The following is a 288,358-nucleotide window of genomic DNA, read 5'->3' on the forward strand; positions in this document are numbered from 1 at the left end:
CCTACAAGACCTCCTGAAGGAAGCACTAAACATGGAAAGGAACAATTGGTACCAGCCACTGCAAAAACATGCCAAAATGTAAAGACCATCAATGCTAGAAAGAAACTGCACCAACTAACTAGCAAATAACCAGCTAACATCATAATGATAGGATCAACCTCACACATAACAATATTAACCTTAAATGTAAATGGGCTAAATGCTCCAATTAAAAGACACAGACTGGCAAATTGGATAAAGAGTCAAGACCCATCAGTGTGCTGTATTCAGGAGACCCATCTCCCATGCAGAGACACACATAGGCTCCAAATAAAGGGATAGAGGAAGATCTACCAAGCAAGCAGAAAACAAAAAAAGGCACAGTTGCAATCCTAGTCTTTGATAAAACAGAATTTAAAACAACAAAGATGAAAAAGACAAGGCCATTACATAATGGTAAAGGGATCAATTCAACAAGAAAAGCTAACTATCCTAAATATATATGCACCCAATACAGGAGCACCCAGATTCATAAAGCAAGTCCTTACCAACATACAAAGAGACTTAGACTCCCATACAATAATAATGGGAGACTTTAACACCCTACTGTCAACATTAGAAAGATCAATGAGACAGAAAGTTAACAAGGATATCCAGGAATTGAACACAACTCTGTATCAAGCGGACCTAATAGACATCTACAGAACTCTCCACCCCAAATCAACAAGTATACATTCTTCTCAGCACCACATCACACTTATTCCAAAACTGACCACATAGTTGGAAGTAAAGCACTCCTCAGCAAATGAAAAAGAACACAAATTATGACAAAGTGTCTCTCAGACCACAGTGCAATCAAATTAGAACTGAGGATTAAGAAACTCAATCAAAACCGCTCAACTACATAGAAACTGAACAACCTGCTCTTGATTGACTACTGGGTACATAACAAAATGAAGGCAGAAATAAATATGTTCTTTGAAACCAATGAGAACAAAGATACAACACACCAGAATCTCTGGGACACATTTAAAGCAGTGTGTAGAGGGAAATTTGTAGCACTAAATGCCCACAAGAGAAAGCAGGAAAGGTCTAAAATTGACACCCTAACATCACAATTAAAAGAACTAAAGAAGCAAGAGCAAACACATTCAAAAGCTAGCAGAAGGCAAGAAATAACTAAGATCAGAGCAGAACTGAAGGAGATAGAGACATAAAAAACCCTTCAAAAAATCAATGAATCCAGGAGCTGGTTTTTGAAAAGATCAACAAAATTGATAGACCGCTAGCAAGACTAATAAAGAAGAAAAGAGAGAAGAATCAAATAGACACAACAAAAATGATAAAGGGGATATCACTATCAACCCCACAGAAATACAAACTACCATCAGAAAATAGTATAAACACCTCTACACACAAAAAATCTAGAAAACCTAGAAAAAATGGATAACTTCCTGGATACATACACTCTTCCAAGACTAAACCAGGGAGAAGTTGAATCCCTGAATAGACCAATAACAGGCTCTGAAATTGAGGCAATAATTAATAGCCTAACAACCAAAACAAGGGATTCTACCAGAGGTACAAGGAGGAGCTGGTACCATTCCTTCTGAAACTATTCCAGTCAATAGAAAAAGAGGGAATCCTCCCTAACTCATTTTATAAGGCCAACATCATCCTGGTACCAAAACGTGAGAGAGACACAACAAAAAAGGAATTTTAGACCAATATCCCTGATGAACATTGATGCAAAAATCCTCAATGAAATACTGGCAAACCGAATCCAGCAGCACATCAAAAAGATTATTCACCATGATCAAGTGGGCTTCATCCCTGGGATGCAAGGCTGGCTCAACATATGCAAATCAATAAACATAATCCAGTATATAAACAGAACCAAAGACAAAAACCACATGATTATTTCAATAGATGCAGAAAAGGCCTTTGACAAAATTCAACAGCCCTTCATGCTAAAAACTCTCACTAAATTCAGTATGGAAGGAACGTATCTCAAAATAATAAGAGCTATTTATGACAAACCCACAGCCAATATTATACTGAATGGGCAAAAACTGGAAGCATTCCCCTTAAAAACTGGCACAAGACAGGGATGCCCTCTCTCACCACTCCTATTCAACATAGTGTTGGAAGTTCTGGCTAGGGCAATTAGGCAAGAGAAAAAAAAAGGGTATTCGATTAGGAAAAGAGGAAGACAAATTGTCCCTGTTTGCAGATGACATGATTGTATATTTAGAAAACCCCATCGTCTCAGCCCAAAATCTCCTTAAGCTGATAAGCAAATTCAGCAAAGTCTCAGGATACAAAATCAATGTGCAAAAATCACAAGCATTCCTAGACACCAAGCACAGACAGAGAGCCAAATCACGAATGAACTCCCATTCACAATTGCATCAAATAGAATAAAATACCTAGGAATCCAACTTACAAGGGATCTGAAGGACCTCTTCGAGGAGAACTACAAACCACTGCTCAATGAAATAAAAGAGGACACAAACAAATGGAATAACATTCCATGCTCATGGATAGGAAGAATCAATATCGTGAAAATGGCCATACTTCCCAAGGTAATTTATAGATTCAATGCCATCCCCATGAAGCTACCAATGACTGTCTTCACAGAATTGGAAGAAACTACTTTAAAGTTCATATGGAATCCTAAAAGAGCCCACATTGCCGAGACAATCCTAAGCCAAAAGAACAAAGCTGGAGGCATCACACTATCTGACTTCAAATTATACTACAAGGCTACAGTAACCAAAACAGCATTGTACTGGTACCAAAACAGAGATATAGACCAATGGAACAGAACAGAGCCCTCATGAATAATACCACACATCTACAACCACCTGATCTTTGACAAACAAAAACAAGAAATGGGCAAAGGATTCCCTATTTAATAAATGGTGCTGGGAAAACTGGCTAGCCATATGTAGAAAGCTGACACTGGATCCCTTCCTTACACCTTATACAAAAATTAATTCAAGATGGATTAGAGACTTAAATGTTAGACCTAAACCCATAAAAACCCTAGAAGAAAACCTAGGCAATACCATTCAGGACATAGGCATGGGCAAGGACTTCATATCTAAAACACCAAAAGCAATGGCAACAAAAGCCAAAATTGACAAATGGAATCTAATTAAACTATAGAGCTTCTGCACAACAAAAGAAACTACCATCAGAGTGAACAGGTAACCTATAGAATGGGAGAAAATTTTTGCAATCTACTCATCTGACAAAGGGCTAATATCCAGAACCTATAAAGAACTCAAACAAATTTACAAGAAAAAACAAACAACCCCACCAAAAAGTGTGTGAAGGATATGAACAGACACCTCGGAAAAGAAGACATTTATGCAGCCAACAGACACATGAAAAAATGCTCATTACCACTAGCCATCAGAGAAATGCAAATCAAAACCACAATGAGATACCATCTCACACCAGTTAGAATGGCGATCATTAACAAGTCAGGAAACAACAAGTGCTGGAGAGGATGTGGAGAAATCGGAACACTTTTACACTGTTGGTGGGACTGCAAACTAGTTCAACCATTGTGGAAGACAGTGTGGCAATTCCTCAAGGATCTAGAACTAGAAATACCATTTGACCCAGCCATCCCATTACTGGGTATATACCCAAAGGATTATAAATCATGCTACTATAAAGACACATGCACATGCATGTTTATTGCAGCACTACTCACAATAGCAAAGCCTTGGAACCAACCCACATGTTCATCAATGACAGACTGGATTAAGAAAATGTGGCACATATACACCATGGAACACTATGCAGCCATAAAAAAAGATGAGTTCATGTCCTTTGTAGGGACATGGATACAGCTGGAAACCATCGTTCTCAACAAACTATCACAAGAACAGAAAACCAAACACCGCATGTTCTCACTCATAGGTGGGTGACTGAATAATTGAGAACATTGTTCTCATTGAACAATAAGAACACTCGGACACAGGAAGGGGAACATCACACACCAGGGCCTGTCATGGGGTTGGGGGAGGGAGGAGGGATAGCATTAGGAGATATATGTAATCTAAATGATGAGTTAATGGGTGCAGCACACCAACATGGCAAATGTCTACATATGTAACAAACCTGCACGTTGTGCGCATGTACCATAGAACATAAAGTATAATAAAAAAAGAAAAAAAAATGCTAAAAGTGTGGATGTGAATTATTCTCACCAAAAAAATGATAACTATATAAAGTAATTAATTAGCTATGTTTAACCAGTCTACAATGTACATATACTTTAAAACATGATGTTGTATACAATACATACACATAAATTTATATGTCAATTAAAAAAATGAATTTGGAAAAAAAAGAAAAAACGTTTACTCTTATGTGTTTAACATTGAGAAAATATTTGCTGCCTATAATCCTAGTACTTTGTGAGGCTGAGGCAGGTGGCCAGTTTGAGCTTAGGAGTTCAAGACCAGCCTCGGCAGCATAGCAAAATCTTGTATCCAAAAAAATTACAAAAATTATCCAGGCATGGTCCCAACAACTCAGGAGGCTGAGGTGGGAGGATTGCTTGAACCCAGGAGGCTAAGTCTGAAGTGAGCTATGATCACACCACTGCACTCCAGCCTGGGTGACAGAGTGAGATCCAGTCTCAGAAAAATAAAAAAAAATAAATATAAAGAAAAAGACCTGCTTATGTGAGAAATTATGACATCATAAAAATGTAGATTTATGTTTATCTTTTCAATTAGAGCATTTTAAAAATATTTTTGAAAAGAAATACAAAATAGCCACCATGCAATGCTTGAATGCTTTTCATTCAAGAATGTATTGATGCTGACAATAGCAGTTGCAGGTGATCAAAGTGTAAATAAAATTCGAAAACTGTCACTAATTTTTTTTCCTTACAATTATCACAGTTTTTCCATTGTCCTAAAACACTCAGGGCCTTCAATAAACCTTCATTTCTATTTCAAATTACATTTAAAAATATCTTAAAAGTTTCTATACTACAAGTCACTTAATGAACATAATTAATCTCACATATATTGATTAAATTGACTATTTTAAGCAGAAGGAATCTCACCTATGAGATTAAAGATATTAAACATAGTTTGAGAGTTCAAGGCATCTTTGAGGGACACTTTTGAAATTGTATAATTATCCCCTATTTAAAAATGGACTCTGATTTTAAGGAGGTAAGTGTCACTGAAGGGAAATATTTAGACTTGAAATAATTAAGATAAAAATAATTAAATCAAAAATATGTGCTAGTATTAAAATGTGTTCATACCAAGGAATTCAAAGAAATCTTCAGAAAAAGAAAAATTAACCCTAAATCTAAGATTAGATGGGAATTAGGGAAGCAAAGTGAAGTAGGGATGCGTTTGAAGTTGGGGATAATTTAAGAAAACATAATTATGTACTTAAAATAAAAACATATTGCGACTTAACAGAAAGATAGTCTCATTATTCTTTTTAATCAATTAGAAAGCACTCAAGACCCAAGAAAAGGGGGATTCAAATTCTTCCTCTTCTTCGTGCAGCAAGAATATGTGTGTTCTTCATCAGAGAGAGTTACAAGGACCTTCGAAAATTTAACTTTTAAAGATCTAAACATTAATGGTTTCATTTTCTAATTAGAATTATCTTTTGGTCCATTCTCAGATTTTGCTCTTGAAAATCTAGCAGCTGGAACAGGGCAAATATAAGGAATTTCATGTAAAAATAGAAGTTATCAGATTAGGAGAAAAGAGACAGGACTTCTTTTTTTTTTTTTTTTTAACATAACTTTTGTTTTCATCAAGTGAATACTGAGAGAACAGTATTTTCTTGTTGACTTAAAAAATATGACACAAGATATAATGGCATGATTTTATAGACCCTGAGAGGCAGATGTTTTTATAGAAAACTAAAATCAGGAAAGCAAAAAACAAAAATATTGCAAAAGAGTCTATCTTCTCTCCAGTGTATCCTTTAGCACTTACCCGTTTATTCTTAGAAACAAAAATGGATTCCCTGTGCCTTCTTTCCCAATTAACCTTAGCATTAAAATTGTTGAACAAAAAAAGCTCTTTAACAAGGCTAGAAATAAGAACATGCATGCTATTCTTTTTAAAATGTAACTCCTAAGGCGGTTAACAAAATACGAAGAGCAAAATCCATAAAGGTCACTTCTCTTTCAGCTGTGGCATTTTCTCACTGAGGCTTCCGAGTTCTCAGACCTTTCTTCCATTTTAGTTTTCTGCCTTTTCAAGCAGGTCACAGCTTTAGGCCTGACAGGAAAGAAATACGGTACATCTAATTCATTGTGAGTCTAGTTGTATTTCACCTCCTTCACATTCTGCCTTTTGTCAGACTCCATCTAAAATCAAATCACTATTGGCCAAGGCCATGTACACACAAAAATGGCAGAGTTAGATGTGTCCAAATGAGATCATTATTCTGCTTAGCCCTAACGGTTTACATGGCTGTATGAAACACCAGCCATATGGTAGAGGAAATGTCTGCATGAGCTTACAGGAATTGTACCCATCAAATCTATTGCTCTTCATTCTACCATTAGTACTTAAAAGCAGATCAAGTCCTTTTGGACACAGCTTTCCCATGAAGAAAAAAAAACAAAGAAAATGTTTAACTAAACAGTTAAATATTTAAAACATTTTTAAAACGTCCTCATTCAATATTAAACACTTGTGGAAGAGAACACGTATAGGAGTAAAGGCATATTTTATTACATCATTTTAGATTAATTTTCCTCATGTAAACCATTTCTGGACCTGCTCTGGGACAGGTGGGAGCTTACTGCTCTGCGAGGCGAGGCGAGTCCCAGGCCTGTCTGGCAGCATTCACCACAGGCTGCTGGAAGAGCCCTTGGGCTTTAAGTGAACATCAGTGGTGGCCTCGTAGAACCCCCGTTGGCTGGTGGTGATGGTGACCACAGAGAGAGGCTCCTCTGCCTATGAAAAGGGAAGGGAAGAGCAGGGAGGACCTTGTATTGTCGTATGAGTGCTACTTTTAGCCATGATAGAATAATAGAATAGAACATCAGGTAAACTGCTAGGTTTTTAAATCAAAGCCCTGGTTTTCAGAGAGCATCTCTGGACATCTGTAGGAGCTTGGGAGAACTCGCTGCCATGAAGGCAAGGGCCTTGGGCAAGGCCCAGTGCTGTGCTGTCTTCAGGTGTGAACCAGTGCAATCCCAGTTGTGGTGGTCACAGGGGTACTTATATCACGACACCCCCAGCTCCAGGTGGTTCACCAGGGAGAGAGGGACTTCATTTGCTTGGTAGAAAGTTGGGGAGGAGAACGAAAGGCTTCCTGGTAATCCAGAGATGTCTGGATCTTATCCAAATCCACCAAGACGAAACCTTTACAAGTCTGCAAAAACCACAGTGTTATTGGGATTGAGGCTGAAACCTCTAATAATACATGAAAAACATTGCCAAGGAGGACAAGCCCAGACAGGGAAGACTATAATGAATACTTAGGTATTTTTTATAGTATTATTGTTCAATGTCCAGACAAGACAAACATCTACAAGCATCAACACCATCCAGGAAAATATGACCTAATCAAATGAACTAAATAAGGCACCAGGGACCAATCCTGGAGAAATAGATATATGACCTTTTAGACAGGTAATTCAAGATTGCTGTTTGGAGGAAACACAAAGAAATTCAGGACAACACAGAGAAGGAATTTTGGGGTTGAAAAATGTAAATGACAGGCTGAAGAAAGCACTACTCTCTTAATAGCAGAACTGATCAAGCAGAAGGAAGAATTAGTGAGCTTGAAGACAGACGATTGAAAATGCAGTCAGTGGAGACAAAAGAAAAAAGAATGAAAAACAATGAACCATGCCTATAAGCTCTAGAAAGTAGCCTCAAAAAGGCAAATCTAAGAGCTTTTGGCCTTAGGAGGAGGCAGAGAAAGAGACTAGGTAGAAAGTTTTTTCAAAATAATAGTATCACAGAATTTCCCAAACCCAGAGAAGATACGAACATTCAAATACAAGAAGATATCAACATTCAAGTACAATAATGTTACAGAACATCAAGCAGGTTCATCCAAAGAATTCTGCTTCTAGGTATTTAATAACCAAACTACCAAAGGTCAAGGAAAAAGAAAGGATCCCAGGCCAGGCGCAGTGGCTCATGCCTGAAATCCCAGCACTTTGGGTGGCCTAGGTGGGTGGATCACTTGAGGCCAGAAGTTCAAGACCAGTCTGGCCATTGTGGTGAAACACCGTCTCTACTAAAAGTACAAAAAAATTAGCAGGGCATGGTGACACACACCTGTAATCCCAGCCACTCCGGAGACGGAGGCATGAGAATCACTTGCACTAGGAAGATGGAGGTTGCAGTGAGCCAAGATCACTCCGCTGCACTCCAGCCTGGGTGATAGAGTGATATTCTGTCTCAAAAATAAATAAAAAATAAAAATAAGCCCTAAAAGCAGGAAGACAAAAGAAACAGATACTATACAATGGGGTTTCAACACATCTGGCAACAGACTATCAGTACATCTTACAGGACAGGACACAGTAGCATGCCATACTTAAAGCGCCGAAAGAAAAACTGCTTTTACCCCAGAATAGTGTATCTGGTGAAAATATCCTTCAAGCATGAAAAAGAAATAAAGACCTTTCCAGACAAACAAAAAGATCTTTGTTTTCTACATCTTGTAGGACACCAAACCTATCCTACAAGAAATGCTAAAAGGAGTTTTTCTTTACTTTTCTTTTACTTTTTCTTTCTTTCTTTTTTTTTTTTTTTTTTTTTTGAGATGGAGTTTCATTGTTGTTGCCCAGGCTGGAGTGCAATGGCGCGATCTCGACTCACTGCAACCTTCACCTCCCAGGTTCTAGCACTTCTCCTGCCTCAGCCTCCTGAGTAGCTGGGATTATAGGCATGCACCACCACACTCAGCTAATTTTTTGTATTTTTGGTAGAAATGGGGTATCTCCATGTTGGTCAGGCTGGTCTCGAACTCCCGACCTCAGGTGATCCACCCGCCTCGGCCTCCCAAAGTGTTGGGTTTACAGGCATAAGCCACCGCACTTGGCCGAGTTTTTCAATCTGAAAGGAGAGGATGTCAATGAGTAATAAGAAATAATCTGCAGGTACAAAACTCACTGGTAATAGCAAGCACACAGGATATTATAACACTGTAATGGTGGTATATAAAATACTATTATCTTAAGTAGAAAGACTTAAGATAATACTAATAATTGTCTAATTATTACTAATTTTACTAGTTATTACTAAGAGTAATAACTACAGCAACATTTCAAGGACTAGATAGTACAGTAACACATAAACAACAAAAGTTACAAAGTGAAGTGACAAAGATAAAGTGTAGAGTTATTGTTAGTTTTCTTTCGGCCTGTTTCTATATGGAATCAGTGTTAGATTGTCATCAGTTTAATATAATGGGCTATAAGACACTATTTGCAAGCCTCGTAGTAATCTCAAACCAAAAATCTTACAATAGATACACAAAAAATAAAAAGCAAGAAATTAAAGCATACCACTAAATGTATATATGTGTGTGTGTGTATATATATAAACACACACATATATATAAAACCTTCACTAAAAGGAGGACAGAAAAAAAGGAAAGAAAGAAGAGTGCAAAGCAATCAGAAAACAAATAACAGGACAGGAGTAAGTCTCTACTTATCAGTAGTAACACTGAATGTAAATGGACTAAACTCTCCAATCAAAAGACATAGAGTGGCTGAGTGGATGAAAAAACAAGATGCAATGATCTTTGGCTTCTAAGAAACACACTTCACCTACAAGGACAGACATAGACTGAAAATAAAGAGATGGAAAAAGATATTCCATACCAATGGAAACCAAAAAAGAGCAGGAGTAGCTATACTTATATCAGACAAAACGGTTTTCAAGGCAAAAATTGTAAGAAGAGCCAAAGAAGGTCATTACATACTGATAAAGGGGTCAATTTAGCAAAAGGATATAATGCTTTTAAATATATATCCACCCAAAACTGGAACACTCAGGTATAAAAAGCAAATATTATTAGAACTAAACAGAGAGATAAACCTCAATACCATAATAGCTGGAGACTTAAACACTCTACTTTCAGCGTTGGACAGCTCTCTCAGACAGAAACTCAACAAAGAAACATCAGATTTAATCTGAACCATAGAACAAATGGATCTAATAGATACCTACACAACATTTTACCCAACAGCGGCAGAGTACACATTTTCTCTTCAGTACATAAATCATTCTGAAGGATAAAGTATATGTTAGTCACAAAACAAATCTTAATAATTTCAAAAAAAAATGAAAACCTACCAACCATTTTATCTGACCACAATGGAATAAAAGTAGAAATCAACAACAAGAGGAATTTTGAAAACTATACAAACATATGAAAATTAAAGAATATGTTCCTGAAAGACCAATGGGTCAATGAAGAAATTAAGAAGGAAACTGAAAAATTCTATGACACAAATGATAATGGAGACACAACATACCAAAACCTATGGGATACAGCAAAGACAGTACTAAGAGGGAAATTTGTAGCTATACATGCCTACATCAAAATAGAAGAAAAGCTTCTTTTTACAAAACAGTAATCCCATTCACAACAGACACAAAATTAAATACCTAGAAATTAACCAAAGAAGTGAAATATATCTACAATGAAAACTATAAAATATCAACATAAGAAATTGAAGAAGGCATCAAAAGATGAAAACATATTTTATGTTCATGGATTGGAAGAATGAATATCGTTAAAATGTCCATACTACCCAAAGCACAATGCAATCCCTATCAAAATACCAATAACATTCTTCTCAGAAATAGAAAAAAAACAAGTCTAAAATTTTTATGGAACCACATAAGACTCAGGAAAGGCAAAGCTGTCCTGATTGAAAAGAATAAAACTGAAAGAATTATTATCTATCTTCAAATTATCTTATAGAGCTATAGTACCCCAAACAGCATGGTACTGGCATAAAAACAAACACATAGACCAATGGTACAGAATAGAGAACCTAGAAACAAATCCACATGCCTACAGAGAAGTTATTTTTGACAAAGGTGACAAGAACATACATTAGGGAAAAGACAGTGTCTTCAAAAATAGTACTAGGAAAACTGGATATCTACGTGCAGAAGCATGACACTATATCCTTATCTCTTTCCATAAACAAAAATCAAATAAAAATGGATTAGACTGAAACATGAGAGCTCAAACTATGAAATTATTTTAAGAAAACATAGGGAAAACTTTCCATAGCATTACTCTAGGCAAAAATTTATTGAGCAATATCCACAAGCTCAAGCAACTGAAGCAAAAATGGACCAATGGGATCACATCAAGTAAAGAAGTTTTCTCACAACAAAAGATACAATCAGCAAAGTGAAGACCCAACCCACAGAATGGGAGAAATATTTGCAAACTACCCATCTGATAAGGAATTCATAACCAGAATATATAAGAAGCTCAAACAACTCAATAGGAATACATTTAATAATCGAATTTTAAAATGGGCGAAGCATTTGAATAGATATTTCTCAAAAGAAGAAATACAAATGACAAACAGGCATATCCAGGTGCTGAATATCATTGGTCATCAGAGAAATGTAAATGAAAACTACAATGAAATATCCTCGCAGCCCAGTTAAAATGGTTTTTATCAAAATGTCAAGCTTTAACCAACGCTGATAAGGATGTGGAGAAAAGGAAGCCCTTGTGCACTGTTGATAGGAATGCAAATTAGTAGAACCAGTATGGAGAACAGTTTGGAGGTTTCTCAATTAACTAAAACTAGAGCTATCGTAGGAGCCAGCAATCCCACTGCAGGGTCTATACCCAAAACAAAGGAAATCAGTATATTGAAGAGAGATCTGCAGTCCCATGTTTATTGCAGCACTGTTTACAATAGCTAAGATCTGGAAGAAACCTAGGTGTCCATCAACAATTGAATAGATAAATAAAATGTGGTATATATACACAGTGGAGAACTATTCAGCTATTTAAAAAAAAAAAAACTGAAATTCTGTCATTTGCAACATGGATGGAAATGGAGGTCATTATATTAAGTGAAATAACCCAGGGACAGAAAAATCAAAAATCTTATGTTCTCAGTTATCTGTGGGATCTAAAAATCAAAACAATTGAACTCATGCAGATAGAGAATAGAAGGATTGTTACCAGAGGATGGGAAGGGTAGTGGGGTGGGATGGAGGAGGTGGGAATAGTTAATAGATACAAAAAAATAGAATGGATTTGGTATCACAACAGGGGGATTATAGTCCATAATGATTTAATTAGACATTTTAAAATAACTAAAAGATTACAACTGGATCATTTGTGACACAAAAGATAAATGCTTGAAGAAATCGATTCTCAATTTTCTTTGATGCACTGCGTGACTGTATCCCATAAATATATACATCTACTGTGTACCAAAAAATTAAATTGTTTTTCAAAAAGAAATAAAATGAAACTTTTATAAACATATTTAGAATGATGTATACCTATTAAATTATCTTTTAGGTAATTCTCATCTTCTATGTTTTACGGCCAAAGACGTTATTTTCTCCTTTTTATTTTTTCCAGTGTCAGATGCATTGATTTTCAGTGAAAATGTGTGCCAAAAGTTCAGTTCTGCTGTGTTTGAAAGCCTCTTTATGGCCCAAATAATACATCTGTACTACTTTTATTATAAAGATAAAACATGACACATCCAGCTGGGTAAATCTTCTGTCTATTTCCGGGTGCCCTCTGGGGGTAAGTTGGTTCACAGCTGGGGTACACAGGTTTCTCAAACTGCTGCTTGCGCCGGGAGTATATAACTCCCAAAAGGCTGAACTTAAAACATTACTCTCTCTGCCTGTGCTGGTTCTTTCTGCTGTTGATCCTTACCAAGTGTCAGCCCTAGCCATTAGCTACTCTTCTTTTCTTTGTTTATATTTTCCATAGGGGTTGCTAACAATGCACCTCCCTCCTCCTAAGAAAACAACAACAACAACAACAAAAACCTGCCACACTAATAGTACCACTAACAAGTGGACAGAAGAGAGAAATAGAGTATGTTCAAATGATAGTCCGGACCATTGAGAAGCTTGTTTTAGCAGCAGACTCTTTCAGTGTTCCTGGACTAATAATTTTGGATTTTGTTTATAAGATGGATCATTATCAAAGGCACCATTCACTGAACAAGAAACAGAGGCTAGGTCCTAGGAGTCATTATGTGGCAAAGTGTGTTTGTTTATTTGTTTGTTTGTTTACCGTGTATGCAGTAAAGGAGCCTCAAACTAGAGCCATAACTGCAGCTCATTAAGAAAAGGAAAGCAACTGAAGCTTGATTTCTGCCCCTCAAACTACCTTTTGCTACACTTTTGCATCCTGTATGTTAAAAAACAGAGTGAAAAGAGCTTAAGCCAGAGATTCATTTGAATTGGGAAAAAGATCATAATTCAGTAAAGGGTAGAACTTAATCATCTGGTAAACTGTAACCTATAAAAGGATAGCCAGTAACCCCATAGGTTTGTGCACTTTTCATATCAGGGTCCAGAATTAGGTGAATCCTATTTCCAACACACACTTCACATTCTCTGTCTCTTTGGTCTCTCTCTCTCTCTCTCTCTCTCTCTCTCTCTCTCTCTCTGCTTAATGCATCTTTGCTTCTTTCTACATAAAAACTAATTTGTTCTTATGGTCCCTTATTTCCTCCACCTGGTAGAACAAACATGGCCAACAACATTTCCTGAGTATAAAAACTGCCTCAACTAAAAAGGATTCTAAGGATCCTATTTCTGATTTCTAGTTTATATAAAAATGAAAAAATACTGTGATTGGTTCAAGTTGGTTTAGGTGCCCACTCCAGGTGAATCAGTAATAGCCAGAAGAAAATGACAGACTCAAATAGTGCTAAAACTGGTGGCGGTTGGAGAGGGGAATATAGAGAAGTTCTCAAACTCATAAAGAAGTGCTGTATTCTAATGAAGGGTAGGGAAGACTGACTAGCATAAAAATTTGTGCAAAAGCATGTGCACTGTAACTTTAAGCCTTCTGACTTCAGTTATATATTCTTAAACCACAGTCCTTACAATTAAAAAAAATCAAATTGTATTTTTAATGGAGAAATAGTAATTATATATATTTATGGGGTTTATATATTTTAATATTTTTTATGTTTACAATGTGGAATAATTAAATCATGCTAATTGACTTGTCTAACATCTCACTTGCTTATCATTCTTTTGCACTGAAAATATTTAAGTTATGTGCCAGGAAAAAAAAATAGAGGACAAGTTTAAAAGCCAAAAGAAAATATTTGTACAACTGGACAACAATAGATTTTTTTACAAATTCCTGTGTCCTTCATTTATTTGCACGACTCAACTCCAATGTATCTTATTTATCTGCATATTTTTGCAGGATGTACTAATATAGTATAACTGAAAATCAAGTAAAAATTTAGCAACATAGTTCATACTGAGTGGGATATTTAAACAAATTAATAAATTACAAATAACTTGATAAATATACAGCAAATTGTAACAATGTATAAAACTTAAACCTAAATTTATCACTTAAACACTATGTAAAATACCTATGGAAAGTTTTTTCTCAGATAAAAAATTTAGAGTTTGGGGAAAGATAAGATGAACATGTAAATTTATAGATTTTAACATAATAAGCATTTGCTAATTACTTTCAAAGAGGGATTTACGGGCGAGATTATATCGTGTTCACAGTTGTATGAATAACTAACTGAAAATATAGGCAGGAGGAAAATAATGATTCCAAGGGAAATAAAATCTTACTTTCCAGAATGTCAAATAGGAAATTTATTGTTCAAAACTTTCCATTACTTGGGCTATTTACTACAGAGAGTATTAAATAACATAAGATGAAAGTGACAAAACCGATTTTTTGATATGCACACCATTTATAAGAAATATCTTCTGATAAAATGATGTGAAATCTGAAACATCTCGAAAATGAACTACCCTATTTCAAGTAGCTTAGAGCAAAAATGAGACATCTGCCGGGAAGTCAGCAAAAGAAAGACTGACAAGATCAACAGAAGTGGAGTGCCAGCAAGTTGTAATATATTATGACATGATCTACGTGCTATTTTTTTTTCTTTTTTTAAATGAAAGATTGAAGATGATTTAACATAGAAAGGTATTTCCGGCAGGAAAGCAGGAAGGAAATTTCCTGATGGTCTCAACTTTGAAAGCCATCAGAGTGGGAGACTGCATATCTACAGTGATAGCTCTAAAAAAAAAAAAGAAAAAAATGACTTTTTTTTTTTTTTAATCAAAGGCTACATGATTTGAGAATTCCGAATGGCAGATATGACACAGAGAAGGGAGTCTTGCAGATACTATTAGATGTGGGGGTGTGCTAACGATAAAAATTAAACTGAATTTTAGAATATCCCATTCTCTTCAAGATCCTTTGAGTGTTTAGTACTAACTGTACATTTCAAGTTCTCAGATACTTCACTGTGATCAGACATTAGATTCCAAAGCAGTAACTACAATCAAGTCACACAGAGCAGAATGGGGAACGTGTACCATAAACTCCCCAAATTTCCCAGGTCTTAAAAGGATTCCAGAGTACTAGAATAAAGAAAAAGTAAATAAATACAATGGAAACTATGGCCAAATTGTTTTCCAGATTTGTTCTTTGTGAAAGGATACTACCACTTATGATATAACTGCTATTTCTACTTTAAACATTCAGCCATAACCACTGCACGTTGATTATCACTGAAATCTCACTTCGTCTCCAAACTTGGCATCTTATTTTAAGCCCATAATCCCAGTGAAATTGATTCCACATAACTGGCTTCTCCTCACTCTTCCATTTTATGTTTAGACATAGAGAAGATCTGAGCTCTCTAATGCTGACAGTCTAGTTTTATTGATAAGACTGTCTGTTAATATTCTGGGTTTGGAGATTCCAAGCCCTTTCTATACATATTAGCTGATATAGATTGTGTCCATGTTACATGCTTACCTTTTCCCCAAAAGGCCATCTTTTACAGCTCTCATTGTGCTTATATAACCCAGTTGACAGCATGTTGGATCATGATAGTCCTAAAATCTTAGCACGCTTTGTAGCAAAAGGGTGTACATTTAAACTAATGACGTCTCTGGTCTTTCAGACTTTCTCAAGCAATATATGCTTATTCTTTCAAACGCTGATACATTATTTAAAACAAGAGCAACCAACATGGCACATGTATACATATGTAACAAACCCGCACATTGTGCACATGTACCCTAGAATTTAAAGCATAATAAAACATAAAATAAAATAAAACAAGAGCAAGGAGTCATAGCTTCTCCATCTTTAGTCTTTTGTCCTAAGAGGTAGGACTATTCAACATTCTCCACAGCACTGTATACTGATTTAATTTATACTGGTTGACTACGGATATGCTGTGTATCTTAAGAGTAGAAAAGAACTGATGAATATTTTGTTCTCATAAGATTCATAGTAAAATTTCAGCATAAATTAAAATAATTCCTAATACGAGCACAAAATATACCAAAAAATAAAAGGAATTATAGTCCTCAGATATCTTACAGTTTTCCCACATCTTATGGTCTGGTAAAGGATGTCTGCAGTGAAAGATGAAAGAATATTGCATAAAACCTTATGATTTAAAAACTCAGCTAATCTAAGCAATAGTTGAATAGCCAAACAATATTGAATAGAAGATATATAAGTTTGGGTTCCCCACAATCACATTCTGAGGCCAAAATATGTATTCAAAAGCAAGTTTCTTTGGGAGATGATCCTAGAAGCTGGGTGAGGTTTTAAAAGCACGATGCTGGCCAGGCGTGGTGGCTCATGCCTATAATCCCAGCACCTTGGGTGGCCGAGGCGGGCAGATCACCTGAGGTTGGGAGTTCGAGATCAGCCTGAGTAACATGGAGAAACCCTGTCTCTCCTAAAAATACAAAATTAGCCAGATGTGGTGGTGCATATCTCTAATCATAAGCTACTTGGGGGGCTGAGGCAGGAGAATCGCTTGAACCCAGGAGCCAGAGGTTGCAGTGAGCTGAGATTGCGCCATCACATTCTAGCCTGGGCAACAAGAGCGAAACTTCGTCTCAAAAAACAAATAAAATAAAATAAAATAAATAATAAAAGCATGATACAAAGGAACAAGGAAAGCCAATAATGATGTGTTACTGGGCTAGTAAACTTTATGGACAAAAAGGAATAAATACTATGGGGGTTGCTATGAGAGTCTGTGCAGAAAACACTTTAAATTTTCCCCCTGTGGTGTGGAAAAAAGAATTTATTTACTATTTCTGTATGGATAAGTTTAGCTTTTAGATTGGTGGTCAGCAGAATTTTTCTGTGAAGGACCAGATAGTAAATATTTTAGACTTGCCATAGGATGCCATAGGATGTCTGTCACAATAGCACAACCCTTGTAACATGAAGGCATCTATAGATGATATGTTAGCAAATAACTCTGGCTGTGTTTCAATAAAACCTTATTTACAAAAACAGGTGGTAAGCTCAAGTTGGCCTGAGAGTCACAGTTTGCCACCTCCTACTCTAGACCACCAAGTTCTCTGCTCAGCACAGCTGAAGATGATTATGCAACTAGAGAATGTGGTTAGGTAGAAAGAGGCAGGAAGTCGCGGCCTTTAATGAAAATGTCTATAAGTGGTAAATAGAAAAGAAAATATTAAATTTGATTTCAGTAAAGGAGGTTATTTAAAAGAAAAGTAAAAACTATGTTGCATTTTCTTAAATCAAAGAGCATATAAAGTATTATGCTAGAAGGATCTCAAAATTATTATTATTTTACATTATAAATCTCCTGAATTAGAAAGAAAGCTAGAATTCAGATCTATTTGATCCCTAATGATGCTTAATTAAATTAATAATGTTTGATATGTTTAATCACATAAATACTCTGTAGGAGAAGAATGTTTACAAAAACAAAACAAAACAGCTATTGCCCACTTATGTGTTCTCCCTCTACACTATACCTAATTGGAAAGATTGCATGCTGTAGTTAGTTCCTTGCAAGTAACAAGTATTCAATTCCTGTCGGTTGGCTTTTTGTTTGTTTTTGTGTCTTAATCAGATCAGATTTAAATTAAAGATAGAGAAAAGAAGCTTGAGATCCAATGACATTGACTTATGTACCCTAAAATTTAAGCATCCATGACCATACAAAAGGTTGAAGGTAAAAAACAATGATTCAAGAAATAAAATTATCACTTTAGAAACATTAGCTAAATAAATCATTGATGATTTGATGTTTTAAACTTAGTATTTATATTACAGACTTTTCCTAAAATATCATTTAAGAACATGGAGGCACACATATATTCTAGGTCAGTCAAATAAAGTGCAGTCGTAGTAATTTGGGGAAATTTCAAGACACATAGATCAGTGGGTATTTTCATTTTATGACTTTTTAATTTAATGTTCAGTTAGACTGCACCTGAAGAGCTTTGATTTATAACTATATATTTACTGGACATAATTTAAAAATAAATAAAAGATCAACCAAAAAATGTTTGTAAGGTAATAGCATTTCTTCTGTAGTTTTGTGAGACTGTAATCAAGTTCACTTGTAAGCAATGAGATTATTGCCTCATAAAATAGCCCAGTAGTGTTATGGTATTTTCCCAACTGTGGTGCTCCAAGACCTGTTAAAAATGTGTGCAATAACTATGAACATAAACATATAAATGTATTGAATTTTTCTTTTTTCTGCATCAAGTTATAGGAGTAACAACACAAGAAAAAGGTTAAAAACTGACCAAACAAAATGAATTAGGCCAACCACAAAATATAGCCTAAGGTGATAAATTATAATATTTTCAAGAGTAGATATATTAATAGACACAAACATCTGTGCTCACAATATACTTACAAATTAACAGTTCAAAAGCTTAATTATGAATTTGATAGGGAACGGAGATGTTAGCATAATCAGAAGGTTATGCAAGTCTGTTATGAAAGTCAGATACTTACACTAGGTTTTGAAGAACTTGTCTTTGTATGTTTCTATCTTTAACTTTAATTTGTCTGTGGATGGAGAAGTCAAGAGAGATGTGAAGGAGGCGGTGCGTGTGATAGGCTTTCTAAGATGAACTCAAATTAGAGCATTGTGAATGGCGATGCAGATATCTACTTAGAATGTATTCGTTGTATTTAGGGGCTGAAGATATCACAAGAATTTATTTGGTTTGCTTTGTGTGTGTGTATTTTTTTTTTTTTTTCTCTTTGAGCCGGAGTCTCGCTGTGTCGCCCAGGCTGGAGTCAGTGGCGCGATCTCGCTCACTGCAAGCTCCGCCCCCCGGGTTCCCGCCATTCTCCTGCCTCAGCCTCCCGAGTAGCTGGGACCGCAGGAGCCGCCACCTCGCCCGGCTAATTTTTTCGTGTTTTTAGTAGAGACGGGGTTTCGCCGTGTTAGCCAGGATGGTCTCGATCTCCTGACCTCGTGACCCGCCCACCTCAGCCTCCCAAAGTGCTGGGATTACAGGCGTGAGCCCCCGCGCTCGGCCGTGTATTTTTTTTTTTTTTAAATAATAAACTTTATTTTAGATTCAGAGGATAAACGTGCAGATTTGTTACACGGATATGCTGTGTGATGCTGAGGTTTGGGCTACGGATGATTTCATCACCCAGGTAGTGAGCATAGTTACCAGTAGTTTTTCAAACCTTCCCTCTCTTCCTTTCCCCTCCCCGTCGGTAGTCCCCAGTGTCTGTTGTCGCCATCTTTATGTCCAGGTGTATCCAATGTTTAGCTCCCGCTTATAAATGATAACATGTGGTATTTGATTATTTATTCCTGTGTTATTTTACTTAGAATAATGGCCCCCAGTTTGCTTTGTTTATTGCCTATTGATTTTGTGGGGGTTTTTGTTTGTTTGTGAGTTTGTTTTCTTAGAGAAAAATAATGCCATGTCAGATAAAAATAGATTGCTGTACCTGTAACTTGCCATGTTATTTGCGTTTATCATAAAAATGTAGAGAAGAGAAAGGTAAAGCTCTTCTCTTCCCAATGTGTCTAAATGTGGTAGCCTCAATTCAATTCTAAAATGACTCTTCATACACCCTCCCCCTTGACTGGAGTATGACCATTGAATAAGATTTGATATCACTCCCCTGATTAGCTTACTAATCAGTTAGCTTTATGAGAATCAAAAGAAAAATTACCTTGGTAGGCGTGACCTAATCAGGTGAGCTCTTAAAGGAAGAGAATGCATCAGAGAAATTATCCTCCTGGCATGAAAGGAGAAGTAAACCATCATGTTTTGAGTAGGCCTATGAGCCAGAGGCCCCTAGAAGCTGAGACTGACCTGTAGCTGAAGAACCAACTGGCAAAACAGAGATCTCTGTAACTATAACTTCAAAAAATCTGTCAACTACCCGAAATATTTTGAAAGAGAACCCCAAACTCCAGATGAAAATGCAGTATGGCTATCATGCTCATTTCAGCCTTATAAAACCCTGAACAGATAGCCAAGTGAACCCACTCTCATACTCCTGACTCAGGAAACTGGTTAAATAAATGCCATTATTATTCCCAATCTACAGATGATAAATTGGGGCTAAGAGAGATATAAATAACTAGCCCAAAGTTACACCATTGGTAACTGTCTGTGCTGGGATTTGAACCAAGGGAATCAGACTCTACTCTGCCTTATTTTCTTCAGTGTAATAGTATCTTTGGTAGGACCTTGCTTTGTTTGCCTCCATACAATCTCCTGAAATCAGTGGCGCAGGTGCTTATAATTATTTCGTCAACTGATTCGTTCATGGTTTTGTGAGGGCATGATTTATATCTTTTTATATTTAATACTTGAGTAGTAAACCTAAACTAATATTCTTTTTCAGCTTTGTGTGTGTGTGTGTGTATGCATGCTACAGTTTGGGTAACTTTTATTGCAAGATTTACAAAACTCACTTTGGTAGTGGGAAGTTTGAAAAGCCTAATATGCTGTTACAATATTCAGTGAGATTTTGTCATTGCTTTATACATTGCTGGAATTGCCATTTAGCTCTTTCTTGTTGTTAGTTCTAATAACAGATCTAAACTTTCCTATTTGCTCATTCATTATATAAAAGTTTTCTTTTAAATTTTTGAAGATGTATCTAATAGTTCTTTTAAACTTAATGCTTTTGCTGAATTTTTAATTTTTGTTGTTTCCTAGTCTGCTTTTATTGGCTTATTCTTACACCTGGTAATGAGGCACATTTTCCTGCTTCTCAGCATACTTAGTAAAATTTAATTCTTTACTGTATGCTGCAAATTATGGACTCAATATTGTTGAGACTGAATTGTGTTTTCTTTAGTTAATACAGTATTTAGTTTTGTTCTGAACACCAGTTACTTTAGTAAAGAAGCAACTTTTTTTTTTTAATTGAGTTCTTTCATTTTAGCTGTGTTACAGTGGATCTAGAGTTGCCATCTGGGGATCAGATCAGGCCTACCAAAATGTTTCTTTCTAGGTTCTTTCCTGAATGCCTAGTGATTTCAATGAGGTTTATTCAGTAGGACAGGTCAGAAATCATACTTTTTCTAGTGCTGTATGAGGTTCAGTAACTTCAGATCACAGAAACCTAGCAGTTATTTTTTTTCCCAGTAGTTGTACTTTGTCAGCACAAGGCCTTGAGCTTTGAACGCACCCTTCAGTTTTTAGCAAAAAATTTTACAGTATCATGAAGATTTCTGGAGCTCCTTCTCTGCACAGTTCTTATCTATGAGGTGTTCTGCCCTCCATTTCCATCCACAGAGTTAGACTGACTATGAACTCTAATTTCCATCTTGTCAGCTCAATGAGACCTCTATTCACTGCAGTCCCTTTCCTTTGCTACAGTTAAGAAAGTGCATCTAAGACAAAGCTTAACTCTCTACTTCTGCCTCTCAAGAGCCACAGTCCTTCCTGATGTGCAACTCTAAAAATTATTTTACGCATTTTGTTCAGTTTTAAAGTTATTTTCAGGGGTAGAGCTAGTCTAAGACCAGCTGCTCCATTATGAGCAGAGATGACAGTCCCCATTTTAAAATCGATTTTATCTTAATTTTCATTTGAAACATTTCATCATATTCTACCATCTTCCACTGAAACATCAGTCACCTCTGTCACCATCCTCCTTATCTATTAACCAAGTATTCAGTTCCCTGTCTGCTTAGCCCTGTACTCACTGATGGAAGGAAGTATTACTGTTTTTTCAAGAAATGTTTCTCCTACTGATTTGGCTGCAATTGGAAGCTATGTTCACTTTGTTCAAATGTTAATTTTTTGGTGTGTATCTCTTAGAGACATTTTATTAAGGAAAACTTTGACTTCTAAAACACTTTGTATTTTCATATACTCACATAGCATATACATCTTTTATGTTGCATATTCTGTAGAGATTAATCTTTTGACATTTAGTTTCAGATTCTGATGACCTAGGAGATACTTAGTTTTTGAGCTCAATGTTATATATATATGTTCACACATATATATTCACACACATATACACACACATAAGGACACACATATTTGAGTTAAAATATTAATGAAAACTGGACATTAAAATGAAACAGATTATTGAAACAGATTATTGAAACAAATTGAAAAAGAGAAATAGATTAGACAAACCTAAGTTTGAAAAACAAACACAGTTAGTGGTACTTTTACTAAAAATTAAACCACTGTCAAAAGTTTCAGTGAAATTCATTTGTGATATGTTAAAATACTTTTAAAGACATATTATTGGACAGTGTAGCACACCCAATATGCTCCCACTGCATTTGACAGCAGAAACTTTCCAGACTAATGTCACATATTTTTTACAGATATCTTAGAGGTTGACTATCAACCACTCTAAGGGACACAACCAAACAGACATCACATTAACGGAAGTTTTGTGGTAGGACCAGGAAGTAGGTGCATTTCAATGACAAGGACAGTACTAATGAAGCCTTTCACATCAAACTTGAGTATTAACTAGCCATTAAAAATAAAAGTAAAAATTATCCTTAATTGTAGTCCTTATATTTATTTGCTAAAAATCCTTGAAAATGAAAGTCATAACATACCCTTGTTAAAATATCAGTAGTTTGACGAAAATTTTTTTGTAGCATTCTGGCCAGGTTTTTATAGGGAGTTGGCACTCATTGTGTGCTTGTTTCTTTATAAATGCTTTCAAAAAACATCTCATTCACAGAAAACTGTTGAAGAGTAATTGGGGGTGAAATCTCACTGAGTTATTATGTTCAAACAGCAGATACTGGAATAGAGACAATTGCCTCAATTATATTTGGCATATTTATTTTATTTAGTAATGTATTTTTATGCATAATTCTTCTCTATTATTTACAGATAGCCATCTAAAGTAAAAGCCAAAAGTGTAATTTCAAAGAATATTTGACCAACCTAATGATACAGGTGCATTTTAGAGGTTAAAAACCAAGTTAAACTATAGAGAACATGCCACGCTTTGAAATTATAAAAAAGGTATTTTATAATAAGTTTCAGGATTATTAATAAAAGTAAGATTTGTGAGTAACCATCATTAATATTCATCATAGTGTCATATAAAAGAGAAGGCAATGATTTTCAAAATTTAGCACCATTTCCTAACTTTTCACCTTTTAAACAATAGACATCGCTGTAACAACAAAAGAAACAATGAAAAAGTATATGGCTATTCATAATGTGCATACTATGGATATACATGTATGTATATGTATTTATATAAATAAGTATATATACATAAGCACACATGCACACATATTCATGATATCTGAACTTCTCGCAGAGGTTGGTGTTCATAATTATATTGGGTATGTCGACTCAACACTGCAGAAGCTGAATATTTCATGCTTATGAAAATGCCTAATGCAAACTGCACATGTTCTGTGTTATTAATGAGTGTGTAAAATAAGGGATTGGAAAATGTAAAACATTCCCATAAAGTATGCAGGGGCAGGTGGTTTATTTGTCCATGGAATAAATCTTTAATTTGTGCTCTGAAATATAATTTTGCAAAACAGTGTTCCTTCTTACTACCAAAAGAAAATACACTAAAAATATCTCTCCTTATCTCTTTAAAAATAATTTCCTTATGTACTGTAAAAAAAATACATTTAGAAAATATTCAGTTATATTGTGCCAAAAAAATTCTGATATATACACCATGATCACCGTAATAATCTTATTACTGAATGTGTACTTTAGGTTACTTTTTCCCCAAAATTTGAGGAGAAGTAAGAAGTCAAGATAAGAGGAGAAAATACAGTCATACAGTCATAGCTTATGTACCACATCACAAACGGGAATAGAAGAGGAAGAGAGAGACAGAGAGAGATAGGAAGAAAGAGAGAGAGAGAGAGGCAGGAATGTGTGTGGGGGCTGGGGAGTTAGATGTGGAAAAGCCACAAACCTGTAGGTTAAGAAACCTGAGTAGTTATGACTTCTGCAGAAGGATATGAGTTTGCATTTTTGAAATGTGAACAGACAACATTAATTAAGTCCAACATAAAAAGGGTATCTCAGAAGGTGAGAAAGATATAGCTATGTAGAGTCTAAGAGCAGAACAGGCAAAACACAGAAAGGAAGATATAAGTAACAGCGTTAACATTTGTGGAAATAAATAGCAGGGACTCATTCATGGTTTAGATCCGGAAACACAATTTTCAAGTGAGGTCTTCAATCTTGCAGGAAGATTGTAAAGAAACCCCCATGTTTGCATTGTAGGAATATGGGGATTAAGCCACACCATCGTTGAAGTTAACAGAATCCCACTGGCATGAAACCCAGACTTTCAGACATACGGTGCTCAACCATTGGCTGGACCGCGGGACCTTCAACCGCTATGAGGTGAGTCAGAAGTAATTTGTTACAGTTATAAAAATAAAAATAATACAGAAAACATCAATAGAAATAGTTGTGAGTTAATTGGTATAAAAATGTCAGCCTATCTTACTGATAGTCTAATATGCTGTCAGAGTAGGAGAAATAGAGTTGGTTATCACTACCAGAAATGGCCATGGGAAGTGACATACAGGTGAATCCTTTCTGAGATGTCAACGGGCAGCAGAAAAAAAGACCAACATTCTCTGCTTTAAAGAACAGAAGTAAGAAGCTAAAGAAGTTATATAAGCCTCTGGTAAACAACTATGGCTACAAACAGTCAGTCATCAACAGTTTTTTTTTTTTTTTTTTTTTTTTCCCCTAAACAGTTACTCTGGACAAGGTGCTATAGTTATGCAACAAAGTGAGGAACATATTCTCTACTCCCAAGGAATTTATAATCTATTAAAAAATTAGGAACCCAAGGAGATATGATCAAATTTGATTTGTTCCTTGTTTTTTTTTTTTTTTTTTTTTTTTTTGAGACAAAGTCTGGCTGTGTCACCCAGGCTGGAGTGCAGTGGCACGATCTCGGCTCACTGCAACCTCCACCTTCCTGGGTTCACACCATTCTCCTGCCTCAGCCTCCCGAGTAGCTGGGACTACAGGCGCCGCCATCACGCCCCGCTAATTTTTTTTTTTGCATTTTTAGTAGAGACGGGGTTTCACCGTGTTCGCCAGGATGGTCTCCATCTCCTGACCCTGTGATCCACCCACCTCAGCCTCCCAAAGTGCTGGGATTACAGGCGTGAGCCACCGTGCCCGGCCCGATTTGTTCCTTGATGCCTTCTGATGTTCTTATAGCATCCCAGGGATTTTTGCAGACCTGGGCATCTTGCTAATTATCAGTAACATGATAAGAAGAAAAGCAAGTGATTTGAATTCTGAAGATAAAAATAAAGTACAATGAATTCAACCAATTCACTCTTCTGAAAGTGTAGATAAAAAGGCAGGCAGAATGGCCAAATGTCCCTAGACACATGACTTCAAAACTTTTGTTTCCTCATTTCAGAATGGTAGTAAAATTATTTACTTCGCCATGCTAATCTGAAGACTAGAGATAAGCTGGCAAAATTCCTACTATTTTTAAAATTTTTAATTTTTATGGGTACATAGTAGGTGCATATATTTATGAGTTACATGAGATATTTTGATACAGACATATAATACATAATAATCACAGCAGGGTTGATGGGGTATCAATTGCCTCAGACATTATCATTTCTTTGTGTTAAGAACATCCATTATGCTTCTTACATTATTTTTAAATGTATAATAAATTATGGTTGACTATAGCCTCCCTGTTATGCTATCAAATAGTAGATCCTATTTTTTCTAACTATTTTTTGTACTTATTGACCATCCTCACATCCCCGACTCCTCAATACCAAGTCAGCCTCTGGTAACCATCATCCTACTCTCTATTTCCATGAGCTGAACTGTTTAAAGTTTTAGTTCCCACACATGAATGAAAACGTGCAAAATGTGTTTTTCTGTGCCTTGCTTACTGCGCTTAACATAATGGTCTCCAGTTCCATCCATGTTGTGGAAATGACTGAATTTCATTGTTTTAATGGCTGAAAAGTACTCCATTGTGTATATGTACCACATTTTCTTTATCCATTCATCTGTTAATGGATGCTTAGATTGCTTCCAGATCTTAGCTATTGTAAACAATGCTGCAATAAACATGTAAGTGCAGATATCTCTTGGATATGCTGATTTCTTTTCTTTTGGATATATACCAAAGAGTGGAATTTCTGGCTCATATGGTAGATCTATTTTTAGTTTATTGGGGAACCTCCATACTATTTTCCATAGTGGCTATACTAATGTACATTCCCACCAGTAGTGTACGAGAGTTCCCCTTTCTCTACATCCTCACTAGCATTCATTTTTGCCTGTGTTTTGGATAAAGGTCACTTTAACTAGGGTGAGATAATACCCCGTTGTAGTTTTGTTTTGCATTTCTCTGATGATCAGTGATATTGTATGTCTTCTTTGCTTTTGAGGAATGTGTATTTAAATCTTTTGCCCATTTTAAATCAGATTATTAGATTTTGTCTTATTGAGTAGTTTAAGCTCCTTACATATTCAGGTTATTTATCCCTTGTCAGATGGGTAGTTTGCAAATATTTTCTCCTATTATCTGGGTTGTCTCTTCACTTTGTTGATTGTTTCCTTTCTGTGCAGAAGCTTTTTAGCCTGATGTGATGTGATTGTCCATTTTTGCTTTTGTTGCCTTTGCTTCTAGGGTATAATCAAGAAATCTTCACCAAGACCGATGTCCTGCAGAGTTTCCTCGATGTCCTCTTTCAGTAGTTTCAAAATTTGAGGTTTTAGATTTTAGCCCTTTTTCCATTTTTATTTGATTTTTAATGGAGTGAGAGATACGGTTCTAGTTTCATGCTTTTGTATATAAACATCCAGATCCCCAGAACAATTTATTGAAGAAACTGTCCTTTCCCCAATGTTATTCTTGGCATCTTTGTCAGAAAGGAGTTCACTGGAGATGTATGGATTTATTCATGGGCTCTCTCTTTTGTGCCATTGGTCCAGGTGTCTGGTTTTATGCCATTACTATGCTGTTTGGGTAACTATAGCTCTGTAGTACAATTTGAAGTCAGGTAATGTGATGTCTCCGGTTTTGTTTTGTTTTTTTTTCCTGCTCAAGATGGCTTGGATTATTCTATCTCTTTTGGGGTTGCATATAAATCTTGGATTTTTTTTTTTTCTTCTGTGAAGAATGTCTTTGCTATTTTGATAGGGAATGCACTGGATCTATAGATTGCTTTGGGTAGGATGGGCATTTTAACAATATTGATTATTCCAATCCATGTGCATGGACTATTTTTCCTCTGTGTGTGTCTTCTCCAATTTATTTCATCAGGGTTTTGTAGTTTTCTTTGTAATTCGTTACTTCATTGATTTCTAGGTATTTTGTATTATTTGTAGCTTTTAATTGTAATTAATTTCTTGATTTCGTTTCCAGGTTATTTGCTGTGGGCATATAGAAATGCTACCAATTTTTGTATGTTGATTTTGTATCCTGCAAATTTACTGAATTTGTTTATGAGGTCTCTTAGTGTTTTGGTTGGGTCCTTAGGTTTTTCCAAATATAAGATTATATTATCTGTGAACAAAAAATTATTTGTCATCATCCCTTCCAATTTGGATGCCCTTTATTTCTTTCACTTGGATTGTTCTAGCTAGAACTTCCAATACCATGTGAATAATGGTGGTGAAAGTGGCATCCTTGTCATGTTTCAGATCTTAGAGGCTAGGTATACAGCTTTTCTTCATTCAGTATTATAGTAGTGGTGGGTCTGTCATGTATGGGTTTTATTGTGTTGAGGATGTTGCTTCTATTCCCAGTTTATTGAGGGTTTTTATCATGAAAGGATGTTGAATTTTATTCCATGCTTTTCCAGTATCAATTGAAACAATCATATGGTTTTTGTCCTTCATTTTGTTACTATAATGCCTCACAGATTGATTTGCATATGTTGAACTATTCTTGCATTCTGTGATAAATTCCACTTAGTCATGATGAATTCCTTGTGGAATTCAGTTTGCTAGTCGTTTTTGGAGGATTCTTGCAACAATATTCATTGGAAATATTGGCCTTGAATTTACTTGTTTGGTTGGCTTTTGAGGTGTGTGTTTTTGGTATCAGGATAATACTGGCCTTGTAGAATGAGTTTAACAGTATTTGCTTCTCTTCTATTCTTTGGAATAGTTATCAAGTAGGCTTGGTATTAGTTCTTTAAATGTTTTGTAAAATTCAGCAGTGAAGCCGTTGGGTCCTGGATTTTTCTTTACTAAGAGACTTTTTATTACAATATCAACTTTGTTACTTGTTACTGGTCTAGTGAAATTTTGGTTCAATCTTGGTAGCTTGTATGTGTCTAAGAATTTATCAATTTCTTCTAGGTTTTTCCATTTCTTTTTTATTATTATTATACTTTAAGTTCTGGGGTACATGTGCAGAATGTGTAGGTTTGTTACATAGGTATACATGTGCCATGGTGGTTTGCTGCACCCATCAACCCATCATCTGCATTAGGTATTTCTCCTAATGCTGTCCATCCCCTAGTCCCCCATCTCCCGACAGGCCCCGATGTATGATGTTCCCCTCCCTGTGTCCATGTGTTCTCGTTGTTCAACTCCTACTTATGAGTGAGAACATGTGGTGTTTGGTTTTCTGTTCTTGTGCTAGTTCGGTGAGAATGATGGTTTCCAGGTTCATGCCTGTCTCTGCAAAGAACATGAACTCATCTTTTCTTGTGACTGCATAGTATTCCATGGTGTATATGTGCCACATTTCCGTTATCCAGTCTATCATTGAAGGACATTTGGGTTTGTTTCAAGTCTTTGCTATGTCTTAGTCTGAGTAAAAGTCTGTTGATTCTATCATTTAAAAAATTTAGCTTTTCCTTTTGCCAGGCTTTTTTTTTTTTTTTTTCAATTTTACTTATTTTTGCTCTGATCTTTATGATTTCTTTTACAAATTCTCAGTTTTGGCAAATAGGAAACCCTTTACTAAGCAAATACATACTTTTATGTAAATAGGTGCATATAAGATTAAGAACACACAGTGCAAGAAATGGTAGCTATGTCCTCCATTTTGAAGGTATTGATGTTATACAGTGAGAAACTGAAAAAAATTTTTTTTCTACACCCAGGCAATTATTGGTTCATTAGAAAACATTCTTAATTAACTAGATATTTTTCCACTTACTCTACTAACTAATGCAGCCCACTCGGTCTTCTCTTTCTTATCTTCCTGTTGTCCTTGCTTCCCAATTAAATGCCCATTTTCCCCTAGGATAAGCGCTTCGAAATAGAAGAAGAATCATGAATGCTGTTTTGATAAACACACAATAAATTTCTCCCTCCCACAGATATCTATTGATTCTATTTGAACTTGTTATTACTTTCAGGATAAATTTTCTGAGTGTCATCTCTATCATGGGAACTAGATATGTAATATCCATCAAAAGTTTATGAGATTATGCAATTCTGATGGAATTGTTTAAGTAAAAGGACAAAAATTTCAAAATTAGAAGATTAAACTATATATAAATTTAGATTATCTATTTAATATGTTTATAAGACTGGGCACTAGGCATTCATTGTTAAGTTAATGGCTTAGTTTTGTTTATTTTTATACATGATTTCTATTTGGAAAGTCACAGCTTAAAAATAATGCTTTTATATGACTTGAAATAAGATGTTTTGCTGTGTTTTTATAGCTAACTTAGCATAGATCCTTCTAGTTACTATTGACGTTTACGAAATAAGGATATATTAATCAAGCAAACTTTCTAAGACTATGATTTTGTAAATAACTACTATTTAATGGATAATTCAACAGCAGAAGACGACCAAAGTATAGTGGGATAAAAGAGAGATTTTTAAATTTAAATTGCTCTCTACATTTCTCATTATTTTTGAGTCTTAATTTTGGTTTGTTTAACAGAAATGCAAGGACAGGTAAAAATACAATGAAGAATTCCTGTAAATAGAAATGTGTTTTACCTACTTCATAAAATTTTAAAACTAAAAAGGAACAACTTATTTCTTGTACTATGGAATGAATTATAGCTCAGAATGGTAAAGCAACATGCTCAAAATTGTAATCTTTTAATTGCTTTAGAAAGATTAAAACCAGAGGGTTTTTTTTTTAAACTGTTAGTACCAAGATCTTTCCAACAATTACCAAAAGACTCTTACACTCCAAAAATAATTTATATAGGATGATAATACAAATTCCTTATTATTTATATATTTTTAAAAATCAGCGATTCTATAGACAGTGTTCACACCAGTTTAAATTTTGTTCACAATAAGATTATATAAGCAAGATACTGTTTTTTGGATTTGATAGAATTAAAGTTTATTTGTTATTTATGATGGATTATTATATTAATTTTTCAATACCTGCATATCTAAGTTTCAAAGAAAAATTTAGGCAGTCAATCTGACACATGGACAAACAGTAAAATCTATAAATGAGTTATATATATTACACTATATATAGAATATATAGTATTTTATATAGAAGGAAAAACTCATTAATATGTTTTATAATAGATAGATTATATATATTATCCATTATAGATCATATATAATATAGATTGTATATAGAAGAAAATAATTCATTTATAAATTTTACTGTTTAAAATACTATATGCAAATATAGTATTTTATATGTATATCCTTGTAATTTATGGTTGTTTAGTTTGAGAGAAATTGATTTGTACTCATCGTTAATTCATCATTAACACACTATTCACATAAGACAAAGTGTGTTTGCTAGAGGTGACTGATCAGTCTCCCACAGAAGAGTATTATAAGGGTTATAAGCTTCTTATGAGCTTTTCAAAAGAGACTTTCTTCTCATAAGTTCAGAGTGCTTTATCGATATTAGCTCATTAATCTTCACAGCATCCTTGTGAAGAAGACAACAGGTGTTATCACTGCTCTACACATGGAGCAACACATAATAGAAAGGTCAACTGCCTTGTTCAGGTTTATAGTAAGACAATTATGAAACCAAGCGCATCTGTGGATGTACATATACCTGAACCAAACTGCTGTGCTCTGAACTTCCCCAACTTTTTTGATAAGAATCTTGAGAGGCTTTTATTAAAATGCATGTGTGTCTTTGGTAAACACATTGCAAGAACATGAAGCAATAATGGGAGGGAGTCCATATAATAAAAGATTTAAAATATATAAACATCAAGTAAATTATGTGGTCTTGTGGATGATTCAGACAAACTAGAAAAACAATGCATTTTTAAAATGATGAAAAATTTCAACAGTGATTGACAAATCATATTTAGCAACTATTGGTGGATTTTTCTGAGTGATAAATTTATTGTGGCGATATTAAAAGATAAGTCTCCTTTATGAGCCACATTCTGAAACATATATGGATGAATTGACAATGTTGTTTGGGATTTGCTAAAAAGTTTTGTCCAAAAGGTGACAGCGTGATATGTTAAACGCTATCTTGTTTCATCATGAGTTGATAATTGTTGAAGCTGAGTGATGTGTGCAAATGAGTTTATTATAGTAACCCTTATATATTTTTATATATTTGAAATGTTATATCTTAAAAAGTTTTTATTAATGTGGAAAAATTCTCCTGATGAGGCTTTGATTTAGTAGGTTGGTTGCTGGGCCCAAGAGTATTTTTAATATACCCCCATATGAGTCTTATGATAAGGAAATTCTTGGAACTACTGCCCCTACTGACTCATTCTTGAGTTCTGTAGAGACTAACATAAAAAGCCAAATAGTTTAACATCTGGAATTTATTTATGTGCAATTTTTATGTTTAGAATTTTAGACAATACCCAGTTGTTGGTACAAAATAATTTTAAGTTCCCTTTTAAAAGCAAATGACTCTGATCCAATATTTTAAAAATAACATAATAAAATAAATTATGTGTTCTTAGTAAAAATGTACTCTTGAATTGAGTAGGCAGTGCAGATATACCAGTAGATTTTACTGAAAATTGAAAAAACAATGTTCATTTTTCACTATAAAATGTTCGCACCCACCAACACACACTGGGGCCTATCTGAGGGTGAAGGGAGGGAGGAGGGAAAGGACCAGGAAAAATAACTACTGGATACTAGACTCAATACCTGGGTAATGAAATAATCTGTACAATAAACCACAGTAAAGCCCCTGACACACGTTTACCTGTGTAACAAACCTGCACATCTACCCCTGAAATTAAAAGTTCAGATTAGTTTTCTACTTCAAATCAAGATAGCTCTGTTTTGACATAGAATGGTGTCAAAACATATCTTTCTAGACAAAGATGCAGGCTGTAACAGGGTCTTGACAAAAGTTTTCATAATTACTTAAGCAATAGAAAAATTGTGTAAAAGTAGATTTCTGTCTTTTCCTTTCCAATGAATCATATAACTGCTTATGCACATTTGGCATCAGAAATAAAAAATGAAATGTGCTTTTGGAAAAGAACTAGTCACTCATGTTTATAAAAGAGCAACACTATCATGTTGTTGATTGAATGCAGTTTAACTTAGTTTTTCAGGAAATCTTAAGCATTACGCTGACATTAACAGATTGAATTATTATTTAACTGATGCTCGTTTGGTGGTAAAATTAGGCCACAGGAGGAATAAAGATAAAAAGAATTGTAAGATATGATACAGCCTTTAAATTTGCATTCTAGGATTATTAGAGAAAACTTCCAAACCAAAAATCCTTATTATTATTAAATTTCCTCTGGAAATTTTATGACGTAACATTTTGACTTTAATTCTTTTTAGGATGCTTTTAATTTGAATGCAGGTTTAAAATACCACATTTGATTAGAAAAAAATGATTATTAAGATTTAAAATTCTTGTATTAATAGGAGGCTACTGTGAACCAATAATCAACATCTATTTCTAGTCTGTCCAAACTTAACTAGGAAAAATAATATTTCCTGAACTTATAGAACATTACGCCTAGGCTTCCTGAGCACTTAAAAATACTAACTGTAAAATCTACATTTACTTAAATAAAGTCTTATTTATTGTCTCCTATCAGTGGAGACACCTTTATACATCCTCCACTTAAAAATGTAAAAAAAAAAATTAAAAAAAAAATGTATTTCTCCATACTAATACATATTAATCATTTCAATTATTTAATTGTGCATTTACATAGCAGCTGGGTTCTGTTCAGATTCAGAGATGTTCACTTCCAAAATTTCCTACCCATCCACTTAATTCTTAATTTCCATTTCATATTTTTGAATTAATGAGAGCTCTGCTTGGTGGTTAAAGTAGGCAGTAGAAGAAGGAGTGCTGAGAAAGTTCCATCAACATGAAAATCTTTTACACTGTAACTAAAATGTGTTTTCAAAATTAAACTTGCCTAATTAAGTCTGCAAAAACCAATTTTTTTTTACCAATTGATGATTGTTTAAGACTCCACCTTTCTACTATTTCTGTTCTTTGACAACACAAATTTCTGAACATATAAAGGTTATCTTACTTAAATTTATAAATCTGCATTTCTTAGAACTGAACTGAAGTGATATAGAGGTGGGTAAATGAGGGGAACTATCATGGAGCTGGAACTTTCATAAGTGTCATATGTAAATAATACAGAAAAAATTTTGACTAGAGTGATTTCACCAATTTTAAAAAATATTTTATTCAGAAATAATAGAATAACTTGCAATATTTGTTTGTGTCTTAACCTGCTTGGGCTGCCTTAACAAAATATCATGGACTGGGTGGCTTAAACAACAGAGATGTATTTTCTCACCGCCTGGAGGCGGGAGGTCTGAGATCATGGTGGAGATCTAGTGGGGGCTCTCTCCCTGGCTTACAGGTGGCTGCTTTCTCACTGGGTCCTCACATAGCCTTTTCTGGGTGCATCTTTTTCTCTTTTTACAAAACCATGAATTCTATTTGATTAAAAACTCTACTCTCATAAACTAATGTAACTGTAATTACCTACTAACTGTCTCACTGGGGGTTAGGGCTTCTACCCATGAATTCTGGGAGAACACAGTTCAGTCCATAGCATTTTCCTACTCTCTATTCTAGCATTGATTTCAACCCAATCTAATATCAATCTTTCCTTGTGGTGGTCTATCATAACATTGTATAGTTAGTGGTATTAGATTTCCAAATGTGAAGTCAGAAAGACCTGGTTGTGCATCCCAACTCTACTATTTAATAGCTGTGGGATTGTAAGTAAGTTAAATTTTGTAAAGCTCAGTTTTCTCATCTCTAAGTTGGGAATAATGATGTATGGTGTAGATTAAATTAGTTATTACAGGTAATGCATCCAGTGCAGTGCTTACTACTTTCTAAGCACTTGTATGCTTTTATTAATTTGCTGCATTGCTCCATTTTCTAAGTGTAAGTAAATTATACACAGGTGTTCATTCACTCTACAAATCTTTATTGATCATCCACTCTGGTAATTCATTTTTTATTGTCCTTTTTAAGAATGCAGCTGTGAGCAAGAGAAAGAAGTTTTCTATTGTCATGGGTTTGTGTGTGTGTGCGTGGAAGGAAACCTATAGTAAGCACATGAGACCATTACCCAGTAAAGGTAGCTTGGTAGAAAATTCTATATAATGATGGAATAAGGTGACAACTTTAGGTTGTTAAAGGATTTCTTTCTAAAATATGAGTACTAAGAATTTACAAAAAAAAAAAGAATAAACCAATTTTGCAAGAGTAATATGCACCATTCAAAACAAAGTAGATGGAGAAAAAGCTTGGTAAATTTAAGTACTAAAAGACAAAAATCAGTGTGGCTAGAACAAATTAGGAGGAGCAAAGTGGATGAATTAGAAGAAAGATTCTAGGCATGAGCAAGTAAGGCTTCAGGAGCTGGTGTAAGGGTGCCAACTTCTATGAGGGATGCTAAAGCTTTTAAAGGTTTCAAGAAAAGGAGTGGTGTTTTGGGATGTATGTTTTAAAGGAACCACTCTGACTCCTGTGATAAATGGATTACAGAAAAAGAAAGGAAGCAGAAAGAGCTGCTGAGAGGATGCTGCAATGTCCAAAAATATTGATGCTTATCAAAGGACAGCCTCTTCTCATCTACTCCAGCCAGGGCTCAGCAGTGCTATGAGAATTTGGGGGGAAAACAAATATGCCTTGTGAAGATTATTGTGCTTAGTGTCTTGCACAAAACAGATTATTTAAATCACTTTCTGCTACTCTGATGAAAAATAAACAGGTTCTCAATCAGAGTATATTCTGCCTACAGTTTACGTTCAAATGTGCCTATTGACACACTAGGTGACAAATAACCTCTTTTTGTTGTTGTTGACACTTGGAAGAGCTGTTCTTTTTTCTCCTTACCTTCTCCTCTTCCTCCTTCTTTCTTCATATGATCATAGAAAAAATAACAAAATAACCAAACTTTATATACCTCAAAATTAAGACATCTTAGTTTTGGTCTAGTTGCAAAATGATACAAATGTATATAATAGGACAATATTATTGAGCTATGGACAACATAGCCCGATGGTCAGATTGAATTATATGAATAATTTAAGACTTTAGGTACAGATGTTGTGGCTGGAATTTACTATAATGTGAAGAAGATAATTATATTAGCTTGCTTGGGTGGCCATAACAAAACTACCATAGACTGGAAGCCTTAAACAACAGAAATTAATTTTCTCACAGTTCTGGAGGCTTGAAGTCAAAGATCAAGGTCCAGTAGGGTCAGTTTCTGGTGAGGACTATCATCCAGGCTTGTAGATGGCCACCTTCTATTTGTGCTATCACATGACGTTTTTGCTGTGTATGTGTGCAGGAGCATGCTCGGGTGTCTCTTTTTCTTTTCATAAGGACACAAGTTTTATTAGTTTGGGGTCCCACACTTATGACCTCATTTAACCCTTATCACCTCCTTGCAGTCTCTATGTTCACATAGTCCCTTTCACATTCGAGGTTAGGATGACAACATATGAGTTCTGGGGAGCAAAATTCAGTTCATATCAGTCTCCCCTGGCTCCCCAAAAGTCATGCCTTTAGCCCATGCCAAATACATTCTTTCAATCCTAATAGCTCCAAAAACCTTAATCCATTCCAGCATCAACTCTAAAGTCAATAGTTCAGCCTCATCTAAATCATTGTATTTCCTCTCCAGCTGTGAACCTGTGAAATCAAACAAGTTATATGCCTTAAAATATGATGGTGAGACAGGCATAAAATAGGCATTCTATTTCATAAAAGAGAAATGGAAAAGAAGAAAGCAGTGAGGGGTCTCAAGAAAGTACAAAACCTAGAAAGAAAACATTCAGTAGATCTTAAAGCTCAAAAATAGTTATCTTTCATTTGATGCTCTGCCCTCCACTCCCACCACGGTGGTAGTATCACACACATGATACTGCAGGATGCTGCTTCAATGCCTTCTTTGGGGCCCTACCATGTGAAATTAAGGAGAATGGAGTCTTGTTCCCTGGACCGGTGGAGGGAGTGACAGCCTTGATGATCTCTGAATCACCTTTGAAATTGTTCTTCCATTTTCATGAAGAGCAAAGCATGTTTGCATATGGATAGCGCTAGTCATAATTTCTCATTTTGTAAAATTCTTGAAGTTCAACAGTCTTCTTTCATTCCCTCTCTTTTATTCTATTTTCTTTAGTCCCAGCAGGCAGTGTTTCTGACGGTATAATCTCATCTCTATTCCTGGCTTCTGCTGAGGTGGCTTATTAAATTTGCAATTTATAACCAAACTAATTTCCTTTACCAAATGGTTGTTCAGCCCATACCCTTAGTTTCTCTTCAGAACAAAGCTTATTAATATTTTGCAATATAGATGTTTGATAATTTTCCAAGTCTTCAAGTTCTGGTTCCTTTTTACTTAACAAGTCCTTCTTTACTTCATGTCTTTTCTCATCACAATCCATGTTTTCCTCTTACATGTTACTATAAGCAGTCAAGAGGAATCAAGATACTCCTTCAATACTTTGCTTTAGAATTGTCCTCAGTTAAATATCCCATTTCATTACTCACAAATTTTACTTTCCACAAAACATTAAACACAATTTAGCTTAGCTCTCTGACATTTTATAACAGTATTGCCTTTCCTCCAGTTTTCAACAAGCTGCTTTTCATTTCCATCTGAAACCTCACTAGAAAGGTCTTTAACATTCCTGTTTCTACCAACATTCTGTTCATAATTATTTGTGTATTCTCTAAGAAAATAGTGACTTACTTTCTAGATCGTCTCTTTTCTTTTGAGTCTTCACTGGCAACAACCTTAATGTCTACATTTCTACCGTGTACCACAAAACTCTTTCAGCCTTTTTTCATTGCCCAGTTCCACAGCCACTTTCACCTTTTTAGTTATTTATTGGAGTAGCACTCCATTTCTCATTGCCAAAACAGAAACAGAACCAACAAGATGCTTGTATATAGAGAGAAAGAGATGTATCGTAAGGAATTGGCTCACACAATTATGGAGGCTGAAGAGTTCCAAGATCTATAGTTGGCAAGCTAGAGATGGAGAAGAGGTGATATTGTAGTTCCAGTCCAAATTCAAAAGCTTGAGAATCAGAGGAACCAATAGTACACGTTCCAGTTTGGCAGCCTTCAGGCTTGATGCCCAAGAAAAGCCAATGTTTCTGTTTTAGTCCAAAGGCAGAAAAGACTAATGTCCCAGCTCAAACTGTCAGCTAGGATTTTCCTCTTGCATACAGGAGAGTCAGCCTTTTTGTTTTATTCAGAGCTTTAGCTGGTTGAATGAGAGCCAAGCACATTAGGAAGGGCAGTCTGTTGAATTCAATTTACCATGTCAAATATTAATCTCATCCCCAAATACCCTACCTAACAAACACACCCAGAATAATGTTTCACCAGATATCTGGGCATCTTGTGGCCCAGTAAAGTTTCAACATACAATTAACCATCACAATAATGATCCACAGCTTTAAAAACTTTTACTTAGGTTTTGTCACAGACAAGCATTTGCTTTGTATCTGATAGTGCTGACACTGGAGGAAATCAAAGGTGGATGCATTTTAATTACCTTTGCAGATTTATTTTATGCTAAGAAAGAGAAAAGAGCAAAAGATGTTGCTAAGAAACTTTAGCTTAGGTAACATATATATGCTTACAAATGTTACTACTTGATTCTCTGTAATATTAAAAAAAGAGAGAGCTATGACAATTTTTACTATTTGATTCTCTGTTATATTAAAAAAAGTGAAAGCTATGACCTTCACAAACTGAAAGTTAATTAAAATCATTTGGTCCATCCCTCCGTTTTATGTAAAACAGATCTTCATATAAATAATTTTAGATATGTAGGTCTTTCTTTTTATTCTTAAGGTTTACAGAAAACTCAGCAGAAATGATGAAATACCCACTCTAAAACAAGAACAAACAAAATGAATAAGTCACAACTCTGCCTTTGAAAAGTTGACAATGAAAGAACTAAAAACCTCCACAAATAATTTCAATATAATATACTTAAAAACCTATTTCAACTTTTACAAACATCATCTTTGCCTTCTGTTTTCTTCTATAACCCATGACAAACAGGCCTTTAATTCCCCTCTCATATATTCATTTTTCCAAGTCCACTAATGCATTCCCTCTTCAAAAGTTCAGAAATAACATTTTATGTGCTTCAAAAAATGGAGAGTTTTCAGTTTTTATTTTTTGGGATTCTCTGCTGTATATGATTTTGTGTTTACTCAATCTGTCTTTAAACTTGTGATTTCCTTTATATCTCCTTCAGTGCATATTCTTGAGGGGTTTTTTTTTTTTGTATGCAAATTCTGAAGATTTTCTTCCTGCTTTATTTTTGAGCTATTTCCTGTTTTATTTTTGAGCTATTACCCATCCTCTGGCTCAGAATGGACCCGAGCTTATTTGACTCTATGATATATTTCTAGGTAAACCGGTTCACTAAGACCTGCATACTGATGTCTACAAAATCGTTATCTCTTGTATCTTTTCAAATAAAATAGTCAACATAATATTATTAGTGATTAAAATAAGAATTTTGTTTAAAGTATTAAAGTATTTAAAGTATTTATTCTTAACTCAATGGCATATTATAAACTATAAGAATTACTAGCATTAGGTGTACGATTTTAATTTTCATTTTACTTTTTCAAGAGACAGGGTCATAGATTGAATTTGCTGTATATCTCACTTAGACTACACACAACTTGATAAAAATTAATGTTGAGTCTAATCCTACGATAGAAGAATGTTAGAAAAATATGCTTTCTTAGATATAAACCTCTCATCTTTGTAAATTACACGTTCTTGGGACCATAATAGTGCCAAATTATAGTCAGCCTTCTTGCATCCTTGAAGGAGTAATTTACTTCAAGTGAACAAAAATTTTCTTTCAAAATAGAACTCTACTTTCATGACTGTAACTTAGCCTGATATTAGCTAGTGAAAGAGCAGTATCAATGACATTCTCTTTGGGCAAATCCTGAGTGTTTGTTTAATAGATAATGACAATATATATTTTTAATAAGTTAAGGAGTATTTTTAAAGCCCTCAAGAGAATATGAAGAAATCAGAAATTTGGTAATTATTGTGTGTGTTTCTTTACATGCACATTATTCCATAACAGAAGAGAATAAACCATTTAGAAAGTCCGAGTGGATTTTTTTTTTTTTTTACATTGCTCACTTAATTTATTCACTATTTTTTCAAACATTATTAGATACCTGTCATTGGACAGAATCAGAGATCAACACCGAATACTGGGATAAAGGGACAGAGGACCAAGACTGGAAAAGCTGAGAGAGGCTTCACATGGGCAGTCTGTAGGCAAAATCTTATCTACAGATGTGACTGTTTGGTCTGCTTAGTTCATCACAATTTCCACCTCTTTTATTGTTTTTTGCCCCTGTATGGACCATGCACCATTGTGTTTACAATCTCTAATCATGTTTGTTCAGCCTTGTGGCTGGGCTGCAGGGAAAATGGGGAGAGAGAAATAAACTCCCATGAAATATCTACCAGTCAAATAGTAATATGAGAGAATATGATAAATTTGGATTTGAATAAAATATGTCTCTTTATCCAATGACTTATCTAGTGAGTAAAACTGAGAAAGAAGGTATGGATTTTTTAATTGGTATATTTGAAATGATGAAAATGAACTAAATCATCTAGGTGTAGGTGTTTGTGGTTTTGTTTTGTCTTTTTAATCCACAATTTTAATTTAAATGATATTTAAATCAGAATGTGTAATGTGGATGAAAGTTACGTTAATGTGATTGAGGCATTCATGGCAACATGTAGCATTCCAGACTCTATGTGTAGACTGTGGATGGCACAGGAAGAGAAAAGAGTCAAGCACAAAGTTTTAATCCTACATTACAGTGCCAAAGGAATACAGAAAACAGCAACAAGATTAGGTGAGAGGCTGTGGGATAAAGAAAGCAAGCAGAGGGATTTGTACTTAGAAAAGACAGGTATTCATACGTCTGTGTAGGAAGGGAAGGATGGATTGTTTGGGGGTTGGAGGGAATTCACCCTGGATAGCCTTTGTTTTCTCTGTGATACGGAGAACAAGATGTTTGTTAGACTGAAATAGGTATAAATGGGTAAACAATCTGAATAGAACTATGAAAGAACACATGAAAAGAGGCCAAGAGCAAATGATCCAGGACAACCAAAAACAAATTGCTGTGCTGTCCTGAGGGACTAGCTATTGTTACAAACTATACAATTTTTACGTGTCACCATGAACCCTTAGCATCCCTTATATACCCTTAGCATATATTCTGCTGATCATATATTTTATCATTGGTGAAGCAGTAATGATTATCATGGCTTTGGAATAAAAAAACCTTTGCCCTTGGGTATTTCATGTATCTTGGGGTGATGTATTAATGCAGAATATATAATTTCACTCAGATCAAATCATAATATATTTTGAAATGTTCTAAGATCAATTTTAGATCATTTTAATCAGCAGTTAATCTTTGGAATTTACAACTAAAATAGGATAAATTCAAATTATAGTCATATATTGGCTTATCCTTGTGATGACTTTTGAACTATTTCCTTTGACAGTTGAGATAGATCCACCTTGAAAAAATACTATATAAAGGTTTGGATTTAAATGAAGAGAGTGTACTTTATCTGGTATGAGTTTTATGGTCAATAGCTTCTTGGTCTTTAACTGATACACAATCCAAGAGTTTCGCTTTTTTAAAGATGATAAGTTTCAAAAAATAGTGAATGTAATATATCTTTCTATCCATAATGGTGACCATTCTAGGATCATTACTTAAACTCCTGCGAATATCTATTTTTATACTGGTTAATAAATTTTAATTATACACGGCAAGGTTAAAAATCATTATACATGTTGCAATTCTTCTTCACAGTTATGAAAATGAGCTTAACTTCATATGCATGATGCTACTGCAGATCTATTATTAGATCTATTATTTGTAGAATATGTACTTTGAAGTACTTTTCCCAGATCCATATATGCATGCTCTGAGCGGCTTTATTCTCTTCCCTGCTTCTAATACGGGTCTAAAGGACATATTGGCAAAAGGCCTACATTATGATAAGGAGAATTTTTTTTTAATTCAAAGCTAACTGGCCCTTGTATAGATCTATGGCCTTGGCTACATGAGAACACTCTTTAGCCAGCTGAGCATACTGCTTCAGGCTACAATTATTTATGTCTTTCTTGCAGAAAATTCCTCAATTTCCATTTTAAATGTTCTAAATTTCATAAGGTTATTTTAAAAGGTTTTCTGCCTTATTCCTCTCACAGACTTTCAACCAGAAGAGCTAAAATTATGCAACCTCCACTTTTAGCTTAATCTCCAAGCAGCCAGATTCTGGGACAAATCAAGAAAACAATTATTGCTTATCAGTCAGTCACCCACTAGGTGAGCCATGTCTACAAATCATACTTGAGTTTTCTGCCAGGCACCAGTCTCATAGAGATGATTAATTACCCTGAACTTCAATCGTATCAGAGGCTAATACAGGCCTGGCCATATGCCCAACCCCATAATTACTAGCATAACCAAAGAAAGTAAAATGGGAAATTAAATAACTAAAAGTAAAATTTTGTCAAAATTTTAAGGCAGAGGTCTGAAGTTATGGGATGATGGGTTATTAATCACAAGAAAGGTGAGTATAAGTGAAATAAGAATGACAAAATAGTGCAAAGGATCCTAAGAAACTGTTATGAATAATTGTACGCAAGTAAATTAGATAGCCTACAAGTAATGCATAAATTCCTTGACGTATACAACCTTCGAAGGCTGAATTATAAAGAAATGTAAATTTTTAACCAACCAAAAATGATTAAGGACATTGCATCAATAATAAAAAGTCTCTCTTCAAAGAAAACCCCATGACCTGATGTCTTCAATGTTGAGTTCCATCACACATTTAAAGAAGAGCGAATGTCAACTCTTTTCAAAGTCTTCCAAAAATCTGAAGAGGAGGGAATACTTCCAAACTTATTTTACAAGGCCAGCCATCACTCTGATACCAAATCCAGATAATGACACTACAAAACATAAATAAATGAAGGAAAACTACAGGTCAAGTCAATAGTCCTGATTAACAAAAATAACACATATGCAAAAATTCTCAACAAAATATTAGCAAATTGAGTTCAGTAGTACATTAAAAATATCATTCAATGTAATCAACTAAGATTCATCCAAAGAATGCAAAGATGTTTCAACATACATAAATCAATAAATCACATTAACATAATTAAAGACAAAATCCATATGGTCATTTCAATATATGTAGAAAGAGTATTGGACAATTTTTAACTTTTTTATGATAAAAACTTTCAGCAAATAAGGTAAAGATGGATTGTACTACAACACAATAAAAACATTATATGTCAAACCCGCAGCTGATATCACACTTAACGGAATAAAGCTGGAAACTTTTTCTCTAAGATTCACAATAAGACAAAAATGCCCATTCTCAGCACTTCTATTCAATGTCATACTGGAGGTCCTATTCAGAGTAATTTGAACAAAGAGAGAAATACAAAAGTATCCAAATTAGAAATAAATAAGTTAAATTGTCTCTGTTTGCAGATAACATTATTTTATAATATAGAAAACCCTGAAAACTTCACCAGAAAACTGCTAGAACTAATATAGAATTCCAATAAAGTTGAAGAATACAAAATTGGCATGCAAAAATCAGTAGTATTTCTATACATAAGAGCAAACTACCTGAAAAGGAAATTTAAAAAAAAATCATTTATAAAGCTACAAAAAATGAAATACTTAGAAAAAGTTTAATGAAGGAGATGAAATATCTGTACACTGAAAACCATAAAACACTGATGAAATAATTTGATGACACACATCAATGAAAAGATAGCCCATAATTATGGACTGGAAGAATTAACATTGTTAAAATGCCCATGCTATTCAAGGCAATCTACAGAAGCATTGCAGTTCCTATGAAAATACCAATGACATTCTTCACAAAAATAGAAAAAAATCCTAAAATTCATATGAAATCAGAAAAAAAAAAACCAAATAGTCAAAGCAATCATAATTTAAAAAAGCTGATGACCACATACTACCTAACTTCAAAATATACTACAAAGCTACAGGAAGCCAAACAATATTGTACTGGCACAGACACATAAACCACAGACATATAAACATAAGCAGACACATAAACTAATGGAAGAGAGCACAGAATTCAGGAATATGTCCATACATTTACAGCTGACTGATTTTCAACAAATATTCTAAAAACATGCAATGGAGAAATAATAATCTCTTCAACTAATGGTGGTCAGAAAATTGAATATATACATGCAGAAGAATTAAATTATACCTTATGCTCATGCACTATATAAACATCACCTTAAAATGGATGAAATAGGTGAAAGATTTAAATGTAAGACCAAAACATGAAAATACTATAAGCAAACATAGAAGAAAAACTCCATGGCATTGGTCTGGACAATGAGTTTTTCAATATGACCCCAAAAGCACAAGCAACAAAAGCAAACATAGACAAATAAGATTATACCAAACTAAAGAGCTTCTTTACAGAAAGGAGACAGTCAACATAATGAAGAGACAACATACAGAATGGGAGAAAATATATACAAACTATACATCTGATAAGGTGTTAATATACAAATTATATAAGAAACTCAAAACACTCAATTGCAAGAAAATAACCCAAATTTTAAAACGGACAAAATACATTAATAGACACCTTTCAAAGGAAGACATGCAAATGATCAAGAGGCATATGAAAAAATGCTTAACATCACTAATCATTAGGGAAATGCAAATTAAAACCGTAATGAGATATCACTTCACTCCTTTAAGAATGGCTATTACAGAAAAGACAAAAGATAAGTGTTAGTAAGGATATGGAGAAAAAAGAACACTCTTACACTGTTGGTGGAAAAATAAATTAGCACAAACATTATGAAAAACACCATAGAGGTTCCTCAAAAAAATTATAAAGAGAACTACCACATGATCCAACAATTCCACTGGTAGGCATATTCAAAGAAAATGAAATCAATATTTCAACAGGCATCTTCCCTTTCATGTTTGTTGCATCATTATGTACAAGAGTCAAGATATGAAATCAATCTAAGTGTTCATCAATGGATGAATGGCTTTAAGAATGTGGTACATATACACAATAAACTATTCAATAATTAAAAAGAAAATACTGTCTTTTGCAATATGGAGCCATTATGTTAAGTGAAATAAGCCAGGGACAGAAAGCCATCTGCTGCATGCTCTCACTCATATGAAGAATCTAAGAAAGTTGGTTTCGTGGAAAGTTAGAAGTAAAATGGTTTTCACCAGGGTCTGGAGTAGTTGGGGAGCTGTTTGTTAAAGGATACAAAATTTCAGTTAAATAAGAGGAATATGTTCAAGAGATCACTTGTACACATGTTGACTATATCTGATAGTGCATTGTATTTCTGAACAAAACGCTAAGAGAATGGATGCAAAGTATTCTCACTATGAAAATAACTATGTGAGGTAACGTATATGTAAATTTGCTAGATTTAGTCACTCCTTAATGTATATATGCTTTAAAACAATATGCTGTACATGATAAGTACATGCAGTTTTAAGTTTCAATTAAAAAAAGAATGATGGAAAAAAGAGAAGATCAGAGAATATGGAAGAGAATAGCAGCTCAGAAAAATGTTTCTCAAGGAATTTATGATGAAGGTGCCCTCAATGGATGAATAATAATTCAGCACTTAAAGTTTTCACATTATCTAAGTTTTCTCTTGATTATCCTTATGTTTTCTAAAAGATGCACGTTAATAAATTTAGAATGAGGATTTTTGGCAGAATTTTACCTTGATACTTAATCCACAAATACAATGTGTTACATTTTCACTCTTTTCATTAATTAAATTAATCATATCACTATAAATATATATTGCAAAACTTATAAACAAATAGTGGGAAGCTTACATTTTCTCTTCAGCAGTATGTCCTATAGGTTGTGAGACAGATATTTTCATTCTTCTATTCTTTTGTTTAGTATCTATTATGAGCCTAGTACTAGGTACAAGTGTGTAGTATTAAATGACACTCAATGACTACCCTCATGGAAATTATAGTCTGAACAGTTAATAAGCACTCCCATCTCACGTTAAGGATGAAAAAACAAACAAACAAACTTAAACAAAAGAAAGAATTGATGTTTTTAAGTTGTAATGTGTTTCATAAAGGCAGTAAATTTTAGGGGGAAAGAGCAGATTAAGAGACAAGAATCAGAAAACTTTCCGAAGAAACTTGCAGGAATTTTCTAAATGAAGACTTCAGGGCAGAGTGGAAAGTGTATTCCTGGCAGAGGAAACCAAGCATTGATACAATGACCTGAAGTGGAAAAGAACTTGGTACATTAAAAGAAGTTAAAAAAAAAAATCAGGATGGTTATAATATAGAAGATATTGGAAACAGTGAGCGATGTTGGAACCTTCTAGGTTATGCTAGTAGATTTGGGAAGAATTCAAAGAGCAAAAATAAGAAGGATGACACAGTGTAATCTACTTTCTATGTAACTACAAAAGAGTTGGGTAATTCATCAATTGGAATCCATGCATGTTGGAAATAACATCTTGATTCAAAAAAAATCCCAGAAATCAACAAATAGTATGATATCCTACTAAAAATCGTTGAATACTAAAAAGAATCAAAAATTTGGAAACACCACATTTAGATAATATATTTTTAGATATACACAAATGTAGAAAACTATTTCAGGCTGGGCGCAGTGGCTCAAGCCTGTAATCCCAGCACTTTGGGAGGCCGAGACGGGTGGATCACGAGGTCAGGAGATTGAGACCATCCTGGCTAACACGGTGAAACCCCGTCTCTACTAAAAAATACAAAAAACTAGCTGGGCGAGGTGGCGGGCACCTGTAGTCCCAGCTACTTGGGAGGCTGAGGCAGGAGAATGGCGTGAACCCGGGAGGCAGAGCTTGCAGTGAGCTGAGATCCGGCCACTGCACTCCAGCCTGGGCGACAGAGCGAGACTCCGTCTCAAAAAAAAAAAAAAAAAAAAAAAAAAGAAAATTATTTCAAGTATCAAAGTAAAGTTTCACTCAATATACAGGGTAATGAAGTGAGGGAAGGCAAGATGTGGGATGAGGTGGAGCCCACGTGTAGATGCATCAATTTTGGTAACATTCTACTGCTTAATTTTGGTGTCAGCTCACAGTATTTATTGTATTATTTTGCTTTCTAAGTTTCTAAACTAATATGGTTTATTTTAGTATGGCATACACTATGTTAAAAACCAACCCAAATGTCCATCAATGACAGACTGGATTAAGAAAATGTGGAACATATACACCATGGAATACTATGCAGCCATATAAAAGGATGAGTTAATGTCCTTTGTAGGGACATGGATGCAGCTGGAAACCATCATTTTCAGCAAACTATCACAAGAACAGAAAACCAAACACTGCATGTTCTCACTCATATGTGGGAATTGAACAATGAGAACACTTGGAGACAGGAAGGGGAACATCACACACTGGGGCCTGTCGTGGAGTGTGGGGAGGGGGGAGAGATAGCATTAGGAGATACACCTAATGTAAATGACGAGTTAATGGGTGCAGCACACCAACACGGCACATGTATACATATGTAACAAACCTGCACATTGTGCACATGTACCCTAGAACTTAAAGTATAATAAAAATAAATATATAAATAAAAAAATAGAATGGGTTGGTGTGTGTGGGCTGCGGGGAGGAATAAAGTAGAGGCTAAGAAACCGGATAGGAGGACGATGAACTTCTTAAATTGACGGAGTTAAGTGAAGAAGAGAAATGTGTAAGAGATGGCTCCTAAGATTCTGGCTCCATCAATAGGAGGAAAGGTGTGGCCTGTTTCTGAGATAAAGAAGATTAAAAGAGGGCTGGGGAAGACAGAGTATTCATAAACATTTTGATCTTGAAATCCCAGAGAGTAATCTTAGAAGTAGCATTGGGGCTTAGAAATCTGTCATTCAGAAAGAAGTCTGGCATGAAGATACCCAGTTTGAATTCATTCATGTATAGAATGTGTTTGAAGCCATAGGAATGGATGCGAGAGGAAGACGGGAAGAGGAAGGAGGAAGAAAAGATGAAGAAAAACACTCCAGTTTTAGAAATATTTTGAGGAGGTGAATTTTGTAAAAGAGACTACAGGGTGATCTTAAATGTAAGAAAGAATTATCTAAGAGGGTATAGTGTCATGCATTCCAAGAAAAAAATACTATCTTAAGAAGAAAAAAATGGTTACTTATATTGAACGTTCTTGATAAATCTAATTATGTGACAGAGTTTCTATGCAGTTTTGTTAACTCTGAAATAATCCAAGACTTCAAAAGGTTCAGCTTTGTTGGTGCAAAGGGAATGGATTCCAAATTGGAGTGAGTTAAAGAATAAATGGAAATAGGGTTATGGAGGGTATGAAAGAGTCTAGAGAGACAAGATGGTAACTGAAATCATTTTATTTTCCTTTTAGTTTGATGTAGTTCTTTCTTCAGATCAAACATGCTAAATATGTAATGCTGATTGAAATCCTGAATATAAGAAAAAATAGATTGAGGATGCCAATGAGATATAAGTAATGGTTGCAGGTTTGTTTTATTTATTTATTTTTATTTTATTTATTTATTTATTGAGACAGAGTCTTGTTCTGTCAGCCAAGCTGGAGTGCAGAGGCCTGATCTCGGCTTACAGCAACCTCTGCCTGCCAGGTTCAAGAGATTCTCCTGCCTCAGCCTCCCAAGTAGCTGGGATTTCAGGCATGCACCACCAGGCCCAGCTAATTTTTGTGTTTTTAGTAGAGACAGGGTTTCATGATGTTGGTCAGGCTGGTTGTTGCAGTGTTTTGAGAAGGTAACATCGGTTGGGATATACATTTTATTGACCTTTAAAATAAAGAAGAGAAGTTTCTCCATAGTAGAATTAAACTAAAAAAGAATTAGGGTTTATGTGAATATGACTGTTTTTTTTTTTTGTTTGTTTGTTTGTTTTTTGAGATGGAGTCTGGCTCTGTCACCCAGGCTGGAGTGCAGTGGTGTGATCTCAGCTACACTGCAAGCTGAGCCTCCCAGGTTCACGCCATTCTCCTGCCTCAGCCTCCCAAGTAGCTGGGACTACAGGCGCCTGCCACCACGCCCGGCTAATTTTTTGTATTTTTAGTAGAGACGGGGTTTCACCGTGTTAACCAGGATGGTCCCAATCTCCTGACCTTGTGATCCGCCCGCCTCAGCCTCACAAAGTGCTGGGATTACAGGCGTGAGCCACTGTGTCGGGTCAAATTTGTAGTCTTGAAAGCAGATTTTTTTCAGTTTTGGAATACTGTCTTTTCAATGAAGAAAAAAGTAAGCTAGATTGTTGAGAGTGAGGGAGGAAACGGAGAGTAGAAAAAGTGAATCAGTAGGGTAGGCACTGTTGGTTAGAGTGAAAGAATAAGCTAAATATAAATCCTCTTGTAACACTGCTGCGTGACCTGAAGTAATTTTAGAGCTCTGTGATAACTTCTACTTACCGGGCTTTAACTTTTCTCCAGAAATCTTAAATAAGAAATAATCACTCATCACCCTACAGTATGCACTTCTTCCTCCTCTATTATGTTGATATTATCATTATGATCACCCAATTCACCCAAGTTCCAAATCCTAGAAATATTGACATCTTCATTTATTGACAATTAGTTGCCAAGTATAAATTGTATCTCAATGAAGATACAATTCATTGAGATGGTTTCTTACCCATCTTTTTACTTATGCAGCTACCAATCTAAAACAGACCATTATAACTTCTTATCTAGACTAATCTTCCAAATTTCATTTAATCCTTATTAGATGCTGTATCTCTATTATTCTCTCTAAAATGCAGGCTGAATTAGTTTGTTTCCTTAAAAGTCTTCGAACACTCTCATGGTCTTCTCCACAACTTGTAATTTTTCTATCACACATACCTGGATTTTAGTGATATGACTTAACTTTTTTTCTCATCTCATCTTACACTTTTTCACTATGTATGCTTCCTAAGTCTTCTAAATTAATGTATTTATTTTACCTATTTTCGTCTACATTTTTATAAAGCCATTGATTGTTAAGCTGTGAGTCTTAAAACTGTAATACTCCTACCTTTTAAGCCAATTTTATTTACATATACTTTAAGCCAGTCTCAAAGATTATCTTCATTATCATGTATTTTCTCATCTGCCAAGACTGCTAAGACGTGTTTTTCCTTCTTTGCCTCACTTTCCAGTTTTCTATAGTCTTTATTGGTGCCTTATTTGTGTTATTGTCATATTCTGCTTCACAGAAACAGATGACATGGATTCAAATGTATGCTTTACATTTTTAAACTGTTTCCTCATGAGCAAATAACTTAGGACTTTGAGCTTAAGTTTCTTCGTTTGAGGAAATAACACAGGGATATTACATTATTTTGAAGATGAAAAAATACATGAAAACAATAAAATATTAGATCCCAACCCTCTTTTATCATTCATTTTTACCACTCTATTATTTAAAATCATGTTTTTCATAAAATATGCATTCTATTAATGCTTATCAAAGTAAATTGAACATGTCAAAACTTGTCTTGAATAACTGTCTTTAATCTCTGAAACTGCTAATGAAGAATTAACATATATAGCATTAGTCATGAGCTCCTTGGAAATTATTTATAGGGATTTTTCCATTCACAATAACCAACTAAAGTCTAGAAAATAAAGTGATGGGTTTGTGTTTGTGTTGTTTTTTTTTTTTTTTCATTTTTTTGAGATAGAAAATGGAGGCACTGTCCACAAAGAAGAGGCCAAGTTGTAGTGTCACCAAGAATCTACAGAAAGTGAAATGGAAGAAATAAAAGGAAGGGGAGGGGATATGAAACCAATTTTTGCTTTAAAACTTTTGTTTGGGCTGATTCTGAAAAGGAAAAAAAAAAATCACGGAAAAAAATACAATGCTCAGGATCTAAAATTACAAAACGAACACAAGGTTTTATTAGGTCCCATTTTTTCCCTTTGAGAGTCACAATTGAGAGATCAGCCTTCTAAGTAATAAAATATGTATATATTGAAAACAGAAACCACCCATAAGATGTGATAATCAACTCCTATTTCTTAATTTTCACAAACATTTGAAATACATTAAAATATTTCCTAACTAGCAATTACAAACTAAAAAACCTTTTTAAAATAAATCACATAGGCATTTTCATGTCAGTAGGAGCCTCTTGATGGCAACAAAGCTTTGTAATTCATAGGTGCCTGTTTTTATCCCACATTTTAGCATGGTTATCAGAAATGTTTCTAATTCTGTGTTAAGTACAAAAACTATTATATAATCAGTTTGTTACCTGAAGGGTGGATTATGGCTTTGCATTTTTGTGAAGTTTTAAACTCATGCTTCAAATGAAATATACATGCTTGATGGAAATAATACTCAGTTGCATTTGTTGTTTACCATTTCAGAAAATTGCAGAAACCACAGTGTTTTAAATCTGCCATGGAATGTGAAGGCACCTTGCCAGAGATTCAAGATGCTGTAAATGTAGGAGCAGGAAGAATGATGTGTCTAAAAATCCTGGACAGATTCCTGAGTATCTCATGACTGATAGGGTCAGTAGGCGGCTCTGAAACTCTACAAGCTACTGCAGGAAGTGTTCAATTTAGATGCAGGGAACCTCAAAGGTTTGGAAATCAGATATTGGAATGTGGGATGAATTTTTCCCCATAATATAATATTACAAGTAGTAGTAAGTTTCTTATGCTTTCCACTCCAGAGCTCAATGAAACCATATGTATGTATGTACATACACACACTTAGATGACAGAGATAGATAGATAGATAGACACACAGATACATAGATAGATAAATTTAGATAGATCAGCGACTAGCCTAGGATCAGCAGCTTTACATTATTCAAAATTCCTGCCAGGGATCCTCTGTTTTTGGTGAGGAAAGCATATAAAGAAGCCAGGTACTAGGTGCCCACTAAGTTTGGCATTTTAAAAAATCACAGAATTCTTTGTATGATCAAGTCTTTATACCCAATTACATAATTAACCTGTATAGGCATACTTGAAATGGTACCTCAGCTTAAGGAAGAGCAAACAGAGAAAATATCAACTTCTCTTTAAGAAGATCTTCATTAACAATAAAGAAGACCATAATGATGTCTGTCCATGAGCTTGATTGCTGGATCTCTTTAGCATTCAATAGTTTCCACTAGCCTTTCCTCCTGATGGAGTGGGACAGATATCTCTGTGAATTTCTGCATTTTCCAAATTTCACCCACATCTTGATCACCTTAATCTTTACTTCCTCCTTTTGCATCTTATTTACTAAATCTTCCCTTATTCCCAGATGCTTTCTCAGGATTCAGAGATTGATGCTATTCTTTTCTTTCATCATCTGCATCATCTTGGGGGAATTTTACTACTTTTAAGTAGTTTCACATTGCTGTATAGATGAATATATATGTATGCTTCTAGATGATCACATTTGAGGCCAAGCAGTTACGAAACCTCAGACTCATAAAGTTGTAATTTTACACACGGGCATTTTGCACTCCCAGTTTCATATTCTCTGTTCCAGGTAGGCATATAGTTTTACTCTTTACTATTTGAACACAATTATTTAGCCTCCCTCACATTCCTTGTCATAATCTCCATAAGGGCGGGAATTTTGTACTCTCTGCCTTCAAGTCTCCAGTGTCTAACACAGTATCTGATATTAGTGATTATTTAAAGAAGAAATATACACAAGGAAATATTTTTAAAAGATATTCATCCTATAAATTAGAGGTAGAACCCAAGGCTATGAAATTGTTAATAGGTAAAACATGTGTTCCATTTCTGATAAATTTGGATTTTGATTAAAATCAACAAGAAAAAAATAAGAAATTATAAAATTAAAAATATGTACTTTAAATTGCTATTCTTGGGCCGGGCGCGGTGGCTCAAGCCTGTAATCCCAGCACTTTGGGAGGCCGAGACGGGCGGATCACGAGGTCAGGAGATCGAGACCATCCTGGTTAACACGGTGAAACCCCGTCTCTACTAAAAAATACAAAAAATTAGCCGGGCGCGGTGGTGGGCGCCTGTAGTCCCAGCTACTCGGGAGGCTGAGGCAGGAGAATGGCGTGAACCCGGGAGGCGGAGCTTGCAGTGAGCGGAGATCCGGCCACTGTACTCCAGCCCGGGCGACAGAGCGAGACTCTGTCTCAAAAAAAAAAAAAAAAAAAAAAAAAAAAAAATTGCTATTCTTGGCTTGCATATGGCTAAAAAAGACTGTAAAGAGTATTCTGGTCATTAAAAATTGTAAAATCACAAGTTAAAAAAAAAGAATGAAAAATGTTACATTACCCATATAGCTTCAAAAGGCACAGCTCACATCCTTCCTGTTCAGGTATTCTTATCTGACCAGATTGTGCTCCAATACTTTACTCTTCTTAATAGGCTCACTGTTAACCTGTTTTGGGATCAGAGAATAGGCAATGGGAATAAATAGCAAGTCTTCAGCTTTGTAATGTTGCCCAAAAGACCTTAATCAACAACCATTGATTTTAAATCTAGGAGGAGGTCAGCCACAGTCATGTGCATTAATATTTATTAAAAGTTGTAGGTAAAATATAATAAAAATTAGATTTTCTATTTATCCACATTCAGATGGCAAGGAAATTAGGCTGTAGAAGCACCAGTAATTGATTCCAGCTATTTTCTTAACTTTAGCTTGGCAGGCTTCTGGTGCTGACTTGTGAGTGCATTCTGAGGTGATATTTACACAAATCAGACCTGAGAACAGGAGGACTCCAAAATTTTTATCATAAAATCTGAGTCAAGGGACAAGCACTTGTCTACACAACAGTAGGAAAGCAAACTAAACTTCCTGTAATCTGTGTTTCTTCTTCTTCTTCTTCTTCCATAGGGAATGTTGAACTCACAGAAGACTAGTAAGGGTTAAAAGAGGCAAGGTGATGTGACTCCACACATTTCAAAATCTTATATACCTCAAAAATGTAGAAGCCAACTGACAGCAAGCCAGTCAAAATCAACAAACGGTGATTTTATCTATTGAATTGAATGTTTACAAAATGATGTAGAAAGGAAAGAGGAAAGAAAAGAAGATTCAGTTTTTATATTTCAATTATTCTCTCCCATACTTTTAACATCTCGATACTGATGAAGCTGATTATTGCTGGGGTAGGGAGATAGAAGGTATAGGGCAAACAATGATATACAGAGAACTATAAGAATATCATTTCCTAAATAATCTCATAATGATGTTCCAAGGCCATTGAGGCCACACTGAAGCAACCTGCAAGGTCATGTATTAAAAAGTTCCGATCATTTCTATATTTTAGAGACTAGGCAGACATTCAAACTTCATCTCTGTCATCTGTATCTTTTGTCCACAGAGGTCACTTCAGGGGTCTATTCTCCCACAAAGCACAAAACAGTGGATACCTAGAGTACATAGTAGCACAGGAAAGTACAACAGAAAGGAGACAGCGTTTGTGTTGGGATAAAGTAGACTCACAATACCGTGTAGTTTCCCTTAATATTAACTTACATTTACATAGTAACTCATTCTTTTTCAAAGCATTTTCACATGTCATTAGAAATGCATAACAGTTATCTCCAAGTTGTATTTGCTAACAGATGTCATATTCATTATGCTAGTCTCCTTAACACATTGACAATCATATTTCAAGCAATCATTATCAGAGAGTATTCAGTGACCTTAAAGGAAATTGCAGATAAAAAAAGAAAGGATTTCAGGGCTGGGATAGAATAGGAATGGGTAACCTAGATTACCCTTAAGGTAACTTGAGAAATAGTAGACAGCAAATCCAGCTATAGTACATGACAAATATGTACAGATCAAGATCATCACCAATCAAAAGGGGTGCAGATTGAACATTTAAACCCAGATCTCTAGATAGATCAGCGTCAGTCATGTGTCTTTAAATAAGGGTGTTTATAACATTGACTAGCTAATTCACCACACCCATTTATTCTTTTACCTAGGTGCACAGACAGTAATCCTTGAATTATTACGAGGTTGTATTGACTGTGAAGCACAAATACTATTTTTTGTAGTGTTATGTGAACAAGAAATAAATTTCTAACATGTTTCAGCCACTATGCACTTTTCATCCATCTTCAAGAGTAGCTGAATAAGCTCAGCTTCTATCACAGCCCAACTGCATAAAGTCATCTAAAGGTCAATCAGTTCAATCAGTGTGTCTCAGGCTCTGTAGGCCCGTTTCTAGAGAATGACTGGAAAATTATGTGATTTATTGTTTGTTTATTTTTGCCACTGTTGGCTTCATTTCAATGGCTTCTGTCCCCTTAAATCTCTTGAAATTAAGAGAAGACTTTACCTTCCCCAGTTTAATTTCTAGTGTGCTCTAGGACAAGGTTTACACATAACTCTTAATCTCTGGCGTTTGCTGCTACTGGATACTTTGTACAACGGTTTTTACCCAATTTAGATCTGAGGCCTGGACCCAACCAAGCATTGGCCCTTTCACTGTTGAGCGCCCCAACCGTTTTTGCCCCACAAAGATGTTGTAGATTATGCTTCTAATAAGTCAGAACAAAAATGTAATTCTTCATTGATGAGTCGCTAGGCAGTAGGATAGTGATAGCCACAATTTAGTACTCAGAATTGTGAAAGCTGAAGTCCAACCCCTGCGGAGACAGAAAAAGGAAGAATTAATAATGTGTCAGTACTCAGGTCAAAACACCTGGAATTTAGAAGTTAAGAAAGAAAAATATACTGACAATAACATGGTATAAACACCATTGCATATGAAAATATTATTTATAACATTATGAACACATTTTTTTATATATATATATTTTTCTTTTGAGACGGAGTCTCAGTCTGTCACCCAGGCTGGAGTGAGTGGCGCGATCTCGGCTCACTGCAAGCTCCGCCTCCTGGGTTCCCACCATTCTCCTGCCTCAGCCTCCCGAGGAGCTGGGACCACAGGCGCCGCCACCGTGCCGGGGTAATTTTTGGTGTTTTTGGTAGAGACGGGGTTTCACCGTGTTAGCCTGGATGGTCTCGATTTCCTGACCTCGTGACCTGCCCACCTCGGCCTCCCAAAGTGCTGGGATTACAGGCGTGAGTCACCGAGCCTGGCTTACTCATAATATTTTAAAATCATAGTATGTGTATATGTTTTTCTGTTTCTTTGTTTATTTATTACGAGAAGTTAGTAGTTTAGAACTAAACACCGTGCTAAGACTACTTCGAGACTTTGTAATGGGTAATGTAAGTCTGTGAAAGCCTTGGTCATAAATTAGTAAATAATTGAGAGGAACTGATTTCACAGATTCGGAGAACAGATTCTGTAGGTGAAAAGGGCTTGGAAAAATAGGCTGACAATAATTTGGGCTAAAAAGCCATTCAAGAAATGAATGTCTGTTTAAACAACCAAATCCAAGGTCCATAGTGTCACAGTTATCATCTACAGCAAGTGAGTTGGATGAGCTGGAAGAAGAAAAATTCTATTTTAAAACTAAATACATTTATCAACATTTATGTTTAAGTTTATTGTGTACTGCCAGGCACTTTGGATATCTTCACTGCATTGTACAGATTCATGAAGCAAAGTGCTCTTCGTTGACTTTTTAAATACTAACTTAAGGGTTCATGCCAAGTTCTCTCTTATCACTCTTTTCTCATTCAATAACCCTCCAGGGAAGAAGACTGCAAGACTTCAGACTTCATTTCAAATAACACATAGACAACTCTCATCTTCACATTTATTTTCATTTAAATACCAATTTCACAAGGTTTTAATTTTCCTGACTCTGCTTAGCACATTTAAATGCAGATATAAAGTAATGAAATTACCATAGTCCCAATCTGTGTTATTAACATACAATATTTATTGAGACTCATTAAAAGAGTTGCATTTCTATAGTGACCTTGTTCTTTTATGTTTCCTTATTCTAAATTATTATTTTCAATAATTTCCCTTTATTGTTACTGCCTCAGAATTTAAACAGAAAACCAATATTTGGTTTAATATTTAGAAATATATTTATTTAACATAATTGCATATAAATATGTATTTTAAATATATTTAAAAGTATATGTAATACTCATGTGAAAGCATACCAAATGTGAAATGTATTTGTTAACACTAGCTCCTAAGTGTTATGTTTTAATATATTTTCAATTACACTTTTGAAATTGCCATTGGAAAAAAAATGCAATGAATCGAAAATGCTCAACTAAAACGATTATAACAAACTGGCCAAGAATGTTGTACAACACTTCAGCAAAAAATTGAACTTCTGCATGCAAACTATGATAGTCTGTATTTCAAGTTATTAATGAATGCACTGATATGCTCACAGAAAACATTAAATAATTGATATTGAACAAAGACATTTTAGCAAAACTGGAAAGCAGAAATTTCTAAATTAGGCCACAGTCATTAAAGCTAATACACAGCACTGTATAATTATTGCTTATCAGTGTTATGATCTATTACCTTCAATATCTCCCCAACAAAAGACGGACTTCTGTACTATATTCTCTGTGTGTGTGTGTGTGTGTGTGTGTGTATAAACAAAATAAATACATTCTAATGGAATATATTTTTTAAAAAATATGGAAGACTGTAAACTTCATCATACACAAATTCACTTTTCAATAAAAAGAAAATAGCATTTCTGTGTTCCCATAGGTTTTCCTAGATCTTTTCCTGTACACGTATACATAGATCATATGAACTCTTACATGTTTGTATGTATGCACACATTATTTAGTGTAATCATGCTATATGTCTTGTTCTGTGATGCAGTCTATTTTTACCTAGCAATACATTACACATAAAATTATCTATACATATTCTTTTGAGGGTTTTATTATTCCATATTTCTTTATCCAATAATTTACTCATTCTTTCATTAATTGCTATGTGGTTTATTCCTGTGTTTCAATATGCCCATCATGCTGCAATGAATGTTGTTAAAGGTATTTTCTGCAATTCTATGAGTATTTTTGTAAGACAAAGTTACTCAATGTATTGATGGATTGAGTAATATACACTTTTGTTTTGCTCTTTATCTTACTTCCTAATCACTGAAACTTACAACCTTCTTTGAACTCTGACTATGTACGTCCTCCAGGTATTATTTTTTTTCCATACAAACAATAGGAAAATGTGCTATATATGTATTGTTTTTGAAATTCTCACTGGGCTTCAGTTTCTCAACCCTAAAAGGAGTGACTAAAATGGCCACCTAAACATTCCTTTCACTACTGGTATCTTAGCCACCTAGACACAAAAATTACATTCTGGTAAGGGAAATGATTTAAGTAACTGTCAGTGAAGTATAATATCTTGGTGGTCAAGGAAGATTTACTTTTAAAAATGTATAGCAATCATATACTCAAATGGAAAGCCAATGTAAATTTGTGATCTTAAAAATAATTTTCCAGCTCTGTAACTAAATGTGGTCTACCAGCAGTGGTGCCTCACTGAAGCCTGCCAGCCAAAGACCACCTCCATTTTCATGTCTAATACTTTCTTCAAGGAAACCAGAAACACTTAAGGTATAACAATATCAGCAACAATGACAATAATAAAAAATATCTAGTTGGGAGAACTTGAAGTGAAGCAGGCTCAGAAATGCTGCCCTTGTCTCCTTTGGAGAATAAATTCTACTAGAGGCCACTTGGTAGGATGCACTGATTAGGGAAGGAAATTGCACTTGAGGATAAACTCAGGCCCTGAGGGGTTCCTCAAAGTGTTGTTAGAAATTTGCACAAAGATACAAGATGAGCAGTTGCAAAGAAGACAGTGAACTTGAGGACAAAGAAATTAGTTTAGGAACTGGGTGCATCCATAAAGTTCTCTTCCAGCATTACTTACATTCTTGAGGTTTTGGTTTAGATTAGATGAAAATCTATATAAAGAATGTAATTTAAAATGTCTTTACTTCATTTGTGACAATACTTTCTTTTTCATTAATAAAGTATGGCACATCAATATGGCACATCAATACCTGCAGCATATGGATGCTGTGAATGACAGTAATGGGCAATCTAGAAAAGATAGCCTGCCCTATAAAAAGCCCCAGGAAATGCATTTTGGAAGCCCTTTTAGAAGTCGCAGAGGTGTATCTCTTGTGAAGTTCGGCTCATGAGTTGAAGAGGACAAAGTAAAACATTGCCTAAGGAAGAATAGAGAACAAATGGAAGACAGAGCAACAATGTCAACAGATCTGATTTGGGAATGGTCACCTAGTTTCTCAATTATACTAGAAATTGGCTTTAATAGGGGGTGTTCTAAATGATGCTCTGCGTCAAAAGATATTTGTAATTAAGTTTTCGTGTAGCTATATATACATAAAATGTATTGAAATAGAATTATGAACACTTACATACCCATTATCCTATGAGTCTGGCACTGTTATATATAGAAGTTCTTGTTTCTTGAACCTTATATTTTAAAGGGGGGAAGGGAATACCTAAAAATGGTAAACCAATGGGCGCTCAAGGTAATTTCAGAAAATGGTAAGCAACTGTGAGGAAAATAAACGGGACAAGGTGAGAGAAAAAGATGCAAGCAGTGGAACAAGGTTGCTTAGACTGGAGTATGGAAAAAAAAATTTGAAGAGAGTGAAATTTGAGTGGAGACATGAAAAGAGAGAAGAACCATAGAAAGACCAAAAAAGGATTTCTTCAGGGAGAGGAAACAAATACTCCAAGTGCCTTAAACTGGACCTGATTTAGCCTGTTCAAAAAGACAAGAGGAAATAACTGTGGCTCTAGGGCAATAAAAAATAGAGATATAAAATGAGGGCAGAGCAGTTGGACAGTTAATTAATCATGCAGAGGAGTGGTTTTTGAACTTGAGCAAAACTGGAGAGTGTTACAGAAACAGATTGTACTTTTAACAAGTTCCTAGATGATACTGATGCTTCTAATCTGGATGTTCACCTGTTGAACAATGTTGTGGGGCTTTAAACACAAAGCAAACTTTGGAATTTATTTTATTGTTTCTGAGTGTAATTGAAAGTAATAGGTGATTTCAACAAGTAGAATCTGAATAAAGAATGGATTGGAAGAAGGGAGTAGAGTTTGAAAGCAAAGTGTACTCTCATCCTATTTTACCTTTTGTGTATTTGTTTTTTATTTTATTTTCAGTATAAATATATTTATTTTTCATGGGATTATTTTTAAATTTTAGACTCAGGGGATACATGCTGCATGTTTATTGCGTGGGTATGTTGTATGATGCTGTGGTTTGGGTTTCTCATGATCCTGTTGCCCAAGTAGTGAACATAGATAGTGCCTGATAGTTTTGGATCTCCATTGTGTCTCCTGTAAAAAGCATATTGTTAGACACTGTTTATTTTTTTAAAAAAAAAGTTTAACAACTTCTGTCTTCTGATTGAATTATTTCATCAGAACAATATGGATGCCCTGGTATCATTGATATGATTGGATTTATGTCTCTGCTGTCATAGTTTTTCATCTATATATTCCATTACTAATTTTTTCCTCTGTTTCGTCTTTACTAATTTATTTTTATGAAGTATATATTTTCCTACTATGACATTTTAACTCATTTAATAATTTTAACTATTTTTAGTTACTTTCTTGGGGGTTGCTTTAGGACTTAGAAATCATATTATATTAAATTAGGTGACAGAGACTGTTATAGAAAATAATGCTTCAAAATATGAGCAGTTTAACACAATATTTTTTAAAATCGTATATGACTCAATATGGATGTTTGCCTGTCACCTTTTAAGACAGTGATTCAGAGACTTAGTTTCTTCCATCTCTTGACTCCTCCATCTCTTGAACTTCACAATCATTTGTTTTTAGCCAGTGGGTGAACAAAGATAGGTTACGGAAGTCATTTGCTTCTAAGCCAGCTGGGACAGAAGTAACATTGTTCGTTTCAACACATCTCCCATTGGCAAGAGATTGTCTCATCACTCCCCTCTGTGCTGATGCCAGGAGTTTCAAAATGTAACACCTAGCTGGGTAGCTAATGCAACAACTGTGCACAGTGGAAAGGAAGCCTAAATATTTGGTGGACTGCAAGTTGTTTCTGTCATATAAGACATATTTTAGGAGATGATTTTAATACTCTTGGCTAGAGAATTTAATGACTTAAGCTAACAGTGTAGTAGAAGAGGTAGAGGAAAGGATAGATTTATAATATTATAAAGATAAAATGAATAGATCTGATAAAGAAATGTGAGCTATACTATAGATGGTAACATTATTTACTGATATGCAAAAAAAAATTAAAAATAAACAAATGAAAAGGTGGGTTGAGGAGTAAAGAATAAATTAATTTTTGACCCATTAATTTTGAGGTGATTTTTAGATGTCCAAATGAAAATATAAAGCATATATATTAATACTTTTATATATAAACATAGAAAGTATTAAAATACGTATCTAGAGATCAGTAAAGGTCTGGATATATTCACTTAGAAGATATTGGCATGGAGCTAATATTTAAAGCCACAGACAAGATTTTCTAGGGAAAATGAGCAGATAAAAAAAAGAGAAGTCAGCCTGATACCCAGGAGCTTACTGATATTTTGGAGGACAAAAAAGAAGGTAGGCCAGGCATGGTGGCTCACGCCTGTAATCCCACAATTTTGGGAGGCTGAGGCGAGTGGATCATTTGAGGTCAGGAGTTTGAGACCAGCCTGGCCAACATGGTGAAACCAAGTCTCTACTAAAAATACAAAAATTAGCCAGGAATGGTGGTGTGTGGCTGTAATCCCAGCTACTCAGGAGACTGAGGCAGGAGAATTGCTTGAACTCAGGAGACAGAGGTTGCTGTGAGCCGAGATCGGGTCACTGCACTCCAGCCTAGGCAACAGAGTGAGACGCCGTCTCAAAAAAAAAAAAAGAAAAAAAACAAACAAGTAAAGACGTTCAAAGAAACTAAAAAGGAGCTGCCTTTATTGGAAAGGTAAGACTTTAAACATGTGCTGTCATGGAACCCAAGAGAAGGTATTGTTTCAAGAAGGAAAGAATAGTCCATTGTGCTCAATGTTTCTGACATTTCAAATAAGATAAAGAAATCTTACCAAGGTCATTTGACAAGAACATTGTTATCTCCTACCGTTTTCCTTGATCCAGATGTTGTGATTGTTTTAATGAATAGTATATGGAGGAAGTAATGCTATATGACTTCCAAGGATAAGTCACAATAGGAAATACGCTTTCTTCCTTGTTCTCTTTCTCAAGACTCTTACTTTTGAAACTCATCAGCATTATGTGAGGAATGTAAAACTATCCCATATGCTAAAACCACATGAAGAAGAGCATGTGAAGAGAAACAAGGTTCCCAGCTGATAGTCGTTATCGATTGCTAGATATGTAAGTGAACAAGCCTTCAGATGATTCTAGTCCATGAAGGAGTGACAAACCATCCCTGCATTACTTTTTCCAAAATCATGACCCTCAGGATCTGTGAACATAATTTGTTATGATTTGAATACATCTTCTCCGAAATTATGCGTTGAAATTTAATAACCAATGTGATAGTTTTAAGAAGTATGACTTTAGGAGAAGGTAATGCATCCCCCTTTTTGTTCTTCTACTTTCTGGCACATAAAGACACAGTAACAAGGTTCCATTTGGGAAGCAGAAAGGGTCAGCATTCACCAGACACAGAAACTGCCAGTGACTTGATCTGGACTTCCTCCCCAGCTTCCACAGCTTTTTACATACTTACAAATCCAGTCTCATGCATTTTGTTACAGCAGCACAGATGGACTAAAATGTAGCTGTTTTCCTCCGTTTCATTTTGGGTTACTATATTATGCAGCCATAGCAACCAGAATATAAACCTCAGATTCAAGGACTAACCAAGAGGTAATAAATGTGGCTAGGAAAAGGGGATAAAAAGATGTTGGTAAGTATGGGTAGGAGGTAAAGGATGAAGGCTTTTGAATATCTTTGTAAGGACTTTGAAATTTACTCTGAGTAAGATGGGAGCTTTTGCAGGATTCTGAGCAGAGAAGTAACATGATTTGACTTATATCAATATATATATTTGCTTTTTCTTGAAATCACAAATTCTTCACATTTTTTGTGTTCTTCATTAAAAGCAAACACAACTCTGTTGCAGTTACTTCTTGCTTGGTCTTAAACTTCTACCTCCATTTTCTTGGAAATGTAACGTTAGGTTAATAGCAAAGTAATCATAAAATACGGTAGACAACTCTATATTCTTTTCAGTTTTATTTTCTTCTTTAGAGAAAGTTATTTACAAAAAACTATTAAGGAAGACATTCACCTAGATGACATTCCTATTTATCTCTGCTTCCTAATTATGCCAAAGAATAATTCTTTTTGAGTAGAGAATACTTTGGCTGTATTGCAGATTCTCATCTAAATTAAATGCTCAAAAAGGGGAAAAAATCTTTTGTAATCTCATAAGACTGTTAAACTGCAGCTGAAATGTTTGGCTTCAACTCTGCTTGGTTGAGGCAAGAGAATCACTTGAACCCGGGAGGCGGAGGTTGCAGTGAGCCGAGATCGCGCCACTGCACTCCAGTCTGGGGAACAGAGTTGGACTCCATCTCAAAAAAAAAAACAAAAACCAAAAAACAAAAAAACCTGAAAGTATCAGGAGCATGCTACTCAGAAATATCATTTAGAAATATTTATAGTTTGTGATATAGTTATTTTCAGGGTGATATCTTTATTTCTTCTGACAAATAGTACATAATTATATTAGCAGTGTTGCTAAAGACTTTTTGCTACCAGGCATATTATTTTTCAGAGATGAGAAAATTTAAGATTGCCATAACTGCAAATATTGAGTGCAGTAATATTCTCTAGATTACTGGTGTTTTAGTTCTCTATGAAACTTGTAAAATGAAAGATAGGAGTCCCACTCTAATTAAACGGTGAGGAACCGCATTAGCAATCCCATAGAACGCATACTTCTCATAATGTATAAATATATGTTCAATGAAGGGCGAAGATTTCAACACGGTATAGTGTTCCTATGATATCTGAAAGTATTTAGGTTTGCAAGAATTAAATCACATGCTTAATAGAATTTGAATTCCAGTCAACCATTTTTTCCTCTTGACAACAAATTTTATGATATCATGAAATTAAAACATTCCCTAAAATATGTTAGATAAATAAGTACATTTTGTAAGCACATGAGCGTGTTTATTATTTAAATACACATCTATATTTCTAAATGGCAGAATTATTTTCAATGCCACAAATTATTTGGATGTTTATTTAGTAAGGCTATCAATGTTGCTTCAAATTATTTTAATTCCCTCAGAATACAAAGTACATAATTATTTTCACAATGCATTTTCATTCGATATGTATGTCAAATCGTAGAGTCATTCCTAGATGAAATAGATTTTTCACAGCTACAGGTTTAATTAACGCAGTTCAGAAAATGAATCCAAAACTTACTGTTTCCATCTCTAAACTGCACCATGAAAACACTAGAAATTGAGTCTGACTCATGTTTACCTCTTGTTACCAATGAGCTTTGATTGTTAGAGTTGTTATATCAAACCAATATTACGGCAAACATCAGATAATATGTATAACTCAGGTCTTCTCATCAGATAAAAGGCAACACGGTCAGAAATAAATTCAATTATTTATTTCTCCTGTAGGCATAGATAATTTTATTGTCTAATATATATACTTTTCCTTTGTGGTTTCATGTGACTCTAGAAACTGCCAGGTGAAACCTGTGTTCTGATATTTTTTTGCTAATGCTCATTATTGAAATTCACCATTGGGTAAGCTGTTCTGAGGTAATTACATTCTCTATGTATCAGGACTGCAGATTCTAAATGAAATAATCCCTTGCAGTCAAATCTATTTCTTAACACGGGCGAAGTTAATTTCAGCAATGACCTTGAAGAACTAGGGAAAATTATTTTATTACAATATATTGATTTATCTAAAAAAAATGGCACTGGACTAGCTGAGAGAGATTTGAACCATTTAAAGATGTGACTAAGGATTTTTATAAAGGTTAAAGAGTTGAGTCATAATCGAATGCAACAAGAATAATATAGAGGACTTCCTCTATGGTCAGACGTGAGAGAATTTACTTTTCTGCCTTTCACAGTTTATGAAGAAACTAAACTTATTGATGTAAAGTTACTAAAAACAACTTTTTCTATACAGTGGTTATCTACCTGATTTTATGAAAACAACTGTTCTGTCTTCTTTTCCTCCAAACAGGTTTTACTGAATTTTACTTTTTATCTATATAGTTTGGATTGTTTTCCAATCAGTGATACCTTTCTTTTCCTTTATTGTAAACAGTAATTCTTGAGAGAGAGAGATACTCTTAAGTCAAATAGAACTAACAGAATGTGATATACATCTTTTCATTTCCCAGTTAAATCTAGTTCTTTTTATTTTTAGGTCATGTAACGACTACCTTGAAATATGTATACTTGATGCACATTTTAATATGTGTAAAATGTACATTGTGTGTGTGCATAGTTACATTCCAATACTCTGTCATGCTTTACAAAATGATACAGATATTATACAACTGTGCATGACATATTATCTGATGATATGAGCAGCAGATGAGGGAAAGCATGGTGCCACCATAAGAAGGATAAAAATAATTTCTACCAGAAATGAGAAAGAAACGAATTCAAGAGAAACAAAACAGTAAGAGGTAAAAATTTTACTTAGTTGCTGTGCTCAGTGAGGAATTGATCTTTTACTCTAGGACTGCATTCCCAGAATGATTACTTTCTCTTGCATTAAGTATATATTTAACACATTTCCTTTAAATTGTTGATTTTCCTTATCCAGCTCCATTCCTGAAAAGTCACAGATGATAATAATAATAGTGTAGCTCCGTGAATCCACTGAGTGTAATTTGATTAGTTCCAAACAGAACCTTTATTCATTATCTCCTATTTTATGTTAGGAGACATAACATGTGTATTGAAGGTTTTACCCCCTGACTGTTTTAGCTATCTAACACATGATGTTCAGAATCTTGAGACTGTGAGGATAGGGTCTTTTACCATGGATAAATTTATATTGAAGAATAAAGAACAGGAGATATGAAAAATATCAGGAAGAAAGCAAAGGAAAATAGAGGTGATGAGGAGGAAAAGATTGCTGTACCTCTTTGTTGAAAGTAGCTTAGGTAGACAATTGGTGAGAAAAAGAAGAGAGAGTACTTTAGGTGTGGATTTACTATAACTGTTAATTGGCAATAGAAAGACAGAAGGAAAATGTATGAGAAGAGAGAAGACAAGAGAAAGGAGAATGATAATGGAGTAGGATGTTTTGCACCATCATGACTGCTTTGGAGAAAGGGGCTGCAAAGGCAGGAAAATAATTTAGTTCAAAAAGAATGGAGGATTATTTTTTAATTTTAATTTTAAGTTTTGGGGATACAAGTAGTTTTTGGTTACATGAATAAGTTCTTTAGTGGTGATTTGAGAGAATTTGGTGCACCTACCATTCAAACAGTATACACTATACCCAAGATGTAGTGTTTATTTATTTATTTGTTTATTTATTTATTTTTATCTCTTATGACCCTCTCTCCCTTCCCTCCGAGTCCCCAACGTCCATAATATTATTCTTATGCTTTTGCATTCTCATAGCCTAGCTCCAATTAAGAGGTGAGAACATACGATGCTTAGTTTCCCATTCCTGAGTTATTTCACTTAGAATAATGGTCTCCATCCAAGTTGTTGCAAAAGACATTATTCCATTCCTTTCCGTGGCTGAGTAGTATTCTATGGTATATATGTGCCACATCTTCTTCATTCAGTCATTGGTGGATGAGCACTTACGTTGATTCCATATATTTGTAATTGCAAATTGTACTGCTATTAACGTATGTGTGCATGAATCTTTTTCATATAACGACTTCTTTCTTTGGGTGGATATCCAGTAGTGGGATTGTTGGATAAAATGGTAGCTCTACTTTTCGTTCTTTAAGGAATCTCCATAATGTTTTCAATAGTGGTTGTACTAAGTTACATTCCCAACAACAGTGTAAAAGTGCTCCCTTTTCACCACATCCGCACCATCATCAATTGTTTTTGACTTTTTAATTATGGTCAGAATGAAGGATTCTTGAAGAGGAGAAGTGAAGAGAACAAAGTTCTTTTCAATTAAGGAAGCATTACAGTTATTACAAAAAAAAATAGTTTCCTTAGAACTGCTCTTTGCTTAAAGTAGTAATCAGAATGAGTATGTCCATCCATAATAACAAAAATATTTAGTTCTCTTATAGATTATAAACTCCTTGAGGGCAAGAACCTGAATTAACCTTTCAATTGGCTTAGGGTGCACTTATATTCACATTGTAAGAGTTTGGGTAGCATGAGATATTTGTTATAACCTAGGTTTTGTAACTTAATTTGTAGTAGAAGAAGAGGTCTGACGGCTGTAAATAAAGAATAAATATACATAAAAGACTTCTTTATTAAAACAAGAGAGCACTGTTTATGTCTCCATGTAGCTTATTGAATGCATTTTGTCACTTTCATATTGTATCTTTTGTACAATCTTGATTGTGAAAATGCCTATCCATCAGTCCGTGTGAAATAGTAATGTGCGACCCAATTCTGCCCACCGTTCATTGAAAATGCAAAAGGAACAACTGTGGTGTTTTCATTTAAGAAGAACTTAAATTTGGTCATGCTTACAAGCAGAATAAAGCACTCTACTTTGAAATCTAGAAGTTTGGGGGAAAACTGCATTTATTCAAGTGGTAGGTATACAGTTATTTGTGTAAAAACCTTGGTATGTGTGGTTAAACAACTGTAATAACCATAAGACTCTGCAAGCTGCTGAACGGTAGTCATTTGTACAGGTCACAGGCCAATGGGTATTCAAATAACTTCAAGCAGGAAAAAACCATACCATGGCATCCAGGAAGAAAACTGACATGACTAATAATCAGGTTTAAACCGTGAAAAGCAGTACGGAGGCATGACTGAGCATGAGGACAATATGTTTTGACCCGTACATGTTGAGAGAGTGGGTGGAGGTGGCGGGGAGGGATAGAGAGATTGTTTATTGCGTCTAGAATCCTACAATCCAAGCAAGAAGGGACTCTTGCTTTCAATAAGCCTATTTCCTCTCAGTGCAGAAAAGCCTTCTACACAAATATCCAATATTGATAGTTCCATTATTGGAGAGCTTTTCTGACTTTAACTTAAAAGCCATGCCTGCATAAGTCTTCACTTTAGTTATGTCTTCCAATGGTTCATTAATAAAATGACTTTCTTGTCCAAATAGCAGAAATGTATAATTTTGATAAGAGTATTCATGTTTCACTAATCCATCTCTTTTCCCAGCAAATTACACATAATATTATATTACATTGTTTTCCATAGGATTTAGTATGCTTTATTTTTATTTGTTTTTTCTTATGATAAAATTCCTTCTAGGAACCATTCTTGTTTTTAGGCTTTAAATTTTTACTTCTAGAGAAGGTTTAGGTATTGCTCTTCAAGTGAATATTATTCTGAGCACATTGTCCATTGGTGGAATCACTTTCTAACATCATGTTAGCAAATAGCGTAATGAAAAAGCAGCATAGTTTTCAGTTTTTCACTGTGGGCTTTTGGTAGTTTTAATTTGAATTTACAGAATATCAGATTCTTAAATTCAAGTTTAAGTACAAAGGTACATAACCTTTGTATTTTCTGCACTCTATTATATAGACATAATAATCATATCTCTTTTCCCATTGCTGGATTTGTTGCTAAGACTACTATAGCAAAAGACAGATTAACAAGAGACAGTCATACACATTTATTTAAGATAAGTTTTGCACAGCATGAGAGGCTTCAGATATAAAAACCCAAAGAAACAGAGAAACTTGTGATTGTTATGGACAGTTGTACTGGGCGACAAAAGGGTATGATTGAATGGTGACATACTGGGAGAAACTTAGCAAGGCCTGTTCGGGTTCTTCTTGGCATCTTTTGTGTCTTCCTTCCTTTCTTCCAAGTATAGGAGCACCCATTTGGGAATGAGGGTCCTATGACCTACTTTAGAGGCTGGTCAGATAACTTTTTTATGGCTTGCTTTGGCGAGAATGCCGACAAAATATCTGAGAGACCTTCCTGTTTTTACTGTTTTCTCAAATGCCCAGGTGCTGTATGTTGGCATACCGTGTCCTGAATCCCATCAATATATTTACATATGTGTATACATTTATCTATATTTGTTTTATTCTTTAATGTTCACACCAATAATTATCTGTGCATATATTGATATATTCATGTATATTATCCATTTGACTGTTTCATAAAATGAAATGACAATTTAAAAACTTTTCAGGAAAATAATAAATTTGTAAGCATAATGTATGCCTGTATGGTATCCACAAAATATTTGAATAGTGTGTTTATACTTTTGTAACAAAGAAAAGAAACTTTGTTTAACATGTGAGTCAGAGAAACTCTGATAAACTAGGGAAAATAGATATTCAAAAGACAGTTGGCCTAGATTAATTATTTTGTACCATTCTGTTAAAAGGTTGCCTTGAATGACTTCACTTAATCATCATGTCACTTACTGCTGTGTGACCTTGGACAAGTTTCTTAACCTCTTCTCATCTCAGTCTTGGCTCTCAAATTAGGGAGCTATGTTTGAGAAACTCACTGTCTTCCACTATCCCCAAAGCATGTGCAGTTTACAGTCTGAAAATTCTTACGTGAAAAACTTATCAAATGGTAATATATTTAATATATACTTAGCATTCCACAAACACATATAAATGCCTATTTAGTAATCATAAAACATTTCCATGATAAATATTATATTTATCTTTCTAAAATTTTATTACAAAAGACATGGTCAGAAAAATAAAAATATGATTCAAGATGCAATAAAAAGAAGAGATGAATGAAGAAAACATTAGCAAACCTTGGCTTATAAAATGTTTAGATATCTTCATCTTAACCTCAGCATGTATTTTAAAATGACAACACTTTAATAAAAGAAAACTGAAAACTTTAAAAAGACATATAATTTATATTTATTTAATATAATACCTGGATTACATTTATGTTATACTGCCTCTAAATTACATCTAACATATTGATGACCAATAGATGCTCAATAATTTCTTGAAAAAATTATGTACATTATACTGGAACTTTTACTTGTACCTGTGCTACCAATTAGAAAGCAATATAGTATGGTGGTTAATAGTATGGATTTGAGGGCCACATTAACTAGGTCCAGTTCCAGTCTCTGATCCTTCTAATTGTGAGATATTGGATAAGTAAAATGAGCTTTCTGTGACTGTTTCTTCACACAAGTTTTGTGAGGGTAAATGTGTTGTATATACAAAGTACATAGAACAATACCTGGCACATATCAATACTAGACAACTTCTAGCTTCATATCATGATTAGTTGTTATTACTTTTTTAAAACTTTTAAAATTATGTGACTACAGAGGAAACTAGAATTGTTCGTGTCCAGTAAAGTTCTATATTTAGGTTATGACTTTCACAAGTTACACTGAAGTTTTTAGCTTTGTTTTGTTTTAACATAGATTGCTTAGACAAAAGGAAATTTTATTTAACTAAACATATATCATTAAAATATGCCTATTACTTCCTTTCACAATAAGAGAATGAGAAGAAGAAAAGTACATCTCTTAAGACTTTCTTTACAATAATAAATGGAGGCTTTATAACAAGAGGTAAGCCCTCTATGTTCCAGATCTGAAATTAAGACATTTTGTGCACTCATCTCACAAATATTCATGATGCACCAATATACTGACACTGAGCCTCATGTTCTCAGCCATACCTATATAAATATGAAACTGGCCCTGCCCTCATGGAGTTTACTGTCTATCGATGAGAAAAGATTTATCACAAGCATGTATATCCTGTAATGAAAAGAAGCTTCATGATAAAATATTTTGGAATTTGAGACTTTCACCTTCGACAGGGAAGCAGCGGAGAGAGGTCTGAAGGAAAGCGTCATACATAAGACAGCTGGCATTTTCAGTTGGGAAATAAAAGATAGATGAGATAAAGAGAGATGAACATTCCAGGCAGGAGGAATAATCTAAGGAGAAGCAGAGAAAAAGATAAGTGAAGGCCAGAGAAATTCGATGGCTTGTGATTCTCTTGAGTGACGTTAAAGTAAATTAGCAAATAAATTATGTTGGATAATACAAATATTTAAACATAACTACAACTAATGAATTTCTATTTTTTCTTTTATGCAGAATATTAACTTATAGTATACTGTAATAGAATTAAAGTCCTAATTAAAACATGAAGAAGAAAACATGAAACATTTAAGTTAGACCTTTCCCAGTTTACAGTAAATTGTTATCTTTTGAGTTAATGGGCTTTCACAAAAAATACATTTTCAGCAGGAGTAAAGAAAAGTTCTATATTATAGGTTAAACACAAGAGAAGATTTCAAATACGTTCAGAAATCATTTTCTGCCTATGCAGTACAGTGCAGTGCAGTGCAGTATTTTATAGCAGTACAGAATGACTTGTAGAAAATTAACAATTAATTTTATCCATTTTGTTTCACGCTTGAAACCTTTTGTTACTAACAGTGAAAAAGTAAGAATCCATGTAAGCACAATTGTGTGTTTTGAATTCAAAGGTATTTTTTTAAGTTATTCTCTTAGTGTCCAGTAATCTAATAAAACAGCATCCGAAACACAATATGAGTGAAGCATTTCTAAATATTGGGGAAGGAAGGAGGGAGGGAGAGAAGAAAGGTAGGGAGAGAGGGAGCAGAGTAGGAAAGAAGAACTAAGCAAAGGAGGCGGGTAGGAAGTGGGAGAGAGAAAGGAAGAAGAAAAGGAGAAAGAGGAAGAGAGAGGGTAAGGAAGCAAGCAGTGGAGACAAGGGAAAGAGATGAGGGGAGAGACTTTTCATAGCAATAATTTTGCATTTTTATATATGGAACAAAAATGTTCTTCTTGAATGATTATTTGCTCCAGTGATTTTAATAAGCATTTCAAAGAAAACTGGTAGCATTGTTCTCTCACTAAAATTCAACGCCACTGAGAAAAACATGTTTTTCCCATGGAAATGAGCAATTTCAGGACCCTTCTAAAGAGCATATGGTCACCACTAATCTAGCGACTTAATCCTCTCCTTTGGGCCTCTTATTCTATTTCAGGTTATCTATCCTTTGCCTCCAGGCAGGACTACAAGTAAGCCGTGTAAGACAGATGGGCTTCTAACCTAGTCAAGATTTCTAGGGAAGTCATTTCCACAGCCTCTCAACATTAATCAAAATAAGCAGCCCCAGAATTTAGGAGAAGCAAAATATCTCAAGTAGGCAAAAGTTTTTGGTACACTTTTTTTGTGTGTGTGCGACGTCTGACAAACAATAATTCTTTTACTTTTCTAATAAGAGCTGTGTTTGAAACATTTTAAAATATACGGTAGCTGATTTGATTACGAGCAACCTACTAAATCTGTTTTAACATGCATTTATTCTTTCTTGCTGTAAATGTGAAACTCTAGTTGGTAAACAAACACAGACGAAATGGTTTGCATAGTATATAAGGCTCGTTACCAATAGGAAACCTAAGCTTTTTGTTTTAGAGATTGTCCTTTTCTTTATAATCTTTAGAGCCTTCACGTCACTGTGGTGACTTTTCTTTCAATCAATTCAAACCTCAAAACATTTGAGCATTTTGTTTCTAAGCAAAAAAGTAGCATTTTACAAAAAGAAAGTTCATCTTCCACAAAATAGAATTTAAGCGAGATATAGAAAAACCCAAACTGCTACCTGACTCTTATGACTTTACATAATTTTTTCTTCATCTTGTCATCTGTTTTTACACAAATTTAATGCTTTTTTTTAAATCATAATTTTCTGTCAACGTTGAAAACCTCTTCCTGTGCTCCAAATACCCATTGCAAGGCTTTGCTGGCATATACCTTCCACATCACATGTTATCCCAATTCCTTACATAATGGTCAAATCTAAAGCATCCATAAAAGTCTCACTAAAAATGACTTAAGCAAAATAATGTCTTCCTCCATCCATAGTGATAACAGTAAGGTAGGCTTTTATCAAACTGATGCAGGGCATGAGAGCCCCAAAACTGGGGCTTAGCCTGGGAGGGTTCTTGGCTTTGCCCAGGAATGAATTCAAGGGCAAGCTGGTAGTGTTAAACAGCAACGTTTATTGGAACGCCAGTGTATAGCAGCAACAGAACTACTTCTCCTTGAAGAGCAGGGCTACCCCTTAGGCAGTGTGCCCAGAGTAGCAGCTCAAAGGCAGTTCTGCAGTCACATTTATACCCACTTGTAATTACATGCAAATTAAGGGCTGATTATGCAGAAATTTCTAGGAAACCGGTGGTAACTTTTGGGTTGCTGGGTTGTTAGCCACGGAAAGGAGCAGTATCTTCCAGGTGTTGCCATGGTAATGATAAACTGACACAGTAAGCTGGTGGGCGTGTCTCATGGAAAACTGCTTCTGCACAGGCCCTGTTTTAGCTGGACCTCAATTTGGTCTAATGTCCAAGCCCTGCTTCCAAAATTGAGTCCAGCCTCTTACCTCAAAACTCTGTAACTATTTTACTACCTATTTTTAATGTAGTTCAAGACACAAGAGATGTATAACATGTATTAACACATTTGTTCCAAAAGACATCCAAGGAAATATTATTATCCCTAATTCAATGATGAAAAAAGAAAAAGAAAAAAGAAAACCTTACGATGAATAGGAATAATAATGCTTACTGGGATTTTATTATATTTGAGGTCTTTTTCTAAGCACAGTTTTCTTTCTGTTATACTAAGCTGTTATCCAATTAAATAATAGGTTAAAGATGAACAAATATTTTCAAACTAGTGTTGGATTTTTATGTCATGTTAAAAAATTCTCTTTAATTTTAGGACACATAACAGATCATGATGAAAATATATTTTTTTTTCTCAGAGTGAAATTGTCTTCTCTGAAAGATTGACAGTGCGGAGTAGTGATTCGTATTTAGAACTACTTACTGAATTATTAAGATAATATGTAATATTAAAACTTGTAAACAATGAAAGCAGAAAGCTGATCAGGCTGTGACAACATCATGTTTTAAGATAGCTATTAAAGATTCTCGTGAACTCTGGATCTAACTGTATTACTAAGTTATCTCTGATTAATAGCACATATACATATTTGTATGTATATACACACACAGTTAAACACACTTACATATATAATCACACCCACACATACACATACACATGTGTGCACATACAGTACTCAATTACCCATGTCTGGGTACCTGACCAATCAATCTGATGGTTTTTTTTTTTTGTTTTTTGTTTTTAAGTCGTACATTCATTGTGGTGGATGTGATTATGCTAATAGATCTCACAATACCTAGACTCCAGGTTAATTTCAGAATAATATTAGTTACCTCACTATATTTTAGCAAATTCTTATCAATTATATTTATTAATGCTTTCAGTCTTGGTAAAAACTCAACCTATTTGTGATGCAATAAACACAAACTAAATGCTCCTATGGAAGGAAAAGGTCTATCATTTGTTCTTGACTTTACATAAAAGTTGATGTGTATAGCATTCTAAATCATATTCCCTTTTTCAATTTTCAACTAAAGATGCAATCTGAAATTCACTAAAATAAAGACAGATAACTACAGCAACGAAAACCTGACAGTCACCCAGCCACACTGGAATTTTTAACTATATGTTAAAGGTTCATATTCTTGCTGCTCTGAAATTTTCTACAGATTTGCAAATAAATGGCATTTTAGGTAGAAAAAAATGTTCTGATGTCAGTTTAACTTGTATGTTTTGAAGACGTACAGGAATTGTTCGTGTCCTACCTTGTTCAGATAGATTTTAGTAGGTTATCTTCAAAGAACCATTACTACCTTCATAAAGAAAACAAATCGATTTACAAAATACATGTGCAGCATTAGTTCGAGATTATAAACTTACATAAGTAAAATGTTTTGTAATTTTAAAGTAAGTTTTTTTCTGCAAACACTTCCTGATACTTAAATGGTGTATGTAACCTGATTTGGCCTCATCACTAATTGCCTTCTTAATAAATTATATTAATAAAATATATAGACATCTACTTCAATTTGATTGGGAGACATTTTAAAAGTGATTTTATATAGACACTTTCCTCCTCCAAAATATTTCAGCAATGCCAAAGAGGAACAATTTCCTTTATCCAAGCTTTGATTAAGCAATGTAGACTAGCCTTATATTGAAGAAAAACTTTTCTCTCTTGTTTGTTTTTGGCAAGAATTCTATATTAAATATAAATACCATACTCTAGGGGTGGATGGGTTTCAGCTGAGTAAGAAGCATTTTCTTTCCTGGAAATTGTTTTGGGATCCTTTAAGATAAAAGATCTATATAGAAGTTATTATTATTGCTTACCTGTCTTGGTTCCTTGATTCCTATACTGACTATTTCCCAAAGGTAATTTTCATTAAACCATACACTGTTACACTGCTAGACCTTCACCTCTTTGTGTTCATTTCAGTCAGTACTCTCAGACTCACATATGTATAGGGAAAGAGCAATCTTTCTTTGATTGATTTAGGGAAGCAAGTAGAATATTTTGTGACCTGACTTTTTTTTTCCCTGCAAGTCTTCTCTTTCAAGTCCCTCAATCTGATATAAAGGACATGGTAGTCTCTAATCACACTCTAATCTCTATTGGTCTAAATCCAAATAATTTCCTTCTACACCCTGCTCGGTTGAGACTTAAATCCCTTATTATTCAATGATCCTATTTTTAAACTCTGCTTGGGAAAGCAGTGGTGACTTTTGATGCTAATCCTATTCAGTCCACTGACTCTATCCCCTTCAGGGAAATGGCCAAGGATTTTTAAGGGGGTAAATATACAGCCAGCTGCCTAACAAGAAAGAGAGGAAAGCTAAGTTAGAATTTTCAAAACTATAGAGGATAATAAAAATGGAGCCTTTATATTAAAACCTAAGCATATTTATTCTGATGAGGTATCTATTAATTCCATTGGAAATAGCTAGTTAAATCCTTTAGTCACAGTTTTCACTGCCTAGGATTGAAAGATAAGCATTTGGTTTCATATTCAAGGCAATAGCACCAGCAAATCCTCTCACACCCTTCAAATGAAAATTGAAGCCGACCATATTTCATGTTCAAAGTATAAATAAACGTATCAATTAATATGATAATAATCCTTAGGTTGTTTCTTTTTGACTTTCTGTTTGGAAGTTAAAAATGGCCAAAAAATAAAAGCATGTAGCAGAGGAAGCTCTGGGCTGGGAGACAGGACATCCGACTTCTACATTTGACATTTCCATGTTGGTCAGACAAGTGTATAAACTTTGAAGTTTGGATTTTAAACAAATTTTTAATTAAAATGGAGTTCAGATGAATGATTATGATGCCATTTTAGCTTTAAAAGCCTATTAAATTTATCATAAGATAATGCCATTCTGGACCTAACACAGGTAATGTAGTAACAATCCATTTTGATAATACAATCCACTCACTTATCCCTTCTTGCCATGAGAACAGAAATAATGTTGGTCCTTTATTTTCTCTTCTTTGCTCTTGTGCCTGCTGGACCTTCCTGTTTCATATCTATTTTCATTCGCATTGTTTAAGGGCAAAGTCTTAGTAAACTTTTCTCTAACTTTCTCTCTCCGGGGAGAAAGAAATGTTGCTATTCTGTGCTGCTTCTGAGATTTACACTTAACTTTGCCATAGCACTAATCACACTGTCTTGTAATTGTGTATTGATTTGCAAATTCACCTTCTGTATTACAGTATGAGCTTTATAAGGGCAGTATTCATGGTTTATTAATAATATTAATATGTGAATCATAAAGGTAAATATGTGAATCATTAATAATAACATTGATATGTGAAACAAAAAGTCCCCAAAAGTATTTGAGATTGCCAGCGTGGAGTTAAGTCTGCATTTTCTGACTTCTGGTGCTGGCTAAAATGCAGGAAACCCACTATAATCCATTTCCCTCCACTGATTGCAACAAAAAGTCTGGATAGAATACAAAAAGTAACTCCACAAGGACTCTGAAAAGTAAACAATAGCAGACAGATTGAAAAATCAAAACCTAAGGAATGACTGGAAGGGTAGTCAGGTTACTCTCTTTGTTTTCTTTCTTTATTACTCGGCTTTTACTAGATGAATTGCAGAATTGCACAGTGAAAAGACAGCAAAATCTCTTGGGGAAAACCCCTCTGTCTGGCCAGAAGGGTAGAAAAGAGGAATTTTTAGATCCCAGGGATGTGAGCGAAATCCTTTTTTGTTTTTCGTTTTAGTTTTTTTCTGTCTCGCCTGCTTTGAGGCCAGGCCCAATCACAAAGCTGCGCTGCTATGGTGCTGGCAGTGGCATGGGCTCCTAAAACCCTAAAGAGAGAAAACCTTTATCATTAGCCATAGACACTGGAAAGACAAAAGTCTAAAGTGTATGGGAGGAATTCCCACTATTTTTTTTCTCTCTCTTTTTATTTGACATCTTGCCCCAAAGATAGACTGAGTCGTGTGGAATTGTATGACAGCACAGGGCCTAAAATGCTGAGAGAAGCTATTTTTTCCCTCCACAGGATCTGGGAAATTAGGCACCTCAGAAGTGGAAATTGTGGAGAAAATATGGACAAGGACAGCACTAGAGAAACAGACCCTGAATCCTGTGTATAAACAAGCATGTGAACATGGGCTCACTCTCAGGGTCAGCACACATGGAGCACAGCAAATAAGGCAGAGCAGAGTATTTGAGAATTGAACTGTACTATGAACTACCAACCAAATTGTTCCCAGATGAACTCCTGAGTGGCTCAAGAACAGGCAATGCACAAATCTCAGAGCAATGTCCAAAGGTGCCCTGACATCGTAGTTAGTGCCCACAGAAGGTGAGATAGAAGCTTCAGTCTTAACCTATCCATGTCAATTGCCTTCTAAAATAGCAATCACAATATTACAACCAACATTCTCCACAGGATTTGATCAGGGCCCAGAATTTCAGGACATAAGATTCAAAATGTCCTGAGTAGAATCCAAAATAATAACATGAGAAGCTGATAAATAATGAGGAAAAAATCAATTAGATATTAACTTCAAGATTGCCTTGATGATGGGTTTATCACACAAAGACTCTGTAGAAGCCTTTAATACAGAGTCGATGAGGTAAAGATAAATACTCTTAAAAGAAATGAAAAATAGTTTTATAGAAGATAAATCAGAATAATGGAAAACATCTAAATGAAAATTTAGAAAGTAAATACATTACATCTGAAATTTTAAAAATACTAGATGGCCTCAGTAGCAGAATAGAGATGACAAAATTAGTATACCTGAAGATAGATTAGTAGAAATTATGCAATCTTAAACAGAAAATAAAAGATTGAAATATAACAAATTGGCCTCTCCAACTCTTATTCAATATGATGCTGGAAGTCCTAGACTGTGCAGCAAGGAAATAAAAGGAAATCAACACAGTAGCGGATGGAAAAGAGGGAATAAAACTGTCTCTTTTTGCAACATAAACATCTATATGGTAATTTTCATATGGAATCAACAAAAAGTCTCCTATAACTGATAGGTGAGTTTAGCAAGATGGCAGTATACAAGGTCGGTTCTAAAAAATCTATTGTGTTTCTAAATAATAACACTGAACATTTGGAAATCGAAATTTAAAAACAGTATTGTTTACAAGAGCACACACAAAAAAAGTACTTAGATGTAAACCTTACATGATATGGCCTGGAGTGGAAAGCCATAAGACACTGATGAACAAAATCAAACAAAACATAAATAAATCAAGAGATACAATAAGTTTATGATTGGAAGTCTCAGGAGTATTATATTTTACACCCCCAATTTGCCTATATATTAGTGTAATCTAAGTCCTATTCCCAGTATACTTTTTCTGTTGATATCAAAAAGATTCCAAAATATATATCAGAAAAACAGTCAAAGGATTCACACTGTCTGATTTCAAGACTTACTATTACCTACAGTAACCAGGACAGAGTGGTTTTCTCAAAAGAATAGGCATATAGATCAATGGAATAGAATGGAGAGTTCATACATAGACCCAACAGGCAAGAGCAATTCTTGTTTGAGAAAGGTGAAATGGTAACTTAATGGTAAAAGGACAGTCTTTTCAACAAATGTGCTTGGAACAATTGGATCTCCATGTACAATAAATTGAACCTCCACCCGTATCTCGTGCTTTATGCAAAAATTAACTTAAAATATACCATAGACCTAAATTGAAAACCTAAAACTTTTAAGGGTAAACATAGGAGAAAATATTTCTGACCATGTTGTAAGCAAAATAGTCTTAGATGTCACACAAAAAGCATGACTCATTCCCCCAAAATTGATAAATTAGAAATTTATCAATAAATTGATATTTATTGCTATCAAAACAAGTATCAAAAAATTAAGTAACACAATAGCAATAACAAAACTGACAACACAAATTTGGGTGAAGATGCAGAGCAACTCAAACTTTCATGCATTCTTAGTGGGAATGCCAAATAGTACGGCCTCTTTAGGAAGGAGTTCACTAGTTTCTTATGAAGCTGAACATATACTGATTATATGACTCAGTAATTTTGGCTGTGGATATACACCCTAGAGAAATGATAAGCTGCCAGTGAATGTTTACATTGGCTTTATTCTTAGTTGCCCAAAATTGGGTACAACTTAGTCTTTCTTCAACTGGTGAAAAAATGAACACTTTATGGCACATTCATGTGATAAAACACTACTCAACAATAAAAAAGAATAAATTATTATTATACACGACATGTATAAACCACAAATACATAGTGAAATTGTGCTAGACGAAATTGACTGCAAACCATATGAGTCTGTTTTTATGCCATTCTAGAAAAAGGTGGAACTAAAAGAATGCACAGTTCTATGGTTGCCAGGAGTTAAGAGTAGGGAGACTGATCAACTACAAAGAAACCACACAAGAAAATGTCTTCAGTTGATGGTGCCGTTCTGTATTTTTATTATGGTTGTGATTATGTAACACAATGCACTTATCAGAATTTATAAAACTACACAAAATCTCTACATTTTACAGTAGGTAAATTTTAAAATTGCATCTTCTTAACAGCAGTACCTGCTTTTTCATAAGTTTTCTAGCTCCACATTCTTTTCCATTTATTCATTGAAAAAGCAATTATTAGTGGCTACCAGTTGCCATTCGGTGCAATTAGAGAAAAACATTAAAAAACAAGATGAAAATATGTTTGCTTTCATGGAGCTTACTTTCTACTCAGAGGAAATAGGAGTTACGAAGCAAAATGTATAATGTCATCTGATGATACAGGTTAAGGAGAAAAATAAAGTAAGGGAAGGGATTAACAGTGTGGTTATATTATTACAGAAGATGGTCAGGGAGGACAGAGAAAACTTCAATGAGAACATAATATTGTAATTAATATTGGATCTTCATGTACTCTGTACAGTTGCCTCTGTTTTCCTTTTTTTTTTAGACGGAGTCTCATTCTGTCGCCAGGATGGAGTGCAGTGATGCAATGTCAGCTCACTCCAACCTCTGCCTGCTGGGTTCAAGTGATTCTTCTGCCTCAGCCTCCTGAGTAGCTGGGATTACAGGCGCCCACCACCACCCTGGCTAATTTTTGTACTTTTAGTAGAGACAGGTTTTCACCAAGTTGGCCAGGGTGGTCTCAATCTCCTGACCTCATGATTCGTCTGCTCTTTAGACAACTGAGATACGGGAGAAAAAAATATATGTGTGTGTGTGTGTTTATACGCATATACATAAACATATATATACATATATGTTTGTGTGTGTATATACATATATTTGTGTGTGTATTTATATATGCATATATGTTTGTGTGTGTATATATAAACACATATATATACACATATACATACACATATGTGTGTGTATATATAGGGAGAACCTACTCCTGATGTTTAACGTGGGTTCTTTTCTATTTCCCAAGTGTCTCAGCTGGTTTGAGAAATACAGGGAAAGGGCACGAGAGAGAGAAATGTAAAGCTGGGCGTCCGGGAGAGACATCACATGTCGGCAGGATCCATGATGTTTGCAGAGCCGTAAAACCAGCAAGTTTTTATTAGCGATTTTCAAAAGGGGAGGGAGTGCACGAATAGGGTGTGGATCACAGAGATCACATCCTTCACAAGGTAATAAAATATCACAAAGCAAATGGAGGCAGGGCGAGATCACAGGACCACAGGATGAGGCGAAATTAAAATTGCTAATGAAGTTTCGGCACGCATTGTCATTGATAACATCTTATCAGGAAACAGGGTTTGAGAGCAGGTAACCTGTCTGACCAAAATTTATTAGGCAGGAATTTTCCTCCTCCTAATAAGCCTGGGAGCGCTACAGGAGACCGGGGCTTGTTTCATCCCTTCCGCTTCTACTCTAAAAGGTGGCACGCCTTAAAGGGGCTGTCTATAAGCCTACATTAAGGGCGCATTCTCTTTTTCAGGGATGTTCTTGCTGAGAAAAAGAATTCAACGATATTTCTCCTATTTGCTTTTGAAAGAGGAGAAATAGAGCTCTGTTCCGTCCGGCTCACCGGCGGCCAGTTCAAAGTTACCTCTCTTGTTTCCTAAACATTGCTGTTATCCTGTTCTTGTCTTAAGATGCCCAGATTTCATATTGTTGAAACACACACGCTCTACAAACAATTTGTGCAGTTGACACAATCACAGGGTCCTGAGGCGACATTCATCCTCCTCAGCTTACAAAGAAGATGACGGGATTAAGAGATTAAAGTAAAGACAGGCATAGGAAATCACAAGGGTATTGATTGGGGAAGTGATAAGTGTCCATGAAATCTTCACAATTTATGTTCAAAGATTGCAGTAAATACAGGCATAAAAAATTATAAAAGTATTAATTTGGGGAACTAACAAATGTCCCTGAAATCTTCACAATTTATGTTGTTTTGCTGCGGCTTCAGCCAGTCCCTCCGTTCGGGGTCCCTGACTTTCTGCATATATATATATATATATATATATATATATATATATATATATATACACACACACACACACACACACATACATACACACACACACATCATGATAATAATGTAGAAAAAAACAAGAAATGGTAGAAGATGCAATATCTAATGTTTAAATATGGTACTTTTACTACATTTTTAAGAAATCAGACTAAAAATAAGTTTGAAATTCATAGCCATACTTTGTGCTAAATGGCTTTCAAAAGTCTCAGATAGTTACATCTCCTGTTATTAGGAAGCAGTGGTGTAGAAAGAAACAAGGTGCTTCAGTAAAATATATGGACACTTTGACTGCTGATATGACATTTACAAGACTAGAAAACAATGTGATATTTGTATATTGTTGTATGATAATCCTGGCAGTTGGCACTAATATTATCAGGTAGTCCTACTAAATACCTATGAATAAGAAAAAGCATAAATTCAAAATTCAAAATAAGAATCAAGTCTTATTTTGAAGAAGCAAAAGTCCTCTTTAATGTGCTACTGAAAAAACTAAATATCAAGGTTCAAAGGCATTAGAAACATGAACCTCAACCAGAAGCCCAATATAAATACATGGGAATTAATCATTAATTTTTTTAATGGATGCAATTTGATGTTGTCAATTTTAAGCAGTTATTTATTTTAGCTATAGATACTTGCTATTTTATAATAGCATAATAATTTCTGTTATAAATAAAGTATGTTAATAAATGTCACTAAATGTATTAGAAGTTCATACATTCTATTGACATGTTAAAAATGGTCTTTGCATTTGAGTTTCAGAGTATTAAATCCTTTTACTTTGAATATTGTAGTATAACGGTAACCTGGGCAAGATAATTCTCTATAAACTGTATTTGTTATTTGCAATCTTTTAAACAATAAAGTCATTAAGAGTATACATATAAATTTATGCTTTTAAGATTAAAATATAAAATTTAATTTACCCTCTTCTCAAAAAAACAAAAACAGAGGTTTCTCTTTACATAAAGTTGGTATTGCACTGGGTCCTGTATCTTAATAGTCAGGTAATAGGCACTTTAAGTGTCTTGAGGATGCTTCTGGTGTTATGCCCAGACCGTTTATTTCCCGAAGAAGACCACCAGAGTCCAGAGTCAAAGCTAAGCAGCAAGGATCTTTATTACAGGTTCGAACCTGGAACTCTCCCTCGCTCGTGAAACGAGACAGGCAGGAGAGCTCCCCCACTGAGCTCCGAGCAGTGTTATATAGTCTAAGAAAAGTGGGCATAGAGTTATTATACAAATCAGGTATATGATTGGCTAGTGTTTGAACAAGGCGATTTGGCTAACTATGATTGGTTCCCGCCATTTCTGATATTTTGGTTCAAACTTTGAGGTGGGAGAGCAGGTTTATGGCAGCAAGAGTTTATCTTACTTAAACACGTCTTGTGACCTTGCCTCAGAACTTACAAAATCTCTGGTATGTGCAAAACAAAATCTCTGGTACGTGCAGAAAACCAGGTACTCACAGAACTTACGAAATCTCTGGTATGTGCAAAGATTAGAGAGCAGAACAAGGGTGTAGCGGGTGGGGGGCGGGTACACATCTATCTTTGTGTCCTTTCATTTCCCCCTTCTCATAAGTAACTGGATGTCCAATCTTGGATTTCCAGAGTCTTATAATATAGTCTTACTTTTTGGGTGCAGGAGAGGCTGGTGATGGCTACGGAGGACCATTAGTTGGATGGTATTAAACCTTTCTCTGACAAATTGTAAAATTTTATTTACCACACAGGGGCCTATAGTGAATAGAAGTAGTAAAGACATTAGGGGGCCTAAAAGGGGTGCCAGAAGAGAAAACATTGAAGAGTTCCACCAATTGTTAGCAGCTGTAGTGAATTGTTGCTTTTTTATTTTTAAGTTTAGTTCGTGTAGGCGTTGGACTTTTTTTTTAACTAACCTTGACTCATTTATATAGAAACAGCATTCTTCTTTGAGGAACATACAGGTACCTCCTTTCTCAGCCGTGAGTAAGTCTAAGGCTCTGCGGTTTTGAAGGGTGACCTGTGCTAGGGAGGTGAGCTGCCGCTGAAGGGAGGCTAGGGAATAGGCGGAGTCTTCCATAGCAACAGAGAACTGTTGTAACAGCTTGTCGTTTTTTATCATGGAGTGTTGTAGGGCCCCTTCTGCTAACCCCGCTGCGACGACAGAGGTGGTTAAGGATATTCCGGCAATTAGTGGTAGAAAAACTGCTTGTCTATGTCGCGCAGTTTCAGTTGGGGCAGTCCCTGCCCAGACTATGAACTCTGCCGGGGTCAGCAGGGTCAGTCGGGGAACTAGTGTAACAGGGATGCACAACTGTCCATCAGAGATGCTTTTGGACAGAGTTTTTAACAGAGTCATATTACACCAGAAGAACACACCAGGGGGAGCACGTATGGGGCTATTAGGGTATGTAGCCGTCTGGTTGCAGAGGCTGCTACTAAATGCTGAATAACAGTAGGGGTATTTTTCTTGGTATGGGTCACGGTACAGGGCTACATCAGGTATTGTAACTGTTGATGAATTAGAATCTGGCATATAGTTTGTGGGTGGGGAGGAAAGGGGAACAGTGGTTAATGGTGGTCTTCCTAAGGTTGCACACATAAAGCAAGAGGACAGGTCGCCTAAACCGGTGAGGTTGGCGAATGCTAGCCCTTCTTATAATAGGGTTAGCCAGGAGAAGGGCTGCAAGTCTTGTGATATCTTGGTTTCCTGTCTGTGGATTTGTGTATGGATTAAGGGTCGAATCTGGACTAGACTCCGCCACAAGTACAGGTGGCTACTAGGCCAGCTACTACTGGCATCGTAGTAGACTGCCCCATGTTGGGGCGATGTCTACCGGGAGTGCCCTGGATCTGTTATTATCCAAGTGAATATGTTGGGAGTCCCTGTCGGGTAGCGAGTCCTGAGGAGGTTAGACTTTCTCGGGTATTCGTCCTATACCTTGGCTGAGTGCATTTTACAATAGTGGTATGGGCAACCTGCATTCTGGTGTCACCAATAATTTTTACAATTATATTTAGTCTGATCATATTTAAAACAAATTATGGGTATCCCCGGTTGGGCAATTTGGAAATTAGTGAAATTGAGGTAAATTGGAGTATTGCACCCGGAGGGGGGGCAGTCTGCACTAGCTAGCAGTTTACCCGCTTGGGGGGTTTCCCCAGGGTGAGTTTTGTTCTTATAGAGCCAGAACCTCCAGACATAGGGATTAGACGGCGCAGCAGTTAGGAGAGTCAGATGTATAAGGCATAAAAGCATAGACAAGCTAGACATGGTTACGGCTATGTGGGTGACGGCGCAGGGTTAGCTTTAAGGGATTGTTCTTAGCTTTGTCTACAGTCCATGTAACCGGTGCTCCAGACGGCTCGAGAAGGTCGGATGTTGGGTCCACTGGTTTGACGTGTGTGTAGTGGATCCACGAAGCGATGCCTTCTACTTTGAGAGTGGTGGGAGTAGTCAGGAGTACTTGCAGTGGTTCTTTTCACCTGGGTTGAAGAGTTTCTTGCCGGTGGCGCTTGACTAGGACCCAGTCTCCCGGCTGGAACGGATGAGGCGTCGGCGGAGGTCCTGCCTCGTACAGTTCTCGTAGTCTGGGCCAAATTTCCTGGTGAATTTTCTGTAAGGCTTGTGAGGAGAACAGGAGCTCAGAGACATTTTCAGTTTTAGGTTTGAGTAAGTCATCTTTTAGACTGGGGACTAGGGGTGGGGGTCTGCCATACATGATTTCATATGGTGTGAGGCCCAGTCTGTAAGGGGTATTTCGGGCCCAGAACAGAGCGTAGGGGAGAAGTACTACCTAATTAGCGCCAGTCTCCATGGTCAATTTAGTTAAGGTCTCCTTCAGAGTCCGATTTATCCTTTTTACCTGTCCTGAGCTTTGGGGCCTATAAGCACAATGTAATTTTTAATTTGCCCCAAGAATGGAAGCCAAATTCTGACTTACCTTAGCAACGAAGGCTGGTCCATTGTCTGACCTTATTTGGACAGGAAAGCCATACCTGGGGAGGATTTCTTCCAAAATTTTCTTTGTTACAACCTGAGCAGTTTCTCTTTTAGTTGGGAACACTTCTGTCCATCCTGAAAAAGTATCTCAGTCTCTGACGTTACAGCCGTTCCTGCATACCGCTGGCCTTGGTGGACGTAGCTGCTGCCATCAGTGAACCAGGTGAGTTTTGTGTCGGGGAGCGGACGATCTTGCAGGTCCTCCCGCACCCAATGCACCTGAGCCAGTATCTCAGTGCACTCATGGAACGGGGCGTCCAAGTCTGGATTTGGCAGCAGTGAAGCAGGGTTTAAAGAGGTTGGGGGCAGAAAAGTTATTCTGAGGGGGTTTAACAGCAGTCCTTGATAGTAGGTGAGCTGGGCGTTACTCATCCATCGGTCCGGCGGCTGCCGGAGGACGCTTTCAATGGCATGCAGGGTTATAATAACGCGTAACTCTTGCCCTATGATAAGTTTATCAGCGTCTCGGACCATTAGGGCGGTCGCCGCGATTATCCGCAGGCAGGGTGGCCAGCCAGCAGCCACTGAATCTAATTTTTTTGACAAATAGGCAACTGGCCTCTGCCAGGGGCCTAGGTACTGTGTTAACACGGCTTTTGCAACACCCTTACTTTCATTTACGTATAAGTGGAAGGGCTTGGAGACATCAGGGAGCCCCAGCACGGGGGCTGATAACAAGGCAGTTTTGATTTGTTGAAAGGCCAGCTCAGCCTCTTCCGTCCAATTGAAGGGCTGCCGTTTCTTTGTTGCCTGGTATAGGGGCTTGGCTAACTCAGCAAATCCGGGTATCCATAACCTACAGAACCCTGCCGACCTCAGGAATTTTCTCACTTGCCATGTCGACTGGGGTCTAGGGATGCGTAGGACTGTTTCCTTTCGGGCTTTGGTTAGCCAGCGTTGCCCCCCTTTTAATAGGTATCTCAGATAAGTTACCTCCGACTTGCAGATCTGAGCCTTTGTTGCTGAGGCTCGGTAGCCTAGCTCCCCCAGAGTCTTCAAGAGGTCCTCAGTCCCTTGAACACAAGTTTCCGGTGATCTGGCTGCTATTAAGAGATTATTAACATATTGCAAAAGAGTTATTTCAGGGTGTTGCCGCCGGTACTCACCCAGATCTTCATGAAGGGCTTCATCGAACAGGGTTGGTGAGTTCTTGAACCCTTGTGGCAGCCTGGTCCATGTTAGCTGACCGTTGATGCCCCTCTCAGGATCCGTCCATTGAAATGCAAAGAGTCCTTGACTTTTGGGAGCCAGAGGAAGGCTGAAGAAAGCATCTTTTAGATCAAGAATGGTATACCACTGTTTTTTGGGATGTAAAGCACTCAGAAGGGTGTATGGATTGGGCACAGTGGGATGTATGTCCATGACCCTTTTATTAACTTTTTTTAAATCCTGTACTGGCCTGTAGTCCGTACTGTTGGGTTTCCGAACAGGTAACAGTGGAGTATTCCAGGATGAGTGGCAAGCCCGTAGGACTCCCTGGTCTAGGAGTCGGCGGATATGGGGCGTAATTTCTTCTTTTGCCTCCAGGGGCATAGGATATTGCCGAACCCGAACCGGTCCGTCCCTGGCTTAACTTCCACAAATATGGCAGGTCGATGTTTAGCTAGCCCCAAGCCCCCAGTTTCTGCCCACGCTTCAGGGAAACGCTGGAGCCAAGAGTCAATTTCCTGATCGGGGGGCTTTTGCTCTTGATGGAGTCTGTACTCATCTTCTAAGGTGACAGTCAGGATAGATATTGGCCTGTTTTGGGAATCAGTTATCTTGGGCCCTTCTGGCTCAAAGTGGATTTGGGCCCCCATTTTTGTCAGCAAGTCCCTTTCTAGTAGAGGGCAGGGGCTCTCTGGGATGACTAGGAAGGAATGGGAGACTTTTCCCGTTCCTAAGTCTACAGTCCTCTGGGTTGTCCAGGGGTATTTTTTGATGCCTGTGGCCCCGTGCACCCAGGATGTTTTTTTAGACATTTTTTCAATTGGTTTGGTTAGGACTGAGCGTTCCGCCCCAGTATTGACCAAGAAGCGAACTGGGGACCCCTCCACTTGCAAAGTTACCCTGGGTTCGGGGAGGGGGTCCGAACCCCGTCTTCCCTAGTCAGAGTCCTGGGTAACAAGTACGGAGGTAGGGTTAGCTGGTCTCCGTTTCTTTGGGCAGTCTTTAATCCAGTGACCACGTTCCTTGCAATAAGTACACTGATCCTTTTCTAATTCTTGACTAGAGCCTTGCTTTGTCTGCTTTCTGCTTTGGCCATTCCCTGTCTGGGGGAAAGCTGTTACTAAAACTTTGGTCATTTTTTTGGTTGCCTTGAACTGTTTTTTTTCTGGAGTATCCCTATTATTATAAACTCGCTGGGCCATCTGAAGGAGGTCCTGAATCTGCTTTCCTTTTAAACCTTTTAATTTCTGGAGTTTTTTTCTAATATCTGATGCTGCCTGGTTTACAAAGGACATTACTACCGCAGCCTGATTTTCCGGTGCTTCCGGGTCCATAGGGGTATACTGTCTGAAAGTTTTCATTAATCTTTCTAAATACACAGCGGGGCTTTCTGTCTTACCTTGTAACACAGAATATACTTTAGCCAAATTGGTGGGCTTGCGAGCTGCAGCCCGGAGACCCGCCATTAGAGTCTGGCGATAAATGAGCAGTCGTCCCCTACCTTCTGCCCTGTTGTAGTCCCATCTGGGCCGGGTCAAAGGAAAAGCCGCATTAATGAGGTCAGGATTTGCAGTTGGCTGGCCGTCATCTCCTGGAACCAGCTTTCTGGCCTCAACTTGGATTCTTTCCCGCTCCTCCGTTGTGAACAGGATTCGGAGGAGCTGTTGACAGTCATCCTAGGTTGGCTGGTGAGTAAACATGACACTGTCTAACAACGAGGTTAGATCTTTGGGATTATCGGAGAACCGAGCATTTTGGGACTTCCAATTGTATAAATCACTAGTGGAAAAAGGCCAATACATGAGACGGGAGAGCCCGGTATCATCGAGCGATCCTATTTCTCTGAGAGGCAGGGCTACGGTGGAGTCAGGGAGTCAGGAAGCTTGGTCCTGCAGTACGCGGCCTCGCTTTCGGCCGGCTGGCCCCCCCGGGTTACTTTCGCTCTCGGCTGCTTCCGCTTCTCGGTTTCCCTCTACGGAAGCACCACCCTGGGGGACTGGGTCCTGCGGGATAAGGTGCGGATATGGTGGGGGAAGTGTGGGTTCTAACGTTAGGGGGTCCTGGCTGTCTGGCAGCACAGGGGCCGAGGGAGCAGAGGGAGTCCTTTGTCTTGTAGGTCGCATTACTAGGACCTTGCAAGGCTCAAGGATGAATGGAGTTATCTAGGGGGGTGGGTCTTCCACAAGATTTTGCCACACTAGAATATAAGGAATTTGATCAGGATGTCCTGACTGCCCTGGCAGGAAAATCTTAGTTTTTACCTTAGAGAGACAGAAAGTTCCTTCAGAGGGCCACCCTACGCCGAAAGAGGGCCACTCCGAACGGCAGAAAGTAACTAGCTTCCCTTCTTTAGTTTTACACTTAAGTTACGCCCCCGAGCCTTCACATCCTTAAAATTGGTAACAAGGAGTGAGAGCGGCGTGCTCTGGTTGTTGCCCATCTTTGGACTGCTCCTACAAAGAGAAGGAGGGACGAAAATGAGTGTGAAGCAGAGGGGAGTATCCGACAGGTCCGGTCCTGGAAGGGGAAGAAAAGGTTTTATGTTTCGTTTTGGACTTACACTTAACATTTAACAATAACAGACAGACAGTGAGAAACAATGAGCCTTCGCGAGCGCGTGTTGGACTTCCGACCTGAGTCAGATGGGGCAACCAAGGATGGAGGCCCCCAGATGGGCACTGGGGGACGTCTCCCACCAGTCCCGAGTGGCTGTCTTTTAGCGCGTCTGCCAAGACCATGGCACTTATAAAACAGACCAATACAGATTACAGATTACGGATTTCGCGAAATTTCAGGGAGACAGACAGAGACAAAGACAGAGACAGTGACAAAGCCGGCTTACCTACAGATTAAGATCCATTGACTTGGGGGTCTGGTGGGCTTGGGGGAAATCCCGGACGAGCCCCCATTTGTTATGCCCAGACCGTTTATTCCCCGAAGAAGACCACCAGAGTCCAGAGTCAAAGCTAAGCAGCAAGGATCTTTATTACAGGTTCGAACCTGGAACTCTCCTTCGCTCGTGAAACGAGACGGGCAGGAGAGCTCCCCCACTGAGCTCCGAGCAGTGTTATATAGTCTAAGAAAAGTGGGCATAGAGTTATTATACAAATCAGGTATATGATTGGCTAGTGTTTGAACAAGGCGATTTGGCTAACTATGATTGGTTCCCGCCATTTCTGATATTTTGGTTCAAACTTTGAGGCGGGAGAGCAGGTTTATGGCAGCAAGAGTTTATCTTACTTAAACACGTCTTGTGACCTTGCCTCAGAACTTACAAAATCTCTGGTATGTGCAAAACAAAATCTCTGGTACGTGCAGAAAACCAGGTACTCACAGAACTTACGAAATCTCTGGTATGTGCAAAGATTAGAGAGTAGAACAAGGGTGTAGCGGGTGGGGGGCGGGTACACATCTATCTTTGTGTGCTTTCACTGGCTTTATCATTTCTATTCTGTCTGAACGTTGCCTTGTTTTAATTTTCACCTTTTTCTACTGAGATTAAATTTAATCTTTTATTATTAGTGCCTATATGTGCATGAATGGAGGCCCATAAACTCCTGGCTCTTCTGTTTCAGATATATATGTCTCCCTTACTTCGTTTAATTTTAAAATATCATATGTATTTCACTGAGTCATGCATCAATGGGAATATTAAGTTATTTAAAAGGGCAATATAATCATACAAATCTCATCTTCACCCATTATTTTTTGATCACACAACCCTTTCTTCTTTAAATGTCCATAGCTTTCTTTCCTATAAATTTGAGTCATAACATATATGTGCATTATTAATCTCTGTGTGTTAACATGTTAAGTTCCCAGACAAGTACTAAATTATTTAAGAACAGAAGCAGCATCTTATGTTTCCTTACACATTACCCCAAAAATGTGCTAATCAATTTATTTAAAAAGACATGGCAGCATAATGAACATATCCATATGCACAGATTTCATTTACCTCAATGCAATAATCATTTATTGAGCACAAATTCTGTTATTCACATTTATACTTATAAATATTTTCTTTATTCATTTTCTGGGATATTATAACCAATTAATGGAAAGAACACTTAAGACAACACATTCCTCTATGTTTACATCAGGATGTATTTTTGTAATTGAGTGTGTATATTAATTCTATTACAACAGATGACAAGTATACAACAAATAATTCAACAAGTTGAATTTTTACCTCCCATTACTCTAAACTCACATTCTTAAGAGATATATAAACTTCAGGTTATGAACATACACCAGTTAAATTTTCTGTATATATGTCCAACATCTTTTTAATGTCATTTGCTTTATTACAATCTACACTCACTTGTTATTGTGGCCATTACTCTGCTGCTGCTTAATGAAGGTCTTGTTCTTATTAATTTTTATGATATCCTTCATCGAGAGAATTAATTTTCAAACACACACAAAAGCACACTTAAGGATTCTATACTAGTACCGGTACTTGTATCCTTTAACAAATTTGAATCATTTACCAAAAATATTGTATAGTAATACCAGAAATCTAATGAGTGATAATATAATTTTTACTATGCTAACGGCAAATAAAGGATAGTTGTTAGAGAACTGAATTTTGTATACAGATCTCAGTTTAAATCCCATTTTAATTATTAATTACCTATAACAGTAGGTAAGTCATACTCTGGCTGAGCTCCTTCATCTGTGAAATTAGTGTGTTGAGTGGGAAAAAGATAGATTACTTAAAATGAGTTTGAAGATGACTACCTAATTATTTGTGAGAAAATAAACACGGATACCAAACGCCTTAGACCAAAATAAATCCCTTGTGCTTAAAAATTTAAATCTAAATGCAAAACCATAAACTAAAATTATTTTACTTTGGTTATTATATATATATGTTTTAGAGTTGAGGAAATCCTTTATACCCATGACAGAGAACCCAAAAGCTACACAGAAAAAAATGTATTTGATAAATGTGACCACACAACTTGTAAAAAATCCTTTAACAAAATGTATGCAATTTTCAAGGGCAAACAATAAATTAAATTAAATATACAGAAAATAAAATGAGCAATAAGCATCTAATGTCCTTAATATGTCAAATGCTCTTAAAATCAATAATCAAAATTTTAAACTATAAAAAATGAGCACAATATTAATAGATAAAGACAGCAAGAAGTGAAAGCAATCTATTAAAATATACTTAAGTATGTTTTAAAAACAAATAAGATGTTTAAAAGATGTTTCTCTGTCTTTTAAATATAAATCATTTGACAAAACTTTTGCCCACTAAAAGCATCTGGAAATTAGAGATAAAAGTATTTTAGAATCATAACTTAATTCATAAAGACGAATAAGAGGAGGGGGAGGAAGTAAGAAAGAGAAAGGAAACAGAAAAGTAGAATCGTAAGAATGTAAGCTGATACTCTCATTACCCAGGGAAGCATATATTGCCCTAGGGAAGCTAAAGGATTAGTTTTGACTTTATCCAGGTAGATGAACGGGCCATAAATCTGTAAAGGATGGGAAGTAGAAATGTGACCAACCCTTGAAGAGCTTACAAGTAAGTAGATGGCTTGATGAGAAAAAGCAAAAACAACAACAACAGTACCCACAGAGGCAGGGAAATACCAAAGAACCTTGTATCCTTTCGTTGAGAATTTGACATGTAGCTCTGCCAGTGACACCCACAGACAGGGCATAAAACTTTAAAATCACTTTCAAGGTCTAGAAATTCTCAAGTTAAGAAATCAGTGTAAAATTTTGTTCTAGCAGGTGTTATAGTTAATTTTATGAGTCATCTTGGCTAAGTCATGAAACCAAGATATTTGGTCAAACTTCACAATGTGTCCATAAAGGTATTTTTTAAATGGAATTAATATGTAAAATAGTGGACTTTGAGTAAAGTCAGTTGCCCTCCATAATGTAGATAGGTCTCACCTAATTAGCTGAAAGCCTTAAGAAAAAAGGCCAATCTGCCTCAAAGAAGAGGGAATTCTTCCTAGAGACTGCTTTAGACTTGAACTGCAACTCTTATGCCCTGGCCTGTGCTGGAGCCTGCTAGCCAACCCTGCAGATTATGTACTTTCCAGCCTCCACAATCATATTAGTCAATTCCTTAAAATAAATTTATCTATATATACATGTCCTATTGGTTCTGTTTCTCAGGGTAACTTGACTAATACAACAGGTGATATATTTGGAAATAATGGGAAAAAACATGCAAAACCACTCTTAAGTGATTATCCAAGCCATGGACCCTCAGAAAAAAACAAAAAGCCACACAACAATGACAAAAATTTTCTCTAGAACATTCTGCTCACACTTCCAAAACAAAAAAACCCATGCTAATAAGAAAAAAGGTGCTTTTAAATATGAATAACATCAGTAACATGGTAATATACTCTATGTAACATTATCATAATCTGAAATAGAACATAATAAGTATATTTAGTATTATTACAGTCATAAAAAACATACTTCAATGATTAAGAGGAAGAAAAACTACCAGGAAGCTTTGAGAAAGACACAAATAGAACAATTACAAATAAAAATATATGGGTAGCACAATTTAACAAAATTAAATTTATGTTTGTAATATGTAAATTGTAAATAGTCCAAAAAGAATTGGGTAACTGGGTCATTGCTCTAATTAGCTAGAGTGCAACAGAAAAAGATGGAAAATACCACAGAATAGTGAAAAGACATAAAGACATTGGGGCTAAAACGAGATAATCTAACAAAACACTTAATTTCTGAAGGAAAGTATGAAAAAGAGGCCAAATATGAAGATAACACAATGGCACACACATTTCTTATTACATCATGTATTCTTTGTCACACCACAGTGAAACTACATAATAATAAAACATACAAAATGCTGTTGAAACCACTGGAGAAAAAGACCACTTATTTGACAAAAAAAAAAAAAAAATCTTCAATTTACTAAGTGAAAAAACATACAAATCTAGATGTCTATACTCTGAGAAACCCACTAAAAACTGAGGTTGAAATGGAGTTTCAAATGATAACAGCATAATAGTTACTGTTTCTGGATCCTCGCCTGCTATTCAACAGGTATATACCAGAAAAATTGTATCAGCTGTTAGAATACTGAAATAATTCCATTTATCAGTTGGAAATCTGCTGATGTTCCAAACCTTGTGATGGCCTTTATCTGAATAACAGAATGGGACAGGAGAAAAAGATTAATTATATAAACTGTTAAGCATTTAGTTAAAAATGAATCCATAACTGACTGAATAAAGCAGGAATATTATAACAACAAATATTTAGATTATAAAAAGAAGATGGAATTAAAACACTGGTCAGAAGTAACATGTAAGATAGAAGAAAATTTACTTTAACATCGTTATAAGATCCTTGTATTTTTGACTTAATTTTAGAGATTCTAAGTTTATTCTTTGCTAAATCAAGTATGCCAGTTAGAAAGTAATAAAAATTGACCACCAAAACCCACATCTTAATAAGTGGTAAAGAGTAATCAAACAGACCTAATTATCTGACTCCAGAAAAGTTAAGGAATCAATAACAATAATAGTGATAATGCTAAATCATTCTATGGGAACTTACCTTAAAATGTACGTTAAAAATATTCAGAACTCAACCATGAAATCTCTACACATCAATGCCTATGTAATGCAAATAAAGAATACATAGAAAGCCATGGTGGGAATGGTCCAGAAATAATATTGGCCTAGAACCAAATCGTTTCTAAATATAAATAAGATAGGGCTTGCAAAAAGCAAGTACAAATAATGTTGGAAAGAGCATAAGTCAATGATTTTTGGACAAAATATAATTATGCATAACTTACTTAAAAAGCTATAGGAAAATCTCAGCAGCCCTGTGCCATTAAGAAACCCGAGTCATTAGTTACAATTCTTCATTCCTTCTACAATAAACATTTCAAAAATATCTAAATCCAGCCATTTTTCAAAGAAGTATCTCAAAGTCTTTTAGAAAAAGATATTTGTCTTATTCAAACTTAGACATTAGAAAGCAAAAGGAAATATACCCAACTAATTCTTGCTTTGATATGAAAACTAGATAAGGACATTTTAAGAAAAATTGTAGGTGAGTTTCACATAAAAATACAAGTGTAAAAGTTTTGTACGACTATAATTTAAACAAATAAAATATTAGCAAATCATCACTAAGTCAAAATTATTTGAGGAATACTTGATTTTACATTCAAAATATTTAAGAGACAAAGAGTACCATCAACTCATTAGAGAAGGACATCTCTTTCTATTTTATGATAGTCAACGTTTCTTCTTGATTAAAGAAAAATATTTTATAAAAGTAATTGAAGTAGGCTAAATAATGGTGCTAAAGATATTTGCACTGTAATTTCTGGAATCTATGAATTATACCTTTTATGGAAGAAAGAATTTGCAGAAGTGATTAAATCACACATTTCGAGATGGGAAGATTATCTGGATCATCAAGTGTATATTAAATGTACAGAAGTATCCTTATAAGAGGGAAGCAAAGGGCTTTATTACTATAAAAGAGAAAGTGATATGATGATGAAAGTAGCAACCGAAATGTGTTTTGGCGAAGGAAGCGGAGGTTACAAGCCAAAAAATACAGGTAGCCACAAAAAGCTAAAAGAAAGCAAGGAAATGGATTCTCCTACCAGAGCTTCCAAGAGAAACCAGTCTGCCATTACTTTGGCTTCAGATGGGGAAACTGATTTAGGACTTCTATTTTTTTTTTTTTGGAGTTTTAAGACAATCAATGTATATTCTTTAAAACCCTAAAATTTGTGGTATTCTGTTACCACATCAATAAGTAAGTAATACAGAAATATGTGAGTGCTTTGTGTAGAATCTTGTGAGCATTACAGGCCAGATAACAAAGGATGAACTGATCAGGGAACATTCTAGGACAGGTGAAGATACCTTCAGATCTTCATCTTCTCCAGATAGCTCTTCACTTTGTTTATAAAAATTATGGGAGATGCATATTTATCAATAATAAAGGTTTATTGCAAGCATATAAAACTTTTTAGATGAAAATAAAACAGGACATTTATGTCTTTGGGTAAGAAAAAATAAATAGCTTTATAAAGGAAAAGAGAAAATTCTGAAAAATGATCATTTTGCCTCAAAAGTGCTATCACCAAGAAAGACTATTTCTGGGTAGAGGAATAGTATCCAATACACACAAACACATACACACACATGTATATACATATATTTACTATATGTGATATATTTTCAATTAGTAAGGAAGAGAAAATGATGTGGGGAAAAAAGAAATATGATCAGGCCCCTAAAAAAACCAGTGTATCCAAATGACCAATAAAATTTGAAAGATCCTCAATCTGACAGTGAATTAAGCAAATGTGTAATAAAACAATAATAATTATGTGCAATTCAGTCTCACTAGTTTGGCACAATTTGTATAAAAAGAGTTGGTGAAGATGTAGACACACTCAAATTCTGGAAGGATATAAATTGATACAAAAACTTTAAAGAAGAATGAGCAATACTAGTATAATTACTCTGTGGCCTGGCAATTGTTTTTTGACTATCTCATTTATAAGTGAAAAATAAGAAACAACCTAAATAGAATTACTCCTTAGTATGGAAATGAATAAACCATTCTAATGAGAATAAGTATTGTAATAGTACCAAAACTTTCATATGAATGAACTATATCAAAAAGTATTAACATGACTAGGTTTCAAAAACCTAATGTTAAGTCAAAAAAATTACAAAAGTAAGCATACAGTATGATTACATTTATAATTTTTTTGTAGAATATATGAAATATTGTTACAGATACATTTGTTTGTGGTAAAAGTAAAGCATGAGTGTGAATACATAACCCTATTAAATCATTCATTATTCTTTGACATTTATTTATTGAGTACCTAAAATATGCCATTTTCATCCTAGGGACTGAGGATTCAAAGAGAACAGCAATCACTGCCATAATGTTGCTTACATACTAGTGGAGAATGAAGACAAAAAGATAACCGTAAGAAATATAATATGTTAAACAGAAAAAAAATTCTTCAGGATAATGTTTACCTGAAGTGGAGAAAAGAAGGGAGAAAATATGGGGTGAGAATTAAGCTGCATATAGAAATTCTATTTTTCAAAGGACATAAATTAAAAAACAAACAAACAAACAAACAAACTAGAGACCTGAAACAGCAATGGTCAACTATTAAAATCCTTTCAAGCTTATCAATACCTACATGTAATTTATATCATTTTTTGTATATTTAAAATATTTCATAGTTTGAAAAATGTAAAACAAAAAGTGGTGCTCAAACTCTTTAGAACAATCATTATTACTTAAATTAATTATTTTTTTAATATCTAGTGTTGATGAGAATGTGGAAGAGAATAAATTGTTATGCTTTTCGGCTACTCATTTAGTTAAAACTGAAATAGTACATACTCTTTGACTAAGCAATCCTTCCTCAAGTAATCTGCACTAGAGAAATAATACAATGACAAATAAACTTCTGTGAATAAGGATGTTCACTTTTGCATTACGCATAATAGCAAAAACTGGAAATAACCTAAATCAAAAAGTGATTATTTAAATAAATTATGCCTCACAAAAACAATAGCATATTATGTCACTGTAGAATGAGATAGATCTTTAAGTACCAGCATGGAAGTCTGCCTGTGATTTATTGCTGAGTGAAAAAAAGTAAGTACCAGAACCATATGAATAGTGTGAAGCAATATTTGGCTTAAAAAAACTACCTATTTATGTATTCATAGAAAATGTCTAGAAGGATAGACACAAAACTATTTATAGTGGCTACCTCTGAAACCTGGAATTAGAATGGGTTTTAATGTGAATTTGTTTATTCTACCTTATACAGCTTTATAGTGTTGAATTTCACTACTAATATTATTTAAAGAATAATGATGTTAGAATGAGCAGTGCTAGGTGGATAAGTTATACATGTGGGAAATTGATCACTGACCTTTCACTCTCTACTCCTGTTATTACTCATCATACTAATTTAGCAAAACTCCACCTCTAGTTAAATACAACTCCCTGCTTATTCTATGTCTGTATCAATATAGCTGAACATGCTTGGAGAAAAACAGCCAACCATGGTGCTGGGCTCACTTTAAATTCATAATCACTAAACTTCCAGTGTGCCTTTCAGTGGTGCTAAACAATCAAACTACATTTTCCTAAATCCAACGAATACCCCATGCTCTTGGAAAGCTATTTTTTTTCCTTTTTCTCTCCAGACTTCTAGCTCTGTCTCCCAGTATCACTCCCAGCTGATAACCTTCTTTCCTATTTCACTGAGCAGGAAAAGAGCAATCAGGAAAGAATTTCCACCAGCGGCAGCCAATCTACCTGTTCCATGCTCCTTCCCTATTATTATGCGTGAATTATGTTCTGAGATCAATCCTTCCCATATGCGTTTCACCCTGTTCTTTTTAATCCACAAAAAAAGCATAACTTCAGTAATTCTTTTCTCATTCTGATACATAGTTATTTATTAATCTCTACTGAATTACCTCCAACAACATATCAATTATCTGTAATTCTCCCTATTTAAAAAAAAATTAAATTAAAATACAAACTTCTTGGCTCCATATGTCTTTTTGACAATATTCCATTCCCCTGCTCTATTTTTACAGCAAAAACTTTCAACGTTTAATTCCCTTTATTGGTTCTCTAATTTTCTTTCTTCCATTTTCTCTGGAATTCATCGTGTTCTGCCTGTTGCCTGTACCACTTCATTTATGATTATTCTTAGGAAAGTCAGCTACCAATGACCAGTTCTCAGTTCTCCTATGACTTGGCCTATCTTCACGTACTCTTGTCTTTGCTTCCAGATCACTCTTTTAGTTTTCTCCTATCTCCCTGGCTATTTTGTTTTCTTCTTGAGCACTTCTTTATTCTCTCATCTTGCCATTGGAGGGCTTATGGATTAATCCTTTCTCCTCTTTAATTCTCTGTCTTCACTCGCTTGGTAATTTTATTCAATCTCATTTCCTTAAGACCTGCTCCATGCTGGCAACTCGCATACATGAATCACTACTTCAGACTACTCTTCTGAACTCCATATTGAGTTCCAGTTATCAATTCAATATTTCCATTCAGAAGTCTCATAGTCATCTCTCATGGTCCTTCCACCTTCTCCAGTCTTTGTTTTTGGTGCGTGTTTTTATTTTGTCTAAATGGAAACCAGATCTTTCTAAGTGATTAAGCTAAAGTCTTTTTGCTATACCCCACAGCCAGTTCTGTCAGAAAATACTATTGTCTCTATTTTCAAACATGCTCAGAAACTGACCATTTACATTAACTCTACCATGAACACCCTGGTTCCCACCATTGTTACTGCTTATCTGGATTACTGAAATGGATTCCAACTTATCTTTCTAGTCCTCTTTTCTCCCCTACTGCCTATTCCCAGCAATGTTCAAACTGTTTTCTTATATAAGTCAGATAACGTTATTTCTCTGCCCAAAACCCTCCAATGACTTCCCATCTCGTTTACAGTAAAAGCCAAGTTTTTTTTTTTCTTTTTTTTTCCCAATACCCTACAGGGCCCTACATGATCTATTTTCCTTTTTATTAGTTTTCTGGCCTCTTCCCCAACTACTCTTCCCCTTACTCAGTTCATACCTGCTGCTTATTGAGAACACTAGACAAATTTCCTCCTGTGTGACTTTGTCCTTTCTTATTTTCTGTCTGAAATATTCTTTCACTACAGAGACACATAAATGCTTGTTTTCTTATCTATTCCAGCACTTTGCTCAAATTCTACCTTCTAATTGACAACTTCCCCAGCAATCCTACTTAACATCGTAACCCTTCCCCCTACCCTGCTACTGCCTTGTCCTCTTTTCTGCCTTCTCCTTTTCCAAAGCACTTATCAGTATCAGAAATATTAGAGTTACTGGCTTACTTCTTTATTGACTATAGTATGCAAAAAAAAAAAAACCCACGTCATAATATAATGACTTGATTTTATTTCCCATTCTATGCTTCAGCATTTAGGACACACTTGGCAATAGTAGATTTTTATTAAATATTTCTTGAATTAATGGATGAATTGATCCAGTTCTATCAGACCTGAGACAAATTTTTTCAAGTCATTAAAGGGCATACAAAGCAAGTAATTCACTATTTTTTTAGACAACCAATCTGAAGAAAAATATAAACCCAATCACAGATACCTGAATATGTAATAAAATAATCTTAGTTATTAAAATATTCTATTTTCTTATTAATATCAATAGTTTAAATTCCAAAGCATTAATTTGCTCAATCAATGATAAGCAGACTTATTTTATCATTAGGACTTCGTGTTCTGCTGAGGATCTAATATTTATCTTTAGGTCATTTAATGATAGTTATAACATTAATTTATACAATGACGTAAAACTAGATGTATTACAAACGTGTTATTTAATTTTATGTTGGTCCTTGGTATGAGCATAAAAACTCTTTATATGAACATTGAGAAAATCCCCTACCTATGCAGTAAATATCCATATTAGCATCAGATAGTAATATTTCAAGTTAAAAAAATAGGAATTATCTTTTTTTTTTTTTTTAGTGGTCTTGGTATGTGATCCTGTAGAAAAATAAAGTGGTAAGCTTGGTGAAAACATTGTAAAGCTCTTCAGGATATAGACTCCTATCCAAAAGACACAAAACAAATTATTATAATATGAGAATAAAGATATTCAGTATTAATCTATTTAACAGAATTTAATTCACAATTTCCTCAAATCATTTGAACCCGGAACGTTTTTACTTTCATAAAAAGAAATTGATATACCATGGACTTAAAAGTCTATTGAACATACATAGATATACTATTGATTTGTTTGGTACATTGAGTATTTTGTATTCCATATAAAATTCAAGAAATAGATGGATGAGAAAATTATTTTAGAGCAGAATGTGTCATCAATATCATATTTAGGGAGTCCTAATTTTTGTAATACTTAGCATTTTATCACAGAGACTGTGAATTTGTCAATATGTTATTTAATAAGGATATGGACAGGAAACAGGGAAATACTGGGTAGAAGAGGGCACTTCCCTTGCAGAGGCCCCACCCTCAAGCCTGGAAACCCAGGCCTAAAATGCCTAAATGAGAACAGGCATTCCTCTTTTCATGCCCCGAAGTTGCCTTTTGTCCCGCCACGCCCCTTTATCCTGTACCCATATAAACCCCAAACCCTTGGCTCGTGCGCCTGCCCATCTGTGTGCTCCTGGTCCTGGTCCCGGTCCCGTAAGGGGTTTGAGCGCACACAGTGGCCTAACAGAGGAGTCATACCCTTGTCGCACGACGTGCAAGTGGTGTCAGGGAATTCTTGTTTTCAGTAACACATATAACAGTTTCTGAATAACTTTCTTAAAGTAAAAGAAAGTTAATATATCATTTCTGAGTGGATGTGCATCAAGTCAGATTTAAGCTCACATATATGTGCAGACAAAGAATATATCAAAATTTACCACGAGAAGTCTATCTAGGAGCTGGTACTGAATCGTTTTCTAGACCTCTTTTTTCACAAGCAAATAAACTATATATAATCAAATGTAATACATTTATTAATTGTACTGAAGGTAGAGTTGATGACCAATTTTTTAAGTACTCAGCAAGAATCAGAAATTTGAAAAAAGAGCTACTCAAATCTTGGCTAAAAAACTGTGTTTAGCCGGGCGCGGTGGCTCACGCCTGTAATCCCAACACTTTGGGAGGCTGAGATGGGCGGATCACCTGAGGTCGGGAGTTTGAGACCAGCCTGACCAACATGGAGAAACCCCGTCTCTACTAAAACTACAAAATTCGCAGGGCGTGGTGGCGCGTGTCAGTCATCCCAGCTACTCGGGAGGCTGAGGCGGGAGAATCGCTTGAACCTGGGAGGCGGAGGTTGCAGCGAGCCGAGATCGGGTCACTGCACTCCAGCCTGGGCCGCAAGAACGAAACTCCACCTCAAGAAACCAAAAAACAAAAACAAAACAAAACAAAAACTGTGTTTAACATGGAAAACAAGTTCTCCCAGTCATATATATTCAAGTGAATATTGTTTTCTCACAATAGTACCCCAGGATGACCGCGGACTCGTTCAAATTTCACACTGATCACGCTCGGTAGTGAAGGTCTTTCGTTTTGTGAAGATAATTTGGTAGTAAAAGTTTAGAGATTACAAACAATGGAATTTACTTGCTCTCACAACTCTAAGCCATTTTAAAGGCAATTCCCCCAAAAAGGATGTAAAAATGTGGCTTGAGTAACAGTATTTTAACAGAGCTACTCTCCCACAGTGAAGAAGCTAACGCCTAATTGGATGTTTAAATTATGTTGTAGTCCTCAACCAAACATATCATGAGTTTGGAATTGTGTTTCTTACATACATGTACAACCTCTATCTACATTCACAGGCACTTCTCTTCTTAAAACTAAAAGATGTTGTTGTAAACCTCCAAGGACTTTAAATGATTCCTTGTTACCACTCAGATATCACAGAAAGAGTCTAGCGCGGTTTACAGCAGAATTTCCCAGCAGGGGCATCTGCAAAATAAATCACAGGGAGTTCAAGGTTTCTCTATCATATTTTACAAATATTCCGTTTTCATTTTGATATAATCTACAAGATTTAACATATCTAGATCTTCTGAATGATTGCTCATACAGCCAAAAACCAACTGACAAAGAAGTTCATTGCTTGAGTTTGTTAAAAATCACACTGATGCCTTATTGAACTATTATAACTTGCAGATTAACCAATAAAAGAAAAGTGGTGACTCCATATAGAAAAAAAATCCATTCTTGCCTAGAAAGAACAAATAATATCACTACATGGTTTACTAGAAGCCATGTAGTAGTTTAAATCAGTGTGACAGATGTCGAGCTAAAAAGAACATGCTCAGAGAAGCCAAGTTTTTATGCATGCTTCAAGCACTGGTTAAGTTTAAGCAAAACATATTCATCATATCACATTTATGTTGATTATAGGCATGTAAGTGTTTTTATACAAATGTGCACTTGTGTGGATCCTAGAACCATATAAGAGCTGTAAGCTTGAGAAATGTTCAACTAGGTTTATGCTTGCACATATTTAATAGTGTACATAAAATTAATCAGAAATAAAAATAATTTGTCCAAGTGGGAACTCCTGAGAATATTTTTCTTTTATTTATTTATTTTAAAACTTGTACACGTTTATAGGGTACATGAGAAGTTTTGCTACCTGTATGTGATGCTTTTTTCTGTTAAAATGGGCCTCTATATTACCTTAATTAAGGAACTATGTCATGTGCTATTAACAGAACTGTCCAATGAGGCAATCACTAACACCATGTCTAAAGGGCACTGAAATATGGCTAGGCAGAATCAAGATGTGCTGTAAATAGAAACTACAATCAGGTTTCAAAGACTGAATTCAAAAAAAGTACGATTTGTTTCATTAATAATTTGGGTATTGACTCTGTTGAAATGATAATATTTTGGGAATAAAATATATTTTCAAAATTAATTTACTATTATTTTTTACTTTTTTATTTTTATTTTTTTATTATACTTTAAGTTCTAGAGTGCATGTGCACAACGTGCAGGTTTGTTACATACGTACAAAATGTGGCTTCTAGAAAACCTGTGTGGCTTGTGTTACATTTCAGCCGGGCAGCATTGCTTACCGTTATCTCCAGCCTCTGTGTCAAATGTGCACCTTACTCCAGTTACAGCAAACTCCCTGCTAATTCTTCATTACTAACTTCATTACCTAATATCTTAATGAAAACTGATTTTGTCCAAGTTAGAAATTTTCAGAGCTCCTCTGACCCTTATGCATGTCTATAATTCAGCACCTGTAGCAACTGTCACTCTTTCTACATGCTTCTTCCCTGTCGAGATGTTGAAGATAAGGTATTGTTTTCGTTAGCTTTTCATTCACAGGCTTTAGCACACAGCAAATGTTCGGTAGACATTTGCTGAGTGAATTATTATGATTTTTAAATGAGCAAATATTTACAGATGAAAGTGTGTACTTTATATTGACATATAACTCTGATGTCAACAGGGTTATCTTTGCCCTTCAGATCCCTGAAAGGTAGGCTAAATCTGAAAAAGTTTACAACACTCTTTATTAGAGATATAAATTCTCATGTTGCCTAAATTTTTGATATTCTGCTTTGTATTATCCCACTTAACACTGCCTCTCATTTCTATTTTGTCTATACATGGAATTTATTCCATTTCCTAAATTTCCAAAACACACACACACACACACACACACACAATCACACAAAGCACTTGTGTTTGTAATAGATCTTGTTTGGGTCTTACATCAATGAAATGAGCTTAGAATACAAGAATAAAACAGCTTTAAAAGAAAAATCAGAAATAACCACTTAAACATCTTTGTAGGTATTCCAACACTGGAAATATATATATATATATATATATATATATATATATATATATATATATATATATATATTTTGTTTTGTTTTTAATTTTTCCCCACATAGAGTCCCAATCATGTATCTTTTTTTTCTTTTTCGCTCCTCGTATCCCTTCTCTCTAAAACTATTTTCTTCTTCCTTTCACTCTTAAACATCCAGGTATCTTCTTTGACTTTTTTAGACATGCATTCATGTTTCCTGACCTTACTTTCAAGTTCAGCTCAGATGTGTCATAACTATCAAGAGAATGCAAAGAATAGAAAGATCTTTTATGTATCTCTAATTATCATTTATTGGATGCACATACTCCTGTTTCAGAATAGGAAGTTTTGTACTCTACAACACATAGAACATGGGGTGGTTAATATTATTCTTTTGTTGTTGTTGAATTTAAAACACTGAAATGAATTCAGCATTTGTAAAAACAGTTGTCTAGAAAGAATACTGTAAATTTTTATATTCTTTTCCTGGATTCTAAAACTAATTGCTATATTAATGTTTTATAGGATAAACGTGAACTATCCCAGTTTTAGATTTTGTATCAGTCTGCAAAGTATTTAAAGTTTTTACCAACTGGCAAATGCACTACTAAATAGTAAGCAAATTCTGGTAAGTGAATCAGGAACAGGGTATAACAGTAGCTATTTTCATAAAGTAATTGGCATAAAAATTTCTAGAACCTCAAAACATAAATAAGTTTTCAGGTTCAACATAAAATAATTAAGAGTTTAAAAGAACAAATAAATAGCTTGATTACCTCCACTTAGAATTAATGATATATTTAGGACAGATAAATATAATATTTATTCAGAGGAAATTAAACATCTGTTATTCTATTGCAAAGTAATTGCTGTCAAGGAAAATATATATGTGTGTATATATTTAAAGCAATTTTTAATTTTACTCCATTCTGTTGAGCATCAGAATTAACTCAATTTTATTTTTATTATTTATTTTTGAGATACAGGATCCCACTCTGTCACCCTGGATGGAGTGCAGTGGCATGAACATGACTCACTAAAGCCTCAACTTCCTTAGCTAAAGTGATCCTCCCACTTCAGCCTCCTAAGTAGCTGGGACTACAGGCACACACCACCGTACCTGACTAATTTTTTAAATATTTTGTAGAGAAATGGTCTTGCTCTGTGGCCCAGGCTAGCTCAAACTCCTAGGTTCAAGAAGCCCTCCTGCCTCAGCCTCCCAAAGTGCTAGAATTACAGGCATGAGCCACTGCACCTGGTCTAATCTAATTTTATTTTAAAGTGTGTATTTCACTAATGCTATCCAACCGTAATGTGGGGCTTCATTAAGTCAAGAGCAGTAACCAAGATGCTTCAAATGGAAAAAAAAGTATTTCTGATATATTTAGAGGGTACAGTCAACATAGCATTAAAATGAATTGGATGTGGAACTTGAAGGATGAATCATCAAAAGATGAGTCTCACCTTTTGAGGTGCATACAAATAAAAGATACATTTATAGATACGGAAGGCAGGAAACATTTTTCTCTTTGAGTATCTCTCTTTTACCTGAAAATTCGAAAACGAAGTCATGTGTTTTGAGACATGGAGGATCTGGTGGAACAGGGTGTCTTAGTCAGCTCAGTCTGCTATAACAGAAGATCATAGCCTGGGAGGCTGAAACAAAAGAAATTTATATCTCACAGTTCTGGAGGGTGGGAGTGCAAGATCAAGGTGTTAATTTGGTTACTGTGAGAACTATCTTCCTGACTTGCCAATGGCTGCCTTTTTACTGTGTCCTTACATGGCAGAGATACAGAAAGAGCTCTGATCTCTTACTCTTCTTATAAGGACACTGATCCTTGGGGGCGCCCATGTCATGGCTTCGTCTAAACTGAATTACCACTCAAAGTGTCCACTTCTGATATTATCATATTGGGGATTAGGGCTTCAACGCATACACTTCCGGGGAAAGCAAGTGTTCAGTCCATAACATGGAGTAAATGTTTAGAACAACAATTGTTAGGAACTTTGGAGAAAGCTCAGCCTAGAGACTTTTGGAATGACCACAAAATGGTGCGAAGTATCCACTTGAGGTTGCAGGCCATAGTTTCTCAGTGGCAGCAATAAGCACATTCTTGAGGTCTTTTCCAGAAGTGTTCATGGGACAAAGATATTTGACCTGAATAGATTTTTAGAATAGGTATGACAAAACGAGTAAGTGGAAAGTAATTGAGAGTTGAAAATGATAAGACTTGAAGAAATGCATACTGTCTTAATATCAATATTTATTTATTTACCCTGACAGAAAATACAAGTTTTCTGGATTAGAAAAATTCCAATTATTTACTCATGTGACAATCTTAGCTCTGATACCTCATGCCCGAGTTCCTCAAGCAGCAACAGAGTGAGGATCAGACAGGGCCTCGTATACATGGTTTGTACCAGAGGAGATCATCTCTGTAATTATGAACCATGGAATCTATGGACGGCAGCTAGCATGTTTACCTCACTTGAGGGTAATCTTTATTCTGGAATGTAAAAGGCATCCTCTCTGAGGAAAGGAGGTAAGGTTCTTGGGTAGGTTTCATTTTGAATGTAAATAAATGGCTCTAGGAGAATTGTCTCTAAATCTCTCTAGAGGTTTCTTTTCACTCTCAAGATTTGTTTTCCATTCAAACATTTTTTAGTCAAGGGGCCAGTAACCATCAGAGCCCTGATGATAAAGAAACATGACAATATTGATGAGGCATTGTTTACTGACCACATGGTATTAATGCAGGTCCTATGGTAATATGAATGGTACAGTTTATGGATCAGATTTTTCACACAAAGTACACGTGTCTTAGTCCATTTTTTCTTGCCATAAAGATATATGGGGCTGGGTAGCTTATCAAGAAAAAAGATTGCTTTGTTTCACAACTATGAAGGCTGGAAAGTTCAAAATTAGGCTTTTGAATCTGGTAAGGGCCTCAGGCTGTTTCCATTCATGATAGAAGGTGAAGGAGACCCCACTTGCGTAGAGCTCACATGGGGAGAGAAGTAAGAGAATTGGGGAGAGGTGTCAGGCTCTTATTAACAACCAGCTGTAGTGGGAACTTACAGAGCAAGAACTCACTCACATTAATCTATTCATGAGGGATCTGCCCTCAGGACCCAAACACCTCCCAACAGGCCCTACTTCCAGCACTGGGGATCAAATTTCAACATGCGGTGTGGAGAGAACAAACATCCAAACCATAGCAGCAGGTGAATGTCACCTGAATTGAGGAGGGTGAGCACTAACAAAATTAGAAACTGGGTGGGCTAGTCCTACAGATTATTTAATATCTCAGAGGTTCAGAAATAATTTTTAAAGCCTTTAAAGAATATGTTGCCATGCTCAAGTATAAAGTAGTGTATTCAGAGTACATGAAAAGAAGAAATTTTGTAAGCAAGCAAGAAATGATCATTGAAAGCCCAAAGAACTTACATCCGTCCCCTACCCTCACTACCTTTTAATGGATTTCATTGGAAAATACACAGCTTTCTTTAAAAAAAAAAAAAAAAAATCAAATAAAGTGGGCTCTTGGGAAAAGCCTAGTTTGAGTTAAAGCAAAGAGGAACTGAATGTGTTCTATGATGCAGCTGAGTAAATATTGTTTACCATGAAATCAGCATTCTGGAGACTACAAGTGAAAGAACAGACAAGAAAAGATCTGTAGGACAAGAAGTGAAGGTAGAGAACATTCCAAACAATCTCATAATGAGTTTTAAGAAGAATCAATAAGTTAAAGAGTTTATTTTTTAAGTGGTTGAGGTTATAGGAATCTTAGAACAAGACTCTTAAAAAATTATCTTCTGACCTAAGCATAGAACTTGAGTTAATGTTTGTTAAGCATTTATTTGCAATCTTATAATAATTTCTTCAACGTTCAAATTCATTTGTGAGCAAGTACTCAGAAGAGATAAAAGAATGGTAGACATCCGTGTTGAAGACGCTGTACAAAGCGTCTCCACACACAGCGGATCTGTGACTGTGGGCAGTGAGGAGGGTTCTGAGAGAAAAATCCTAGAAGCTGGGGTCCGGATTAGGAGGAGCAGGGAGACCTCTCTCAGGTCAGGTTTGTCTCACAGTCTTGGACAGATATTTAACTAAAAATCAAAGAAACTGGAGAAACCGCTACTATTTTACTATTTTTCCTCCTTTGTATTTCATTCTCCTTGAGTTTCACTTGCTCTTTCTTCTCCCTTATTTTTTGCTTCCTACTTATCACTCGTCATCCTTCATCCTGTCTTTTTCTTTCTCCCTTCATCACCTTTTTTTTTTTTTTTGAGATGGAGTCTTGCTGTGTTGCCCAGGCTCCAACATAGTGGTGAGAAATAGGCTCCCTGCAAGCTCCGCCTCCTGGGTTCCCGCCATTCTCCTGCCTCAGCCTCCCGAGTAGCTGGGACCACAGGCGCCGCCACCACACCTGGCTAATTTTTTTGTATTTTGAGCAGAGACGGGGTTTCACAATGTTAGCCAGGATGGTCTCCATCTTCTGACCTCGTGATCTGCCCGCCTTGGCCTCCCAAAGTGCTGGGATTACAGGTGTGAACCACCGCGCCCGGCCTCTTTTTTATTTGTTTATTTTTTTTCTCTTTAACTTTTTTCATTTTCTTCTTTCTCTTTTCTGGAACATTGCTGACCACCTCCCATAAAAAAGGAAGAGTTGTGTTCGACCTTTTCAGCCTGTTCTGGTCCAAGGGGTAATATGCTTCTCAGAGGTTCTCTACGGGCTCTATTTAAAAATCTATATTTCCAGTAACTGCTGATTGGCCATAATTCATGTGACCCTATTCTGAGATATTGGTCAGTAGGAGGAAGAAGACTGAAGTGTTATGACTGGGCTCATAATTTATTACTGAGTCCCAGTTTAAGAGAATGATAGTACAAGTAGCAGTGTTAGAACCTTGATAATTAAATTTATAAGGCAAATTCCTCTAGATTACTCATCTGTATCAATTCTTCTTTTGGCAAATGGGTTTCTGATACTAATGTACAACCTTGAATCACATTTCTTTTAATTAAGATCCTTACCCCTACTTTCATCCATATTGCAGAACAGGCAGCTGCGTGCTTATTCAATTTACTCAGAACATGGCCCGTCTAAACAATGCTGTGATAATCATTGAAATGTGAAATAACACAAAATGTACATTGGCATGCGATAAAACATCTGATACTCTTCCCCAAAAATCTTGTTGAAAACTTAAATGTTTAAGGTTTTTTGTCTTTGATAAAGTAAAAATTTTTTTTATGTTTACTTGAGAAAAAGAGAAAAATACCCCAAAAGGAATTGACTGAAAACAGTAAAACTCATCCAATTTAGGGTTTTAAGTGTGGATTACTAAATTTTGGATATGTTTTATTTGATATTTTTAGTACTTCCTATTTAAGTTAATCAAGTAACATGATCGCCCCAAATTTTCATTGTAAAAACTGGGCATATGAAATTAGAAGAAAAAAAATGAGTTTCAGAAACTATTTTAACTTTTGCTTAGTGTCATTTTAGTTCAAGTTTTGGGCAGAGATTCAGGCCAGTTCTTATTTTATCCAAACTAGTGCATCCCGAATCATAATGCTAGCAACCAGCTGTGTTGATTCACTTGCATTTGGTACATGTTTTATTGGGTTGCAGAGGAAAAGAATTTAATTTTATTATGTGCTCAAACAAGGGTACTTTTTAAGTCAAAAACAACACAGGACCATCTCTTATTTTTGCCACACTTCTTATGACAGTAATGAATGATCACGTTATTTGCATCTTTTACGCTAGTCCACAACTAATTTGAAATAAACTTTTTTCCTTGCTAGAATATAAAATAGAAGCCTTTAATCTGTTTAATTATTTAATAATTTAAAATATCAAATTAATAGTCTCTTCCTTAAGTTATTGGTTAGAAGAATATGTTAAAAGATGCCCAAAATGACATTATATCCTATTATAAAGTCATCTGTCCTGTTATTTTGATTTACATGCAGTCAAGAAAAGATAATGAAAATGTGGAGATTGACAATATGTGAGTTCAATATATAAACACACACACACACGTACAGGTACACCCACATCATTGAGTATTAGTTAAGTATCAGTCAATTTGTTTCCACATGATTGAAAAGAGATATCACTTTCAAATTGACTTTATACATAAATCCAGCTGACTTTGATTCATTTGTAAATAAAATGTAAAGTAGAGTGAGCTAAATAACTGGCAATATCCCAGAATATTTTACCTCACCATGTTAATTTAAGATACAATTTTGAATGTGTTTGACCATGGAAAATTACCTGCTCGATTAGGTGCTCCATATACACGTCATATTTGAGACTAACTCCAATTAAATTCTAATTAAATGCAATAAAATTATACTGTGTTCTTCAGATACCCCAAGATTGAAAATTAGATAAACTGCTTCTAAAAATAAATGCAAATATGTATATAGGTGAGGGTTTCCATGATATAATCTAAATAAACTGGAAAGCCTATTAAGTTAGATTCTATACTTTGTAGTACTTCAAAATTTCCTATATTATGTTCATAACAAAAGTTATTTTAATTACCTTGATATATAGGACTAGTCTGCATAGGAACAAGTCGGTTCCTCCAGAATTGTTTTATGTAAATACATTTCTGAAACCTCAGCTAATACATATTATATTCTCATTTTATTTTTATGATGACAAAAGCATGCATACCTGTTTGATAAGCAAATGATACCTATTATATAATACATAATTCAGTATTTTAATATCAAAATAAGAATCTTTACATGATGCAATTAGGACTCAGAATCTAAGAATGTAAAATAATAAAAGCAGCGTATCTTGTTACTGAGCAGGCTCAAACTGTAAAATTATTCATTTCTTGTCAAATTACTAACAAATTAAATAAACCACTATTAAGAAAACAGTTTTTTCCATGCGTAGAAATAATTCTAAATACTTTTCTCTTCACATTTTTCAAGTCTCAGTCCTAGGAATCCGTGGTCAGTGAAGGGCAATTCCAGTAGGTGGAGTAATAGTAAAGCAAATACTCTGTCTGACGCTAACTCTGCTTCTGTTGGCATTTTGGGCAAAAATTAGCATAAATCAGATGAGGTTAATATAGAATAGAAGCAAAAAGCATAAGTATAGATAAACACATTGCTTTGCACGGTAAATGTATTGCTGTAGAACAAAAACATATTCCCTTTAGTCTTCAATTTTCTCTGTATTTTTCTTGTGCACTTTAAAGAAGTTTCCTGGAGAAGTTGCATTTAATACAAAAGTCTGAGAGACTAGCTCATTATCAGCAGCACCAAATTTGACAGAGAGCTCCTATGTAATGTGTTGGGGGAAATCAGAAAGGACAGGCTCAGGCAAATTCAACGCTGGTATTAGGGTCGTTTGAGACTTCAGAGAGAGGCTTTTCTAATAAGGTCATGGCCTTGCCAACCCACACTTCTTTAGCCTGGTCGGAGCCTTCACTGTCCTGTGCGGAAGCATGACAGAGAGATCTTTGCCAAGGAGAGGGGAGACAGAGACACACACACACGCACACAAAGGATGGATGTTCTCTATACATCTAATTCTGTTCCTCCTAGGAAGCATATTGAGCTTCACCAGAAGTTTATTTACCAAGCAAATATAGATAAATATAAAAATGTTCATTTATTTTATATCTATTTTCAAAACTGAAGAAGAATGTACATTTTTATACTTGTCTGCCATCTTCCATGATTCAGAGCAGAAGTCTCCCCACCCACACCTAAACTCTGGTCATGAAATCTCACACAGAGCTCCACTTGAACAAGGAAATATGTGTCTGGTGCCAAAAGGAGGGCCCGGGATCACTCCTGGAACGGACGGCAATTTACAAGGTCTCCTGTGTGCTTTTTAGTTCTTGTAGGTAAATGTAGAGACTAATCCTCAGCATGCCAGAATATTCTGGTTTAGAATCGTAAAGATCTAATGGCCAGCTTGTTTTTATGTTTTTTTCTTCAGCCTGTGAAGCGGAGTATGTTAGTTTAATGCCTTGAAATCTAAATTACATACACTCCTGTAGTCACACCCAGAAACATAAAGCACCTTCAATCTTTTTATATCTTCAAAGTATTACAAATAAATAATTGAGGTCGATTAAAAAAACATGCATTTCATTAGTCTAGTTGTTGCTTCTTTGTGTTATGTCTGACATTGTCCATTATCCAGATAAATAAATGTAGGCATTATTTTACCAAATATGCACAAATGGGAAAACATTATTATAAACCATGGATCCCATATTCTATAATAATCATTTGTTATCAAATATTTTCCTTTAAGATGGTTTAACAACATTATAATTCTGTATCATCATAGAAATAAAAAAGATGATGAAATAGTTAACTAGTATTCTACTGAAATTACTCAAAAATAAACTGCAAATACTTAAATTCATCTTCTCACTTTTATTCTCTTTATCTCCCTGTATGTATCTTCACTAATTTAGGGGAAATATATAGGATGTGGCTTGTATACTTCTACAGTCTGTCTGAATTTACCTCACTGAGACTCATTAGACAAATGAGCATAAAATTCCAAAAATCCAAAAGCACCTCATAATGGGCATTTACATTAGCATAATTGAATAGCACAGAAGTTAAAAAAAATGCTTTAAGATCTAAACAAAAGTAAGCCTTTAATCAAGACACTCTTGATTCTTTTTATAAATGTTAAACAGAGAGAAAAATCAGTGCTTTCATGTAAATATTTTCCACATCATAATCAACTCAAATTTTGCTAATTTCTCTTGTCTGTGTAATTCCATATCCCTCACAAGCACATAACCATTTTTGAACAGCAGATCTGTGGAATCCCTGAAGACACATTGACATTTTTTCCTCATTTTGAGGGGATAAAAAATTTATGAGTTACTACCAGGAGGATAAAAGTATCTTATCTGGGAATAGTCAATCAATTAAGTAAAATAAATTTTATTGGAATATATTGTGTTGGTGGGAACATTCCCTCTCTCTGATTTCAAATGAAGGTACTTGTGTTAGAATATTACCCCTTATGACTCTCACCAGCTTTTATTTCTGTATTTACTGAATACCTGACTGGTTGATAACAAGACACTGTCATTCACTGATGGGTTCATATTTCTTGAATTTGTAGAATTAAAGCATTGAAAGTTTTCAATTACAGAATATTTGCTTTTTTTTTTCCTACCTCAACCAGAAGAGGCAGCTATCTTGAAAACTCAAGTTGCTTTGCAGACACAGTCTTTTCCTCAGATATATGGGTTGTTCCAAGATATTCCCAAGTACAGAAAATGGGGATAATGTAGGAATAGGAAAGAATAATACCCAAACCTTTTTAAACAGAAATCTAAAGTGACCTATACTTTTTTATGTTTATACATTTATATCCATCTGACTGACTCTTGTGTCTTATTTCTCGATTAGCCTTCAATTTAGGAAGGAAGGAAATAAGTGCTATGAATCAACTGACTCAATTCCTAGATAGTTTGAAGACATTCTGGTAACAGCTCTGCTCTTAAGTATGGCATCAACTTCGAAATACTTCACTTGAAATAACTCAGTTTGGTTTACTAAAAATGAGAACATTGCATCAGAGAAAATTTACTATTATCTCTCATATTATCTAACTAGTAGTGTCTTCTAAAATTATCTTTAACCAGAAGATAGTTGTAAAATAACAGTACAATCAGCTGATATGACAATATTTTCCTTGATAAAGCAGCCACTTAAATGTTAAGGCCTTCTTATCAGGCCAATGTAACATTAACAGGTTGAATCTTTTCTAATACATTTCGGTTACTAGATTATGAAATGAATTTTTGATTATATATTTCAGTTTAGGCTATGCAAATGGAAGAATTCATTTTGTCAAAAGATAGCATACTGTGGCTTCCTGCATATGAGGCTTTAATTTACTAAAAAGCTTCAATGAAAGCATTGATAAAACAATATTATTTAAGATTATATAAAGTAGTGATAAATTAGGATGACACTCTCAGCACAATTAGAAGTATAATTTTACAAATAATTAGGTCAAACTTCTGTAATGTCTTTCACTTCAAACTGATATGCTATATTATCTTACAATCTCCTCTAGAGAAAAATGGGTAGTTCTGAAAAATTTTACAATCTCTACTTAAAGACAGTACCAGTAGTCTTGAATTTTAAGTAAAAATTAAAACTGGCAAAATATTTGGCCTTATGGCCCTATTAATATATGAAGTCACAAAACTCAAGAGAATTAGCTCAACAGGAAGGAAAAAAAAGAAAAAAACCCCTGCACATCTATATTGGAGACTATTGTTCAAGGATAGAAAGCAGATTTTTTCCCTTACAAATGTAAAAGATTAATGTGTTTGTGGATAGGAAAGAAATTCTAGAGACTCTCTTCCTAATCTCTCTGACATACAGGCACACACTTGTACAATTTTAAAGGCATAGTATGGTTTAAAGTAGAATATTATATATGGCACCTTGTGACTTGAAAATGATATTTCCAGTAGGAATGTAATACTAGCACAAAGAAAGTACATTTTGGAGAAGGAAAAAAAATCATTATGTAGTAAGATCCATCTTATCTAGATGGCAAAAGAGGTCATGTCAGTCATGAAGGACAATTCCAAACTATAGCAGCTGAGCAAAATTCCATTATAAATCATCTCAATATAACATCTCAATATACATAGAATCAATTTTACGAAGTCATCAAATCGTGACCTCATTTTGATAGTGATATATAAAGTAACTGTAGACCTGGCTTCGCTGCTAACTAGTACAATCATGGATTGATGCTTCCCCTTTTTGAGTATTATTGTCCTCATCTGTAAAATATGAGGATTAGAATAGGTGATCTCTAAAGGTCCCTGTGGAGTGAACATTCTGTGTTTGTTTTCCTGAAAACACAGAGAGAATGCACTCAAAATGTTATTCTTATTTCTCAATCAGCACTCTTGAATGTGATTATGTTGTATTTTAAATGAAGAATAAACAAACTATAGGTTTAGTTAAGCTACATACATCAATTATCGAGAAATACGAGTGAATTCTCCACCTGCTCAGAAAAGAAAGTCGCTTATGAAAATATTTATTTAAAAGGTAATGCTTTTTGATGTTGTGAAGCCTTCTAATTCAAATCTATATGACTTACTAGTTCTCAACATATATACATTACATAATAAACTTATGGGCATAAAATAATCTCAAATCATTAAGTGGTTTAAGTTATAAAAGTAACTTGTATGCTTATAAAATAGTCTTCTGCTGGATTTATCAATGTCAACACTATTGACATATTGGGCTGGATAATTCTTTGGTGTAGAGAAGTGTCCTGAGTATTGTAGGATGATTGGCAACATCCTTGGCCTCTAGATGTTACTATCAACCCCTCCCAATAAGTTGTGGCTATCAAACCTGTCTCCAGGGAAGCAAATATCTTCTAGGAAGTAAATGGTCCCTGATTGAGACCCACTGGTCCCCTGAAATGTTGTCTATGTACGCATGCTATCAGGAAAGTGTTCCTTAAAATGCTGTCATCCTAATGGATATAGAAAGTAGAATAATAGACATTGCCAACTTTAAAAGGTGGGTAGGTGGCAGGGGAGAGACCAGAAATTACTTAATGGATACAGTGTACACTATTTGGGTGGTGGCTACATTAAAGCCCAAGCTTCACATATACACAATATATCCACGTAACAAAACTGCACTTGTACCCCCTAAATCTATTATTTAAAATAAAGGTTTTTTAAGAAGTTCTCATCCTAATTTTCCAGCATATATTCTTCAATCAGTTGTAAATGTTTATTATTACATTTTGTGTGGAATTCTAGCAGCATACCAGTAAAAAAGGAAGATTATTTCATCTTGATTTTCCTAAAACTTTGAATAAAATTACAGTGAAGCCATATAAAAACCCAAATAGGGCTTCTGCTGAAGAACTGAATTCAACAAAGTAGTTCCCTTTACACAAAATCTCCTTATTACTGGTCAAACAGTCTTACGTTCCTGTGTGCTGTATAACTAAGATGCAGCTGATTGAATTCTATGCCCTTCTTCATGACCTCTGCACTCAAAATATTTTATCATGCTAAAGAAAATCATCCTTTTTACCACCGGTTTTGAGCCAGCAAGTTCTTTGGTTCCTAATGAAAATGCTTTATTTACTAAGAGTTTTGTTTTGTTTTGCCTTCCTTGTGAATCTATGACATTCTCATTATTATTCATTTGCATATATTGAAGCTTATTTCATATATATTAATATTTTAAAAGTAAGCATGATTACAGCTACCATGCATCTATGCCCTGGAGAATTCTATTGAGGCAAAGTCATAACTGGTATTAAACCTAGAGAGAATTATGCGTGTCCATAGAGAGAATGTTATTCACTCAGAGCATGGCCACATGGTGACTTCAATCAGGTTTACTTTTCAAGTGTTAAATGGACTGAGTGACTCTAAAGGTTTTTGGATCCTGTCCAAAACTGGAGTTGTGTAGTTTCTGTTGTAAGTTCAGGTTCTGTGGTTAAATTGGAAGAATCTTTAATATGAAGAAAATAAGTCCAATTCCTAAAAGAAAATATATTACACAAAATAAGATTATAGTTTATTTATATGCTAATTAGTAAAGCATGTTGCAAATCCAAAGAATGCCATGGAGTTTTTTTTCTTCTAAGCATAAAGAATACAACCAATGCTACTTATGCACTAATAAGGTTTATTTTTCTAATAGTAATGATCCTTTTTCTTTCATTCCGTACTCATCTACTGAAAAGCATCTCAAATAGTGCATTTTCTTATCAAATGTATAATTTCTAAAACTTACTTGCCACATTCATTCTTATTAAAAAAACAAATAGCAAGAATGTTTAAAACTATAATTGCTATAAATCTAAATGCAACTTAAAAGAGTGAACTGAAATGTTCCCCTGCAGATTTAACTGTTATTCTCCTCACTGTCCAATTACATAGTGAGTTGCAATTACAACTGACCATTTATCCCAGCTACTATATATATTAAAATTCCACATATATTTCATAATCTGTTTTCTATTTGTCATTCGAGTATGTAACTTTTACCAAGTTTTCTAAAAGTAAGGCAAAGTTAATGTTTAATGTTTTTTTTTGTTTTGCTTTAACCCAGGGGGAAAAAAGGTTTATTTTTAAAGACTACTTCTGAGTTCATATAATTTAAGGTATACAAAGAAAAGGGTTAATCAGATATTTGCAATAATGAGTTAATGTAGATAAATAATAAAGAGAATTCAAGTTTGAATCCTGACATTATCTAGTTATAAGGAGAATTGTTCACTTTTTTTCTATCAATATTTATAGAAAAGGTAGCAGTATTACAATGGGTTACCAGCTCAGAATCAGACTGCCTGCGTTTTCTTCTCTCTTTTATTTCCTTGCCTTAAATCATGGGGATTTAATTAAACACTCTGTCCCTCAGTCTCTCTAGCTTCTTTATTCTTATTTTTGTCTAACATGTATGTGTGTCATTTAAATTAAATCACACAGTACATGTATGTTATTTTGAACAGATAAGCATAGTAAGCACTCAATAAGCATTAGCCCTATTACTATGTAATTCCCACTTTTGCTGAAAATTATGAAAATATCAATTCATCTTCAAACACCAAAATCTCATCTTAAATTAACACGTGTTGTGGGAGGGACCCGGTGGGAGGTAATTGAATCACGGGGGCAGGTCTTTCCTGTGCTGTTCTTGTGATAGTGAATAAGTCTCACAAGATCTGATGGTTTTAAAAAGGCGAGTTAACGTCTCAAGCTCTCTTCTCTTGCCTGCCGCCATGTGAAAAGTGGCTTTCCCCTTCTGCCATGCTTGTGAGGCCTCCCCGACCACGTGGAACTGTGAGTCCGTTAAACCTCTACTTTTGTAAATTGCCCCGTGTTGGGAATGTCTTTCTTTATGAGCAGCATGAAAACGGGCTAACACAGACAGCAAAATATATTATGTAAGGCCAATCATGCAAATTATTGTGCATTTTGTCATAAAATAAAAATTTATTTGTATATTTCAACACAAATTTAATATTTAATGAATACTTTTCCTCTACAAAGAGTAATAGATTCTCAAAATGCAAATCAATTATTGTAACTTAGTTTTTATTTCTAGTTGTTTATAAATCATGAAAATAAATGTTTATCTTAAAGCCAGTTCTGAATAAAGAATAGCAGAATATGCTAACCAAAGTATATCATTTGGCATAAGGATTACTTTGAGCTGAAGAGAATTGAAAAGAAGCTGATACAAAAAATTCTTTCCCCCCAACCCTGTTTGCAAGGCATAAATTTATAAAGGTGTCCCTTCTCCCCTTTATACTGGGAAGGACAAAAGTTGGTCAGCAAAGACAACCTTAGACCCTTATTATCCTGAAGACTTATTTGTCCAGAGGAATCTATGTAACAAACTTTATTATCCTTTGTCTACCATTAGTTCCCCTTGTATTTGCCTTGCCGCAATTTGTTGCCCCTAAAGACTTAAGGTCCTTTGCCTTTGTCTTGTCACATCTCTAAAATTGAATTGTCTTTTGTTGAAGATGATATATAAGCTGATGTTCTAAGTCTTTGAGAATTGCTTATTGCCTGGGTATCTCCTATATATATAAGAAATTAATGTCAATAAAACTCTTGGTTTTTTTTTCTTGTTAATCTGTCCTTTGTTATAGGGGTCCCAGATAAAAATTCAGAACAGTAGAGGACAGTTTATTTTTTTCCCCTACATATACATAGGTATAATCTCTTTACCTTACTTTCAACTATAATATACACTAAAAATTGTTGGCATCTCTTGCATTGTTTCTGCTTGTCTGGAAAAATTTATGTATTTTGTAATTTAATCTTCAAAATGACCTCATAATTTAGATATTACTATCCTAATTTATGGTATGAAAAAACAGAACCCACAAGTTCTAGGAGGAAAACTGTGATTCAAAATCAAATCCATGTGATTCTTACCATATTATGGCTTGAGTGAAATGACAGCCTTAAGTTTCAAGGAGCCCTCTTACTTGAATGCATGTATTTGCTTGAAGACTTGATCCAGGGAAAGAAGATAGAGAAAGATAAATACAACTTAAAACAAAAGAAGATAAGTATCCCCAATTTTCATGGCACATAGAAGCAAAGTAAAATTAGCCTGGGGTGGCTTTCTGACTTTTTCCACCTATTTTTAACTCACCACTCCAATTTATCAGTCTCTAAAATATTCCTGTCTGAAATAAAGATGTGGGGGGAATGAAATCTTTGAAAGTAGCTGAGACATGTGCCAGGGGCTGTGCTAGGAATGATATCATTAACTACATGTTATAAAAAGAAAACCTTGGGGGAGATAGGGAGACTGAGGCTTACAGAGATGAAGAAATTTACCCAAAGGCTTGGCAAGTCGGGTTGACATTTGAAAGTGATTCTGTCTAACACTAAAACCCAAACTTTGGAAGTGGAAATTTGTTCTTTTCAGTAAACTAATTTAAGGATTTTCTGGCCCTGTGCACGTAGATCCTTATTTTAAAACAAAAATGGTCAATAAAAATAATTGTATTTATTCTCTGTAACTCTCAGTCACATCCCTTCATTAACCAGCAGTGGAATTAGATACATTGATTTTTGAGTTAAACTCTGATATCCTGAATGAAAATTAATATGTAATAAATATTTTTACACTATTTGAACCGTAACTTTATGCTATTTAATTCAACTTCAAAATACTAATACATAGGAGTATTAAATACCATTTGCCATGATGGTTTACAATTTCTAATGCAAAAAAGAAAATTATGAATCATTGCTTTCCTTAGTGCAGTCCTTCAAAAATATCAAAGATATTTCAAAAGATGAAGTGTTACTTTTTTAAAAGATAAGCTAAAATATTATCAATGAGACAAATTCACAGTAAGAACAGCTTACAGTGGGAGGCTGAGGATTAAAATTTCTCTCATTATAAAGGATTCTCAGTAGGAAGCTGGGTTATTTCTGAGCTTAGTACAATACAGATGAAGCCTGACACGAACCTATAAGCAGTAGCAAAAATGACTTTGGATAAGGTTTAACTTTACAGTAATTTGCAACTACCAGATCAATATTTCAAGGAAGGCATTGAATTCTACTTAACCTACTTCTGGTTTCTGAAAAATATCTAAATATGTAAGAGTTTAAAAACATAGAATACAATTACATATACATTTATAACTATTGTCCCCACTGTAGGTATCTTCCAAATAATTGCTTTATATTATAGTCATGTATTGTAATGACTGTAATATTCTTTTTCTTAATTAAGTTGGTTCTCTATTGTGTTTGTGGCTCATCTCTTCAGTAGGTGTCAAAAAAAAAAATCCAAGAAAGCAGTCATAGATTTATAGTCTACACCATAGACTATAAATGAATGCTGAATAAATGAATGAATGCATGAACCGGTCCTAGATTTTTAAGACAATGTTTTGAAATGGAGATGTTATTTTCAAGGTGAAATTTGAACTACAAATCTGTGAATAATTTGATTTGATCACTTCAATATTTATTTCTGTAACATTAATCTTACCTGTTTCCCCAAAGTAGGAGAAGTAATAATTAAGTTAGAACTAATAAGCCAGAAACGCCTCCTGCGGGCTCACGGGAAAAGCAGTGATCTTTCTTTACATTTTGTTACCTCTCGCTTGCTTGCAGTGTAAAATGGCCTAGCACCTGCTCAGACTTGAGAGAGAGTTCATTAATATTTAATTTAGATGACTAAAAAGGGGAAAACATTATTCTTAGGCAAAATTATCTTTTTCTCCAAAACGATTTCCTTGTTTTACAAAAATGCCACAAAAATTCCACACAGATTTTCTTTTATCTAGCACCAATAAGACACATATTTTTTAAAAAACAAGTTTTATGTACTTTTTCAGCTTTGTTTTCAGCTTTGTTCAGATGTGATTGACAAAAAAAGTTATTATTATTTAAGGTGTACAATACAGTATTTTGATATATCTTGTATAATGATTCCCAAAATCAAAGTAATTAACGTCTACATCACTTGACATAGATAGATTTTTGCTGGAGTTGGGGGGAGTTTTTTTTTTTTGTTTTTTTTTTTTTCTTATTTTTTGGCTGAGAACACTTAATATCTATCTACTCTTTTAATACATTTTAAATATATAAAACATACAGGATGCTTCATGAATTCACATGTCATTTTTGCAAAAGGGCCATACTAATCTTTGTATCATTCCAATTTTAATATATGTACAGTTGAAGTGAGCAATAGTCCTCTTTTTTTGTGAGAGGAAATCCTCCTTCTTTAGAAAATCTGCTTTTTTTGTAATATTGAGATTTCAATAATATTGACTGAAACTTATTGCCTATGAAAATCTTTTAAACGGAATCTTAGAATTGATGAGATATAAACTTGGTGAGGCCATCATCTCTATGAAACATTATAATAAATATTAAAATTAAAGAGACATTCGATGAAAAGAAGAGCCTAGTAGCAGCAATAAAGATGACATCATAGACAAACAGATCCGCAGCAAAGCTGTCAACAGCAATAATGGGAGCCAGAAGACAGTGGAGTGATTTCTTCAGAATGACAGAAAACACAGCTATCAACCTAGATTCACTGGCACAACAAAACTCTCTACTAATACTGAAAGTAAAATAATGATAGTTTGCAATGAACTAGGCTTGATTTTACACTAATATTTCTTACCCAAAGAAATTTCTAAATTATATATTTCAGGGAGAAAAAAAATCCCGAATGGTCTGTGTTGCAAGAAATAACAGTGAAAAAAAAATTGTATGGTAAAGAAGTGCAAATACAGGGGTTTGAGGTGAACATGAAAATGCCATCTACAAATCTGGAGGCCAGAGCAGATTCTTCCCCAGCAGCCCTTAGAAGGAAACAGCTTGCTGACACCTGGTTTCAGACTTCTAAGTTCTGATTGTGAGATAAGAGATTTATGTTGCTTAAGCCATGAAAAAAGAAAAAAAGGTATGAAAATCAAAATAAGTCATTTTATACAATGATAACATAAAAATAATGTAAAATATGTTTGGCTAAAAAGAAGGAACTAAAATCGTGAAATCTAGTCTGTTTGTGAAACAGACTAGGGTTGATCTGGTTGAAAGGGTTCTAAGGTCTTTTAATCATTCATATGGTGATTGAGGTCAACATTAAAGAGTGAATTGAAAATAAGAGCCAGAACTCAAAACTTTCATAGTTTACAAAGTAAAAATCAATGAAAAATAGTGGAAAAAAAGAACCATTTCAGTTGATACATAAAAGGAAAGAAAGGAGGAAATCAGATCATAAAAAAGTAGGAAAAGTATAAAACCCTAAATAAAATAGAGGTACGTCAAAATGTATCAAGCATCAAAAGGACTAGTCAATTAAACAAAACATAGATTGTGGAAAATCAAACATTTCACAATGTGCTATTTATGAGCAGTATACAGAAAACATAAAGACCATAAAAAATGTTTAAATGCAGATTAGAACAAGAAACTCGAGTGGATATATTAATATCAGAAAAGAAGACTTTAGGACAAATACATATAAAGGAAGGTGAGGTGCGAGTCACTACATAATGATAAATGTTCAGTTAAATGGAACCCTATGGCAGTTCTATATTTGTTTACAGCTATTAAAATAGCAGTGTTAGCAGAGGTAAAGCCAGGTGTTCTAAAATTTAAATAGTAATGTCTAAGTAGTTTATTTTCCTCTTATTTATCCAAAGTAGAACAGCAAACTCTCTAATGCTGGTGAGAGAATTTTGCGCCTCAATTCCTCAGGGATTAGATTTCTTCTACATCATTTGTTGGTCACACTTAGGTGTAGTTTTCATCATCATGGTCCAAGAAGGTAGAATTTCGTGTCCTATGCTGTAAACTAGAAGGGACAATAACGAAGACAAAAGGTCTCTGCCAAGTATCTTTCCACAACTTTGAAAAGATGCCATATTACACTGCTTAGATTCCATTAGCCACATCTTAGTGATAACATCATGTATAGGTGCAAAGGAGGCTGGCAATGGTCATCTGTGCAGCTCCTATAATATTGAAGTAGAGACAGTGTGGGTGGCGGGGAGGACGGCCAGCAGCCTCTGCTTCAATAATCTCAAAATATAGAAATCAAAAGTGATAGAACTGCAAGGAAAAACTGAAAACCACTACCATAGTGAAAGATTTTAACTTTCCTCTCTCAAACACTGAGAAGTTAAAACCACAAAAATATTGGTATATATATAATACTATATACACAGTATTATACTGCATACTATATATCCAGTATTATATATATATAATTATCTAGCATGGTGGTTATATATATTTGTATATAATAATTATCATGCTAGATTAACAGATATATATAATCTATACATGTAGTACTCTGAAACTATTGAAAAATGTGTTTCCTCAAGAATAAAGTGCACTCACAAAGTTGGTCGAATACTAGGTTATGAATGAGATAGATATTAACAAAATTTCAAAAAGTCTGTCAGTTAGATCATGAATAAAATTTAAATGAATTATATAGTAATTACCTTTATTAATAATGTAAATGCATATGCTTAGAAATTGTCTTCTAAATATTAATATTTAATAGATCAAAAGGTCTATAGAAATTTTTAAATAAGTATATATGTATAAATGCATATGCTCAGAAATTGTGTTTTCTAAATATTAACATTTAATAGATCAAAAATAAATAGAAATTTTTAAATAAGTATATGTGTGTGTGCGTATTTTAGGCCTCGATAAACAAAGGGAAAACAGTTCTTCTGCTATTAAAAGAAATTGAAATTCTTAGAAATTCAGTGACATCACAACTAAAAATAAATGAAGCTCAAATATTCCTGAAAAAAAAATCGACTGAATCAGTTCTTTTAAATATTCCAAAAAGTGAATCCTTGGACCAAAATGTTTTCTGAATAAATTATAACCTTTAAAAGAGATCATTTAAGTCGTACCTAAATTTTACTAAAGAATTAAAATGAAGGAATATGATGCAAGTCATTATGTGAAGTTGGTGTAACCTTGTTATCAACACCAGAAAAGGATATAATGAGAAAGGTAAACAAAAGATCAATTCTCCTTCTACATATAGATGCAAAAATTCAAAACAAAATTTTAGTTAACTGAATCCAGCAGCACATGAAAATGTACTACATCATGTCTACGCTTGGTTTATTACAGAATTGCAAGGGTGCTTTCTAATTTTTTTTTTTAAAAAGTAAGTACATTATCATATTAAGAGGCCAAAGGAGTAATTAATTTAATAAATGCAGGTTTATTTAGTTCTTAATTCAATTTTTAAAAATAGAGACAGGGCCTCACTCTGCCACCCAGGCTGGAGTGCAGTGGCACTATTATTGCCACTGCATAGCTCACTGCAGCCTCCAAACACTGGTCTCAAGTGACCCTCCTGCCCCAGTCTCCCAAATAACTAGGATTACAGGAATCCACCACTCTGCCTGAGTTAATTTTTGAAATTATTTGTAGACATATCCAATACAGTAAGACATGAGAAATAAATAAAATTTATACAGATTAAAATAAAAGAAATAAAATCACCACTATGCAGGAATTATATGGTTGCAAACAAAATCTAAAATAATATTCATTAAAATTATTGGCATAAAAACAGATATTAAGAAAGCTGCTGAATGTAATATTAATGTAAAAATATTAATTGTACTTCAGGAGAGCTAAAATAATACTTGGAAAATGTTTTCTAAAGAAAAATATTGGACATCATTCACCATGGTAGTTACAATATGTCATCTCTGGATAACCTAATTATAGTAATATATGATTGCAAAAAATTAAAATTGATTGTAAGACATTTAAGAAGACACAAATAAAAATATATAGTGTTTGTGGATTGAAAGGGTCTATGCAGTCATGTCTCTCCAAATTTACTATAGATTCAATTAAATTACTCAAACATTTTCAGCAGATGTTTGTAAAACTTTTTGGAATTGCAAGGCACAGGATTAGCCAAGAGACTCGTGAGGAAGAGAAGCAATTTTAAAGGATCTTCTTTAATCAATTATCAAGATGTTTTAAAAGACTAAAATATTTAAATTAATATTGTGTTAGATTAGGAATAGACAAAACAGCTCCAAAATAAATCCATAACTCCCTGAATTAAAGGTCATTTAACATATTATAGAACAATCACTGCAGTCATTAATAAATGGTGAAAAAAAGAGACTGTTTAATGAGTGACACTGAGACAACTGATTAGGCATTAAAAAGAAAAAAGCAAAAGAAAAAAAAAAGAAAAGAAAATTGGGTCCCTAACTCACAAGTTCCACAGCAATCTACTTCAAATAATAACAATAATAATAAAACCTTTAAAAGATGAGATAAAATAATTTCTTATTGGTTTTGGGGTAGAAATAATATCTCACAACAATAAGTATTTACTAATTGAACCATATTAAAATTTAAACATATGTTCACCAAAAATCTCTTTGAAGTGTGAAAAAGGAAAACATAAATTTGGAAAAGATATTTGTAGCACATATAAGGTATTATTAAGGTATTATTATTACCCAGTATATTTTTCAATGTACAAAACATTACGTTTTATAGAATATCTCTAAAAAAGAACCAAACAAGAAAAACAAATGAATAAATGCTGACACCGCATTACTAATTAGGTATATGCAAAGCAAGAGTATAATGAAGAGTTTATATTCATAAGACTGCCAATACTTAACAATTCCACACATGATGGAAATAGAAAACTATGTACACTGCTAGTGGGATAAATTGACATAATTACATAAGAAACAAATGTCACTATTTTGTAAAGTCCTACATGTAAATTCTTAAGCTAGCAAATGCACTTATGGGATTAGACAAATCGATGCAAATGTGCACTAGAGAACATGTACCAGAATATTTACAGCAGCATCATTTGTATTGGCAAAAAATTGGAAACAGCCCCAAAGTATTAGAAAACATAAATAAATATAATGCATTGTAAGATATCGGCATTAAATAAAAAAAGTCATAGCAATAACATGGATGAATGGATGAACTTAAGAATATTGAATAATTAAATATAAAATAAAAGCATCAAAACTACATAAAGCATGAAAACACTTTTAAAAGCTCAAAAGAAGTAAAATTAATAATACATTTTATAAGAATGCATACATATAGTAATTACATGTGTAAAGCATACAAATAAAATTCTGAATTTAAAAAACTTCAGATTAGTTTCAATTACAATGAGAGACATGACAATGAAATGGGAAATCAGTAATGATAGTGGTTTTATTAATATCTATTTTTATTATGTTTTGTAATTCATAAATTTATTACATATATTCTTGTTTCAAATAATGCATAATTGTTCTAGGATGAGCAAATGCAAAATACTGCTGATACCAATTACAGCTACTTGTATTTTTTTTGTAAAAATGACAGAGCGTAATTACCAAGGTATAGTTACAAAATCATAACTGAAAATATTTTAATGATTTTTCTTTACTCTGCCATCAATAATTAATGATAGTTCATCTACTTTGTGTGAATTAAAATAAAGACTTTAGTTAAAATTAATAATACACTTACATAAAAGAAAAAAAGGGAATGCATGAGGGCCTTGAAATTAAATTTTAGATTCAAATTATATTTCCTAAGTTAATATCCCATGTCATTTGATCGAAGTCTGACTATCAAGTTAGAAGCAAGAAGAATGCTTCTTTCCAAACAAAAATTTCCTAAGTGTCAGCAAAATGTCCAAACCATCTATTTCACATTGATGTGCTTTTTAAAACTTTCCTCTTCAAATCAAGGGCATTTCTTTGTTCCAGATTTAAGGAGCAGATGAAATATATTCTAATAGATTCATATCATAAATCTCTAGTGTCTAAGTAGACCTGAAGAAACATCTATCTGTCCTGATCAGTATCTCCAGAGGCTATTATATTCCCATTTTAAAAAAATGTCATCTGTGTGGAGCCCATCTCAGTCTCCAGCTTGTCAGTTCAAGAATATTAGAATACTTCTTCAGTTTTGCTCATTAAGATGTGTATCTTTTCTGCTTCATGAAAAGCATTAATATTCAAAAAATCCAGGGAAAATGCCATACGGCAAGTGCTTAAGCTAGAGACTACTACTATGCCAAACATTTGGAGCTCCCCAATTACTACTGGACCCTATTTTTGTCTGGCAACTGTTGTGTTATAAAACAAGTGCCATTTTGAGGCTCAAGTCAGCAGCGTCAATCTAACTGCTAGTTCAGGATGACTTTGTAGCCCTCAAGGATTGCAAGATGTGGATGATTGCTCCTTAGAGGAATAACTGTTGACAGGGCTGGTGAAACAACTCATGAATGATGAACTGAGAAAGCATCCAACTGTTCATGCAGACCTGTAAATGTGCCATACCACAACCTCAGAAAGGATTACAGCAATTTCCCCACGTCTTATTATTTGCCTCTGACCAAGAATGACAGAGATGCACAGACATCACTAGGTATATCCTGGGTATATAGCACACATTCTGATCCCTTAACTTCTTTGTGTTAAGCAAAGGTATCAAACTCTTAAAACTATTACATATTGAGCACACATCTATTCCCTTTGTTGTAAAATTAATGACTAAAGACAACTCTAGCAAAGTGAAAAATGAAGGACAGTCTCACCAAGACTTCACCAATGCACTTCAGCTTCTATCCCCAAGGCTAGTAGCATGTACAATGACTTTTATTAGAACCAACCAATCAAAGGCAACATTTTAAATAAATCTGATGCTTTATGAATTTATGTAAATATAAGCACACAGTAGGGATGTTTTGAGTAGCTTTAGTTGTGGAAAAACATTTACTTATCCGTCTAAGAAGAATATATACTGTGAAAAAAGAATAACTTATTTCTCTGCTGTTAGTGCTCTCATTCTGGTAGCAATAGCTATAGTATTTACAAAAGGGACAATACTTATTTATGGTTTTATAAAAAACCATGTCAGCAATTGAAAAAGAGGGTTAGTGTACGTACAAGAAATAGGGTGATATACTATTTGACACAGAGATGCCATTCTGTGATGTGTCTGATACAAACACCACTTTACACTGCTCATATCTGCTCAAGTATCACAATATACACTTCAAAGTAGCAGTTTAAAATTTAGCAGTTGAATAATACAATCAATATATAAGCATGATTTTATTTTCCTTACCACCCTACATATTGTGTCATCCATCTCGTTTATTTTGTATTTGCTGGTGACCTCCTTGTTAGCCTTTAACGAGCTACGTTATCACAGCCTGTATCCCTCATTGCCTTCTACTTCTCGTGTACTTTCTCTTCTCTGCTTCCCAGGAAAGATACTCTGCAGCCCTTGCATTTACCAGCTGCTTTGTTCCTTTATGTCCCTTTGTTCCTCGCTAAATTCATTTGACATCTTCTTTATTACAAAATTTCAAATAAAGAGTCAATTCTACATGTGAACAATATTTGAACTGTCAAAAGACCTAAGTTGTACAAAGAAAACCGTTGTCTAGTGAAGAGATTTTGTTTGTATAATAATTTATCTAATAATAAATCTTTATAATATCAGTATTTCGCTATGAGAACCTCTCTGTGAAGAAGGAAAAAATAGTCTGTGATATCTAAATATGTTTCTTGTCATCTGATCCATTAAACTTATGCTTTGCATCTAAATGCAATTTTTTGATTGTTGTTTCCACTTATTTATTTTAAATAATTTTTCAGCCCCTCCCATTAATTCAGTCTCTAAATAAAATAAAATGGCCATGTTTTCTAATCAGAAATAATTAATTTAGCATGTAAATGAAGACCTAGTCTCCAGGACAATGAGGTAACAAAACAAGAATTACACTGTTGCTGCTCCGGAGGGAGTAATTGAAATGATCTGCTTTCATTCTGTTGTTATTATTTACTGTAGTTTAAAACTAAGGGGAAGGACAATTTTGCTCTGTTGCTCTATTTGTTGCTTGATGGTGGTTTTGATGAATATAATTAATTTTTATCCTAAGTTGTTATAAAACTTTTTTCAGCAGCTGTTATATGAGAATGCAAGTTTAGTTATATTTACAGTACACTTAAAAAAAAGTAACATATAACTTAAAAGTATGGAACATTGAGAAACTTCTCATAGAGATTATTTTTACTTATTTTCAAAAGGAGCCATAATCCTTATATATTACTTAATCCATTGTGTGAAAAATAAATATGTGAAGCAAATAACTGTCTGATTCATATGCCAATTTGAGAGGAAATAGTGGATCATACACATCTAAAAATCAAAGGTCCTGGTAGAGATCGAAAACGTCATTTCCTAAAGAAAATACGTCTTAAATGTTAGCTTCTAGGTTACCTTTTAAGAAATTTCCTCTCATCCCTGATATCCTATTTTGACATGACCTTCTAAGGAAACAGATGGTTCATACCAAGTAAATTTATTAGAAAGTCATTTACAGTGAAAATATAAAGGCCTCAATAGCTTTATATGTGGATCATGCTCTAACATCTCCACTTAGAAATCCATGTTAGTCAACATTTGGTAAATATGTATTTGCCAATAGATTATGATTTGTGATATATTTAAGAATTAAAAGTGACGAGTCTTTGCTCAGTCTTTGTTCATGTATTCAGTTGGTTAACTCATAGTACCCATTTATACAAATAATGCATTTATCAAAAATGCTTTCCTCTATAACTTTCTAAGCTTGGTATTGTTTATGCTTCTAGGAGACATGAAGTGCTAAATTAAATAACTTATATTACCTCTAGTATTCTTACATCTCTTACAATAACAATGACCCTTGAATGCATGCAATAAAAATAAATTTAAGTGTGTTCATTTTATTTTGGTTTAGCAATTGAGAAATTTTGTAAAATTACTTAGTACACATAATAAACATAACACTGAAAACATAAATAAACTGGGATCATCTCTTTGCCTGTGACAATTTAGTGGATCTTAATAACACTAATTTATTATGATCACAACCCTTTTATATGTAAAAGGAACAGAGTTTAGTTAAAGAAAACTCCTTTATTGTTTGAATGCAGGAAAATACATATCCCTTTAAAGCTGACAAAGTGTGCCTAAAATGAGCATGAATATTGGAGACAGAGAAACATTTTATTAAATCTTGAATTTGCTAATTACATAAATTGTACCTGTGGGTCAAAATGAGTCATAACATCATCCTACTCTAAAAAAAGTAGTCAAAATAGGTAGTATAGACTATTACGGGAATTATATGAAAAAAGTTATATAAAAACACAGACAGTATCTAGTTATCTCAACAAATATAAGCAAATGTTTCTGCTTCCTTTATCAAAACTGCAGGTAAACATTAGACTATTTTCCCCATTTTCTTTCTCAAAAAGTTTTGCTAAATATACATAACCAAATTTACTAAGATATAATTTTTATGTGTACAATTAAGTAGTATTAAGTATATTCACATTATTGTGCAACTATGACCCCATCAATCTCAAAACTTTTACATCATTCCAAATTGTAATTCTTCCCATTAAACTTCCCAGTAATTTATCTCCCTACAATCCCTGGTAAACACTATGATATTTCATATTGTAGAATGTATTAGAATTTACTTATTTTAAAAAAGCTGAATAATATTCCATTGTATGTCCATACCACCTCTTGTTTATCCATTCATTTTTGCATAGATATTTCAGTTGTTTCCATCTTTTCAGTATTATGAAAAATGCTGCTATAAACATGGGTATACAAACAGTTGTTGGAGACCTTACTTTAAATTATTTCTGATGTTTACCTAGAAGTGAAATTGCTGAATCATATGTAATTCCACGTTTAATCCTTGGAAGAAACACCATATTATTTTTCACAGCAGTTTCACCACTTTAAATTCCCATCAAACATGTGCAAACATTCCAGTATTTCCACATCCTTGCCAACATATTTTCTGTTTGTATAGTAGCCATTCCAATCGGTGTGAAGTAGTATCTCATTATGCTTTTGTTTGGCATTTCCCTAATAACTCGTGACATTAATTAGTGATGTAGGTCTTTATGTGTTTATTGGCCATTCATATATCTTCTTTGGATAAATCTATATTTAAGTATTTGGCCTATTTTTAATTAGATTGTTTATTTTATTTTTGGTTGTTGAGTTTTAGGAGTTCTTTATATAGTCTAGATATTAATCTATTTTCAAATTTATTATACACAAATGTTTTCTTTTTTGTGAGTTGCCTTTTCACTGTTATTATTATTATGGGTTTTGTGCCTGATGATACAAAAGCTTTTCATTTTGATGAAGTCTATTTCATTCTTGTCTCTTCTTTGTTGCCTGTGCTTTTGATCCCATATCCAATAAATCATTGCCAAATCCAACATCATGAAGATTTTACCTTATATATTCTTCTAATGGTTTTGGAGTTAAATCTCTTATGTTTAGATTTTTGTTCCATTTTGAGTTACTTTTTTAGATAGTGTAAGGCAAGTGTTCAACTTCATTATTTTCTGTGTGGGTATCCAGTTTCCCCAGAACCATTTGTTGACAACACTATGTTTTCTCCATTGAATTGTCTTGTCATTGTCAAAGATCATTTGACCATGTATGTAAGAGTTTATTTCTGGGCTCTCTATTCTATTCTGTTGGTCTATGTTTATCTTTATGCAAATACTGCATTGCTTTGATTTTGCAGATTTAAACTAAGTTTTAGAATTAGGGCATGAGAGTCTTCCAAATGTTTTTTGTTGTTGTTGTTGTTGTTTTTGTTTTTATTCCTAAGATTGTATTTGATTATTTAAATGTATATGAGATTCCATATGAATTTTAGGATAGTGTTTTTTCTATTTCAGCAAAAACATATTTGGACTTTGAAAGGGATTGCACTGGATTTGTAGATCACTTTGGGTAGCATTGGCATCTTAACAATATTGCTTCTTTCAGTCTATGAACACAGGATATCTTTCCATGTATCCGTGGTTTAAAAAATTCTCTCAGCAGTATTTTGTAGTTCACAATGTATCAATCGTTTACCTTTTTATCTAAGTTCATCCCTGAGTTTTATTCTTTTTGATGCTATTGTAAATGTAATTGTTTTCTTAATCTCCTTTATGAATTGTTTATAGTTAATGTATAAAAATACAACTGACTTTTATGTGTTCACTTAATATCCTGCTACTTTGCTGAATTTATGTGTTAGTTTCAGCAGGTTTTTATGTGAAATTTTTCGGGTTTTATATATACATATATATACACGATTACATCACCTGCCAGCATATATAATTTTATTTCTTCCTGTCCAATTTGGATGTCTTGCATTTCTTTTTCTTGCTTAATTGGTCTGGCAAGAACTTCCAATGCTAGATTATATAGACACAAAGAAAGCGGGCATTCTTGTATTATTCTTGGTCATAGAGGAAAAGTATTCAGTCCTTCACCGTGGTATATGTTATTAGCTGTGGGTTTTTCTCATATAGAACATTTATTATGTTAAGAAAGTTTCTTTCTATTTCTAGTTTGTTGAGTTTTTATTACAAACATGTGTCAGATTTTGCTAGATGCTTTTTATGCATCAACTGAGATGATCACATGTTTTGGTTTATTTTCTCTTGTTCTGCTAATGTGGAATATTATGCTGATTGATTTTTGTTTGTTGAATTATCCTTGCATTCCAGGGATAAATCCCACTTCGTCGTGATGTACAATTATTTTAACATTCTGCTGAATTTGGTTTGTTGATATTTTGCTAAAGATGTCTCCATCAATATTTATAGGATATATTGGTCTGTGGTTGTTCTTGTTTGTTTGTTTATTTGGTGTCCTCATCTGGCTTTGGTACCAGTGTAATTTCATAGAATGGATTAGAAAGTATTCCCTACTCTTCAGTTTTTTTAGAAGGGTATGAGAAGGGTTGTTGTTAAATATCTCAAGAACAATTAACAACAACCCTTCTCATACCCTTCTAAAAAAAGTGAAGAGTCTTGAGATATTTCATAAAATTCACTGAAGCTATCTGATTTAGGGCTCTTTCTAAGGAAAGTTCTGATTACTGATTCAATCTAGTTACTAATTGTAAGTCTATTCCTATTTTCTATTTCTTTATATATACTTTTATGAATAGTTTGTTTAGCTAATAAACAAAGTAAGCTATGAATCCAGGCAAACCAAAATTTGCTTCTAGAAAATTTACCTTCTGCTTTATGTACTTTTGTATTAGAATCACAGCAAGGGAATATATTTTTATGTGACTACTCTGTGACAGGGACTGTTAAAAATGTTGTATGCATTATTTCATTTGAGTCATCATGTTTATTATTATTCTTCTATATTATATATGTATCCTATATGCTCTTCTACATTTATCACACACTTGCTATGTGTCTTCAAAGACATATAATTCTTTGAAACCTCATCATTTTAAATTAGAAATGTGTTTTGACCATATTTGATTATTTTACAGATTTAATGACACAGTATATTTCAAAACCTCTAGCACAATCTCTAATAAGTAGTAATATTACTTAACAAATTTGATTATAGTTATTTCCTCTTGTTTTCTTTATATCTTAAAAGACAAGAATTAAAATATCTAAAACCTAAAAAGTAAATAAGTAGTGAGTAACAGCTTTATTTTCCTTTCATTTCAATAGCCAACTTCCTACATATATCTAATAAGTATTTCTAAAATGAAAGGAATAAACATTCACTTAAACATAAGAACTACATTTTAAATATTTCACATTTTTTATCCGTCAATTTTTTATAGACATTAGAGTACATGCATTTTTTAAAATTATTTTTTAGAGATGGAGTCTTTCTGTGTTGCCCAGTCTGAACTTGAACTTGTGAACTCGAGCAATCATCCTGCCTTAACCTTCCAAGTAGCTGGGAATAAAACCGTCCACCACCACCTCTGGCAGCACATGCTCTTTTTTCTTTTAAAGGTTTTATGTTTCTTGAATAGCTACATATATCAATTAATCCTTATTTTAAATGGTTCCTCCATGAGAGGAAACTTTAAAAAATAGCATTTAAAATATTTTACTGAAGTTCATTTAGAAATACTCAATTCTATGAATTCTGTGGAAAGTCTTTTATCATGATGACACTCATGGCTTAATTTTTTTCTAACATAAAATAAATTCAGAAGCTAAATAATAATTTGATTTTAGCTATTTGGTCTTTTAATGCATGCCCTACTTGGAGGTTAAACTGAAATTTTAGAATAGTGGACAGTTCATGAGAGTGATTTTTTCCTTCAGAGTAAAAGGGAACAACTTGTATTGAAAAGAAATGAAAAAAAGTCAGTCATGGTCTAAGAATGTCACAAAGATTAAATAGAAATAAGTTATAAAAGTAAAGGGAGTAAAGAGATAAAGAGATAAGTTTGCAATATATAAAGTAATGTTATTACTTAAAAATGGTGGACATATAGGTTACCTGAAGAGACTTACCTTAGATTATTAGATGAATGTACTATTTTTAAATGCTAGTGACAAGAACAAAGCAGGCACACAGGACACTGGAAATTATTCAAGACAGTGAATTGCATTTGCTGTCTCAACATATGCTTAAATTGTGCAGACCAATGCCTTCATTATCTCCCTTGACTGCAATTTTATTTTCTGTCTTTGTGCTTAAGAGACTCCTATACCCCTGTGTTCAAAATATGAGCTAGTCAGATACGTCCCAACCACCAATGCAAATGAGACCACAGTATGATTGATTAATTTTACAGATCATATGAGTATCTCATTCTTGTAAACCTCATCAAGTTCTCTCACTAAAACATTTGGCCCTCACAACTGCATCCATGTTGCTACAAAGGCCATGTTTTCGTTCCTTTTCAGGACTGCATAGTATTCCAAGATGTATATGTGCCATATTTTTTCTATGAAATTCATTGTCCATGGCAACAGGGCATTTAAAATAAGGGAGAGGGTAAATTTAAAGTCCTGAGTAGCAGAATGTTGGCTTTAGTGTTTTGCTAATTGTTTATTATAAACACATCTATATCTCTTGTAAATGGTTATGCATATCTGCTATAAAATAATTTATAAAGTTTATATGTCATAAAATAATTTATTTCAAGTCTGTAGGACCAAAATTATTAAGTAGCAAGTGTATTAACATTTTTGATAGTGAAACTCTGATGTCAGTCATCCCACATCCGATGCCCTTACTGACATTTGCAAAGTGCCAGGATCTGATGTATTTCTTCCACTCAACTACAGTCTAATTTCCATCTTTGGCTAGACTTTGATTCTCCAATTTGTGTGTTTTAAGTTATTTTAGACTTTTCCTGATCTTCACACTGCACGTTTATTTTTCTTTTGATTTTTATTTTAGGTTCAGGATGTATTCGTGCAGGATTGTTACATGGATGAATTGCATGTTACTGAGATTTGTTGTATACATGATCCCATCACCCAGGTAGTGGGTATAGTACCAAATAGTTTTTCAACCCTTGCCCTCCTTTCATCCTCCTCCATCTAGTAGTCCCCAGTGTCTGTTCTCATCTTTGCATCCATGTGTACTCAGTATTTTGTTCCCACTTGTAAGTGAGAACATGTAGTACGTGGTTTTCTGTTCCTGCCGTAATTTGCTTAGATGATAGTCTCCAGTTGCATCCGTGTTGTTACAAAAGACATGATTTTCTTCTCTTTTATGGTTGCATAGTATTCTGTGATGTAGCTATACCACGTTTTCTTTATCTAGTCCACCATTGATGGCATCTAGGTTGATTCCATGTCTTTGCTATTGTGAATAATGCAGCAATTAGCATATAAGTGCATGTATCTTTTGGTATGATAATTTATTTTTCTTTGGGTATGTGACCACTAGTGAGATTGCTGGTTCTGTTTTTAGATCTTTGATAAATCTCCAAACTGCATTCCCAGTAGCTGAACTAATTTACTTCTCACTAACGGTGGATATGTATTCCATTTTCTCCACAACCTCTCCAACATCTATTATTTTTTGACTTTTCAATAAGTGCCTTTCTGACTGGTACAGTACACATTTTAGATTTGCATGATATATTTCATACCTGTTCATCAAAAATGTGTTTACTAAGGTTCAAAAAAGTTACTTGATTTGTATATTACACAAGCAGTATTCAGAGAGTCGTTATATATTTTAAGTAGGAAGCAAAGGCTAAAATAATGCTCTGTCATCCATTCTTCCTGCTCCTCTTCAAAAGCCTTCACACAATGGTAAACCTGTAACAAGAGAAGTAAAATATTTTCTATACTTATCTTAAATTGAGTATTTGAGGGCTCCCAAGAAATATGTGCATGCATTTAGAGTTTGCACCCTCACTTCACCTGCATTTGGTTAGTGGCTATGACCACAGACACATCCTCAGAATAATCCTTCTTGACATTCTGAAAATCATATGCAGATAAGAAAGATTATAAATTCAACCACCTTTATCTTATAATGTCATGACAACACACACATTTAATAAATAGCCTCAAAATAAATGGCTAAATTTCATTCCCCCACAGTCCTGTGTGAAAGAATAAGGAATTAATTCCTCTAGGAGGAAGTTAAACCTCCAAGGCACATTTCAAAGCCACTTTCAATGATCAAAATTTGTAGGATTCCTTCAGTTATGAATAAATAACAATATCCTCCCATTTCCAAAGTCAAATCTTGATGTTTTCATTTTTATTTTTATTTATTTTCTTTTTATTTATTTTTTATTATTATTATACTTTAAGTTCTAGGGTACATGTGCATAACGTGCAGGTTTGTTACATATGTATACTTGTGCCATGTTGCTGTGCTGCACCCATCAACTCGTCAGCACCCATCAACTCGTCATTTACATCAGGTATAACTCCCAATGCAATCCCTCCCCCCTCCCCCCTCCCCGTAATAGGCCCCGGTGTGTGATGTTCCCCTTCCCGAGTCCAAGTGATCTCATTGTTCAGTTCCCACCTATGAGTGAGAACATGCAGTGTTTGGTTTTCTGTTCTTGTGATAGTTTGCTGAGAATGATGGTTTCCAGCTGCATCCATGTCCCTACAAAGGACACAAACTCATCCTTTTTTATGACTGCATAGTATTCCATGGTGTATATGTGCCACATTTTCTTAATCCAATCTGTCACTGATGGACATTTGGGTTGATTCCAAGTCTTTGCTATTGTGAATAGTGCCGCAATAAACGTATGTGTGCATGTGTCTTTATAGCAGCATAATTTATAATCCTTTTGGTATATACCCAGTAATGGGATGGCTGGGTCATATGGTACATCTAGTTCTAGATCCTTGAGGAATCGCCATACTGTTCTCCATAATGGTTGAACTAGTTTACAATCCCACCAACAGTGTAAAAGTGTTCCTATTTCTCCACATCCTCTCCAGCACCTGTTGTTTCCTGACTTTTTAATGATTGCCATTCTAACTGGTGTGAGATGGTATCTCATTGTGGTTTTGATTTGCATTTCTCTGATGGCCAGTGATGATGAGCATTTTTTCATGTGTCTGTTGGCTGTATGAATGTCTTCTTTTGAGAAATGTCTGTTCATATCCTTTGCCCACTTTTTGATGGGGTTGTTTGTTTTTTTCTTGTAAATTTGTTTGAGTTCTTTGTAGGTTCTGGATATTAGCCCTTTGTCAGATGAGTAGATTGCAAAAATTTTCTCCCATTCTGTAGGTTGCCTGTTCACTCTGATGGTTCTCCCACGCCACCCTTCCAAAAAGATGGAAATACTGAATCAATGAAATGTGCAAAATTTTAAAACTCAGAACTTTGCTGCACACTTTGTTTTCCTTTGTGAAATATTTATTCCATACATGAAAGTTTTCTTGTGAGATTTGAATATATTGAAACAATTATTTACACACGGAATACCTACTAACAATAAATTACCATCCATGAACGCTTCCTATTCTTAGTGACACTACTTGTAATATCTAGAATTATTGTATCAGTAAATCCTAATACAGCTCTCTTATGCCAGGCTTATAGAGAATACAATTTTTAGCTCCTCTACCAACATAATTAATTGGTTTATATTTATCTAAAAATAAGAGTCTTCTTGTCATAAGACGGTGAATTTCAGCTTGTGTTATGTGATATCTAAATACCTAGTAGGGACTTGAATTATTGTCCTCCTATGGTAGACCGTGAAAGCTAAACATATACCTCTTCACTCAATTTTACTTCTATTAAAGATCCTAAAAGGCAAATAAAAAATCTAATTATAACCGTAATACAAATGGTCATTATCTTTTCACATATTCTTCTATATGTGAAGTTTCTAGAAGTCCCAGACTCATTGGTTCTCAGAATATAGTGTGCATTAAAATCACTATAGGAGCTTGTGAAAAGATAAATGTAGGCCCCTCTCTCCAGAGATCAAATCAGCAGGCCAATGATAAGGCCCAGGACACTTCGTGGTCGAAGAGATTTGTTGGATGATTCTGGTGTGGAGACTCTGAGACTCAGCAATTCTGGGATATAAAACTTCAAGTTCAGTATTCATAGAAACCTGGGAAAAATTATTTAGAGATAATACTTTGATCTTTGTTTCATTGTAGTTCAGTCTTGCACAATATTTTGTATAAAAAACAATTAAAGATAATTGATCATGATCCTTAAGTTGAACTCAATAAAAATATAGATATTTCAAACAAGTGTTATGTAAAAGGTTGGCTTGCAAAAACCGAGTGGGTTATGCATCTGAATAATATGGATGTTTTGAAGTAAAGACGAAGAGGAGGAGGAAAAGGAAGAAGCAGCCACAGAAGAATCATCAGTAGATGTGAACCTAGTCATGGAAATCTCCACTAAGGATAATGACGTAAAATAGATGTCAAAATTAAACAAAAGCAACAACTAAAAAAGGGACAGGCCGGGCATGGCGGCTCACGCCCGTAATCTCAGCACTTTGAGAGACCGAGGCTGGTGGATCACAAGGTCAGGAGATCGAGACCATCCGGGCTAACATGGTGAAACCCCGTCTCTACTAAAAGTACAACAAATTAGCCGGGCGAGGTGGCGGGCGCCTGTAGTCCCAGCTACTCGGGAGGCTGAGGCAGGAGAATGGCGTGAACCCGGGAGGCGGAGCTTGCAGTGAGCCGAGATCGCGCCACTGCACTCCAGCCTGGGCGACAGAGCGAGACTCCGTCTCAAAAAAAAAAAAAAAAAATTATGTACATTGTGCCTAATCACATTGTTTTCAAGTATAAACTGAGCAACACATTCATGGAAAAGACTGGGCACTAGTAAAATGTCTTGTGGCAAGATGATAATATATTCTTAGTGGGTATAGTTTAGAAGATCAGAACAGAGCAATACACAATTACAAGCCACAAAAAAAGTGAGAAGCTTCATGGTGGTTCTGACCAATTATTTGTGTTCTTGTAAAGTCAAGTACAATGTAAAGAGTGATCACAATGATAATTAATGTGTCCAATTTTGGTTGTTCTTTGTATTTGAGATGTTTTGCTGTTTCTTCTGATTTTCTGGTTTCTTCTCTATATTGTAATATATTAGTAGAAAAAAATACTGTTTTTTATTATGAAATTTTGCTGCTGTATCATACCATCTTTAGCTACTTTGCATACTGCTTTAATACATCAGTGAGGTGAGTTAGGTAGACATCTACCCAGATATGTGCTTGATAAATTGACTCCAAACATGGATGCCATCATCAGGGGGACTGGGCTTAAAATTGGATGTCACCAACGGATACATATTCTCTGCCCTTAGTAAGCTGTGATGTAATTTTGGACATTGGCACCTACGATATTATTTCCTTAGCAAAATCTTCTCACCTGCATTTCTTGACCATTCTCAAATCTCAGCTTGGTATGAGAATTCATACTTGGTAGTGAATCCTTAACAATGCCCAGTAAAAAGCTAATTTCATTTTAAACTTTTTGTAATTTGTCAGTTCCATTCTCTGAGTCTTGTCATTTTCTGATTACCAAAGAACATAAAATAAGTTACTTAGAAAACACTATATTGAGCCGTAAATTTTCAGTATTATTTTGTCCTCAGACTCAAATTATTCATATTTAAATTGATGGGTAATATTTATTATATTTATTGTCAAATTATGGTCAAACTTGCCTTCAATAATTTTAGCAAAGTTTTATTAAGTGCATTCTAGTTGTCAGAAATGGTTTCTGCATTGTGGATATGTAACAATGTACAAATAACCCTGATAGATAAAGACAAAGCTTATGTTCAAGAGAATATTTAAAAAAAGACAATAAATAAACAAATATATGATATATCAGGTGTATATGAGAGATGAACAGATAAATAACACATGGTAATGTGGCTGTGCATTGTGTTATATAGGGCAGCGAGGAAAGGCTTCTATGAGAAGATGGTTTCAGAGCAGGCAAAGATCTTGCTCTACTTAGTGATGATCATGTCTCTTACTGTATTTTGAGTGATATACTTTTCCAGGATAGTCCCCTTAGATTGCTAATCAGTGCTGTTTAGGTTTAAAACAAAGAGGAAGCCGTAAATAAAGAAAAATTACCCAAAGAAACAAACAATCCACATGCATGATTGTTTGACCATCCCATTTGACCGAAGAATTTCAAGTCAGTTACACGGGTATTGTGAAACTGAAACTCACTCTCCTGAATGGTTGGTCATAGCGCAGGTCCATTTTTTTTCATAGGTACAATTGAATCAGCAGTTGGAAATTTCAGTGAGTATGCATTGCTTTCTAAGCTGTTAACTTTATTAAGGGAGACCAGATACAGTTCTGTCATAGCAAGGCTTCAAATTACAACTCTTTATCCCTCAAGAACATTAATATCACAGACTCTGAGATCCGTACTGGCCCCTATTCCCCTGTGGGCCATACAGCTTCAACTGCATTTTACTGCCACAGCTAGAAATCCCTTTAAGTGCCTGAAGATTTCTCTTTCTCCTCTCCTTTTCTCTTTTTTTCAGTTATGTCTTCTCTTTGATACATATTTTAATTTTAATGCTATATGTGTGGAGTTTTAAGTATGAAACTTGGTAGGGATTGGGGCATGTTCTAGATTCTACTCAGTATCCCATCAGAAGTCTCCTTCATTAGAAGTTAAAGAGTTTGCAAAGTGTTTTCCGTGTGCGAAATCCCAACCTTAAAACAATTCATAAGAATAACAAAGCATATATAATATATTTGATGTATTTTAAATATTCGTTTCAACCATTTAATTTATAGTGACAAATAATACCTTACTAGTTGGAAAGTACCTCAGTTGGTACCCAACATGTAAGACAACAGTCAAGTGTGTATTGCTGCTGAAAACGAAAAAAGTAAGCCTAAGGATCAAAGTTTGGACAGGCCAATGTTCATATTTGGCCTTCCCCCTTCCCTGTTAAATGTAAGAATCGTGATTGGAGTGATATAACATACTAGTTTACTATCTATCAAGGACACATTGGGTCGTTGAAAATACACTTCAAATGGCTAAACAAAACAAAGTCTTTGTATGACTTTCAGACAGTCTGAAAGCCCACTGTGTAGGCTTCAGACAAAGACCTCAAGAGATTTAAGTTATGCTGCAAGTTACACAACCCTCAGCTACAAACATTTATACATCATGGTTATAAAATCCTCTCCCACTAAAGATCTTATGGAGCCTGCAGAAATACCTCCTTAAAAAATATAAGAAACATATTGATTTATAAATTTTTTTTTCACTGGCTAGGTAGCAAGAAAAGTTTTCTTTTGAAGGGAATAAACAGACTCACTTTTAAGGATAAAGAAACACTGTAAGTTCTTCTAAAATTCCCTATCAAACTGACATTAACATGATCAGAACCAAGAATGTGCACTAAGTTCAAATGGAGAGTTATTTACTATTAAATCCAACAAATTTCACACCACAGTAGTTCCTCAGTATCTAAGGGGTATTGATTCCAGGAACCTCCAACCAAAAAGATACCAAAATCCATAGATGCTACAGTCCCTTATATAAAATGGCATCATATTGAATATAACCTGCAAAAATCCTCCCATATATGTACTTTAAATGATCTCTAGAAACTCATGATACCGAATACAATGTAAATGCTACATAAATAATTGTTATACTATTTTGTTTCTTATTTGTATTATTTTTATGGTTTTTAATTTTATTTTTGAAGTATTTTTGATCCACAGTTGGTTGAATCTGAAGATTCCCAACCAGTGGATACAGAGGGTCGATTTTACATGTTTGTTATATTTTCTAAGGTAAGTGGAAATCTTTTTAAAATTATATCACCAATTTTATAGATATTTCATTAAAATGTGTTAAAATACATTCTATAAGTTCTTGAAATAGATCTAGTTACTGTGCTGCTTTAATTCTTTTTTTAACCATCTGTAACTTTAGGAGTTTAGTGTTTAGTTAGTTTAGTGTTTTAGGAGTTTCTTTGTGTGAATATAATTATTATTTTTTACACCTATAAGAAAAATTTCAGTTGAGTAGCTTATCTCTCCACCCTTACCCCTTTTAGAATTAATGTCTGCATTGCAAAAGAAACATTTCCTTAAGATTTTTTGTGACACTATGAATTAAATAAAGAAAGCCATAAGGAAATCTATCTCCACCGAAGTTAATGGGACATAAGTTCATCGTTGAGATTATTGTGCTTATATCTCATCCTTACTTATTTAGCTAGAATTTCCAGTTTCTACACACTTTCATTTCAGGTCAAACAGAACCTCAAAAATGTTTGTGGCCCAATTCACACTTTGAGAAATTCAAGCTAATTCCCAATTATAGAATCTCACTCTCCTAAACTTCTTGGCATTTAATTTATCTAGAATAAGAAGATAAGCACAAACTGAGTGTCAACAATTTGTTATTGTACTGACCTCATTTTGCTTGCCAGAAGAAGGAGCGGATGAGAAATGTACCCCTTTGGAATGGGCTCAGAGAATAAGGATATTCATGTTCCTTTTAAAGCTTATTTTAAAATCCCCTCTATATCAGAGATTCTTACCAATCAAATGGATAAAATGTTCTACTCCATAAATGAAAAATCAGTACTCTTGCCATCCAGCTCAGTGCATGTTTTACGGGCTCTTAAAAGTGTCCAAGATGGCAGAGATGTAGGTTTTTAAGGGATTTCTACCCACTGGGACTGACCTGACTGCTCTGATTTACAGTGTATATTTCCAGCAGTGAAAAATAAGTAAAAAACAAAACAAAACAAAAACTTACAGTCTCTGTATGGCACCATGTCTTTAAGAGACCATTCTGAAGGCAAGCTACTCTCCTAAGTATTAATATCTTTTATATTAAAAGTTGAAGTTAGTTTTCTTTCCTAAAATAGACCTTATTCTGGCAATGATGTGCTTCATCTGCCTCTAAATGCTTTTGTCAGCAATTCTACTAAAGAATTTACCAGATACCTCATATGCTATCCTGTTCTCTTATATAATTTTGACTTTACTCAGATAGCTTTTCCAATGGCAAAACTGAAGCAACACCCTTATCCCCTGTGGACTCTCTAATATTGTCTACTTTATCATCTAAAGTTAATGTAATAGTGTGTTCTCACACTTCTAAGTAAAACATACCCAAGACTGGGTAATTTAAAAAGAAAAGAGGTTTAAGTGACTCACAGTTCATCATGGCTGGGGAGGCCTCAGGAAACTTACGTTGGAAGGGGAAGTAAACACATCCTTCTATATATGGCTGAAGCAAGGAGAAGCACCAAGCAAAAGAAGGAAAAGCCCCTTATAAAACCATCAGATCTTGTGAGAACTCACTATCACAAGAACAGTAGGATAGGAGTAACTGCCCCATGATTCAATTACTCTCTCATGACACAGGATTATGGGAGCTATAATTCAAGATGAGATTTGGGTGGGGACACAGCCAACACCATGTCAGTTAATTTTATTGAATTGTGTAATGACACAAATTTATAGATTGTGATTTGAATCAAATGACAATTAACAATGCAGTTTTTCCTATAGATAAAATGAATAGGTCCCAGAACCAATGTTTGGGGTTGGTGGTGACTTCAGGTTTATACTCAAATTTATACCTCCATAATATTTTTAATGTTTCCAAGCACCTCGGATTCTACAGATTTTTAGATTTTTATTGTCCAAGAGATAAACACTTTCTACTAGTGGACTCAACAATAGCTCCAATGGTTAGGGATCTAAGAGCTGGTCACCACATGCTATGTGCAACACTGAATAATAGGGAGACAAAGATATTTCAGTGTTTGTTGGTGATATGGTTTGGCTGTATCCCCACCCAAATCTCATCTTGAATTTTAGTTCTCATAAGTGGAGATAATTAAACCATGGGGGCAGTTCTCCCATCCTGTTATCATCATAGTAATTTGTTCCCATGGGATCTGATGGTTTTATAAGGGGCTTCCCCCTTCACTGGAGTCTCATTCTTCTTCTCCTTGCTGCCACCATGTCAAGAAAGGCATGTTTACTTCCCCTTCTGCCATGCTTGTAAGTTTCCTGAGGCCTCCCAGCCATGCTGAACTGTGAGCCAATTGAACCTCTTTCCTTTATAAATTACCCAGTCTCAGGTATGTCTTTATTAGCAGCATGAGAATGAACTAATACAGACGGAGTATTTTGTAGTAATGAAACAGTAATAAAGAACAGTAAGATAACTACCATTAGATAGAAACCTAGAAAAGTACAGTTGGAACCCAGGTGACTGGGATGCTGTCTTTTCTGTACAATGTTATCGTTAGATTACAAGGATTATTTTGAAAAGATTTGGTTCACACTCTCAGTGAAAAAGCAGAAATAACCTTATAGACCTGATTCAGAAAGTTGCTACCTCTGCCACAATCAGTAAGGTAAGGAAATCAAGAAACAGCATTTGAGATGATTATATTCAGGAACATAGGATTCTTAACTTCAATTTAGATAAACAGAAACTACTATCATTCCTGCAAAAGCTGTTGGTGCAACAACAATGTCGACTGCTGAATCCGTGAGGGTAATCAATCAAGGAACACATGAACGTCCACTTTGCATGCTGACAGTAGAAAACCCAGCATCTCCATGACTGACATGAACAGCATGTCAGGAGAACAAGTAGAAAGGCGTTTCCAACTCAATTTTACCTTTAAACTTCACACAAGATTGGCATTTCACACAAGTGCTACAAATAAACAAGCAAACAATATATATATGAAATATGTATTTATATATAAAAGTATATATAAATATATACATGTATTTATGTATAAAAGTATATATAAAAGTATATATAAAATATATATTGTTTATTTGCTTGTTTGTTTACAAGCTACTTAATGGTATTTTTATTGCAGTTTTGTTATAGCAAGAAAGGGCAAGGCAGCTCTAAACATGACCGTGTGTGTTTGTGTGTGTGTGTGTTTGTGTGTGTGTGTGTGTGTGTGTGTAATTAATAGCACAGCTTTTATGTCACAGAGCCATAGGCTTGTATCTTGTCTCTGCTAATGTATAGTTTGATATTTGACTACAGTAAACTATTTTACTATAATAAACTATACTGTAATAAACTATACTATAGTTTGATACTTCATTATAAATGTGTGTGTATATACACACACATATATAATATTGCACACACACACACACACACATTTCTTTCAGCTCTAAAAGTTGAGGATTCCAACATCAAGGTGCTGGCAGATTTGGTGTCTGACGAGAGCCCATTTCATAGTTCATAGACGAAACCTTCCAGCTACATCCTCACTTAGTGAATTTATAAGGGCACTAACTCCATGTATATGAAAGTTCCACCTTTGGGTCACCTGATCATCTCAGATGACCTAATCACCTCCCAAATGCCCCATCTAATAACATCATCACAAGCACATTGGCGATAAGTTTTTAACATATCAATTTTTGGTGGGACACAAACATTTATATAATTATATTCATATAAATGTTTATTAGCAGTAAAAATATATTAATACTTTTATATAACCAATACTATATCATTATGCCTGCTATTTTCCTTCCCAGGGTCTAGGAGATTATTAAATATTGAACCACAACTAAAATTGGGTCGTTTGATAGAGAAAAATAAAGGCAAAATAAAAAGGACATTTTCACCTTCTACTTTCTGTGAAAAGAGGCTTAGGCATCTATAGTTTGGGTTGTTAGGAAAAGATCAGCAAAACATGTTAAATGCTTTACTCAGTGGAAACGCTAGTACTCAGGAAAAGGTAAACACACATATTTACATTTAATGTATCTTATGACACCCTAATATTTTCTAATGAGAATCAGACTTCTTAGCCGCAATATGTGTGCTGAGAAAAAGCTGTAAGAACAGGAAAGTATTGGCTGTCAAGTGATGAAATGAGAATTCTATGCTATGTATAACATTCCCTAAGGATGCTACCTATCCCAGTCTGGATAGAACTATTCTAAACAAAATCTATTTCACCAAATAAGATTAACATCCTGTGACCTATTGTGACCACATTAAACAAGTTTTGAATATTAAACAGTTCCTTCCCAAATTGCCTGTGTATCATAATCAGATATGACTTTGTCACTCCCCAGGCCTACTGAATAGAATGCAAGAGACTGGCATTTGTATTCTGAGGAGTAAAAATGAGATTCAGATGATCAATTAGTATTGACTTGTGTTACATGACAGTGATGAGTGAAGAGTCAGATTTGAAGCTAGTCCTGGATGTGCTTGCTCCAAGAAAACTGTGTGGTCGTAAGTAGGTTATTAAAATTATTCAGACTACGTTGGTAAAATTAGGTAGCATGGGTAAATATTCACCAAAGGTATACTTTGCCTTTCTCATAATAAATTATTGAATTATAACAAGTCTGCTATAGCACTAGTATACCAAAAATGAATTTTTAGGGTTGCCATAGAGATAACATCATCCATATTTATTTGGTTAGTACGTTTTCTTGTTTTTTGTTTGTTTTTTTTTAAGCCATCTTATTTTCTTCAGAATTCATATGTGTGAACTTGTGTTTGTGTTCATAAATGTAACAATAATACCTACTCTAAAATATGCCATCTATGTAAGATCACTGAGTTTAGGGGAGAAATTATAAGACAGGTGCCAAAAGATTAATTTAGATGTGTGTCAGCCTTATGTTGCTCACTTAACAGTTACAGATAATGTTACAGAATTAGACCTTGCTTGAACTTTAGTTTTATTTTATTTCTTTGCTACAGCAAAGTACAAATGCCAAAAGCATCATTTGGGAAGCACAGCAGGGATCAGGGAGAGTGGGCGACTGCATTGTCTTTCTTCTCTCATACTGAAAAACTTATTTTGAAATGCTGATGGAAAATTCAAATTGTAGCGTGCCAAAAAACAAAAAACCAAAAACAAAACAAAACTGTATTTTCACAAAAGTCTTTCTTTGTCTCTGTATTTCACAGGGAAGAATCATTTTGTTATGAAACTAATAATTAAAGCTAAATTCCCTAGCTGACTAGAGGGTAACATTGTGGATTTTTTTTTTTTTTTTTTTTGTATCTGGAAAATAAAATGGCAGCTTTTATAGTATTGTGGACATAGGAACTGAGAAGCTTGTATACATTAAAATACAATAACAACTATATAATATTTATTATAAAAGGCAATATGACCTTTTTTGGTTTTATTTGAATTAATCATTTTTATATGCTTGTGATGTTTACCTAGATAGAATGTCAACTTATTGGCAGAACATTAAAATCTATGTAGAAAATATGACATATGTTAATTATTTTTCTGTTGAAGACAAATAATGGTTAGACTTCTAATAATTAAATTAAAAAGCTCCCCAGAAGTTTGGTTAGTTGTTTATCTCTGCCCATATTTTACAACTAAAAATGCAAATTACTCACAACAGCTGTAAGTAAAATGTGGGCTTCAAATAGTCACATGGAATTTGGGGAATTGAAGAATGCTTAAAGAGCTTGTAAAGTCAGTTTATTAAACAGGTAAGTAACTTCTTCAAAGGGACGCAATAGATGTTATAAAAGCTGAATGTGGAGTGTCACTTCCAGGTTTATTTCAATTCAGTGTCAGTTCCTGGATGATTTCCATTACTCTTGGCCTATTATTAAAGAATAAAGAAGAGGAGACAGATGTTGGGAAACAAAGAGCAATAAATACAACCAAAGAAAAGAATTCAGATGAAAATATACATCAAAGGCTGAACTGGCTTTCACCATATGGGAATTAGACAAAATGGCCAGACTTCCCTTCTCCTGAAAAGGGATGGAAAAGGCTCATGTGAATCGTGTCAATAACATTGTCATCACCACCCAATGGATCTCCGCTTTCCTCAATTTTTTTTTCTGGTCTACAATTTTAGTTCTGACTCTTCTGTTCTCTCTTCAACTCACTGCAATTTGGCTTTAGCCTCCCATTTCACAGAAATTTCTTGCATTAACTTTTTCATGATCTTGATGCCTTTAAAATGAATGACAAATTTTATCCTTACCTTATCTGACACCTTAACTGTGGATATATATTGCTGCTACCTTCTTCTGGCAATATTATTTCCTTCAGCATTTGCTTTTCATTTGCCTCCAATAAGTATGGCCTTTCTTCTGTCTCCTTTGTTGACTACTCTCCTGTCCCTAGGACTTTACATAATGCACTGCATCAAAGTTTATTCCTAATCTATTTTTGCTTTCCCTGTACTCCGTCTTTAGGAGACCCAATACATTCCATGGTTTCAGTTTTAATCTCTACATAAAACATAGAAAGATGGTACATCATACCAAACCACTCCTCTGTGTATGAGAAATCTAATATCTAACCTTCATTTGTGATATACATATAGATGTCTCCAAGGCCCTTTGATGTTCACTGTCCAAAAGTAAACTTACGATCTTCTTCCTTGGACATAAATTGCAAAATGACATTCAGCTGGTATGTCCCTAGCATTATTCAAAAGAAACTGTATCCAACACAAATGCAATTCCTATAAGCTCCATGAAAGTTTTATTTCAGAAAATAATTCTCTCTATCAAATTCCCTTTAACAAATCTCTATTCCAAACCACCACCAATCTTATATTGGTTTCTCAAAAAGCCTTGTCTGCAAAAAAGAAATAATCCCCTGTGTTGTAAGTATAATATTGTATAACATCATGTGTAAATATCACTTATAATTAATTAATGGGTAACTCATTATTTGTTTAACGGATCCTGAATTTATAGCAATGAAATATAGAAGATTAGGCCCCAGTCTCATGCAATTTATAGTCTAATGGGAAGGAAATTATTAGTAGTTCTGTGTGCAGCTAAGATGATGTGACATAGCAATTAAACTTTACGTAGAAAATTAATCAGATAAATGTATACGGGTTGTCATGAAACTGAGTTCTTCTCTAGCTTGAATGTGGAAACAGCTCTTTAAGGAGGCAATGTTTCTGGCATGACTAGAAGGATGAAAAGATCCAGGAAAGCAAAGACCAGAGATGATAACTGAAGCTAAGATGTAGAAGTTCAAATGGCCTAGTGGAGCAGAACATAGCTGAGTGTGCATGCTCAGAAAAAAACAAAATACAAGAGTGGACAGAAAGTGGTCAGGAGAGAGTTTGTGTGGCAGAGGGCAGTAAACTAAATAAAATGTGGGGCGTTGAAAGAAGCAATAACTCGTGTAAGGTCTGTATCTGTGGAAAGTTTGTGTGTTTTTCTAAGTATAATGAGAAGCCATTGAAAGTGAGGAGTTTATGAAGGTCAATGATGTGACTTGATTTACCTATAGAAATGCTTATTCTAGTCAGGGAAAGAATGTCTGTCTTTCTCTGATGTCAAAAGCTATAAGATGTAAAGTAGTTAAAGGTCATGACCTCCACCTTATGAAGAAGTCAAGCTACAGTAAAGATTAAACCACTAGTCGGGGAGAAGAAAAATGAAAGACAGTATTGGTTCTTCATTAGTTTTCTTTAGAAGAGTAACAAATTGCCTCAAATCTTAACAAGTTAAAAAACACGTTTATTATTCAGAGTTCCTCTGCATCAAGAATCTGACAAATTTATCTTGGACCTCTTCTTCAGGGTGTCTCACAGGCTGCAAGCAAGTTGTTGGCTGAGTTTTGGCCATCTCAAATCTCAACTGGGTAAAGATTTGCTTCCAATATCACATCGTTAATGGCAGGATTCCATTCGTCACAGGTCATTGAACTGAAGACCTCAATTACTTGCTGGCTATTGGCCACAGGCTGCCCTTGGTTTATTGCCACATGGGCTTCTTCTCCAGCAAGGCACCTTGCTTTATCAAAACACACATGCTGAGAAGGCAATAGAGAGAATCTAGTAGCAAGACAGAGTCTTTTAAAACCTTATCATGGAAAATGACATTCCACAACTTTTGCTATATTCTGTTTATTAGAAAAGAGGCAGGAATATCAGGAGGTAGGGATTGTTGGAAGTGATATTAAACGACTATCAAAGTTCACCCTCTGGCCTCTAATGATTTTTTTATTTCCCTCCCAAATGTGAAATAACTCCTCTCAAGATTCCCAGAAGTCTCATCCCATTTTAACATCAACCTGAAGTACAGAATCCTCATCGTTAAAATCAGCTCTCACTCTTTGTTCAGTGTCTCTCGACCTGTGACCTGTGACTATTCAGACTAGCCCCAAGACACCTATTTATGCCATATGGAGAAAAGCCTCACCTAGTAAAGCCTTCCCAAATTCCTGAACCTCAAGTGTGCAGAATTTAATACAATGGTTGCTATTTAAGTAGCTAGATTTTGTGGCATTTTGTGATATAGGATTAGAAAAACAATTTCCTAGGAGTTCCAGTTCCTAGAACACAGAAGTGCGGGACCACAAAATATACTTCACAATAGGAAAGTGGCGAAAGTCTTGAAGCAAAGTATTCTTATCTTTCATGATCAGATGTCTACAGCACTTCCTCTTGGGAGTAGATTTTGAAGGCCAGACAGCACACTGGGCAGGTGCAATCACTGACGTTGCTCACAGAAGGCTTCTCAATATGGGGCACACAGGTAAAGCCATTCAGAGGCTGAAAAGAGAGGAAATCTGTCAACCACTACTATGAGATACATTATTTCTGTACACATCAAGGTAGTGCAAGAAACATTGCTTTTTCATTTCCCATTCTCCCCAACCTTCTCATGCAGAGTGGGTAACAACTAAATAATATTAAGCAGCTCATTGTTTCTGAAGTCAATCACAGGGCCCTGGATGTTACTGAAGCTCCTATGGCATTTCATTGTTTAGGAGAAGCATCAGATGCCTCGAGGTCTAAAGTTGGGTGAATGGGTTCAACATGGTTATGTCTTAGAAAGGCCACATACCTAGTCTACCAAGTCTGTACACACAAATAGTCAGCTTTTGTTTATGAAGCTTTGCCTGAGCAAGAACTAGCTGTTTGTTTTTGGTTTTGCATTTTTTCTTCAGAAAAAAAAAATATCCTTGGACTAACTGTTGTGTAAAATTTGCTTTAGTTAAGTAAAGAAAATGTAAAGATAGGAGCAGTAGGATTATTAGTCTGGTACTAGGGAAATGTAACCATGTTCATTGTGGTGGCAGAGACTTTTATGGTAAGATTTTGAATCATAGGGAAGGTCTTTAACATAAATATTTTCTATGTTAAGGGCTTAGTCTTGACACCATCTTCCCCAAAATACACACAGACACTCTCTCTCTCTCTCTCTCTCTCTGTTTCTCTCTCTCTCTCTCACTCTGTCTCTCTCCATACTCACTCTCTAGCTGCTATGGTATTATTATCTTAAACATCTTTCTGTTGATAAAGCCCAGATTTTTCTTTCTAGTTTCTACCTATTGAATAACACAATATTCATATTTCTACCTGCTTATATCTTCTCTTGGATTCCCAATTTACATCTCAAACTTTACATATCTAAAACAAAATGTTTCAGTTTTCTTCCTCCTAACTCAAATCCTTTCTCACTGATTCCCAACTTCCTATGAGATGCCTCCATTTACTCACCCAGCTGCAAAGATAAAAACATTGAAATTATATTGACCCCTCTCTTTTTCTAACGTCACACGTCCATCCATCAGACAATCATGTTCACTATGATTTCAAAAATGTATGCTTTCTATTCCTAACAAATTAGGTTAATAATTTGTCACATGTAGATGTTGTCTCTGGTGTCCTTTCCTGCTTTAGCTGCATGGCTGATATTCATTCCCAATCAAACCACTTCAATAAGGCTCGTCGTCATCATGATCATAAGCATTGTTTGAATGCAGATGCATTGCCAAAGATACTTTCTAGTCATTTCTAAAGTTATTGATAATTGTTAATTGCAGCCTCCTTTCTAATGCTGTGATACTATTTATCCATTCCCTCTAGAATTAGATATCTTTATGCCTTCGCCCATTACTTTTCTTACTCCAGAGGTAAATGTGGAAGAGCCCTTAAATACCAATTTTGTCAACAATCATAAGAATGGTATACTAGGTTGGACTGAGCAGCTAGCACAGAATGTCCTATTAGACCTATGATTTACTCATATGAGCAATATTAATATATTTGAAATTCTTTATGTCCTTGCTCAGAGCTTTCATTTAGTTCCCACATATTTCCCTTTATGTCAGGTCCCCCACTTGTACCCCCTCCACTATGGGCATGTTGCACCTGAGCTTGAGGTTTCTTGAAAAGTCTTTTGGTAATAACAGAAGGCAAGTATAGCTCAATACATTGTCAGGGGAATTGGTGCTATATTTTATTAACAATATTCTCAGACGGGGAAGGTTTGCCTGCTTTGAAGAGAAATATGAAAGGTAATGTGATGAACTGACTTCCTACTGTCGAGTTTACAAAGCTCCTTTTGTTTGTAACTTATTGTTACTTTCAGTCTTTATGTTTCAAAGGGTTTAGATTGCTCCTTAGAGTTTGGAATTTATCTGTTCAGAACATTACAATGTCATAAAAAAAGGGGGAAAATATCCCCAAGTTCAAACTTCTATTTTCTATAATAAAGGCACAAAAATCCCACAGAACTCATTCTTCACGGTAGAATTGTGTGCTCCACAAGCTGAGACTAAGGACAAAGAAGTGCACACATCGCCTCTCCCTCCGTTCCCAGCAGTTTTCATTTTCAAGCAACCACTACAAAGTTCTTTTTCTAGTTACCAGAATGAATACAGAAAAGATTTAATGCTCTGGGGTATTTCTGTATAAAAAAGAAATCTTATCACCTGAATAACTAATGCAGACTTTAATGTGATATTCAACTTTATGATTCTAGTATAGACAGAAAGAAAACAGATAAATTACACTTGAATACATACCAAAATACATTCAACACTTCAACCTATAAAGTAATTTTTCAAATGAAAACAAAAACGGTATATGCCTTTTCATATGTCAGGGGTGCCTGATTTATGACAATGTCTATGTTTATTCACACCAAAATAACACCAACAAAAAATATCCCACAAAATGTACCACCACCAACACGTGTCATGTGCTAGAGCTACAGTTCCTGACTTTTATCTATATCTTTATATAATTATACTGATCTCTAATTAGAAAACAATTATAAAGCATCAGTTTCTGTCATTCAGGTATCTAAAGTACTTGAAAACTTTTGAATGCACATAGTCCATGTGAGCACTTAACTAATACCAGAGTACTTTATGGAATAATTATTACTAGTAAATTCCCTTTGATTAAGAATACCCATCTTTTCAAAGGACTTTCTGTAATAATTATTTCAAAAAAAAATAGAAAAGAAACTTTCTTTAACTGCATTTTAAAAGCAGCTATTTACTTTTATTATTTTATACGTGTTCAAATTGTTAAAATCTAACAGCTCTAAAAAAAAGAAAAAAATCTAAACATGAGTATGTAAAAGAGCCACTATGTACAGTCACCTCATTTAAAGCTTCCTATCATATACTTAAATCATGATTTCTCAATTGCAAAAGGTAAAATAATACATAGATACACATTTTAACTTCCCTGTATTTGTCAATGACAACAGTAGTGTTGTGGAAAGAATCTAATTTGAGAAACTGAGTTTGAAGTCTGTTTTGCAGCTTACTGCTTAATGATACTAGGCAATCTAGTTGGCCAGTTGCAGTCTCAGTTGCAGTACACAAACAATTTCTTTTAAAAATATGCTATGGGAAGGAAGAGATTTAAACGTGTGTCTCTGTATTTCAATTGTTATGACAGAACTAACATGTACAAACACCGTTTTTTAGTTATTGTTTTACTTGAAGTTCTGGGATACATGTGCAGAATGTGCAGGTTTGTTACATAGGTATACATGTGCCATGGTGGTTTGCTGCACCCATCAGCCAGTCATCTACGTTAAGTATTTTTCCTAATGTTATCCCTCCCCTAACGCCCCTGCCCCCCGGATAGGCCCCAGTGTGTGATGATCCCCTCCCTGTGTCCATGTGTTCTCATTGTTCAGCTCTCACTTATGAGTGAGAACATGAGGTGTTTGGTTTTCTGCTCCTGTGTTAGTTTGCTGAGAATGATGGTGCTCAGCTAAATCCATGTCCCTGCAAAGGACATGAACTCATCCTTTCTTGTGGCAGGATAGTATTCCATGGTGTGTATGTGCCACATTTTCTTAATCCAGTCTATCATTGATGAGCATTCGGTTGGTTCCAAGTCCTTGCTATTGTGAATAGTGCTGCAATAAACACACGTGTGCATGTGTCTTTAGAGTAGAATGATTTATAATCCTTTGGATATATACCCAGTAATTGGATTGCTGGGTCAAAATTTTCTACAAGTTTGAGGTACTGAATTAGTCAGTGTTCTCTAGAGGGACAGAATTAATAGGATAGATGTATATATAAAGGGGAGTTTATTAAGGAATATTAATTCACACTACCACAAGGCGGGGTCCCACAGTAGACCATCTGCAAGCTGAGGACAAGAAAGCCAGTCCAAATCCCAAAACAGAAGAACTTGGAGTCCGATGTTCAAGGGTAAGAAACATCCAGAACAGGAGAAAGATGTAGGCTTGGAGGCTAAGCCAGTCTAGTCTTTTCACGTGTTTCTGCCTGCTTTTATTCTGGCCATGCTGGCAGCTTATTAGATGGTGCCCACACACATTAAGGGTGGGTCTGCCTTTCCCAGCCCACTGACTGAAATGTTAATCTTCTTTGGCAACACCCTCACAGACACACCCAGGAACAATACTTTGCATCATTTAATCCAATCACATTGACGCTCAATATTAACCACCACAGGTAACCAAAGATGGTATGGGTTGTCTCAAGAAGCAGTCAGGGGACATACCCACCTTAAGCTGATACTGAGGATCCCTTGGCAGAAATCTGGGAGAGGAGACCCAAGCATTGAAAGCTACACAGGACTATAATTTCTATTAACCCTAAGATTTATGACTTTCTGGTTTCTAATCGTCCTCAAATACCACTTCCATCAGAACACTTCCTTTTGCAAAAGCTCATTACTTTAAACCATATTGAATCAAGTTCCTTTGAATGATTGATATAGCTCATGATCTCTATTTAAATGTATTATCTCTCAAAAATGCTTTCTCCTCTAGCTGGAACAGACTTCTTCCCCAAATACACCGTAGTGATGTCTACCTACCTCCGTTCTTTGTTGTTGTTGTTGTTTATTTCTTTTCACTTTAAATGCCTTCTTACTATTTTGTTTTGGCTAATCCCTGCATTCTTAAAGAACTGCTTTTGTGTTTTAAATGCTGTATTAGTCTGTTCTCAGGCTGCTAATAAAGACATACCTGAGACTGGGTAATTGATAAAGAAAAAAAGGTTTAATGGCCTCACAGTTCCACATGGCCAGGGAGGCCTCACAATCATGGCAAAAGGCAAAGGAAGAGCAAAGTCATGTCTTACGTGAGACAGCCATGTGCAGGGGAGCTGCTCTTTGTAAAACCATCAGATCTAGTGAGACTTATTCACTATCATGAGAACAGCATGGCAAAGGCCTGACCCCATGGTTCAATTACCTGTCACTGGATCTCTCCCATGTCACATGGGAATTATGGGAGCTACAATTCAAAATTTGGGTGAGGTCACAGCCAAACCATATCAAATATCTCCTATTTACCCATTAGTGAGGGAAGATTCTTACCCTAGCGTTATGGGAATGGCTGAACACAATAGCCAACTTGGACAGAGGATACTAACAGCAGTTTACTAGTCACATATACTTCCAACCTGGGGAAGGAGATCACACATCAGGCAGGGACACACAGGGGCTGTACTCAGAAACAGGGTGAACAACCAGAAGCTGAAAAATGCCAGCACTGTAGTATCAAGAGGGTGAGATGTGTCCTGGTTCCCATAGAAGAATGTTTCCATGGGCTGGCAGGGAACTGAACCTGCTACTTTGGAATAAGCAAGAAATTTACCTCGTCTATTTGATAAGGAAGTTTGTTTGGCTAAGGTACCTATATCTATGCAGGAGCAGACTGCAGAAAAGAACTTGCCTTTTGAGACCCTCCAGGTATCAAGACAGTACATAATACTGGACCTCTATTTTAGGCCTTATACCACAAGTATCTCTTGTCTTCCCAATAAATCCTTTTGATCAAATGAGATAAAGAACATGGATATAATTTTTAAATTACTAAACTAACTTGTTTAGTAATTTAAACAAGTTACAAGTTACTAGACAGGGAATTACTTACTTAATTTCCCTTTTATAGCTTTCATTTATGTCCCCCACCAAATTAACAGCAAAAATGTAAAACATTCTTTACATGTGCATCCTTATTACTAATATGCTATTTTTGTTGTGTTATCTAGATTTTACATCTCTTATACTGTTATGTATAAAAGCCGTACTTTTGCTTTGCATTCTCTACTGTACAGCATTGAGAAGCTAGCAGTCATTTGACTAATTTCATCATTGTAAGGGAAAGAAAAACTAACTAATAAATTTTAAAATACCTATTGCATTGTAATAAACTTGTTCATTCATCTTCACTTAACAGAATAGATGCATTTCAACAAATCTAATTATAATATGGTTTTCCTTTCCTAGTGCCTGCTGTTATGATTGCAGATTTCTTTCCATGTAAAACTAGGTTGTAACAGACTTGGTTAAACATCTCTAATGTGAAAGTGATTAAAGTAATAGTCACATGAAATGTTGAAAAAGGAAGAATTATTAAACAAACTTATGGACATTTAAAAAGCTAAATTAAAACAACTGCAAATCAACAAGGATTTATCACCAACAAACAGCATCAAAATTGACTGACTTGCTTTTTAGCAGGTATGATGGTATTATTGATTTGGAAAATATCATATAGTAAATTTTAATTTTGGTGAGGTCTTTTACACAACTTTCTTAATATCCTTGAGGATCAGGAATAAATTTATAACTGGTAGAGGAGTACATAGACCATATTGATTGATGTCAACTTGACTAGACACCTGATAGTTTGATGAAATATTCTGTCTTTGGTCCTGGTCTGTATAAAAAAAAAGTTTAATGACTAGAATCAGACACAGAAGGTATAATGATCACATTTTTAATGACATATAGTTGGGAGAGATGATAAATGAAAGTATCAAATGCAAATCTATCTCAGTAGTCTAGAAATCTTAGTCCAACAAAACAAGATTAAATTTAAAAGGAATATTACAAATACATTTAGTTTAAGTTGAATTTAAATTTAGTTAAGTAATCAGTTGTGAAAATACAGTATGGGCATACCTGGAAAAAGATACATATTTAGCCACAAGGTTAATATGAAAATTCAGTGCTATAAAGTTAATGTGATCAAAATTGGTGAAGCGTAGGGCCTGGACCAATGGAGCAAGATGGCGAGGCACATGGCTGCGTGAAGCTGCTCTGGCCACTTTTAGAGGCTTCTCCTCTGTTCTGAATGTCCAGAGACGACTATGCTGTATGAACAATCTGACTAGGTAAAAGATCTTATGTGGTTTAAAGTGAGAGAAGTTAGAAGAAAGGACAAACACAGTATATATATTTTTTGAATAAAATGTTAGGCTGGATTTTTGAAATAGAAGTTCAAGGTTTTATTTATGTGTTTTTTACGTTACACATAATTATAAGTGAAAGAGTGGGAAATCGTTATCAGTTATAAGAGATCATAGGGGGAAAATATACACATATTCTGGTACATATATCAAAAGAGACAAAAATGTCTATGAACCCAAAGTTTACCAATATTCATTTACCAAGTTTTCAAGTCCTCTTCCCTGGATCACCAGACTAAGAAAACAAAAGTATATTCCTGAAGTCAAAAACCACTCAGAGGTCACCCACAAACACACCTTCCCCTGGATAGCTAACAAAAAGGTAATAGAAAGAAGCTGCAAGAAAGGAAAGATAAGAGATAAGATAATAATAGTGTGTTTCAAAGCTGTGAACTTCAAAAAGAGAAAGGTTGAAGGGGAGAAAGGAAAGCAAAGAGAGGGTTGATATGAATAGGAGGAGGGCCAGAGCAAAAAGAACTTATTAAAATGACTTTAGGTTCACTGCCTCTTCTTTTTTTTTTTTTAATTTTTCTTTTAAGCTTGGCCTAATTTAAAATGCAACTCTGGTGAAGGAGATTTTCCAATTTGCATATTTACTTTAAGATATTCCAAAGTGTCAGGCAAATTGGGTTTTTATTTATATTTAGCAAACTAATCATTTGCCCTGAGAAACAGAAAGCTCTGATGCTCTGAGACTTCTTTTACAACAATTAAAAAGGTTGATCTTTGCTCAGAATCTCTTGAGCTATTGAAAAACTAAAAATTGACAGAAAAATAATTTTGTTATGCCAAAGAGCCTGACAGGTGGGCAAAGTATTTGAGGGGAATTGCAGTGGCTTTCAATTATCTACCCTTAGACACTTATCTGTTCCTCACGGTGTCCTACCTAATGAATAACTCTTCTGCAGATGGCAAAAACACGGGATTCTTAATTGCCACCAGGCTAAAATTAACAACAATTATGAGCAATGCTAGGGGAAGGACCTGGCAGAAAATAGTTCATCTATTAAAAAAAGGAAGAGGAATATTTAAGAATCACTTCAGCATTATGAAACTTTATAAAATTCTATTGTTCTAAGAGCATTAATACAAGTTGTTATAGTAACTGTTAACAACTATGTCTAGGGAACATACTAATCCAATAACAATAGTTGTTATTTTCACTGGATTAATGTTTCCTAAACATAATTTGCCATTTATATTTGTCAGTTGATCCTCAAAACTACTTTGGAAGCAAATGTAATATTACTTACCTGTATCTCAACATTAACATCTGTATTATAAGTCAAGAAAAAAAAAGTCAAGGGCAGTTACAAGATGGCTGAACAGGAACAGCTCCACGCTACAGCTCCCAGTGTAAGCAACACAGAAGACAAGAGATTTCTGTATTTCCAACTGAGGTACTGGATTTATCTCACTGGGGTGTGTCGGACAGTGGGTGCGGGACAGTGGGTGCAGTGAGAGCCAAAGCAGGGCGAGGCATCACCTCACCCGGGAAGCACAAGGGGTAAGGGAATTCCCTTTCCTAGCCAAGGGAAACTGACACACAGCACCTGGAAATTTGGGTCACTCCCACCCTAATACTGCACTTTTTCAAAGGTCTTAGCAAAGGGCACACCAGGAGATTATATCCCGCACCTGGATCGGAGGGTCCCATGCCCACGGAGCCTCCCTCATTGCTAGCACAGCAGTCTGAGATCTAACTGCAAGGTGGTAGCGAGGCTGGGAGAGGGGTGTCCACCATTGCTGAGGCTTTAGTAGGTAAACAAAATGGCCGGGAAGCTCAAACTGGGTGGAGCCCACCACAGTTCAAGGAAGCCTGCCTGCCTCTATAGACTCCACCTGTGGGGACAGGGCATAGCCAAACAAAAGGCAGCAGAAACCTCTGCAGATTTAAATGTCCCTGTCTGACAGCTTTGAAGAGAGTAGTGGTTCTCCCAGCACGGAATTTGAGATCTGAGAAGAGACAGACTGCCTCCTCAAGTGGGTCCCTGACCCCTGAGTAGCTTAACTGGGAGGCACCCCCTAGTAGGGGCAGACTGACACCTCACATGGCCAGGTACCCCTCTGAGATGAAGCTTCCAGAGGAATGATCAGGAAGTAACATTTGCTGTTCAGCAATATTCACTCTTCTGCAGCCACTGCTGCTGATACCCAGGCAAACAGGGTCCAGAGTGGACCTCCAGCAAACTGCAACAGACTTGCAGCTGAGGGTCCTGACTGTTAGAAGAAAACTAAGAAACAGAAAGAACATCCATACCAAACCCCATCTGTACATCACCATCATCAAAGACCAAAGGTAGATAAAAACCACAAAGATGGGGAAAAAACAAAGCAGAAAAGCTGACAATTCTAAAAATCAGAGTGCCTCTTCCAATCCAAATGAACACAGCTCCTCGCCAGCAACGGAACAAAGCTGGATGGAGAATGACTTTGACGAGTTGAGAGAAGAAGGTTTCAGACGATCAAACTTCTCCAAGCTAAAGGAGGAAGTTCGGACCCACACAAAGAAGCTAAAACTTTGAAAAAAGATTAGACGAAAGGCTAACTAGAATAAACAACGTAGAGAAGTCCTTAAATGACCTGATGGAGCTGAAAACTATGGCACGAGAACTACTTGATGAATGCACAAGCTTCAGTAACCTATTCAATCAACTGGAAGAAAGGGTATCAGCGATTGAAGATCAAATGAATGAAATGAAGCAAGAAGAGAAGTTTAGAGAAGAAAGAGCAAAAAGAAATTAACAAACCCTCCAAGAAATATGGGACTATGTGAAAAGACCAAATCTATGTCTGACTGGTGTACCTGAAAGTGACAGGGAAAATGCAACCAACTTGGAAAATACTCTGCAGTAGATTATCCAGGAGAACTTCCCCAACCTAGCAAGGCAGGCCAACATTCAAATTCAGGAAATACAGAGAACACCACAAAGACAATCCTTGAGAAGAGCGACTCAAAGACACATAATTGTCAGATTCACCAAAGTTGAAATGAAGGAAAAAATGTTAAGGGCAACCAGAGAGAAAGGTCAGGTTACCCACAAAGGAAAACCCACCCGACTAACAGCGGATCTCTCAGCAGAAACTCTACATCCAGAAGAGAGTGGGGGCCAATTTTCAACATGTTTAAAGAAAAGAATTTTCAACCCACAATTACATATCCAGACAAACTAAGTGTAATGAGTGAAGGAGAAATAAAATCCTTTACAGACGAGCAAATGTTGAGAGATTTTGTCACCACAAGGCCTGCCCTACAAGACCTCCTGAAGGAAGCATTAAACATGGAAAAGAAAAACTGATACCAGCCACTGCAAAAACATGCCAAAATGTAAAGACCATAGATGTTAGTAAGAAACTGCATCAACTAACTAACAAAATAACCAGCTAACATCATAATGACAGGATCAAATTCACACATAACAATATTAACCTTAAATGTAAATAGGCTAAATGCTCCAATTAAAAGATACAGATTGGCAAATTGGATAAAGAGTCAAGACCCATCAGTGTGCTGTATTCAGGAGACCCATCTCACAGGCAGAGACACACATAGGCTCCAAATAAAGGGATGGAGGAAGATCTACCAAGCAAATGGAAAACATAAAAAGGCAGTGGTTGCAATCCTAGTCTCTGATAAAACAGAGTTTAAATCAACAAAGATCAAAGGAGACAAAGAAGGCCATTACATAATGGCAAAGGGATCAATTCAGCAAGAAGAGCTAACTATCCTAAATATATATGTACCCAATACAGGAGCACCAAGATACATAAAGCAAGTCGTTACAGACTTACAAAGAGACTTAGACTCCCCTACAATAATAATGGGAGACTTTAACAACCCATTGTCAACATTAGACAGATCAACGAGACAGAAAGTTAACAAGGATATTCAAGAATTGAACTCATCTCTGCACCAAGTAGACCTAATAGACATCTACAGAACTCTCCATCCCAAATCAACAGATTCTTCTCAGCACAACATCACACTTATTCCAAAATTGACCACGTAGTTGGAAGTAAAGCACTCCTCAGCAAATGTAAAAGAACAGAAATTATAACAAATTTTCTCTCAGACCACAGTGCAATCAAACTAGAACTCAGGATTAAGAAACTCACTCAAAACCACTTAACTACATGGAAACTGAACAACCTTCTCCTGAATAACTACTGGGTACATAACGAAATGAAGGCAGAAATAAAGATGTTCTTTGAAACCAATGAGAACAAAGATACAACATACCAGAATCTCTGGGACACATTTAAAGCAGTGTGTAGAGGGATTTTTATAGCACTAAATGCCCAAGAAAGCAGGAAAGATCTAAGATTGACACCCTAACATCACAATTAAAAGAACTAGAGAAGGAAGAGCGAACACATTCAAAAGCTAGCAGAAGGCAAGAAATAACTAAGATCAGAGCAGAACTGAAGGAGATAGAGACACAAAAAACCCTTCAAAGAATCAATGAATCCAGGAGCTGTTTTTTTTTTAAAAGATCTACAAAATTGATAGACCACTAGCAAGACTAATAAAGAAGAAAAAAGAGAAGAATCAAATAGATGCAATAAAAAATGATAAAGGGGATATCACCACCGACCCCACAGAAACACAAACTACCATTAGAGAATACTATAAACACCTCTACAGAAATAAACTAGAAAACCTAGACGAAATGGATAAATTCCTGAACACATACACTCTCTCAAGACTAAACCAGGAAAAAATTGAATCCCTGACTAGACCAATAACAGGCCCTGAAACTGAGGCAATAATTAATAGCCCACCAATCAAAAGAAGTCCAGGACCAGACAGATTCACAGCTAAATTCTACCAGAGGTACAAGGAGGAGCTGGTACCACTCCTTCTGAAACTATTCCAATCAATAGAAGAAGAGGAAATCCTCCCTAACTCATTTTATGAGGCCAGCATCATTCTAATACTAAAGCCTGGCAGAGACACAACAAAAAAAGAGAATTTTAGACCAATATCCCTGATGAACATTGATGCAAAAATCCTCAATAAAATACTGGCAAACCAAATCCAGCAGCACATCCAAAAGCTTATCCATTATGATCAAGTAGGCTTCATCCCTGGGATGCAAGGCTGGTTCAACATATGCAAATCAATAAATGTAATCCAGCATATAAACAGAACCAGAGACAAAAACCACATGATTATCTCAATAGATTCAGAAAAGGCCTTTAACAAAATTCAATAGACCTTCATGCTAAAAACTCTCAGTAAATTTGGTATTGATGGAATGTATCTCAAAATAATAAGAGCTATTTATGACAAACCCATAGCCAATATCATACTGAATGGGCAAAAACTGGAAGCATTTCCTTTGAAAACTGGCACAAGACGGGGATACCCTCTCTCACCACTCCTATTCAACATAGTGTTGGAAGTGCTGGCCAAGGCAATCAGGCAGAATAAAGAAATAAAGGATGTTCAATTAGGAAAAGAGGAAGTCAGATTCTCCCTGTTCGCAGATGACATGATTGTATATTTAGAAAACCCCATCTTCTCTGCCCAAAATCTCCTTAAGCTGATAAACAACTTCAGCAAAGTCTCAGGATACAAAATCAATGTGCAAAAACCACAAGCATTCTTATACACCAATAACAGACAAACAGAGAGCCAAATCATGAGTGAACTCCCATTCACAATTTCTTCAAAGAGAATAAAATACCTAGGAATTCAACTTACAAGGGATGTGAAGGACCTCATCAAGGAGAACTACAAACCACTGCTCAACGAAAAACCAAACACTGCATGTTCTCACTCATAGGTGGGAATTGAACAATAGGAACACTTGGACACAGGAAGGGGAATATCACACACTGGGGCCTGTGGTGGTGTAGGGGGAGAGGGGAGGGATAGCATTAGGAGATATACCTATCTCCTAATAGGTATATGACAAGTTAATGGGTGCAGCACACCAACATGGCACATGTATACATATGTAACAAACCTTCATGTTGTGCACATGTACCCTAGAACTTAAAGTATAATAATAATAATAAATACATACATAAATAATAAATATATAGTTTATCTAGTTTTTCTCTTAATAACCACAATGTTATGTATCTCCAATATCTCATTTCTTTAGATATTAAATTCCATATACTTAACAACCAAAAAATTATAAGAAAAGTTTATCTTCAACACCTCTTCTGTTTGAATACTAAATAAATGATTGGCTCTGTCAATAATAAAAAAAAAAGAAAGAAAGAAAAAAAGGTCAACATTAGCAATTTAAACTGTACAGACCTTCCTCTTCCAGGATTATAGTTCATAGTTTGACAAATGCTGCCATTGTTTCTCATATGCCCTTGCATTTTTGAAGGAAATATAAATGCAAAGAAATGCTCAAAAGCATTGATAGAGCCCATTATAATGGTTGCCCACATGTCATATCCCTGTTATTTTATCATAAGCCATTTTTTATAAATAATCTAAAAATTGGGATAGTAATATACGATTGATAGAACAGAAAATTTGAAAAGTAGAGATTAATTGAGTAAACAGAGAAATCTTTTACAAAATTGATTTTCAGATACTAGTCTAGATTTCAAATAATTTCTGTATTTTTGTTGCTGTATTTTGCGATTAAATACTGACCAGTTTAGAATTTTGCATATTGCCTGTTTCTAATCTCATTTCTTTATTATAACTTGATGAGAAAAGGGAAGCAGGAGCCCACACAGTCTTTCAACTGTACTTCTCTGTTTAACTTCTGTGTCAGTACTCCAAGTTCTAAGTCATATACACAGATACAGTCAAAGAATCTAATAATGTTTCAAATAGAAAGTGAAAGTGAAGATTCTCCATTCTAAATCTCTCTTTGTATTTGTGAATTAAGCAAGGTTTATGAGATTAAAAACTTGGTTCAAGGTTTCTGGTGGAAAAGCAGGGAATTGAATCGATGTCAAAGCAAATCAGAATACAGTACATACTGGGATCCTTGAGATGATTTAAGTTCCACCCGAAAGCATCACTGAGCACAAAGAAGGACAAATATAAACCTAGATGTGTCTTCATGGACCACTTTCATCCTGAGGTTCTCTAGGCAAAATTCTTCCTTAACGTATTTCTTTACCAATTATGGAGTCATATCACAACATTGACCCAGAGGTAAGTGGCTCAAATGTCAGAAAAATACTCACAATTTTCATCACCAAATTCTCATTACTGTGGGAATTATCAAATATTAAATATCTATCAAAAGAACTGAGTGTGAAAATATTCTACCAGCTAGACCCATTTCTATGACAACCTGTCTAAGAGTAAGTAGAATGACATACCTAGAGAGTTCTTGTTGTATTTTGTTTTGACTATGTTTACATGGAACCTTCTAAGTTACTTTAACCTTTGCAGTTCTTCAGGTAAATGTAAACTGTGTAAATTTTGCAATATTGAAAATCTCATAGAATAAAAATAAAAGACTAATTAATTTTTTTTTCATCCTGCAGTCATGTTTCCTGATGACCTCTCTTCATGTTATCTACTGGTTATTTCTGGAAAGCTGTTGCTGTAAAATCACAGAAATTGAAATTTAATAATTCTTGTCTAAGCCTTTTTGGGCATTTCAGGGCAAATAAACAAGAAACTATTACGTGTTCTAAGAGCCTGCAATGTAAGCCCTCTCTACGAGCTGCTGAGTACAGGACTGCATGAATAGGATAAGAAATTAGAAGCTCTTAGATATTTTCTCCCAGTAAGCGACAACATGCTTTCTTATCCTCCACAGTATTTATATTATTGTACAAATATTAACTGGCTCTTAAGATAAGGGAGGATATTTATTTTATTATGAGAGAAGTGGAGTTTTCATTGTTTTTATTGGTTTTCCTATTGTTTTGTTTTGGTTTTGCTCCTCATATTGTCCAAGGAATTTAAATAAAGCTACTTGGGAAATTATTTATTAAAAGATAGCTAAGTGACATGATGCTTTAGCAAAAATCATTGTAGGGCTTTTAAAATTTTAATTACATCTTCAAGCATGTGGATACAATTCAATTACTGTGCTTGGTGTCATCTATATCCTTACTTACCAGGAGTTGAAAGAAAGAGTACTTGTGATAGTCTTCTGTAGTTTAATGTTGCAGGTTGTACTCATGATTCATTTTGGGTAATGTCAGCATGCCCAAATAAAAAACTTTACCCTAAAATACAAATAAAGTTTTCTGGAGCTTACCTTTTTGTTCTATACTTTCCATTATCTTAGATAACTTGTCTATTCCACCACAATGGAGAAATGTTTTCTTTCCTACTTGGCATTAGATGCGTACATTTTACTTTGTAAGACATTTATCAACAATCAGTTCTTAGGAACTGAATCTCTCACTCACCTGAAACAGTGGAATGCTGTCTTGATGGAAAACAGAGAAGGTCAGAGTCACAACAATGGTTACTTGGGCGGACAGAAAAGCTAACACTCATACTCAATTTCTGATTTTTTGGAAAGGAATTATTGGACCTTCTTTAGTACATTTCACTTATTCTGTTGCCCCTCAGGTCTTTCCTTTTTTTGCTTTTAATATTAGATTCGGGGAGATTCAATTGACTGTTGTGCCCTGCTGCCTAATCAGTCATAAAAAAGCACCAAAGTCAAGAAAAATATTTTAAGAGATGTCAGTTCCATAAAAGTCAAGAGTGATAAAGAGATTTATTGCCTCCATCCTCACTGCTGACCTGATTCTATTGGAGTCGGAAATCAAGAAAATCCGATTGTTTGTGTGTGGGTATGAAAGCAAGCAAGCAAGCAAGCAAGCAAGCATGAGAAATAGATTTAGTTTGCAGGGAAAAGGGAATAATATTTATAAGTTGTCAAAAATCCCTAGAAGTTGATATTTTACTATGCTACCTGAATTTCTGGAAACTTTTTTTTCCCCTGGCACAGAAGAAAACAAGATAAAATAAAAGGTCAAATATTCTCTTGCTACATTTATTTGTTCCTTAAATCATGTTCTTTATTTGATCAATATTTATTATCTTCATTGTATGCTTGAAGTTGTACTAGCCTCTAGAGTTAGAGTAGTGAACCAACCTGATTTCATTCTATTTGTGCACATTAAGGGAAAAGACTCACATTAATCAGTCATTTCATAGAAAGTAAAGTGAAAGGAATTGGAATAGAGAAAGCATGAGAGAAGCCGCTCAAGTTGTAGAGCTGCCAACTTCAGTGATTTCTGTAATTATTGAGTACCATTTAGGTCAGATTTGAACCAGAAAGGAACGGGAATCCAAATTGAATCCCTGGGTGGTGCAAACGTCATCTAAGATATTGATATAGAGATATCTGAGATGGAAGGGAATTTAGAGGTCATATTACAGTCCTTCATCTTATAGATGACCAAAAAAAAAAAAAAAGAGAGAGAGAGAGATTGATTTGTACACACATATCACTACTGCTAGAGTGAAAAAAATAAAAATCCAGTTTCCCATTTTCCCATGTTGTCTTCATTTCATAGTAAATCCTGCCAAAATGTGTAATGGACCCTTACATAAGCAACTTCTCTCAAAAGCTGTTCTTGCTGTAAGAATGAAAAGAATGAGAGCTATAGACTGCATACTGCAAGGTATGTGTTAGTTCAGACTCAGATTGAGTTAGTTAACTCAAATATTGCTACTTATATATATCGCAAGACTTTACTATATATATATCAATGTCAAACATTTTAGCCTTATTCATTGCCATAATCACAATCACACTAAATGATGCAAATATTCAAAAATTGATTAATTCACCAAGGAGGAATTTCCGGCCTATTTCAAGTTACCAAGTCTGTACTGTGAATGCCCTCTCACATTATTTAAACTCTCAAGATAGACTAGTACACACAATCCACAGTGCCTGAACATTATAATCATGTTTCCTTATTTAATATTTTTCTGGGAGAGGGGCAGAAAAGAGGAGAATAAAAATTACAGAGATTTATCATCAAAAACATACATGCTCAAGCATTATGGGCCTGCTTAAACCAAGATAACACTAGTATGTCAGAATAATCAATCATTGTCACTTACCCTCTGAGTTCAATTAACCACCTTTAATAATAAACATATTTTAGTTTACTTTTGAGCACTTTATAAACATAAGTATAAAGGTATAGTGAAAAACAGGTAACAGGTTTTGTAGAAACTTTAATAAGATTTTAAACATAGCAAACCATGGTTTCAAGTTCCTACTTTTTCTGATTTTGAAGGTATATACTCAAAATGCACAACATCCTTTGAATGCATCTAACCATTCCGCAACTCATATGCATTAACCTGGAACATGACAATCTTGTAAATACTGATTCCAAGTTTTAAACATATCTCAAATAGTTCTGCTTTGTCATTGCTCTTGTTTTTCTTTTTTTCTTGCCTTTATCAAAATACAGGACCTTTGAATATTTTGACAGCTTTTAATTTTTAAAAGAGAAAATGTTGATCGACTATGCTTCATAATTGTAAAACATTTTAATTTTTAGATTTATGATCACTAATTAGACTTAACAAAGCCAATGAATTATTTTCCATTTCAATTTCGTCAATTTCCTTTCAATCATCGTTGCATTTACATCAGCTTCAGCTTTTGTTAACTTGCAAAACATATGTATGTTCTGATAAACAGACATCCAAAAAAATATGTATATATATATATTGTCACATGTCCTTTAAGCTAAAAAGCACACATCAGGTCTTTATTCAAAAACCTGTCTGATGAAGTACTTTCTGTTGAATGAAACACTGCATGAGAAAAACATATTTTTTTGTGTGCTTAGAAATTACTGTTAACTAATTTATCATGGAGTCTGAAAAAAAATCATGTAATTTGTGGTCGTCTGAAGGTACATAGTCTGAGATTTCAATTTCAACTTCACCATCATCATTAGACTCTTGAGTGCTACTGTCTTACTCAGCATTCAGCTCATTTGTCTAATAATCTTTAAATGTATTCTTTTGTCAATGTTCTACTCAGTGCCATTATAGGTAGAAATTTTTTTAAAAAAACGATTTTCAATGAAAACTTAAAACACACAAATAAACAAGCAAATATGCTAAAAAGAAAGTGGCACCAGACTTCTCTTAGACCTTTTCAAAGAATATTAAAATATTTTGGGCTATGTAATAAAAATTTGAAGACTAATTCCAAGTTGATCATTTATTTCACTCTTGTGTCATCCTACAAGGGAATACTCTCAGTATTACCTTTCTTTATTATTTTCATCTTTATTAGAATAACTCACAAAAATGAATGAGTAATGATGTAATCCAAGATACTGAAATGGCAAAATATTTCAAGATATACGAAAAGTGGATCATCAAGTTTCCATAATGTATCTTTTATTTATAAAAGGGTCCAAACAACAACAGGGCAACAGAAAGATGAAATGCGTTTTAGTATTTTAAAAATGTACTTCTCTTTGTTAATTGGGAAGTTTTTAAAAAGAATGTCATGAAATATTAATCCTTCCAAATAGATAATATTTCTTAAAAATAAAGCCCAAAAGTTTGAGTTCAAAGGAGCCCAAAAGTACTCCCAGGGATATAGTTATATTATTCATAATGAAAGTTGAATGCATTCTTTATAGGTACTCTTTAGGGCAGTAATAAGCATGTTTATCAAAAAGTGTGTCATTCAAATCAGCTTCCAATAGATGTTTGAAACCCTGAACTTAATGCCAGCTTTTTAATTATTGCATTCTTGGTTTGTGACCTTTACTTTCTTAGCCTTTTCTAGTTAAATAGGTTTATGGAAATATTTTTGTTAATATATCTGGCTAAAATCACATGGTTTTAAAAATATAGTTAGAATACATTTTCATTGTTTTCTTTCCAAGTTTTATTTTAGGTTCAGGAGGTATATGTGCAGGTAAATTTCATGTCACAAGGGTTTGTTGTACAGATTATTTAATCACTCAGGTAATAAGCATAGTACCTGATAGGTAGATTTGCAATCCTTATCCCTCTGTCACCCTCCACCTTCAAGAAGGCCTCAGTGTTTATTGTTCCTTCATCGTGTCCATGTGTACTCAATGTTTAGCTCTCACTTGTAAGTAAAAACATGGTATTAGGTTTTCTGTTCTTGCATTAATTCCTTTAAGATTATGGTCTCCAGTTCAATCTCTGTTTTTTCTTTATATAGCTATGTAGTATTCCATGGTGTATATGTACCACGTTTTCTTTATTCAATTACTGTTAATGGGCATCTAGTTTGAGTCTATGTCTTTCCTATGGTGAATAGTGCTATGATGAACATACAAGTGTGTATGTCTTTAAAGCAGAATGATTTATATTCCTTTGAGTATATCCCTAGTAATGGAATTGCTGGTATAAATGATAGTTCTATTTCTCAGAAATCTCCGAATTGCTTTTCACAGTGGCTAAACTAATTTACATTCCCATCAGCAGTGCATAAACATTCATTTTTCTCCACAACCTTGCCAGCTTCTGCTATTTTTGGACTTTTTGATAGTGGCCATTCTGACTCATGTGAGATGATATTTTATTGTGCTTTTGATTTGCATTTCCCTAATCATAAGTGATATTGAGCATTTTTTCATGTGCTTGCTGACCACATGTATGGCTTCTTTCAAGAAATTTCTGCTCATGTTCTCTGCCCATTTTGCAATGAGATTGTTTTTTGCTTGTTGATCTGAGTTTCTTGTAGAGTTTTGATATTAGACCCTTGTAGGATGCATAGTTTGCAAACATTGTCCCATATTGGAGGTTGTCAGTTCACTCTGCTGAAAGTTTCTTTTGCTGTGGAGAAACTCTTCAGTCTAATTAGGCCCCATCAGTTCATTTTTGTTTTTGTTGCAATTGCTTTTGGAGCCTTTATTGTGAAGTCTTTGCTGGGCGGATGTCCAAAATGCTATTTTCAAGATTTTCTTCTAGGGTTTTTATAGTTTTAGGTTTACATTTAAGTCCTTCACTCATTTTAAGTTTATTTTTGTATATGGTGAAAGGTGGGGTCTGGTTTCAATCTTCTGCATATGGCTAACCAGTTATCCCAGCAGCATTTGTTGAATAGAGAGTGCTTTCCCCATTGCTTGTTTTTGTCAGCTTTGTTGAACATCAGATGGTTATAGGTGAGCAGCTTTATTTCTGAGTACTTGAAACTCTTCCATTGGCCTATGTGTCTGTTTTTGTATCAGTACCATGCTGTTTATTTTAGTTACTGCACCTTTGAGGTGTAGTTTGAAGTCGAGTACTGTGATGCCTCCAGTTTTGTTCTTTTTGCTTAGGATTGCTGTTGCTATTCAGGCTCTTTTTTCATCCAAATGCATTTTAGAATATTTTTTTCTAATTCTATGGAAAACATTCTTGAGAGTTTGATAGGTATAGCATTAAATATGTACATTGCTTTGGGCAGCATGACCATTTTAACAATATTGATTTTATCCATGAGCATAGAATGTTTTTCCATTTGTCTGTGTCATCTCTGATTTTTTGCAGCAGCATTTTTAAATTCTTGTTGTTGAGACCTTTCACCTCCCTCGTTAGTGATATTCCCAGGTATTTTATTCTTTATGTGGCTATTGTGAATGGAACCACACTGTTGATTTGGCTGTCAGGCTGGACATTCTCAGTCAATAGAAATGCTACTAATTTTTGTATGTTGATTTTCTATTGTGAAACATTGCTGAAGTTGTTTATCAGATACAGGAGCTTTTGGGACAGGACTATGGGGTTTTCCAGGAATAAAATTACATCCACTGCAAAGAGAGATAGTTTGACTTCCTCTCTTCTTATTTAGATCCATTGTATTTCTTTCTCTCTACTGACTGCTCTGGCTAGGACTTCCACTGCTATATTGAATAGGAGGGGTGAGAGTGGGCATGAATGTCTTCTTCTGGTTTTCAAGAGAAATGATTCCAGCTTTTTCCTATTCAGTTAGATGTTGGTTGTGGGTCCATCATAGATGGTTCTTATTATGTTGAGGTATGTTCTTTCAATGCCTAATTTGTTGAGGGTTTTTAACATGAAGAGATATTTGATTTTATCCAAAACCTTTTCTTTGTCTATTAAGATTGTGTTGTTTTGGCTAGGTGCGGTGGCTTATGTTTGTAATCCCAGCACTTTGGGAGGCCACGGCGGGAGAATCATGAGGTCAGGAGATCGAGACCATCCTGGCTAACATGGTAAAACCCTGTCTCTATTAAAACTACAAAAAAATTAGCCGAGTGTGGTGACAGGTGCCTGTAGTCCCAGCTACTGAGACGTTGGGCAGCATGACCATTTTAACAATGTTGATTTTATCCATGAGCATAGAATGGAGTCTGAGGCAGGAGAATGGCGTGAACCTGGGAGCTTGCAGTGAGCCAAGATCACACCACTGCTCTCCAGCCTGGGCAACAGAGTGAGACTCCGTCTCAAAAAAAAAAAAAAAAAAGATCGTGTTGTTTTTGTTGTCACTTCTGTTTACCTGAGGAAACACGTGTTGATTTGTGTATGTTGAACAAAACTTGCATCCCATGAATAAATGCTACTTGATCATGGTGAATTCGCTTTTTTAATAAATATGCCGCTAGATTCAGCTTGCTAGTATTTTGTTGAGGAATTTTGCATCAATGTCCATCAAGAATATTGGCCTGAAGTTTTATTTTTTGTTGTGTCTCTGCCAGATTTTGGCACCATAAGAATGATGTAGGCCTCATAGAATGAGATAGGAAAAAGTTCCTCCTCTTCAGATTTTTTTTTTTAATTGTACTTTAAGTTCTGGGATACATATGCGGAACGTGCAGGTTTGTTACATAGGTATACACGTGCCATGGTGGTTTGCTCCATCAACCTGTCATCTACATTAGGTATTTCTCCTAAAGCTATCCCTTCCCTAACCCCTGGTCCTGCACAGGCCCCGATGTGTGGTGTTCCCCTCCCTGTGTCCAGGTGATCTCATTGTTTAACTCCCACTCATGAATGGCAACATGTGGTGTTTGGTTTTCTGTTCCTGTGTTAGTTTGCTGAGAGCGATAGTTTCCAGCTTCATCCATGTCCCTGCAAAGGACATGAACTCATCCTTTTTATGGCTGAATAGTATTCCATGGTGTGTATGTGTGGCATTTTCTTTATTCAGTCTATCATTGATGGGCATTTGGGTTGGTTCCAAGTCTTTGCTATTGTGAATAGCGCTGCAATAAACATACATGTGCATGTGTCTTTATAGTAGAATGATTTATAATCCTTTGGGTATATACCCAGTAATGGGATGGCTGGGTCAAATGGTATTTCTGGTTCTAGATCCTTGAGGAATTGCCACACTGTCTTCCACAATGGTTGAACTAATTTACACTCCCATCAACAGTGTAAAAACATTCCTATTTCTTCACATCCTTCCCAACATCTGTTGTTTCCTGACTTTTGAATGATTGCCATTCTAACTGGCATGAGATGGTATCTTACTGTGGTTTTGATTTGCGTTTCTCCAATGACCTGTGATGATGAGCTTTTTTAATATATGTTTGTTGGCTGCATAATGGGAGAACATTTTTGCAGTCTATCTATCTGACAAAGGGCTAATATCCAGCATCTACGAGGAACTTAAAACAAATTTACAAGAGAAAAACAAACAACCCCATCAAAACGTGGGCGAATGGGTATGAACAGACACTCCTCTTCAACTTTTTTTTTTTTTTTTTTTGCAATAGTTTCATTAGGATTGGTATCAGCTCTTCCTTATGTCTGGTATGATTTAACTGTGAATCTGTTTGCTCCAGGACTTTTTCTGGTTGTTAGCCTTTTCATTACTGATTCAATTTCAGAACTCATTATTGATGTGTTTGGGAATTCAATTCCTTTCTGGTTCAATCTTCGGAGGTTGTTTCCAGGAATTTATTCATTTCTTCTAGGTTTTTTAGTTTGTGTGGATAGAGGTGTCCATAATAGTGTCTGATGGTTATATGTATTTCTGTGTGGTCAGCAGTAATATCTCCTTTCTCATTTCATATTGTGTTTATTGCGATCTTATCAATCTTATTCTTTCAAATAAAAAACATTTGGTTTTGTTGATCTTTTGTATGGTTTATTGCATCTTGACTTCATTCAGTTCAGCTCTGATTTTAGTTATCTCTTTTCTTCTGTTATCTTTGGGCTTGGTTTTCACTTTCCTCTGGTGAGATGTTAGGTTGTTAATTTGAAATCTTTCCAGCTTTTTGATGTAGATGTTTAGCACCATAAACTTTACCCCTAACACTCTTTTAGCTGTGTTCTAGAGATTCTGGTATGTTCTATCGCTGTTTCCATGGGTTTAAAAGACATTCTTGATTTTGCTTTAATTCATTACTTGCCCCAAAATCATTCAGGAGCAGGTTGTTTCATTTCTATATAATTGTATTATTTTGAAATATCTTCTTGGTATTGATTTCTATTTTTATTGCATGGTGGTCTGATAATGTGGTTGGTTTGATTTTGGTTTTTAAAATTTGTTGAGAATTGCTTTATGACTGAGCAATTTTAGATAACATGCTGTGTGCAGCGGGAAAGAATGTATAGTCTATTTTGATTGGGCGAAGTGTTCTATAGATGTCTGTTAAGTCCATTTAGTCAAGCATTGAGTTTACGTCCCAAATATCTGTGTTATAATTCTACCTCAATAATATGTCCAATAATGTCAGTGGGGCATTGAAGTCACCCACTATTATTGTGTGATTATCTAAGTCTCTTCATAGGCCTCTAAAAACTTGCTTTATAAACCTTGTGCTCCAGTACTGGATGCCTATATATTTAGAATAGCTAAGTCTCTCTTTTTTTTTTAATTGAACCCATTATCATTACATAATGCCCTTCTTTGTCTTTTTTGATCATTTTTGGTTTAAAGTCTGTTTAATCTGAAATTAGAATAGCAACCGCTCCTCTTTTTTGTTTTTCATTTGCTTGGTAGATTTTTTGCTATCCCTTTACTTCTAGTCTACGGGTGTAATTGCATGTGAGATGAGTTTCTTGAAGACATCATACTCTTGAGTCTTGCTTTTTTATCCCATTTGCCACTCTGTGCATTTTAAGTGGGGCATTTAGCCTGTTTATGTTTTAGATTAAAGTTCATATGTGTAGATTTGATCCCATGATTGTATTGTTAGCTGGTTGTTATGCAGACTTTTTTGTGCCTTTGCTTCAGTGTCAATCGTTTACTTACTTAAGTGTGTTTTTGTGGTGACCAGTAGTGGTCTTTCATTTCCACATTTATCACTCCCATAAGGACCTCTAGGAAGGCAGGTCTAGTGGCAACAAATTCCCTTAGCATTTGCTTGTCTGAAAAGGATCTCATTTCTCCTTTGTTTAGGAAGGTTAGTTTGGTTGAATTTTAATTTTTGGTTGAAATTTCTTTTTTTTTTTTTTTAATAATGTTAAATGTAGGCCCCTAGTCTTTTCTGACTTGTAGGGTTTCTACAAAAAGGTATGCTGTTAGCTGAATAGTATTCCCTTTGTAGATGACCTGACTTTTCTCTCTAGCTATCTTTAATATATTCTCTTTCATATCGACCTTGGAGATTCTGATGACTATGTGTCTTTGGGATGATCATCTTGTATAGTATCTCACAGGAGTTCTCTGTATTTTCTAAATTTGAATGTCAATTTCTCAAGGAAGGTTGGGGAAATCTGCATGGATTATATTCTCAGATATTATTCCAAAGTTGCTTTCCCTCCCTCTCCTTCAGGGACACCAGTGAGTTATAGGTTTGTTTTCTTTACATTATCCCATATTTCTCAGAAGTTTTGGTTGTTTTATTTTTTTTTCTTTATTTTTTATCTGACAGTAATTTTGGAGAACCAGTCTTTGGGCTCTGAGATTCTTTCCTCAGGTTGGAGGATTCTGCTGTTAATATTTACAATTATGTTGTGAAATTCTTGCAGTGAGTTTTTCACCTCTATCTCCTCAAATTGATTCTTTCTTTAATCTTTCAGCTCTTGTGCTATTTTACTGGATTCCTTAGGTTGTTTGAATTGGGTTTTGATTTCTCCTGAATATTGATGATCTTTGTTCCAATCCAGATTCTGAATTTTATGTCTGTTATTTCAGCCATTTCAATCTGGTTAAAAGCCATTGCTGGGAAACTAGTGTGGTTGTTTGGCGGTAAGAAGATAATCTGGCTTTCTGAGTTGCCAGAGTTCTCATGCTGGTCATTCCTCATCTATCTGTGCTGATGTTCCTTTAATCTTTGAAGTTTCTGTCCTTTGTGGTTTTTTGCTTTTATATTCTTTGATGTCCTTCAGGGTTTGACTGTTGTATAAGGTGAATTCATTCAACTGGCTTCATTTCTGGAAGTTTTCAGGGAGCCAAGGCTTAGCTAAGCACTCCCGGATTGCATGCTCTAACCCTGGGGGCCTGGTACCAAGCCCAAGATTTTGTTCTCTGGCCCCTGAAATTAAGTACATGTTGTGCTGGATGGGGACAAATTGTTTGCAGTCTACTGACAACAACACTCCAATTAGGCGTGTAGGCCAAAGCCTTTAACTGAGGTAGTGGCATTGGGGTCCACACTTGTGTACACATACTAGCAGCAGTGGCAGCATGATGGGGTGCATGCACATTGGCAGTGGCAGGGCACTTTTAGGGGCAAGGGGGTAGTTTCCACGTGTGTGTGTGCACCAGAAGAGGTCAGGTGGCAGTGTCTGCCAGTTCTGTTTGTGGCAGGAGCATGTGTGCTGGTGGAGGAAGGGTGGTGAGGTCCACCCATGCATAAACACTAGCAAAGCAGTGTGGGCTGTCAGTGAGTACGTGATAGCAAAGAGGTGGGTGGAGGCTGTAGTGCGAATTGGTTGTGAGTCAGTGGGTGCACATAGGTTGGGGACCATCTGCAGAAGCTCTTGAAGGGTTTGGTGTCATCTTTCGGTGACGGAGCTATGGTGGTGGCCACTGGGAAGCATCTTGATTGGGCATCTGGGGCTGCACTGCAAGCACATGTGTCCAGGGAGGGACACTGGGAGAGAGCAGCAGACAGGGCTACTCGCAGATCTGACTGTCTGCATCTCAGGGCCAGACTGCTCCGCTCTCTCCAGGTCTGACAGTAAACAAGGGCCAAAGACACCTAGAGGAGCATAGCAAGCCTTGGGGGATAGGGGCCCTGTCCATGCTCCACTGCAGCTCATCCCACACCAACCATCTGGGCTTGGCACAGGCTAGGATCCTGTCCCTGCTACCTCTCTAAACAGCTCTCTCTGCCACCTCAAATGTCCTTGGGGATCACTGAGTCTCATGCAGTTAGGATTCTGGAAGTAGGATTTTGGAGGTGCGTGGCAAGAGGCAGCCACTCCTCTTTAACTCACTTTTTGCCCAGGAGTCACTGGGAGCCACAAATGAGTCCTGTTCCTCAGCAGCCCCTTGCAGGGTTCCCAGCTTCCTTCTCCTTCAGCCCAGGGTCTGCATTCTCCCCCCATCCACTCTCAATGCCCTCCCTTCCAAAGATCTGCTCAGAGTGTGCCAGTCTTCCTGATTTTCTGGTCTCTCGATGGAAGATGCTCTTCCTGGCTGTATGCAGTTGGCTAGCTTGGCTTTAAAACACATTTTCAAATATCGTGGACTTTATCGTAATTCAGTTTCCTTTAATAGTTTCAGATTAAAGTTACAGGAAAACCTGGCTTTTACTTAAATTTTACTGGTGTTATGTATATCTTGCAAAGTGAAAATGTGAAGTGCCTGACCAAAGAACCAATATTTGGCTGCAGGATTCTGGTGGGTTCCACACCATTGGGAGAAAAATCTGTTTTTCGAGGAAGTCAAACTTTGAGAAATAACCATCAAATCTGCCTGAGAGAGCAAGGCCATGACATCACTTTAGCTAAAGATAACTAGAATTTATTGATAGGGGTTTAGAAGCCTGCACTAGAGTGATTGTGTCAGAGTCAGGGGCCATTAGGCAGCAGAGGATTGGTATTATGTTAACATTCCAGAATACGAACCATAGTTCACAAAAACACCTAATAGCGGTCACTGCTCTTGCTTTAAATAGACCATGATTAATGTAATTGCGAGTGAAAAAGTTGCTGTTTGCTTCATGGTATATATATATATTTTTTACACCAAAAAAATTCCAAGTTTTGAATAAAGACTTACCATCACTAAAAGTACAAAGTAACGAGTACTCTTTGTCATGCATAGGCTTACACAGGGGTGGCATAATGATGTCTAACTAGATGGAGAAACGAGTAGGTAATTAACAATAGTTGTAAAAGACCATTGTACATTTAAAGGAACTTTGCCTTACATTGACCAACTGGACAATTTCTGGATACTCATAGGACTTACTCCTTACCTATTTAGATTGAACAATACTGGTACAATGTTTAGGTATAGTAAACTATATTAGGTTGTGAAAAATACCTTATCCAGGTTTTTTTTGTTTTGTTTTGTTTTGTTTTGTTTTAATATGCCACATACAAGTCAGGTCACCATATGTCCTTGTTTGCCTAGGATAATCCTAGTTTATGGTTATTTTTTATGGGATAGTTTTTATTATTGCCTTTTTTATTCTCAGTGTTCAGGTTTCCAAGATAAATTATGTGATGGCTCTACCTACAAGAATCTAAAAGGCTTCTTCTTTTATCCCTAATTTTAAGTAACTAATTTTGACTCACAGTGAATGACTTCGAATGGAAATGAAAAAACTCAGACCCTGCAGGCCATGCCACCAGTGAAACTTTCTATTAATGAAGAATACTGGATTGGAAGATCCAGCAAGTGAAGACTTGTGAATCATTGAAAGACCAGAGTTAAATCTGATTTGTCTATTCATTCTTCTATAGTATGTAGATATAGTTCAGTGTTGGGTGTGTAGAAACTCAACAAGTACTAGTGGATAGATCAGATAAATTCTTAATTCAGCAGGCAGACAAGAGAATAACCAATCAATATTATTAGTTTACTACATCTCTGTGGTGATTTTGGAGAAGGTCTTTCTGAAACACACACAGCCATACAGAAATAGGTTACTGACACCTCATTTTGAATAAAATTTTCTTTTCAGTGAATACAGAAAAGGATGAATATACTTGTCTCTGATGTTCTTTGAGGCAAACTATGCCTTAAAGGCATTGACAATTGATTCAAAACAAGAAAAAGAAGGAAAAGGGAAACTAGTGTAAAAATTCATTTATATTGAAAAAAACTGTTTTTTTAACAACCATTTTGAATGTAGAACATGTTCTAAAAATGAAACTTCAGATTTAATTAACACTACTTTTCTTCAAAAAACTTTATGTTTCTCTAATTACATTGGCTTTAGTGTTAAACAGACTTCTTTCAGGGCTTGTCAAGCATTTATTTGTAAATTTATACCTGAATTAAAAAAATATGATGCAGCACTGCCAAAATGTATCATTAAATATGTGAATTCTAAACTAGGACACTGTGATATCCTGGTGTGATGGAAGCAGCAGCCACAGTGCAGGGGAAGCACAGGGGCTTTGGTGAGATCTGGTTTGCTACTCACACCTCACCCTGAGAAGAAAATAGGACAAACCCCAACAGAAACATAAAATATTTAAGACTTAAATCAGCAATAAACAAAAACAAGACATTTAAGACAAAACCAGAATTGTCAGAGAAATCAGAATACTTGATGATGATTAGTTATTAAAAGAGTTTATTAAAAGTAAGGAACGGTCACTCTGAATGACCTTGAGTGGTAGTCAGCCTCTTCTTTCCCAGTCCTGCTCTCCCTCATGTAGTCGCCACCATCCACCCTGCAGCCTAAGTGAAAGGCTGGAGTCAACTTTTATTCTTCTACCAGCATTCTTACTCATATCCTCACAGCCTTGCCCAAGATGAACCAAAGCTTCACACTCATGCCACCCTCCTGCTAATGCATGCTACTGTAACAATAGGAGTTGACCATTTTGCTGGTAATCCTATCATTTATGTCTGAAAGTTGCCAGTTAACAGTGTGTTCTTCTTTTGGGTTAGAATCTACTTTGTTGTATTTTTTTCCTCAGTGAATAGAATGTTCAGGAACCCAATAGACAGATGCTAACAGATGCAATTCCTAGGTCATATCATGTATTACAGACATGCTTCTCTAAAGGTGGACATATTCAATCAGATAAACAGTACTAGGATCCTGAAGATAGATGGCAGAATGATCTTGCTGTCACTTAAAAGCCCAGATTTAATAGGGGTTGGCGTTCCAAGAAAACATGTTCAGGGCCTTGAGATTACTCTCCTGAGACTAAGATTATGGGTCAGAGTAAAATCCAATTAAAACTTGCTTTTTTTTATACAAAGGTAATGTCTTCTTAATTTTTTTAAGGAGGTAGGCACATAAAAATGAGTAATGGAATCTGGCCTGCTTCCTGCCTTGTTTACTCAGCATCCCATTATTGCCATGAGCACCATAAATTAACCCACAAAAGTTCCCATTGGTTAAATTAGTCTGCCTTAGATTCCCTTGTCTGCAGTCAGAGATTCCTAGTAGATATACCACGGATTCTCCCACAGGCTCCCATTGCATTCCTTGGTCTCAGAGCATGCCTTATGGTGCCAGGCAACACGCATTGAAAAGAATATATTTCATTTCAAATAAAAATAGCACAAAAAGATGGTGATAGACTCATCTTCTAATTTATTCTTATAATTTTTTTGTGATTAATGCAACTAGTAGCTAAAACTGTTGCTTGGTCACAAACAAAAATGCCAGAAAATTATTTTGCTGGATAGTAGAAAGCTACTGACTTTTATACCAGATTATTATTACCGCAATTACACAGCTGACATGCAGAATCCTTGAAGATATGTGACCCTTGGGATAGCAAACAAGAAGTTTGAAATAAATGAAACTCAAATACCAGAATCACGTTGATGGTCAGCACTGTTCCTCTTGGCAAGAAAGCAGTTTCTTCTTTTCCAAGAAACAATTTGCATGACACTTGCTGGAGATGTTACTTTCCTCCAGGTCACACATTAATTGACTTCCTGGGTGCTCAGAGTAAGGACAGAGTAACACCAAGTGCTTATTTAAAAAAAAAAAAAGAAAGAAAAATTCAAGAAAGCACAATGTAATCACAACATGAGTGCCTTGATAATAATTAATACCTGGGAGCTAGCTTGTAACCCAAATCAATAATGGTTATTTTTTCCCACCTCAAATCTATAAAATTCCAGACATGATCCTTTCTCCACACCCTTAGCCATAAGAGCTAAAAGCAAAGTCTGTGTCAAATTCTTGATTCCGTATCTATTGCAGGCACAATGCAAGAGATAAAACCTAATGAGTTTCTACAAACACAACCAATTTGTTAGCATTGACTGGTCACTTCGGTGAAAGAGCCAGTCAATTTAATCAAATTGGCCAAACTGGCCTTAAGCTGAAGTGACAAATGGATGCGGTCAAAATAATCAAACTAAGTAAATAGACTGGGTGTGTTCACTTCAATACCCTTATAATGGTCCTGAATCTTAACTTTCTTGTTCATAAGCACTAGTCTCTGCTGCGTAGAAAAAAAAAAAACAAAACATTAATATTGAGAAACACAAAGCAAAATGCCCGCTCACCCCAGTGGTTATAAACAATCATCTGAAAGAGCAAAATATGTAGGCAAATGGAATATACCTTTCCCCTCACCTCTTGACTGAGGGCATGCCCAGGAGACCTACACCAGGTTTTCTAATCATTGGCATGTGAAGAATGCAGAAGAGACACTGCCCCTAGCCACAGTATAATTGGTTATATACATACAGTATAAACATACGTTTACTGGACAGTGGACACAGGAATACTGAATTAGAAAACATACCCAAGTGACTCTAGCAGGAGTCTAAGAAGAATAGATGGCGGAGAGGGCTTTCTAAAGCCCCAAACAATCATGGTAATTCACTTCCAACTGTTGCCCTGCTGGCATTCTTCCTAAGCAGACAGGGGAGAGCTGCTGCATCTCTCAGATAACAAGGTAATTAATGTTAAAAAGGAAGACCATATTGAGGAGGGTCAGCTGTAGCTTCAGAATTATAAAAAGGTAAAATTATAAAGCCTATTTCCATGTGCCTCCAACTTTTCTTTTTTTCCTAAGGCTTATTTTTAAAAGATTAAAATAAGGCAGGGATAGAGACACAAATAAACAAAAGCTATTATGGGGAAATGAAATTCCTTTCCTCTTAGCCGCTTTCCATTACTGATCTTCTCTGAAGCCTCAGTAACATTTTATAAACCAAACTTTCAAAATTAGCTTCATCTACTTAAAAAAATAATAATAGCACAGAATTTGTTCATAAACACCTTGAGGGGAGATGCCATTCTTTCACTGAGGTAAGGATCCTCTCCCATCTTCCTGTCCAGTACTCTGCTTCAGGGGCATCAATCATCACTATTTACATTATTAAACAGTTATTAATAAATAAGTAATATTAATGAATGATACATAAAATAATGATAAATAAAATATTAATTACTATTTTAAAATATAAATAAATAATATTGATAAATAAATAAATTACTTAAACTCTATGGATAGAGGGTACAATAATTGTAACACTATGTGTGGAAAACTTTGCTATCAGATATGGCGATGGATGTCGAGAGCTATATGGGAAGATTATATGAGGTGTAAACACGTTCAAAGGAAAGACTACAGGAAATTAAATATCATTTTCAAAGCCATGGCATTGATTTCATAATAAATGGCAATCGTATCTCTGTGTTTAACTAAATATCAAACAAAAGACAATATGTAGCCTCATGTAAGAGCTAAAAGAAAAAATAAATGAGACCTTGAAAATACAAATTAGGCTTACATCTAGAGGCTGTAAGAGTAAAAATGGCAATAATACCTAGCGCTTATTGATAGCTTACCCTTAGTTCTTTAACCTGTGTCAACACATTTAAATTCTGTACAAACTCTAAGGGGCAAATATAAATTTTATCTGTCTTGTTTTAAGACTAGAAAACTAAAGCAGAGGGAAATTGAGTAATGTGAAAAGATAACACAGCTAATAAGTGGAGACACCAGGATTTGAGCCAGAAAATCTAGGTCCAATATCAATACTCTTAATAACAGTAGCCCTTATAATAAAATATCTAGATGTCTGTATAAATGAAATAGTATTCTAAATAGTTGAGTTTTTAATATAATGTTGGATAAGCAGGATAACCACTCAAGGAACTCTAAGATTTTAGTAGGAAAAAATAATTGTAGTAAGTACTATATAACTTCTATGTTGCATTCTAAAACAATGTTTGTTCAAGTATTTGAAAAAATATATTGTTGATGTTATATACCTATATGACACAGATACCCATAGACACACATTCAAATTCCTTAATGGTAACAATAAATCCAGAAACAACAACTATTACATCAGTTTTTTTTGTGGTTTTTTTTTTTTTTTGAGTGCATGCATTTAGAAATTTTCAATCATAAAATAAAATTGATCAGTTCAGATTTGGGGAAAATGATCTTAAGTGAAATTATTCTATGATAAGCATTATAAGCTTCCAGGGACAGAGTATACAACACTAGCTACACTATATCACTTATCACTAACTACAATCCTGTGTCCGTAGTCATGAGCAGACAATTTCAATGGCTTTCATTAAAAACCTAGTTGATAGAGAACAAATCAGGATTTGAAAACTTTGGATTTCAAACTCAAATGCAGTTAACTAAAATCTATGACGTTGACTCTTTCCTAAAATATTCCTTAACACATGTTAAATGATTATGACAGGAGCAACTAGAGCCTCTAGTCATCCTTCCAACCTTTTGGCCCTCCTGCATACACAAGCACACACAGACTACCGCCAACATTATTACAGCAAAGGAGCAAAGGGAAATAAAAGAAACCATTCACAGAGTGTCTCTGAATATTTTAGATTTTTAAAAGGCTAATTGCATCATTTTGAGTCCTATAACTTTAAAAAAACAGCTTACAATCCCTGAAATTGAAGTGTGCCATAAACACAGAAAAAAGATGATGGTCGTGATTCCCAAGCTGTAGAAAGTCCCTACAGAGCATTTTCACCCAGGAGAAGGTCTGCCTCATTAACCTTTAGGTGATGGCAACTGAGTGAGACAGCAGAAAAAAGGGGGTTGGAACAGCTCAAGGAAAGATGACAATGAGTCAGAAGTAAGATGGGTTGTGACAGGGCCTATCTCTAAAGGAAAGAAAAAGCATGGAAATAGGCGACACAAATGGGAAGTGACAGGAAGAAACTGTTTGGGACTGTAAATGAGCACAGTGAGAAAAGATGTGGAACATGCATTGGAGTGAAACCACCGAATTATGGGATTATGCCCCCAGAACTCTTAACGGAGCAATATTGTCTCCCAGCCGGTGGAGCAGGGCTAGATTTATCACACATCCTACTGCCTTCCTCATCATGTTCTCACAGAAGCTGCAAAGTCAATTCCAACCAGAAAATTAACCAACTCTTTTCCCTTTCTCGCCTCTTCTTTGCTTCTTAAATTAGTGAGAAAATGTAAGTTTTTCCCTCGGTGGTTGTGACCTCACAGACTGGTGACCCATTAAGAAATCCTGGGGAGAACACTTCATTCTGTGTTGTCTTCTTTCCATCAGGGCTGATGTCCCTTTGGAAGCGTTAAATGGACCCTCTCTTGTTCAGGCCCCAGTACATTTACCTGTAATTCTTACAATAAAAAGATCTTTTTAGAAAGAAGAACTCTGGGATGTAAGTGTCTCCATTTAGTGCCTGTGTTGGAACCTCAGGTGTTTCTTGTTTGTATTTTCCCTGTAGGCACTGTTAACAGGCTTCGTGTGGCAGAAGGCCCCCTGACTCTGAAATCTAGGTCGCAGGCTGATGGCTCCTTGCACAGCATCCACTCTGTTTCTAGGGCCGGCCCCTCTCTACTTTGAATTAAAGATACTTAACACATCCCTAAACACTGTGAAATGTTACAGAGTTATGCAATTGAGTTCAACAGGAGCACATTGGCTCACACCTCTTGAATGTTGGACAGCAAGAGCTATGGCCATTCTGCGCTTTACCCCATGCAGTCTTGCTTTTAAATGAGAAAGCAAATAAACACTTAACCTGCTGTGTATTCAGTGTCTCTCTGCTTGTAATACTTGCTTGATAACAGATGCTTAAAGATGAAGAACAATAACAGGAAGTAGGGTAAAGCTTTTGAGACAGAAAAGCTTTATTTAATGCAAATTTTTTATAGAATGCACACACATGCACACACACAAACGTGTGTGTATGCATAATTATAAGCCAGAGACTGAAAGCAAACAAAACTCAGAGAGCTTGTAACACCTTAAAGTACTGCTGTCCGTAGGGTAAAATGGCTGCTTTGTGACAAAGCACAGGTGACTGGTGTTTTCTCCTGCAAAACCTGAGGCTGGAGGTGCTCCAAAATCAGCAGCATGCGAATTCTTTCAAGCAAGTGCCCCAAACCATCCCAAGATGGGACCAGTTGGGATTCCAAAGAAACACTAAATACCAGGGTGATCAGTTCAAAGCATTTATTCGGAAAACTGAGGTGCAGAGTGGGCTGCAGCAGTACTCCAGAGGACAAGGAGAGAAAAAGGATGCTTCACAGAGCTATGTCTGCAGCAAACGGTCAAGGGATGGAATTTATAGGAAGGTTTCAGGAATTTGCTCAGAGCCAGGGCCAGTTCCTTAGTGGTAAACCTCCATATTTTTATCAGTGCCTGGGAATGTTCAAAAGCTCTATTTGAGTTCAAGCCTGCTGAGAAAAACGTGCCTCTGGCTGGGTCACAGAATAGCTAAGTCATTCTGTGATTTTGTCAGGACATGGAAAGAAAGCAGGGGTACCTGGGGGACACTACAGTATGACAATGACGGGGTGTAACAAAAAGGGCTCTTTAATATGCCCTTTAAGCTGCTGAGCTAGATGAAACTCTGCCTGTCTAGAAGAAGGAGTTATTTGCAGGGTTGGGAAATCAACGTGTTCATTATTTAGAGAAAAGTATGGGGATCAAGACAGCATGAATATTGGTTGAAAGCCCATCACTTCTTTACCCACCATACACTAGACGGGTCATGACAAAAATTGCTAAAATGAAATAATATACAGAAGATTGAGCTCAATCTTCTGTTACTTACCTCATACTCTCATCTTTCCCAAAAGAGAAGGAAGAAAGATGTTCTGGGACTTGGTGGGGCGCATAAAGCGACACTCCAAAGTATGGCACTTTGACATGCTGAGAACTTTGCACTAAAGAAGTAGCCAGAGAACCAAGGTCTGTCTGAGCTTCTGTCCCCTTCCTTCCCCTTCCCCACCATTGCTCATTTTCTCCCTCTCCCAGAGCACAGGATGGTGCTTTCTCTGACGTTTCTTTATCTGACTAAGGGAAGCTCCTCCAGAAAGAATGCAATTTTAGTGAAACTCCTCCCTGGAATCTACATGAACCATAAAAGGTTAATCTGTATCACAGGAAGGGAGATTGAAGTTCTCAATACACTTGCGATGTGCTCATCACACCAGGACAAACTTTTAACCTATTCTTCTGAGTACTGTAACCTAAGAGACTTAATCTACATAATAAGACAATCTTCATTAGCAGTGCAGGTCCTCTCCTCACCCTCCCGTAGCTGTTGCCACCACCCTCCAGGAGAGTTAAAGCACTGATTTTTTTTCCCCTGCAACTTAAAATGCTACTTAGGCTTCAATCATCTGATGCTTCTTAAAGTCTCATACTTTGTGGAACTGTGGTGCATAAACATGTAATAAATCTGTATGTCTAGTCTCCTGTTGGTCTGTCTTCTGTCAAGTTTATTCCAGATAGCAAACCTTTTAGGGCAGAAGCAAATAGCCCTTCACCTCTGCAGATGCAGTGTCTATACCCCTCGTGGGAGAAGAAGTCTTGGGACAGAGATGAGAAAGCATTGACTTCCTTCAGATTTCACTGCAAGATATGTCCCACCCTGGCATTAATTCCACAATCTTCTTGTTTGTCAAATGTAAAAGAAAACATTGGTTCCATATGAAATTTAAAGCAGTTTTTTCCAATTCTGTGAAGAAACTCATTGGTAGCTTGATGGGGATGGCATTGAATCTATAAATTACCTTGGGCAGTATGGCCATTTTCACGATATTGATTCTTCCTATCCAGGAGCATGGTATGTTCTTCCATTTGTTTGTGTCCTCTTTTATTTCACTGAGCAGTGGTTTGTAGTTCTCCTTGAAGAGGTCCTTTACATCCCTTGTAAGTTGGATTCCTAGGTATTTTATTCTCTTTGAAGCAATTGTGAATGGAAGTTCATTCCTGATTTGGCTCTCTGTTTGTCTGTTACTGATATATAAGAATGCTTGTGATTTTTGCACATTAATTTTGTATCCTGAGACTTTGCTGAAGTTGCTTATCAGCTTAAGGAGATTTTGGGCTGAGACAATGGGGTTTTCTAAATATACAATCATGTCATCTGCAAACAGGGACAGTTTGACTTCTTCTTTTCCTAACTGAATACCCTTGATTTCTTTCTCTTGCCTAATTGCCCTAGCCAGAACTTCCAGCACTATGTTGAATAGGAGTGGTGAGAGAGGGCATCCCTGTCTTGTGCCAGTTTTCAAAGGGAATTTTTCCAGTTTTTGCCCATTCAGTATGATATTGGCTGTGGGTTTGTCATAAATAGCTCTTATTATTTTGAGGTACGTTCCATCAATACCGAATTTATTGAGCGTTTTTAGCATGAAGGGCTGTTGAATTTTGTCAAAAGCCTTTTCTGCATCTATTGAGATAATCATGTGGTTCTTGTCTTTGGTTCTGTTTATATGCTGGATTATGTTTATTGATTTGCGAATGTTGAACCAGCCTTGCATCCCAGGGATGAAGCCCACTTGATCATGGTGGATAAGCTTTTTGATGTGTCGCTGAATCCGGTTTGCCAGTATTTTATTGAGGATTTTTGCATCGATGTTCATCAGGGATATTGGTCTAAAATTCTCTTTTTTTGTTGTGTCTCTGCCCGGCTTTGGTATCAGGATGATGTTGGCCTCATAAAATGAGTTAGGGAGGATTCCCTCTTTTTCTATTGATTGGAATAGTTTCAGAAGGAATGGTACCAACTCCTCCTTGTACCTCTGGTAGAATTCAGCTGTGAATCCATCTGGTCCTGGACTTTTTTTGGTTGGTAGGCTATTAATTATTGCCTCAATTTCAGAGCCTACTATTGGTCTATTCAGGGATTCAACTTCTTCCTGGTTTAGTCTTGGAAGAGTGTAAGTGTCCAGGAAATTATCCATTTCTTCTAGATTTTCCAGTTTATTTGCGTAGAGGTGTTTATAGTATTCTCTGATGGTAGTATGTATTTCTGTGGGGTCGGTGGTGATATCCCCTTTATCATTTTTAATTGCGTCAATTTGATTCTTCTCTCTTTTCTTCTTTATTAGTCTTGCTAGTGGTCTGTCAATTTTGTTGATCTTTTCAAAAAACCAACTCCTGGATTCATTGATTTTTTGGAGAGTTTTTAAAGTTCATATGGAACCAAAAAAGAGCCCGCATCTCCAAGACAATCCTAAGTCAAAAGAACAAAGCTGGAGGCATCACGCTACCTGACTTCAAACTATACTACAAGGCTACAGTAACCAAAACAGCATGGTACTGGTACCAAAACAGAGATATAGACCAATGGAACAGAACAGAGTCCTCAGAAATAATACCACACATCTACAGCCATCTGATCTTTGACAAACCTGAGAGAAACAAGAAATGGGGAAAGGATTCCCTATTTAATAAATGGTGCTGGGAAAATTTGCTAGCCATAAGTAGAAAGCTGAAACTGGATCCTTTCCTTACTCCTTATACGAAAATTAATTCAAGATGGATTAGAGACTTAAATGTTAGACCTAATACCATAAAAATCCTAGAGGAAAACCTAGGTAGTACCATTCAGGACATAGGCATGGGCAAAGACTTCATGTCTAAAACACCAAAAGCAACGGCAGCAAAAGCCAAAATTGACAAATGGGATCTCATTAAACTAAAGAGCTTCTGCACAGCAAAAGAAACTACCATCAGAGTGAACAGGCAACCTACAGAATGGGAGAAAATTTTTGCAATCTACTCATCTGACAAAGGGCTAATATCCAGAACCTACAAAGAACTCAAACAAATTTACAAGAAAAAAACAAACAACCCCATCAAAAAGTGGGCAAAGGATATGAACAGACATTTCTCAAAAGAAGACATTCATACAGCCAACAGACACATGAAAAAATGCTCATCATCACTGGCCATCAGAGAAATGCAAATCAAAACCACAATGAGATACCATCTCACACCAGTTAGAATGGCGATCATTAAAAAGTCAGGAAACAACAGGTGCTAGAGAGGATGTGGAGAAATAGGAACACTTTTACACTGTTGGTGGGATTGTAAACTAGTTCAACCATTATGGAAAACAGTATGGCGATTCCTCAAGGATCTAGAACTAGATGTACCATACGACCCAGCCATCCCATTACTGGGTATATACCCAAAGGATTATAAATTATGCTGCTATAAAGACACATGCACACGTATGTTTATTGCAGCACTATTCACAATAGCAAAGACTTGGAATCAACCCAAATGTCCATCAGTGACAGATTGGATTAAGAAAATGTGGCACATATACACCATGGAATACTATGCAGCCATCAAAAAGGATGAGTTTGTGTCCTTTGTAGGGACATGGATGCAGCTGGAAACCATCATTCTTAGCAAACTATCACAAGAACAGAAAACCAAACACCGCATGTTCTCACTCATAGGTGGGAACTGAACAATGAGATCACTTGGACTCAGGAAGGGGAACATCACACACCGGGGCCTATCATGGGGAGGGGGCAGGGGGGAGGGATTGCATTGGGAGTTATACCTGATGTAAATGACGAGTTGATGGCTGCAGCACACCAACATGGCACAAGTATACATATGTAACAAACCTGCACGTTATGCACATGTACCCTACAACTTAAAGTATAATAATAATAAATAAATTAAAAAAAAAAAAGACCACATGAGTAAACAAGCTATTTAGATAAAAATAAAAAAAAAAAAAAGAAAACATTGGGAAGCCTATGAGAACTTTCACAGGCAGGAGCAGGAAGGTGGAATGAGGTGACAGGGAAGATTCCATTGCCTAAGCTCATAGTTTAGTGGCTAAGAGACCATGAGGTGGAAGTGATGCAGAGAATACCGGGTAGCACTCATACTCCTCTCTGGCACTGTCCACAGGAGGACCCCACAGGCCCACAGCTCATAAGTGACTGCAGCAGGGATACTGCTGGCTGCAAATGTTCCTTGGGAAAGATCAGAGAAGAATCAGAGGCGACAGTGTTTTCAAATAGGAAAATATATATATTTATTTATTTATTTCATCCTTATTCCATATTAGGTTGATTAACTGTGGTCTAGTGTGGAGAATCAAATTTCCTGAAGACAAAATATTGGGCCTAATTACTGAGTGTTTTTATAAAGATGCTAGCACAGTTGGCTTAGTTTGAATGTAAAAAAAAAAAGATATAATTTCCAGTGACAAATAAGACTTTGAGCCAGGAGAAAACAATTATGGAAAATAAGTATTCAAAAAATTGTTGAAAATAAATTACTTAAAAAGACTGCAGGCCTTATGGCTTCAGATTCTTACATAAAAAAATGATTCTTACCAAAAACCCCACAAAAATCAGAAAAGAGATGGTTTATGTTCTTAAAAATGCTTTAAAGCAAATCATACACAAGTTTTAAAATGTAATCGTAAGATAAACAAAATGCAAAATAATGAAATGGTTTCTTATTTAATAGTTAAAATCCTGAATGGCAAAATATGGTTCAATATCAACAAATTAGTTATATTCATTACTTTAAAAAATAAAAATTTTTGACAATTTCTTTAAAAAATGAGTCTCATAAGAATTAATAAATCAGCCACCAAAAGTAGAAAATTAGAAGATGAACAAAATCATTGCGGTTTTATTTCACAAAAATTCTTAGCAAATAATAGATATGCATACCTTTCAGGGTAGGCAAAAAATGGGGAAATAGTAATCAAATTTAAATCAAGAAAGAAACAGTATAAAGGTATATAATCTTTGTTGGTTGGTTGGTTGGTTTCCTGAGACAGAGTCTCACTCTGTCACCCAGGTGGGAGAGCAGTGGCAGGATCTCGGCTCACTACAGCCTTCGCCTCCCGGGTTCAAGCAATTCTGTTTCCTCAGCCTCCCAAGTACCTGGAATTACCATCACACACCACCACGCCCAGCTAATTTTTGTATTTTTAGTAGAGATGGGTTTTCACCATGTTGGCTAGGCTGGTCTCAAACTCCTGACATCAAGTGATTCGCCTGCCTCGGTCTCCCAGAGTGCTGGGATTACAGGTGTGAACCACCATGCCCAGTTCTAATCTTTTATCTGAAACATTTGAAGTCAGTAAGTTTCTGTGTATATCATATATTATGTAACATCTCCATCAATACTCTGTGATTTTGTACATTAGCGTTTCTCAACATTTATACCAGTGTAAATAATATTATCAGTGTTAACATGAGTTCAAGTGTAGCTACCAAATGTGACCTGGTGGCAAACTTAAGGGGAAAGAATGCATTGTTTTTCATAGTTTGCCATTATAGAATTGGGAAAAACAATGGGGTTATTTGCTTGTGCTCTAAATTCACACATGAATCAAAGAACTTCATTGATAATAAATATTGTGTGTCCAGTAGAGGCAATCCGACTGAGAAGTCAGTGAGCACATACCTGAGAAGGTCTATGTTGTACTCACTTGCAGAGCACTCTGCAGCCACTGGTGCTGTGCAGAAATTCATATGTACTAAAAAGATGATTAAATTTAGAAAACAACAGAAAGAGATTTACCAATAACGTTCAAATATAATTTACCAATAGTGTTCAAATATAATTTCAAGTAATGTAAAAGTTTGAATGATTGTTAAAGAAACCACTGGGACCCCTTGATTTTAGAAGGGGCCTTGGAATGGTTACCATAGGTTGGAGACGGTTACCATAGGGCTGAGAGGCTTGAACAACGATCAGAATGATATGACTATTAGACATATTTTGTAGTAGCTTACTGATCTTGGTATACCTAGGACTGGAATAGATTGGAAATTGACTAAAAATCCAACTTGATATATATAAAACCACACACACACACAAAAAAAAAATAAAAAAATAAAAAAATAAAAAAAATAAAGAAGCAAAGACGGTGTTTCAGCATGTTGGCCAGGATGGTCTCGGTCTCTTGACCTCGTGATCCCTCTGCCTTGGCCTCCCAAAATGCTGGGATTACAGGCATGAGCCACTGCCCTTGCCCGGGGTCCCTTTTTAAAGGGGGCTTTGTCACCTTGAGAAAGGACCTTGTGACAATGCTACAAGTACATATTTCCAGATACCTTCCTTATAGGACCTGAAATCATTTACCTTGCAACTGTACTGACAAAAAGAAATGAGGTTATTAGATACTGAGTCTAAAGCGATGGTAGTTTCTGAGCACCCAGAGCATGCTGTGCTTTGGACGTCAGGTAATAAATGGAGTTTTGCTTTGCATCTATGTCTGCTTTGCCATTGCTATAATGCAAAGTTGAAACAGATAGGCTCAGCAACTAATAGAATTAAACACTTAGCTTTGTTTATTCAAATTATCATCATGTTTCTATTTAGTAATTTTTCAAATAGAATATTTCAAGTTCCTATTTAAGAAGCAAACCTTGGTTTTTATGGAGTTAAATCTTCATGTATAAAGAGTTACTCATCATTATATTATCATATAATTGATCAAAACACTGTTAAGTTTTATTTATGAGACACAGCAAATATTTTCAACCACAAAAATATATATGAGGAATACTGCTTAGAACTAAAAAAAAAAAAAAAAATTTTATTTAAAGAAAAGTTTCCTAACTAATGTGCTACAAAAGACTTATGCTTTTAATTTGATAATCATAACCTTTTAATTGTAATAAAAATCCCCATTACCAATTTGAAAATTATCTCACGTTAGAGTAGAAAATGGAATGTCATATAGATAAATAATCGAGTTCATTTTAGATAAATAATCTTGAAATCATGAGTATATTTTACATATAATATGAAGATGACAAATATAGCCTAATAGTTAATATTGAGTCAAATACCTAAATGTAAAGAGTCAAACAACTACATTTAAATCCACTTTCACCACTTTTTACCTGAGTGACCTTAGTCTAGCTTATTAACTTCTCTGTGCCTTTATCAATTTTCTTCAGTTTCTCTAATATAAATTGAAATTTTTAAAATACATGTTCTCTAAAGCCCTTCATGCAATCTAAAAATGAAGAACATGTTTCATTAAAGAATTATAGATCTCTGACATAATATGTATGCAAGCTACCAAAAATATGGTAATAATAATGATAGTAACAATAATATATTTTATAACAATAATAAAATTATAGCTTAGGTAAGTAATAAAAGTATAATTTAATTATGACTTTATGATTTAGGTATTCTTATTCTCTCATTTTTAGATATGAGAAAATTGAGGCATAAACTGATTTAGTAATTTGCTCATGATCATATAGTTAGTAATGGGTGGGGCCAGAAATCCAACCCCACAATTTGACTCCAGCAACCATGTTCTTAACTGCTATGTTACATGTAGGTAAAGACTACAGGCTAAGGAAAAATATTGACATGAGTCCTTTGTTGCTATACTGAATTGTCCTGATTAGCATATTAAGAAGGAGGTACTTATATAACAAGCTAGCAGAAAAAGGATAAGGAGGAAGAATTTCACACAAAAGTGAGAATATCCAAGAACTCTGTACCAGCCCAACTTCTAGCTGCCCTGGTTGTGATGACCTTGTCTCACATTACCTAGATTGAAATACAAAAAGCCAGAGACAAATGTAGCAAATGGGAATAAGAAATGTAGTGATATGTGTATTATCTAACTCTATTGTAAGGGGAGATCTGAGAAGAACCTCGGCTATAGGCAACTGATAAATGTTCAGACTTGGGCTGTAAACAGAAGGCATTGCAATGAGACTGACTGTTCGTGCCCCATATGTTATGCCCATTGACTTTTACAGCCTGCATACAAAAATAGAGTTTGTCTAAATCCGTGTTTTTCCACCTTTTTTTTTTTTTTTTTTTTTCTGATAGGTATCACTACTTGGAGGAACCTCTAATGTAGACTATAAAATGGTGGAACTATTTCTTCTTATGATCAGATGACATTTGGCCGAGAAACATGATTGTAGAAATGGTTATTTATTTATTTTTTTCTACATGAATTTTACTACTGTCATGGAGATTTGAGTCCACCGAAAGACCGTAGTGACAAAATAAAATTGTAGATTGTTTTGTTGCTATTGTGGGTTTTGTGATAGATAGAGTGTAGTCCTGAATATGGAATTCCTTGTGGTTTCAAGATAAAGCTAGTTTAAGCTGATCCAATGCCAATATAGTAATACATGCAACTGAGAATTCAGAAATGTCTAGATACTGGTTTCCACGTAGGTCATCAGAATTGCTTACCTCTGTAACTTTCTCTCTCTCTTTATGTATTGTAGTTTCCTCTGTGTTGCTTCATTCTTAAGAAAACTCCTCACATGGTGCACAAATCAACATCTGATGCTCTCGACAGTGTAAAAAGAAAATGCCTCTCTTCTCACTGAGCATTTTATTTGTGGGAGAAAAATACACAACTCAGAGTAGCTCTGCTTATGTAACTGTTTCATCTCAAGACCTGGACTAAATAATTGATTAAAAGATGGTGAGTGGAATAATATGATTTTGCAAACTTGGGTTACGTGTCCATATCTGGTACTAGGCCAACCACAGTCAGAAATGCTGACTGAAAATAAAAGACAGTGTTTCCTTCAAGAAACCCTAGACTCACATAGGTACTTGTAATGTACAATTCTGCTTTCTATTCTTTCTTTTCCAATTTTCTTTTTTCTTATTGCTTTTCCAATGTTTCCATGCTTACTACTCATTTCCAAGGTTAGAGCTTTTAGATATATGAATAAAAATAATAGATTACATGAATAATACCTTGAACCCCTTCACTTGTAGGCATTAGAGAAAATCGACTATATAAACATTCCATTTAATGAAAAGCACTTTAATATTTCTTTGAGATGACTTACTTAATAAATTAGAGCATTGTAAAAATTCCAACAAATAAACATTAGAAGTTGGCTGAAAAGAAGTAATTTTCTAAAGAAACTTTCTAAAACGTTTCAGTAGCTACGCTTTCCTAACAAAGCTTCTTGCAAGACTTGAAGGAGGTTGTAGCAGCTGACTTTTGCCACTGGTAGCTCTATACAATTTTTTCATTGTGGAGAATGATATTCAGACTAGAAATAGAGTCATCCGCTCCCTGTTATCTACAGTCCCATATTTGCTTTCCATCATACTTCCCAGACACCTTTCAATTCACAAGTACTGAGTTTTGTATGTAAAATTCACCTTTAAAATATCTGAAAATTTGCTTCCTTCCAATTTCTCCCATTCTCTAAGATTTTATAGGAAGAAAATAAAAACTGTTGTATCTAAATATAATTCAGCACTTGATATGAATAACCTTTTAATGTAATTATATACTGTCCAAAGAGTTTGTCTCTCACATTATACTTCTATTTTCTAATATTAAGGTTATTTCTGATCATGAACAGTTACATGTCATAAATTGATAAAGATATAGACAGACAACAGATTTTCATATTATCATCTGGAGATAATACCTGATAATATCATACTGAGTTTTTTCTCCTTATGTGCATGTAATTTAAAAAGTTAAAACTACATTGATAAACTTACTATCTTGCTTTTTCAACAGATGTTAAGCATTTTTTCATATAATTAAAAGCCTTCATTTTAATGATTTTGTTGCAATATAAGAATATAAAATAATTGTTTTGTTTATTCCTTTACTACTGAGCATTTGGGTTATTTTTACCATAATGTCTGTATGTACAATATAGGGTGTGTACATGTGTGAGATTTCTCTACATACTTTAGCACTGCATTGTTGCAGTTAAAAAATGTTAATTTTATTGGTAACAATCAAATTTTATTATCTTAATTTTCATTTCTTTAATTATTAGTGAGATTGAATATTTTTAAATGTTCATTAGCCAATGCAACTGAATAATTAATGATTCTGCAAGCTACAAAGAAACGTTTATAGAAGTATTAGCTGAATTCTGATTATATGCTTTTTATGCAAAAGCACTTATGTAGATCAACACTTTTATTTAAGGTTTGTATTCTGTATAATATCATTTTCTTACAGCTGTGCTTTATATAATATCTGCATCTTCAAAAACCTTTTATTATGCCCTTTCATCTAATTGAATTCGATTTATTATTGAAATACTGAGAGTCTTATGGACAATGTCAATTTTTTATTTATGACAATGTATTTTATTTAACACTTATTGAGTCCTGACTTAAATAAAAGATCTTATGTGAGATGCAGTGAGATAAACAAATGAATGTGACTCATTCCCTACTTTCAAGTAGTTGACCATCTAGTAGGTAGAAAGACACACGTGCGGACAAGGATAATCAAGGCTGTGAAGGGAATATGAAATTAGCCAACCACAAAATTTCAAATGGGACATAAAATTTACTTTGTCCTTTCATTTATTTTACCTTGTTGCTGTCTTTGATGCTAATGAATCCTATCGGGCCACCTGTGGAGAAATGAGTAGGTTGATGAAAAGATTGAATTTGAAATGATGTCAAAGTTATTTCAAAAAAGGTAGGAGAATATCTAAAAAAAAAAAGAGAGACTGACTCATTTGTTACCATAAGAATAGACATATGAATAGAATTCACAATTACAATGGCATTTGAATTCACTCTATTATGTGCTTTTAGGTTAATTTATAGATTTGTTAAATGAACTGGGATTGTTCTGCCAGCCTCCACTTCTCCACAGAGCAGTAGATTCGGGATGCTTTCACCCTGCAGGTGTTACAATTAATTAAACCAGTGTTTCTATTTGCAAGTATTATGACTGTGATAGCTAATGGTGATTATCTCCATAATATTGTTAGGCTTTCACTTTCCAGCTTAGGGGTATCACTTTCATTCTAAAGTGTTGATTGTTTCTTATCTAACTTTGAAAATAAGATTAGATGCTCTTAAACGAATGTTTCCTATATTGTCTAACTATGGAAATTTATATGGTACTTTAAAATCTGATAAGCTATGAGTGACATAGGACTGCATAGTAATGCAATCATAAGCATTGATACATTGGGCAGAATTCAATTCACTCTGTTTTTACAAGGAAAATAATTCCCACCACATGCTGAAGAGTGAGAAGGGGCGTTGAAGAGACTATTCGTCCTTTAACAGAATTATCTTTATTTTATCCACTTTCTGCACATGTCTGGAAAAATTTACTTTAGAATTTTAACAAGATTAGTGAAGAAAATTAAAAAATATATTCCTTTGGTTAGCATTTTGGGGTGTTTATTCAAGTATTTTTTGAATTCAGACTTTATAAAACAAGGCACTCTGCAAGGCACAGAAATGGATCAAATGTGGTTCCTGAAATTGAATAGAAGTCAGATCATTTGCATTCTATTTATATCGTATAATCTGGGCACAGATTTGCTACTTACTAGCAATGTGACCATGTAAGTTGGTTACTCAAAGCCCCCGTTTTGCCAAAAGTAAAAAGAAAATAGTAATTTCTACCTATCAAGGTTGTTGTATGGTTTATATTACATAACATACAAGCGCAACTTCTGACATAGCAAACAAACAAACAAACAAACAAAAAACAACAATACCAAAAAACCTTGGTTCCTGTTGTCAGCTGCTTCTGACATGGTTCACAATGATCTCATCTCCTGGTATTCATACTCTTGTATTGTTCCCTCACATTGAATGTGAACTGGATCAAGTGACATATGTTTAAAGATAAAATATAATAAAAATAATGAGATGCCACTACAATGATAAGGTTAGAAGGGCTATAATTTATCTCTTGCTAGAATTTTCTTTCTTACTGGCACTGTGCCTCTCCTTTGCCTCCTTCACTTGCTTATTTTGATAATGTTGGCAAGATCCACATGTCAGGGAATAGAGACTCTCTGTCCACAAGTTTATGAGGAACAAAATCCTACCAACAACTGCTGAGTGAACTTGGAAGTGGCTCTTGCTCCACTTGGACCTTGAGATAACTGTGCCTCCTGCCAACATCTAACCGCATCCTGTGAGAGGCCTCAGCCAGCACCTTGATTTCAGTCTTCTAAGGAACTCCAAAGCAAAGAACCCAGTAAAGCTATGTCCTAATTCCTCACCCACAGAAATTGTGAGATAATACATGTGTAGAATTTTAAGCTTCTATGTTTAAAAGTCATTTGTTATCCAGCAGTAGATAAAGAATACAGTTGATCTCCCATATTTCTTCTCTGAACCTGCATTTGCTGACCTGTAAAAGACAACAAGTAATTCAAGTCCTACTGACCTCAAAGGATCTTGTTAAAGTTTTGCGAAAGTTTCTCATATAAATTGGGTCATTCCTGTCCTACTCAGCAGAAACCAAGTCAAGAGGCCAGGGCAAAAAGCATTCAGGACACAAAACATTGCTCCAAAATTATAATTCTCTGCAAGCCTGGCAACTGACACTGCCTGATATAACCTAAAACTACTTTTATGTGGTGGCTACTGAAATGACCTGCTGCAACTCTAAGACTAGTTTGCCCACTGCTGTCACTCACTAACCGGAACTTGCCAGTTCCTCAAGACCTTACTAGTGCCAATGAAATTTTTTCAAAGAGAAATACATAACATTTATCCTTTTAATAAAATCTCTCATCTTCTCTCTGTTCTTTGGACATATAGAAGACCAACTGGTCTATGTGTATGCCCAGAATTGCAATTCTTTTCTTCCAAATAAAACATTTTAATTTCAGAAGTTTGCCTCTATATTTTATTTGGTTATGACAGTTTATATACGATAATGTGTACAGGAGAACTTAGCAAACTTTCAAGCACTCTATAAATATAAGCCCATATTAAGGAATATAACACAAGTAATGGTTCATGAGGCAAGTAATAACCACTTGCTGAGCATCTAGGATGTTGCAGGCACTTCCAGGATAGTTTCAAAACACATCTAATTGACACTGTCCGTCTAAAAAATAGGCATCATTATGCCCCTCCTATAATTGAGGAAACTGAAGTTCAGCAAAGATTGATGACATTCACAAAGGCTAGAGTGAGATGGTTTGTAATACATTAGCCAGGTATGATTCAAATGTCTATGCTGTTTACTTTATAAAACCGAACCATTTTTCCTTCTGTTTTAACAAAACGAAAAGTTTCCAAAAATTAAATGTCTTACAATGGGTACTGTTAGTGCTCCACCAATATCTCCTTAACTGAGTACACAAACTCTCCACTAATCCTCTGAAGGAATCTTCTATCCGAAGGAGGCAGTGTGAAGTCAATGGCTGACCGATACATACTATAGTGTGGGTGTTTCAAGTTGAGATGATCTCTGTGGTGCACCCATCCTCCATAGTCTTCTGTAGGGTAAGGCAGAAGCTCATCTCTAAATAAAAAAATATCTTGTCTTTGCCTGCTTTTATTTCCCTGCTCTAGCCTTCTTCCATTACTCTACATTCCCTGAGAACGATTTCTCCCTCAACGAATCTCTTTCACCCACATCTTTGCCTTAGCATCTGCCTAGAGGGAATCTGACTTAAGACAATCCTCTAGCTCCCTTATGTTCTACTTTCTCCTTTATACATTTCATCCCCAAAACCTATGGGTACTTACACAGCAATATGGTTATTCAAACCTTCAGGTTATTGAGCTTAATGGAAGCAACAGCCAAGATACAGGAGTAGTAGGTCAAAATTTGGCTTATAGTTTTGCTGATAGTCCCCTCAGAAGTTTTCTTTCATGAGTCTAAGACAAAAAATCTTTGTATACTATATAAATATTCACTGTATTAACAGTTTTTGTATATAATTATTGTTTATGGTTTTTATTGACACACTAGTTGTACATATGTTGGGCATATAGGAGATGTTTTGATTCATGCATATGATGTGTAAGGATCCAATCAGGGTAATTAAGATATCCATCACCGCAAACATGTATCTTTACTTTGTGTTGACAGCATTGATGTCTTATCTTCTGGCTATTTTGAAATGTACAATAAATTATTATTTACTATAATCTCCCCTCCTGTACTATCAAATACAATGGAATATTATTCAGCCATATAAATGAAACCTTGTCGTTTGCAGTAACATGGATAGAATAGAGGATCATTATGTTGAAATAAGCCAGGCACAGAAAAGTTGATATCACATGTTCTCACTCATAGATGGGAGTTAAAAATGTGGATGTTATGGAAGTAGGGAGTAAAATGGTGATTACCAGAGAGGGGAGTGGAGAGGTGGGAATAAAGAGAAATTGGTTAACAGATGTAAAAATACAGTTAATACAAGGAATAAGTAACTAAAAGTTTTCTTTAAAATGATTATTTTATGTATTAAGTAGTACAATTATGGACAATTTGAATACAGAAAAATTATTTGAAAAATATAAATGCATTTTAATTCCAGTATCCGAAAATATTTAAGTGGAATTTTAAAGAATTTTTTAAAATCCTGGTAATAATATAGTTTACTAGTCCAGAATATTAATTATTGATAGAAATTCTTGGTATTTCACGAGTTATTTCCCTTTTCACGGAAAACATCTTATAAATTTATCTCTCACTCTTCTGAATAGGACTACTATTAGAGTGGGAGTATTCTAGTCTTTTCATGAAGTGCCTTTTCCGAAGCAGTGATGTTAAATATCTGTTTCCTTTATTTTTTAATATTCTTATGAACTTCCCAACACAGATTCCTCAGAATGCATGCATACGATCATTCGCCACTGATGGCTAAACATAGATACAAACTCAATACTCATTATCCTCACATTTAATCCTATTCATTGAAATAATTGATCACTCTACTATGTTTTACTGTATACTTCTATTACTACCATGAATAGGACGTAATCATCAGTTATTACTGTAATACTCATAGCACCTCCAGAAAATTTTAGTGTTATATAATCCAGATGCCATATAATTGGAAGTTAAGAATTTTTTTGCAAGGGGCTGAAGTTTGTACCCACTACTTTAATGGTCTTTTTCTTCCCTATACAGCTTTCCTTTAAACACAAACTGACAAAGAAACCTCTTCCTCAAGAATGTTGAAATGTTATATAGCTAGAAAATATTTAGCATATTTTCAGTAAATATTAAAAAGCTCAGTTCTTTGTCACTTACAGTGTTTAATATCATGCAGGTGGCAGTAAGCAGAGATCATCTCCTATCTCTCTTTCTTTGCCCTTGGTCACTGACCCCTAAGATTCCTCTCCAAACGTATCTCAAGCAGATGCAAATCTTTGGCACTCGGTCTGTGATCAAAATGCTTTATTTGACAGACAAGTCTATTAAGTTATATTTTAACCAGGTGATATAAAATAATGAAAAGGAAGCATAAAACTTCCTCGTGGAGGACAATTCAGTCATTCTCAGGTAAGCAAAGTCTCATTTCAGACTACACCAGCTAGCTAGCTAACTAACAGAACTAATGAAAGGTAGTTCTAAGTGATACCTTTACATGGGTATGGTTCTGTTTATTCTGGGGGTGTTTCCTAGGATATTTTGATAATATACATTAAAAATATATCAAAATAAATGTTTCACACAATCTGATAAAAATTTACTTGTCTGCCTTTCAATATTTTGCTTCGTATATCAGAGCAAAGTTTATTTTAGATGCATGAGTTATCAGCACAATGCTTCATTCTGCCCAGAACTAAGTCCAATTGGCTATCAGTTACCCACTATAAAATACTATCTCTCATTCCAAACAATTTGGAAGTTTATACACTCAGAAACTCTATTGAGTTTCTAAATTACTATTAAATTTGTAAATATATATATATATATATATATATTTTTTTTTTTTTTTTTTTTGAGATGGAGTCTCACTCTGTTGCCCAGGCTAGAGTGCAGTGGGGTGATCTCGGTTCACTGCAAGCTCCACCTCCTGGGTTCACGCCATTCTCCTGCCTCAGCTTCCCAAGTAGCTGGGACTACAGGTGCCCGCCACCACACCCGGCTAATTTTTTGTATTTTTAGTAGAGATGGGATTTCACCATGTTAGCCAGGATGGTCTTGATCTCCTGACCTCGTGATCCGCCCATCTCGGCCTCCCAAGGTGCTGGGATTACAGGCGTGAGCCACCGCGCCCTGCAAGTTATTCTTATTTTTAATGACATATAGTTTCTAGTTACAAAAAGAAGCAGTAAATAAGAATGATCTCCAATAACTCAATCATATTTTGGTTCATACCAATTACAAAGAAAGAATTCTATGAGTTAGGTATTAAGCATTCTAATAAGAAATTCACACAATCTGCCTATACCAAATTTAGGTTTCATCCATCTTCACCTGGTTCAAATGAGAATGTCTTAGTTATAAGTCTCTAGTTATTATAAAATGTGACTGCTTTGTTTACACTAGCCATCTAATTAGGAAAGATGATATTTTTGCTATTTCCATTTTTTACAATATTGCCATACACATTTATGTATAGGTTTTGTGAGTTCAAACATTACTTTAAAGACTGTATATGAAGTTTATGATTCAAACGGTATGTGTCATAGGGAGATTGTATTCCTACAAAATTTGTATGTTCTTAAGTTCTAATACTCAGTACCTCAGAATGAGATGGTATGTGGAGATAAAGTGTTTAAAGAAATAATTAAGGTCACATAAGTTATTTTGGGTGGACCCTAATCCAATATGACTAGTGTCCTTAAAAGAAGAAATTACAACACAGAACACAGAGGAAATATGATGTGAAGACACTAGGAGAAGACAGTCATCTGCAAGCCAAAGAGAAGCTTCAAATGCAGCCAACCCTGTGGGAACCTTGATGTGGGAAAAATGTGTGAAAATAAATTTCAGTTATTCAAGCTACTCAGTCTGTGATACTTTGAATGTAGTACATATAGCTTCAAAACTTCTAAATAATGACAAATTTCTTCCAAGTTAGTTTTACCAATTTATGTTTTGCTCATTCGGCAACACCTATGTTTAGCTTCCATCTTTTCTATCAATGCATTGTATTACAAAATTTAAGTAGCTATTTTCTTTTGCTTTGCCTGATTATTACTAAGGTTGATCTCCATTTATATTTGTTAGAATGCATACACTAAGGTCTATAAATTCCTCAGTAATATATTTTACTGATTTTTTTTCCATTTCAGTTGTCTTTTTCTTATCAATTATTTAAAGAATTTCTATGTGTCTTTTCAATATTACTGTTATTTGTGAATTGCAAATATTTTCTGCAGTTCATGGCTTGCTTTTTTTTTTTTTTTTTTTTTTTGAGACGGAGTCTCGCTCTTCCGCCCACGTTGGAGTGCGGTGGCCGGATCTCAGCTCACTGCAAGCTCCGCCTCCCGAGTTCACGCCATTCTCCTGCCTCAGCCTCCTGAGTAGCTGGGACCACAGGCGCCGCCACCATGCCCGGCTAGTTTTTTGTATTTTTTAGTAGAGAAGGGGTTTCACCGTGTTAGCCAGGATGGTCTCGATCTCCTGACCTCGTGATCCACCCGTCTCGGCCTCCCAAAGCGCTGGGATTACAGGCTTGAGCCACCGCGCCGTGGTTCAGTGGTAGAATTCTCGCCTGCCATGGCTTGCTTTTTATGCTACTTACTGTTGAGTTTTAATTAAATTGTGTTTATTCACCTAAGGGAGAATGTGATGCAGAAATACCATGAAGTTATTTAAAATATATTCCTTTAATTTGTACTAATTTATGAGATACATGTAAAATTGTATATATAACATATAAAATATATATAATATATATTACATATAAAATATATAATATATATTATATATAAAATAATTATTATATATTATATATAAAATATATATATTATACATATATATAATTGTGTGTGTGTATATATATAATGTATAAGGATCAAGTCAAGTCATTTATGGTGTCCATTACCTAAATACAATACATTTTTGTTAAGTAGAGTCACCCTACTCTGCTATCAAACATGGAATTTACTTTTTTAAATCTTACTATGTGTTTGTACCCTTTAACCAATGTCTATTCATCATTCACTCTCCTCCTCCACTCACTCTTCCTAGGAAGTTTCTATGTTTTCAATGTCTACCTCCATGTGATCCCACTTTTAGATACTACATATGAATGAGAACATGTTATATTCGTGTTTTTTGTGCTGAGCTTATTTTACTTAAGAAAATGGCCTGTAATTGCATCCGTAGTGATGCAAATGACATTATTTTATGCCTTCTTATGGGTAAATAGTATTCCATCATGTTACGTATATCACATATTCTTCATTCATTCATCACTGATAGACACTTGTTGATTCTATATCTTTGCTATCGTGAATAGTGCTGCAATAAACATGGGGGTAAAGGCATTACTTTGATATATTGATTTCCATTCCTTTGTATTAATACCCAGTAGCAGGATTGCTGGATGATGTGGTAGTTCTATGTTAACTTTTTGAAGAATTCTCTATACTGTTTTCCATAGTGGCTGGACATAGTGGGAGTGTACTCCCACCAACAGTGTGTGAGAAGAATTCCCTTATCTCCTTGTCCTCGCTAGCATCTGTTATTTGTTGTTGTTTGTATAATAGCTATTCTAACTTGGGTAAGAAAATATCTCATTGTGGTTTTGATTTGTATTTCCTTGATGATTACTAATGATGAGCATTTTTCCATGTATCTGTTGGCAATCTGTGTGTCTTCTTTTGATAAATATTAACTCATATTTTTTTCTCACTTTTAAAATGGGATTGGTTGAATATTTTCACTGTTGAGTTATTTGAATATTTTGTATATTCTGGATATTAGTCCCTGTTGGATGAACACTTTGAAAATATGTTTAAGGCAACTGACAGAATGGGAGAAAATTTTTGCAGTCTATCCACTTGACAAGGTCTAATATCCAGAATCTACAAATAATTTAAACAAATTTGCAAGAAAAAAACAAACGACCACATCAAAAAGTGGGCAGAGGATATAACCAGGCACTTCTCAAAAGAGGACATTTATGAGGCCAACAAACATATGAAAAAAGTCTCAACATCACTGATCATTAGAGAAATGCAAATCAAAACCATAATGAGAGACCACCTCATGCCAGTCAGAATAGAGATTACTAAAAAGTCAAGGAGCAATAGATGCTGGCAAGGCTGTGGAGAAATAGGAATGCTTTTACACTGTTGGTGGGGATGTAAATTAGTTCACCCATTGTGGAAGACAGTGTAGCCGTCTAGGATCTTCCAGGATCTAGAACAAGAAATACCATTTGACCCAGCAATCCCATTCCTGGGTATGTACCAAAAGGAATATAGATCATTCTACTATAAAGACACATGCACACGTATGTTTATTGCCAAACTGTTTACAATAGCAAAGACATGGAACCAACCCAAATGCCCGTCAATGATAGAATGGATAAAGTAAATGTGGAACATATACACCATGAAATACTATACAGCCATAAAAAGGAATGAGATCATGTCCTTTGCAGGGATATAGATGAATCTGGAAGCCATCATCCTCAGCAAACTAACATGGGAACAGAAAACCAAACACTGCAAATTCTCACTCATAAGTGGGAGTTGAACGATGAGAACACATGGACACAGGGAGGGGAACAACACACACTGGGGCTTGTTGGGGCATGGGGAGTGAGGGGAGGCAACCTATGTGACGGGTCAATAGGTGAAGCAAACCACTGTGGCACACTGTGTAACAAAACTGCACGTTCTACACATGTATCCTGGGAAAGTAAAAGAAGACAGAAGACGGGAGGGGAGGGGAGGGGAGGGGAGGAGAGGAGAGGAGAGAAGAGGATTTTTTTCCCATTTAATGAGTTGTTTCTTTACTCTGTTTATTGATCTCTTGCTGTGCAGAAGATTTTTAGTTTACTATATTCCTATTTGCTTAATTTTTCTTCTGTTGCCTGTGGTTTTGAGGTCTTACCCTTAAATCTTTGCCTAGACCAGTGTCCTGAAGTGTTTCCCCTATGTTTTCTTTGAGTAATTTTAGAGTTTCCTGTCTTACATTTAAGTCTTTTATTCATATTGATTTGATTTTTGTATTTGAGGCAAGGGATCAATTTATTCTTCTGCATATGAAGACCCAATTTTTCCTACACCATTTATTCCATTTATTGAAGAGGATTTTTTTTTCTCCAATGTATATTTTTGGTGCCTTTGTTGAAAACCATGTAGCTGCAAATACATGGATTTATTTCTGAGTTCTTTATTCTGTTCCACTCGTCTGTGCATCTGTTTTCATATCAATAACATGCAGTTTTGTTAATATAACCTTGTAGTATATTTTGAAGTGAGGTAGTGTGATGCCTCCAGCTCATATCTTTTTACTTAGGATTGCTTTGGCTATTTGGCCTCTTTTTTGGTTCCGTACAAATTTTAGAATTGCTTTTTCCTGTCAAAAATTACATTGGCATTTTGATAGAGATTACCCTGAATCTTTAGATCACACTTGGTAGTATGGTCATTCTAACAATGTTCATTCCTCTCCCCTTCCTTGTTTTAGGTGTTCCTTGTCATTTCTCTGTTGAATTCCAGTGTTGACTCTTAGGTAATCTATTAAAAATTTGATTATCTACTCACTATTTTGTTTTTGTGTGGAGGAGGTAGTTAGTTTTTAGTGGTTGCCAACACATTAATATGCATCCATAACGAAGTCCAAAATTATCTTTCCTTCTTGTGTCTATACTACAATACTAAAACATATATTACTTTTGCCCTCTATTTTAGTTGTTCTGTTTTCTTTCTTTTTACCCAAAATTATTACAATTGTTTTATGCACCATTTCCTCAGAAAACCAACTGGCTAAATTATGGTAAATTGACATCAAGACCTTTCCATTTTGGAAAGGGTAGATATTATTCTGACATAAATGGACATGCAATCTAGGTAAGGGTTTTGCCTTTACTGCCTACAAGGCCTCAATAAACATCATTTTCCAAGGGCTTACAGAAGGTTTCTTTCAATGGTATGTAATCCCATATATTAACAAAGTAACTAGAGACCTAATTTAGAGCAAAGGAGATCCCTAAAGAGAAGGTCTTTAGAGAAGGTCCCTAAACACAGGGTCCACTGGTTATGTCACCTACTGCACTTCCCAGAAGCTCCTGGTCAAACTGAGCAGTAAAATGACCTGCTGAGAGCATAGCTGAGGAGCCAAGATGCAGGCAATACTCTGGAGGAGGCGATACTCTTCTCCAGCATGTTGTATACTCATTGATGAAAAGTCCTTTAGGTGCTATTGGACTTCCGATAGGAGGAAGAATGAGTCTTGAATCCAAGAAGCAGAAACAGGGCTTGCCTTACTTATCATCACTCCTGATGTTTTCTTATGGTGCTTCATGCTTCATGTCTGCACACTGTGTTCAGGTGTTAGAGGTCTTAGTCTCTCAAAGTAAGTACAATTTTTCTGGGAACATAGGAAATGAACCAATAAAATATAGCTACTGATGCCATCGAAGCCCTTTATGTTTCTTGCTTCCAGAGGCCTGGAGACAAGAAAAGGGTCATTATTTTTGCAGAATGATTGACCTGGGTCATCAGCAGGGAGTAGGATGGCTGCTACACAATGGAAGCAGTATGTGTGAGAAACTTTTGGTGCCTTCCTCCCACACTGTAACATTATATCACCAAGTGAAATAACAGTTAATTTTATGTGTAAATTAGACCGGGCTAAGGGATGCCCACATATCTGCTAAAACATTACTTCTGGTTGTGTCTGTAAGGGTGAGATTAGCACATAATTGGTACTTTGAGTAAAGAAGGTCTACTCTCAGGAATGTGTGTGAGCAACATCTAATCCATTGAAGGACTGAGGAACAAAAAGGCAGAGGACAGACAAATTCTCTCTCTCTTGCCTCTTGAGCTAGGACAACCACCTTTTCCTGCTCTCAGATATTGGAGTTCCTTGTTGTTTTGGTCTTGAGACATGAAATAAATTATACTAATGGTTTTTCTGCTTTTCCAGCTTACAGATGGCAGGTGGCGGAACTTCCCAGCCTCCGTAACTATGTGAGCCAATTCCCGTAAGTCTTTTACGCTCTCAGTCTGTCTCTCTCAGACACGTGCGTGTGCACCTGTGTATGTGTGTATGTATCAAGCAAGCCACTGAAACAGACAGAGCAGGCAGAGGCGGTAGGTGAATGTAAGGGAGAATCTGGAATGAACAGTGGCAAAGGAAAACAAAATCAATTGCAGCATGACAGTTAACTGCAGTAGTGAAGGCTATAATCTGTTCCACTGCCCAGTCTCTTTTGAGCTTCTTTTCAAGATCAGCAGTCCACTAGAATCCTTTCCTAAAATACATCAGCCTGAAGGGTGGACTGTAACAGAGGTGTGCCACGCAGATACTCCTTTATGTGAGGACTTGTTGCCCAGCTTTAAAAAGTGTAATCAGGAGACCGTCATGCTCAGCTTCTTCAAATTTGGCCTCAGCTACGGAACACACCCAAGGGCATGTGCTTCCGCAGGCAGCATATAGTTGATGACCGAGCCAAACCAGGGGATGAAAACCAGGTAACTCTAACAGAAAACATTTGCTCCAAATCTCCCCACCAGTGGGAATGAGTGTGATTTGGTCTGTATTGCCATTTGACACCTTTCTCTGGCTAATTGTGCTGCTTCTTCCTTCCTTTTATGGGATTTAACTCTAGGAAATACCTCGCACCCCAAACTGCATGGAAACATTCAAATGTGGCAGAACCTGTACTTGCTTCTTGTTCTCAGATAATCAAGGACCGTTTTGGAGTGGCCGGTTTTCACTTGTATCCTATACGGTGGGCAAAGTCATTCAGCAAATACACTAACATTGTTCAGTTTGGAAATAATTGAAATACTCTGTAGAATGTGTTTATTTTCCTTTAAGATTGTACAAGAAATATCACATTTACGTATTAGCCTAATATAATTCCCTACACTTTCATTGCTGGTAGACTGAATAGCCCTCTGAACTTATACCCCCAACACAGACATTCCTGGGTATTTATATTCAATAGCTTCTTTACATTTGACAGTCACAGCCTAATTTAGTGGTATTTTAAAAACACTCCAATAACGTTAACTGAGAAGGGGACAGGTAAGACAAATAAGATAATCAGACTAATATGCTAAGGTAAATAATTTTAAGAGACTATTTATTTATTTATTTATTTTTACCATGACAACATTCACCCTTTGCCCCACCAAAACTAAAATAAAAACTAACGAAATGTAATGCCTATGATTTTAGTCATTCTTCTTTGAGGCTATGATTTAGTATCTTGATTCCTTGTATAGAAGGACTAACCTAGGAATTAACTCATAATACAGCCGATGGTACACCAGAGCATAAGTTAGGAAAAACTGCTAGAAACGTTTCAGAGCCCCAAGCAAATCACACAGATAGAGGAGCTTGTCTTCGGCCTTCTTTTATCAAAACGAAAATAATTTCACTTGTCAGTTACTCCATATATCCTCAAAAGATGCTTGTCAGTGTTTATTAGCATAGCTCATGCAGCTCCATAAATAACAACGTTCTTTTGGTACTCTTTTTGCTTGCTCCATATGGCTCATGCAGGGGAATTTTTGCCTGGAAATTGTCTTATTTCCTAGTGTTTTTTTATACAGAAATTGTTTATGTGTAATTCATCAGCTTTATGACCCTTTTTTCTTGAGTTTACAAAGTGAAAGCATGCTCAGTGTTCAGTCACACACAGAGCAGACTCATTACAGGATTGTCAATGAGCAATTTACCAAGCAGAAAGTAAAATTAGCTTTACTGAAAAGTTGACTGTGGTGTGCTACTCTCAGTGGAAGTAGCAAGTAAAATTTTACCCACAACTGGTTACATAGGAGTAATTAAAACCATTAATCTTTTTATTGATCTTTGACTCTGTTGCCTACTATATTTAGCAGATAAGATTCATGAGCTACTGGAGTGTGTCCGTTGTCACAGATCTCCATCGATAGGTATCCCCTGAAGAGGGCTCCAGGGTAAAAGGGCATTTATCTGATTTATGCTTATTAGGTGGTTCATTCAGACCTGAAACAAATAGTTGTTATGCTTTAATAAGAAGCAAGATTTGCAAACTGCAAATCCAATAAAAATTGTAACTTCTTTTATACTACAGAAAAGTACCACCTACTAAAGCCTTTTGAGTCACATATGTTCCATTTATTTTTGTATTTGAAGAGACTATAGTTCTCCTTGATAACATCCTAAAATGCTATAGGGCAATGTATAATTTCATACTTAGGTGCTCTTTTATAAAAGTAAATGTTTGACCTCATAGTCCATAATTATGTCTCTGAAGTGGTAATAATCCATCACAAAAGCCTGGCTTGGTTCACAGATCACTGATACAGTTAGTTTTAACAGATGCTAGATGTCATTATAATCTTTTTTATCCATTTGGCTGTCATAAAAGCTGGGCTTATGTGTCCAACTTGGGCTATAATTTCAACAAGACTTTGAACAATTAGTACTCTAGATGAGTAGATCATCAGTCAGTGATTTTGACCAATTAGGAAACTGTTAGAATTAGGCATGTTGTAGGTGTTCTAAATATTTGTTGAAGAAAGTTAAGTATAAGATTAGCAGATATTTAACACTGGTGCAATGGGTAGAATAACTCAATAAAAGCCTGAGGACTTGGTATCCTGACAGCTGAGGTCTTACAAACTTAAGGGTCAGAATCTATGCCTAGTAAATACCGGCTACAAATTTCCACACTCACATGAAGCTGATCGGTGTCAACATGTAAATACAAGTTTACTAATTTTGTATTTGTTGCAATTTTACTGATCAAAAATGCAGAAATATACCATAATATGTGCAGTTGAAAATTGTCATTTGAGATTCTCAATAACCTTTCCATTTTGCGGGGAGTGACTTAGTATGTTACTGAGTTCATGAGAGTCTAGAACACCCTTGTTTTATCTAAATAAACTGTTGGAAGAGGAGCAAGCAGGCCTATCACAAAAGAAGCAACTTGAGTGACTAAATCTTATGAAAGTGAGCAAAACCAAACAGAACTGTTCAAGGGGGATTGAAGGCGTGGCTAAGCTTACAGTGATATAGTACAGTGGACATCTAATAGCCAGGTCACCAGTGGGGACAGCCTAGCGGCTGGCTCTATGACCCTGGCTTGCTCTCCACGACCTAGGCTCATTTGACTCGTTTGATTGTTCTTAATTTTCCAATCCAGGTTCTCGAGATTTCTAGTCAATTAAGCTGGCCATCCAATAGCTTTCCAATGATTTATTTTCTTCTGAATTTAACCAGAGCACATTTTTGTTGTTTTATTTTATTTTTCCATTTCTTGGTTTCAGTCAATAATCATGACTGAGGTACATTGGTTCTAGTTGTACATAGAAATATAAGACAAATACGTGTTTTTGTATTTTTATATACACACTATTATACATTATATATGTAATATATAATCTGAATTATATATCATAATATATTATATATCAGAATTATATAAAATTATATTATGTATAATCTGAATTATATATGTAATCTGAATTATAATCTGAATCTGTATTTATATATTATATACAATATATTATATAAGCATAATATATAATATACTATATATCTATATAAATCTATCAAGTAAAAAGTTATTTTATTATATATAAGTATTATATATTATATATAATAAAATAAAATAACTCTTTTTGCTTGATAGATTCTCCTGGCTAATGAATATGAGTCTTCCATAGAATTTCATCCTTATTCCTCTGTATGCAGATACCACTGTTTTTTTTCCAGTTTGGGATTTAGACTTCGAATCTCTAAAATTAGAAATCCAGATACAAATTTGCTTTTGTTACACCAGTACTGTTCTACTTTCTAAGCCCACTTTCACTTCTTAATTATCTTTCACCCAGATGATTGAATGAATTCATTCAATCATTCAGCAGGCATCTATTAAGTACCAATTACATGCCACCAGGCATTCATTAATTAATAAAACATATATGGATTCTGCTTTTTGCAAGCAAACTCTTTAATATGAGAAGTAGAAAATAACTAAACCAAGTAATATGCATGTATCTGTCTGTGTGTGTGACATGTGTTATGAAGAAAACACATTGAATACAGAGATGAAGAATAATTGAATAATGGAGAGAATTAATAGTAAGGAAAGACCTCTCAAAGTGTGTGACATACAGGAAAAGACACAGAAGTACATAAAGGAATTAGCCATGAATAGAATAGAGATGACTATGTGTACCTGTGTTGGAGTGAATAAGGGGCTGAGAGAGAAATTGAATATATCACAATATCTGTACTGTGGAGTGTTTGGCATATGTTAACAGTCAGCAGTAAGCCCGTGTTACTGAATTTTGTGGGTTTAGGGAAAATTGATGGGGAATGACATTGGAGAAATTAGCAGGAATTTAATGTAAGAATTTAATGTTTATAGTAAAGTTATTAACTTTTCCCGGGAACAGTGAGAATAAGTTGAAGGATTTAAGTTTAATAAATGACAAAATGTGATGTGTTTTTATTCAGCTGGCTAATATTTGGAGAATAAACGGATATTAAAATTGGAATTAAGAAAAGCAACGTATTAGTGTGTTCTCACACTGCTATAAAGAAGTGTGAGACTGCTAATTTACAAAGAAAAGAGGTTTAATTGACTCACAACTCTGCAGGCTGTACAGGAAGCATAGTGACTGCGGAGGCCTCACGAGGCTTCCAATCATGGCAGAGGCAAAAGGGGAAGGAAGCATCTCATATGGCAGGAGCAAGAGCAAGAGGGAGCAAGCGGGGAGGTGCTGCACATTTTGAACAACCACAACTAATGAGAACTCACCCACTATCACAGGAATAGCACCAAGGTCGTGGTGCTAAACCATTCGTGAGAAATCCACTCCCATGATCCAGCCACCTCCCCCCAGGCCTCACCTCCAACACTGGGGACTACAATTCAACATGAGATTTGGTGGGGACACAGATCCAAACCATAACAAGAAATAAAAATGAAAGTGATGATGTGGTGAGATTAAGGTGGTGGCTTAGGTGAGAGATGGCAAGAAGGCTCAGTATATTTTGAGATAGAAAACACAAGACTTAATAGTCTGGCAGTTTGGACATAAAGGAAGTAAGAAAAAAATCAAGAGTGATTTCATATCACAAATATACAGTGATCTTAAGAGCTTTGACTAAACTGCATTTCTACTTTTTGATATTTCTCATAAACTTATCTATCTATCTATCTATCTATATCTATCTACCTATCTATCAATTGACGTGATTGATGGATCAAAAGTGCAGAAAACTTCTAAAGACAAAGTATTATAGATGTCCAAAAATCTTAGTGCAAAATACAAACAAGTTTGAATAGCATATAATGAATATAATGTTAAAAGAATAGTGGGGATTGAAATAACAGATACAATTTAAGGAGGCAAAATTAAAAAAAAAAACACATAAACAAACACATGATTTTTCTTTTTGCCTTTTTTTCCCAAAAGAAATCTGACTATCTCCTGAAGGCCTTACTCTCCCTGTAGCCCTGTCAAGAAATGGCTATATTTTCACCCCATAGCCCTGCTCCTCTGGACGTAGACGTGAGGTAGCTGTCCATGGTGTCCCTTTATAGACTTTTAGAACATTTTTTTCCTTTGTCTCTAACAACAACAATAAATCTAAGTTTAAATTTTATGTGATGTTATAACTACCATATAATTATTTTTATTCTACCTACTTTTAGGTCATTTTTTCTTATTTCTCCATTATTTTTGCTTAATTATAATTATCTCTCATAAGTATTGGTGATTTCGATACAAATGTAGACAGTCCTTTTGTACACTGGTCTGTTCGTTTCATTAACTCTTCTCCAGTAGTCTTTTCCTCTACTATATTTCAACCACTAACTCCAAAGGGAATTAATAATCTTTATCTTTACAAATCACTGAAATCTTTCCATAATACATAATCTCATTTTTTTTTCTCTCTTTTGACATGGAGTCTCTGTCACCAGGCTGGAGTACTGTGGCACTATCTTGGCTCACTGCAACCTCCACCTTCTGGGTTCAAGCGATTCTCCTGCCTCAGCCTCCTGAGTAGCTGGGACTACAGGTGTGCATCACCATGTCCAGTTAATTTTTGTATTTTTAGTAGAGATGGGGTTTCACCATGTTGGCCAGGCTGGTCTCAAGCTTCTGACCTCAAGTGACGTGCCCATCTCGGCCTCCCCAAGTGCTGGGACTACAGGTGTGAGACACCATTCCCAGCCTTTTTACTCTTTATTTTAGGTTCTGGGATACATGTGCAGGTTTGTTATATAGGTAAATTGTGTGTCATGGGGTGTGGTGTACAGATTATTTCATCGCCCAGGTAATAAGCCTAGTACCCAATAGGTAGTTTTTTGATCCTCTCCCTCCCCCTACTCTCCACCTTCAGGTAGGCCCCAGTGTCTGTCATTCCCTTTTTTTTTTTTTTTGTCCATGTGTTCTCAGTGTTTAGTTTCCACTTATAAATGAGGTTATGCAGTGCCTGGTTTTCTGTTCCTGCATTAGTTTGCTTAGGATAATTGCCTCCATCTCCATCCATGTTGCTGCAAAGGACATAATTTTGTTCTTTTTTATGGCGATGCAGTATTCCATGGTGTATATGTATCACATTTTCTCTAAACAGTCTACTATTGACGGGGATGTAAGTTGATTCCACATCTTTTCCATTATGAATAGTGCTGTGTAAAATCACAATTTCATACATTCTCTCTCTGAGTACTAATAATAGTATTGTATAAATGTTAATTTCCTAATCTGACAGTCATTTTATGATTGCATAAGGTAATATTCTTATTTGTAGGAAATAAAGTATTTGGACCATATGGAGCTTAATTTTGGTAATGTACTATCCAATGGTTGAAGGATTTTATTTGTATATATTTCTAACTTATTCTGAGGTTTAAGGTTGTTTCAAAATAAAGAGAAATTTAAAAACTGTATAAAATGTCATAAGCAGTGTCACAGTGTTTCCATAGCTGAAGTTTTACATATAAAGAGTTCACAATCAAAACTCACCAAAATCACAATGCAACAAATTGCTATGAATAAACTTGAGATTGCTAGAGAAAAAAAAATGTATAATTTGACAACTAACTCACAATGAAGAAATATTTTGATGATAGGAACTTTATGATACACTTTCAATTTAAGTCTAGATCCAATTCCCACAAATAATGCATTGCACAAATATTAATATTTGAGTTTCCTGTGCAGCCTTGAAATTGTCATAAGGCGTGGCCCTGATGACTTCTCCACCCTTCTCTTTAATACTGCCCTTGGACTCTCCTGCACATTAGCAAGTGATATATTTTACAAACAACACCCAAACACATTTTATGACCTCTTTTGAAAGAGTTTTGAAAGTTTGGTAACTGATAAAACAGGGATTAGAGGAAAGGGCATTCCAGGTGAGGATGTAGGACTGAGGAGAATAATGGCTACCTTTGTTTAAAGTTGGGGCTTCCCAAGCCATCCAATAGGACAAGTACTTCAGGTAACTCTGCTGCCTCTTCTGGTGCAGTGCTGTAGTTCTGGAAACAGTTTCAAGAAGTCTGAAAATCTCAAATTAGCAAAGTAGACATCAACAGGAAAATCTGACCCATTTTGGCTCTCTGGGGAGTTGAAGCAGGTAAGACTCTACCTTGGGTTTAGGTAGGTCCAATCGCCATCAGGAGTTTTTGGCATAGATCCAGCCTTGTCCCTGCCCAGCTCAACAGATCAGTGCTCTCAGTTCAGACCTATAGATGCCAGTCCTGGCCAAAGAGGGGTGAACAGGCCCCTTTCACTGCTAGGTCTTGAAGTGGGAATGTTGGCCAGGTCATGAGTATAGCTTGCTTTGTAGCTTTTAAATTTTTAGACATTTCCTTTGGGTATATACCTGAGAGTGAGATTTCTGGATTGTATAGTAGTTCTAGTTTTCTTAGCATTATTGAAATACTGAATTACAGTTTTTCACCCCATTTCAAGAAATGTAACAAATCTTCTCTAATTGTTTTGAAGTGAACCATCTCCTTAGCCAAACAAAAGTCTAGATTACATTTTTTGTCTGTCTGTCCCATAGAAGTAGAGAGTAGAATGGTGTTTACCAGAGGCTTGGGTGGTTCTGGGGAGGACAGAAGGGGCAATGTTGGTCAAAGGACACATAATTACAGTTAGATAGGAAGAATATTTTTAAAATGTGTCCAGAATAGGCAAATATATAGAGGCAAAAAGTAGATACATGAATGATGACTGGGGCTGGATGGGGTTGGGAGGAGTGGAGAAATGGAAAATGTCTATTCATTTTTATTCAGCTTCTTTTCTGTATATTCTAAAATTCATTGTGGTGTTGTGATGATCACACAGTTCTGTGAACATACTAAGAGCCACTGGATTGTACACTTTAAACAGGTGAATTCCATATGTAAACTAAATAACAATAAAGTTGTTTTTAAAATTAAAAATTAGAAAAATTAAATATGATATTTAACCTCTTTTGGACTCTTGTCCAGTCCTGAACGGTTAGGAGTGGTTCTGCTCATCTTAGGATTCACTCACTTTTCCTGCCCCAGCAACTTCAACCTGCCTGTTCCCTCATGCATCCAAGTTCATTCCTGCTCCAGGGACTCTCATTTGCTGACCTCTGCGTGTAAAGCTCTTTCTCTGGCACTTTTTGACTCAGGTCTTCACACCATTCAGGTCTCTGCTTAATTTCACCTTCGCAGAGTTCGTTACCAGTCATCCTATGTAAAATAGCACACCTGTCCTGTCCGCTTTGATCTCTTTTTGCGTTCTCTACTTTCAGGGTCCATAGCACTTAAAATGTTCTGAACCTTAAGTTTTTTCTAAATATTTTCTTAAGAGATGGGGTTTTGCTCTGTCACCAAGACTGGAGTGCAAGGGGCACAATCGTACTTGAAGCCTTGAATTTTTAAAAAATCTGCTTCTTATTTACATTCTATCTCTGTGTCAGAATGTAAATGCCCTAAAGACCTGAATTTTGTACTTTTTTATTCTTTGGCCCCAACACTTAAAATAGAGTACTACAGAGCAATAAATACCAGATAGATAAGTGAACGAGCTACAGTGAGTGTGAATTAATGCAATATGACTTTTTAAAGAAAAAATAAGTTACAAATGATTTGAATATGAAACGATTTAATACTTGAATATTTCAGTTTATAATAGCTGAAATAAGTTAATGTTATATGAGAACTAAAATGTGTGTAAAATACTGAAAAGATTATGATTATATAATTATTTTTTTAAAAGATTCAAATAAAAGTAAAAGCACAAGTATATAGAACAGCCCATACAGCACTTTTTAGAACTTTTTAAAAAAACAAGCTTAGGCCAGGCGCGGTGGCTCAAGCCTGTAATCCCAGCACTTTGGGAGGCCGAGAGGGGCGGATCACGAGATCAGGAGATCGAGACCATCCTGGCTAACACGGTGAAACCCCGTCTCTACTAAAAATACAAAAAATTAGCCGGGCGTGGTGGCGGCGCCTGTGGTCCCAGCTACTCGGGAGGCTGAGACAGGAGAATGGCGTGAACCCGGGAGGCGGAGCTTGCAGTGAGCTGAGATCGCGCCGCTCACTCCAGCCTGGGTGACAGATCAAGACTCCGTCTCAAAAAAAACAAAAAACAAAAACAAAAACAAGCAACTTCAAGGAAAAGAAACAGTTGATGAAGCTTTGTACTAACAAAACTAATTCTTTTTCTCTTCTTAATAAACTCATAACTGAGGTGTACCATAGTAAATCTATCACTTTTATCAGGTTATATAACTAGTCATAAGGTTATCCTCAGAGTTATTAATTGATCATTGTCAGATTTAATATGGAACAGTGACCTTGATGACCGAATAAAAAATCTCAGTAAATTTTAACATTATCTGAGCCTAGTAAATAAGTAACTATAAGCACATGGTACAATTATATTTAATATCTTAAAAACTTTTAAAAAGTGACAAGAAGGCTAACCCAACAATATTGTGAATAGGTTGAACGATAAAGAAAAATTATATTTTCTATGTATAGTAACAAAAAATGTATACCAAGAAATATTTTTATGTAAGTAAAGATATGACCTAGCTTCTAAGTAGCAGTCCTTTGACCTTAGACAAATCATTTAGCTTTTCTGAGTTTAGCATGAAGAATTTTGGTGAAATAATCAGTAAATACAATAAAAGTTACATATTGAAGTTCTGTGACTTCCTTAAAACCGGAAAAAGTTTAGAGTTGATTAACATTGTTAGTAAAGATAGTAGAGTGAACATAGAAGAGGGATATTACACTCGCTTAAATACTACTTTCATGAGGTTGAATTAGGAAAATGCATAATTTTCTTACAAGTACATGGGCCTAAATATTTCACTCTTTATCAAGGCCATGATTTTCAAATACTGGCAAGAGAAGTTTTAGGAAGATTCATTTTTCATGGAAGAAAGATGTTCATAACTAGCTTACTTTCAAGTAGTTTTTAAGTGTAACAGCACAGTGAATTAAATTGTAGTACAGTTACCACCCACCCACCCACCCCCCATATTCTTGTCTCTGAATTCAACCAATCGCGGATCACACAGAGTAGGGAAAAGTAATAAAAAATAATACAAATAAAAAACAATATAACAACTATTTATATAGCATTTGCATTGTTTTAGGAATTTTTTTTTGTTTGTTTTTTGAGACAGAGTCTCGCTCTGTGCCCCAGGCTGGAGTGCAGTGGCGCGATCTCGGCTCACTGCAAGCTCCGCCTCCCGGGTTCACGCCATTCTCCTGCCTCAGCCTCCCGAGGAGCTGGGACTACAGGCTCCCGCCACTGCGCCCGGCTAATTTTTTGTATTTTTAGTAGAGACAGGGTTTCACCGTGTTCGCCAGGATGGTCTCGATCTCCTGACCTCGTGATTAAGTAATCTAGAGATGATTTAATGGATGAGAGTACCTGTTGCAGGTTATATGAAAATACTGTGCCATTTTATGCAAGAGACTTGGGCATCTGTGGACTCTGTTATTTGTGGAGATCCTGGAAACAATACCCCACGGATACCAAGGGACAAGTGTACTTCAATTATATCTTATAGTTGTTGAAGTAACAGGATAACCAGTAATGACTGTGGCAGGCAGAATTATAAAAATTTTCCTTCAAGATTCCCATTTTCTTGTTATTCAATCAACACTAATCTAGATATTGCCAGAAAGGGACTTTGCAGGTAAATGAAGTGATTAATCAACAGTCAACAATAGGGAAGAGCCTCCTGGATTATCCAGATGGGCCCAGTCTAATCACCTGAGCCTTAACAGCAGAGAAATTTCACAGGTGGAGTCAGAGAGATATAGCAGGAGAGAGAGGCAGAGAAGGGATAGGTGAGAAGGGGAGGACTCGACTGGCCCTAACTGACTTGAAGATGGAAGAACAGAGCTGTAAGTTAAGGAACAGGGGCAGCTTCTAGGAGGTAGAAGTGACCCTTGACTGACAGCCAAAGGCAAATGGGAACTTCAGTCTTAAAGCTGCATGGAACTGAATCCTACCAACCCCTCGAAAAATCCTAGAAGGAGAATCATCTCCAGAACCTCCAGAGAGAAACACAGCCCTGCAGAACACTTAATTTTGGTTTTGTGAAACCCAGCATAGAGAAACCAGTTGAACTTACCAAACTTTTGATGCATAAAACATGAGATAACAAATTTGTGTTATAAGCCACTAAATGTGTGGTAATCTGTTTTGCAGCAATAGAATACAATAGCAGAAATCAGAACTGTCCACTCAGTCATCCCGTAGATTGCAATTATGTTTCAATGATATATTCTTAGAAGTGGAAAAATATGAAATGATTCTTGGTGCTGGAAGAACTTGACACCCTTTTCGTTTTTCTCTAAGGAGAAAAAGACTTTCCTTAGCATAATATATTAAGCTGCTTTATATACATACAAACCCACATATATACATTCAGGAGTACAATCTATATTATACTAAACATAGTAACGGTAACACATGTTTAAAAGAGAGAGAGAAAGAGAGAGAGAGCTATTGACTATACATCAGACAGTAAGCCTAAGCAGCACTTGTTTTTATTCTACGCTAATTAGCAGGTTTTCAAACAATGGGAAATTGTATCCATAATTTGCAGTCTGATACCTGTCTGCCAGGGCACAACTTTTTAAAAAGGCAGGTGCTTTTTAATGCCTCCAAACATCATTGTCTGACAAAAATGCTCCTGCACTGCATTAGAGGATGCGCTTTTTATGTAAATATTAGAGTTGTCAGAGAGTGGGCATCGACTGGTAATTGCTCACTTCTCGTCTGATATTTTCTGTCTTGTTAAGAGACTGAGATTTTAATTTCTGTAAGGCCAAATTGGTCTTGGTGCAAAACTGAATTATCCTACTAATCATAATGTTGCTGCAATGCCTTAATAATCAGTTTTGCCTCTCTAACCTTGAACAACTGAATTCTCATTTCATTAATTTTTTTCCTTCTTATTACTAAAAATATTTATTCTGGTTGTAACGGTAATCTAATTTACCAATTTAAATGATTTGCATCAAAGTTATTTATTCACGTATCTTATCCTGACTCGTAAATTTAAATCCCTTCTGAGGTTAGGTTTTGTGTGTTATCTTTTTATAGCCCCCAGTACACGTTCTTTCACCAAGTTGCCATTGAATGTAAAATAGTTGTTTGATTATGTATCTCAGTAACTCCTGAAAATTTCCATGGATTTTTCCACTAATTAGTTGGGTGGAATCATATCCATGTTATATTTCTCTCTTCAAGTAACCTTGGACATCCATGAAATAGATGAGTTGTATTTTGTTGTATTAAGAAAGTTAATTAAGACAAATAAACATTCTAACATTAAGCATGTGGACTGGGAATTCCTGGTTACTCCTACTCACTCGACCCGTATGTAAAACGTGAGGAAACTCACAATTTCAGAATTCTAGTAATTGGTTTCACTGATGTTCCTAAACTCCACTGAATGTTCCCTTGTAAATTACATAGGAAACTACTACCTATTTCCATCTGAAGCACCCAGTCTCCCGGTACTTGTCCTGTGAGCAGCTACTGTTACTGACTTTCAAAATCCACGGACCATGCTGCTATCATGAGTTGCTTACCTAATTTCCTTCAATTCATAGGCCTTAGAAAACAAACTGGTGATAACTTATTAGGAACTGTGAAGAAGACTTTAACAGGTTTCACCGAAATCTTTTTTCCTTCCCTGCCTGTGGCCTCTCTTCCCTTTTAACGTCACTTTCATCTGTAGTAGGCGTTGTAATTGGTATCCGCATTACAGAACAATTGAAATCACAGGCTGTAAGTCAGGCATGAATTCTAATTCCAGCTCCACCCCTTACTAGCTGTATAATCTTGTACTCTTTGCTCAGTCATGCTAAGATTTCTATTTTGTGCATTTGCTTAAAAAAATGCATTGTTTTTATATCACTTTGATTTCAAATACTATAAAACCTGTAAAGAAAAAAGTTAGAGAAAGGAGAAATCCAGTGGCTGTTCCTAAGCCTGACGTTGCAGGAGCTACAGGCAACTCTCATGTGTTGCTCTGCGCAGCTGGTTGGTGCTCCCGTGGCAAAGGACAAGCTCCTATGGTGGAATCCCATGATGGAGTTCTATGTCATTGAATTTCATTCTGTGCAGTCATGCAACAAAGGATAAATGTCAAAACCCATATCACAATGGATATATTTTTAGTTTTTCTATTATATTTAGTTATCATATGTAATTTTTTAATTGTAGCTGCTTTTGCTGGTAGTGATATGAGGGCTATCTTAGTTTATTCAGGATGCTATAGCAAAATACCTTAGACTGGGTAGTTTCTAAATAACAGAAAATTATTTACCACAGCTCTGCAGGTTGAGAAGTTCAAGATCAAGGCAGGAGCAGATTCAGTGTTCTGGGAAGGGTCCATATTCTGATCTATAGATGGCATTTTCTTGCGGTGGACTCACATGATGGAAGGGGTGAACAAATTTCCTGGGCATCTTTTATACAATCGTTAATGTCATTTATGAGGGCCCCACCCTCAATCTAATTACCTGCCAAAGGCCTCACTTCTTAACACCATCACCTTGGAGGGTAGGGTTTTAACATAGTGATTTTGAAGAAGCACACTCATTTAGATAAGAGCACGTAGCAGTCATTGATTAATTCACTTATTCAACCATGAAACCCTGAGCATGCATAGCCTATTTCATTTCACTTCCTGACATGCTATACTAGGCATGTTTTGTCAAAGGTAAGTCAGCACTTAGGGGAGAAAACAGATTATCGAATCACCATTGTACAATATGTGAAAGCATTTTCTGTTGCAATATGTAAAAAAGGCACATAAAAGTATTCGAGACTCAAAGAGGGAAAAGTATTCCTCCCAAAGAATCAAGGGTTACAACCAAGGAGTTCACAAAAGAAATGTCTCTTACATTAACCTTATCTCTGATACTGATACTTTTAGCATTCAGATATATCTGCTTTTTAAAAAAGAGGTATCCCAATATTTTATACTGAAAATATTTGATGATAGTCTCTTAGTGAAAACTCTAATATGAACTCTATAATAGACACTTTCACATTGAAATTCACAACCACTGGTCCCTGTAACAGGAAGATTATTAAAGTAGCATGTATTGATCAAATTTAAAATGCCGGAAGGACAACTTTATGCCTACACTGTATGGATTTACCCCTAAATAGTAAACCTTGACCAAAAGTTAATCCATTTGTGATAAGCTTATTTGAAAAATAATTTCTAAAAATTTTATTGGAGTAATATTTTTATATCATCCATCTTATGGATAATTTGCTGAAATCTTACAAATTAATTGAACTCTGCAGGCCCTTAGTCCAATATCCAAGTTGAAAAATCCATATTTAGGGTTTTTATTTATTTGTGCAGTATTCCTAAAGTCCATCATGTCTGTTGTTCAAATGTTCTTTGCTTCTGTAACATCTCATTCACACATAGTGTTGTGTTTTCCACCCTCATAACTGTCTACAGGCTGATTTTGTGTAAGCCCCACCTAAATCCTTCAAGCCAAACACTGACAAGAATTTATTATATTATTATAATGTTATTTCTTTGCTCTTCCCTTCCTAGCTAGGGTATTAACTATACTACAAGGGGGTTACTAATATTATCAAAAGCTGCTCCTAATACAACCCTGGTAATTACTTTCATCAGCTAGCATGAAAGCATGTGGTTCACTCTTGATTCATTATTGTTTTAACTTGAATTCAACCTCATTTAATATGAAAACTTAAAAATTGAAAATAACCAGAGTCAATTTCTGATGATCTCTTTAAGATACCAGAACAATTCAATATTAGAGCTTTTTTTTTTTTTTTTTTTTTTGAGTGGAGATTTACTCTTTTTGACCAGGCTGGAGTGCAACCTCTGCCTCCCGAGTTCAAGTGATTCTCCTGCCTCAACTTCCCAGGTAGCTGGGATTACAGGTGCGTACCGCCACACTCGGCTCATTTTGTATTTTTAGTAGAGACGAAGTTTCACCATGTTGGCCAGGTTGGTCTCGAATTCCTGACCTCAAGTTATCCACCTGCCTCACCCTCCCAAAGTGCTGGGATTATAGGCTTGAGACATTGTGCCTGGACTTAGAGTAATTTTTTTTATAATGAGTGTATTAGTCCATTTTCATATTGCTGTAAAGAACTGCCTGAGACTGGGTAATTTATAAAGGAAAGAGGTTTAATTGACTCATAGTTCAGAATGGCTGGCAAGGCCTCAGGAAACTTACAATCACGGTGGAAGGGGAAGAGGAAGCAAGGCACCTTCTTCACAAAGCGACAGGAAGGAGGGAGAAGTGCTGAGTGAACGGGGAAGAGCCCCTTATATATAAAACCATCAGATCTTGTGAGAACTCACTATCATGAGAACAGCATGGGGAAAATGCCCTCATGATTCAATTACCTCTATCTGGCCTCTGCCTTGACATGTGGGGATTATGGAGTTTATGATTCAAGATGAGATTTGGGTGGGGACACAAAGCCTAACTGTATCAGTGTGTAAGCCAAAAGAATTTGTGCATTTGAAAACTTGTTGGAAAAAGTGCCAAATAGCACTGACCAAATTCTCATAAAAAAGTAAGAAGTTATTAAATCACTTGTTAATAATTAAACATAGGATCTATCTTCTAGTTCTCTTTATTTCTGCTTCAGAATCATGTTCTCTGATAAATGGTGTTTCTCTTTCTCTAATAAATACAACTATTCACTGCTCACTTATCAGCTACCAGCTGCCACTCCACAGTAGGGCACCTCAGCAGTCTTCTTTATATGAGGTACCTATGCTGAGTTGATGGTACGAAGAAAGGACACTCAACAGTGGTGGGGCTACTATGATTATCTCCTGAGATAGGAAATTGAACAGAGAGAAAGCCAGTATCTTAAATGAATGGAGTGTATTCCAGACATAAAAACTAAGGAATGAGTGGAGCTTGGCGGGGGAGGGTGGGGGGTTAGGTATGCAGAGAACTACAGAGGCAGTAGACCTTGTGAGCCCAGAGAGTAGGAAATAGGAAGGATTTCTAGTAGGAGACACTGTGGAATATTAAGTACAGTATTCTATCCCACCAAAATACGGTTGACATTTCAAATTTTGTTATTATGTATTCCAGTTCTTTCCTTCTCAAATTTAGAATTTCAATGTATAAGTCATGTAAAGATCCATTTTTAAAATTATTATGAAATATGAACTAAATCTTGCCATACACTTTCTGAATATGCCTCATTACCTCAGGTAATATATAGGAAACTGTGAGTTCAAATACATAATAGGAGGGACAACTTATTACCTTCAAGTATATTTTTTGAAGATAATATGCATTCAATTTTAAAAGTCTTTTAAGTTTATTCAGATAAGAAAATTACAAGCTATATTTTGAGAAATCCAATATTGTGAAAAGTGGCTTTAAATATTCTGTATTTAGGGAATAAATTTATTTTTGATAAAATGTTATGAGACACTCAAGTGTGCATATTACCAAATTTTAGCTGATTTTACAGCACTAATACATTGTCACAGACTGGTTTACTCTTTGTAGAGTCTTCATCAGAATGAAAGCTTTTCTTTCTCTTTCTGGAATTAAGTTTGAAATTGTGTAAATGTGTCATTTTTTTCTTTGCCTTAACGTATCTGCATATTTACTCATAAAATTGTACTAGCAGGCATACTGCCATAGATCATACACCTCATCTATAATTAAATATGCAAGTGCCAAGATCAATCATTACATTTCCATCATCACATGAGAGTCAAGTATGCATGAATAACTGAATAGATAACAGGTAAAATAATGATATTATCTTTTATATAATTTTTTAAATTAATTAATTTTGCGCATTTCTTCTATTTCTGTGAAGATTCCAAAAGTATATAATTCTTATATAAATTGTGCTTTATTCCTTTTTGTATTTTCCTATTTTGAAAAGGAATTTTAAAAATCATTATGCATTACTTGTGATTCAGTTTGTAACTGTATTTGCTCTACTTTCATTCAGTCTTCTAAGTGGGAGTTTTAACTTTCAATAACTGAAAGTTTAAAAGTACTTAAAGTGGCACTATGACTTTTTAGAAATGTGTTATTTCCAAAAACTTAAATGAGCTAGAATTTTTGGAAACTGTAAAATAATACAAGTTAGATAACTATGTGGATAGGAGTGTATCATTTATAATTTGGCATTTATAATATGTAATTTTAGATTGTTTTAACCTTCAAAACAACATTTGCTCTCACTGATTCACAGTAAAAGTAGTTGTAGAATTACAGAAAACAATAACAAATTCATTAATTGGCCTTTTATTTTGAGACCAAAGTAAAATGGTCTAAAACATTGCAATAAATAAAAACATAATCATCAAAAGATCAAGAATATAGATGTTAGAAAACTCCTAGAAATGAGATATTCCAATAAAATTTTGACTGTGCAGGAGGAGTAGAAAATATTGAATAGAATAAATTACAGATTAATGTGCTTTCAGATGTGAGTATGAACAAGAAGGAGCTATATTTTCTCCTGAACTCCCGAAGGCTTAAAACTCAGCAATGTAAGGAATGTTGGATAGCAGAAAAGCCATGACTGAGGATTGGGAATCAGAATTATTTAAATGTCTAATTATAAGAAGAATGATTTTCCATGCCCTGACAGCTTTATGGCATCTTTCTGCCAGACAAGAGATCAGAAGTTTCCAGAAAGGATTAATTTAATGACAATGGCAAAATTATCATGTTATTCACATTGGGCATAAACTGTACTCCAGTCTCTGCATAATTTCCTTAAATACAAAACCCACAAGTTAATACAACTCTTCTCTCTGACAATTAACATTCATAAGAAGACTGGTGAAAATTAAAATTATTATGTAAGAAATTAATTTCAAAATGCAGTAAAAGAGAAGGAAGATAAAGGCAATGAAATTTCTTAGAAAGTGAGTTAAATAGAGAGAAAATATAAAGAGTGAAGTTAGGAGTTTCTTTATCTGACAAACAGAAATTCCAGAAATTCCATTGGCTATCCCAATTTCAGGCCTTCGTACTTTCATTGAACCATACCACTGACCTTCCTGGATCTCCAACTTCCAGATGGCATATTGTGGAATTCCTCAGTCCCCATAATCATGTAAGCTGATTCCTGATAATAAATTTCTCTCTCTCACTCTCTTTCCTTGTTTCTTCATATGTACAGACCTAGCATACACACACACACGTAAATGTGTGTGTGTATACGTGTGTGTGTGTGTATATATGTGTGCGTGTATATATATACACAGATCTAGACTATATATATGCATATATGCACTATATATGTCTATATTTAGGTATATATTTAGCATATATATCTATGTGTATATGTAGATATATATAGCATGATCTAAAACATTGCAATAAATAAAAACATAATAATCATGAGATCAAGAAAAGAGGTGTTAGAAAACTACTGGAAATGAGGCCTTCCAATAAAATTTTGATTGTGCAGGGATCAAAACAGCAAATAGATAAACATGCTAGATATGATATATATATATATATATAAAACTAGATAAATATATATTTGAGATATATATATATCTCTAGCTATACATGTGTTTGTTTTAATGTTTAAAATAGTTTTAATTAATGATAACAATTCCATGAAAAAAAGAGGATAAAGAATGGGATGACAAAAAGTATTTGGTCTTAATAAGGCAATGCAAGATAGATTCTTTATCAAAGACCATTTAATTTTTAAAGATCAACAAACCAAAACCATAAAGTGGAATACAGAAAAATAGCTTTTTATAAGTATGATTTAATTAAAGCTGTTTACAGCTATTCTCTCCCACAGTAGTGAAGCAAGAATTTAAAAAAACATAAGAGATGAGAAACACAGGCACACGCAATACACAGAGTTAACGTAGCTGGCATGCAAAGTCTGTGCAACTTGAAGTTTCACTGCAACAGGAATGAGACCAGACGTGGGTGGCCTTTGTTTTTCCTATTAGGAACAAAGGGGAAGAAAAAAAGACTGCAAAGGAAACAAACACAAATTCCTGTAATTGCCCATTGCCCGGGGTGACAGCACTATACAAAACAGTTCTAAGTTAATTCTCAGAGATGACCAGAGATTGTTCAGTGTTTACACAAAAGTGCATAGTACTTTTGTGTTTTTTTACAAAATAAAATAAATATCATTTGCCATCATAAACCTTTTCGGTTTTTTTAGAGAAGAATAATTTTTGCAGCAGGACACAAAAATTAAAAAATGTATAAGATGAAAAAGATATAGTAAGATAAGATTAATATGTTATTGAAGATATTGATGGCTGTTATATATGGATGTTAAGATAATAATTCAGATTATTTTTCAAGCTAACCTGAGGGAAAAAATCTGTTTACAATTTAAATATTAGTGTTATGTAAAAAGTATTATTAACAAATCCACTATCACGAATATCAATTTCCTATGTGGTCTTCTATATAGAGAGACAATAAAATAGTAAGTACATGCAAAAAAAAAATACATGTGCAAAAACATGTCCAAAGTCCTTTAGAATCTGGACTTCATATCAGATATTTGTTTTCCTTCCCTAACCCATCTTCTGATACTGTTTTGTGTTTTATCACCCTACCAACACTGAACACTATTCCTTAAAACTCTGCGTAAAGCCAGTGAGAAATTATTTTATTGTACATTCAAGATATATAATATATACATTCTAGATATATATATATATATGCTAGAAATATATGCTATATTTATATTTATGCTAGGGATGTGTGTGTGTGTGTATGGAGAGAGAATGAGAAAATGAGTCATGCACTGTAAAACAATGTTTCAATCAAGGACAGACTGCATATATGATGGTGGTCCCATAAGATTATATGAAACTTAAAAATTCCTACTGCTTAGTGACATTGTAGCCATTATAATATCATAGCTCAATGTATTAGTCACATGTTGGTGGTGAGGCTGGCGTAAACAAACCTACTGTGCTGCCAGTCATCTAAAAGCATAGCATGTACAGTTATGTACAGTGCATAATACTTGATAATAAAAGACTATGCTATTGGTTTATGTATTTACTGTACTGTATTTTTATCTTTACTTTAGAGTACATAGCTACTTCAAAAAAGCCTCAGGCACTTTCTTCAAAACGCATTCCAGAAGGCGTTATTATCATAGGAGATGATAGCTACATGTGTGTTATTGTCTCTGAAGATCTTCTAGTGGGACAAGATGTGGAGGTGGAAGACGGTAATATTGATGATCCTGACGCTGTGTGGGCCTAGACTACTGTGTGTGTTTTTAGCAAAAAAGTAAAATATATGTATATATTTTTAAAATAGTAAAGAACTCATAGAATAAGAATGTAAAGAAAGAAGATATTTTTGTACAGCTGTACAATGTTTTTGTGTCTGAACTGTTGTTACAAAAGAGTCACAAAATTTAAAAAATTAAAAAATGTATTAGATCAAAAAGACATAGTAAGATAAGGTTAATATATTATTAAAGAAAAACCATTAATAAATTTAGTATAGCCTGAGTGTACAGCGTTTTTAAAGTCTACAGTAGTTATATAGTAATGTCCTAGGCCTCCACATTCACTCATTGCTCACTGGCACATCCAGAGAAACTTCCAGTCCTGCAAGTTCCATTCATGGTAAGGGTCCTAAATAGGTGCACCATTTTGAAAATTTTTATACCGTATTTTTACTGTATATTTTCTATGTTTAGACACACAGATACTTAGCATTGTGTTACATTTGCCTATAATATTCACTACAGTGATGTGCTGTACAAGATTGCAGCGTAGAAGCAATAGGCTATACCCTGTAGACGAGGAGTGCAGGCTATACTACCTAGGTTTGTGTTCGCAAAACAGTGAAATTCTTTATGACCCACTTCTCAGAGCGTATGCCCATCATTAAGTGACACATGACTGTATCTACTCCATTAAGAACAAAATGCACCCCTTACATAATGAAAGATGTCTAATGTAACTTACCTGTGACCACATAGCTGGTCTATCACCATGGCGAATATCAGTATACCGGGGACTCAGTGTTGGTTTTTGCTGCTTCTGGCAAATTGCGAACACAAGGACAGCCTTGGTGAGTGGAAGTCCATTTGACCGGGTCCATGCATAACAAAGATCCTTGCCATCATAATCACTTTGTGAGTCCAACAGGCAATGACAAAAGTGTCTAGTGAAAGAGTTTGACTGCTATGCACAAAATGGATCATTCTATCAATTTCATTTAAGAAATTCCCCTTGGGTGAGGTTATTCTTTTGTGAATATTCACACGAGACAAAAATATCTTTATTTTTTCCCCTTTCAGAAAGGTTATCCTCATACTTCTTCATAAATTTTCTTACCGCCAATTTCCCAATTATGTTTCTTCCAAGTCCCTGGCCATCCACCCAAATTATTGGCCATAGCTTATGAATCAGTGTCTAATTGCATGTCTGGCCATTTCTATTTCCAGGCAAAGTGAACAACCAGGTGCAATGTTTGAGGTTCTGATTATTGAAAGGATTTTTATTTACCACTGTCCTTCAGAAATATCCCAGAGAGGGCTTTTGTGCTGCAGCTGTCTACTTTGTGGTGCCTGCATGTCATGCGGAATCATCTGTTCAGCCAGCCCCAGTCTTCTCTGCTTCTGTTGACTAATTGATTTCCCCCGAAGTCTTCAGAAGAAACCAGCCCTGCAACATTTTGATTTTATTCTGATAAGACGGACCTTGGATTTCTAACCTCTACGAATATAAGAATACATTGTGTGTGAACTCCTGAGAAACTCCCCAAGAGGCCGTGGGTACAGGCTAAGAGGGAGGGCAATATAGGAGGAATGAAGACCATGGGCATTTGGACCACATGATGTAACTTACTTGTACTTCCAGGGCCTGCTTGAGCCCACGTCATGTATGTACCACTTTTGTTTGATGATGGTGTGCTTCTGTGCATGTTTAGCTAAGTAGGTTGTCAGATAATACACAGTTCACAATGGGTAGTAACTTGATGACCCATGGTTAAGTACTCAGGCTCTATTAAGGCCAAAGAGGAGACCAAAAGCAGCTTCTCAAAAGTATAGTAATCTGAAGAAGACAGCAGGGTATTAATCCAGAATCCTAGGGATCTTCACTTCTACTCACATATGGAAGCTACCAAAGGCCCCGAGTAGCACCTCAATATGCCACTGATGCTTCAAGTGCTGTTGGATCTGCTGGGGCATATAGCCCAAACAGCAGAGCAGTTTGCACAGGAGTCTGGACCTGTGGCAGAGCCTTTTCACATTCTGTCCCTGACTCAAAACCAGTAGCTTTTTGGGTCACTTGGTAAATGGGCCAGAGAAGCATAGCTAAATGGGAATTATGTTACTTCCAAAATCCAAAGAGGCCTTCCAGGCATTGTTCCTCTTTTTTGGTTGTAGCAAGGGCCAGATGCAATAACTTATCTTTCACCTTAGAAGAGATATCACAACATGCCCCACATCACTGGGCCCATAGAAATTTAATTAGGTAGACTACTCCTAAATTTTACTCACATATATTTCTTAGTTTTTGGTATACAATTGTCCTAGAGTAGTCGCTACTTTTTATTCACTGTATCCAATCAGCATAATGTCATCAGTGTAATATACCGGTGTGAGTTCTTGTGGAAGGAAAGGCAATAAAAATCCTTGCAAACTAAGTGACAACGTAAGGCTGGAGAATCGATACAGCCCTGAGGTGGAACAGTGAAGGTATATTGCTGCCCTTGCCAGCTGAAAGCAAGCTGCCTCTGGTGGGCATTACTGACAGTGATAGAGAAAAAGGAATTTGCCGGATTAATAACTGTATACCAGCTACCACAGGATTTGCTCAAGAAATGAAACTACATCTGGCACAGTGACTGCAACTGTAGCCACCTTCTGCATACACTCACAAAAATCCACCGTCATTTCCAAAGATCTCTCTGTCTTCTGGGGAGGCTAAATAAGCAAACTGAATGGGGATACAGTGGGAATCACCACTCCCGCATCCTTCAAACTTCTCACGGTAGCGCTAATCTCTGTAATCCCTCCAGAATGTATTACTGCTTTCGATTTACTATTTCCCTAGCGAGAGGCAGTTCTAGTGGCTTTCACTTCATTTTCACCATAACACCCTCACTCCACCAGTCAGGGAACCAACGTAAGAATTTTGCAAGCTGCTGTATATATCTATTCTGATTATGCATTATAGAACTGGAGAAACAACCATCAGATGGTTTCAGGAACCCACTGGACACCCGTGCGATTGACCTGAGCTAAGACTCCATTGATAACATGACATTCATAAGCCCCTGTCTTGACTAATGGGCCACAAATGGCTCCTAGAATCTCCTAAAATCAATGTCAATTTAGAGTCAATATCCAGTAGTCCTTCAAAGGCTTGATTCTTCCTTTTCTCCAGTGCATAGCTACCCTGATAAAAAGCCATAGGTCTTTTGGGAAAAGCTAGGAGAAAGATTAACAGTAAACATTTTTGGTAGTGTACTCTGGTTCTTTCTCAAGGTGACCCAACTTTCCCTCGTTTAAGGAGTTCTGCTGTGGTGGCAACTGCCAGTGCTAGTGCTGTGGCCACAAACTGAAGAATGCTAACAAATTCTAGGAACTGCAATAGGGAAGCCACAGATCTCCCCCTGAAGTCTTCAGAAGAAGCCAGCCCTGCAATGCTTTGATTTTATTCCCATAAGACTGAGTTTTTATTTCTGACCTCTAGAAATAAAAGAGAATACATTTTTGGGTGAAGCCACCTATTTTATAGTAATCCGTTTTTATGGCAATAGAATAATAATATAGAGCATAAGGAAACTTTTACAAGTGGTGGAAATTATCTATATCATTATTGTGGTGGCGGAAATATGACTCTATAGGCATATCAAACCTCATTGAACTATTGACTTATATGTAAATCATATAAAGTAACTTTAAAAATAATGTTTTAAGTTCATTCCATTCCTATTCTTTCACCTAACTTTACTGCTCACACCCTAAATTTCCCATCTTTATTTCCTCTTACTAATATTTTCGCATTCTCCCAAATGCAAATGAATCCACAAAGTTTGCCAAGATGACCACAGTTTCTCTCATGCTTTAGTAGAACTCAAATTGTACCTCTCACATACTTCCTACCTTTTCTGACTGCAGTATAGAGACTTGTAATATTTCATCTTCCCTAGTAGACTGCAGGCTTCTTCAGACCTACCATCATGAAGTTTTGCATTCTGAAAACAATCCAGCATAGATCTTTCCAAATAATCTATATTCCATAAAACTGTGCTTATAAAATACATTAATTCATTGATGTCTTTATTTAATTAGCAAACATGCCTGAGTCACTACTATATACCTGGTTCTGTACTGGATACTAGGCATTAACCTGTCTTTTCTGGTTACCACAAAGTTCTTCTTTTTCTTCCTCTCTCCTCTACCGATAGAGATTCAGCACATTTACTGTGCTAAGAGTTCCTATTTGTCCATAAAACAGAGCAAGATAAACACAGTACCGACATCTCCTAAGGTGATTGAATAGCACTCCAACAGCCTTGTGTATCTGGGCTCCATTTGCTCTCTCAGGTAGAGAGATCCATATAGTTTGGATGACCTGTGATGTCAGTGTGTTACTGCCTACAGGCTTGATTCCTGCTTTGTTAAACAGCGTGAGGAGCCAGCTATTCCATTTCTTCCTCTCAACTGTAAAGGCTCTACTTTATACTGCCAATTATGTAATAGATTCTGCGGTGGTGGCGACTGCTGATATGTATTTTACCATGTATATCCAGGCTTTGTGTCATGCAATCACGTTAGATAACAATCTAGCAGTTCTGCAAAAGATAGGCAAATAATCTGGTCTGGATGAAAAGACTTTATATTTTATGTTAAATTTTAAACTATGGGCTAGGTAAGTTACTAGGGGAAACAAGATGCTCTCAGTGTACACTAATAGGATTGCATTTGGATGCTGTTATGTACGATTTTCACCTCACAGAATTCCTATGAACCAATTTTATTTTTACATAGTTTTGAACTAAACCATTTTGTTCACTGGTCTCATGAAAGTTTGATATCTGATTTATCTACTATTTCTCTTATGTTTACAGAAGTGGTACTAAAAAATGGAAAGCAGTGTTTCACGTTTTCATTCTCTTACAGAGAAACCCCTAAAATGTCACCCATATGAAGCGGTAAATGGTACTAATTTCTCTTCTTGCAGATTAAGAGAGATGTAGCTTTTTAAAAAACAAACATTTCATCAATCCCTGAAGGATTTTAGCTGCGCCCCTTTGACAAAGATTGGCTTTTATCTTTTTAGCTTTCTATCAACGTTTCCAAAGTTTCTTAATTCTGGAAAAATACTAGTCATTCACATGGTGATGCTGTTTTATTAAAATTATGTTTCAAATTAACATCTGTCTTATCACTTCAGGCTTTTACCCACAACATTTTCTTAAGATATTTTTCAAAAATAATACCAATTTAAGAGATTTTGCAATGAATACCTGTGCACTATTAACTTTACTAAGCTTGTTATTTTGTTTATTTCTGTTTTTTCATACCTATCAATTCCTTTGCATATCTGTGAATCCACCTGATTTTGAACACATTTCAAGTACACTGTAGACACTAATGTATTTTTATCTAATTACTTTAGAACACAGCATTACTAGATTTCAATATTTAGATATAACATTTACATACAAGGAAACGCACGAATTTTACGTGTACATTTGCACCTCTCTCAGTCCCTTTTTCCACCAACTCTGATATTTTTCTACCTTTTTTTTCTTTATTTTAGAGATAGGGTCTTGCTCTGTTGCCCAGGCTGGAGTGTAGTGGTGTGATCATAGCTCACTGCAGCTGCAAACTCCTGGGCTTAAGCAATCCTCCCACTTCAGCCTCCTGAGTGGCTGCAATTACATGTACCTGCCACCATACCCAGCTAATTTTAAAATATGGTTTTGGAGATGGGGGTCTCACCATGTTGCCCAGGCTAGTCTTTAACTCTGGTCCTTTAATAATCCTCCTGCCTCAGCCTCCCAAATTCTGGGATTATAGGCATGCGCCACCATGCCTGGCCAATGTAAATGGATGCTCAGAAAACCTATTTTCACTCAGCCCATTTGGAGTAGTTGAACATTTTGCTCATTATCATAACTTTTTTTACTCTATATTTAGTTGCTACTTATCTATATTTTGGGGCCAAGAAATTAAGTGAAATTTGATACCAAAACTGCAAAAATGAATGATCTAGAATGGTGGAACAAAGACCTTTGAAATCTGCTTTTTCATAAAAACAATAATAATCCTATCAAAAAATGTCTAAATTAATGTTTTTAGAACACTGAGAATTGCTATATGTTTGAAACCATCTGAAAGTTATGTATTTAAAGAAACAAACAAAGACAGCTGAATTTCAGTAAAAAGAGTGAGTGTTTTATATTTTAACTTTCCCTAATCCCATTCTGCTCTCCCCAGCTCATCAGTGGCTTTGAAAACCAATACCCTCACAACTATGGTAGCTGTGAAACCAACATTATAGTAACTACTGGAGGATGAATAAAAGATCTGAAGCTCTACAGTCCCCCCCAAGGAATTGTCACTATTTGACCTGACTGGTAGATTACTGAAAAGTTCTGTTATTTGAGCTGACTCCAGGAGCTCATTCTGTGGAAACAGCCCTATCCTCATGGAATTTGGGGCAAACAACCAGGGCCAATTGTTAACATTGATGCTGCCTGAGATGGCACTACCAGTTGATGCTAATATACTCCAACATGCACATGGAGTTCCTAGGCAAACACTGGGAGATATATTGACTAATGGCATTTCATAAAATCTCTGTTTAATTATTAGCCAAATAACAAAATTAACCAAGCAGAGATTCTGGTGGCCTCAAATGACATGGGATACGGACTTCACAGAAATAATGCAGAAAAGTCACTAAAGAAATAAACAGAATTGACAACACAAGAAGCAGCAAAGCCCAACATATCTTGGGTGGCAGTGGTGTTTGATTTTCCAAGTTGATACATTATTTAAAAAATTAAAAATCAAAATTTTGTGTTTTGCTGTGTTTGTAAGTTAAGATGCTAATTGTAATTCCTATAGCAGACATTAATAATATGATGCTAAAATATTCAATACAAAAAGAACTAAAATTGTATACTAGAAAATATCTTTTCAACACAAAAGAGGCAATAATAAAAAAAAGAAGAGCAAAATACTTAAGACATATACAGTAAATAGCAAATAGCAGACTTAAATCTTACCTTACCAGTAACTCAGTAATTGCATTCTGTAAATGGACTGACCACTCCAATTCATTTTTTTTTTCTTTTTTGAGACAGAGTCTTGCTATTGCTGCCCAGGCATGGTCTCAGCTCACTGTAACCTCCACCTCCCAGGTTCAAGAGATTCTCTTGCCTCAGCCTCCCAAGTAGCTGGGGTTACAGGCATGTGCCACCTTACCCAGCTAATTTTTGTATGTTTAGTAGAGATGGGGTTTCACCATGTTGGTTAGGCTGGTCTCGAATGCCAGACCTCAGGTGATCCACCTGCCTCGGCCTCCCAAAGTGCTGGAATTATAGGCGTGAGCCACTGTACTTGGCCTCCAATTCTAAGGTATAGATGACCAAGTCAACTTAAAAAGCAGTCCAATATATTACTATTATTACAAAAGATAGAGTTGAAATTCAGTGACACAATCAATTGAATGAAAGAGACGTAAAAAGATATACTATGTAAACAGTACTCAAAATAGAGCTGGAGTGGCTATACCATAACCATGCAAAGTAGACTTAAAAATGTCTTCTAGACACAAAAAGGATATTTTGAAGTAAAAAAGGGTCAATACATCCTGAAGGTGTAAATATTATAAACACATATGTACAAAATAATGCTCCTCGAAAATGTGAAATAAAAGTGATCCAGTTGAATGTAGAAATAGATACTTCAATAATTGTTGGACAGAAGTCTTTTATATAGATAGAGAAAAGTCTCTTCCAGCTTCTGTTGATCTCTAAGGGCCTTTAATTTAAAATGCTCATTTTACCAAGGATTCATGTTTTAAGGTGAAGTTTTCTGGGCTCCTTCAAAGTGCAAGTTTACACCTTGAAAAAAATGACAAAACATCATTGAAAAAATTAACGAACGCCGAAATAAGAAGCAAAACAGTCCCAGTTCATGGGTTAGGTAACTTAATATTTTAAAGAAAGCAATATTCCTCATATTAGTATAGAAATTCAGTGTATTCCCTTTCAAAATCCTGTGAAAAGTTGTTGCATAAACTAGCAACCTGATCCTAAAAATAATACAAAAATACAAGGGAATCTGAATAATTACAACAATCTTGAAAAAGAAAAATGTTGAAGAACTCACACTTCCCGATTTTAACAAAAATGCTATCATGACTTTAAAATCAAGCAAAAATAAAACAAGTGTTTTTTAGAACCTAAATTTCTTGCTCTTTTTTATTCCTAATCCATCACATTTCCTATACTAATACAAATAGTATATAACTATAAGTTTTTCCAGACATACATGAATGTACATTTTTAGAATTGCATATGAATATTTAGAAAAAATGTTTAGTTTACCTAAAGTGTGACTGAAAAAAGATCTGCCCACTTATCTCACACTCTTTCTTCTATGTTGACTAACCACAATCACTAAATATTCCCAATTACATTTAATATCAACCCTGGAAGACAGATAAATGTGATTCAATGCCATATAACTCTTTAAAATATTCCCCTGAATACTTAAAGGTAATAATGTCTTACAATCACATGCAATTTTAGCATTTGCAAATACCATTATGTCAGTTGACATAAAATGTACTTATTAATAAAATGATGACATGTTAACATATATTAAGCCAATACCTAATCATTATCTGTCTTATAGACAGTAATCTTCTCGGCTTTTTTCAAGAATAAACTTTGTTGTCCGTATAATTATTTGAAGTTTATAAGCAAGGAACTGCAAAGACTGGCATTTCTGTATTAATTAAGTCTAACATTAATGAAGACTGACAGACAATTAGAATTCTGGAGCTCCCAGAGCTATTGATATTGTCTAGCCAATGCTCTCATTTTCAGTGACTAAGGTCACTCAGACATTTTCAGTCCAATATTCTGTTCTTTGCATAATGAACACACACACACACACACACACACACACACTCTCTCTCTCTCTCTCTCTCTCTCTCTTAATGATTAACAAGGCAAGCATCATGCATAAATGAAGCAGTCTTTTTCACAAAGGTTCCACTGATATCCCTCACTCTCTCTCTCTCTCGCAACTTCAGTTTTATATGATTTACTCTTCTCTTTTTTTGACAGCGATTTTAAATTTTAAGTTCCATTAATGCTGAAAGGCATTATACATTATTTAAGAAAGATGAGTGTTGAATGTATTCTGCAGATACTAGGCCTTTGAAAATTCTGCTTAGTGGTTAATTCTAGGCAATATTTTTTTGGATACAACTGTATTTCCTAACCTTTCCCACCATATACAGTCAACAATATATTGTTTTGGTTTTGTTGCCATTAATTATTATTTGATAATTCATACTGAATCAAGCTTTTATATCTTATAAGGTTTTAAACCTTTCAATGAAATTAGACATTGTGACTAACAGACTAACTTGGGAGCATTTCCCACCTTCCAGTAAAATTAATCATTGCTTCTAGGAGCAAATCAAAATTTTTCTGAATTCAGTTTGACCATGAAGATTTTACAACTCACTAAAACTAATGTGCTAATGGCAAAGAATCTGTCTGCCAGCCACTACTGTAAACTTGCATTTGTCATCTTTTGAACCATGAATATAAACATACTAATAAAATAATATGACTAAGAAACTAACATGTTTTGTCAGTGTTTCTCACGTCAGTGTTAGTTTAGCAGATTCTGTGTCATTTTTACCTGGGGGTAGCTAAATTAGGAATATGTATATGTCTTTTGAAGTTAAAGATAAAAGGTTATCATTTCTTCTAAAAGTACAAAGGAGAGGTTCATTTATAAGATACCAGTTGATATGGTTTGGCTGTGTTCCCAGCCTCATCTTGAATTGTAGTTCCCACAATCCCCACATGTTGTAGTAAGGACCTGGTGGGAAGTAATTGAACTGTGGGGGTGGGTTTTTTCCACGCTATTCATGTGATAGTTAGTAAGTCTCACGAGAGCTGATGGTTTTACAAAGGGCAGTTTTCCTGCATGCACTCTTGCCTGCTACTATGTAAGTAAGACGTGCCTTTGCCCTGCTTTGCCTTCCACCACGATTGTGAGCCCTCCCTAGCCACGTGGAACTGTGAGTCAATAACACCTCTTTCCTTTATAAACAACCCAGTCTTGGGTATGTCTTTATCAGCAGCGCAAGAACAGACTAATACAGCAGTAGAGCTGAGAACGACATAGGGCCTCAAGGCATTTTGTTGGGGGAACAAAACAGATAGACAAACATACTCAATAACTGGTACATTATTTTTTCTCGCATTCTTTTTAAACTCTCTCACCTGCTAAGTATTATACTTTTTTTTTCTGAACTAACTATCAATATTTAATTTTTATTCGGTCATGTAATACAATCTGACCCTAGAGTGGAAGGGTAGGGGAGTTGGATAGAAGACATAAGATATACAGGTTCTCCAGAGAAACAGAATCATATGGAGACAGAGAGAAAGAGAGAAAGAGAGATTGATTATACAGATTGACTGACATGATTATGGAGGGTGAGAAGTCTCAATATTCTCCAGTCAACAAGCTGGAGACTGGGGAGAATGGTTGTATAGTTTCAGGCTGAGTCTGAAAGCTGACAGTTAGGAAAGCTAGTAGTGTACGTGCCAGTCTGAAAGCTGGCAGGATTGAGACCCAAGAAGACCCAATATTTCAGTTCAAGTGCAAAGGCTAGAAAAGACCAATGTCCTAGCTTAGACAGTCAGTCAGGAGGTCTTTCTTCCTTAGCCTTTTTGTTCTATGCAGGTCTACAAATGATTGGAACAGTTCCATCCACATTAGGGAGGATAATATCCTTTACTCAGTCTAACAGTTCAAACATTAATCTCATTCAGAAACTCTCACAGACACACCCCAAATAATGTTTAGCCAAATGTCCAGGCATCCCATGACCTAGTCAAATTGACACATAAAATTAATCGTTACATACAGGAAATAGGAGTTAATAATTAAAACCTTCAACCACAACATTTTTTATGTGAAATAGGCAAACACATTTTACTTTTACTCAGTGAAAGGCCATCTTTATGCATCTATGCCTACATGTTTCACAAAGACCTCACACCACACTACTGTAGCTGTTACATATATACATATGACTGTATTATGTATTAATTTGTGAATCCCTTAAAAGCAGAGCTGGTATTATTCCTGAGTAGCCAGCACAGAGTCTTGATTCATGTTGCACATTCAATAAGTGTTTCTTGAGTGTGTTTGTGGATGAACAATACCATCTGCAATTTAATTTAATAATTCTCATTAAATATTATTTTAGAGGTGTTGCAGCACTTTTACATGGTTTATCTCACTTGAGAATTATGATCTTTAAGGAAACCAAAATATTTCACTCCAAAATATACTTTTTCTGACATATTTCAAGATGACTATTCAGAAAGGATGGAAATGTAAGAGTAGCTGGAAAGCTGTCTTTTGTGGGGGAGATTTTCCTCGGTAGAGAAAAATGTGCATTGATGCAGCCAGGCTTTCTCTGAGGCTGTCTCTTGTCCTGATCTAGGAAAGATTAACTGAGAGTCTGATAGCTCTAATGGCTGAAGGAAATATTTACCATCTATTCTCTCCAAGGACTGCTATCTGTAAGGTTTCATCTACATAACAAGACCTCCTTTTCTAGCCAGGTCTCCTGTGCTCTCTCTCTCATAACTTGTTTCACCACTATAACTTTTTTTGACAAACTTTAAGCCCCCATTTTTTCTGTAACCTCAAAATGGTATAAATGTACCAACCATCTTGGCTTTTCTTGAGATCTTTATAAGACTCCTACGCACATTAATAAATTTGCATGCTATTTTAGCTATGAATCTGTCTTTTGTCAGTTGATTTTCAGCTACAACCCCAATTCCATAAATGAAAAAGTAAAGCTCAGAGATAGTATTGACATATAGCCAGAAATGATCAGATAAAGCACCTGAAATCAGAGCTTCTGGACCCAAATCTGTATAGCCCAGCAAGTGCAAGGAAATTATTATAAAATGGTGGAAGTAAAAAATAGTATGAACTCAACACCTTTTAGAGGCCAATATAATGTAGATACTTTTAATTACTAAAAAAGTGAGAAATTTTCTTTATATTGAATATATGTTACCTTGTTTAGCAGTTTTAGTAATCCTATGAGATAAAGATTATTATCACTGCTTTAGTGGTGAGGAAACTGAAGTGTTCAGAAGCTCTGTAACTGACATAGTACTGTATAGTTAGTAGCCATTAGAGCCAGAATTTCCACCAAAAGTCTAAACAATTCTTAAGGCCTGTGCTATTAACCACTATATAACATAATATATATCATTATCATTTTTTGAAATTTAATGTATTTTTTTGAAATATAATATCATTATCATTTTTTTCAACACCCCATAAGGTATCTGCAATTACATTTTATGGCTAAAGAAATGGAATCTTAGAAAGTTTAACTTACTTGTTCAGGCTGCACAGATAATTAACAGAGTACAGATTTTAAATCAAGTCCAAAATCAGCTCTACTTTTCCACGGACCCTGGTCTTCACTTTATTTTAGCCCCTTATTCTATAAGACATGCATATTAACTGTGTTAGTAAATAGACACTTTAACAAATAGAAGTACAGAAACACAGTTATTGAATTATCTGGATTTACTTCTAATTTGAAGGTATTAAAGAAGTAAAAAATGTTCTGCAGATTGCATATATCAACCCAACAAAAGATGTGATACATCCAACTTCTTTCAACCTGAAAGATATAAAAGTAACACTTAAGGTAATTATACAAGGAAGTTCCAGTATGGTAAATCAAGAAAGGGATCTGTACAACAACATATAGAGACGTCATCTACCATTTTCAGCAAATGTTCCCACCAATTCCTCAAGGAAGATATTATTATAATCACATTGACCTGTTACTTGTATCTATTATTAGAGAAATAGGCAGATTAATATAGTTCCATGAAAGTGACATATATCAAAGAGGCCCTCAAATGCCAACGGAACTGTGAAACCCAGTAAGGAGGCAGACATATCCAGTTTATCGGTATAGGGTGATTTATTAGGAGAATCTATAGACAGAGCCTCAAGACAGGTAGATCTCCACACTGCAACCCCAGAGACCCAGGGCTTATCTCTTAGGGAAAAGTATACGTGATGTGGAACAAATGTGTAGGTGGCTATGAGAATCACAGGCTATGATTTCTGCAACAGCATCAAAGGTTGTTTGCAGAAAAAACAGTAAGTTTTTCAACGTAAAGAATAGTACATTAAGTAGACATTGTGGAGACACTCCTGGACTTGAGGCTACTCACTGGATTAGCAATTAAAATAAAGTCACTCATCCTCACACTTTCCTTGTCTAATCAAGCTCTTACATTGTCGTGTGTCCACTTCTTCCACGATGGTCCTTCAGCCTTTAGAGGGGGCTGTCTGGTGCCAGGCATTGTACAAATGTAGTTTTCAGTTGTAAGAAAAGACCACAAAAGCAATATAAACAACAAGTGAGACCTATGACAAGAACAATACTAAGAACTAATAGCACATTTTGCCACTGTGGACCCCCAGAACTAACCCAAGAAGAAAACCATTGAGAGAAGGAAAAAATAGGGTCAGATATCATGATTACTTGTCTATGCATGTCTTGTAGGGTTGAATAATTACGTCACCTCCTGTCACACCAACTAATGCACAGTTCCGCTGTTAAAGAGCTGCAATGAGTGTTTGTAAATGTTGTCAGTCACTTCCTCTCTGGCATAGGTGATACGCACCAAGGCAGACCAGAGATGTTAGAAAAAAGCAACAAACTTCAAACTCAGCAGGCATCCTTTTGTCACCTCTTGGCACAATGTTGAACCCACTGTAGGAAGAGATTCATTTCTCCATTTGTAGGGCAGAGCATTGACAGAAACCAAAGACTATGTATAGGACACAAATGTACTTGTAAGAGAATTATTTCCCAAAAGTCCATCAAGCAGAATGATTGTTGTACGTTTATCTCTATCAGTTTGGACATAGGCAGTTCAAGGATTGTGAGCTAAGGGGCATATACCAAACATGTTGTCCAAAGGGCAAGGGTGCCAATATTATGTTTAAGATTGCAGAGGCAGTAAAGGACTATGTCAAATAGCCAACCAGAGTACCTTATAAAAGGGTCAATTTTCCAGTGTATTTGTATGTTGAATGTCCTGGTCCAGACTCCAACAGGATCAACACAGACCATTAGAGCTGGCTGGGGAATTTCTTATTCTCTGGCAAAAAATTATCCATTCAATATGGGGGAAGTTGTCAGCACAAACCCCAGAGTGTCCCCTTCCCTGGCTCAGAGTCCTCAGGAGTCCTAAATAATATTTGCCACTGACCGTTTTGAAAATTAATTTATTTGATTATTAATCATCACAATTAATTAATTTTCAGAGATAAGGTCTCACACTATCAAGTCTGGAGTACAGTGGTGTGGTCATAGCTCACTACAGACTTGCAACCCTGGGCTCAAGGGATGCTCCTACCTTAGCCTTCCAAGTAGTGGGCTGCAAGTGCATGTGCCAACTAATTTCTTTTCTAAAAAAATTTTGTAGAGATGGGATCTTGCTGTGTTTCTCAGGCTGGTCATATACTCCTGACCTCAAGCAATCCTTCCACCTGGGCCTCTTAAATTCCTGGGATCACAAGCATGATCCACTACTCCCAGCCCCATTGACCTTTTGTCAACTCCAGTAGAACTGCATCTGGTCAGACTTTCTTCACAACTGTGGTTAATAGACCCTCCTCGTTGGAGGTCTTGAGAAGTTGGTATGGTGTCAGCTTCATATTTGTTCCAACAGAATTAAGATTTCTAATGGCATGAGGCAAAACCTTCACATACCCATGCAGAGTACTGGATTGTATAAGAGCTCACAGCTATGCCAACAAACTGTCATTTTTTCTTTACATTAACCCTGTTGATTGGAGATTATATGGTAAGTTAAACCTTAAGTCTATGCCTTTTTATGTGCCCAGTCTTGGACTTTATATTCAGTGAAATGTGGGCCTTGGTCACTATCAGTGCATTGAGGGAATTCATAAATGACACTGAGTTGTTCCAAAACTTTAATGGTACCCGTTTGGTTTGCCCTCTCACAAGAGAAGACCTACAACAATCCCATGGCAGTGACTGCACACGTTAGTGCTTACTTTTGTCCCAAGCTTACTGGCGGGGTTCCAAGGTAGTCTTCTTAACAATCTCTCGCAGAGGCAGCTTTCTTATGAAAATGTGTAATATGACGCAGACAGGAATAAATTAAACAGTTCATCACTGCCATAATTACACCTGCACAGCAGACAGGCAATCCTACTCCCTTGGTTATTTGCCAGCCCACTCATACACAGCTATGCCCCCTGTGTTTATGCACCCAATCAGCTAGCTCAAATTACTGTAGGAGAGCCAGCATTAATTTTTGTTAGGGTGTCAGCCTCCATGTCACTAGAAGGTGACCTGACCTGTGTGCGGAAACATAGTACACAGTTAGGCTGATGATGTGTTCTTGTAGCCTTTCCCAAATGTCCTTCTACATAGAAGCTCACCATAAGGTTTTTGTTTGTTTGTTTGTTTGTTTGTTTTTAATATGCCAGTCATTCTGAGTCCATTGGGAAAGCCAAGTTTTAAATACTGTTCAACAGCCAGGTGTGGTGGCTCACACCTGTAATCCCAGCACTTTGGGAGGCTGAGGTGGTGGATCACGAAGTCAAGAGATTAAGACCATCCTGGTCAACATGGTGAAACCCTGTCTCTATTAAAATACAAAAAATAGCTGGGAGGGGTGGCACACACCTGTAGTCCCAGCTACCCAGGAGGCTTGTGACAGGAGAATCGCTTGAATCCAGGAGGCGGTGGTTGCAGTGAGCCAAGATCACATCACTGTACTCCAGCCTGGTGACAGAGAGAAACTCTATCTCAAAAAATAATAATAATTTAAAAAAGATTCTGCTCAACTACCTATACAGAGGATGATAGTCTACGGGCTTGTGGGTACAGCCAACCATCCAACTTGGTGTTCTGCCCGTTGACTACTTTTCTGCATTCCCATATCAAACCAGATGGTGTCTATCTGTGGGTGGACAGCTATGGCTATGCACAGGTTACCTTGGCTTGAGCCATCTGAATACCAAGCATTTTCAGGAATCGGGGCCTTGCCTTCACGTACCACTGGAGGTATCTTCTATGGGGACTCCACAATACAGGCAACACTGGTCTCAAAGTGTCCTGGCCCTAAGATAGCATGCAGTTTATTTCCCAAAGGACTTGTGGAGAGGCCACTATGCTGTTGCTGTTATCCATGCCATTTTTGTAAAGTGGAGGTCAGGGCAAAAGCTGAGGCTGACCTAGAAAACAGCCCCTCTCTCCAGCCCTTGGTAGAGAGGCCTGTTCTTACTGTTACCAGCTGAGCAGCAGTTATGGGTTCACCTTACTGCAAGGCCCCTCGAACCTGTTGTTCAACTGTGGAAAAGCAGGGTTTAGCACCCTTCCACAGTTGTGGCTAGCATCCTCAGGGAACTACGTTCCCAGGTTGAACTTGCCAGTGGGCTCAGTGGGTCCCCTCAGGGCTCATGGTCACATCTAAAGACATTGCTATCCCAGGAAGGGGAAATATCTAGGCTTATGCCTAGGCCACTACTATTTTAGCTGTCTCAAATGCTTCCTCTTATTCTTTGTCCCAGCATCAATGAGACTCCTTCTTTACTAGTTGGGATAAGAGATATAAAGATTGAGCTACACACGTAACAAAAGCCCATCCGTATCCCAAAAGGTCCAAGAAAATTTGTAACTGCATAACTATCGTAAGCATGGAAAATTGTATATTGTTTCAACTACCATGCCTGGAATAAGGCATGTTTTACCCAACCAAGTGACCCCTATAAACTTTACAGTTGATCCTGAACCTCGTATCTTCTCCAGGTTGATGGCCCATCCTCTGGATTGATGCACAAAGCATCAAGGTGTTGCTATAGCAATGACAAGTTTTCAAGAGTTACAAAAATATCATGAATGTAATTGTATTAGTCCGTTTTCATGCTTCCGATAAAGACATACCCAAGACTGGGTAATTTATAAAGAAAAAGAGGTTTAATGGACTCACAGTTCCACGTGGCTGGGGAGGCCTCACAATCATGGTGAAAGGTGAAAGGCACATGTTACACGGCTGCAAGCAAGAGAGAATGAAAGCCAAGGGAAAGAGGAAAACCCTTATAAAACCATCAGATCTTGTGAGACTTATTCACTACCATGAGAGCAGTATGGGAAAAAAAAAAAAAACACCCCCATGATTCAATTATCTTTTCCTGGTTCCCTTTCACAACATATGGGAATTATGGGAGCTACAATTCAAGATGAGATTTGGGTGGGGGAAACAGTCAAACCATATCATTCCAATCCCGGCTCCTCCCAAATCTAAAATCCTCACATTTCAAAACCAATCATGCCTTCTCAACAGTTCCCCAAAATCTTAAGTCATTTCAGCATTAATTTAAAAGTCCAAAGTCCAAAGTATCATCTGAGACAAGTCAAGTCCTTTCACCTATGAGCCTGTAAAATGAAAAGCAAGATAGTTACTTACTGGATACAATGGGTACAGACATTGGATAAATATAGCCATTCCACACGGGAGAAATTGGCCAAGGGCTATAGGTCCCATGCAAGTCCAAAATACAGCAGGGAAGTCAAATCGTAAAGCTGCAAAATGATTTCCTTTGACTCCACGTCTCATATCTAATGGGCACTGATTCAAGAGGTGGACTCCCATGGCCTTGGGCAGCTCCATCCCTGTGGCTTTGTAGGGTACAGCTCCCTTCCCGGCTGTTTTCACAGGCTGGCATTGAGTATCTGCAGCTTTTCCATGTGCATGGTGCAAGCCTTTGGTGGATCTACCATTCTGGGATCTGGAGGATGGTGGCCCTCTTCTCACAGCTCCACCAGGCAGTGCCCCAGTGGGAACTCCGTGTGGGGGCTCCAACCCCACATTTTCCTTCCACGCTGCCTTGGCAGAGGTTCTCCTTGAGGGCCCCAACCCTGCAGCAAACTTCTACCTGATAGCCAGGCATTTCCCTACACCTTCTGAAATCTAGGTGGAGGTTTCCAAACCTCAATTCTTGACTTCTGTGCACCCACAGACTCAACACCACATGGAAACTGCCAAGGCTTGCACCCTCTGAAGCCATGGCCTGAGCTGTACCTTGGCCTCTCTTAGCCATGGCTAGAGCAGCTGGGATGCAGGTCACCAAGTCCCTAGGCTGCACACAGCAGAGAGACCCTGGGCCTGGCTCACAAAACCATTTTTTTCCCTCCTAGGCCTCCAGGCCTGTGATGAGAGGGGCTGCTGCCAAGGTCTCTGACATTCACTGAAAACATTTTTCCAATTGTCTTGGTAATTAACATTTGGTTCCTCATTACTTATGCAAATTTATTCAGCTGGCTTGAATTTCTCTCAGAAAATGGGTTTTTCTTTTCTACTGCATCCTTAGGCTGCAAAATTTTCAAACTTTCATGCTCTGCTTCTTTCTTAAAACTGAATGCTTTAAACATCACCTAAGTCACCTCTTGAATCATTTGCTGCTTAGAAATTTCTTCTGCCAGATACCCTAAATTATCTCCCTCAAGTACATAGTTCTGCAAATTTCTAGGGCAGGGGCAAAATGCCACCAGTCTCTTTGCTAAAACATAACAAGAGTCACCTTTACTACAGTTCTCAACAAGTTCCTCATCTCCATCTGAGACCACATCAGCCTGGATTTCATTGCCCATATCACTATTGGGCTTTTGGTCAAAACCATTCAACAAGTCTCTAGAAAGTTCCAAACTTTCTCACATTGTCCTGTCTTCTTCTGAGCCCTCCAAACTGTTCAAACCTCTACTGTTACCTAGTTCCAAAGTTGCTTCCACATTTTTGGGTATGTTTAGAGCAGTGTCCCACTCTACTGGTACCAATTTTCTGTATTAGTTCGTTTTCACACGGCTGATAAAGACGTACCTGAGACTGGGTAATTTATAAAGAAAAAGAAGTTTGGCCAGTAGTGGTAACTCGTTCCTGTAATGCTAGTACTTTGGGAGGCCAAGGTGAGCAGATTACCAGAGGTCAGGAGTTCAACACCAGCCTAACCAACATGATGAAACCCCATCTCTATTAAAAATACAAAAAAAAAAAAAAAAAAAAAAAAAGTAACCAGACATGTGGTGGGTGCCTGTAATCCCAGCTCAGTCTATAAGGCTATGATTACCCTGCACGTTCTAAAACTGTGCAAATATTGTCTCAAAGTTGCATAAGTGGTTATATTAATCATTTTTTTCAGCTTCATTTCCTGCTAGGAAAACGCCATCCTCATCAGTGTCCCATAGCCACACCATCCATGTGGCTAAACTTTCTGTAGGCAGCCGTTTACAAGTTTTTGCATTGTCCAGTAATTCTCCTGATGAGCACTTCCAGACAGTGAAGATTTCCTGAAAGGCTGTTCTTTACTGCCTGGCTACATGTGTTGGGATTTTGCTTTCTGCTGCATGTGTGGTCTTGCTCTCAAAAGAGAAGGATAATTATCTCCTCCTTCAAGATCTGTGTCTTCATCTGATTCAGTAGGTGGTTCCCAAGGCTTTCAGATATTTGCATCCCAATCCACTTTGGCAAGGACAGCCCTCATTTTCAGCCAGTGCAGATTCCTCTCTCCCAGCTGTGAATAGTGGCTGGCTAGGGTTTCTAGCTGTGTTTCCTGAGTTTCAAATTTATCAGCCAGATAAGACACTAACGGTCAGGCCTCTGAGCCCAAGCTAAGTCATATCCCCTGTGACCTGAATGTATACGTGCATGTGGCCTGAAGAAACTGAAGAACAACAAAAGAAGTGAAAATAGCCAGTTCCTGCCTTAACTGATGACATTTCACCATTGTGATTTGTTCCTGCCCCCACCCTAACTGATCAATTGACCTTGTGACATTCCTTCTTCTGGACAATAACTCTCAGGAGCTCCCCACCGAGCCCCTTGTGACCCCCGCCCCTGCCTGCAAGAGAAAACCCCCTTTGACTATAATTTTCCGCTACCTACCCAAATCCTATGAAACTGCCCCACCTCTATCTCCCTTTGCTGACTCCTTTTTTGGACTCAGTCCTCCTGCACCAAAGTGATTAAAAAGCTTTATTGCTCACACAAAGCCTGTTTGGTGGTCTCTTCACACCGATGCGTGTAACACTAACACAGGCGTGGAAGTCTTCATATCAGTTTCTAACTGTAATTCTTCTAACTTTTGTACATTCACTCATCTCAGCCACTACATGTGCTTCTGATGCTTACAAAACCCTAATAATGACCACCGCCTTGTTGCCACCACTTGGCAACTCTTTTCACCACAGCTTTTTACTAATAAATGTTCTAGACCCTCTGGCATTTTCAGGGCATCTCTGTATTCATGTGGTTGACAGACTTCTAGCAAATGGGCAACACAGCAACATATAGATGAGGAGGGTCCCTTGGGATTTCCCTCATGGATGTTTCTTTCTCCTTGCACAACTTTGATTTCCTGACTCCTCCTAGTTTGATCGCTATTTGTTCGTTAAAGGGCCATACACTCAGAGGCCCCCAAATGCCAAAGGAACCGTGAAACCAAAGAAGGAGGCAGACAAATTCTGTCTGTGGGTGTAGGATGACTTGTTAGGGGAGTTTACAGACAGAAATGTGGTCTTTAGAAGCTTCAAATCAGGTAGATCTCTGTACCACAACCCCCTAGTCCAAGGGCATATGTCTTAGAGAAAAATATGTGTGCTCTGGAAGGAATTTGTAGATGACTATGAGTGTCACAGCCTATGATTTCTGCAACAGCCTCATGGGTTCCTTTGGGTGAAACTTAGAGTGAATAGGTGTTCCTACATAAACAGTAATACATCAGCTAGGCATTTTGGAGGCATTGCCAGACTTGAGGTTAGTCTGTGGATTAGCATTTAAAATAAAGTCACTCTTGTAACCACAGATATGTTGATAGAGAAACAAAACACAGGCTGTGTACAGTGGCTCACGCCTGTAATCCCAGTACTTTGGGAGACTGAAGCAGGTGGATCTTGAGGCCAGGAGATCGAGACCATCCTGGCTAACACAATGAAATCCCGTCTCTACTAAAAATACAAAAAAATTAGCCTGGCGTGGTGGTGGGCACCTGTAGTCCCAGCTACTTGGGAGGCTGAGGCAGGAAAATAGCGTGAACCCAGGAGGCAGAGCTTGCAGTGAGCCGAGATTGCACCAGTGTACTCCAGCCTGGGCGATAGAAAAAGAAAACACAGACACAGGCACTAGAACTTAGAGAAATCTTGGTAAGATTTATTCTGAGCCAAGTTTGAGGGCTTAAAATCAAAACACAGACTCGATATAAACCAAAACTGTGTCCCAAAATACATTACATGTGGTAGGGTACATAAGCATTTTCCAACAGGGAGATACATGTGGCACAGAAAGTGGGAGAAACAGGTCATAAAGCAACAGTTACCTTCTTGTGATTTTTGATTGGTGCTCAGTGACTTTATACAGAAGATTCTGTAAATATGTGATTGAGTGTTAGAGAAAACGTTTAGTTCTCTTAGTGACTACTGGAAGGTCTGGAGGAAGTTGACTGATTCTATCCTGTCTTTTTTCTACATCTGATAAAGAGGTTTATGACCAATATCTCTCCATGAAATATCTTAAAAACCCCAATTACACAGGCAAGAGGTCAGCTTTGGTATGTAGACCTAGGGTTTATTTGTGCCTGACTGTAGCCATGGTGGGCTATTGTTAATAATTTCCTTTGAATTTTCCTTTTGCTGACAGATAGATAAACATAGAAATATTGGTATGTGTAGTTTGAATGCACTTGAGACAGCTATTTGGCAATCTTTGTAGGCTTCATTCTGTAGGATTGTTTCACTTCCTCAGCTATCCCTTTCCCATGTTATTATAATAACGCTGACTTAGAGAACTCCCTTACATATGCCAAAGAACTATTTTGATAGAATAGAACAAAATGGACATTTAAATTCAAGAATTTGGTTTGCCATGTAACCTTATACAGTAAACTGTTTTATGTTATGAGTTCACATTCGTTGTAAGGTGCTAAATAAATTAAATTGATCGACAACTTTAGAGATTTTACACTGCTAAGAAATAAACCATGACATTTTGCATAATAGCCTAAGATATATAAAAATATTCTAGTTTTGGAAGAAAAACTCTAAATTCAGTTTGAACACACTGATTTTGAGGATGTCCAAATTGAGATGCTTAAAAAGCAGTTCAAAGTGAAAGATAACTGAGTGGATAAATGCAGTGTGGGCCAGAAACAAAGCTTTGAAAGTCAAAGTTACTTCAAAGTAATCAGTCGAGTTTTAAGAAAATATGCAATTTCATCAAGGAATAAAAAAGAAATAAATGATGGCAGAATCCAGAACACTGGAGTGTCCCTATCATTATCGTTGGAAGAAAGAGAACAGGGACAAAGGTGCATTCCCAAGGGAGGAAGAGGAAGTCTCACAAATGCCATAGAAGACTCAGACAAGGAGATTTTAGAAAGGAACATTGGCCAACATTGGAGTACACTGAAGAAAAGCTAGAAGAAAAATTGACATGTGGCATAAACTGATTTGGTTATTAGGGAATTTTTGGTACCACATAAATCAAGCAAGAAGTTAAACAGAAAATGGCTGATAAGGGTCCTGTTATTGGTATTGGTTTTCAAATTTTATTTATTTTTTATTTTTATTTTTTGAGATTGAGACCTGCTCTGTAACCCAGGTTAGAGTTCAGTGGTGCAAACACAGCTTACTGCAACTTTGACCTCCTGGGCTCAAGTGATCCTCCCGCCTCAGCCCCCCAGGTAGTTGGGACTACAGGTGTGAGCCACCACGCCTGGCTATTTTCGTATATATTTTTTTCGTCATGTTTCCCAAGCTGGTCTTGAACTCCTGAGCTCAACCAATCCATCTGCCTCAGCCTCCTAAAGTGCTGGGATTACAAGCATCAGCCACCGCACCCAGATTTCAAACTTCCATGCGTATATTTTCATCACTTTAAAACACACATTTTGCCTCAGTCTGGAATGTAGAATGGAATTCTGCATTTATAAAAACTCCCAGTTATAACACTGTGATTAATTCAGGAATAACACTTACATAGCAAGACTGTAAAGTGCTTAAATTAATTTAGTAACTTGTAAATAAGAAGAGTTAGCATAGAATTCAAGAGATTTGAGAGATAGGAAAGGGTAGGATACTTTGAGGTCCATTGAAGTAGGTCATGGTAAGAGGAATTAAAAATTATGTCAGGATGCACTTGTAGTAAATCTTCCTCTTTAGTGGAGAAACTGTATACAATTCTTACGTATTTTCACAGACCCAAGTTCAAACAAATTAAGCAAAAATGTAGGTAACAGTATTGTACTAGTTAACAGTAGGTTATTCTTGTTCCATGTTGATAGAGATGGATCATGGTAGATGATTAGCTTTGACAAGCACTTGGATTTGGTAGGCAGGATCAGGGAAGCATTTGAGCTTCTAGAGATGCAAACACACTATGTTTATATATACACATTTCACCCAAAGCTTAGATTTTTAGCTTTTTTCTACCTTTGAAGAGGTTCTTCATTTTTCCTTTTATATAAAGGTACCTAGTTTCCAGAACAATAGGACAAAAAGGATGAAAACAAAGTAGAAATAATTTATATTACTTATATAATAATGTAATCTTAATATTTGAATAAGATTTTCAGGACTTTTATTTCCCACCAGTCACACCAATATACAGTAACAGATCTTAATTAGCAATTTGTTCGAAACCATGCTGTGTTTCGTAATGTACTGTTCCCACAGTTGGAGGTATCCTTGAGTAGAGAATAAATCTCTAAAAAGAGAAGAACATTATTTTCTAGTTCTGACAAAGAAAAACAAAAAACAGTGACAGATTTACATTCAAGACAATGTTCAAACAGGTGACATGTAAGCAGGTTCAAAGCTGACATAAGATTAAACACGATTTTTTGTATTTTTACTTATTTTTAGGCACCTGGAGCCAAAAAATAACATTTGAAGAATTATATTAATTGCTTCTCAGATGGGGAAAAAATCCACATGAAAAAGTTGACAAAGCCAACATCTATAAATATTGATTGTCTGAATATGTTTCCTGTATTAACTTTGGGTAAAGTAGGAAAATGAGCACAAGTTTTTCAAGAATCAATCCTGGAAATGAGACATGTGCATCAGAACTATAAACTGGAAAATAACTACATACATTGACAGGAATGTGGATTAATTTCTGTTAGCTACAGTACGGATGGGACCAGGGAAAAGGAGAACAGAAAGGCCAGCCTTATAGTTGAATTATCGAGAGAAATCAGAGATTGTGGACTTGTGGAAAAAGAAGGAAAGAGTAGGCCAGGCACAAACGTGGAAATGACAACTATTTGGCATTAGAATCAGTAGCTTTCTAAAGCAGTTTTTCTGGGAGCCACAGGGCAAGGACAGTCACCACAAGCTGAAAGCTGGCAAGCAGCATACAATCTCCTAGAGGCTGATTTGCATACGACAGCCCTCCCACTAATAAATAGAGGGAAGAGGGTTTTAACAAATACTCAATACAAACATGCAAATAACACGAAGATGCTCTACCTAAAAATACATGTCACCAACAAACATGTGAAGGATGCATTTGTGATAGACATCAATTATTAATCATATGCCATGTGAAAGCAGCTCCACATGCAATATATTGATTAAACCCTCTATAAAACTTCAAGCAGCTAGAAAGATCTCAAACTGACATCCTAATATCTCAAGTAAAAGAAATAGAGAACCAAGAGCAAACAAAACTCAAAGCTAGGAGAAGACAAGAAATAACCAAGATAATAGAGGAACTAAAGGAGAAGAGACACAAAAATCCCTTCAACAAATCAATGAATCCACAAGCTGATTTTTAAAAAAATTAATAAAATAGGTAGGCCACTAGCTAGACTAATAAAGAAGAAAAGAGAGAAGAATCAAATACACACAAAAAATTACAAAGGGGATATCACTACTGACACCACAAAAATACAAACAACCATCAAGGATACTATAAACACCTCTAGGCAAATACGCTGAAAAGTCTAGAAGAAATGAATAAATTCCTGTATACATACACCCTCCCAAGACTGCACCAGGAATAAGTTTAATCGCTGAACAGACTAATAACAACTTCTGAAATTGAGGCAGTAATAAATAGCCTACCAACCAATAAAAGCCCAAGAACAGATGCTTTTACAGCTGAATTCTACCAGAAGTACGAAGAGGAGCTGGTTCCATTTCTTCTTTAACTGTTCCAAACAATTGAAAAGGAGGGACTTCTCCGTAACTCATTTTATGATGCCAGCATCATCCTGATACCAAAATCTGGCAGAGATTAAATTAAAAAAAGAAAATTTCACACCAATATCCCTGATGAACATTGATGCAAAACTCATCAATAATATACTGGCAAACCCAAACCAGCAGCACATCAAAAAGCTTATCCACCACAATCAAGTCAGCTTCATTCCTGGGATTCAAGGGCGGTTCAATATATGCAAATCAGTAAACATAATTTATCACATGAACAGAACTAAGGACAAAAACCACATGATTATCTCCATAGATGCAGAAAAGTCTCTTGATAAAATTCAACATCCCCTGATGATTAAAACCTCTCAGTAAACTATGTACTGATGGAGCATAACTTAAAAGGTTAAGAGCCATTTATGACAAACCAACAGCCAATATCATACTAAATGGGCAAAATCTGGAAGCATTCCCCTTGAAAACTGGCACAAGACAAGGAAGTCCTCTCTCCCCACTCCTATTCAACATAGTATTGGAAGTTCTGGCCAAGGTAATCAGGTAAGAGAAAGAAATATAGGGTATTGAAAATAGGAAGAGAGGAAGTCAAACTGTCTCTGTTTGCAGATAACATGATCCTATATCTAGAAAACCCCAGTCCAAAAGCTTATTAAGCTGATAATCAACTTCAGCGAAGTCTCAGGATACAAAAATCAGTGAGCAAGAATCACAAGCATTTCTATACACTAACAACAGTCAAGCAGAGAACCAAATCATGAATGAACTCCCGTTCACAATTGCTACAAAGAGAATAAAATACCTAAGAATACAGCTAACAACTGAAGTGAAGGACCTCTTCAAGGAGAATTACAAACTACAAGGAAATAACAGTCCATGCTCATGGATAGGAATAATCAAGATCGAGAAAATGGCCATACTTCCCAAAGTAATTTATAGATTTACAGCTGTTCCTCTTAAACTATCATTGACATTCATCACATAAATAGAAAAAAAAAAAAAAACTACTTTAAAATTTATATGGAACCAAAAAAGAGCCCATCTAGCCAAGACAATACTAAGCAAAAAGAACAAAGCTGGAGGCATCACACTACCTGACTTCAAACTATACTACAAGTCTGCAATAACCAAAATAACATGGTACTGGCACAAAAACAGACACATAGACCAATGGAACAGCATAGAGATCTGAGAAGATCACACATCTACAACTACCTGGTCTTCGACAAACCTGAGAAAAACAAGCAATGGGGAAAGGATCCCCTATTTATTAAATGGTGCTGGAAAAACTGGCTAACCATATGCAGAAAATTGAAACTGGACCACTTCCTTACACCTTATGCAAATATCAAATCAAGATGGATTAAAGACTTAAATGTAAAACCCAAAACTATAAAAATCTTAGAAGAAAATCTAGGCAAATTCAGGACATGGGCACAGGCAAAGATTTAATGATGAAAGCGTAAAAAGCAATTGCAACAAGAGCCCAAGTGGACAAATGGAATCTAATTAAACTAAAGAGCTTCTGCACAGCAAAAGAAACTATCATCAGAGTTAACACACAACCTACAGAATGGGAGAAAATGTTTGCAATCTATCCACCTGACTAAGGCCTAATATCCAGAATCTCCAAGGAACTTAAACTAATTTACAAGGAAAAAAAAAATTTAAAAATGGGCAAAGGACATGAACAGACACTTCTCAAAAGAAGACATTTATGTGGCTGACAAACATGGAAACAAAAAGTTCAACATTACTGATCATTAGAGAAATGCAAATCAAAACCACACTGAGATACCATCTAATGCCAGTCAGAATGGTGATTATTAAAGTGTCAAGAAAAAACAGATGCTGGTGAGGCTGTGGAGAAATAGGAATTCTTTTACACTATTGGTAGGAATGCAAATTAATTCAAACATTATGGAAGACAGTGTGGTTATTCCTCCAAATCCTAGAACCAGAAATACCATTTGACCCAATAATCCTGTTACTGGGGATATACGCAAAGCAATATAAATCATTCTGTTATACAGATACATATACATGTATGTTCATTACAGCACTATTCACAATAGAAAAGAGATAGAATCAACCCAAATGCCCATCAATGATAGAGTGGATCAAGAAAATGTGGTACATATACACTATGGAATACTATGCAGCCATAAAAAGGAACAAGGTCATGTCTTTGCAGGGACGTGGGTGGAGCTGGAAGCCATTGTCCTTGGCAAACTAATGCAGAATAGAAAACCAAATACCGCATGTTCTCATTTATAAGTGGAAGCTGAACAATGAGGACAACTGACACAGGGAGGTGAACAACACACACTGGGGCCTGTCCGGGCGCCGGGGAAAGGAGATCATCAGGATAAATAGCTGATGCATGTAGGACTTAATAGCTAGGTGATGGGTTGATAGGTGCAGCAAACCACCATATCACACGTTTGCATAACAAACCTGCACATCCTGCACATGTATCCCGGAACTTAACATTAAATTAAATTAAATTTTTTAAAAATTCCAGAAAAACTTCAAGCAAGACACCAGAATTTTTCCTATTTCACAGATGAAGAAACTGAGCCTAAGTGAGATTAACTTGCATAAGGACAGGCTTACAGAATTTAGAAAATTTGGGATTTGAATGTAAAACTTTGACTCTCAAATGCTACATTTAACACTTACTCTGTCACTAGCAACAAACAATTTGCAAAATTAAGCAATAAGGTGACTGCTGCTTTAAAAACTGACAGTGGTTAAAATGGATGTTGCTATCAGTTGTTAGCAGAGGTATAAACAGGAACTCTCAGTGCTGATGGGAAAAAAAAACTTACTATAAGGTTTATAAGTAATATTTTTAAAATAATTACAAATTGTAAAACAAGCCCTTTGAGTCATCAATTCCACTTCTAAGAATATACTTAAAAATAAGAATCAATGAATTTAAAGGTATCACTAAAAAATTACTCATAACAGCATTCTTTACAATCACAAATAAACAAACTGAAGGTCTCAAAACAAGATATTGATAAAACAAATTATGATATATCCAGAAGAACATTACATGAGATTGCAAGATACATGGAACCTAATAAATGGGAGGAGGGGAGTTTTAAGGTAATACAAGGCCAATATATTTATATCTTCAAATTTTTAAGAAACAAAAACAGAAAAGCAGAAACACACTTATGCAGTGTATTTAAGATACATGCAGTTTAAGAAAGAATTATTGTAGCCCTATCTTTATTTTAAATTGTGTAGAAGCATAATTCATATTGATGAGGAAATTTAAGTCTATTTTCCTTTCAGAGAAACCAAGCGGGTAGGAGAAGATAAACCTAGAATTCTAGGCTCTCCTTTCTAAAGCTTGGATCCGACAGTTAAATCCAGGCAGTATTAAAGACGGGGCTGTGAAACACTATGTTTTTAAAGAATACTTTTCCAATGGTTAATGTGTGTGAATCACTGTTGTAAGTACTCTAGAAATACTAACTCTCTTAGTCTAATGTTTCTAACAAACATATGAGATAGGAAATCTCCAACATACCTTTATGCAGTTGTAAAGTAGCAAGCACAAGGAGGATAAACAACTCGTCCAAGGTCACAGTTTACACAAGGTAGAGCCAGGTTTTCAACTGAAAACTGTTGGACACCAGAGCTAAGTTTAACCACTATGTTAAGACGCCTCTATATTCTTTTTCCTTCCTCCACATTTTCCGTGGTCTCCATGGCCTCATACCATCATTACTCTTTTTTATATCCTAAAACTCCTGAATTTTGTTGATTTGTATTTTTATCATTTATCACTAAAATGTATAACAATTGTTTTCATTTCGTATTCTCTTACCTACTGTGAAAATTGTGTGACCTAATTGGCATTTACAAAGATTTGAAAGCTCACTAGTTTTGCCAAGTTGTCCCATTCATCTCTTTCTAAAGTTCTCCCCTAAATTGGCATATTAGGGTCATGTTTTCTTAAGTCATATATTTCTCTATTGAACTCAAGGTTTAATAAGAGTTTAGTTTGATCTAAAATTCTTGAAATACACATTACTTCCCTGATGATTTTGAAACAATGCTTCTTCACTTTCTGATTTTCATGTTATCATAGTCTGATTCTGAACCCAGCCTTATTTTTTCCAACTTATAGATATATTGAATTTTCCTTCTAGAGGCATAGAGTTTTTTTTCTTGATGTACACTTAAGCTAATTGACCCACATCAATTTATTTCTAAACATCAGTTATGACTTTAGTGTGTATATTCAAGGTGTTATTTATATATGTTTTTGAATTTTCTCCTTAAAAAACCTTTTTGTTTATTTCTGATTCCATTTATCCTATTTCATTTGCTTTGCTTTCTTTAAAATGCACAGCAATAATGCATATATTGATCTTTTTCATTCAAACTTAGTTATTTTCTTTCAAAACCTTTTTTATTCATTTTCTTTTATATTTCACTTTGCTCAATTGTCTTAAGTTTTCCTTCTATGTCACTATTTTTATAAGTGTATTTTTTAATCTATTGCCATTGAAACACTTATTTTTATACTGATATTATTTTTGTCCTTTATGTGTATACTGAAGTCTGCCACATAAATTTTTATTTCTGTCCACCGTCCTACTTTTCCCTGAGTCTTTAGATATCAATATGCAATCTTACTTCTTAGAGATAATTTGTTTTCCATTTATTTGATATAATATACACTATAAATTTCACTTAACTACAAATTTCACTTATATTATGCTATAATCTCTTTAGCAGGTTTCCAGTATGGTTCACAAAATATCTTTCATGTGTTAAGCCCATTTTCACATTTTCAATGTATTTGACTAGGACCCATTATATTTCACTTTGTATTTTTTATTTAAACCTGAACACTTTTTCCTAGGTAAGCTTGTTGCAAAAGTTTGGTGTGTAGTTTAAAGACGAAAGTAGAATAGTGAGTTAGGGTAATGAACAGATTAAGTAATAGGCAATTTAAATTTTAATCTGTTGTCATTGTCTCATGAGCATCTATCTCCCCTATGGTATGATGCAATCTCTGAGATAGCCAGAAGTGTCAAAGTGGGTCCACATCCAATTTTGGGACCTTTTCATTTACAAAAAGACATACATACTGTTTTAGTTCATTCTCACGTGGCTGTAGAGAACTGACCAAGACTGGGTAATTTAAAGAAAAGAGGTTTAACTGACTCATGGTTCTACAAGGCTGGGGAGGCCTCAGGAAACTTACAATTATGGTAGAAGGGGAAGCAAGGACCTTCTTCATATGGCCGCAGGAGAGAGAAGTGCAAGCAGGGGAAATGCCAGACATTTATAAAACCATCCTATCTCATGAGAACTCACTCACTGTCACCAAAACAGCATGGGGAACTTGCCCCCATGTTCCAATCACCTCCCACCAGGACCCTCCCTCAACACATGGGGATTATGGAGATTACAATTCAAGATGACATTTGTGTGGAAACATATCACACGCACACACACACACATACACTCAGACTAGGTTGAGGGCTTATCTGAATTCTTTTTATCTACATTCCAGATATTTCAGGGTAGATCTCACCATCACATAGGAGCCAGAATTTTACACATTATCATCAGAACTTCTTTGAAGTTGGAGGAATCTTGGCCATGTTTGCCTCTGTGCGCTTTCCATTTTGGGTTGCTCTAGACTTTTAAACTCCTCTCATTAAATTTGGCAGACAATGCTAGTTAACTATCTAATATCTATTTTTCTTTGTCTTCTTTACTAACAGAAGATAGTTTGATTTAGGACTGCCATGTGCCATAAGGGATGGGTGAAAATATCAGCCAAGTCTTGAAATAAAGTAAAAAAAAAAAAAAAAAAAAAAAAATTCTACTGGATGTGATCCAGGAATGATACTTGATATGGTTTGGCTGCGTCACCACCCAAATCTCATATCGAATTGTAGCTCCCAAAATTCTCATGTTTTGTGGGAGGGGCCTGGTGGGAGGTAATCCTGGGGGTGGGTCTTTCCCATGCTGTTCTAGTGATAGTAAATAAGTTTCATGAGATCTGATGGTTTTATAAAGGAGAGTTCCCTTGCACATGGTCTCTTGCCTGTCACCATGTAAGATGTGACTTAGCTGCTCCTTCACCTTCTGCCATGATTGTGAGGTCCCCTCTCAACCATGTGGAACTGTGAATCCGTTAAACCTCTTTTTCTTTATACATTGCCCAGTCTTTCGTATGTCTTTATTAGCAGTGTGAAAGCAAACTAAGACAGTAAATTAGTGCCAGGTAGTGGGGTTCTGCTGTAAAGATACCTGAAAATGTGGAAGTGACTTTGGAGTTTGGTGACAGGCAGAGATTGGAACAGTTTGGAGGACTCAGAAGAGAACAGAAAGATATAGGAAAATTTGAAACTTCCTGGAGACTTGTTGAATGATTTTAACCAAAATACTGATAGTGATATGGACAATGAAGTCCAGGTTGGGGTGGTCTCAGATGGGGATAAGTAACTTGTTGGGAACTGGAATAAAGGTGACCCTTTCTATGTTTTTAGCAAAGAGACTGATGACATGTTGCCCCTACCCTAGAGATTTATGGAACTTTGAGCTGGAGAGAGATAATTTAAGGTATCTAAGAAGAAATTTCTAAGCAGTAAAGCATTCAAGAGGTAACTTGGGCACTGCCAAAAGCATTCAGTTTTATGTTTTCACAAAGACACATTTTAGAATTGGAACTTATGTTTAAAAGGGAAGCAGAGCATAAGAGCTCAAAAAATATGCAGCCTGGTAATGCAGTAGAAAAGAAAAACCCATTTTCTAAGAACAAATTCAAACAGGGTGTAGAAATTTGAATAAGTAATGAGGAGCCAAACGTTAATCACCAAAACAATGGGGAAAATATCTCCAGGACATGTCAGAGACCTTCACAGCAGCCCTTCCCATCACAGGTCTGGAAGCCTAGGAGGAAAAAATGGTTTCTTGGGCTGGGCCCAGGGCCCCCCTGGTCCGTGCAGCCTAGGGACTTGGTGCCTTTCATTCCAGGTGCTCCAGCTATGGCTAAAAGAAGCTGAGTTACAGCTCAGGCCATAGTTTCAGAAGGTGCAAGCCTCAAGCCTTGGTGGCTTACATGTGGTATTGGGCCTGTGGGTACACAGAAGTCAAGAATTGAGGTATGGAAACCTCCACCTGGATTTCAGAGGGTGTGTAGAAATGCTTGGATGTCTAGGCAGAGGTGTGCTGCAGGGGAAGAAACCTCATGGAGAACCTCTGCTAGGGCAGTGCAGAAGGGAACTGTGCAGTGGGAGCTCCCACACAGAGTCTGGGGCCACTGCCTAGTAAAGCTGTGTGAAGAGGACGACTGTCCTCCAGACCCCAGAATAGTATATCCACTGAGAGCTTGCACTGTGTGCCTGGAAAAGCTGCAGACACTAAACACCAGCCTATGAAAGCAGTCAGGGAAAGGGCTTTACCCTGCAAAGCCACAGGGGCAGAGCTGGCCAGGACCATGGGAACCCAACTCCTGCATCACTGTGACCTGGATGTAAGACAAGGAGTCAAAGGAGATGATTTTGCAGCCTTCCGCCCTGCTGGATTTTGGACTTGCGTGAGGCCTTTAACCCTTTTGTTTTGGCCAATTTCTCCCATTTGGAAGAGATGTATTTACCCAAAGCTTGTACCCCTATTGTACCTCGACAGTAACAACTTGCTTTTGATTTTACAGGCTCATAGGTAGAAGGGACTGGCCCTGAGTCAGATGAGACACTGGACTGTGGGCTTTTGAATCAATGTTGAAATGAGTTAAGATTTTGAGGGACTGTCAGGAAGGCATGATTGGTTTTGAAATGTGAGGATATGAGGTTTACAAGAGGCCAGGGGAGGAATAATATGGTTAGGCTGTTTCCCCACCCAAATCTCATCTTAAATTGTAGCTCCCATAATCCCTACATGTCATGGGTATGACCTGGTGGGAGGTAATTGAATCCTAGTGGTTGGCCTTTATCATGCTGTTCTAGTGATATTGATTAAGTCTCATGAGATTCAATGGTTTTATGAAGGGGAGTTCCCCTGCACATGCTCTCTTGCCTGCCACCACGTAAGATATGACATAGCTTCTCGTTTGCTTTCTACTATGACTGTGAGGCCTCTCCAACTACGTGTAACTGTGAGTCCATTAAACCTCTTTTTCTTTACAAATTACCTAGTCTCAGGTATGTTTTTATTAGCAGCATAAAAACAGACTAATGCAATATTATTTTTCCAAAATAACTAAAATATTGAGCAGGCCAGTACCATAGCTCCTTACCCTTCAACCTGTATTTGCCAGCAGGGAGAGCAGCCATTGTGTGGGCATGACTACATCACAGGAAAAACAGAGAATGAATGCCTGGGTTCCTGTGTCTTTTAATGACTGTGCTTGCTCCGGACTTGCTTTCTTCATTGTTATAGTGGTTACAGGAGAAAAATAAGTCTTGCTTTATTAAGTGTCAGAAGTTGAATATCTGATATGTGGAAATCATAAAAATTCAAATGATGTGGGAAACTCACAAATTTTAAAAAAGAGGAAAGAAAAGAAAAGGAAAGCATTTCACTTACTAGCTTTTACTTCCAAAATTTCTGAAATTCAGTCTTACTCATTGTGTTGGGTGACTGTTTCATTCCTAAACAAATAACTATGCATAGGAGATAGGAGTTGGGGGAACCAGACTTTCATTCTTACCTATGAAACCAAGAGGTAATCAGTTTTACTTGGGAAATAGATAATATAAATGAAAAACAAAGACAAAAAAAGAAAAAGCAGAGTATCATTACAAGGAACAAAGTAACTATATATTTAGAAAGGCAAAATGACTCCCCAGGGTGAGTATACGTGTGTGTGTGTGTGTGTGTGTGCGCGCGCCTATGTGCTGTCTGTGTGTGTGTGATATAATTAAGTAATTTTACCTAACTTCAGCTGACAAATATTGGCAGCAGCAAGGATGTTTGCAATCCATAGTTTCTCCTCTAGCCTGTCACACGACAGAGTAGCTTTTGCTGTGATGGGATGTCTGCATAATTTCCAGCTTCTGCTTTAACACAACTACTGTCAATCAAGGTTCAGGAGGTTACTATAAGCAGCTTTTACACTCTGATCTAACCTACTTGTTTAAAATAAGTTGGTTTTACTTTTTGGTCTGTGGCATATAGTTTAGAAAATCTAGTTCCTTATTGCATCCGGCCAAAGTCTGCCATACTCATCTATCTGTTCACTTATTGAGGTTGGAAGTACAGGTGCCTCCCCATTCTGGCTAAAATAAAGTTTGTTTTTTTAAGTGGGTGTGTGTGTTTTAAATTGTTATTTTTACTTTCTGTTGCTTTTATTGTTACTGGTTCCAGTTAAGAAATGACAAGATGATTTCCCCACCATCTTACACCAAAGGACATCGCATACTACCTATATTCATAAAAATATATACATTGCTATTGAATTTATATTCCAAATTTCAGATTGATTTATACTTAATATAAAAGTATAACTTTCTAAAATACAATGTTTTACTATACCAAATCTGTCCTCAAACTATCAAAAGCAAGTTTGTTAAAAGATAAAATCCAGTATTCTTACCTTGGAATGCATGTATTTATCTAAGTTAATTAAACTACATAGTGTCTCCAATTGTACTCTGTGCTTCTTCAAGTTTATGCATGTGTCCAGGCTGTTTATTTTAATCTAAAATATCATTTTGGTCAATCAACAAAGTGTCAATATTTATACCTGATATCATGGAAAATTCTCATCCATTTACTCAACAGCCAAATATTATCATTTTGAATTTTTGTGCCATTTACCGTACTCTTTTCCATAATTTTTGTATTTAAATAATGTCATTTTTTATGTTGAAGTGTCTTACCTTCTCTACAAGATATTTATGTCTATAGGGAAAGCATCTTTTTATTTCTCATGAATGTTTACATGATAGCTTCTGTTCCAGCAGGTCTTCAGCAATTACTTGTTGAGTTACATTTTCCAAATTAAATTTTTTACAAGCATTGTTTTAAACAACTTCCATTTTTGTAGCAGAAAAAGAGAAAAAACAACAATGCTGTTACGCCAAGTATCAATTTAAATTTCCTCACTGTAATTACTCTGAGGTTACAGAGCCTAAATAAAATTTACCTAGAACAATAAAGAATTAATGTTACTGACATGCACTTAAGAAAGTAAGTAGATGATGATAGAAAATATAATTTTTTAAATGGAAAGAAAAACCTCTATGACTTCTGTTTGATTCTCTGTCCTAGTGACCTGGAACTTAGTCAGGAGTGAGTGATCAGAGCCTTGAAAACACAAAGATGCAGCATATATGCCTCCATGAGAGAAATGATTTTTGAGCCAATGTCTTCAAAATTCAAAATTCTTCCAGATCTCTTTTCCCAGTGATTTTTCAGCGTTCTATACATTGTCTAAAGATACAGACATGAAATGTCCACCGTTGTATGAATCTGGTGTCAAAACTGAACTTACTCTGTTTCATTTGACAGATGGTTTATCCTTTTCGATTTTCTACCTACCTTCTATTTTCAGACGAATGGCCTAGATATCTAATGCCATATAGAAAACTCCACAACGTAGTGGTATAAAACGTGTGTTGCTCACAAATCTGTTGTCTGGGCTGGTGTCTGAGAGGCCCAGCTAGTTTCTGCTCCACTCTGTCACCCAGGGCAGCTTGAGGCCGATGGTCCAGAATCATCTGAAATCTCATTTACTCACACACTAGTACCTGGATGGAGAAGACTTGTTTGGACACTGGAATGGCTAGGAGTCCTTGGGCAACTCTCTTTATTTCTACATGGGTATCCCAGCATAGCAGCTTCCAAGTAGATGGCATTGTTAAATGAATCCCCAGACTCTAAAGCATGTTTTCCAGGAGATAGAGAGAATACCAAGAGTAATTTGATATGACTCAGCCTTGAAATTCACACTGTATGCGTTCATTCACATTCTGTGGGTTGGAGCAGTCACAAGCCCCTTCCTAAATTCAAAAAGAGAAAACGTAGATCTAATTTCTCTCTGAAAGGAAATGCATTATTTGACTGAAAATATTGCTGTGGTCATTGCTGAAAAATCCAATCTGTCTCAGTACACTTACTTTTTCTCAGAAATTTGCTCAAATATATAGTTACTTATAGTAGCAAAACATTCCATAATTACTGATTATCCTTTAACAACAATTATTTATAAACAATGTTTATAAATAAATAAAACAATTACATGTTTTATTTATTTATGTTTTATTATTTTTAACTACAAAAAGAGCAAAAGATTCTATAATACATACCTATCGGATTGGCTCTCAAAATGTCGATAATATAGTCATCGTATTTTCTTTAGGGGTTTTATTTCCTTTCTTTCTCTCTCACTTTCACTCTCTCATCTCTTCAACCTGTCCAATAAAACATTATAGAAGACGCTTCTGGTTTCATCTCCCCAGTAGGATTATCCCTTCCTCTTTAATCCACCCCAAATTTATTTTCTGAATATGAAGTGATGTAAACCAGTTGTATTTTTACACATGGACAAAATTCGTCTCAGCACAATTAATCATATAATCTATCCTATCACTGATATTTTTACTCCGCTTCATTGAGATATAACTTACATCACAATAAAGTTCATCAATTTTGTATGTGCAATTTGCAAGTGTTGACAAATGCCTTTGGTTATGTAATTACAAGAATAGTTATAATACAGACCATGTAAATAACCCCCAAAAGTTCCCTATGCCGCTTTTAGTCGTTCCTCTCTTCAGCCTCGTCCCTGAGAAAGCAGTGACTGGTGTTCTGTTTGCGGTTTTCTGTCTTTTAGAATTGCACATAAATAAAATAATAAAGTGGGCATCAGATAGGTCTGCTTCTTATACTTAACATAAATCGGCTGATACCCACCTATGTATTTTGTTTCTCTGTACCAGTAGTTCATTCCTTTTTTAAATTGAGTTATTATTGAGTAGTTTTGATTGTATGGCTACATATACATATATAAATAATATTTTTAAGCATTGTATATTATATATTTTTTTCAAGCATTTACCCATTGAACATTTGTGTTATATCCCATTGTTAACTATTATGAATAAAGCTAATGTTATGAATTGATATGGGTTGGCTGTGTCACCACCCAAATCTCAACTTGAATGATATCTCCTAGAATTCCCACACATTGTTGGAGGGACCCCAGGGGAGGTAACTGAATCATGGAGGCCTGTATTTCCTGTGGTATTCTTGTGATTGTGAACAAGTCTCACAAGATCTGACGGGTTTATCAGGGGTTTCTACTTTTGCATCCTCCTCATTTTCTTTTCTCATTGCCACGTAAGAAGTGCCTCTTGCCTCCTGCCATGATTCTGAGGCCTCCCCAGCCGTCTGTAAGTGTAAGTGCAGTTAAACCTCTTTTTCTCCCAAGTCTAAGGTTTGTCTTTATTAGCAGCATGAAAATGGAGTAATACGGTAAACTGGTACCAGCAGAGTTGGGCGCTGCTGAAAAGATACCTGAAAATGTGGAAGTGACTTGGGAATTGGTAACAGGCAGAGTTTGGAACAGTTTCCAGAGCTCAGAAGACGGAAAAATGTGGGAAAGTTGGAAACTTATTTCAGCCTTGTTGAATGGATTTTCTCAAAATGCTGATAGTGATATGGGCAATAAAGTCCAGGCTGAGTTGGTCTCAGATAGAGATGAGGAACTTTTTGAGAACTGGAGCAGTGGTAATTCTTGTTACATTTTATCAAAGAGACTGGCAACATTTTGCCCCTACCCTAGAGATTTGTGGAACTTTGAACTTCAGAAAGATGATTTAGCAGAAGATGATCTGGCAGAAGAAATTTCTAAGCAACCAAGCAAACAGAAGGTGACTTAGGTACTGTTAAAGGCATTCAGTTTTATAAGGGAAGCAAAGCATAAAAGTTTGGAAAATTTACATCCTGACTATGCAATAGAAAAGAAAAACCCATTTTCTGGGGAGAAATTCAAGCCGGGTGCAGAAATTTACATAAGTAGAAAGGAGCCTATTGTTAATCCCCAAGACCAAGAGCACAGTATCTCCAGGCCATGTCAGAGACCTTCATAGCAGCCCCTCCCATTACAGGCCTGAAGGCCCAGTAGGACAAAATGGTTTCACGGTCCAGATCCCAGAGTCCCTGTGTTGTGTGCAGCCTAGGGACTTGGTGACTTGTGTCCCAGCTGCTCCAGTCGTGGCTTAAAGGAGCAAATGTACAGCTTGGGCTGTGGTTTTAGAGAGGGGAAAGCCTTGGCAGCTTTCATGTGGTATTGAGCCTGTGGGTGCACAGAAGTCAAGAACTTAAGTTTGGGAACCTCCACCTAGATTTCAGAAGATGGATGGAAACACCTGGGTGCCCAGTCAAGAGGTTGCTGCAGGGTGAGTCCCTCATGGAGAACCTCTGCTTGGGTAGTGCAGAAGGGGAATGTGGGGTCAGAGCCCCCACACAGAGTCTTTACTGAGGCACTGCCAAGTGGAGCTGTGAGAAGACGGCCACCATCCTCAGAACCCAGAATAGTAGATCCACTCACAGCTTGCACCATGAGCCTGGAAAAGCCACAGACACTCAACACCACATTGGGAAGCAGCCAGGAAGGAAGTTGTACCCTGCAAAGCCACAGGGGTGGAGCTGCCCAAGACCATGGGAACCCACCCCTTACATCAGCGTAACCCAGATGTGAGACCTGGATTCAAAGGAGATAATCATGGAGCTTTAAAATTTGACCACCCCACTGGATTTTGGACTTGCATAGGCCCTGCAACCCCTATGTTTGGCCAATTTCTCCCATTTGAAGTGGCTGTATTTACCCAATATCTATACCCCCATTGTATCTAGAAAGTAACTAGCTTGCTTTTAATTTTACAGATCCATAGGCAGAAGGGACTTGTATTGTCTCAGGTGAAACTTTAGACTGTTTATTTTTGGGTTAATCCTGAAATGAGTTAAGACTTTGGAAGACCATTGAGAAGGCATGATTTATTTTGAAATGTGAGGATAAGAGATTTGGAGGAGACAGAGATGGAATTATATGGTTTGGTTGTGTCCTCATCCAAATCTCAACTTGAATTGTGTCTCTCAGAATTCCCATGTGTTGTAGGAGGGACCCAGTGGGAGGTATTTGAATCATGTGGGCTGGTTTTTCCTGTGCTATTCTTGTGATACCGAATAAGTCTCACAAGATCTGATGGGTTTATCAGGGGTTTCCACTTTTGCTTCCTCCTCATTTTTTCTTGCCACCACCATGTAATGATTCACCTCCCACCATGATTCTGAGGCCTCCTCAGCCATGTGGAAGGGTAAGTCCAATTAAAGCTCTTTCTCTTCCCAGTCTTGGGTATGTCTTCATTAGCAGCATGAAAATGGACTAATACAGTAAATATTCATAAATGTTTGTGTAGTTATATATTTTAATTGAGAGGGTAGAGTTTTGCCTTTGGTTTCCTGCGTCCTACCACAAGTTCATGCTTAATTTTATAAGAAATTGCCAAATCATTTCCTAAAGTGGCCCACCAGCAATAGGTGAGGGTTCCAGTTTGTTTATATTCTCAACATTATATTTTCTGTTTTGGGGTGGGATATTATCTGGTGGATGTATAATACTATTTCATTGTAATTTCATTTTGTATTTTTCTCCAGATCGGTGATTTTGAGCACATTTTTATGTGCTTATTTACTTTTTGTATATCTTCTCTAGAGAAGAGTATGTTCATCTTTTGTCAATTTTTAGTATGGTTTGTCTTTTTATTACTGAGAAGTAAGAAGAAAGAACTTTATCAAAGTTTTGCAAGTAGTTTCCCCAAATTGTAGCACTTGTTATTTCTTTTACAGTTTCTTTCAAGCAGCAAAAGATTTTAATATAATGAAGCCCTTACATAAAAAAATAAAAGCATTAGCTCCCATCCTTCTTATCTAATCAAAGTTATCTTTCCCCCAAATTCCTCCTCCCTCTCCTGAGTTATAAATAAATACTCAACTCTTCCTTCAAAATGTATCCAATATCCTCTGACTACTTGCTATCTGATATATAGTTTGGATATTTGTCTCTTCCACGTTTCATGTTGAAATGTGATTCCCAATGTTGGAGGTGAGGCCTAGCGGGAGGTGTTTGGGTCATGGATGTAGATTCCCCATGAATGGCTTGGTGCCTTCCCTGTTGTAATGAATTTATGTGAGATCTCATTGTTAAAAAAAGTCTGGGACCTCCCTCTCTCTTTCTTGCTTCCTCGCTCACCATGTACCACACCTGCTCCCCCTTCACCTTCTGCCGTGAGCAGAAACTTCCTGAAGCCCACACTAGAAGTGGAGGCCATCACTATGCTTATTATAGTCTACAGGACAATGGGTCACAAATGCAAAAATAAAATTCTTTTCTTTGTATTAAAATTACCCAGCCTCAGGTACTCCTTAATAGAAACTCAAAATCGACTAATACACTATCTCGTCTTTGATTACTTTGGTAAATCAATATCATGTTTGAGCAGAGTGATGGTAATAATCTTTTCATCAGTGTCCTTGCTTCTGTTTTTCCCTGTTCACAGTCTATTCTTACTACTGAATCTAGGGTGATTCTGTTAAAACATGTTAGAGTATACCTTTCACCTGCTCAAAATATTCTATGATTTTAATTTTACTTATAAAAAGGTCAAGTATTGAAAATATCCTGAAAGATTCTAAAAATTAATCCCTCTCTCATTCCATTACTCCTCTGTTCTTATTTCCATTTCCTCTTCATTCTTCTCCCAAGTAACTCATCAATTTTCTTCATGCATACTGGGATACTCCTACTTTTGAGGTTTTTGCATTGCTGTTCCCTCAGCTTGAAATAATCTCTCCGCAGAACACCGCACACTTCACTCTTTCTTCTCCTTTGTGTCTTTGCCAAAATATTATTTTCTCAGTAAAGCCCTTAAGAACCACCTATTACAAATTGAATCCCTACACTTCTACAAACTTTTCGGTTTTATTTTTTCTGTGATTTTATTGTAATCTGATAACATACGTATTTTTACTTTATCTTTTATGCATTTCACCTCCAATAAAAGAATATTATGAAATCACGGTTTGTTTTCCTTTTTATTTACAATTGTATCAGTGCTAAAAGCATTTCTGACATATACGTAGCATGACATAAACACTTGTTAAATTAGTGAATTAATGCACCTTCCTTAAGAAATACAGAAAATAGTTTGAAAGGACAGTTCATCCATTCAACAAATATTTATTGAACATCTTCTAAATTTTTAGGAATTCAGAATCCCTGCTTTTAAATGGAAATCTCAGTTTATGCTACATCCCTATACTCTACCATACTCTATTAAATGTAAATACATTAGCACTTTATGGAATTTTTAACCATTTCAACAAAGAACAGAGTAATACTGAGGATTAATAAGTTTGCTCTCAGACTTAAACAAAGACAACCTCTGTAAAGGATTTTGTTTTTTGACAAAAAGGGGATAAGATTGACTTAAGCAAATATAAGTGGTTGAAGAAAACTAGTATTCTGAAGACAAAATTATCTTGATGAGTAGTAAGCAAACAGAATTTGATGAGGGGACATTTCTCCATCTGTGTTTTGGGTGGAGCTAGCTTTGGCTTAGGGTAAAAGCAACAAAATTGTAGAGAACTCAAATACTTTTACTTCTGAAATCTTGAAATTCCTCAGCAGATGTGGAGGACCCTGTCATTAAAGGAAAAACAGTGATAGTAATTGTCCTTGCTGCTCCAAACCCTTGAAATACTTCAGTGACACAACATTTTTCTAAGGGCAAAGTATAAAATCCTTAATAGGACTCAGAGAAGAATGCATTATCCAGCCACTGCTTACTGTTCCGAATTCATCTCTTCATCCTTCTTGTAATCAGTGCACTCTTAGTGAAAACAGTAAACCCAAATCTCCATTATCTTCTTTATGCTTTGTCCCTGTCCTTCAATATGCTGTACAATCTACCTGGAATGTTCGCCTGCTTCTTAATCCTCTCTTCACCTGGAGAACTCCTACTCACTCTCTTGTTCTCTGTCTCCATGTCACAGTACCTTGTTTTCTCAAGATGCTGTGTGATTATCATTTCATACTAAACTTAACCCGAATATACACCTTAGTATTGTAAACTGGGGTTGCTTGTTTACATTTTCTCTTTCATTGGCCTCCTGAAAGCAGAAACTGGATTTTGTTCACTTGACATATCCAGTGTCAAGTACTGAGTGTAGCAAAAGGCTGCTGCTCCATAAATGTGTGTTAAACAAGTTAAATGAATGGATCTTTCCCTTCTGCTTTCTCCTCTTTGTTACCACGAGAGTTTTTATATATACGTATATAGGCATATGTAAAAGAAACTAATATATACATGTTTATGTATATATGTTTATACACACACACACACACACACACATATACATAAAAGTTGAGCTTAGTACTAGACACTAGGTGCGCTAAGTGAACAAGCTCTGAGGGCCTCTGGGCTCTTCCTCTTTCCAGCCAGAGAGTGATAGCAGTTTCCTAATGGTGCTAATCTCTGGTAAACCACCCACGTTTGCTTTCTCACCTGGATAACTAACACTTAAAAAATTCAGGGTGATTTCTGTTTTTAGGAGTGGACCCTGTCAATAGTTTCTTTTACATAGTTTACTCATATTCCACAATACAGGGCATTGCTTATAGTTTTCAGTGAATAAACACTTAATGCTGATTATGTAAGAAATGGTGACATGAGATAGATATGTAAGATAAAAGACCAAGTAGTTCTGCTCTGGCATCCTTTCTGTTTTTCAGAACAAGCCTCAACCCTAACATTTGTTGCTTCCTCTGTGTTGATTGTGTTTTCCTCCTGTGTTTACCTGGTTAACACCTACTGATTTATTCTAATACCAGTTCGAGCACTTCCTCCTCAGACCATGTCACACACACAAGGGAGGCTTTTTATTTTCATCCTTTACACTATTTTATATATGTCCATTACATTAATTAGAACTGGTAATTATGTATTAACTTTTGAGAATATTTGGCTAACATCTGTTTCCTTCCCTAGAGTATATATTCTGTAAAAGAAGGGTAGTGTCCTATTTACTCAATACTGTACCTCCAGATCACAGGACTGACTTGATATCTAGCAATTATAAATTCTTGAATGAATAAACAAAAAAGTGAAGAAACACGAAGGATTCGCAGAATGCAAGATTTTTAAGAAAACTAGACACTAGGGTGAAAGTAAAGGAAATGATATGTCTAAATTGGATTGAAAGGCAGGATTAAATTTTACATATTCATGTGTATATATAATTCAATCAGTAGTGAGAAGTATTGAAGTGTTTTAACTGTGGGAATTAGTGAAATTCTATTTGCATTTCAACAAAATCAGTGATAATAGTTTCAATTATTCATTGTTGAGAATCTCATAGGAACACAAAGACTATGATTTGGAGTCAAAATAAATTTCCACTTGCTTCTCAATTTAATCATCAAGAGAAAATAAATCACTTTTTACTGTTTATTTGTAAATTTATTACTCTATTCATTTTATGCTATATTGTTGACTTCACCTCAGCACCCCCACCTCCACACTATAATACATTAAACTGATGTCCTTAAGGAATTAACTGAAATGATTATCAGAGTCCCTTTTCTGAGGTACATAAAACAGTAGTTGGCCATTTTCTTAAATGTATGTCATTTGGATTGTTTTCAAAGGAATGTTACCATCTTTCATTTCTGTAGTTGTTTTATTGTTCACAGAGGTTAGAACATAGAGAAAATGAGCATCTTAATTTCCTTAGTAACTTTGGACTTAGGATCTTGAACCATAATATAACCTGTGTGTCTCTTCAGAAATAATAAAAGGAAAGATTTACAACATGTTTAACTAAAAAAAGAGAATAAACTAGCATTCCATATGCTACTCTACACCAATTAAATTAAGGTGTCTAAGATATTCAATTGTTAGTCTAAAGATTTTGAAAACAATAGATTGTTGCTACATTGTTCCAATGGCAAGCAGGGCCAGCTACATAATTTTCTAGGTAGACCCAGTGCCAAATGAAAATGTGACACTCTCTGTTCAAAGATCAGAAAAAAAACCTTTTCTCACATGGTATTTATTTTCTTTCTTGCATGGTAAATGTATGCTATTTAATGTTGAACTGTCCTGGGCACAGGGATACTCAGTTTGTACAGACCATCACAGGCATGCCCTGCAAATCCACACTTGGGGCAAGCACATCCTGATCTAAATTTCCCTATACCTCTGCTGAGTGCTTTGGGCTACAGTGGTCTTTGGGTATGAATGGAGAAGAGGGTCACTAAGAACTTATTCTGGGTGGGAAATTGGTGAGAGGCAGAACCACACGTGAGCAGACGCTTCCAGCACATGCTCTGTTGTCCCATCAGACCTCGCTTACAAAACCAACTCAAAGATACAATTTTTAAGCACTTCAAGATGGCCACTGGAGAGCATCAAGCCCCAGGTATGAGGTCCCACTGGGAGTTCAGGGTCCTGTGTCGCTCCACTGGTTATTTACATGTTAAGTCAGGCATCATGGTAAGTGTAAGATTACAGCCTCAACCAACAAGTCATTCTATGTAAGAAACAGGACTGCCCAAGATCATCAGTATAAGCCAGCCATGAGCTGTATATATTTGGATTTAAATGACTTCCTCTTTACACATTTGAAAAAGTGTGACCGATTCAAGTTTATAGATTTGTCCAAGTGTGATTATTCCTTCAGTTTGCTAGTAATGGATTTGACCACCAATGGTAGCATGCTACAAGATTATTCCTAGTGGCATTTCAGTGGCTTCACCTCCAAAGCTCCAGATCAATTTGTACAATAAATTGGGAAAGTGCGCTTATTTTTACCATGCCCTCCCTAACATGCTTACACTTCCCTGGAGCATCCAAAGACTGCTTTACTAGAAGGTTTTTCAGTTCTACTCAATAAATTACCTTGTTTCAAAACTGTCTGTTTCTCCTCTATACACCCTCATTTTTTAAAAAAATGAATTTCTAATTCAGTTCCTATCTACCGTCACCTAACTCACTAAATGGAATTTATATCTCAATTTTATTTCAATAATTGACTTCTGAGAACACTAAGAGAAGCTCAGAATCTTACAAATTTTGACAATGGTGACTCTAAGATCCCTGTAATAAAGATTAATTATGCCATTGACAGATGCTAATAATGCTCTACAAATAATATTAAAGGGAAAAATCCAACTATATATTCCCAGTGACAAAAAATTACGTAATATAAGGGCAATTTAGTTTAGTGGTTAGATTTATATCCTAAATATGTGTCTTCCTCTAAATAGCCATGTGACCTTTGGCCTGAATTTTCTTTTTTGTAAAATGTGATGAGAGTTTCAAAGATGTATTCAAAATTGTCTTTTATTGGAAACACGGCATTTTGTTTCTGTCTCCGGGAAGGCAAAAGTTATTTGGGAGAAGTAGAGAATCACATAGTGGGAATACTCCAACACCTTAACGCCAAGACCACACGTAGGTGAAAGAAGGACAAACACGAATGAGGAGTGTTTCTAGAAATGGGAAACGTGATTTTTGGTACAAGGCCATGGTGGGAACTTCTTAGCGTAGGGTTCATGGTTAGACTTAAAACATGACCCAAATTCCAAGCAAAGTACTGTGTTTATGTCAAATTATTTTATGATTCTACCAGATTAGCAGAAAAAAACAGTAATCAAAATGTGATTTTAAATGCCAATAACTTGTAGGTTTCCTACAGGCCATAGAAGGAACTTCAGGGTTGTATGAGGCAATACGTATGTTATTCAGTGCTTAGGAGCAGAAGATAGCCTGAAGTAGGTGAGTGAATAATTCATATCAAGAAGTACAAGGTTGATGGGTTTATATTTTCATGGGAACAAATCTAGTTTTGAAAAGTTACTTTTTTAAGCAAATAAGTATGTAATGTTAGAGTATATGGTAAAAAAACAATTGGAGTCATTAGATCCTAAATCCTCCTGTCACGGAGTCATCCGAGTTTGTGGACTGTTGACTCTCTGAGAATACAGTCCCTAAAGCTTCTCTGATCTCTGGCAGGATATTGGAATGTGTTCCATTCTTTGGCAAAATTGCCCAATACACAAAACTTACCTTAGGAATTTTCCAATTCTTTTTTGATCCCCCAATATATTGAACAAATTTTCACTTCCTGATATTCTTTTAATTCGGAATTAAAAAGACAAATTTCTGAAACATAACTTAGTAGAATGCTTTTAAATTTTAAAGTAAATAGTTGCAGTATTCCAAGGATATGATATTTTCCAGAAATACTTCATTAGTTTAAAAGTGCCTAGATTACATTATTATTGTATACTAACTCCCATCTATACTACAATGTATTTCTAAAATGTCCCATATGTTCGTATCATATGTGTCCTCTATCTGTATAAGGATTTTGATCAGTAAAGACAAAATGAATGAATGTTTTGGTAGAATGTGCAAGGCATGTGTTTTTAGGACTCTCAGTAAGGTACCCATTCTAGTCATTGTTTGGGCCAGTCTTCAGAAGGTGATTTTGCCGGGTGCAGTGACTCATAGCTGTAATCCCAGCGTTTTGGGAGGCTGAGGTGGATCACTTGAGGCCTAGAGTTCGAGACTAGCCTGCCAATATAGTGAAATCCCGTCTCTATTAAAAGTACAAAAAGGTACTGGGGCATGGGCACGCATGCCTGTAATGCCAGTTACTGAGGAGGCTGGGGCATGAGAATCGCTTGAACCCAGGTGGCTGAGGGGCAACAAAATGAAACTCGGTCTCAAAAAAAAAAGGTGATTTTTCTATATATTCTAGCGCAGTAAACTATTTGTTTATTAGTCAGACCTTTTCTAATCAACGTAGCAAAATATCAAACTTCAGATAATAAACAGTAGTTGAAAGATAGCTCATTCATTTGTAATTTTTTTGTTTGCTTAAATCATAAGATGTATAATTATAATTTTTTTTAAAAGCACTGAATTTCCCCATTCCTCCGTTCAGCATAGGAATACTTAAATTTGAAGAAAACAACAATTCTTGGAAGAATAATTTAATTATATTACAGAACTAAGTTATGAAGGTATCGGCACAAAATACTGCATTCAGGTTCTTGCTGAAGTTCATGAGGTGGACTGATGACAACATAGGTGTTCAATAGTTTTTGTATTTTTTTTCCTAAACTTAAGCCTAACCCTCACCTAAGCCTATAGTTATGTGTTGATTAAATTACATGTAACACAGAGCAGTCTAACTGGTATTTGAAATGAAACTGAGAAACTGCTTTTCTCCTTTAATCTTTTCTCTGTGCATTTCTATGTTTTCTAGGTTTCAAAATACTAGAGGATAAAAATTCTTAAATTTTACAAAACAGATAAAGTATGGTTTGAAATTTTTAAAAAACTGTACAGTTCCTTGAACCTCTTAGTTTAAATGTGTAAACTGTTACATATTAGCATTATCCTGGAATTGTCATATCATGAAGGGCCTTCATAGGCATCAAAACCCAATTATTAATAACACTTAGACTTAATATCCTTTATTGAATTGCATGAACCAGAATTTCTAGTGTGCCTTCAATTCTATACATTATTTGACCAAAGTAAGTATTGCCATTATGAAAACAGAGTTGATTTACCTACGAAGCATGGGTTCCATATTTGTACATAGTTGAAAAACTGCTAACAGTGGGCATTTGGGGTAATTTAAAAAAAAAAAAAAAGGACACGTGGATGCATGTTTTACTTCAAATATCACTATTTTCTTTCAGATGTGCTGAATCTGATCTTCGATACAGTGTCAAATTTCCTAACTTGTAATGCAGGGCATTTTTTAATATTAAATGAAAAAATGTGAATTAAAAACAAAATAAAATGTTATTTAATAAAATAAACCAGATACAAAATCTTTCCTTGTATTTACAGATAAATTTTAATGGAATATTTCATGGTCTAACACAAATATGAGACCCAATGACACTAAGTCTTGTACAGCCTTTGGCTTACCCTGTATAACAAAATCTGTTATTTAAAGTAGACTATAAAATACTTTATGGTAAGTGAACTTCCAAAGACACAAAGAAAATCCTCCATAAATTTAAAAGCTTATCTGAAATCCTTATTGGCAGAAGCTTAGGTTGGATATATGATTAATTGCATTATCTTAGGTAGCTGAAATATATAATACTGGTTAGAGTGTGAAGGTTAAAAAAAATAGGTTTAGGTATTTTTGCTTCTGTTCCTACTCAACATTAGTAAACACACGTAAGTGAATGTAAAATTACCTTTACAGAGTTTCAAAATTTTGGCAATCTCAAGCAAATTTCCCTAAGTCAGCAACATTTTTTTTTAACCCTTAGTCATCGTATTACAAGGTTCATATATTCCAAGGAATATTGATTAAATGTTGTACAAATTAGATAACATTTATTTTACTGATGCTTAATTTTTAAAACCTCCATTTAGAAATTTACAAGTAAAATGGGCGTCATCGAGGAAAACTAAAATGGATGGATAATGTATGCAGTTGAATAAAAGGTATTCCAAATAATGTTTTTGGCGTAAAGAATGTTTTGTACCATCATTTTAATGACCTGTCCCTGGAAAAAAGAAAGTTCCATCTTTCAATGTCTGTTTTCAAGGTTAAGAAATGTACTAAATGAATAGACAATTCAGTAATGTCCAACAGATAACTAAAATTCAAATTTTATTTTTCCATATTTATCGGACAATTTTTTTTCTGACAAGACTATACTGAAAAATGAAGTGCAAATGGGAACCCTGTAAAAATGTTTATAAGAGTTGTACATGACATACTTTAAACGCCGCTAAGTACACATTGAATACTTTGTAAGTATATAGGCATATCAACATGCAAGTGTCATGTACCTAATATTACAATATGCATTTTGTTTTTTGAAAATGTTAATGACAAGAGTAGATTCAGTAACTATGTTTCTCCATTTTCTGTGCTTATATGGTTAATTTTGTTGGATCTTCTTTATAGCACAGAATTTATTTTTTATGCTGTCATAAATATACCCTTCCAAAAGTTATGAATTTCATGTCATAAATAGCACATTTTATTTTTGAAGCTGCATTACTGGGAACACCTGCGTTTCTGGATACCATTTTCAGAGATAAGTCTTTAAATTATTTTTAGCATGGCAGACTTGTTCTAATGTTGTTTGTGTTGAAATGTTTATGATAAAAATGGAGCTTTCTTGAGGGAGTATTTTTTGGTTGAATGAAAAGCTAAACAACAAATTCACGAATATTGATGTGAATGCAATATGAAGAAAACAGGTCAGTAATCTCAAATTCATAAATCCTTGGGTTATGACTTGACTGCATCATAGAATCTACAATAAGTACAGTAGGTACAGTTAAATAAATTTGAAAAAAGATTAAAATTGTATACATTTATAAGGAGAAAGAGTACTAGCTTTGAAAAATTTCTAGATTTTTGTTCTTTCTATTTATGAGATTTATTCAATACATTAAAAACACAGAGAAAAGCAAAAAGGATAGAGATATAACAATTCAGTTTACATTTCATCGTTTTTTTTTAACCAATTGGTGACCACTGCCTTCAAACATCAATATTTTATTGCGTATGACTTTCACTATCAGTAAATATAAAGAGAAAAGTGTCTACTAGTATCATGTACACGAAAAAGCATCTGAAGAAATAAAGCATTTGAGGTTTGACAGTACTGTTTGTAAGTGTAATGTTGCATTTCATACCGCACTTAAAAGTCCATGTGGTCACTGCTGCTTTGACCCTGGATGTGGAAAAGTGCTTAAGTGCTGAGCCCTGGTAGGTTTTTGTTTTGCCCCTGCAATCTTCAAATATCTTTTAACTTTTCTTCTTTCGAAATATACAGTATGTTTCGTAGGGGAAAATAGTGGTTTTTTTTTTTGTTTTTTTTTGTTTTTTGTTTTTTACATCTCTTTCACATTTGGGCCCATTCTCTCCAAAATAATCATACATTTCTTGATATATATATATGTGTGTGTTTGTGTATATATATGTATCAAGATATATATATCAAGATATATATATATCACTTCTTGATATATATATGCATACAAAATATGTGAAGATCAACCAAATATTATTGATAACATAACCACATAACATAGAAACATCTTACTTTAAGCATATTTTAGAGATTCACCATTGTAATTTGAGATATTCATGTTTTTATTTTTTCCTACAGAAGAGTCTGTCATTTCTGTTAGGATAATTAAATTACATCATTGCAAAATTCTTAATATGTCTATGCAGACAAAATGAAGTGGGCATTTGTGGCAATACTGTGCATTATATGAGGATTATTTATTAATAAGGAGAAATTTTTAAAATACTTAAATTGGTCTCATACAGATAATACTACTTGGTAAAATAATTCATATACATGATTTTTACTTAAAACACACCATGAATTTATAAGAAATTGTTACATTTTAAAAATTAAATATCAGATTGGATCGCAAAGTGTTGCCATTTTAATTATTTTTAAAAATCAATACAATTATATTAACATTGAAATATTTAATAGGCATGAGAAGGACTATTCTTATAAAGTTATAATATTTTGCCTTTAGGAAAAGCTAATGATAGAAAAGGAAAAACAAATGCAGATTCATACACCACAGAATACACTGAAGAACTTGGCTTTTGAGATTTCCCAGGGGGTGGGGAGTGCACTGTTATAATAGTTCCGTAAGAATGCTTCCTGGGATATCTGGTAAATAATTATTTCCTCTATTTATATTGAAGTATCATAGCCCATGTTAAAAGTGAGAGGTAGAAGGATTATTGTAAGTATGCATGGCAGAGAACTTACCAGCTATGTCCAATAACTATTGCATTCAGTATTAATAATCTCAATACATAAAAATGCTGATGATTTTAGAACCCATTCTTATATGTTGTCCCCTTTAACTCTCTTTATTATCTTGCTACTTTCAATCCATTGCCTTTGGAAGGGTATGAGTGCAAAGGGCTTGTTCAGGGGTAGAATAGAGAAAGGGAAAAAATGAATAGAAAAAAAAAGATATTTAAAAATTCCCATTAAGATACAGTGACTAACTATTAAAAGTACCTTATGTTCTTTCATTGACTACATTTGTACTTATAATAAAAGTACTACAATCTATGAAAACATGCACATATTTCAAACAAAACTGAAGAATTCCCAATTCAATGAGATATGAATCGAAATTTAAAACTCAGGTTATTTCTTTCTCTGCAATAACACTAAAAACTAATCCAAATAAAAATGTTACTGTGTCACATTAATAAGAAAAACTTAACTTGTCCTTGAATTAGTTGTATTTTAATGAATGCTTTAGTGTGTGAGAGGTGAAGATTAGCAACCTCTTGGATCTTGTTGAAGAATTCTTTAAAATCCCTTTGCATTAAGTATCCAGCAATAGAACTGCAGATATTGCACTGAGTATATTTCAATATTGCCAGTGTATATTTCAAAACAAATTCTATTATCTACACTAAGATTTCCTCTTTCCCAATATTCAAAATGCATATTATAATTACATGGGTTTCCAACATCCATACACAGCAAGTACAAGATACTTACATGTACGTACACTGTAGTTACCTATATTTTGCATAGTTTTTAGTGTGTACTTTGTGCCACTTAATAAAAAGCATTACTCAACAGTAATTCTCATTAGGTGTTTCATTTATTCGGCTGTGATTACTGGTTATTTTTTGTTTTGTATTGTTTTATCAGAAATTAGCATTTGCAAAGGGAAATAATATTGGGCAATTTGAGCGACTCTAAGTAATTAGCAATATCATGGGAAAGTTGCGGTAAAACATGAGGTTTTGCGTTTTCTCCACAATTAAAAAGCATAATGTAAAATTTCATATTTGTTGTCCACTAAATTATCTTCATGTCCAAAGAAAAACAAAAAGCATTTGAAATGTTCCCCTTGGTAACACTTTGCAATAAGTGGCACTAAATTACACGATAACTGCTATGTTACATGGAAGAGCCATCACTGTCAAACAGCTGCTATACATGTGCCTATATGGAATCTCAATGCTGTTACAATCATGAGTACATAATTACAAATGAGCTTGTACTTTTGATTGAGATATTTATATTTTTACAAAGAAATAAAAATAAATGAGGTGTTAGTTTCTTTGCCATATTTGGGAAAGTTAGTTTTCTTTCTCTATTTGTTATTTTAATTGTGGGGTTTCAATGAAAGATTAAGCATCTTGAATCAATATGAGATCATCCAGTTTCTAGATTAAACTCCAATATCAGGTTCCTTAAACTGCTTCTTGGATTCTCTGGTAAAAGAAAACAAGTTGAAATTTCTCTCTCTTTTCTATTTTTCTTTCTCTCTTATACACACACATATACACACACACGAACATGCACACCATCAATACTCTGCTCATGCGCTCTGTCACAAACATTTCTTTTTCCTCCTAATTTTGATAATAATCCTATCTAGAACACGCAAAAATTGAAGAAAAAAAAAAGAAAGAAAGAAAAATGCTGCTTAGACTTGATTTTGATGGAGGACAACCAATTTACACTGTAAACAGTACACTGGCAGAGAATAGCTACTTTTGGTAAAGAATAATGCTCCATATTCTACTAAGGGTGTGTGTGTGTGCACATTGCTTCCATTGAGTTCCCTACCTACTGTACTCACTTAGAAGAGACAGAAATTGACTCTACGTGCACACAATGTGCACGTTCCAGACAATGCAATTGACATCATTCTCATTTCGAAATACTATGTCATTATTTTCTGACTTGTTGGAATAGAAATGGGCAGAATTTTTACAATTTATTTTTTGTTTGGTTGAAAATTAAATAATTTTTAAAGGTATGAAAATATAACTTCATTGCTATTATTTTCTCCAGTTCAGAACATATCTAATTTAAATCAAACTATATTTAACAGGCAAATATTTGATTAGATCCCACAAATTATAATATACCAGTGTTTATAACTAGTATAGTAATCTAGTTGTTTTAGCTAACTGGATTTATAAGAGTTCTAATGAGATTTTATATTACTCTGAAGGGTTAAAAGAGTCAAAAATCTTGAAATGCAACCAATTTTGAATTTCTAATTTTACAGTGCTATAAATAATGACTGAGTTATTTAGGCAACAATTTAGTTGTTGGAGCCAAGTAGAATATAGATGAAATGAAGAAGGATGTAAATACAGCATCGATGAAGAGTGGCAATTTCGTAAGTGCATCCTGAAATTAGGCTTTAAATAGTAATTGATGATGCAGTTTGTACAACTTACTTCTGTAATAAGAACCTTTCCATTTTGTACTAACAGGATGAATTTTGCTTTGTGGAGTCTTTCTAAAGATTATGCATTGAAAGATATGAACAGTTTATAAACCTAGTCTAGTTTCAATGTGTCTAGTAGCACCTACCTGATTCTCTCAAACTACCATAGTATATTAACATATTATTGCATTTTTCCACAGATGGTATGGAGTGAACTGTAAAAACAAGCATGCAATCACATCAATGCAGACTTATTTCCTTAAAATGTCATACTGTATATGATTTATTATGTTAACACTCAACCACATCATATTATTTATGTTCTGTATATTCTGAAAAAGTGCTGTTTGACTGACATCGTCCTTTTTCTTTTATAAGAAATCAACAAGATAAATGCTTCAACAATCAAAAAAAAACTTGAAAATTCTAACATTTTCCTTAAAAGATTTATACTTTACTGATAAATACTCTAAGATACAGCACCCTTGTCTTTCATTTGATATTAATACATGATGTTGCACTCAACCATTCTTATTCCCCAAAAATATATTCCACAATACTATTTTTAAAACCATAGGCCATCATGCGTCAGACATCACAAGTATAGCTACCATATTGTCATATTTGTTTTCTTCTTAAAGGTGCAATGCTTGTAAATTGGATTTTTTTGAAATCTAACTGGAGTTTTATTCTTTAGCATATAATAAATTTAATGAGAACTAATCTAACAATATTTTATTTTACTAGAAGAAATAATAAGACTTTAGATTGACTGTGTCATATTTAAGAATACAGCATTTCTTAATGGTTAAATACACCAAAATTTTAAAATAATCCAGAGAAAGAGACTTTCACTTTGGAGTTAAAAGCATGGCAGAAATTCTCTATCACTCACTGTTTCATCAGTTTGTACCTCACAAAATGCATAGACAGGAATTTAATATAAAGAATTAGTTCATTTATACAGAAAACATATCTTAAACACTTCTTTTTGGCAAACCAACATAGGTAAGCAGCTCTGGAACTGCAAAATGAAAATTTGTAAAGTTTTAGCAAACTAAAATTTATTTTTAGGTTATTATTCAACTGTGGTTGTAATTTAAAACCTGAGGCTGTGCACTGGTTGTTAGCTTAAAATTACCTTTCCTTATAACATTGTGCTTCCATTGTATAACAAAAAAAATTAACAAGAACTAGAAAAATTTGTTGTTGAACAGTGCTAGGACATACAGACAAAAATACTAATACATGTTATCTACTTATAATATTGGTTTAAGTAATATCTAAAGGGATATAATGGACGTTAGAAAATGCTTACTTATGACTGAATTACATACAGCCAAAAAAGTTAAATATGTATCAAATAATGTTTAATTGGATTTATTATATGCACTATATACAGATACTAAAATGTCTCAAAATTGTGCCCTATGGACACTTCAATATTGTTTAGGCAGGTGAATCTTTATGAAGCAAATAAATTATAGAATCAAATTAGAGAAATGAATGAAATCTTTGTGATTCCAAAAGCAGTAAATCATTTGGAATAATTTATTGGTAAATGAAGCTACAATCTCCTAATAGTAAGATCTATATAATTATAGAAGATATCATGTCATGATTGCAATTCGTACACATGGCTCCTGTATCAAATACTATATTTCAATAGCAAATCGATACAGCTTTACCAGTATAATCTCCAACATTCCAAAAACTACACTATAGTGTTTTTTTTTTAATTTTATGTTTTCTAGGACATATGTTTCCAAAACATGTTGTCTTTGAAGACAGACATGTAGAAAACAGTAATTGTAAACCTCTAACCTTCAATTAATCATAAGTACATTAGGTCCTTCTCTAATCCTGTTACTTGTGAAAGCCGTCCAATGGTAAACTAATAAGGTCTATGACTTAAAGGGGAAGAAATGGGGGGAAAAAAACTCTGCACACATTTTTTAATGTATAAAAACCACTCAGTATCATGATCCAAGGAGATGATTAACATTGTTAAGGCTGTATATTCAAGCACTGTATGTTAAAAGAGCAATGGTGTGAAATTTAGGCAGTAAGAAATGTCCTGCATTATGGATGGTACAGTAATTAAAGAATGATGCTTTCAACAGCTGATTGTTGGTATGCACTGGCTACTGATAGCAGTACAGTATGGGAGTTAATAAGGGTAGCAGACGATGGTAGAAATGAATTCTGAAAGATGATAGCCAGTTTTCTCCAGCAGTCAGCCTGGTAGTAAAACTCAGAATCTTGGCCTGCATCTTAAATGAAATACTCTTTTTTCTCTTCAGCATTGACTTGGCTGCCTTCAGCATTGATAATGGCTGTATCAGCGTCTGGTGCATCTTCAGCTCCTTTAGCTTCATTTGTTAAATACGTTCCTGTATATATTGGAAGAAAAATATATTAGCTCTGTGAGACTGGTAAAATATTCAGCATTAAAGCGACATTATCTAGGAAGAAACTTTTGCCAGATTTTTGAGACCTAATATGCTACCCAATTGACTCTCCTAAGGTTGCACTGTTTCCTTTCAGTTTTCAGGTATCCTGCAGGTGAAGTTGCGGCTTGATTTACTACAGGCAAGGGCCAAACTGGAATGGGTAATAAGTAATTGTGACTTCTTTAATGATGGATAAAATCAATGTGAACCTTATAGCTGTAGCAATCAGGGTCTTTTGTTAAGATCTTTTTTTTTTTTTTTTTTTTTTTTGAGACGGAGTCTCGCTCTGTCGCCCAGACTGGAGTGAGTGGCGTGATCTCGGCTCACTGCAAGCTCCGCCTCCCGGGTTCCCGCCATTCTCCTGCCTCAGCCTCCCGAGTAGCTGGGACTACATTTTGTTAAGATCTTAAAAATGGTCATGTTAAACTTGTCACTGTTTATTTTGGTAAACTTCTTTAAAAGTAGGTTATATTAATAAAGTGGTACCTGGCCCATTGCACAATATATATTTTCCTCACTAAATATGGCTACACAGATGTTCACAAATTGACAAACAGAAACATCAACCAAATAGTTATAGTTGGATTTCAGTTCTAGACATAAATTACAAACTTTCTTCTCTTTTTTTCTATTTTTCTGAGCCAGTGGCTTACTCAATGACATCTAGCCGTTGGCTAAACACTATTTTGTTAAGCCAATTCAACTTTAAATTTAAGTAAAATAATGAAGAATTCACTGAAATAATTTAGCATTTATCTCTATCTCCCTATTGTACACACATGTACAGAAACATATATGCACTGATGTCATATTTTATAATGAAGTTAGTCTAGAATATTTTGCCAACGTTGAATACTCTGACTGAATATAACCTACCTTTATGCCTCGCCAGGTATCGACCAAGCAGAAAGATAGAACACAGCGTGACAAATACAACTACAGCCACTATTCCTCCTATGAGAGCATGGTCAGGGCCATTCTGGCCAGCCAAAGCATTAGGATCTGGAAAAGAGAGGAAAATATTGTTCCAGTTCATGTGTTATTTAGTCATAGAATACATAACTGCATTAGAATGAATGGTTTTGAAAATTAACACAATTTTTATTAAATAATACATTAATGTGTGTTATACCAATCATCCTGTGAACAAATACTATAATATACAAGTTATCTGGGGATATAATATTTGATACATCAATCACTATTGCCTTTGAGCTTACATTTTAAGGAAAAGATTGGATAAGCAAATATACATACATCATTTTGTATAGTTATAGGCCATTCCTTCCTCCTCACCTCCATCTGAAAATATGTGTGTGTATGCCTGTATATTTCTTTGGTGTGACTAACACAACTATATTGTTATTTAGTTAAAATAATGTCATGAGAAAGCCTAAGGCCAAAAATGATATTTGAGATTTATCATTATATAAATATTATTTAAAGCTATGGAAATTGACTAATTCACCCATGGGTGTCTAGATGGGGAAAAGAAGAGGTCTGAGAACTGACCACTGGGAACTTCCATATTTAAAATTCAGGAAGAGGAATAACTTTCAGTTTTGCAGACTGAAAAGGAGAGAACAGTCAGATAGGAAGTGATATTGGAGAAAACACTGTAGTTGATCAAAGGGAGGAATGTATTTTGGCAGGAAAGCAGGGGTTGGGACTCTGTTAAATGCTGTTGATAGAAAGGGGAATATTAATACTCAGCATCAAGATTTAAATGCCGGTGGAACTTGTGATTCTACAGGAAGTGATTGGAAAGAGACAAATTAATAATATACTTTTATATTCTGCCTTCAATAGGATTTCCCAGGCAAGAGATCAGCCCAGAAAAGGATGGCCAGTTTTCAAGAAGAAATGAAAAGGCCAAAAGAATATCCAGACATTTGGGCACTCAAAAATTTGGAAAATTAGCTCTTCATAGAAATCACATAATGAGGGATAAAACTGAGTAAAGACCTGGGCAATAAAATCCACTAAGACTCAGCCCTATGACAAAGATCAGATTGAGTGTACTTCCTGCTTTCCCAGGTTCATTGTTGCAGATAGCCTCCGGATAGCTATTTATAATTTACAGATGGATTTAAGAGAGAGTGAAAGTAAGGAAATAAATTAGGCTTGGCAAGAATGCCTTCAAAAACTAGGGCTGGATTATAGGAACATTAATCTGACAAATAGATTGTGAGTCTTCTGTATTTTTAATGTAACTCTGTGTCAAAGGATCATATGTCTAGACAGAAAGAAAAAATAGTCTGACTGTTTGAAACTTCAAACAACCTCTAGACACCTGAACTTGCTAAATGCAAAAAGTGGACTATAAAAGCTGTGTATCCTAATGGAGGACATACTCCCCAACATCTACTTCAAATAGAGTCATGGACTATGACTAACTAGGTTGAACTCAACAGAAGGTAGAATTTGGGAAAGCAAAAAAGAATGAATAGAGGAGAATCCGGGTTCTTTAGGGAACAACAACCCTTTCCAAGACAGAGGGGCCTTGTCACGCCAGCCTGGCATGTTTTTATAATTGCTACAGATCCCTGATTCCCCTGTGTATACCATTCTTCCTTTAATTCCAAATGGGAGTATATATTATCAAGGAGTGCTTCTCCTCTATCATGTGTACTGTGTATGGGATGGAGAGGAGCATTAATAACTTGTCTTCTTTTCAGCAGATATGATGAAGAGAATTGTGCATATCTGAAGATCTTGAGCTTTGAGTGGGACACCTTGGTTTGATGGAACTTTCGTTTGTTTCTTTAGATGGGATGTGGTAGTGGTGTGTGTAAAGGACACGAGGTGAAAAAATATTTGGTGATCAGAATGGTATATTGGGGCCGAGATTTCTAGCTGATAAACATTTTCTTTGCTTTCAGTTATTAGAACTAGGCGTTTTCCGGTCTCTCTTACAGTTGATTAAACAAAGTGATTTGTATTCTAGACAACTAAATGAAGGCTCAGCCAATAAAAAATCCTCACACACGTAAGCCCCTCCTGGGTGACCTCAGGAGATGAAAGTTGAAGATAAGAGAGTCAAAGAAGTAAGTAAAGCTATTTGTCACTAAATCTCTG

The 288,358-nt window shown here is 35.6% G+C and overlaps 1 protein-coding gene, 1 long non-coding RNA gene and 2 other non-coding genes across 11 annotated transcripts in view; 1 reads left to right on the forward strand and 3 right to left on the reverse strand.

Moving 5' to 3' along the window:
- The first annotated feature begins 19,390 nt into the window (after window positions 1-19,390).
- LOC105485512 (uncharacterized) lies at window positions 19,391-195,159 on the forward strand. 5 transcript variants are annotated; one of them, XR_011619465.1, is made up of 3 exons: window positions 19,391-19,665; window positions 24,732-24,854; window positions 194,858-195,159. It is a non-coding gene; the product is annotated as an uncharacterized lncRNA (long non-coding RNA). The 5 variants fall into 5 exon arrangements; XR_989612.2 differs by lacking the exon at window positions 194,858-195,159 and adding an exon at window positions 97,021-97,175; XR_011619464.1 differs by lacking the exon at window positions 194,858-195,159 and adding an exon at window positions 77,529-77,599.
- On the reverse strand, window positions 121,686-121,787 carry LOC112427386 (U6 spliceosomal RNA). Its single transcript, XR_003018917.2, has one exon. It is a non-coding gene; the product is annotated as a U6 spliceosomal RNA (small nuclear RNA).
- A 39,903-nt stretch (window positions 195,160-235,062) lies between the features above and the next one.
- On the reverse strand, window positions 235,063-235,135 carry LOC112427387 (small nucleolar RNA Z40). The gene has a single exon (XR_003018918.1). It is a non-coding gene; the product is annotated as a small nucleolar RNA Z40 (small nucleolar RNA).
- Window positions 235,136-279,708: 44,573 nt separating this feature from the next.
- The window catches only part of LOC105485513 (cell adhesion molecule 2), a 1,093,059-nt gene continuing 1,084,409 nt past the window's right edge, over window positions 279,709-288,358 (reverse strand). For all 4 annotated transcript variants that reach the window (XM_071089496.1, XM_011747894.3, XM_071089504.1 and 1 more), the window contains 2 exons: window positions 286,157-286,282; window positions 279,709-285,220 (listed from right to left, as the gene is read on the reverse strand). In XM_071089496.1, coding sequence (XP_070945597.1) covers window positions 285,102-285,220; window positions 286,157-286,282 — 245 coding nt within the window. In that variant the 3' untranslated portion in view covers window positions 279,709-285,101. The remainder of the gene's footprint in view (window positions 285,221-286,156; window positions 286,283-288,358) is intronic.

The sequence above is a fragment of the Macaca nemestrina genome, chromosome 2 (assembly GCF_043159975.1).
Source record: "Macaca nemestrina isolate mMacNem1 chromosome 2, mMacNem.hap1, whole genome shotgun sequence".
Classification (NCBI taxonomy): Eukaryota; Metazoa; Chordata; class Mammalia; order Primates; family Cercopithecidae; genus Macaca; species Macaca nemestrina.